Here is a 220,820-nt window from a genome sequence, read left to right on the forward strand (position 1 = left end):
AAACAATGAAGTTATACGCTATTTACGGTAGTTTACTTATTTGTTACCGAGAAACTAGTTAAATTACCGTGAAACAAGAAACAAACACGTTTACAAAATTTAAGCCTAAGCGCGACTTCGCGAAGTTACGATCTTTTCGTGTTTTCTGAAAAAATACGCAAAGAAAAGTCAAACCTTTAACGGCAAGACTAAATGATACACTAATGCACGTATTTAATTTGTTGTCGGCGTGAAACTAAATTATATTCCTGTCTAAATCACTTAACTTTCTGGAAATGGTTTCTGGCGTCACTTACTCGGCGGCCATCTTGGAATAATTGGATAATTACGTTGAAGTTGAAACTCTGCGTACTCGGAAGAGTAAAGGATTGCATCACATTTCACATGTAATACCGTTTATTGAGAGATGGTCTGGTTTTTAACTTAGTCTTTGCTATAAAATTTTACCCTTCATTTTACTAGTACGCTTTGTCACACTTAGAAACTGTTAACATGCAATGTTTTGAAGTTAACTATCCAGTCTAGAACCTAGGGAACATATTTAGACTGTAATTACGAATGCATTGTTATAGTGAACAGACGACACAGTGTTATTGTGTGTATACATTCTTGCTTGTTGGTTGCACGATTATGTAACAACTATAAGGCTTACATACTTAGAACATATACCAGTACTGTTAATGAGATTTTAATGCAACATTTTGGTTTACTTGAAAAGACATTCTTTATTTTAAGTACATTCTGTGAGATTAAAGATGACACAGTGGTTGGATTCTTTGACAGCTACATGATCATATCACGACGCTACTAATGTGTGACACAATTTACATTGTTGCTTTTGCAGTGTATCTGTTTGATATCTGCACAGTTTTTCTGTATTATTCTGGAAAGTAAAACATCTTTTAGTAGTAACTTTGTGGTGTAGCTACAATGAGACAGCCTTTTTCGTAGCACAACAATAAGTTACAGCACAGTACTTACTTCATCACGGCAATAAGCGTAATAACTACGATATCTATCAGCATAGCATTTCACTTTGTTTATTACAAGGTAAGTACATTGACTTTTACAGAACTTTGGTTACAGACGACGATAATTACGACACTTGGCACATTTTTTACTCTTAAGTAATGACAGAGATTATCATACAACAAGACGCACAGTTTAGCGCTACAGTACACGTATTTGAGAGATTAATTTTGTACTTAAAACATTTATTTTCCAAGATTTTTGAATTACAAAGATACAAAGGTTTTCCATGATACATTTCATTCCATTGCTGTAATCTGTAACACCTGTGGGTATAATTACATTAATCCCCAGGGGCGTACACACCTACTTGTGTACCGTGTGTGTGGCGAACGCTAGGAGCCCTAGCTAATATGGTATTTGCTTATACAACTTTACACATCGGTACCATATTTCTCTAACACAGAATTACAAAGCTATTTGATTATTTAACAGAGAAACAAACATTTTTTTACTACGGCAGTGACAGATGTTTACGCAATTGCACATTTGGATAACTTCACACTTATGAAATTGTATTTTGTCTGTACTTTGTGAACTGTTCATATTTTTTCGGAACCATTATGATACTATGAGAGCTTTGAATGTCTTATTTGATAAGGGATCATGATTTTTGAAGTACGTATGAGGTACACGACTTTATTGAAGGTTTTGAAATTATTGAAAGAAGCTGCGAGAATTTTGAGATGTGATTGATCTGTTATCATGGTATTATTACTACGACGGTGTGTATTATGCTGTTGAGGTATGTTTATTATGATACATATTTATTATGATGAAATATTGAAGAAGTGTCGACGAATATGTATATGTGTAATAAGGTAAGGAATAATGAGTAGTGGTTAGGGACTCTGATTTGTGAAAAAGGATGTTGGAAACCAAGAATTTAAGAGTTATGAAACGTGTGTACATGCGTGAATGTATCACAATGCCAGCGAAATTTTTTTGGACACTGTTATATTTATAGGATTTTGTTTCTACACATTTGTAACGCAAATTCTCGACCTGTGAAATTTTTTTTATATGAGACTGTCACTGTAGTGCAAACTGCTGTCGTAAATATTTCGGTAAGAAACCTAAGTGATGTTGACGTAATGCGTTGTGGGTGCCCAGCTATGCCACCTGCCTGGAGAAAAAGCCATTAGGTGGAGAAAAAAGAGGCCATTAACCTCGCTATTGACATTCCTTTGTAGAAAGCATCGCAAATACGACATGTTCATTACTTGGAAACATATTATTACACTGTGGGGCTCGTACTTTGTGCTACTTACTGAAATGCTTATGAATTGATGGGGAATATTCTTACATCGGAACACCTGATTACGACAAGTGTCTTTTTACGAGAGTTGAGAGAATTTATAATGACTTATGAAATGCCACATGGCTATTGAATGATGTTTTTATGCTTTGCTTTGTATATATTTGCTTATTTCATTTGATATCTGGTTTCCAGCTGTGTTGCAGCATCAGTTTTATAAAAATAAAATTAAATGCATATGCTAATGTGAACACTTAATTGTCAACAGATCTATTAAATAATAATTTTATGATCCACATTCGTCGAAAAAGGAGCATTTGGAAAGGAAAGAACAGTAAGAAGGGACTGATAACAATAACTGCATACATAAATTACTTTTCAAGTACTTGGTAATATCTTTTTTACAATAAGTTGTTGTGGTGCACCACTTTAATGACATAGACATTAAGATGTGAGTAGCCATTTCCCTTATCTGCATTGTTGTCTTTAGTGAACTATTTTTTTCTGCTTGTGGGTTTATCATATTTAGATATAAGTTATTCCATTTGCTGCTGCAGTTTGCCAGGCATAGTGCTACTGAATTTCACTTTGTATTACTCACCTAAGCCAGTTTTACTACTGATTTATTTTTCTTGTTTGATGCACAGTACCTTGTATTAGTTGTAATATTGCAGTCGCTTTGCTAATTTAGATATACTGGTGCTTGCTTTGCCAATTTGCATTTTTTGTCATTGCTGTTTGTGTTAATTTGTTATGTGCTGCTGCATTGCCTCGTCCCTTGGTATGTATATATATATATATATATATATATATATATATATATATATATATATATATATATATCTGAGCTCAGTAGATTTAATTTAGCTTAAGAGGGGGTAGACTATATAAGAAACTAACCATGAAGAATAGGGAAAGAATGTATTGAGAAGTTATATTAAAAAGATTTGGGCAAAAATGAGTATTGTACAATGAGAAATATTTATTTTGAAAGAGGATACGAACAAAACAGTAGGGTTTAGGGACAAAAGGGTTAGATAGGATTTTTTTTTTTAGGTAAGATCTATGGCTGAAGTTTTGGGTTGGACTGCAGTACCAAATGTTAGACTGAAAACGAACCCTGTCCTTTCCTTTTGTCTTATTCCGCTATGTGTTTGTGTACCCTTGTGTATTTGTGTTTTTCCTGTCTTTATGTGTTTAACTAATAAGAATTTTTCTAGTACTAAGCTACATTCACTATGATGAGGAGTACTGTTATCCTCAAATATAATTTGCATTAATAATATGTTATTTACTTTGTAAAGATGTTTAGACATTATTTTCGAAAGCTATTCTGATCTTCTATGTATTTACTTATGTCATAATTCCTGTAACACTGATGTATATGTTTATTTCTATTCTTTTGTAAAGCCTGTGTTACTACAAATGTTATCTGTACTATTATGTTATTTAATGATGTATTTTGTACCTTTGAAATTGTATTCTTAAGTTGTAAATTTATAATTGTATAGACACCAGATCTTCAAATTAAGTTACATTTCACTGCACACGGTTCTGTTGGTCATCGTATATGCACAATAGATGAGAAGTTGGGACTGTTAGTGTTTGCATGTGTGTTGATAAGTCAGCAAGGACTGGTTAACAGCATTGCTGGTTCTAAGGACATACCAAAAAGTTTGTGAGTGCACAAGTGGTGGTTTATGGACTTGCTATATTGTCTGCAAGACTCTTTAATGGTGACTGTGCACCCGCACTGTCGCAACAGATGGCTGCTGGCCATCTCTACAAGGACTACAGTGGGTCTGCACCTTTGATGACTCACCAATACTATTACTTCTTCAAGACTGCATGGAAATCCACTACTTCCGTGTGCATTTTCTTTTACTGCTCAGACTTTCAGAAAAACACTGCAATTTTACTGTGATGAACGATCAGGACTGTCTTTATGGACTGTGAGAAAATCTTTGATTTTGACCAACAGTTTATCAATAAGTGTGCGCATTTGATTTGTTTGTTATTGTAATTATGAAAAAAATTTTCAAATGTGTATTGGCCACTGCCCAAAACAATTTGTAAAATTTTTTGTGGGGAGCATGGGGTCTATGTAAGTAGGCAGTTTAGGTTTTTATGTTGGTAACGTCACGTAGCGCTCTACATGAAAACCACTGACTGTGCTGTGTGACGTCTGTGGCTGGTTGGCATTGTTGGAATAGTCGCTATTGTAGTGTTGGGCAGTTGGATGTGAACAGCGCGTAGCATTGCGCAGTTGGACGGTGAGCTGCCAGCAGTGGTGGATGTGGGGAGAGAGATGGCGGAGTTTTGAGAGTGGATGATCTGGACGTGTGTCCATCAGAGACAGTAAATTTGAAAGACTGGATTGCAGTAGTTCGAGAAACGAAGATTTTTGTGAGGTAAGTGATTGTGTCAGTTTATTGATGATCAGAATAAGTAAAGAGAGAAATGTCTGAGCACGTTCAGTTTTTTCAGCTGTTTGAAAATCATATATCATAAGGGGTTTACCAGCACAGTAATTCATAAATTTTTCTAAGGGGATGTTTCAAAGGATTCTCTTCAGTCGTCCTTGGTCCCGTTTTTGCAGGATCTTTTTCCAGCCGCAGCCATGTCGGATATCTGATGTTTTACCGAATTACTTCATCGCTACGTCAGAGCAGCTGTGTCCCGTCGCTCGTGCGCCGACTGTAGCACCACGTTCAAACTCACTTAAATCTTGATAACCTGCCACTGTAGCAGCAGTAACCGATCTGACAACTGCGCCAGACACTTGTTGTCTTGTATAGGCGTTGTCGACACTGGCGCCGTATTGTGCCTATTTACATATCTCTGTATTTGAATACGCATGCCTATACCAGTTTCTTTCGCACTTCCGTGTATTTCTCTGCTGCTCCACTCACGAACATCGCCCAGTAAAAACGAACACTCAGATTTCTGTTATTTCATTAATATGATCATTTCTGCCTATGTACGTTGGCGTCAACACTATATTTTCGCATTCAGGGGAGAAAGTTGATGAATGAAATTTCGTGGAAAGGTTTCGTGTAAGAGGAAACGCCTATTTTTTAATGTTTTCCGCCTCGCCCAACATATCTGTGACATTCTCTCACCTGTTTTGCTATAGTACAAAACGAGTTGCCTATCTGTGACCGTTATCGATGTTCTTCGTCAATCCCATCTGTTACGGATCCCGTACTGCGAGCAATACTCCAGAAAAGGGCGGAAAAGCATTGTGTAGACAATCTGCTCAGTAGGCCTATAGCATCTTAGCATCTTATGTGTGTTCTTCCGCAGAACATTATCTGTTTTAGTGTCCCAGTTTAAGCTGTTCATAATTGTAATCCGTAGGTATCTAGTTATCTGAAAGCCTTTGGAGTTGTGTGATATATGTTTGTTACTCGAGACGGAGACCCCAAACGTTTCATCATGTAAATTTAGTAGCCACCTTTCGCAACACGCAGGTGTCTTGTATAATCATTTTGCTATTGGTTTTGATCTGCTGACCAATTTATTAGATGGTAAATGAGAGCATCATCTGCAAAGAATCTAAGAAGACTGCTCAGATTGTCTCGTAAATCGTTTATATCGATGAGGAATGGTGGAGGGCCTATAAGACTTTCTTGGGGAACGCCAGATATTACTTCTGTTTTACTCGATGACTTCCTGTCGATTACTACGTACTGTGTTTGTTCTGACAGGAAATCACGAGTCTAGTCACAAAACTGGGGTAACACTGCAAGGCATGCAATTTGACTAGGAGTCGTTTGAGAGGAACTGTGTCAGATGCCTTCTGGAAATCCACAAATGTGGGACCAATTTGAGACCCCTCCTGTCCGTGTCGCTCAATACTTCGTGTGAATAAAGAGTTAATTGTGTTTCACAAGAACCTATGCTGACCATATGTCGATAGGCATATATGCATCATAATCCTCCCGCGAATTTACTTCTGAGATAGTGGCGTGTGATTCATAGGACTACATGAGCTACAAGAAAGGGCCTTACAACTCTGTTGGCAGGATAAAGAAACACATAAATAAAGTATATGCAGAGATTTGCATCATTCAATGAATTATTAACACAGTACTGAGTGCCACTGGCTGAGGTAGGAAGATGGGCAGCCACATGCAGCACAGTTTCGTGAGCTGGGACAGGTGTTGGTTTATTGGATTGTTGTCAACACAGGGCGCTGGCTTTATTTAGCAGCGCGGGACGACTTGGATGTAGAAGATTGCATTTTCTTTGAAGGGGTGACGATGTTCTCGGGAGCAGCTAGACGACATCTGCAGTCCTTGTAGTTTCGGTCCCTCCCTTGCTACATATAATGGGATGTAATTTTGTCAGGATAAATAAATACGTACACGAATAGATGTATAAATTGTCATCATTTATTGAGTTTTTGAGACAGCCGTGACAGCTGCTGGGGAAGGGAGAGGTTTGGGGTCAGTGGTTGGCCGTCGTCAGCTCACCACTTGTGGCCGCAGGGCGCCTTGACGAGCCGCTGCAGCAGCCCCGGCTCGCCGCTGAGCGAGCCGGCCGCCTCGCCGCCGTAGTCGTCGGAGCCGTCGTCGTCGAGGCCGTAGCTGCCGTCGTCGTCGTCGTCGTCGGCGCGCCGGTCGTAGTCGGCGCGGCCGCCGCTGGCGACGAGCACGCTGCCGGGGCGGCGAGGCACCGCGATCTCGGCGGCGAACGTGCTGGCGTCCTTGGGCACGAAGTAGCCCTCGCGCGCCAGCTCGTCCCTCACCATGTCGCCGGACTCGCGCACGAAGAAGGGGGTGCGGCCGTGCTCGGGCAGGTAGCCGGCCTCGGGGTAGGTGAGCAGCCGGGGGATGCCGTGCGCCGTCGTCACCTCGTCGCCGGCGGCGGCCTCGATCTCCGCCTGCTGCGCCTCCAGCAGCGCCTCCTGCGCCTCGGCCTCCAGGGCTGCGCGCGCGCACCCGTACGGCGCCGGCAGCTGGAACGAGGCAAAGCGGGGTCTGGAGCTCGCGCAAGATAACGGGGGACCGCCGCAGGAGCGCGTTCTCGTCCTGAGCGCCGCGCGACTCTGAACGGTGGGACACCTCAGTTGACTGTCACTTACTGACCTGCCTGACCATATGCTGAGTATGCGTGTGGTGACGCTGGTGCACCAGATCATATTGTACTAGTGTGTCCAACCAATGAAGACTTTCAGACTCATTTGACTGGCGTTGGCACGCTAAGTCACACTGTTAGAGACAAAGACCAACAGCGTCTGATCAACAAGACAGGAAATAAGACGTCTGCAAAGGAACTCAGAAATATTTAGATGCTAAGAGAAACCCAGCTGTGAGTGATAATACTGAAGTTATTACTGTGAGTGAAAGGATATCACCGAGGAAGCAGTGGATTTGCGAGCGAATCATCGCAACTATGGGAGAACTATCATAATAAATGGAGATTTATAGGTGACTTATGTGCGTCATGCAGCATGAGTAAGCTACGGGGGGAAGGGGGCATTGTATGGCAAAGCCGCTAAATTCCATTGGTTGACTCCGTTGGGTTTCCGGCCGATGGCGCTGGGTTCACCTGTGGCTGTGTCTCAGGGCTGATGTGCAGTGAGTTTGCTGTTGTTTGGAGCTGCTATGGAATTCCTGGAACTGCAGCTCAAGAGATGTGGCATGCTGTCCCCCCCCCCTCCCCCAATCAGGGACTCGCTCAACAGAAATAAGTAATGGTAACATCAATCATATATGTAGCATTCCACGACATGGACTTCCTGAATAACACATCTTCTTAACCGTGATGTTTCCCAGTGGCTGGGATTACGAACTGCCACTAAGTCATCTGCTGCAATGGTAGTGTACATGATTAACAATGTATTATCATGATTTAAGGGCTTCAGATGTTTTTCCTTTTCATTCAATATTGTATAAATTTTCTATTTGCTTTATGCTTAATTACACGAATTATTGAAATTCATAAATTAATATTCTTGAAGGAATGTTAATAATTATTGTACACAACTTTCTGTAGCTATGTGAAAATAAGACAAGCGTTGGATTCCAGGTCGCGGGTGTCGAAATTGTAAGCAGTAACACAAAAGCACAGCCCGAGCTTTCTCATTGCTCTCTCTTTACTACGCAGCACTGCTTCGCAGACTTCGCGCACCATAGCTGCGAGGAAAGGTTTTCTTAATCAGGTACGTGTGGTTATATGCAGCGACATGAAAAGTTTTGCCGAAAGACGCAAACGAGGAGGCAAGGACCTCAGTAAAATGTGTGCTTGAGAGTGTTTCAGGAACCGCTAGTTATTCCAAACGCACAGTAAAGGGAAATAAGAAAGAAAGGCGAAAACGTAACCACAAGTACTTTCGAACGCTTCACAATTTCAGGAAACAGGTGGAAGAAACAGAGGAAAATTTATTACTTACGTAACAGTGCCGAACAAGTTATCAGGGGAGGACACGAGAGACACATAATTTCCACGTAACTCACGTTCTGTATTTTTCATTTGTCAGTATCGCAGTAGCCTGCGTTGTCCACTACGCCACGCTTGTTATCCCGTTTTTTTACTCTCTCGAACACCTCCAACACTACTTACTTTTCACAACAATAACAAAACGAATAAATCATAATTACATTATGGTATAACAAATTTATGTATCATTTACCTTCTGTGTCATTTGCGGACGCTTTTTACAATGTGTCCGTCAGTCCAAAAAGTTTCGAGACTGGATGGATCAAAAAGAATAGAGAAGTGTTAAGATGGTGGTTTTAGTGCATCAGGTGTTCTAGATAGTTTCCCTACTTGAATACAACGCATAGAACATTCGTACAACCATGCGACACACTCTCAAAAGTCCTTCTTTGAGATGTTGTTCAACTCGTACGTCGCAATGCGTCGAATGTCCGTTATGTACTCAGAATGTTCACCCTTCATGCGAATTTCCTCACTATGTAGTTTTGTGACAGGTTCGTATGTGATGGTTTTTTTCCAGAAAAGAACTGTCCTCGTTTTTCATTTCATTCAAATCGTGGCTGGCTTCCACGCGTCGTTGTTTCTGTTTGAGAGTCGAAGTATGTGAAACAAAATCCGTACACACTTTTCTCTTCTTTAGATCAGTCGAGAGAACGTCTTGAACACTTTATTTGATGCACATCTGTTGTTTACAGTTTTTGGCACAAGCTGCCACCGTTGTTATTGCTCTGACGTCGCTTATCCTCCAAGAATAAAATTAGTCTCGTAACTTTTTCAACGAATGGTGCATATTGTAAAAAAGAAATATGTAACTCAGACGGAAAAATAAACAGTATATATATTTTTAAATATCAACACAGTTGCTGAATTTTCTCGCAGTGAGTGCGTCGAGTATAGTAAGAATTTAAAAGAGCCTTGGAAGACATGAGATTGAATAAGGCAGAAGTGGTGGATAACATGCCGTGGGAATTTATAAAACCATTGGTGGAAGTGGCAATGAAACGACTATTCAAGATGGTATGCAGAATCTATGAGACTGGCGCCATGTCATCAGATTTTCGGAAAAAAATATCATCCATTCAGTTCCAAAGATAGGAAGAGGACGTAAGTACGAGAACTACCGCACAATCCGCTTAACAGCTCACGCATCCAAGTTGCTGGCAAGAAGAATGGAAAAGATAATTGAGAAAGTGTTATATGACAAGCATCTGCGCTTTAGGAAAGATAAAGGCGCCAGAGAGGCGGTCTCGGCATTGCACTTTATAACGGAAGCAAGAGTGGAGAAAAAACAAGACACTTCTGTAGATTTTGTCGACCTCGAAAAAGCGGTTCGGCAAAGTAAAACGGTACAAGGCACTGGAAATTCTAAGAAAAGTGGGAGTAAGGTATAGATACAAACGAGTAATAGTCAGTACATACTAGAGCCAAGAGGGATACAATAAGACTGGAAAACCAAGGACGAAGTGCTCGGATTAAAAAGAGGGTAAGACAGGGATGAACTCTTACGCCCCTACTTTTCTGTCTATACATGAAAGAGGCAATGACGGAAATAGAAGAAGCGTTCAAGAGCGGGATTAAAATTCAAGGACGAAGGTCATCAACGGTAAGGTGACCTTTCACCTGATGACATTGTTACCATCAGTGAAGAAACAGTCTGTTGAATAGAATGAACAGAGTACAGAATACGGAGAGTAAGCCGAAGAAAGAGGAAAAGAATAAGAACTAGGAGAAATGAGAATAGCGTCAAACTTAATATAGAACCTTGGCAGCAAAATAAGCCTGCCGAACGAAGCAAGGAGGACATATAAGGCAGACTATGACAGGCAAAGAGAGCACTCCTAGCGAAAAGAACTATAGTAATATCAATATATGCATTAGCTTGAAGAAGAAATTTCTGAAAATGTAACCTTTGTAGCACAGCACTGTATGATACTGACTTATGGACTGCAGGAAAATCAGAACAGAATCGAAGCGTTTGAGATGTGGTGCTACAGAATATTGTTGGAAATTTGGTGAACTGGTAAAGTAAGGAAAGAGGAAGTTCTGCGGAGGATCGTCGAGGGAAGAAACACGAAAAATACTGACAAGGAGGAAGGAGATGACGACAGGAAGTGTGTTAAGGCATGCCACTAGAGGGAGCTGTGGTGGGAAGAAACTACAGCGGAAGGCACAAACTGGAATATTGTTGTTGTTGTGGTCTTCAGTCCAGAGACTGGTCTGATGCAGCTCTGCATGCTACTCTATCCTGTGCAAGCTTCTTCATCTCCCCGTACCTACTGCAACCTACATCCTTCTGAATCTGCTTAGTGTATTCATCTCTTGGTCTCCCTCTACGATTTTTACCCTCCACGCTGCCCTCCAGTACTAAATTGCTGATCCCTTGATGGCTCATAATATGTCCTACCAATCGATGCCTTCTTCTAGTCAAGTTGTGCCACAAATTTCTCTTCTCCCCAATTCTGTTCAATACCTCCTCATTAGTTGTGTAATCTATCCATCTGATCTTCAGCATTCTTCTGCAGAACCAAATTACGAAAGCTTCTATTCTCTTCTTGTCCAAACTATTTGTCGTCCATGTTTCACTTCCATACATGGCTACACTCCACACAAATACTTTCAGAAACGACTTCCTGACACTTAAATCTAAACTCGATGTTAACAAATTTCTGTTCTTTAGAAAGGCTTTCCTTGCCATTGCCAGTCTACATTTTATATCCTCTCTACTTCGGCCATCGTGAGTTATTTTGCTCCCCGAATAGCAAAACTGATTTACTACTTTAAGTGTCTCATTTCCTAATCTAATTCCCTCAGCATCACCTGACTTAGACTACATTCCATTATCCTTGATTTGCTTTTGTTGATGTTCATCTTATATCCTCCTTTCAAGACACTGTCCATTGTGTTCAACTGCTCTTAGAAATCCTTTGCTGTCTCTGACAGCATTACAATGTCATCGGCGAACCTCAAAGTTTTTATTTCTTCTCCATGGATTTTAATACCTACTCCGAATTTTCCTTTTGTTTCCTTTACTGCTTGCTCAATATACAGATTGAATAACATGGGGGATAGGCTACAACCCTGTCTCACTCGCTTCCGAACCACTGCTTTCCTTTCATGTCCCTCCACTCTCATAACTGCCATCTGCTTTCTGTACAAATTGTAAATAGCCTTTCGCTCCCTTTATTTTACCCCTGACACCTTCAGAACATGAAAGAGAGTATTCCAATGAACATTGTCAAAAGCTTTCTCTACGTCTACAAATGCTAGAAACGTAGGCTTGCCTTTCCTTAATCTATTCTCTAAGATAAGTCGTAGGGTCAGTATTGCCTCACGTGTTCCAACATTTCTACGGAATCCAAACTGATCTTCCCCGAGGTCGGCTTCTACCAGTTTTTCTATTCGTCTGTAAAGACTGGAATATATCCAGCAAATAACTGAGGACGTTAGGTGCCAGCGCTACTCTGAGATGAAGAGGTTGGCACAGGAGAGGAACTCGTGGTGGGACGCGTCAAACCAATCATGACTCAAAAGAGAAGTACTCATTACATGATTACACTGTAACGAGTCACTGGAGCCAGTGGGTCCGTGTCAAGTCCGGTAGAGTTGGGACTGACCACCTGCGACGAGACCAGAGGTGTTAGAACAGTGGGAGCCACTCACCCTGAGCTCGACGACCTGCTTGTCGAACGCCTGCAGGCCCTCCTCGGGCACGTCGGGCGTGGTGCGGCGCACCTGGCCGTCGCGCGGCAGCTGCCGGGGCCCGAAGGCGAGCGACTCCTCGCGGACGGCGACGCCGCGGCGCTGCGCCAGCCCGAACGCCAGAGACAGGCTGACCGGGTCGACGGGCGGCGGCGGCGCGGCGTCGGCGTCGCGGTAGTGCACGCACGGCTCCTCGGCCGGCAGGTAGACGGCGCCGCGCTCCGCGTCCTCGCGCTCCAGCGCCGCCTCTCCAGAGGGCAGGCCCAGGCGGTGCGGCTGGCGGTGGCGGCTGCAGTGCGGGCAGTACGGCCGCTGCTGGTCGGCGGGCGTCACCTGCGGGGGCAGTCGGCCGTCTCAGCACGTAGTGGGCGGTGCGAGGCATGCGCGTACAAGAGTACGGGAACACCAAAAGCACAGCACATCACCGTAGGAAACGAGTTAGCATTCAAATCCGCTTCCAGTCGTCTCAGAATGGATAAACGCGTGCCCTGCATTGTTCCATCTGTCCTCCTGCAAACTAGTGGCAAGCTCTCCAAATTAGACCACAAAGGCTGTGGTCGCTGGGGGAGATGCGACGATTCAGGGAAACAGCGACCCCGCCGTCTTGGAACTCAGCGCTACCATTGGGGATCAAGCCTTGTTGCAGGGCACCGACTTCACCAGCCAAAATGCTCAGATAATGCTCGACAGTAATGCTGCCTTCCAGAGTAACCGTGGAGCCCACGTCACGATACAGCTGCCCAAATCACCCCCCCCCCCCCCCCTCCCCTCCCACTCCCCAATGTTTCAATCTTGGCACGAAAACTCTGCTAGAAGTTGGGAACAGTGGGAAACAAGACCCACCCGACCAAACGGTATTCTCCCATTGCTCCACAGTCCAGGTTCGATGGCTTCACCGCCACGTTTTCCTGTCACAGGCACTTTCGTCACTGGTGAGTAGCTTTGGAATTCCAGCTCGCTCTGGAGTCCCCAGCTTCCAGAGCTCCCTTCGCGTTGTTTCGGTGCTGACGTGGTCCCCGAGTGCTCTTTCACTTCTGCACTGACTTTTGCAGCTATCGTTCCCACATTTTCTGTCACAGTCTTCTTCAATGACCGTCTGTCACGATCACTCCACACACACACATTTGACCACGCTGTGAGTTATCAGGCAATCAATGTATTTTCCATTTTCCCTCTAGGCGATATAAATCTTCCGCATGGTGCGCCATGAAACACCAAAAACTTCGGGTACCTCGTTTCCGGAAGCACCCAACAATCTGCCCACGTTCGAATTCCCTTAGGTCCGACATAACGCACTCACAAGCACACAAAACACTGTCCTCACCGTGACTGGTATTTGCAACACATTGAGGACATCGCTCAGGTTCCATTCGCGGTCAAACGTAACGGGGCAGCACCCAGGCTCGGCTAGCATCTGCATTTATGTTCAAGCATGCGTTTCTCATGGTGTGTCCGTATTTTTATCCAACCACTGTATCTACTACTGACCAATAAGAAATGACGACACCACTGTTGTGCACAATATTTCATCTTCCAACCTCATCGCCAGGTCGCGATGTCGCTATTGATGTTAAGAAGAAATCGATGTCTGAAATATCACTTGGATGGTACAATTGCACCGTCACTCGCACCACCTGACAAAGACAATTACATCATTCAACGAAATATTGTGGAGAAATATGGAATCCTCGACCAAATGGGAAACTGATAAACGGTTTGTCCACAAGGTGATTACTCCAACGGCACTGCCAGTTGTGACCGCCCATCCAAAGCCCTGGTCCTCGTGACCTGTGGAACGTTTAATAAGGGGCAAACCATAACTGCAGACGGTCTTACTCATTCTCGCCTTTAATGCTACAAACATGTACCAAACCTATGCCACATCCAACACGAACGACTGTATAGCTGACACAGTCCTACGAATAGCCCCTGAAGTTGTTAACAAGAACGGCTTGTGAACATTTGAACCATGAAATGAGTAATGTCCTTCTTACCCGCTCGAGGCAGAATCTTTCATGTGTAGTAATATCACCCTGCACGGTATGACAAACCACCTCTGTCTGTCGAAATAGTTAAACATGACCGCGAACAAAATACTTAGAAAAATTCGCGAATATTATGTACTCGCGCTTAGTGGTGAACCCCCTGGGACGTTCCTAGCAGGTTATGGTGACACTGTCTTGCGGGAGCCATTTCGCAGGCTACGATGAACGTGGCATATTCGATACATCCTGGAACCAGCGAGGACGATATTTCTTCTTAGTCAATGCTCTCGTTTGTAAGTATGGTAAAAGAGGGACACCAAGTTTCCACTACTGGTAAGTCATTCAGAACAACATGTGGACGTCGATATCTATGTTGTAGGCTCCAATCAGAAGATTTGGTTGCTTCGCTGCAGCTCTCCATGCCGGTCTATTCTCCATAAGTCTCTTCATCTCCACCTAACTATTGCAGCCTACAAACATTTGAAAATGTTCGATATATTCGATCAATGGTTTCCTTCTGCAATTGTTATCCCCTTCCCCCACCCTTACACATGTAACTACCTCCCTCGATTTATGAAATACGTTCTATCGACATATCCCTTCTTTTAGCCAATTTGTGCCATGAGACTATTTTCACCCATACTTGATTCAGTACATGTTCATTAGTTCTTCTATCTACCCATCTAATCTTCACCATTATTCCATACCATGACATTTCAAGGGCTTCTATTCTCCTCTTGCCTGTTCTGTTTATCACCCACGTTTCACTCCCATACGAGACAGCACACCAGAAATTAAGTACTAATAAGTGCTGCACTGCCGGTACACAAAAGGTAATTAGAAAATATGCAAAATAAATAATAATGGAATATATGAGTTGGCATATAGTATCCATGTTGACATGGAAAAATCCTCGACTAAGAGTAGAAAAGCGCAAACTAATACTGAGTGGTATAGTCTGCCGTTTGAAAGAAGAAGCAACAGTGTTTATTCTGGGGTTACCACTCTAGCTAAAGGGAAATTTGTAGGAGACTTTATCATCTTCTATATTTTCCTTCATTCTTCGTTATTTTCTACTTAAATTTTTTCTGATTTAATGTTTTCTGTTTTAATATGTAAATTCAACTGTCCATTGATTTTTCACCTCAAACATCTTTAGCTATGTAACTACCACAACGTAATTTTCATTCGTATATATAGCGGATGATGCCTCAAAAGAAACACGACAATACATAAGTAAATCTCATGTGCTATCCTTTGGTTTGACCTTTCACTCAGAATGGGATGCCCTTCCGTGTATCAGATCTCGAACTACTCCTGGACATTATCACCATGCAAGTTAATCTCCAAGCCACCTACACATCCAACGGAATTCAGAAAAGTTTATGACGCTCTTCAGGACCGTAACTTCAGTGTCTTTACACAAAGTTCAAGTGTGTTGTTATAAAATCCACTAATTTGCAATAGCCTATGTAATCGAAGAATAGTGCAGTATTTCTTTGTGTTCATTCAGTCTTGCAGTGTTTCAGTAGCCCCTTGATAACACTCACATGCGCCGTAAAAGTCGTATTTATTTGTAGTCTACAAAGGAAATGGGAAATCGTAGGAAACTGAACCGATCTGATACGACGAAAGTAAGGAAATCCGGACTGTGTTCTAAGAAAAGCAATGAACGCGTTTGTAAGAAGACCTCAAGCTTTTATTGAAGCGCTCAGTAATAATGATAATCTTTTACAAAATGACACATGTCCTCGTTATGAACGTGGCAACTCGGGAAGTGTTTCTTGAAGTGCCAGGGGTAATAGTGCGGTTCCGGTTCTGCCTCGGGCTCTGCACACCAGTACACCTTCTGATGTTTCGACCGCAATTTCTTCTTCTTTGGGCACCGTTTCTTGAGAGAGGGTGAGCTAGACACCCATTTTAGGCGTTTACACTTAGGCCTCCACTGGTGTTCCTATTCCGGCATGAGAACAACGTGTAAGTCTGACTGTCACAACTTCAAATACAATCATTTTGTCTCTGATAGTTAAAATAATTTATATAATACTCTGCAAACAAACGTGTGGTCCCTGCAGTAAACGTTAAATCTGTTTTTGTAGTTTGCATATCCTGTGGAAATTTTCTTTACTGTTTTCTGCTACTTTTCCTACAAATTTCAGTTCCTACTCGCTCAGTGTGCTCACAGAGAGGAGGACACAGGAAGATATCGTTTTGGTTATTATTTTTTGCCTTAGACGTATAAACTGCACGTCCCATGATAGGCGAATACTCTCACAAATGTTGAAAGGCATTACAAATTTCCCACCTCGGCTGTTGCTAACAAGTGCTCACTTTACTGAAGCTCGCACGACTGGCCAATTTCAACATTACAGGCCATTTTAAAGAAGAGAATACAAAAAAACAGAACGAAGATACAGGAGATTCAAGTTTGGCTTAGTGATATACAAAAACTATTTTACAAGGGACAGCCTAAAAATTGTATTTAAGATGCCAACATGTTGTAATATTATCCTGCTATTAACCAGCGGACATAAGTATTTATTATGATCATGGACCGTCTGGGAGATCTATATTTTGAGGTTACCAGGGAGGATTCTATACATTTCTGCGACTATGTGCAGCAGATGGCAATGGAAAGGGCAGAAATGGCGCCGTTTATAAAGTCGTAAGGAACATCTAAAGGCTGTGCTACTCCAGTTTGTTAATATCAGATAATGCTGACTAGTAACTCTGGTTACGATCGGGCTGCCTTTCAGAAGTAAGTCACTATTCGTTTGTAAGTAAAATTCATGCAGAGACATTACACAACACAAAAAACTACGAGCAAGCTTCGGGCGTGGCTGAAAATTTGCAACTGAAAGGTGGTCTACATTTATGTCGATTATCTGCAATCTATGTCTGAGTGGTATACTGAGATTCTACCGTATTGTTTTTTATCAGATAGGTAACAGAAACCTACTGTAACTTTTAGTATCAATATTTATTCTTCCGCCTTACCACTAAAATACTTCAGCAAAAATTACATGACTGTCAACATTCAACGAAATCCAAGTTCTAACACAATAACTGAACCGTTTCTGCTCTCGGTCGCTGTCTAATACCAAATGGATCGGGGCACATCTTTATAGCATGTACTTGTCAAAATCCACTGCAGTCTCAAACATGGCAATGTGCTGTTGTCAATTCTCTAGGGTCGGAATAGATCCTTAATGCTAAATAAAACATGTATTCCAACTGAAGAGCGTAAGTAGAAATTCATCTACTTTTCATCGAATTTATCGAGAGTGTGGTACACGAAAGAAGAAATTAATCGTCTTACAACTTAATGGAACCGACAGAGAATAAAGAGAAATGAGAGCGAATACATTGAACTCGACTAGGGTTTGCACTTCGTGACGTGTTACCATTTTCTGCTGCCTTCGTCGCTGTCATTCTACGTAAGAAGTTCTTTTACATGGTGTATGTTGGCTTCCGTCAGTTTTGTAACATCTAACACAACTTATCCCTCCCCTCTCCCCTATCCCCTCACTTTGGCAGTTCTTAGAACCTGCACTCAAATGACACGGTTGGTCCGGCAATGGTAGGTTGTGTGAGTCGATTATCAGGGATGAAGATGGGACTGCGAAATCTCAGCAGCTAAGACCATTAGTAGGAAAACATTTTGGTGGTTATGCCGATTCCCCTATCCATAGTGGATTTACCGACTCAACATATTCTAATAATTGGTTGAATAGTGAAAAAATGGGATTTTGTTACTCTTTTACTTGTGACTCAGCATTTATACGCAGATGAAATTGAAAGTGATTAGCACTTAAAAAAGAACATACACTGTGTTTCGTTCACACAAATAGACGCTCTAAATTCTCATAAACGTCCCGATGTGCTCCAAGTGGTAAGTCGGGGAGTCTTGCAGTATTTTTATTTTTTTTCTTATAATTGTGGGTGGTGACCAAATTTCTCGACTTTATATTTACTTACTACACCCCCACGAAATGGGATGCTTTGGGGGTATTTCAACAAGTGATTTCAGGATCTGAAAAAACGATTAATGGAGAAAAGTGACTGACATATAGAGCCTATTATATAATGAGCTTTGTTTCGTCTGGGGACAATCACAGAACGAGAGCGGAACGGTAGAGAAATAGCTTGATGGTGGTTCGACGAACCCTCTGCCTGGCACTTAATTGTGAATTGCAGAGTAGTTTAGTAGGTGTAGCTGTAGAACGTGCTGGTAATCGTGATTGGTTTCAGCTAGACATTGTCCATCTCAGGAAAAATTTAGTCTTAGGCAGCACACTGCGGGCGGTATGACATTGCATGATGTGGTTGATCTGTTCTCTAGATGCTGCCCAAGACTAATACTTTCTGAAAAAGACTAACGTATAGGTGACTGCGATCAATATTAAATATGTTTTCTGTGAATGATAAATTGTCGATTTCAACGTCAACGAAAAAACTAAGAGAGGGGTAGCATGTAAGGGGTCACACTGACTTGGACAAATGTGGCTACTGATGGTGTTGAGTGATGCCCAGAAGTGGTCGAGATTTGTGCGCCGCGACGACCAAGTGCGAGACAGGCGGGCAGATCTGAGGAGAGCGCCGGCCGTACTTACAAACTTGTGGCCGCAGGAGCAGACGTCGCCGATGGGGTGCAGCGGGTCGACTCCGGGAAACTGGTGGCAGACGACTCGCGGCCCCTGCGGCTGGATCTTCAGCGGCCGCGGCGGGCGCACCTGCGACAGAGGACGGCGTGTCAGACACCAGCGCGCCTTACCTGCCGCCTCTCACTACAGCGCCGTCCAGCGACTGTGACGAGTGCGAGGACCTGTGTCCACAGCAGTACACGACAAAGAAAGTGTTGCTGCGTGTGACTTTCTTCAGACACCATCTGAATTATCGGTTTCGCATACGGCGCGTATCGACGATAGTGGAAAACCCTTAGAGATAGAGTTTCTTGTGTAAAATTAAGACGACAAATCGTGGCAACATTGGTATGAAAAGAATGAGTTTTCCCGTTATCGTCATGTTCTCTTATTTAATGCGTGAAAGTATAACTGGAGGAGCGGTATATATCGAGAAGAGCAAGAACTTATGTATGTACTTCGAAGGCTTAGGAACAGCTTTTGGTAATGTGTACTGGGAAAAGCTTGCCAAAATATTGGAGGAAAAGCGACTTTACTCGAAAAACAGACGCCTTATTAAGTCACTTTATTTGAACAGAAAGGCTTCGATAAGGGTAGAAGGAGAGAATACGAACTGGATAGAGTTAGGAAAACGTGTTGTGCGCCATCCACACTCTTCAAGATACAGGGTGTTCGCTGTATAAATGCAGATCTTTTTATTGTTGACTGAGGAAAGTGTACTGAATAACATTACATCAGTATTTACATCATTTGTAGACTAATAGTTTTAGCTATTAGGAGCAGTATGTTTCAGGTTGGTTAGTCCCACAACATACATGTCGCAAGAGCAAGCGACAATGTTTATTTTCCGCTGTGCAGCGGGTCAGGTGTTGAGGTGTGGTCACGAGGGTGCAAAACGGTTACTCTATACTGACATCCGCTGACTTAGTGGTGCAGTTATGACCGTGTAGAAAAATCAGGCAGTCGATTATGTGGCGTGTTTGCGGGAAGACTGTTAAACTCAGAGAAAATAAGGTACCAATGATAACAATATCTACACTTATGCTCTTAATATCAGGCAGTCGATTATGTGGCGTGTTTGCGGGAAGACTGTTAAACTCAGAAAAAATAAGGTACCAATGATAACAATATCTACACTTATGCTCTTAATATCCTGTATATTTAGAAGTTACGATTGAGTGGTGTAAAATTTGCTGATCTCGGGATATGATGATTGAGATTCGCAAACGATATGGTTACGGCCCTTCTCGACAGAGACGGATAGAGCTTTAATAAATTGTAGAGAGATTTAAACTTCTGGAAAAATTATTGGAATCAAAATAAACATAAAGAAGACGAAAATAATGGCATCAGAAGAAGTTGAAAAGATAAAAATAATAACGAAGTGAGAGAATTTAGTTTATGTGCAATATTTTAAGTATCGCGTAAATAGTGTAGAAAGCAACTGAACGTGCAACACAGGCGTTAAATCGAGAATAGCTACAGCAAAATCGGCGTGAGAGATGAATTTTCTGTAGCGGTAAGGATGTGGGATTCATGCAAAGGACGATGATGTGCGTTCTCTGGAGCGTCCTGGTGTCGGTGACGGACTTAGCCCTGAGCACACGTGACGCAAAGAAACTGGAGTCTTCTGAAAAACTTATGTTGTGGGAAACAGAAAGCAAAGATGCGTCTCAGATCCTGAAAAGTCTTCTTACTAGATGTAAATACAGCAGCGTGAAAAAGAAGTGATCATCCGCGAAAGGTGGAGAAAGCAGGACCTGTTCACAGAGCAGACAACTGGTGGTGGTGACGATGCTGGTGGTGATGGTCTCAGCGATGTGTTTCGGAACGCTTGGTGCGCAACATATTGCCTCACTGCTTTGATGACACGCCGGCAGTAGTCCGTCGAGGGACAAGCTTCATGGATGACGAAGTTCTAGGAACAGATTGCCCAGTCCCGTAGTCACCCACGCTCCTTTGAATTAATCTCATTCGACTTATGTCTGCAGGATTTTGTCATTTCGCCTGTTTATGGAACAGCTTTCAATGACGAACCATCTCTTCTTCTTGCGTGTGTTGCGTAGACAGTACACAGAGAGGGAGAGAGGGAGAGAGAGAGAGAGACAGAGAGAGATTTGTTCCACAGCGTCTGGCAAAACAGATATTGCCGTTATGGTCATAATATTAAAATCATTACTGTGATATAAGCAGCAATGAGGACTGACAGATTAATAGCATTAAAGGTGTACGAGAAACGCTTCAAGTATTTCGAGTAGTGTGGTCTGTAGTTCAACTGCTGTAGCTCACTGCAAAAAACTGGCGGCTGTGGGTTACTTTGCAAAACAAATGGGAAAAATTTAACGAAACCTGTAAACAAAAGTGAAGATAAATAAAATAAGCGACTGTGAGGAAGTAATGTGATGTTTTATGTCTGTATTATCTTGGCTGCTGCCCCTTTCTCTACATTGTCGAATATGGAGCCTCTCCTTGGTATGACATTGTTGAACGCACATATTCGCTGTATGCAGTCACGATGACTGTTCAAAATGGACATTATTTGAAACATGTTCAATGTGAGCAATCAGACTTTATAGGGCCGGAGAAGGTGTCATTTAAATCAGTTTGGGGGAATAATTGAAAAATGTAATATTTTGATACGAGTGTGTTTACGTTGAACGAGGGATGGGATGTAAGATGGTTACGAAAAAGATGGTGAAGATTGGATAGTCTGGGACAGCTGTGTAAAAGATAGTAGGAGACAGCTGCTTACAACGCACGCTACATATGCATCAGGTAAATGTGTGGACAGGAAACTGGCTGGGACAGAGCGGTGTCTGGAAGTTACGGTGTGGTACGGTACGGTATCGTACGGTGAGACTTACCAGCAGTCTGTTGCAGCCACAGGAGTCGTCGCCGCCACGAAGCGCGCATGCGCAGCTCGGCTTCTTCGGGAAAGCCGCAGCCTGCAAAACACAGAAGGCAACAGAGAATTTAGCATCGCCACCAAAACACTCAGCGACTCTTAATGTAAACCATAATTCTCCGTAAGCGTAATGGTCGGGGCGTTAAACGCCGCATACAGAGGTTTATTGATCCTTGTTAAATCTGGAGGATTTAAAAATTTGTAAGTCATGTAGCAGATGTATTTTCCTTATTAGCTCTAAATATACGATGCAGATAGAGTCCAATTGGCAATTAAAAACTTTTATCCTGTATTCGCCAGAGTTTTCTTTGGTGACAGCGTAGAATAAATTACCAGATGCTTACCATTGACTATATAAGTATAATTGTGCTCTTCTTTGTTTCTATTTTTTTTATATAGGTTGCCCCCATCTACTTTTGGAGTATACGATATGTCAATATTACGCATTACTCAGGCTACTGGCACGAATCTATTACGCTAGTCGACATTATTGAACCGCCGGATTGCGCGGCCCCTCCCGCAGGAGGTTCGAGTCCTCCCTGGGGCATGTGTGTGTGTGTGTGTGTGTGTGTGTGTGTGTGTGTGTGTGTGTGTGTGTGTGTGTGTGTGTGGGTGGGTGGGTGGGTGGGTGAGTGGGTGGATGTGTTGTTCTTAGCATAAGTTAGTTTAAGTAGTGTGTAAGTCTACGAACCGATGACCTCAACAGTTTGGTCCCTTAGGAATTTACATACGTGTGAACATTTTTTTGAACTGCCTTGCAGGGATGATACATGGCAGCAAGCGATTGGAAACATTTCCCCTAACGGTTGTTAGCGTTATACTGCACAATGAAGTAGGTGATCATTGCTCAGGTATGAAGTGCTTGTACACTGTTACGCTGTCGATATCTGTTATGAATGTAAAATCTTCGAAAGTACCATAAAATGCTTTGAAGAATTCTTTGAACTACAGCTGGACTATGTCATCTCCAATGTCAGCCATTTGACATGCACTGCTGAATAAAGGGCTTCTCTAGACTTTTCCGTATACTACATTGTGCTACTACAGTCATCCATGTGACTCTGTTTTCCGGATACGTTTGTTAGTTTTCCTCTCTCTCCTAGGATTCCCCAATACGCACCACTCCGCTAATCGCGCCCTCGGTTTTTAATGGTTTTCCCATTTAAACCCCAAGACTCATTGCCATAAGTACAACCAAGTAATAATTCCTCATTATAAGCTTTTCTTTTCAGACACATCTTTTCAGCTTACTAAAAGAACTCCGGGCCACACACTCTTCCGTTTATTTATTTTGCTCTCCTGTACAATTTTCTCTTCGACGTATTCATTGTACAGCTGTGTTCCATTAGCATGTATTCCTTCTTCGTTGCTTTTTTTTTTTTTTTTTTTAATTTAAGGGTCTGAAAAATTCCTTTAGGAGTACTGAGAAGAGTACTGGTCATATCTTCGTTCCTGAGTCCTCTTTCAGTTTTGGATTACTCGCTATCCTGACGAAGTCTATTGGAAGCAATGGCTAACTCGTAATTAGATTTGACAGTACCTTTCAGATTCATAGAATAAATTTATCGATGACCTGAGTAGCAGCGAATCAATGTTTTAATCCTAAATATTTTACACGTAGTGTTATAGAAAATGCACAATGCGTCCAGATGCTGCCTCGTATTTGGTAAAGACAGTTTTCAAGCAAGTTGTTATTAAATTCCCTGTCCTGGATTAAGATAGTTCAGCGCATATAATTCTGGATTGTTATTTGGGAGGTAAACGGTTTATTATTTTTTCGACAAGCATGGCGTATTCCTGTTATGACTACTTACTGGACTGATACGGCGCAGTTCCGTGCTGTCTTGTTTGGCACTTTAGTCCTACTGTAGCGCGAGATACTGTATCTCACAACAGAGCGCCACCTGTCTCCCGTACTAACAAGTATCAGTAGTGAAGTATCAACCTGGAAGTATGCTATTCTCCACTCTGGAACGCGATCCCAATTTTATCTCGGCCTTAAACAGGCATGGAACGTTGATGATTAAATCTTCATCACATTTTTTGTAGTGCGATATCTAGTTAGAATCACCGCTTCCGTTAGAGTCTGTCTTTGGCACAACACACAAAAGCAGAAGAATACGTCACCTTCCTGTGAGCCAAATTTTGAGGATCGAATCTGCCATGTGCTACTTGGATTAACTAGGCTCGCAGTGGCTATTAGGCGTTCTACAGTGGACCTCTGTATGTTACTGAGGAAACGGTATGGAACAGTGTTTTAAGACGCAGAATTCGTATTCGGAAAAAGAGGAGTTTCAAATCCTCCGTCGGCCGTCTTGGCTGGTTCTAAAAAAACACAAGTGAAAACGAAAGTCGTTCATTCAAGAAGATCACAACTGATTCAGAAACACCTTCTTTGCCAAGTCAGCCAATTTTCAATTACTCTCCACGTTTACGAGGCATTAGTACCTTGCCTCCGTTACCTAGTCGCAATGCTTCATAGACCAACAACTATTCATGTTCCAAAATCACGATTACATTACTTATCTTCCACCCATTCTGCCCATTGCAACTTTTGTATTGCACCTCTGGATTTGGAATGGAGCTGGTCAAAAGCTCCTTTACGTGTTTCATTTTGTTTCTTTGGCCCTCTATGTATTGAACAAGTGCGTAGTAGCAAAATATGTTAGTGATCTTAGCGAAAATCACTGCAGGCAGAAACCTCCCCAGTCACAATTACTGCCATCTTCGTCCTAATTCGTGAGGTCTTTCTGAGTTTGTCATATTTACTCTCGCAGCCTGGAATGTGACGCGATCCTTATTCTAGTTTAGGTTCCAAATAGTTTGGACCGTCTCACATAAATTATGTAGGTGGTACCTCTGTCTCACACAAAGCTGCCGAGACACCAGATTTCTTTAGCTGCAGCCATTTAATTCGTACATTTCAATTTAAATTTTTCTGTGCCTTTTACTTCGCCTGTTCGCTTCCCGGAAGTACAACAGGGAGGTGTAAATAATGAGAGGATTGAAAGTTATTGGCAGATTAAAACTGTGTGCCGAACCGAGACTCGAACTCGGAACCTTTGCCTTCCGCGAGCAAGTGCTCTACCAACTGAGCTACCCAAGCACGACTCACGCCCCGTCCTCACAGCTTTACTTCTGCCCGTACCTCGTCTCCTACCTTCCAAACTTTACAGAAGCTCTTCTGAGAACCTTGCAGAACTAGCACTTCTGAAAGAAAGGATATTGCGGAGACATGGCTCAGCCACAGCCTGGGGGATGTTTCCAGAAAGAGATTTTCACTCTGCAGTGGAGTGTGCGCTGATAGGAAACTTGGCAAAGGTGCCGAGTTCGAGTCTCGGTCCGACACACAGTTTTAATCTGCCAGGAAATTTCATATCAGCGCACACTCCGCTGCAGAGTGAAAATCTCATTATGAGAGGATTTTTCGATCGGTGATAGAGTGCAACAGCAATATTGAATGTTTTTACCTGGTAGACGTTCAAAGTAAGACGCGAGAAGCTGCTTAGGAGAAGCCTAGGCCAGAAACTACGAAAATATTCTGGCAGCCACTGCATTTCTATCTGCTAAAAATCGTGCCGATAAAGTCAGGCAAGTAATAGTTCGCACAGAGACGCGCAAGTATCCATTCTTCCCACGCGCCATCCGTGAATAGAGCGGGAAGAAGGTTTAATAACTCGTTTGAATGAAAAGTACAACCTGGCACGCTCTTCACTGTGACGCACAGTGCATTAATGTACGTTCAGAACTGAACACCCTCTTAGCCCCTGCACGTGGGTGAGTCAAGGCTTCAGAACACTTGTATCTCGAGCGCGCCTGCAAGCTTTCCGTCGTTGTGAGCCGTCTGCAATGGAACGAGCTCTCGGCTTGAGTGATGTCTACAGCTTCCAGCCCGTGCAACAACAGGTGTCCACACGTATTTTCCCACCCACCCAAACCCACCACCATTGGAACACGGCTACAGATAGACAGCTGGTGGCTCTCGCTGGGAAGTATAGTTTGACACTTTAGGGAGGAGTGTTGGCGGCGGCGGCTTACCTGTGCGGCGAGCACGGCGACGGCGACGGCGGCGACGAGTGCAGCTGTCCTCATGGTGTGGGTGGTGCCGGGACTGCTGGGGGCGACCTGAGGTGCCAGTCCAGCCAACGCCGTCCCTCTTATAGCGGGCCGCCTGCTGACCAACCACAACACGCGCGTCCCGTGCATGCTCCACCCGCAAACACTGCGCCAACACGCCGAACATCCGTGCCAGCAGAGATCACGCGAGTCGCACCGGGACGCTTCGTTACACCCTTCGAGATCGTTTTTTTGCAATGCAGTGCGACGCAAATACACATTTTCCGCGGCCTCTTTTAACAATGTGGGAATGCTAACACTCTCTCCCCAGTACATTATGTCCTTAACGCTCCTTACTTAACAATCATACTCAATCGTTCGCTCGTCGAAAGATCCGTACCTAAAGGCTGGAAAGTTGCGCGAGTCACATTAATACCCAAGAAAGAAAATATGAGAATTCCGCTGAATTACAGACCCATATCGCTAACGTCGATTTGGAAAAACTGGTAGAAGCCGACATCGGGGAAGATCAATTTTGATTCCGTAGAGATATTGGAACACGTTAGGCAATACTGACCCTACGACTTATCTTAGATGATAGAGTAAGGAAAAGCAAACCTACGTTTCTAGCATTTGTAGACTTAGAGAAAGCTTTTGACAATGTCGACTGGAATACTCTCTTTCAAATTCCGAAGTTGGCAGGAGTAAAACACAGGGAGCGAAAGGCTATTTACAATTTGTACAGAAACCAGATGGCAGTTATAAGAGTCGAGGGGCATGAAAGGGAAGCAGTGGTTGGGAAGGGAGTGAGACAGGGTTGTAGCCTCTCCCCCATGTTATTCAATCTGTATATTGAGCAAGCAGTAAAGGGACAAAAAAGAAAAATTCGGAGTAGGTATTAAAATCCATGGAGAAGAAATAAAAACTTTGAGGTTCACCGATGACATTGCAATTCTGTTAGAGGCAGCAAAGGACCTGGAAGAACAGTTTAATGGAATCGACAGTGTCTTGAAAGGAGGATATAAGATGAACATCAACAAAAGCAAAACGAGGATAATGGAATGTAGTCGAATTAAATCCGGTGATGCTGAGGGAATTAGATTAGGAAATAAGTCACTTAAAGTAGTAAATGAATTTTGCTGTTTGGGGAGCAAAAAACTGATGATGGTCGAAGTAGAGAGGATATAAAATGTAGACTAGCAATGGCAAGGAAAGCGTTTCTGAAGAAGAGAAATTAGTTAACATCGAGCATAGGTTTAAATGTCAGGAAGTCGTTTCTGAAAGTATTTGTATGGAGTGCAGCCATGTATGGAAGTGAAACGTGTACGATAAATAGTTTAGACAAGAAGAGAATAGAAGCTTTCGAAATGTGGTGCTACAGAAGAATGCTGAAGATTAGATGGGTAGATCACATAACTAATGAGGAGGTCTTGAATAGAATTGGGAAGAAGACGAGTTTGTGGCACAACTTGACAAGAAGAAGGGACCGGTTGGTAGGACATGTTCTGAGGCATCAAGGGATCACAAATTTAGCATTGGAGGGCAACGTGGAGGGTAAAAATCGTAGAGGGAGACCAAGAGATGAATACACTAAGCAGATTCAGAAGGATGTAGGCTGCAGTAGGTACTGGGAGATGAAGAAGCTTGCACAGGATAGAGTAGCATGGAGAGCTGCATCAAACCAGTCTTAGGACTGAAGACCACAACAACAACAACAACAACCTAAGACTTTTGCCGGCTGGAGTGGCCGAGCGGTTCTAGGCGGTACAGTCTGGAACCACGCGACCGCTACGGTCGCAGGTTCGAATCCTGCCTTGGGCGTGGATGTGTGTGATGTCCTCAGGTTAGTTAGGTTTAAGTAGTTGTAAGTTCTAGGGGACTGATTACCTGAGAAGTTAAGTCCCATAGTGCTCAGAGCCATTTGAACCATTGGAAACTAAGAATTTTGACACCGTTTCTCGAAAGCGACTTCTAATCAAACTGCGTGTCTACAAAGTTTCTTCTCAATTGTGTGACTGGATTCGTGATTTTATGTCAGAAAGATAACAGGTCGTAATAACTGACGGAAAGCCTTCGAGTGAAACACATGTAGTATCTGGCGTTCCCCAAGGAAGTTCTGTAGTCCCATTTGTGTTCCTGATCTACGTGAACGATTTACGAGACAATCTGTGCAGCCCTCATAGATTATTTGCAGATGGTGCTGCCATTTACCGTTTTATAAAGACAACAGAGGATCAAAACCAATTGCAAAATGATTTAGACAAGATATCTGTATGATGCGGAAAGTGTGTGTTGAATCTAAATAATGAAAAGAGTGAAGTCATCCACATGATACTAAAAGGAAACCGCTAAATTTCGGTTACCTGGTAAATCCCACAACTCTAAAAGTTGTAAATTCAACTAAATTCTCAGGGACCACAATTACGAATTGCAACTATTACATAGATTATGTTGCAGACAAAGCAAACCAAAGAGTACAACTTACTAGAAAATGCAACAGGTCTACTAAAAAGACTGCTTACACTACGTTTTGTCCGTCTTCTTCTGGAGTACTGCTGCGCCGTGTAGGATGCGCATCAGATAGGATTAACGGGGAACATCAAAAAAGTTCAAAGAAAGGCAGTCGTTTTGTTTTATCGCGAAACATGGTTTCTTTGCCAAGAATATGCTACGCGAATTGGGGTAGGAGTCACTGAAACAAAGGCGTTTTTCGTTGCAACACGATGTTCTCATGAAATTCCAATCACCAACTTTCTTCTCACAGTACGAGAATATTTTGTTGGGGCCCACTTACATAGCTAGAAATGATCATCATAATAAAATAAGTGAAATCAGAATTCGCAGGGAAAGAGTTAAGTGAGTCATTTTCCCGCGTCCTTTTTGATAGTGGGACGGTATAGAAACAGCTCGAAGGTGGTTCGATGAAACCTCTGCAGGCAGTTAGCTGTGAATTGCAGAGTAAGCATGTAGATGTAGATGTTCCGGTAATGGTTTTATTCCCGATTAATAAGGAAATAGTTTCAGCTCTGCTGGGACTTGCACAATCATAATTTTTTATTCAGTCTTTTGACTGTTTGGAGCAGCCCTCTACGAATTCCTCTCCTGTGCCAACCTTTTCATCTCACACTATCATTTGCACTCTACGTGTTCAGTTATTTACAGATTCCAGTCTCTGTCTTCCCCTGCAGTTTTTACCTCCCTGCAGCTCTCTCGAGTACACTGACTGTTATTCCTTGACGTCTTAAAACTTGTCCTATCAGCCTCTCCCATTTTCTTGTCTGCGTTGTTCACATGAAGAGTGCATATAGGAAACGTTGTAAGTGTCTTTTGTTCTCGGTATTGTGTTCACGTCCCTGGACTTGATCCATGCGTCAGTAGGTGGCCCATAGCCTTTGTACCAAGTCGCGCTTCTCTCTCGAGTTCAAAAATTTAAAAGCTGCGTCAAGTGGGTTTCCGTGGCTACAGTCCTACAGACTGAAAACTTAATGCTGTATTTCTGTGCCTGTATTACAATAAATACAACTTACTACCTTATTTTTAATGGCACTTGGAACGAAAATTCTCTTCTGCTACTTTGTCGAAACACTTTTTCGTGACCGTGGCTGTGTACAAAATACAGGTTGACTGTTGCGAAGAAGAAAACAACGACCACTCACTGTTAATAATGTTACTTATTTACACAAAAAGCGCCGTTAAAGGTTTCGAACCGACACGTCCATTTTCAAACGGTTGTTCGCGATTACATTACGATATAGTTTCTTATATTAGCTGTCGAAAAAACAGCCAACGACTACAGTAACAACATCAACAGTAACAGCAATAGCAACAGCCGTCTTAAGTTTAAGTTGTCGCTTCGAAACCCGGTAATGGTGCTGTTTTATGTAAATAAATGGAATTGCTCCAGTGGGTGGTCCGTGTTTTCTTCTTTGCAAGAACCAACTTGTAAAAACTTTGTTATTGGCACCTAGGACCAGTCAGTTTCCTGCTATGGCCCTTAGAACGTTTTCAATAAAGTTTTTTTTTCTAATTTGTCTCATTATTTTTTTGTGGTGAGGTGGCGATCAGAATAATTCTGTGGTATCAGGAAGCCTTATCAATTTTCTGGATACGAATTAGTTATCTACAAAGGTAGAGACCTTTTTTTTCACTTTCCTAATAAATGTGAGATTTGGCGCTTGGTACCTTTCCACTTTCCACTCTTGATACGTTCCCTCTTCACCGATTCTACAGAGAACGTGCTCATTCCTTATCTTATCAGTCCCTCTAATTTTCAGAATCGTTCTAAGCATCACATTTCAAAAGCTTCGGTTCCTTTCTTTTTCGATGTTCCCACAGTCCTTGATTCATTGCCATACAGGGCTGTGATCCAGATGTGCATTCAAAGAAAATTCTTCCTCATGTTTTTGATACTAGTAGTCTTCGTTCAGCCAGGAAAGCCCTCTTTGCCTGTGCTTGACTGCTTTTCATGTCGTCGTTGCTTCGTCTGTTACGTGTTATTTTCCTTCCTAGGTAGCAGAATTCCTTCACTTCGTCTACTTCGTGAACACAATTTTGATGTTATATTTATCGGAAATCTGATTTCTGCTGCTCCTCATTACTTCTGCCTTTTTCCGATTTAGTCCTAATCCATATTCTTACTAATTAGACTATCATTCCGTTCGACGGATCCTGTAACTTTGCTTAAATTTGACTCAGGATAGCAATGTCATAAGCGGCTCCTATAACCGATATTCATTAGCTGCCTTGAAATAACAACATTAATTTTTATGTTGGGTTTGCATCCTTGACTAGTATTCGAAGTAGATCTACATCCTCTTGCACAAAGCTATGTGGATAATCACAATAGCTGACACAAAACAGTTTTCTACTCGATGTTGTCTAGGATCCAGAGTATATACTCCGCTGCAAAGCTCTTCAACTCGGCACCATCTGATCAGATGCTGGGTATCCCTACCAATTCATAATAAAGTTTTTTTTAAAAATACCTCATTTGTTACTACTTGTACAAATTGTCTGGTTAGCTAGATTCAAGGACTGAAATTTTCTGTTAGCTACATGGCAAGTAACAGTGCTCTTTGTGGAGCTGCATGACAAGACTTATTGTAGTGTAAACAGGTTGCTGCTGTCACAGACGTAGGTAATTATTTTCTTTGGTAAGTCTTAATGTACTCATGTAAATGACAGATTACCAGTACGAAAAGATTAGCGGCTGACGAAGTAGATTTTTTGCTCGAAAGTAGCGACTTTTCTGCTGATTTCCCGTGTTACATTTACATAGCGTAAACACATATAGTGATAGTTTCTTTTTAACTTAGTGTACATATTACCCTAGTGGAAGTTGCTTCACTTCTGTTAATGTATTTTCGATTCGTTCCACATCCCTGAAGCATCTCCTTGTAGATGTAATTTACAGAACACGATGAATAAATGAATCAATCCATCAGTCACAAGTTTTTCGATTGATTCATAGCTTGTTCTTTGAATTAGAATCTCTTACTTATTTTTTCATTTAATTCATACCTCCTGCATTCTAGTTCGTCAACAATCTGACACTGCATTACGTGAATCATATCTCATACATCACTTGCCATCTGCATTTGGAAAGAAGTCAAAGACTTATGGACATTTGAGTACAACACAGTGGAATGAGTTAAGCATTTGAAATATTATAACATGACTGTACCAATATCAAATACATTATAAAAGTAAGTACATGAAATGTTTTCGCTCTTGCGAATACGAACAACCGTCAGCTGTATAAGAGAATGACGATAGCGAAAATTTGAGTCGAATCGGAACTCGAACCCGAATTTTCCCCCTTGTGCGGACGGTCGCCTTAAACGCTTTGGCGTTCCTTGCACGACTCACGGCCAGATCCGTATGTCGTCACAACCTGTACTAGAACACACATTATGTAATTCCCGTGCAGGGGAGGACATTTTAACTGAAAGTTGCTGCCTGTTATCGGCGGAATAATACGATATTGTAGTGTCTGTGTTGTTACGTTCTTCTTATCAACACAAGCATTGCAATAGTCATAAAAATCCCTGAAAAGACACTCTTCGATGGAGTAGAAACAATTTGGATGACACGACGGTCGGTCGGTACCCTTGGGCCTTCATGGCCTGTTCGGGCGGAGTTTCTTTAGTTAGAAGCATTTTGCCAAAAAAAAAAATCTTTAATTCTCGCTTATTCTCTGCTATATTACCGAAAAGACATACGATATCCTCTGGCAGTTTGTTAACTAATCGTAATATGATATTATTTCTTTACTTAACGTGAATCGTCCATCATGTATCCCGAGGAGAGACTTCACCGACATGTTGAAATAATTGGAGGATGTGCATTTCCTTGAAGTGCAATACAAAGAAATGAGTTAACTTCATGAAATATTGAAATGTTAATAGTAACTATACTATAAGCTGAATCATTAATCCTATGCTCTTCTGCTAAGTACGAGGAGTTACTCTAGACAAAGTGCTTTAATTCAGTCTCCAACTCCACTCCGTAACCTGCAAGAACATTCACGCGCACGTTGTTATATATATGTGTACTTATATACCGACTACCAGCATTAAAGAGAGGTATTTGTAACAACAAAGGACTTCAACGATTTTATATACTGAGAAACAATTGTCAATGAAGCAAGTGTTTTTAAGGGATGTTTTCAGGACACTGTAGGTCTCACAGCCGATGCAATTCCTGTAAAATGCTTCTATATTCTAATTGCAGCAGTTGTTGTTGTGGTCTTCAGTCCTGAGACTGGTTTGATGCAGCTCTCCATGCTACTCTATCCTGTGCAAGCTTCTTCATCTCCCAGTACCTACTGCAGCCTACATCCTTCTGAATCTACTTAGTGTATTCATCTCTTGGTCTCCCTCTACGATTTTTACCCTCCACTCTGCCCTCTAATACTAAATTGGTGATCCCTTGATGCCTCAGAACATGTCCTACCAACCGGTCCCTTCTTCTTATCAAGTTGTGCCACAAACTCCTCTTCTCCCCAATTCTATTCAATACCTCCTCATTACCTATGTGATCTACCCATCTAATCTTCAGCATTCTTCTGTAGCACCACATTTCGAAAGCTTCTATTCTCTTCTTGTCCAAACTATTTATCGTCCATGTTTCACTTCCATACATGGCTGCACTCCATACAAATACTTTCAGAAACGACTTACTGACATTTAAATCTATACTCGATGTTACAAATTTCTCTTCTTCAGACACGCATTCCTTGCCATTGCCAGTCTACATTTTATATCCTCTCTACTTCGACCATCATAAGTTATTTTCCTCCCCAAATAGCAAAACTCCTTAACTAGTTTAAGTGTCTCATTTCCTAATCTAATTCCCGCAGCATCACCCGATTTAATTCGACTACATTCCATTATGCTCGTTTTGCTTTTATAATTGCAACAGTATTAAATCGAATTTCTCCCAAAAAATTATGCCGTTGCTCACTGGTGAAGGGAAATGGTAAGAAAGTGCAAGGCACTTCATTAGATCAACAGTGTGATTTAACCAGCTCAAGTTGCAAACTACTTATAGCCTCAAAAATTGATCGATGTAGGGGAGACCGGGACACATTTACGCAGATTTCCTTTCGGAATTTTTAAAATTATTTTGGTTAGATTCATTGCGTTCTAAAATATTAGTTTCGTAACGTGTTTATTAAAATATGACTTAATGTATATTCTTCTAACTGAACATCACATGTAAAAGCGCAAAATAATTTAGCAAAGCCTCAAATAGAGTGCGTAAACGTGCCCCGGGTATGTGGCAGGGTTACACAGTTATTGGCGCACAGTTTATGCCTACCACAGAACACAATCATGCGTAAACAAAAGATACCAATAAGCTTTTCAAAACATTTTTTGTTGGCGTTAAACAAAGTTACAGTCTTATTTACAACCGTTTACATGATAAATCACAAAAGTTTTAATGGTAGTAAACAGAGTTTTTAGCGAGCTTCCACATGTTAACATAATATGGTCTACATAGGAGCTAGAACGTTAATTAAAGGCCCATTCCTCATCATTTTTCGAGATGTAATGTATGCAAACAAAACGTAATGTGTTTCCTGAAGCACAGTTGTCGCGAGTCCACCCTTTACATCTAAGGCTGTGGATCTGTTCTTGATCCCTTTTTCATTGGTTGTATCGTTTCAAGCAGTGAAATTTTTTTTCGTCCTCTTCATCAGACTGATGCAGGTTATAAGGGCAGGGAAGAAGAACTGGATGAGACATTCGTTAAGACTAGGAGTGCTTGTTAACACACGCTTCGGGACGACTAATTGTGGAGGGAAGATTGAGAGGAGGGAGCAGATACGGGATGATAGACGACATAACTGCAAGCGGAAATTATGCGGACATGAAGAGGATGGCAGAAGACAGGTGAGCACGGCCAGCTGCCGCGTGAAAATCTGCCATCGGGTGGAACACTAATGGTGACACCAGAAGTAGGCCTCTCCACATTTTTCCTTGTTCTTGCTTAATTTCTTGCCGACCTCGGTGAAGATCAGTTCGGATTCCGCAGAAATGTAGGAACACGTGAGGCAATACTGACCCTACGACTTATCTTAGAAGAAAGATTAAGGAAAGGCAAACCTACGTTTCTAGCACTTGTAGACTTAGAGAAAGCTTTTGACAATGTTGATTGGAATACTCTCTTTCAAATTCTGAAGGTGGCAGGGGTAAAATACGGAGTGCGAAATGCTATTTACAATTTGTACAGAAAGCAGATGGCAGTTATAAGAGTCAAGGGACATGAAAGGGAAGCAGTGGTTGGGAAGGGAGTGAGACAGGGTTGTAGCCTCTCCCCCATGTTATTCAATCTGTATATTGAGCAAGCAGTAAAGGAAACAAAAGAAAAATTCAGAGTAGGAATTTAAATCCATGGAGAAGAAATAAAAACTTTGTAAGTGTGTCAAACACAGTAAAGGACTTGGAAGAGCAGTTGAACTGAATGGACAGTGTCTTGAAAGGAGGGTATAAGATGAACATCAACAAAAGCAAAATGAGGATAATGGAATGTAGTCGAATTAAGTCGGGTGATGCTGAGGGAATTAGATTAGGAAATGAGACACTTAAAGTAGTAAAGGAGTTTTGCTGTTTGGGGAGCAAAATAACTGATGATGGTCGAAGTAGAGAGGATATAAAATGTAGACTGGCAATGGCAACGAAAGCGTTTCTGAAGAAGAGAAATTTGTTAACATCGAGTATTGATTCAAGTGTCAGGAAGTCGTTTCTGAAAGTATTTGTGTGGAGTGTAGCCATGTATGGAAGTGAAACATGGACGATAAATAGTTTGGACAAGAAAATAGAAACTTTCGAAATGTGGTGCTACAGAAGAATGCTGAAGATTAGATGGGTAGATCACATAACTAATGAGGAGGTCTTGAATAGAATTGGGGAGAAGAGGAGTTTGTGGCACAACTTGACAAGAAGAAGGGACCGGTTGGTAGGACATGTTCTGAGGCATCAAGGGATCACAAAGTTAGCATTGGAGGGCAGCGTGGAGGGTAAAAATCGTAGAGAGAGACCAAGAGATGAATACACTAAGCAGATTCAGAAGGATGTAGGTTGCAGTGGGTACTGGGAGATGAAGAAGCTTGCACAGGATAGAGTAGCATGGAGAGCTGCATCAAACCAGTCTCAGGACTGAAGACCACAACAATAATAACAACATTAGTCCTTGCTCTCGTGGAAGTAATTCTTTCTGCTTGAGATTTATTAGGTTCAAATAGCTTTTTTAGCAGTTTCTACCTTTTATTCTCATGCGTCTTCATTTTTTTTATTCTGTTGCCAACATCTCTTGTGTTGAAGTTTGTTTGACTGGGGTATCAGGATGGCGATACAAAATAGTGCTTTAACTTGCCTCCACAGAACTGAGTTATAATGTCCCATCTCCTTATTTGAATTAGTGTTGAATCTACTATAGTAACTTCCATGCTTTCAAATTATAGAGACGCGCCCGGTACAGTAAAACAATCCCCTGCAGACGGACGTGTATCAATTTATTTCCAATTCTAAAAGGTATGCCCCCCAAAAGCTTTGATAGTCGGGTAACAAAACTTCATCACCTTGCACAAAAACATAAGCTTGCTCATCGCGCTAAGACGTTCACTCAACTGCTGCAGTGAACTTTGTGAGAGACCTTCGTAGATGCCAGTACCGCACTTATCTTTCATTGTCGGCAGCGTTCATGCAAGGACGGTTCCCAGGAAATGCGCTCTGTGTAAAAGTTCCCCGTGCGCAACGTCCCCCTTATTACACACAATTCCTTGCTTAACAGTTCACAGTCATATTTTTTCTCCCTGCAGTTTATCCTGCCAAATTTCTCATTACGGTACCATGTTAATTATTCTTGATTACCTCTCAACTCATCGCAATAACCAGCCCGTTCTTATTTCCTCATAATTTCTCACATAATCTTTGCGGAACTACTAAATTTCCTGTATTACCTGTTCATGTAATTTTTAGTTTTTACTCCTTCACTTCTCCCATCGTCCACGTTACTATTTCTCCAGATATGATACTACATAAATATATTTCTCGAGTATGTCTTAATAGTCCGTATTAGTTGAGTTCTTTTGCTGAAGAAGTTTTCTTTGCTCGTCCCAGTCTGCTTCTGATACCTGTCTTGCTTCACTCACCTACTGTAATCTTGTTACGTAGATGGGACAACTACTGCACTTCTTCTAATAAAATTCTAGTTAAACAAGATTGTCTGAATGATGAAATACTACCACACTGGCTACCACAGGATGTGTTAAAATATCCTTTTACTTTTTTCATTACTTCACTTTTTCAAATGTTTGGTCGCAGCTTCTCAACTGGCCTCTTCCTAACCAACACAAGGCCGCCACTTGCACTGAAGAATAGCCACCTTTCATCAGAAAACACAACAAACTTCATCCCTGTCCTCTAGTCAGGTCTCACTGGACGCCACTGGTTTGTGGTCAGCGGAATGCACACCTCAGAGCGGCTTGCTCGGAGCTGAGAAGTAATAGAATTGTAACAGTTCGCCGTGTCACTGTGGTGCCAGCTGCTGCAGATGCACGCCATACGATGCGCCAGAGTCATACGCCGAACACGACGGTCTTCCCTCTCGGTAGTGCCACGTGGCCGTCCGGAAGCCACTCCTCTTGAGATCGTACATTCCCGTGACCACCGCTGCCAGCTGTCACGTACAGTGGCTACATTCCTGCCAAGTACTTGTGAATTATCCCAGAAGGAACATCTAGCTTCTGGTCTCCATATTACACGACCTCGTTCAAACTCACTGGGGTGTTGACAATGGCGTATTTGTCGCCTTAAAGGTGTTCTTAACATCAACTCCCCCACGTCCAGTCTCAAAGGTAACTGGTTCAAATGGTTCAGAGCACTACGGGACTCGACATCTGAGGTCATCAGTCGCCTAGAACTTGGAACTAGTTAAACCTTCCTAACCTGAGGACATCACACACATCCATGCCCGAGGCAGGATTCGAACCTGCGACTGTAGCAGCAGCCCTGTTCCGGACTGAAGCGCCTACAACCGCTCGGCCAGTGAGGCCGGCAAAGGTAACTAACGCTCACGACCGTTATAGAGCGTATTTAAAGCAAACCTGATTTGCATCCCGTAGTGGGATAGCTATGAGCGCCACTCTTATGCGACTCGCGTAAAATTTGAATGTCGAAAGACGCCTACCAACTTTGATTTATGTCACACAGCTCCTTCTTGGTGTTCCGATATTTTTCCATCAGTGTATGTGAAATATTCAAAATCAAATTTTGATTGCCCCTGGAAGCCGTCAGGTAGCAACCAGCGATTAGGCCGAGTTCCGTGACGCGGGATACTTGTTTAATAATATGGACGAAGTAACTTTGATAAACCAAGCAGAGTTTTGAAATCACACTTCTGATAACTGTGAATAGGGAAGTTTACAACCAGTATGTATTACCAGTTTTGACTTTTGGCACTAAGTTCTGGATTGTAGTTGTAAAAATCAGTTTAATACAGATTTTCTCAGTAAGTAATAGAGATAAGCAAACTGCTAGGACAGACAGACCACAAACAATTACGAGGACGTGCTCGAAAGTAATGCCTCCGAATTTCTCATGTAAAAGCTCTTACCGCTTTTTAAATAAAATAGACGTTATTAATATTCTCCGTCATTATTCTTCATGTCTACATATTTGCAGCCCCCAGGCGGCAGCTATTGTAGCGGTGTGTAAAGTAACTATGTCGGTGCGTGAGAAATAGCTTCTATAAAAAAAATGGTTCAAATGGCTCTGAGCACTATGGGACTTAACATCTGAGGTCATCAGTCGCCTAGAACTTAGAACTACTTAAACCTAACTAACCTAAGGACATCACACACATCCATGCCCGAGGCAGGATTCGAACCTGCGACCGTAGCAGCAGCGCGGTTCCAGACTGAAGCGCCTAGAACCGCTCGGCCACTCCGGCCGGCTTAGCTTCTATAATCGAGTTCCGAATTTTAAGAGTTGGTCCACACGTGGGGCACCCTCCCCTACACCATGAAAATGCCAGACTACACGAGCGCAGCAGCGCCTGTTATAATCCGCCGCCTTGGCTTCGCCGTCACCGATCATCTTCCTTACTTGGCCCCACCCAATTTTCATCTGTTTCCAAAACTTGAAGACCACCTCCAATGACCTCACTTCAATAGCGACGAAGCGGCACGTGCAGAGGTGAGGTTGTGACTCTGTCAACAAAGTCAAACTTTCTACAGTGAGGCTATCAACAAACTGGTCTCTAGTGGGGAGAAATGTGTTCGTCGCCGTAGTGACTATGTTGGGAAATAAATATGTAGATATGAAGAATAAAGCTGCAGAATGTTAATAACGTTTGTTTTGTTTAAAAACCTTTACGAGTTTCACATAAAACGTTTGGCGTCATAGCTTTCCAGCACATCCTCGTATGCCGGGGAACAGCCTGGAGGGGACAATAGTGATGGAAATGAAACAGAGGTTGCCAGCACGTGTAGCCAGATCAATGTATGGCTGTCGGACTTGGAAAATCTATATATTGTTGGATTGCAACTCATGGGAAAGGACAGAGAAGACGACCACTGGGAAGTGGGTGGATGGCATAAGAAGACAGATGAGGTCTGTATAGAAGATGTCAAGGTATGATCGAATGAGTGAAAGTATTGGTGATCTAAAGAAAAAAGGCCTGTGAGTGCATTTATGTCATTTTCGCGAATTTTTCTGCATATATACATATTAAAGTGAAACGCCGCGTTTTCCTGTCTGTATGTTATCGCTACTCTCAGGAACTACTGTAGAGATTTAGACAGGGGTTTCACTGACGGATAGTGTGATTCACGAAGAAGGTTTGTGCATATCTATACATATCACAAAACAAGTCATCCAGCTGTAACTACTTACTGGGACACTTAAAAAACCAAGGCGGGTCGCTAGTTAATATCAAAAAGAAAACATTTAACAAACAACAGAAGCTGTACATAAATTGTAGTAGTTCACAAGAAAAACGGCTTTCGCATGCCGCACGTTAGGTTTCTCTATTTAAATTATGCAACCAGAAGCGTTTCGCCGTGGTTCCTGGCATCTTCAGAGAGTGTTCTGAAGTATTACACGATGTTTTTCGTTTGTACATATAGGTTATCATTTGCACAGGTTAGAGATTTAAAAGAGTTCATTGAAGTATTTATAATAAAATAGAAAAGTACTTACAGATAAGCGTCTTATTAATTATTTTTAAGCCGAACAGAAACAGAAACGAATGACACTCTAGACACAGAAAATGGCCGTTCCAGTGCTATATTTCTGAAACAGAGACCACCAGAAAACTGCAATCTGAAACCAGTTTTCCACACGAAAAAACTTTTTGGCTTACAAATTATGACTTAGACGCTGATTTGTAAGTCAGTTTCCATTTTATTATAAAAACTTAAACGAACTGTTTTAAATCTATAAACTGTAAGTGCAAACGATAACCTTTAAGCGCAAACGAAAAAATGAGTAATATTTCAGGACACTCACTGAATAGGTCTTTTTACTGAGGCAAAACATGCCTGGGTGCGTAAATTAATAAGAAACTTAACGTGCAGCATGCAAAAGGTGTTTTTATGTTTTTCTTTTGAACTTCTACAATTTATTTAACTAATGATCCGCAAGTTGTTATTTACTTGATTACGAACCGATTTCCAGCATCATAGGCCATCGTCTCGTGATAACCATACGCCGCAACCACGAATAAAAACGACGTGCAATCTAGGCTACACAGATGTTTCTGATACATATGATAGATAAAATGATGAGAAACCAAAGTTTTACAAAAGAAAACAATGTTTTCTTATGTTACACAGAGATCGTTTCATTTAACAAAAATTAAACGATTAAGTTTTCATGTCATTACGAACGCGTTAAATTTAGCAAGAGATGAATTTAGTATTGTAATCTAACATCTGGATAAGGTTAACCTAATTTAACGGATGGGAAAACTGAAATTATGTCTCCTTATTTACAACTAAATAGACAGTCCGATTTCGAGTATTTCCATTTGTGTCATCCTTCTGTTTTAAAAGTGTCACAGTGTACGTTGCATGGGTATTTTCTGTTAACAGATGATCCGCAAAGGCAGAGTCTATTTTTCCGAATCTCCAGCTTCTCTCGTGTTCCAGTAACGGAATCGGAACGCCTCTGCATCGCTGACCAACATACATACACTCCTCCACAGAGCTGTGCAAAGGTTTCATTTTGTTTTCACTGTTGGATAAGAATTTAGCTGTACTTTGTTATAATAAAACGCAGGTATGTAGTTGTGAAACTTTAGATTTTTTGCAAGACGTCTGAGATTTTGACAGAATAAGAGATAGTGTACCAGTTTCTGTAACTAGTAATAGGCACGTGTTTGCCAATCTACAGAAACAGTGCAATTTTGTACATATTCTTCTTTCTTGCAGTATTATCTATTAGATTAGCACTATACCAAGCGATAAATTTGATAGTCTGTATTTTTGTATGAAAGACAGTTACGGATAATGGAAGCGATGCTTCATGAAATTTGACTTTTATGGGTACTAGGAGGTTTCAGGGATTACGGAGTCAATACCTACTGTTATTTTGTAAACATTAAATAAGTGTTTCGTTGAGTTGATGCTTATATTGGAGTCCCAGAAATTTATAAAAGACTCCAAACTCCATTGTGAACTGAATTTTGCTATGTAGTGAGATGAAATGTTGTAGGAATGTATTTAATTGGCTACTAACACCAGTCTAGAAATGTCGGGTGTTTAAAAAAGTGTCATGTTGGTACTACTCATCAAAACTAGAAGAAAAGTTCCTATAATAATATGCCCGAAAAACTAATATCCGTTGAGATACGGCCATTTTACTTGAGAACAGTGATGTGTACTATCCGGTGGAGTACTCAAGTCTTACTGTTGCAGTTCATTGCACATTTGTGAACGTTTGTAGTGTGCTAAACATTGGCCGGCCGCGGTGGTCTAGCGGTTCTAGGCGCTCAGTCCGGAACCGCGCGACTGCTACGGTCGCAGGTTCGAATCCTGCCTCGGGCATGGATGTGTGTGATGTCCTTAGGTTAGTTAGGTTTAAGTAGTTCTAAGTTCTAGGGGGCTGATGACCACAGATGTTAAGTCCCATAGTGCTCAGAGCCATTTGAACCATTTTGCTAAACATTGGAGAACTTTACCCAAGCAGACGGCGAACCACCCACCCCATCTTCTACGGATCTTCCGACGCCCCCTCACTGCAACGTTTCATGGACGATGGACGATGGACGATGGACTGGTCGAGGAGGTCAGATAGCCTGGCCTCTCTGCCCAGCGGCCTCGAATCCGTTAGATTTCCGGATATGAGGACATGGGTGTAGGCTTAAAACAAGTCGACAACGTGCAGAGGTTACAGGAGCGTGCGACCAATGTATGTGACGCAATACGAATAGAGCCGGGTGTTGTTCAATGTGTGCGTAATTCACTACGAAAATGGGCTGAGCGATGTGTCAGGATCCGTTATTGCCACATGCAGCACTGGCTATAGTGTCCACAGCTACGTAACAAGTATACGGGAATCAGCAACGGAGCATATGAGTGTGGGATTTGTGTCTGTGCTGAGATGCCATGATCGGCCTCATTTGAACTCTTCTGTAGGGAGGGTGAACTTGGAGTTGGAGTGGCTGCTTAGGAAGGATATAGGGTCCCATATTGGTTTGACTCCTGTGGATGCTATCGATAGGTGGGACTACACTAGGCATGGCCTTCACCTCAATAGGAAAGGGAAGGGAAAACTGTCTGTGTTGATTGCAGAAAACGTAATGGGGGACGCTGTCACAAGTGGTAAAATACCAGTGGTCACAGGTGTCAGAGGGATGCCTTTTTTAGGATAGGGAGGGGGGGAAAGAAAAACGAGTTTTAAGAGAGAGTGCCAGACACACGCAGTTTGAGAAAACAGATGAACAGGAGTCAGATTTTAGCATACAGCGTCCATTTAAACAATGTTTAACAGATAGTAATCAGAAACTGCCAGTTCATCTTCGCCAAAGCGGTTATAATCCCATTAGTATGCAGTATTAGTTATCTTTATTACACCAGAACATTCCGGAACTCAGAAATAAAGTGGATGAACTACTCATTTGTATTGTTGAAATGAATGCATCTAACCAAATTGACATAATCTGCCTCTCTGAACATCGAGTGACCACTGGCATAGATATGTTAGACATTTCAGGATTTAAGCTAGCTTCCTACTTCTGCAGAGTAGATATGGATGGAGGAGGAGTTGCCACATTTATTAAAAACTGCCATAAATTCAAGAACATTGACATTAATAAATTCTGTTTAGAGCAGCATCTAGAAGGTTTCCACCCAGCATGTGCATAAAGTATGAAGAAGAGCAGATAGAAGAGGTTGATAGTCTTAAATTCCTGGGATTACAACTTGATAGTAAATTCAGTTGAGAGGAGCACCCCACAGAACTGCAGAAACGCCTTAACAAATCTGTATTTGCAATTAAGAGTGTTATCAGACATAGGCGACATAAAAATGATAAAGCTTGCATACTTCACCTACTTTCATTCCATAATGTCATATGGTATTATATTTTGGGATAACTCTTCAAGTCAAACAAAAGTTTTCAGAGTCCAAAAGCGTGTAATACGTATTATTTGTGCAGTAAATTCACGGACGTCCTGTAGAAACCTCTTCAAAGAACTGGGTATACTAACTACTGGCTCTCAGTATATTTACTCCTTAATGAAATTTGTCCTAAATAATATATCTCTTTTCCCAACAAACAGCTCAGTTCATACATACAATACCGGGAACAAAAATGATCTGCACAAGGACTTAAAAGCACTTACTTTAGTTCAAAAAGGGGTCCACTACTCAGGAACACTCATCTTCAATAATTTGCCAGCATAGATAAAAAAATGTAGTTACAAATAAAGATCAGTTTAAAAGGAGCCTGAAAGACTTACTAGTGGCCAACTCCCTCTACTCCATTAACGAATTTTTTAATAAAAACAAATGATGTATTGTATATATTCATACTATTAGTGCTGTTATTTCAGCTTAAGAAAAACTGACATGTTCCACATCCACGAGGATCTCCTGAGCACGGATCTATGGAACGAAAAACTAATCTAATCTAATCTAAAGAACACTGATGGGCAGTGTCACAGCAGATATTTGTTTCCGGGCATGTCGTTATAGGTACATTTCTTCTGGTTCTGACCAATGCTACCGCCTGTAGGAATACGTGACAATTTTTCAACATCTTGAAAGAGGGATTTTTCCTCGGCCACTTTCGATTGAATAAATGAGGAACTTGTTGTGGAGCATCGTGAAATGTTCCCGATTCAGCCCCTATAGTTTCATGATGTTCCGATAGGTGAAGCCGCTGTACGCAGCCTTCAAAATGCCATCTGCAACGGATGTGCGTCCCAAGCAGAGAGCTCTCATGTAGTTTCTTTTGGCGGAAAACCAGAGCATCGCAGATATTCACAGGCGCTTACAGAATGTCTACGGAGGCCTGGCAGTGCACAAAAGCACGGTGAGTCATTGAGCGACGCGTCTGTCATCACCACAACGAGGTGGCGCAAACCTATTCTGTGTCCCTCGTGCCGGCCGGCCGCACACAGCTGTGACTCCTGGAACGCTGGAACGTGCGGACACTCTCACTGGAGGTGATGGACGGACCACAATCAAACGCCTCGCTGCTCGGCTGGACGTCTGTTGGTCTTGCTGGTCCACCAGTTGACTCAAAGGTGTGCGCCCGATGGGTTTCTCGGCCGTGCCCTTTCAAAGAAGCCATCCCGGCATTTGCCTGGAGCGATTTAGGGAAATCACGGAAAACCTAAGTCAGGATGGCCGGACGCGGGATTGAACCGTCGTCCTCCCGAATGCGTTAGCGCACTTTGCTCACATTCGGGAAGACGACTGTTTATAGTTCGCGTACGCCAATTGTAATTAAGGTTTTCCGTGATTTCCCTAATTGCTCCAGGCAAATGTTGGAACAGTTCCTTTGAAAGGCCACGGGCGATTCCCTTCCCCATTCATCCTTAATCGCAGCTTGTGCTCCGTCTCTAAAGACCTCTTTGTCGACGGGACGTCAAACTGTAATCTTTCTTTCTTCTTCTTTTGCTCCACCGCTATTGATAAAGGTTTTCAGAAGATGCGAAATCTGAAAAATAATGTGTACTATCTGTTAATGGAAGTGTAACTGCACACTGCAATAAATTGTACTCCGCTGTTAACAAGTGGACCTTACGAACTTCTACATCTACTTCTACATAAGTATCCCGTAAGCCACCGAATGGTGCGTGCCGGAGGGTACCCTGTACCGCTACTAATCCTTTTCTGAATGAGATTATCACTCTGCAGCGGAGTGTGCGCTGATATGAAACTTCCTGGCAGATTAAAACTGTGTGCCGGACCGAGACTCGAACTCGGGACCTTTGCCTTTCTCGGGCAAGTGTTCTACCAACTGAGCTACCCAAGCACGACTCACGCCCCGTCCTCACAGCTTTACTTCTGCCAGTACCTCATCTCCTAACTTCCAAACTTAACAGAAGCTCTCCTGCGAACCTTGCAGAACTAGCACTCCTGAACGAAAGGATATTGCGGAGACATGACTTACCCACAGCCTGGAGGATGTTTCCAGAATGAGATTTTCACTCTGCAGCGGACTGTGCGCTGATATGAAACTTCCTGGCAGATTAAAACTGTGTGCCGGACCGAGACTCGAACTCGGGACCTTTGCCTTTCTCGGGCAAGTGTTCTACCAACTGAGCTACCCAAACACGACTCACGCCCCGTCCTCACAGCTTTACTTCTGCCAGTACCTCATCTTCTAACTTCCAAACTTTACAGAAGCTCTCCTGCGAACCTTGCAGAACTAGCACTCCTGAACGAAAGGATATTGCGGAGACATGACTTACCCACAGCCTGGGGGATGTTTCCAGAATGAGATTTTCACTCTGCAGCGGAGTGTGCGCTGATATGAAACTTCCTGGCAGATTAAAACTGTGTGCCGGACCGAGACTTGAACTCGGGACCTTTGCCTTTCGCGGGCAAGTGCTCTACCAACTGAGCTACCCAAGCACGACTCATGCCCCGTCCTCACAGCTTTACTTCTGCCAGTACCTCGTCTTTCCCGAGTTCGAGTCTCGGTCCGGCACACAGTTTTAATCTGCCAGGAAGTTTCATATCAGCGCACACTCCGCTGCAGAGTGAAAATCTCATTCTGGAAACATCCCCCAGGCTGTGGGTAAGTCATGTCTCCGCAATATCCTTTCTTTCAGGAGTGCTAGTTCTGCAAGGTTCGCAGGAGAGCTTCTGTAAAGTTTGGAAGTTAGGAGATGAGGTACTGGCAGAAGTAAAGCTGTGAGGACGGGGCGTGAGCCGTGCTTGGGTAGCTCAGTTAGTAGAACACTTTCCGAGAAAGGCAAAGGTCCCGGGTTCGAGTCTCGGTCCAGCACACAGTTTTAATCTGCCAGGAAATTTCAGTTCCTTTTCTGTTCCACTATTAAACAGAGAGAGTGAAAAACAACTCCGTATGAGACCTAATCTCTCGTATTTTATCTTCCCGGACCTTACGCGCAATGTATGTTCAGGACAGTAGAATCAATCTGCAGTTAGTTTCAAATGTCAGGTATCTAATTTTTTTTCAGTATTGTTCCTCGAAAACAACGCCGCCTTCCTTCCAGGAATTCCCATTTGAGTTCACGAAGCACGTCCAGAAACACGTGTTGTTCGAACCTACCGGTAACAAACCTAGCAGTCCGCCTCTGAAATGCTTCGGCGTCTGCCTTTAATCCGACCTGATACGGATCCGAAACACTAGAACAGTACTCAAGAACAGGTCGCACGAGCCTCCTATATGCAGTCTCCTTTACAGGTGAACCACACTTTCCTGAAATTCTCCCATTGAACGGAAGTCGATCATTCATTTTCCCTAGTACAATCCTTACACGCTTATTCCGTTTCATATTGCTTTGCAGCGTTACGCCTAGATATTGAATCGACGTGGCTGTATCAAGAAGCAAATTACTAATGCTGTATTAGAACATCATGGGTTTGACTTTTGCACTCATCTGCGTTAACCGACATTTTTCTACATTTAGAGCTAGCTGCCATTAGTCACACCAACTAGAAACTGCCAGGAAGTTTCATATCGGCGCACACTCCGCTGTAGAGTGAAAATTTCATTCTAGGAACTTTGTCTAAGTCATCTTTCATCCTCCTACAGTCACTGAACGGCGACACCTTCCCACACACCACAGCACCATCAGCAGTCGCAGATTCATGCTTCCCCTGTCCGCCGGATCATTTACGTACATGAAAAATAACAGCGCTCGTGTCACACTTCCCTCGGGCACTCCTGGTAATACGCTCGTTTCTGACGAACTCTCTCCGTCGAGGACAACACACTGGGTTCCCCTCAACGATACGTTTCATATCGACATTGTCTGCAGGGCACGGCTATTGGAGTCCATTCCATACGTAAACGGACAGACGCAACTCTCAACGTTTCCCGAAAGAAACGAGATTGAACATTTTAGGAGTCTTATATACGTCGTACGATAGTCTTTAGTGTTCAAGAAGTCCGAGCAAGTAATCTCCAGGTCTCTGGATCAAATCTCGCTTGCGGTTTTTTTTTTCATTCGCCGTAATTTTAGCAGCAGATACGCGTGGTAGGCTGCGAAACTTTGTGATGACCGAGAAGCGTTTATGAATGTTTGTTTTGCAATAGAAACATTGAAAAAAAAAACATGCACATGAAAATATTCGGCTTTCTTTGCATGAATTGTATGTCGCAATATTTATTGTTTTCCTTATTTCTATGATCTGGATCATTCAGCTTCCTCCAGCGCTCCATGGATTACAAATTATATTTTCGACAAATGTAGATACAAGAACATAAATAAAATTGCTATACTGATTTGACTGAAAGCTCTTGTTGTATCCGATTTCTATACTCAATCTCCTTATGAAAAACAATTTTTTCCTTTTTTCAAGATAGAGATCATGAACATAGAAAATGCATCATTAAATAATTGATAATTTACCCAATCATAATAGATCTATTGTTACAATTACCTGGGAATGGAAAAAAGATGTACCGGGAGTAACATTCGGTCCGGAGATCTCGCTCTTATGAAACTAAGCACTTAACTAGTTCGGCTGCAAATTCCTTTATTAATAGCGAACACACAAAGTATGTAAGGACGCTTGAGAATGTCAAACTCAGTTTTGTCGAAAACGGTTAAGATTTGTTTCTGCTTGTTTGCATAGTACGTTGAAGTGTTAGTCGTGGGCTACACACCCTGTCATCATGAATCTAATGGGCGAGTGGAAGTTCGTACAGTCCCCTTGTAAGCATGTTCCTGAGAACCTCAGGCTGGTAAAAACTTAACTATGGCAAAAATGAATAAATTAATAATTGCCATGCGTTCCTTGCACGTCTATCAATATTGCATCGCGCTCTTGGCAATATTATTTTGAATTTGTAGAGTTTTCAGTTTTCTGTTACTCTTGTATCATCCAGTAAGTGTGGAGTCCCTCGCTCCCCCCTCCCCTCCCGCCACTATTATTACGCTAACTCACACCCTGCACCCGACGACACTGGTTATTATTTTACAAATTTCTTCCTACTGGGAGCGAGCTGGCAAGGCCTAGTTGGTGCTCTTCATCAATGTACATACGCACGTAAAAAACAAACATATTTTGAAATAGTTGTTCTGTAATCAGTAGGATGATTGTCTTGAGGGTGCTTGGTAAGTATAGGTTAGTGGTTTGCATGAGGACAGAACAGTACAGAACATGACACACAAGGGTCGTGTTATTTGCTATAGGTAAGGGTGTAATAAATGGGACATTTGGGAAGAGACGGACAGGGTAGGCTACGGTTGACAGGGCGGGTATTATTCACATATTATTTTTTTTTTGCCTGGCAGGAGAAGGCGATTAAAATTACTCCGGGAATGACGAAGAGTGAGTAGATATGAAAGGAAGGTGAGTAGCATCATAAATTTATTCTTAACAAAAGAAAAAGAAAATGGTAATTGGATATTATATTATATTATATTATATGTTCAGTAAATAACAGTATGAACTTTTTCACGCAACTTATAACAGTTCCTAAATAACACGATTTAAGTAATACACTGTTAGATTTTCACATTAGATGGACAGTTGGCAGTGTAGCACATATTTTGTGCGTTCACGCCAAGTTATATACTCTCATTTAGAAGGCAGTGTTTGTTTACGAGCGCATTCGATTGTCCAGATGGTATACTGCCACACAAAACTAATCCGGTTTTCACGTACGACAGCTTCTGATTTTTCATAACGCGAAAGGTGAATCATATAGACAAATTGCCGCCATGCTCAATGCGAGTAAGAATACTGTGGCAGATGTCGTCAGATGATTAAAAAAGGAGGACTGTATAGACACTATTCGTCAATAGGGCCAACCAAAGAAGTTGGATGCACGTGACAAGAGGAATCTAATACGAAAAATAAACAAGGGCCCTACACTCAGTGCACCCATATTAGTAGGTGAGCTCCTAAACGAGACTGGAAAGACGGTACGCCCTCAAACGATTAGCAGAACATTGGAAGACAGTGGCTACAACGGAACGGGGTCTAGGAAGAAACCCTATGTGAATGAAAAGAACAGAAAGAAGGGAATGGGCTTTGCTAAATAGTTTGTTATGAAGGGAGAAGCATGGTGGAACGACGTCATTTTTAGCGACGAAAGTAAATTTAACGTTTTTGGATAGGATGGACGAAGGATGGTGTGGCGGAAGAAGAATGAAGAATTTAAAGTCACAGATGTTACGCTGACTGCAAAGCTTGGACGTGGCAGTGTTTTTGCCTGGGCTGTATATCCGCATCTGGACCGGGAGAGTTAGTGTTCATAGAGAGTATTATAGACAAATATGCCTATCTGAACACATTGAAAAAAAATTTACGCAAAAGTACTGAAGAATGGGGATATCAAAACCGTTCAAGTTTTACCAGGGCAATGGTCTCAAACACAAGACTCGCACTGGGCAAGGATATTCGTTGTGCAACTGCCCGAAAGTCTTACAACCACCACCTCAGTCAGGAGACCTCAACCCTACTCAGAATGTCTCGGGAGAACTAGAGCTACGTATTAAAAGAATACCAATATCTTCCAAAGAAACTCTGAAGCGTCGATTAAAGGAAGAATGAGACGGTGTTTGTACCGACTATTTAAAAAAGACCATTAGCTGTTTGCCGTCGCGTCTGAAATAAGTGATGCAACATAATGGTTACCCGACACGATACTGAAACATACATTTCTCACAAAAATTTGTCTTGAAATAATTAGTTCTGAGAAGAATATTAATCTAATGTGAAAATAGGACCAAGTTTTATTCAGTGGTTAGACACTGGACTCGCATTCGGAAGGACAACGGTTCAATCCCGGGTCCGGCCATCCTGATTTAGGTTTTCCGTGATTTCCCTAAATCGCTCCAGGCAAATGCCGGGATGGTTCCTCTGAAAGGGCACGGCCGCCTTCCTTCCCCATCCTTCCCTAATCCGATGAGACCGATGACCACGCTGTCTGGTCTCCTTCCCCAAACCAACCAACCAACCAAGTTTTATTTAAAACGTATTAGTAAACAACTTTTGTATGTTATGTTAGTAAACCGAAGTGAAGCCATCATACAATGGTTATTCGAGCAATATTGACGATATTCAGCGTAGTTATCAATCGTGCGGTTATTGCCACATCTTTCTGGACAACATTACCCCAAGACCAAATGCTTGAATTTTTTTATGCCGTTAGGCCTCGTCACAGGTTAAAAACGAGCTCCCACGCGCATTGTGAACTCATAGTTGTTGTTGTTGTTGTTGTTGTTGTTATGGTCTTCAGTCCTGAGACTGGTTTCATGTAGCTGTCGATGCTACTCTATCCTGTGCAAGCTTCTTCATCTCCCAGTACCTACTGCAGCCTACATCCTTCTGAATCTGCTTAGTGTATTCATCTCTTGGTCTCCCTCTACGATTTTTACCCTCCACGCTGCCCTCCAATACTAAATTGGTGATCCCTTGGTGTCTCAGAACATGTCCTACCAACCGTTATGTTGAGAAAGATTATGTTGTTATTTATAAAGCATATAACAAAATGTAATACTTGGTTATGTTGTCTGTTTATTGCTAAGAATAAAGTTATGATGATACAAATATAAATCTCGAACTGTCACTGTCGGAATATTGACGTTATTCGGTGCAGGTACCGTAGCAGATCAAAATTCTCAAGGATGTTGGAACTCAATTTTACGGGAGACGTTGGATGTGTGAAAACATTCTAGGTATTTGAGGTAGTGAGTGAACTTCAATATCTGGCGCATAAGCTGGAGAAGATAGCTGGATACGGAAAGCTAGGTGGAGTGTTGGTTAAATACGCCGTGGTATTTATCAATTGCGTCATTAACATACTTCAGCCAGTTACATTCCCAACTTTCGGAATCATCAACTTCTTCAAAATTCTTGGAACAAAAAGGCCGATCTTCAGATGCGCACATTTTACGGGGAGGGTAAACGCCACGGATCGCTTGCTTCACCTGACCCTCCCAGGTGGGCTCCAGCCGCGGCCTGGATAATCCGCGGCTAGTCCGCCGCTACGCTCCGTGTCGAAACGACACGCAAGCTGCCGCCTGGGAATGCGCCGACGCAGCGCACGCAGCTGTGCCCAGCTGGACGCAAACACGTCAACACGGCCGGCGGCTGCCGTCTCGGATCAGCTGTTCGCGACGCCCTGTGCGGTAACGAGCAGACAAGCCTTTTCAAGAGGGCGAGGTTCTGTTCCAGCCCATTGTTACCCGGATTCGCGCTCCACCAAAATTTACTCACTCCCTCCACATCCTGGAACACCAAGCACGCCCCAGATTTCTCCTACATCGACGAGTGTTTTATATCTGTTTTAAAATCCCCCCCCCTCCCCTCTATCCCCCACCCCTCCCGCACACACACATACGCACTAATCTCCTCAAAATTATAATCGTAGATCGAGTGACTAATGAAGAGGTCCTGAATCTAATTGGTTACTGAGCTAATGAAAACCTGTCCTGGCTACAACTGATTATTAGTTCACTATCGTAATAAACGCACAGTCCCACTTCTGTCGGTGCGTACCAGCCGTATAATTGATTAAAATTAATTGCAGGTCAAGGAGCCTAGAACGAATTTCGTTGGCACCGCAAGTAGTGAAATATCATTATTTTAGAATAATTTTCATTTTTTTACTCGCCGCAATATTTGTTGCTGCTGTAGTAGCTACTGTTGCTCGTTGTTCTCAAAATTGAACGGACCATGATTTCGGCGAGAAGTTTCCTGGATCTTGAAAGTGTTTAACAACAATGCGTTTATCTCCATCACGCTGTCAGTATTGTAGCGATACTTTCCTTCAATAAACCGTTACTGAATTGTACTCAGAACGACATAAACAGTTAACTTCTTTAAAATGAACAACAAATTTGAGTCACTTAGCATGTAATCTTCAGGTTTGAGTAACAACATATCAACTTTTTCACATTTGATGAAACATTGATGGTATGTTCCACAACGGTAAATTTCGACTTCTCTGCAACAAAAGTTACATTCAACTCTCCACTACCACCACTAGCCAGAGAAAACATAAATCAAAGCTACATAAGCTTTACATCGATAACTCACACAGTATAATACACTGAAGCGCCGAAGAAACTGGTAGAGGCATGCGTATTCAAATACAGAGATATGCAAACAGGTAGAATACAGTGCTGCGATCGGCAACGCCTATCTAAGATAACAAGTTGTCTGGCGCAGTTAGATCAGTTACTGCTGCTAGAATGACAGGTTATCAAGATTTAAGCGTATCTGAACGTTGTGTTATAGTCGGGGCGCGAACCACGAGACGCAGCTTCTTCGAGGCAGCGATGAAGTGGGGATTTTTGCATATCAACATTTCACGATTGTACCGTGAATATCAGGAATACGGTAAAACATCAAATCTCCGGCATCGCTGCAGCCGGAAAGAGATCCTGCAGGAACAGGACCAACGACGACTGAAGAGAATCGTTCAACATGACAGAAGTGCAACCCTTCCGCAAATTTCTGTAGATTTCAGTTCTGAGCCATCAACAATACCATTTAACGAAACATCATCGATATGGGCTTTCGGAGCGGAAGGCCCACTCGTGTACCCTTGTTGACTGCACGACACAAAGCTTCGCGCTTAGCCTGGGCCCGTCGACACCGACCGTTGATGACTGGAAACGTGTTGTCTGGCCGTACGAGTCTCATTTCAAATAATATTAAAAAAGTGGCTCTGAGCACTATGGGACTAAACATCTGAGGTCATCAGTCCCCTAGTCTTAGAACTACTTAAACCTAACTAACCGCCGGCCGGAGTGGCCGAACGGTTCTAGGCGCTACAGTCTGGAGTCGCGCGACTGCTCCGGTCGCAGGTTCGAATCCTGCCTCGGGCATGGATGTGTGTGATGTCCTCAGGTTAGTTAGGTAGAAGTAGTTCTAAGTTCTGGGGGACTGATGACCTCAGATGTTAAGTCCCATAGTGCTCAGAGCCATTTTTGAACCTAACTTACCGAAGACATCACACACATACATGCCTGAGGCAGGATTCGAGCCTGCGACCGTAGCTGCAGCGCGGTTCCGGACTGAAGCGCCTAGAACCTCAAATTGTATCGAGCGGGTGGACGTGTACAGGTATGGAGACAACCTCATGAATCCATGGACCCTGAATGACAGCAGGGGTCTGTTCAAGCTGATGGAGGCTCTGTAATTGTGTGGGGTGTGAGCAGTTGGAGTGTTATGGGACCTCTGATACGTCTAGATACGAGTGTGATAGATGGCACGTACGCAAGCATCCTCTTGGATCACAAGCATCCGTTCATGCCCATTATGCATTCCGACGGACTTGGGCAATTCCATCATGACAATGCGACACCCCACACGTCCATAATTGCTACAGAGTGGTTCCAGGAACACTCTTCTGGGTTTAAACACTCCCACTGGCCAACGAACTCCCCACACATGAACGTTATTGAGCATATCTGGGATGCCTTGCGACGTGCTGTTCAGAAGAGATCTCCAGCCCTTCGTAACTTACGGATTTATGGATAGCCCTGCGCGATTTATGGTGTCAGTTCCCTCCAGCACTGCTTCAGACACTAGTCGAGTGCATGGCACATCGTGATGCGGCACTTCTGCGTGCTCGAGGGGGCCCTAGAAGATATTACACAGTTGTACCACTTTCTTTGGATCTTCAGTGTACACATCTATTTTTAAACACAACTAATACTTAGAATATTTTTCCTCATAAACAAATTGCATTTTGTTGAGTTTTGAAAAATCAATTAGTATTCCATAGTAACGCATGATGCATGACATTGTTGGGCAGTAGACGGTGTTCTTAATGACGTTTATTAACTAAAATTTTAGTTTAAAGTAAAAAATTTTGATGCCTAGACCGCTATTTTCCTATCGCTATTAAAGTACAACAATTAGTTTTCGTTGCTATCTGCAACCATCTTCAGGTCTGTAACACATGGAGGAAACTTTGGCTAAGAAAATTATGTGCAAACAAGTACAATATAAAAAAAAGACTATGCAAAATCTGAGCAAATTTAACGAGGAGCCAGTTCTAAAAATAAAAGTGAACATTTGGCAAATTCATTCAACAGTGTAGTACAAAATATGTTAATGCTTACAAGAGAACATACTGTTCAAAATGCGAAAAGGAGGCGAATAAGCTTTGGAAAGCATCATTAGCTGTAGTCATGCAATAACACGCATTCGTATATACCAGAACAATAACAGTACATAGTTTAAAAACATAACCGTGAGGAAACCAGGTTGTGAACCTGCCGAAATAATTGTAGACCAGAAGCTTAACTCTACATCCAAATGAATTTTAAAATCGTAAAGATAACAATGGCATAAAGTTAAAATTACAAGGCAGAGATGTGTATTACGTCCTTAGCTGGCAACGAGCCATTTGTAGCAGGCAAATCCTTCGTAACTGGCATTAATTCAAGAATAAAATTCAAGAAGATTGTGTGAAAGTCCAACTAATTTTAAAACCATAAAAATAGCAACGTTGTTAAAAAAAATGTTCAAATGTGTGTGAAATCCTATGGGACTTAACTGCTAAGGTTATCAGTCCCTAAGCTTACACACTATTTAACCCAAATTATCCTAAGGACAAACACACACACCCATGCCCGAGGGAGGACTCGAACCTCGGCCGGGACCAGCCGCACAGTTCATGACTCCAGCGCCCTAGACCGCTCGACTAATCAACTGACAACGTGCCATATTTAAAAGATAGATCAAACGTGAGAGTAAAATGATAAAACATTAAAGTATAGAGTAGCTGTGAGAAATGTGAACAACAGAATAAAAGACGGATCATATGTGAGAGTCAAATGATAAAAACATCAAAGTAAAACGTAGCACTAAAAATATGAGTAACGCACCGTAACCTCGCGGGATGACGGTAACATAGGAAAATGTCCAGCTGCATGAGTAAAAGTTGGATCAAAAGCTCATTACCTGCAACAGGTATTATCTTGAGAACAGTATACGCAACTGTTCCAAAAATTGTCAGGTGTTCGGTAGCTGTAAACATAAAAGGTAAATAGTTCGTAAGCTACGTAATTAACAGCCATAAAACGAGAGGGAAATATCGTATCTTTGCTTACACAAGAATGATCCTGCATGGCGTATAAAGTAATCATCCTTATGAAATGTACACAGATTGAAGGATAATAGGAAAATGCTAACTTGCGAGCATACAGCGTTTTCCTATTAGCCTTCAACCTGCACACATTTGATAAACATGACAACTTTATACGCCATGCAGGATTATTCTTTTGTAAGCCAGTGTATGGTATTTCGCTCTCATTTTATGACCAATGATTACGTAGGTTTGTTATAAAATTACTACGAACTGTTCGGCTTGTATGTTTACAGCTACGGAACAGCTGATAATTTTTGGAACCATTGCATATACTGTTCTCAAGATAATACTTGTTATACTATTGCAAGTAATGAGCTTTTGATCCAACTTTTACTTATGCAGCTGGACATTTTCCTATATTACCGTCATCCCGCGAGGTTACGGTACGTTACTCATATTTTTAGCGCTGCGTTTTACTTTGATGTTTTTATCATTTGACTCTCACATATGATCTGTCTTTTATTATGTTGTTCACATTTCTTAGGGCCATTCTGCACTTTCATGTTTAATCATTTTAGTCTCACGTATGATATATCATTTCAATATGACGGGATGCCAGTTAGCTGAATAAGAAAACTTTCCCGTTTTGTAGTTTCGTACTTTATTCCCCAGCAATTTTTATGTTTTTGAAATCAGTCGGACTTAGACACAGTCTTCTTGAATTTTATTCTTGAATTAATGCCAGTTACGAAGGATTTGCCTGCTACAAATGGCTCGTTGCCAGCTAGGGACATAATATACATCTCTACCTTGTAATTTTAACTTTATGCCATTGTTATCTTTACGATTTTAAAATCCATTTGGATGTAGGGTTAAGCTTTTTGACACTTCCGGTCTACAATTATTTCGGCAGGTTTACAACCTGGCTTCCTCACGGTGATGTTTTTAAACTATGTACTGTTATTGTTTTGTATTTTCGAATGCATGTTACTGCACGACTACCACTAATGATGCTTTCCACCGCTTATTCACCTCCTTTTCGCATTTTGAACAGTATGTTCTCTTGTAAGCATTAACATATTTTGTACTACACTGTTGAATGAATTTGCCAAATGTTCACTTTTACTTTTAGAACTGGCTCCTCGTTAAATTTGCTCAGATTTTGCACAGTGTTTTTTTTATATTGTACTTGTTTGCACATAATTTTCTTAGTCTAAGTTTCCTCCATGTATTACAGACCTGAAGATGGTTGCAGATGAAAACCGAAACTAGTTGTCGTGCTTTAATAGCGATAGGAAAAAAGCGGTCTAGGCATTAAAAGTTTTTTTTACTTTTATTTAATAAATTTTGCATAGTCTTTCACAATAAAAGATCAATAAAGACGAGATAAAAACTATGGATCCCCAGACATCTAGATAAATCAATTAATTAACACTGAAAAAAAATGCACTACCAATGTTACAAAATAGTAAAAGGGCAAAAGTTGTGTTGCACGAATCATTACAGCTGTATCGCGATTTACTTTACTCCAGAACCACGCATGTGTAGTCTCGTTACAATAGAAACATATACTGTGACATTTGGAATAGTTAATTTGATAAGCGAGGGAAATGTGTAGTAAAAATTAGCAGAAGGAGATGAAGGCTTGAATGTAATTAACCAGTTTTAAATGAATGTACGTTGCTCTAGTTCTCTAGAGATAACTCGACTTGCACAAAATGTACTTGCGTGGAGGACTGCAACAAAGAAGTCGACAGTGCTAAACTGAAGGGGTTCGAGCTTAATGATAAATTCAGCTGGAAGAACTATACCATAGAACGGCTCAAGCACCTAAACGGATCTTCAATTGCAATGCAGATGTTGCCAGATATACGTGGTACAAAAATAGGAAAAAGGCTAGCATACTTCGCTTACTTTTATTCCAGAATGTCATACGGGACCTTTTTTTGGGGTAGCTCATCAAGCCATGCTAAAGCTTTTCGAGTCGAAAGACGAGTAATACGAATTATTTGTGGCGTGAGCTCGAGAACGTCCTGCAGAGGCCTGTTCAAGAACCTGGGGATGCCAACCACTGCTCCCCAACATGTTTATCCCCTAAAGAAATTTGTCAAAAATTATACCTCTCTTTTTTTTTCAAACCAATAGCTCAGTTCCTGGAATGAATACTAGAAATAAGAATAACTTTCACAAAGATTTAAACTCGCTTATTCCCATCGAGAAAGGCGTCCATAATTCAGAAACATACATTTTCAGAGACAGCCATAAAAAGCTACGCGTCTGATAAAATTCAGTTTAAGAAGAGCCTAAGGGTTGTGTTGGTAGCGAACTCCTACTCCATTGACGAATACCGTAGTAAAACCGATTGATGTGTACGAGGTGTGTTCAGGAAGTATTATGAATTTTCATTTTTTTTAAATAATTTTATTTATTCGTCTACATTAATGTTATCTCCATCAAACTAGTCCCAACTAGAGATTATGTATTTACACCAGCACGTCTTCCAATACCTGAAACACTTCTGTGATTCAATCCTTGGGTTAGCACTTAGCTCTGCCAGCGATGCGCTTATAATCTTATCTATACTTTGGAAACAGTAAAAAGTCACACGGGGCCACATCTGGCGAATATGGAGGCTGGGGGATCATTACATTGTTGCTTTTCGCCAAACATTCACGAACAAGCAATGACGTACGTGGCACAAATTTTGCTGGCATGCGTTTCATATCCAAACACCTGAAGAGATGTGAAGGCACGAGCCAGTTGATCTGCTAACATCATCAGCAACTTTTGTGGATGTGATACGGCGATCTTTCATTATCATTTCTTCCACTTTTTCCACGTTTCCATCGGTCGATTATGTGTTGGGGCGTCCAGAAGGCTCGTCATCTTCAACGTCTACACGGCCATTTTGAAAACCCTTATACCAGTACTACACCATTGTTTTACTCATAGCATAGTCGCAAAAAGCAATAGCCAACATTTTTAAAACTTTGTTACATTTTAGTCCCTTTTTATAGCAAAATTCTACGATCAATTTTTAAAACAAATCAATAATCGCCAATCGTAAGAAAACACAAGTAACTTCCTTGACAACTGGCGATTGACTAAACATACAATATGGCCACCTGTCTACAGATACGTTTCGCACATGTTTACCGACACAACAACGAAAAATCGCGCGTACCCGACTGATACAAGCTGCGAAATTACAAAATTCCCGATACTCATCAAACACCTCTCATATATATTACTAGCATTACCAAGCAGTGTGAGTATTACGTAAAATCTTACTTCTGTACATCTTCAGCAGAGTAATCTGGTTGGTTCAAATGGCTCTGAGCACTATGCGACTTAACTTCTGAGGTCATCAGTCGCTTAGAACTTAGAGCTAATTGAACCTAACTAACCTAAGGACATCACACACATCCATGCCCTAGGCAGGATTCGAACCTGCGACCGTAGCTGTCGCTCGGCTCCAGACTGCAGCGCCTAGAACCGCACGGCCACTCCGGCCGGCTTAGAGTAATCTGACTAGTTGTAAGTAAATATGTGAACTCATTCCTTCCTCACACGCATGGCTACAGTAGCCTAAGCCTCAGTTTACTGTTCATTTACATGTTTGCTTGACAAGTTTGTTATTACCTTTTAAATGAAAATACCTTTTTATGTTTCTTGACTTATTCCACATCCTTGTGAACAATTCCCCTTGGGATATTCGGAAGATACATGGACATTTCTTTTATTTATGAACGTTTACTGTGTATTCTTGCTTCATGATATGTTCTATATCCTAGAGTATCTCCTCACTATGTTTCTATTGGAACGAAAAGTACATCTAAGGCAATCTAATCTAAGGTAGTCTTAGAACTGAAAACTACAACGGAAGGTTATTGGATCGCAGTGACTAGTTTTATTTCATGGTCGGTTTAGCTCATAACAAGACATCTTCATATATTTTCTGCAGCAGTTACAATAACACGCCAGCCTTCAACTATTGACTGACCCCATCAAAGACAGCAGCATGAAATCGCCTGACAAACATTTCTTGCACCGACTGATCGAAGCCATACAGTGGCAGCTAAAGATAACCATGTCCTCCGTTAGTTGTTTTGTTGTTAGTGGACGAAATTTTTATTATTTCTTTTGTAAACCTGTGCCTCAGGTTTCAGACAGTTTGTTATTACATATTTTGAATACTGCTGTGCATTAAACATCATCTACACCTACATTTACATCTACATCCATACTCCGCAAGCCACCTGACGGTGTGTGGCGGAGGGTACCTCGAGTACCTCTATCGGTTCTCCCTTCTATTCCAGTCTCGTATTGTTCGTGGAAAGAAGGATTGTCGGTATGCCTCTGTATGGGGTCTAATCTCTCTGATTTTATCCTCATGGTCTATTCGCGAGATATAGGTAGGAGGGAGCAATATACTTCTTGACTCCTCGGTGAAGGTATGTTCTCGAAACTTCAACAAAAGCCCGTACCGAGCTTCTGAGCGTCTCTCCTGCAGAGTCTTCCACTGGAGTTTATCTGTCATCTCCGTAACGCTTTCGCGATTACTAAATGATCCTGTAACGAAGCGCGCTGCTCTCCGTTGGATCTTCTCTATCTCTTCTATCAACCCTACCTGGTACGGATCCCACACTGCTGAGCAGTATTCAAGCAGTGCGCGAACAAGCGTACTGTAACCTACTTCCTTTGTTTTCGGATTGCATTTCCTTAGGATTCTTCCAATGAATCTCAGTCTGGCATCTCCTTTACCGACGATCAACTTTATATGATCATTCCATTTTAAATCACTCCTAATGCGCACTCCCAGATAATTTATGGAATTAACTGCTTCCAGTCGCTGACCTGCTATATCGTAGCTAAATGATAAGGGATCTTTCTTTCTATGTATTTGCAGCACATTACACTTGTCTACATTGAGATTCAAATGCCATTCCCTCCACCATGCGTCAATTCGCTGCAGATCCTCCTGCATTTCAGTACAATTTTCCATTGTTACAACCTCTCGATACACCACAGCATCATCCGCAAAAAGCCTCAGTGAACTTCCGATGTCATCCACAAGGTCATTTATGTGTATTGTGGATAGCAACGGTCCTACGACACTCCCCTGCGGCACACCTGAAATCACTCTTACTACGGAAGACTTCTCTCCATTGAGAATGACATGCTGCGATCTGTTATCTAGGAACTCTTCAATCCAATCACATAATTGGTCTGATAGTCCATATGCTCTTACTTTGTTCATTAATCGACTGTGGGGAACTGTATCGAACGCCTTGCGTAAGTCAAGAAACACGGCATCTACCTGGGAACCCGTGTCTATGGCCCTCTGAGTCTCGTGGACGAATAGCGCGAGCTGGGTTTCACACGATCGTCTTTTTCTAAGCCCATGCTGATTCCTACAGAGTAGATTTGTAGTCTCCAGAAAAGTCATTATACTCGAAAATAATACGTGTTCCAAAATTCTACAACTGATAGACGTCAGAGATATAGGTCTATAGTTCTGCACATCTGTTCGACGTCCGTTCTTGAAAACGGGGATGCCTGTGCCCTTTTCCAATCCTTTGGAACGCTACGCTCGTCTAGAGACCTACGGTACACCGCTGCAAGAAGGTGGGCAAGTTCCTTCGCGTAGTCTGTGTAAAATCGACTGGTATCCCATAAGGTCCAGCGGCCTTTCCTCTTTTGGGCGATTTTAATTGTGTTTCTATCGCTCTGTCGTCTATTTCGATATCTACCATTTTGTCATCTGTGCGACAATCTAGAGAAGGAACTACAGTACAGTCTTCCTCTGTGAAACAGCTTTGGAAAAAGACATTTAGTATTTCGGCCTTTAGTATGTCATCCTCTGTTTCTCTACCATTTTGGTCACAGAGTGTCTGGACATTTTGTTTTGATCCACCTACCGCTTTGACATAAGATCAAAATTTCTTAGGATTTTCTGCCAAGTCAGTACATAGAACTTTACTTTCGAATTCATTGAACGCCTCTCGCATAGCCCTCCTCACACTACATATCGCTTCGCGTAATTTTTGTTTGTCTGCAAGGCTTTGGCTATGTTAATGTTTGCTGTGAAGTTCCCTTTGCTTCCGCAACAGTTTTCTAACTCGGTTGTTGTACCACGGTGGCTCTTTTCCATCTCTTACGATCTTGCTTGGCACATACTCATTTAACGCATATTGTACGATGGTTTTGAACTTTGTCCACTGATCCTCAACACTATCTGTGCTTGAGACAAAACTTTTGTGTTGAGCCATCAGGTACTCTGAAATCTGCTTTTTGTCACTTTTGCTAGACAGAAAAATCTTCCTACCTTTTTTAATATTTCTATTTACGGCTGAAATCATCGATGCAGTAACCGCTTTATGATCGCTGATTCCCTGTTCTGCGTTAACTGTTTCAAATAGTTTGGGTCTGTTTGTCACCAGAAGGTCTAATATGTTATCGCCACAAGTGGGTTCTCTGTTTAACTGCTCAGGGTAGTTTTCAGATAAAGCACTGGATTCTTTGTCCCTGCCACCCGTTATAAACGTTTGAGTCTCCCAGTCTATATCCGGCAAATTAAAATCTCCACCCAGAACTATAACATGGTGGGGAAATCTACTCGAAATATTTTCCAAATTATACTTCAGGTGCTCAGCCGCTACAGCTGCTGATCCAGGGGGCCTATAGAGACATCCAATTACCATGTCTGAGCCTGCTTTAACCGTGACCTTCACCCAAATTATTTCACATTTCGGATCTCCGTCAATTTCCTTTGATACTATTGCATTTCTTATCGCTATAAACACGCCTTCCCCTTCACTGTCAGCCTGTCTCTGCGGTATACATTCCAATCTGAGTTTAGAATTACATCTTGTTTCAGCCAACTTTCTGTCCCTAGTACTATGTGGGCATTGTGACCGTTTATTAACGAGAGCAGTTCTGGGACCTTTCTATAGACGCTCCTGCAGTTTACTATTAGCAAAAAAATGGCTCTGAGCACTATGGGACTTAACATCTTAGGTCATCAGTCCCCTAGAACTTAGAACTACTTAAACCTAAGTAACCTAAGGACATCACACACATCCATGCCCGAGGCAGGATTCGAACCTGCGACCGAAGAAGTCCCGCGGTTCCGGACTGCAGCGCCTAGAACCGCACGGCTACCGCGGCCGGCTACTATTAGCAGATTAATACTGTTATTCCTTGTTGCATTTTGCCTACTCCTACCTTGCCACGTCTCAGGAGGCGTCTTGTCGGGCCTAGGGAGGGAATTCTCTAACCTAAAAAACCCAAATGTGCACTCCACACGTACTCCGCTACCATTGTAGCCGCTTACTGAGTGTAGTGCACGCCTGACCTATTCAGGGGGACCCTTCATATGAATAATTTCCACCTTCTTCTGTATTTTGATCAGGTAATAACATTCCATTTTGGATTACGCGTAACCTTCGCACACTCCGCCTCGGTCCGTGTGTACGGTGGGTACAAATCAAAAAATTGCAATATGAGGAAGAAACAGGCGATTATGGAGATATTAGCATCCTGTCAAAGAAATCTTCCATTTTCGCCACGATGGGTCACAAATTTGAGACCTTGCATCTACAACTTAGAGGAATCCCTCAGGAAGCAACCCCTAAGTTAAGAATTTCTTACACGCTGTCTAAAATTTCACAGTACTTTTAAGAACTGTCATGACATAAAATGCTAAAATGCGTAATGTCTACGTATTTCAGAGACATACTACGAAAGATTTAACTTTTATTGATTAAAAATCTAGAACTATTTCCACTGCCGAAGCGTAAATAAATAACATCAATAAAATAGCATGACGTTAAGTACAGTAACAGGCAAACACGCGGGGAGGGTAGGAAGAGGTGAGCTAAGTCTGGTGGGAATGCATTTAGTTTATGTATATGAAATGACCTAAAATACCTGCAAAAACTATCACGGAAGTGACCTGAAAATATCCAAAAAATTGTATAAAATGTGTGTGAAGTGAGTTATAAAATGAAATACAATAACGAAAAACCTTATGGGAGGTTAGAATTGAAATGTTGAAGCTTACGGTAGTGGTTCAAAAGCGTAGAAAATGGGAAATTTTGGCCGTATGGAATTTTTAGTGGCAGGAAAACAGTTAACAGAGAGCATAGGGCTCACAACGGGGTCAACAGAAAATCATGAAAATGGCGGGAAAAAATTTGAGAACGTACAAACAGGTTTTACCGTAATTATATTTTTAGCTTGTTAATGTTGGGGGGGGGGGGGGGGTGTCCCAGGGATCAGTGTTGGGGCCACTCCTGTTCCTCATTTATATAAACGATATGCCCTCTAGTATTGCAGGTGACTAAAATATTTCTGTTTGCTGATGACACTAGCTTGGCAGTAAAGGATGTTGTGCACAACGTAGGCACTGTTTCAAACAGTGAAGTTCATGACATAAGTTTGTGGCCTGTAGAAAATAAACTAACGATAAATTACAGCACGACTCACTTTTTACAGTTTCTAACGCACAATTCAACAAAACCGACGTTTTAATTTCACAGAATGGGCATATGATTAGTGAAACTGAAAAGTTCAAATTTCTAGGTGTTCAGATAGATAGTAATCTGTCGTGGAAAGTCCACGTCCAGGAGCTTGTTCAAAGACTTAATGTTGCCAAACAATGCGAACAGTATCTAAAGTAGGAGATAGTTCGACGCTTTGCCAATTTTCGTTCGCTTATGACGTATGGTATTATATTTTGGGGTAACTCTTCCCATTCTGAAAGTATATTTTTGGCTCAGAAACGGGTGGTTCGGGCAATAAGTGGTGTAAGTTCGCGAACCTCTTGTTGACCCCTGTTCATTAATACGGTTATTCTGATATTGGCCTCTCAATATATATGTTCTTTACTGTCGTTTCTTGTTAACCATATATACTTATTCCCAAGAATTAGCAGTTTTCACTCATTTAATACTAGGCAAAAATCAAATCTGCATTTGGATCGCAGTTTCTTGACTCTTGTGCAGAAAGGAGTGCGGTATGCTGCTGCATCCATTTTCAGTAAGCTTCCACAAGTATTCAAAAATCTTAGCAGTAGTCCCTGTGCTTTCAAATCGAAACTGAGGTGTTTTCTCATGGATCACTCCTTCTATTCTGTCGAGGAGTTCCTTGAAAAATTAAACTCTTTCCTGTGTTATATTGTTGATAGCCTTTACATAAACTTACGACTTGTCTTTTTTGGGTTGGTAAACATTTTGTTTTATCTGTTATTACTTTTACGTTGTAATTTCATGTACTGACACGTTCCATGACCTTGGAGATTTGTTCCTCAATTTGGTTCTACGGAACTAGACGTGTAAAATAAAATGAATAAAATAACACTGACAATAAAAGTGGAATGTAGAAAATGTTCTCAAAATTTCTAAATCACGTGAATGGGAAACATGTTATGCCTCTAGTGACACGAAAATCTGCCGGTATCCATGTACAGTAACGTAAGTCTAAACTATTCGCATTTCATGAAATATATGAACCCATAATACCATCATAACATCTCTCACCTCACTTGTCCCATGTCGCCGGCCGGAGTGGCCGTGCGGTTCTAGGCTCTACAGTCTGGAGCCGAGCGACCGCTACGGTCGCAGGTTCGAATCCTGCCTCGGGCATGGATGTGTGTGATGTCCTTAGGTTAGTTAGGTTTAATTAGTTGTAAGTTCTAGGCGACTGATGACCTCAGAAGTTAAGTCGCATAGTGCTCAGAGCCATTTGTCCCATGTCTTAATGGCAAGGCTTAAAGGCCTAGTCCGTTCTTCACATTGACGATCACTGGAAGCCCTCCTATAAAAAAAATGATGAGAGTTCATACCGGGGAGCCTTCGAATAACTTTTTTTTTATGGCTAAACTGGGTGCTGAATGCCGCGTAACCTCTTCTTAGGCAGGCACTCATTCTCTTACAGTATTTGCAGTGGTAGGTAATCGACGTCTAGGAACCTAAGATCCATAGCATTACAGATTATCTGTGTAACAATTCAGTCTATAGATGTTGGTCACCGGTATATCAGTTTTCGAATTGGTGTGAGTCAAAACCCACGTCAACAGTGACTTCATTAAAGACCGTTAATCACTTCAGTTTGAACACGGTTATCAGAAAGAATCGATTGCGACCGTGATGAAGCGAAGGAATAACTACACAGACAGAAAAAAAATCGAAACACCGAAAAATAATTAATGTAGTGTTACGAAATTTCAGGAAGACATTTCTCTAGGTGACACATTTAAGTGATTACCATTGCAAGGTCACAGGCTAACGTAAGGGCGAGATAAGCCACTGCAAATGCGAAATGTTGGTACATTAATAACAGGCGTAGCCACCAGAATGTTGAAGGCGTGGAAAGGTGCATGTGTTGTGTTGTACAGGTGTCGGATTTCAGTTTGTGGCATGGAGTTCCAAGCCAGTTGCACTTGGTCAGTCAATACGGGGACGGTTAATGCTGTCTGTGGATGACGCTGGAGGAGTCTTTTGCTAATATCCCAAATGCGCGTGCTTGGAGACACATCTGGTGTTCGAGCAGGCCACGGCAACGTGTTGGCACGCTGCATAGCATGTTGGATTACTGCAGCAGTACGTGGGCGAGCGTTATCCTATTGAAAAACACCCCCTGGAAATGCTGTCCATGAATGGCCGCACAACAGGTCGAATCACCAGACTGAAGTACAAACTCGCAGTCTGGGTGCGTGGGATGATTACAAGAGTGTTCCTGCTGTCAAACGAAATCGCACCCCAGACCATAACTCCAGGTGTAGGTCCAGGGTGTCTGACACGCCGACAGGTTGGCTGCAGGTCCTCAACTGGCTTCCTTGTAACCAACACACGGCCATCACGTGTACTTACAAGTTCTTCCAAATGTCGCCACTGACCACACATAAAAAATGACAACTAACAAAAAATTGCGGCGTTCTCTACATGTTGCATTAAAGTCAACAAAACAAAGCAGAACCTCACATGTCGAAAACATTAGGTAAAAATGGCTTAGTTCAAAGAGAAAACACACTTGAAAACGAGAATCATTTCCCGAAATGGGTTGTGTAAAATATGAATAAAGGAAAATCGTGACTGGTGGCAGAAAACATACTTATAAACAAACCCATTGTTTTCACAGTCGCAGGCTTTCAAAAAACCATTTGTAATGGACAAAATCGGATTATTAACGAAACTGCAACAAGTGGGTTAGCAAATGAAATTTATGACTGGACCGTGGCTTTATCGGCAGAGGGGGAGGTAGCACGATATCTCGAATGGAAAGTAGTTGTTGTGGTCTTCAGTCCGGAGACTGGTTTGATGCAGCTCTCCATGCTACTCTATCCTGTGCAAGCTTCTTCATCTCCCAGTACTTACTGCAACCTACGTCCTTCTGAATCTGCTTACTGTATTCATCTCTTGCTCTCCCTCTACGATTGTTACCCTCCACACTGCCCTCCAATGCTAAATTTGTGATCCCTTGATGCCTCAGAACATGTCCTACCAACCGATCCCTTCTTCTAGTCAAGTTGTGACACAAACTCCTCTTCTCCCCAATTCTGTTCAACACCTCCTCATTAGTTATGTGATCTGCCCATCTAATCTTCAGCATTCTTCTGTAGCACCACATTTCGAAAGCTTCTATTCTCTTCTTGTCCAAACTATTTATCGTCCATGTTTCACTTCCATACATGGCTACACGCCATACAAATACTTTCAGAAACGACTTCCTGACACTTAAATCTATACTCGATGTTAACACATTTCTCTTCTTCAGAAACGCTTTCCTTGCCATTGCCAGTCTACATTTTATATCCTCTCTACTTCGACCATCATCAGTTATTTTGCTCCCCAAATAGCAAAACTCCTTTACTACTTTAAGTGTCTCATTTCCTAATCTGATTCCCTCAGCATCACCCGACTTAATTCGACTACATTCCGTTACCCTTGTTTTGCTTTTGTTGATGTTCATCTTATACCCTCCTTTAAAGACACTGTCCATTCCGTTCAACTGTCCTTTGCTGCCTCTGACAGAATTACAATGTCATCGGCGAACCTCAAAGTTTTTACTCCTTCTCCATGGATTTTAATACATACTCCGAACTTTTCTTTTATTTCCTTTAATGCTTGCTCAATATACAGATTGAATAGCATCGGGGAGAGGCTACAACCCTGTCTCACTCCTTTCCCAACCACTGCTTCCCTTTCATGTCCCTCGACTCTTATAACTGCTATCTGGTTTCTGTAGAAATTGTAAATAGCCTTTCGCTCCCTGTATTTTACCCCTGCTACCTTCAGAATTTGAAAGAGAGTATTCCAGTCAACATTCTCAAAAGCTTTCTCTAAGTCTACAAATGCTAGAAACGTAGGTTTGCCTTTCCTTAATCTTTCTTCTAAGATAAGTTGTAGGGTCAGTATTGCCTCACGTGTTCCAACATTTATACGGAATTCAAACTGATCTTCCCCGAGGTCGGCTTCTACCAGTTTTTCCATTCGTCTGTAAAGAATTCGCGTTAGTATTTTGCAGCTGTGACTTATTAAACTGATAGTTCAGTAATTTTCACATCTGTCAACACCTGCTTTCTTTGGGATTGGAATTATTACATTCTTATTGAAGACTGAGGGTATTTCGCCTGTCTCGTACATTTTGCTCACCAGATGGTAGAGTTTTGTCAGGACTGGCTCTCCCAATGCTGTCAGTAGTTCTAATGGAATATTGTCTACTCCCAGGGCCTTGTTTCGACTTAGGTCTTTCAGTGCTCTGTCAAACTCTTCACGAAATATCATATCTCCCATTTTATCTTCATCTACCTCCTCTTCCGTTTCCATAATATCGTCCTCAAGAACATCGCCCCTGTATAGACCCTCTATATACTCCTTCCACCTTTCTGCTTTCCCTTCTTTGCTTAGAACTGGGTTTCCGTCTGAGCCCTTGATATTCATACAAGTGGCTCTCTTTTCTCCAAAGATCTCTTTAATTTTCCTGTGGGCAATATCTATCTTACCCCTCGTGAGATAAGCCTCTACATTCTTACATCTGTCCTCTAGCCATCCCTGCTTAGCCATTTTGCACTTCCTGTCGATCTCATTTCTGAGACGTTTGTATTCCTTTTTGCCTGCTTCATTTACTGCATTTTTGTATTTTCTCCTTTCATCAATTAAATTCAGTATCTCTTCTGTTACCCAAGGATTTCTACTAGCCCTCGTCTTTTTACCTACTCGATCCCCTGCTGCCTTCACTATTTCATTCCCCAAAGCTACCCATTCTTCTTATACTGTATTTCTTTCCACCATTCCCGTCAATTGTTCCCTTATGCTCTCCATGAAACTCTGTACAACCCCCGGATCTTTCAGTTTATCCAGGTTCCATCTCCTTAAATTCCCACCTTTTTGCAGTTTCTTCAGTTTTAATCTACAGTTCATAACCAATAGATTGTGGTCAGAGTCCACGTCTTCCCCTGGAAATGTCTTACAATTTAAAATCTGGTTCCTAAATCTCTGTCTTACCATTATATAATCTATCTGAAACCTTCTAGTATCTCCAGGGTTCTTCGATGTGTACAACCTTCTTTCGTGATTCTTGAACCAAGTGTTAGCTATGATTAAGTTATGCTCTGTGCAAAATTCTACCAGGCGGCTTCCTCTTGCATTTCTTATCCCCAATCCATATTCACCTACTACGTTTCCTTCACTTCCTTTTCCTACTGTCGAATTCCAGTCACCCATGACTATTAAATTTTCGTCTCCCTTCACTACCTGAATAATTTCTTTTATCTCATCATACATTTCATCAATTTCTTCATCATCTGCTGAGCTAGTTGGCATATAAACCTGTATTACTGTAGTAGGTGTGGGCTTCGTGTCTATCTTGGCCACAATAATGCGTTCACTATGCTGTTTGTAGTAGCTTCACTATGCTGCTTGTAGGAGCTTACCCGCACTCCTATTTTTTTATTCATTATTAAATCTACTCCTGCATTACCCCTATTTGATTTTGTATTAATAATTCTGTATTCACCTGACCAAAAGTCTTGTTCCTCCTACCACCGAACTTCAATAATTCCCACTATATCTAACTTTAACCTATCCATTTCCCTTTTTAAATTTTCTAACCTACCTGCCCGATTAAGGGATCTGACATTCCACGCTCCGATCCGTAGAACGCCAGTTTACTTTCTCCTAATAACGACGTCCTCTTCAGTAGTCCCCGCCCGGAGATCCGAATGGCGGACTATTTTACCTCCGGAATATTTTACCCAAGAGGACGCCATCATCATTTAATCATACAGTAAAGTTGCATACCCTCGGGAAAACTGTAGTTTCCGCTTGCTTTCAGCCGTTCGCAGTACCACAACAGCAAGGCCATTTTGGTTATTGTTACAAGGCCAGATCAGTCAATCATCCAGACTGTTGCCCCTGCAACTACTGAGAAGGCTGCTGCCCCTCTTCAGGAACCACAGTTTGTCTGGCCTCTCAACAGATACCCCTCCGTTGTGGTTGCACCTACGGTACGGCTATCTGCATCGTTGAGGCACGCAAGCCTCCCCACCAACGGCAAGGTATGGGGGGGGGGGCTAAATCATCATAGTAGGTGATAAAAAGTCAATACCGACAGATAATAAAATCCATGAATTCGTCACTGGAAATAAAACTGCAACGCACGGAATAACGTAACCAATTATGAACGAAGCACAGCATTCCATAAAAGCATATACATCACTTTTATACAATGTTACGTGATGTCACATAGTGATGTGAATTACCTCGTCAGTCATAAAATGTGCCAGACAGAGCACTCGTGCGTCCCACACCAACAGTCAGCATTAACGCAGCGAACAGAGGCAATTTACACATACGTTTATTTTATGTCGCCTAGTATGATATTGTAAATACTTTTTGTGAGTACGTGGCAATTTATTACGCGTGGTTTTTTTTTCGTTAACATGTACGTCAGTGAATAGGATTTGACTCTTTAATAGTGTAATGTTTTTTATACGTTCTTTAAACTGGTATATAGAAACCTGACGGTGGACCATCAGCTCAAACAATCTACAAAACAACAATAACTTCAGGCGCGTCGCAGGGAAGTGAGTTGGGACAATTGTTGATCAAGTTGTGTTTTGATGACCTAGTAGTCAATATTAACAGCAATATTACTTTCTTTCAGTCGATACAGTTATGTATAATGAATTACTGTCTGGCAAAAGGGTAAAAATATTCAGTCAGATCTTGATAAGGTTTCAAAGTGGTGCAAAGTTGGCAACTTGCTATCACTGTTCATAAATGTAAAATTGTGCACTTCACGATACGCAGAAACATGGTATCTTATGACTAAAATATAAACAAATACAAAGAAGGGCAGCATGAATGGTCATCACAGGTTTTTTGGACCCACGGGAGAGCGCAACGAACATGCTGAAAAATTTGAACTGCCAGACGCTTGTAGATAGACGAAATTACCCCGCGAAATTCTATTTATAAAATTTCAAAAACCAATGCTACTTAAAAACTTTGAAGAATCAGTATTAAGTAAACAAAATCTAGGAAAATACCACAGCCTTCTACGTATCCCTTCCGAAGGGACTACGAAGACAGGGGCGTTTAAGTAGTCAACCTTATCACATCTTAGTGGCCGAGCGGTTAAAGGCGCTACAGCCTGGAACCGCACGACCGCTACGGTCGCAGGTTCGATTCCTGCCTCGGGCATGGATGTGTGTGATGTCCTTAGGTTAGTTAGGTTTAAGTAGTTCTAAGTTCTAGGGGACTTACGACCACAGCAGTTGAGTCCCATAGTGCTCAGAGCCATTTGAACCATTTTTTATCACATCTTACCTGGTTGGAGACCAGGAAAAAGCATATTTTAGTCAAATACTAAATCTGAATCAACACATTGAAGACGGTTTCGAAAGGATATTAATAGCTGCTGTTGCCTTTATTGACTTTTTGCTGCCTATTACGCAGTAGAATCCCAAGGACTCCTCATGAAAGTCTATAAAATAACAAAGGGCATTCGACTGACATGTTAAGAGACATGCTGCAGAATCGAAGATTCTACGTAATTCTCTAAGAGAAGAAAAGTAGATGGAGTAACCAAAATACTGGATTACCACAAATGAGCGCTTTCCCCCTTACTCTGTACCATATGTAAACAAATGACCAATCACACAAGCCAGAAATAAAAAGATTCGTATATGCAGACAACATTGCCATTAGTGCTCACGGAAGCACATTTGCAGAGTTTGAAAGAAAAGTGACAGAAGCTTTGGATACCTTGAGGAATTACTGTGAAGATCACCAGCAACGTAATCTAGAAAATAACATCTAGTCAGATGTTATTCCTAGCTAGGTTTACGTGACAAGGCCGGAACGTATTTTATTTTAATTTTGACTTGAGCATAGCTGCTCTAAAGTCCGGCCATTTCTTTCTTGCAATGTAATTTTACGATTCTTCAAAATTACATTTTGATGAAGACCCCTTTCGTAGGTGTCGACACCTAGGTCAATTGCACCAAACAGTTATGTGCAACTGGTTGGCTGTAAAAATTCCTATGTTTACAAAAAGAAAAAAAAAAACAGGAAAACTGTGTTTGCTGAAAACAGAACCGCATTTCTTTATTATGTATTGTTTTAGAGATGTTGCTGAAAATGTCGTCCGTTTACATAAAAGTATACCGGTCACCTGCAGGCTAACGATTGCTAACACGGTCAAAAGAATCATGTGTTCTACGAGTAATTGCTGGAGCTCCATTCAAACGGTCTACCAGCTCAACTGGAGTGTGTATCGGTGTCTCGTACACGTAGCGCTTCATTTCTTCATCTGCATTATATTATTGTTGTACGAGACACGGTTCAGAATCTATGGCGTCATACACAATGAGATTTGGTTTTCACTTTTTCATTAGTCTGTGGGTGAATAATCCGAAACTAGGAAAACCTACGTCCTCAACCACAATGGTTTTACATGCTAAAGATGAAATATTTAACACTGATTAACTCGTTTGTCAAGTAATCAAAGATATGAAGCTGTTTTATACTCGGGAGTTCAACTCCTTCAAGAATCACGGGTCGGGATGGATTGAGGGAAGGGGTTACCGGTCTTCTCCAAACACTCCAAAATGTTGTACACGTAGTTCTGTTACACCCTATATAAGACATATCATTCATTACAAAGTATGCAATAGTTATGCTGAAATGAAGAATATAGCTGGCAGACAACAGGAAAGCATGGATAACTGCACGAAATCCACCTTTTTGACATAAACAAGAACTACAATATCTTCTCACACATAAGTAAGAATAATTAACATCACTCGGTTTAGTGAGCGACCCGTAACCATCTTATTTAGATGTCTCAGTTATTGTAAATTAAAAGGAAAGGTCGATGCCTAAAATACAGGAGGTCATCAAAGCTTTGCAGTATTTACGATCACTGTTATTGTTAGCGTGGTGTCTGTATTAACTAGAATATCGTACAGCTTTTACTCTGGTTTCTAAGTTGCGATAAACGGCCTACGTGGCCTACTTCGGACTACATCGGCACAGCCGCCCAGTGCTGCTGACGAGGGAGAGTCGCAGAGCCGCCGCAGTGGGCCGACGCGTGCTGACTGCGCCAGCCACCTCAGCAGAAAGTCGAGTCAGCTGACCGCCGCTCCATTTCTCCATCTGCCCGCGCGTCAATGGGTTACGTAAGCTCTCTGCCCTACAGTAAGTAGCAACCTCATTCAGCCCCTGATGAGAAGGACATCGTTTCCAATTACGGAACAAAAAATCTCTTAGACCTGCTAAACTTTCTTCATGTTCTTGTTGAATATGTTAATTCGAATCAACTTCTTTTCTTTCCGTCACTATACTTGTCCAGTTATCCTCCAGTCTCACACTTTAAAACCTCCTTCGCTCCATGATGGTTTCGCCCGAGGCCTATATTCTGGAAACCTGTGGTAGCTTTTATTTGAACGTCACCCTCGCGCTGTAAATCTTTGTTCCCTGTATTCCCATTTCTTTGCTCCTTTTACAGTAAACGCACTTTGGTTTTCATGCTTACAAGAAACTTCAGTGCCGGTATAGGTTGTGTCAATTTCCCCTGGTCAAATCAACCGATCTACATTTACAGATTTGTCCAAATCACGTACTTCTTCTTTCTACCCGATTATTTAGTTATAGGTTTGCTCGTCCTCTGCATAAACCCTTTCCTGTCTTCGAAGTCTCAGTACCTACAAAGAACCCTTCATTCCACAATTTTTAGCCTTGTAAATAATACTTTTTTTTTGCGAGGATCAGACTTTCTGCTGTATACGAAGCTTCCGGTCGGATCACTGTCTGGTCAGGCCTTAATTTCCTTTGGCGAAAGATTCTTCTTGTTGTAGATGTTCATAGTGCTTGCTTGCTAAATTAATCTTGTTTAGTTTTTTCCAATAGTTTCCTACTTTGTCAAACCAGTTTCTTATTATTCTCTACCTTCTGAATATTAACTCCTCGTAATTTTAACTACCCAGATGATATCATGATGTTCTTAATACTCTGTGCACTTTCGATTAAGATATTCAAATACAACAACTACAAATATAAATATAAAAATTTCTTGAGGCGTGTCACTGATATCACATTAGGACCTTAAGCCCAAAATATACTTCACTTTTACAGTGAGAATGAAATAAAATTTCGGCAAGTTGTATATTAACTGTTTAAAAGATTAAACCGCCCTTCGACTGTGTATTACTATATTTATCTTTTGTACTGTATAGATTTCGGCTTTTATGCCCTTATCAAGTACAATGCTAAAAGTTGTTCGACCATTATTAAGTGGTATCCGTTAAGGCAATCTGCACTGATCTAACAGATATGAGATAATAATGTTGTAATGACTTTTAGCATTGCACTTGACAATGACATAAAAGCCAAAATCTATACAGCACAAAAAATAAATATAGTAATACGCAGTCCAATTGCTGTTTAACCTTTTGAACATTATTGCATGACCGTGGCTAAACATAATCGGAAACTTTTTTTTCTATATTAACTATCGTATTAGTTAACGAGGGGATAAAAAGAAAATAAATTGGAAGTTAGCCAATGATCAACTCCGCTTCAGAACGGGGAAAGGAAGGAGAGATGTATTATTGGCCCTACGTCAAATTGTGGAAAGAAGACAAAAATCAAAAGAAAAACATATATAGCATTTATTGACCTCGAAAAAGCATTTGATATATTATTTGGAATTTATTGTTCAAAACAAGGCACAAAGTAAGATCTGACTTAATTTTGAGTGTATACAAAAGAAAGAAGCAAAAATCAGAAGCAGAGTAAGACAGGTGTGCCCTCTTATCTCTTTAGTTATATAACGTGTTCATCGAGGAGACAATAACATAATGAAACAAAAGAGTTCTGGAATAAAAATTAATAGTATTCTCATTCACTGCATCAGATTTGCTGATGACATTGCATAATGGTACTCAGAGAAAGCACTAAATAAAATATTTAAGGTCTTAAATCAAAGGATAACAAAACTAAAAATAAAAACCAAGAAGACAAAAGTCATGGTTATAAGAAAAGAAAGGCGCTGAAGGTATGACCGACATAAAAACACGCAATGAGCAACTCGAGGAACTAACCGAATTTAAATGTCTAGGTAGCACTATGAAAGAAAACAATGTACGCCTCAAGAAAATCAAAAGAAGAATACCACTGACCAATACTGCCTTCCAAAAAAAGATCTTTCTACTGAACAGGAACATCATCTTTTACATAATAAGAAAGAAATTTGTAAATATTTCCAGAATGAGATTTTCACTCTGCAGTGGAGTGTGCGCTGATGTGAATGAAGAAATTCATACAGATTTCTTCATTATCAAGTTTCAAATTTGTAAATACCTTTGCACGGAATGTCTACACCTACATCTACATGATTACTCTGCAATTCACATTTAAGTGCTTGACAGAGGGTTCATCGAACCACAATCATACTATCTTTCTACCATTCCACTCCCGAACAGCGCGCGGGAAAAACGAACACTTAAACCTTTCTGTTCGAGCTCTGATTTCTCTTATTTTATTTTGATGATCATTCCTACCTATGTAGGTCGGGCTCAACAAAATATTTTCACATTCGGAAGAGAAAGTAGGTGACTGAAATTTCGTAAATAGATCTCGCCGCGACGATAAACGTCGTTGCTTTAATGACGTCCATCCTAACTCGCGTATCATATCTGCCACACTCTCTCCCCTATTAAGTGATAATACAAAACGAGCTGCCCTTTTTTGCATCATGTCCTGATACATAGATGTAAAACCTGACCTTTAGCAAAGCAGGAGAACTCTCACTTCTAAGCTACGGAAACGTGGTACTGGAGGATAATTACAAGAACTAGCTGGATTGGCGAGAAACCAAAGATATGGTTCTACAGGAAATAGGAGAAAAGAAAGGGCTACTTAAAGTTATAAGCCATCACAAAGGAAAACGCACTGGACACTTAATTAGACTTGATATTACAGTACAAAACATTATCGAAGGCAAGATCGTACGGAAGACAAGAGATGACGACCGAGAATACCCTTTTTAAAAACAGGATCGGTGAGATGGGCTGTTCTTCATATACGGAGATGAAGTGGACTGCTGAAGAGAGCTGTGGCTGCAGAGACAAGTCAGCCTTTTGAAAGAATTGGTAGTACATTAACCACTACAAAAACCCTTTGTAAATACTCGATTTAATGACTCAATGTTGTTTACTTTGCATACTTCTGTTAATTTTGCCTTTCAGCCAGAAACAAACATAATCATAAAAATGGATTCCAACTGTTTTGGTAAAATAAGCAGTGTTTTCAAACCAAGCATCCAAAATGTTTGAAAAGTAAAGTCTTCAGTCAGTGTGTGTTACAAGTTTTCATTTATGGTAGTCAGACATGGGCTACAAACGTGATATTCATTCAAAAATGACGATTGATTACCCAGCGAGCAATGGAGAGATTCATGTCGATTTTTTCATTGTACTAGGACGACTTCAACTGCTTTACTTTAGCTAATACCTCATCTCCTACCTTCCAAACTTCACACAAGTTCCCCTGCGAAAGGAAGTTTTTTATCAGGGCACACTCGGCTACTGAGAGTGAAAAACTCATTCCAGAAACATCCCCCAGGCTGTGGCTGTGGCACGTCTCCGCATATCGTTTCTTCTGAAACTGAAGTCCGTAAAGTTTAGATGGTAGGGGATGAGGTATTGGAGGAAGTAAATTGCCAGAATGGGTCACGAGGTGTGCTTTGGTAGCCCAGTTTGTAAAGCACTTGCCCGTAGATGGCAAAGATTCTGGGTTCAAAACCCATTCCCACAAACAGTTTTGATCTCCCAGGAAGTTTCGTATCAACACGCACTCCGCTGCAGAATGAAGCATTCGCTCTCGAGGTCTTATTTTATTTGCAATCGATTTCAGTGTTACGTTTATAATCTACACCTTCCTTCCTACTTCCCTCTATTGTCCACATTGAAGATTTGTGAGGAGTGAAGATCACAATAAATTTTCAAGTTTGCTTAGTTCGTCACATTGAGGTGACTCCAGTTCTTCTTGTCTAGAGGTCTGATTTTTGAAGCTGTAAATCTCGCATTTTAGGTCCTCACGGTTGGATTAAACTAAATAAATTTGAAGATGATTGTTGCGCAGATTTTTTTTTGTTTTTACGTAAATATATTGTCTCCCAGTTTAGTATACTACAAACTAGACCGGGGGAGGCCAAGACTTCGGTTCGTGGGCCGTGCCCAGGCGTTAAGTGCCAAGCTTTTCGTTTCCCCCACCGCCACGCCACCTTGTCAGGGCGCGAGAAGGGGGAAGAGGGGGAAATAAGAACGCTTCGCATTTAAATGACACTCGTACTGCATAAAGCGGTTTCTTATTTCGCATTTCTCACAACATAGGTCACAAACAAAATCAAATTCATTATTTAATTATTTTTGGCTCACTGAAGACATAATTATTATCTGGTACAAACTGTCGGCATGAGGATAGAAGCAGACAATTTCACATAGTTTTGCACTCTAGTTGCCACGTAATCGTGAACTTATTTAGTTTCAAAATCGAAAAAAGTCTTTCAAACAAATACATCAATCGAAATACCATAGCAGTTCTTCAACTAGCCGGCCGTTGTGGTCAAGCGGTTCTAGGCGCTTCAGTCCGGAACCAAGCGGCTGCTACGGTCGCAGGTCCGAATCCTGCCTCGGGTATGGATGTGTGTGATGTCCTTAGGTTAGTTCGGTTTAAGTAGTTCTAAGTTTTAGGGGACTGATGACCTCAGATGTTAAGTCCCATAGTGCTCAGAGCCATTTTTTTTTCTTCAACCTCATTATGGAAACCTGAGAACTATCTGAGGAAAGCAATGCAGACGTGCTGGACAGTTTTAACGTAAAAAGATTTATCATTACAACTGGAATTATTCTGCATGTCAATCAGTTACATCTCCACGTGCACAGGAACGCTTTCAACTGAAACAGTAAACCGTCTCAAACACAGCGCAGAAATAGACGTAAGATTGACACTGTCCTCAAAATATTTATAAAACTATCCTTGTAATTCTTTCATGACCACAATGAGTTCTTCAGATCTCTTGCTTTCTTTAACGGCAGTGAGCTCAGGGAAGTGTACAGGATGCGGCGCTTAAATCCGGAGAAATCTTAATTTGAACCTCCTGCCATATTGTAGCTCCGCCGGAGGTCGCGAATGGCGTTATTGAAAACCCATAGGCATCTAGTAAACAGCTAGAACCTCAAAAATGGCCGAGATGTTACGGACAAATGCGGAGTACAACCAAAGAGCCGTGATTATCGAATTTCTGCACGCTGGGCGTTCGTCCACTGAAATAGTTCGATTCTTCGGATACCCAAGTCAACTGTTTACGATATTGTGGCCAAGTACACTGGAGAGCCAAAGAAACTGGTACACCTGCTTAATACCGTGTAGGGCTCCGTCGAGCACACATAAGTGCCGCAACACGACGTGACATGCACTCGACTAATGTCTGAAGTAGTGCTGGAGGGCTGTCCATAAATCCGTAAGAGTATGAGGGGGTGGAGATCTCTTCTGAACCGCATGGTTCAAGACATCCAAGATATGTTCAATAATGTTCATGTCTGGGGAGTTTGGTGACCAGCGGAAGTGTTTAAACACAGTAGAGTGTTGCTGGAGCCACTATGTAGAAATTCGGGACTTGTGTGGTGTTGCGCTGTCCTGCTGGAACTGCCCAAGTCCGTCGGAATGCACAATGGACATGAATGGATGGGGGTGTTCAGACAGGATGCTTACGTACGTGTCAACTGTCAAGAGTCGTATCTTGACGTATTAGGGGTCCCATATCACACAAACACCATTGCAGAGCTTCCACCAGTTTGAACAGTCCCCTGCTGACATGCGGGCTCCATAGATTCATGAGGTTGTGTTCATACCCATACATATCCATCCGCTTGATACAATTTGAAACGAGACTCGTCCGACAAGGCAACATGTTTCTAGTCGTCAACAGTCTGACGTCGGTGTTGAAGGGGCAAGGTGAGGCCTAATGCTTTGCGTTGTGCAGTCATCAAGGGTACATGAGTGGGCCTTCGGCTTCAAAAGCCTGTATCGATGATGTCTCGTCGAAGGTTTGCACGTTGACACTTGTTGATGGCTCAGCATTGAAATCTGCAGCAATTTGCGGAAGAGTTGTCCTTCTGTCACGTTGAAGGATTCTCTTCAGTTGTCATTGGTCCTGTTCTAGTAGGATCTTTTTTCGGCCACAGGGATGTCAGAGATTATAATTTTTACCGGATTCCTGATATTCACAGTACACTCGTGAAGTTGTCGTATAGGAAGATCCCCACTTCATCGCTACCTCGGAGATGCTATACCCAATCACTCATACGCCAACTATAACATCACGTTCAAACCCACTTAAATCTTGATAACCTGCCATTGTAGGAGCAGTAACAGAGCTAACGATTGTGCCAGTTATATTTTCTTATATAGGTGTTGCCGAATGCAGTGCCGTATCCTGCCTGTTTACATATCTCTGTATTTGAATATGCATACCTATATCAGTTTCTTCGGCACTTCAGTCTTTGGAGGAGTCTGGGGAAGGTTCCGCTAGCCCACTGAGGAAACCTCATTCGAGGAAACATGTCACGTACTACAGCAGTCATCGGAAAGGCTCAGGCCCTGATTTCGGATGACTTGGGGTGATTGCTGCGGAAATTGGTGTCAGTATTGAATGCCAGCGAGTGAAGAATGCGGAGGAAGATCTCATACGAGCCATTTAGTCCAAAACTGGCTCTCAGATAATGTCGACGTATTCTGGTCAAACGAGTCCTGACCCCCGAATTTGAACCAGCTCGACTACTGTGTTTGGAGTGTAGTCAAAGGAGTTACCAATAAAACGAGGCACCCTAATGTCGCAGCTCTACGCACTGTTACCGAAGCAGCATTCGCGAATACGGACAGAGCTGTTTTAAGGAGTACCTGTGATCGCTTCAGAAGAAGATCAGAGGTGGTCATTGCAGCTGAAGGGGGTTACACTGAGTAATGTTACTCTTGAAAGATACCAGTACTCGTATGTAAAAGTATTTTCGTTTTTATTTGTATTTTGTTTCAATAAATTAGCTTTAAAAAAGTTTCATTTATCCACATTTAAGCACCGCACCCAGTATTGTCTTTGTCAGAATGTGTCCCGTCTGTTACGCGATTTTCTTTTTAAATGCATCCCCATCAAATAAGAAAGAAGTTACCTTGCAATGTCTTACTGAGTCGGCAATCCATTCTGAATTGAATGATATACCTTTCATTCCTAATGCTAAAAAACACATGAAATTTATATTCAGTCAGCAAAATTGAAGTACAGATTGGGGCCTATGAAACATTCTGGTTCACCTCCCTCACCCCTTGCATGCAAAACTGCACCCCACATGTATCTCTCCAATTAAAAATCTAATTTCAAAACAATTTCATACACTCACCTACTGTCTACTGCAATCCAGCTACAGATATTTCCTGTGCAATTAAAGGCAAGATAACACATAAAAGCAGCCACAGCCGTGTCATTTGCATACCACAATGCCATTACTGTGTGTCATATCACATGGGTATCACTCTGACCAGATGTCTGTCAACACGAATGGCCACTGCAAAAGTATGACTAAGCACACTCCCAACAACCTGGTTGCAGAACAAGCTGTACATCACAATACCGACTTCAACAGCTGCTTCACTGTGCATGTGCTGTACAATTTGCATCTGCCTGTCACCCACCTGTGTGATAGGGAAATGTCTTCCGACTAACCTCAGTTCCCACAATCTCTCTGACCCAAAACTCATTTATAGTCTTGCTCACTGCCCTGCCACAATCTTGCGGCCCCTTTTTCACCCAATTCTTGACACTGAACTCAATTTCCCTAACATTTCTGTTTCTCAGCTTATTTCTCCCAATCATTTTCCACACCATTAGTTTTATGACTGTTATCATAACTAATCTTCAATTTGACACTGCCACTGACAACCACTTGTCTTCCCTCTCAAACTTCGCAATCCTCCATCTATGCATCTCAGCACTCCCACGTTTCAAACCTTTTCCCTCTGCGAATACCCTTCACAATCGCTCTTAAGGGGAGCATCAAAATCACAAGAATGGTGGAGTGGGGAATAGGTTGTATTTAATTTATTTCTGTCATAGTGTCAATCATAGAGAGAGAGAGAGAGAGAGAGAGAGAGAGAGAGAGAGAGAGAGGAGATACTGTGAAACAAATCTCTTCTCTTGCAAGCTGTTTGCTTTCCATATTTTGAGAGGTGGTAGTATGGACCCAAATAAGAAAAAAAGTCGAGTGAACATGGGCTCTAAAGTGCATACCTTAAGAACTATCAGCACTCATTCATCTTCACTACTGTGGAACACATCTCTTCTGCTGAAGAAGTGCTCATAGTTCTTAAGGTATGCACTTTAGAGCCCATGTTCACTGGACTTTTTTTCTTATTTGGGTCCATACTACCACCTCTCAAAATATGGAAAGCAAACAGCTTGCAAGAGAAGAGATTTGTTTCACAGCATTGAAGAACTGCTCACAGCTCTGAAGGTATGCACTTTACAGCCTGTCTTCACTGCACCGTTTTTGCTTTGAGTGATCATTCCTACCATATCCCTGAATATTGACAACTCTACCTGCGACACCCTGTCTACAATCACATGCAGGTCAGAGACTGATTTTTTTCATTTTGTTTGTTCTTTCCCTCTTGAAACTTCCATTGTAATCAAACATTCCACAGAACAATGCAGTCTAGCATATACTGAACCTTAAACACTTGAAAACACTGGAAAACAACTTAAATCCATAAAACAACTAAAATAAGAAAACATGGGTTGACTCATTACAGAACATAGACGGAGAGTTTCATAAACAGGTAATTTATTTCAATACAAAACACACATACATAAATTAAAAGTATCAAATGGCAAGAAAATATTAATAAATACTATTACATCAGTCATTATGAGCATCACTGCCTCAGTCCTTACAGACAGGCTTATGGATCAATCTTCCAAGAGATTCAACAGCCAAAGTCTTCTGTACATTCAGTATCCAGAGTCCACATTACTTTTTACATATCTAATAACCTATATACATGCAAACAGTAAATATAAAATTTAAAATAGAAGTCTATAAATCAAACAGCTGCAGTGTTGGGAATACCAGTTACTAAAGAACAAGTTGCATTCACTGTACTATCTAACATTCAAAAAACATTTTTGATGTTCTGTTCTGAATTCTTACCAAAATTATTTGATAAAACCATTTCTTTCTTGAAAAATATCACAGTCAGTTCCTTTTAAGTCTTACCATCACCATTATTTGGATTACTGTGGAAACATGCACCCAAATGAAATACTCCATTTATTCAGTGTATATACTGTTCTATGCAAGAATGTGGAGGAAAGTGCACCAAGATCCTATTGCTACTCACCACACAAACATTTGTTTGCAATAAAAAGCTATTTCTGTAGTTATATGTGGATAAAAGATATGAAACGACACTAAAACATACCATCATAATGTGTACAAGCTGAATTCCAAGTAATTGATATAACTCAGATAAAAACAGTACAAACCACCATTTCAAACTGCTTCAAAGCACCAAACAAAAAGATGTAGTTGTAGTGGGTTGGCAATTTATCATTTGACAACTTTAGGTAATATGACTATTAACGCTTACTCCTCAACTGAATTTGCGAGTTCTAAAAGCCATACAGTAATAATAAAAATACTGTACAGGAAATGTAAAACAAGAGAAGCCCAAATAATTATGTTGCTACTTTATCATGCATTCATCAATTCACACCTCTCCTGAAGCAACTATCATAAAGTAATTTCAAGACAGCAGTAAAAATACAGATATGAATTGGACAGTACTAACACACAGTGAAAGTGAGCCAGCTAAAATGAACATTCGTCTGAGACGTACTTACATAATATGTCCACCTTATACAAATGGCACTGGAATGCCATTATTCAAAATTATCTTCATTCAATGCCAGCAACATGAAACTGCCATAACTAGTCTACTAGTGCCAAATACATGATTCAATAACTCTACAATCACAGTTCTTTCATTTCAATCTGTTCACCACAGCTCTGAAAGTGATTTCAAACTAAATTAAAAGTAAGTTATCTTAATTTTCATAACAGATCTGAATGTTAATTATCGCTAAAAGTTTCTAAATAAATATGTTTTTCAGAAGAAACTAATATGGAACTTAGCTTGCAAACTGTGTAAATATAAAAAAAAAAAGAAAAAAAAAAGAAATTAATTAAAAATATATTACTATGGACCTCTGTCACCAGTCATTTGTTCAACTACATTAATAATTCACTTGTATTATAACCTTAAATAATTATAATGATCACAATATGACAGAAGTACAGTAGTCAGTCGGGAATAAAGCTATATGTAATCACTATTAGATATACGGCCTATATATGTATATATAAAACAGTCTACAATGAAGTCTTGTTCACAATAAGCACAGAAGAAGTGCAAATACATAGCAGTCTTTAATGAATAAACAACATGAAAGACAGTGGTGCTGTCTGTCATGAAGACAAACATAAGGAAGACGAGACTGCATTCTATCTTTGCTGCTTTACATGCTGCATATCACTATTTTCCACAAATCTGGTACACACAATAAAAAAAATTTCAAGAATAACATCCTTCAATTACTAACATTCGTAACAATGCTAGTTTCTACACAATCTGCAGATATATTACAATGTACATAATTTACATCCACAGACTTCACTAGTTTCCGCACAAAAGATATTAATATATGTTTGATCACAGCAATAAATGAAGATGAGAAATAATAAATTTACATGTCTGTGATAAGTCAAACATAAAAATGTATGGCACAACTGTTAATTAATGCAGATTCCGAGAGTCTTAACAGAGAATATATCCACTGTTAATGTCACCAGTCAAAAATATGACACACTCTCCGACATTCTCATTCTAAGAAGAAAACTGCCATAATTAAAAAATTAACAAAAATTACTACCTGCATTTGGGGAGTATAAACATGCGATTAGATGAATAATGAGATACACCAGTAATGTATTTTAATGACTCATACTCATGGCCAATACATAATTACCGGTATATTGTCAACTATCTGCAGGTTGAAAGATGATGTACTTTTGGAACGAAACATGGCCAATATTGTGTCATAACTGTTCCAGAACCTTTTGAGAAGTTGGACCATGGTCTCTGCTTGAGTGGTAACCTTATTCATAATAAGCAATATTTTCTTATGTCCTGTGAACTATCATTTCACTTTACACATTTCAGTCTAGCCACCATCACTTGAATTGAAGCCAGCAACAAGGAAGTAAACATTGTGTTGAAAGCCATTTGTTCAACACCATTACTAAATTTGGTACCCTGTTCCCAGATGATTCCAGCTGTAATCTTGAAAGGTAAGAACAAACCTTAGGGGGTATTATAGAAAACAGTGAAGATCGAGCTGGAGACCGAACTTCTCAATAGACAGTTGATAGAAGCACCTGATCACTATGTGAAAATGTCATTGGGCAGTTTCAATTAAAGGCTTTTGAAGTAAGGGAGGTGTGTAAAATAACTTATCAACTACTCAAACTCTCCAATTCTGTATGTATGAGGTCACTCACCATTTTATTCAATAATACCAAGGAAAATAAAAATGGTTCATTATCAGGAACTGCAGGCTTTCCTTCTCATCCTGAACAGTAAGACTCCCTTTGACTCAGGTTCTGAGCGACTTTTCTGTAACTTTTCCATTTTCCTAGGACCCGCCAGTCCTTTTCCTTTACCCCTCTTCCTTTTCATTCAATCCTTCTGCCAGAAGAAACAGCCACTGGCTCCGAAAGCTCATGCTGCTGCTTGGTGAGTAGATTTTTTTATCTATCCATATGACTTTTTAAACATTGATTATTTTCATTAAAATATATAACTTGAGTGGTTCTACATCCCAGAAGGCTTTCCTTCTTGATAACATTTATGAAACACAATGTGTGAATGAATGAATAAATGAATGAACAAGAGAAACTTAAGGTGACATGGCAGATAAATGAAGCAACTGCCTGTCATGCTGTTACTTCGTGTTAAAGTACGCTTTCATAACAAAATGCTCTTCTTCATATGATAGCTGCTAAGAAGAAGAAATGTGAAGGTACAGGGCATGGGTAAAGTTCCTGCAGAGAAGAATTACTCAACTACAAGATTTCCTCTCGGTTTTGAACCTTGAGTTTCCATCTTGAGCAAGCAATTTCAGTTTATCATCTTCATTTGTTACTACCAGTCCCATTACAGTCAGCAATTTCAGTTCACATATCCCAAATCTACATTTAATACACCTGCTTCACTTTTTTCAACATCAGACAGGAATTTAAAAACTGATGTGCACCGTATAGCTGACAGAAAGTAGAAAATTTAAGTAAGAACACACTAGAAAAGCCGTTTGTTTAAATGCATGTTGTCGTCACATGAAACATATCAAAATATTTACACCTACAAATGTACACCATAAACCACTGTACAGTGCATGACAAGAGTGTACCTTGTACCAATGTTAGTGACTTTCAATCCTATTCCATTTATCTACTGAGCAAAGGAAAAATATACAGTTCCTCTAAATTTACACGACAGGGTTTTCTGACAACAAAGCCACATTTCTTCCACAGATTCTCACTTACATTATCTGAGATGTCTCTGTTAAATTTTCTTGTGGACTGCATCCATCTGTCGCAGAATCGAGTGTTTCTTTGAATTTGTTCGATCTCAGTCGGTACACCTACATTTATATGGACTCCAAACACTACTAGATCAGTACTCTAGAACCGGTCATAATAGTGTCTTGTATGTGATCAAGTATTGCACTTCACATGTCCTCCTCCAATCAAATTCTTTCCACCTCGTAATTTGCATCTAATTAAAAATACTTTTGATTTTGAATATTCACATACTGTTTTTCTTGTTTCCTAGGGAAGGAGCCCATAATCTAAAAGCTGAAGTTAATATTAGTTTATATAGATTTTATAGTGATACATGAAAAACAAATCTACACAATGCTTTCAAATGATTGTTTTTCCCAGCAACTGTCGTGGGAGTCCCCTTTTACACCGACAGTTATCATAAAAAGTATTCAGCTATTATTTCTAAGTGCTGGGAGGGTAACTCACTGAAATGAAAATCACTGCCTTCATATGATATGTGGTATTTGATTACATTACATTGATATTAACTACATCAGTCTTACTGAAAACAGAACACAATTGTGTCTAATTGAAGCGTGGACCGACATCACGAATCCACCCATTTGTTAGAATTAATATTTCTGACAAAGTACGTGCAAAGCATTTCCAACTATCCTTGATATACTTTGTTGTAAAATGGTAGCTTTACTAAGCTTGCCTCATGAACTGCATGACAGAACTATTAATTTATTGTTTTAAGGAGTAATTCATTGTTACAGTAAATTAATGTAGATGACACTCATAGAATGAGTGAATGTGTGTTAGTTGTATTCTGCTATGAGAGCATTAAACATATAATGGCCCTTCAGAAATTACAAGTTTACAGAAAATTCACAACATATGTGCTCTTCTGTTACAGCTGTGGGGGAAAAAAGAAAAAAATACTGAGTAGTTGTGAAGCAATGTTGATTTCCTCAATTTCTAAATTTTTAATGCAACTTTTCAATAAAAGGTAGTGACACCAGTGAGTGAATACTCTACTACTGTTTAGTTGGTCAGTCTAACCTACACCATTTGCTTATGGATATGTCTCAAAAATAATGAAACATCACGGGTATGGGGTAAGAACTGGGGAAGGCATGAGATTTTCAGACACACCTACAGTTATGGAAAATTATGAAGGGAATTTGGTTTCTTTAAAAAAAACTTTAGCCAAACATATTGAACTAAATTTCTTATATATATAATTAAAATATTATGAAATCATAAATAAAGACTATGGTAGTAATGACACTTCTCACAGACAAATTTGATCTCTAGCACATCATTCTGCTTCAAAGAGATACATATAGTTGTAGTAGTAGTAGTAGTAGTAGTAGAAGTAGAAGAAGAAGAAGAAGAAGAAGAAGAAGAAATGAAGTACGACTGGTATTTAATGTCCCACTTACAAATGGAGCACAATCTCAGACTGAGAATCAGGTATGACCTTTCCAAACAAAGCATCCTGGCATTGCCTTAAACAATTTAGAGGAACTACAGAACACATAAAAACAATGGTTGGATTATCAATTCATCCTTCCAAAACAGATTTCACTGTCTTAATCACTGTGTGACCTTACTCAGCTGTAATAACGGTAGGTAGCCAATTAGGACCTGGGGGAAGGCAACCACAGATCTTCAGGAAGAAGTGCTAACTGAGTATTACAAACTGCTTAACTGTGAACTATCACACTACTGCCTCCCTGACTAATATCATACTACGTACCAAAAAATAAGGTAAAGTCTTGTGATGGTATGTGCAAAATATCAGATGACGGTTCATCTGAAATGTTAAATCAAAAAAATGTCTGCTGCAAACACAGAATATGCAAAACAGCTGAAAAATTTTGGTGATTCACAGGATATTGCTGTGTTTTATTTCATATCCTCTACTAAGAATGTACAAATATGAAGAAACAAAATCACAACAGAACCACCTCAGATGCTGTAGTGGATTCTGTTGGCTGCAAAACTTAATGTGGATTATGAAAAGAGAAAATTGATGAAAGAATTGCATAACTTTAGTTATTGTGTTATGGTAGAGGCACAAGTCTGTGACAATACTCTGGTCTTTTACACTTATCACAGTTTTGTTAATTATATTTCATTTTTCGGACATCTAATCAGAAAACCAGAGAACAGGATCATCAGGAGAATAATGGAAAAATTGTGGAATAGTAGGTGCAACATTAAGTGGATTACAGAAATCAAGAGAGATATGCATGAGCTACAGATTACATTGGAAGACCTAAGAAACAAAACTGACAAAATCAGGAAACACACAGACAAACGAACCACACTGCAAACGAGAATCAACAAACAGACAACAGGAAGGGTGATTTCTGATGAAGAAAGAAGGACGAGATCCGAGAGAATGAAGAAGTACTGGGCTGACAGAAAACTGAAAAATTCTTTGTATAAAGTTGGTCCAATGAAGGCCATAAAATGTAAATCATAATAATAATGATGATAGTAAAATTATATTAATTCTTTTTGGTATGATTATTAGAAATTTTATGTCTTAGTATATGAAAACAGTCTAAAGTAGCTGATCCCGAACACACAGTTGCTTTAGAAGGAAAATAAATTGAGAAATGGCAGCTGATGTCCTGAGGCAAATTTGAACCGTTTTTTGCAAAGATAAACAATATGGTAAGGCTTTTCTTTAAGGTATGGTGTGTAACATTTACAAGGTAATAGTATTATATTGGACTGATCCATGATACTACAGGAACTAAAGCAACATGTTAAAAATAAGATCGTGCACTGAGGTACAATGGTTTATTTTTAGACTGAGTTCAAAACATAACAGTGAGCAAAATTAAATATGTTGTGAAGCCCTCTTTTGGAATTTTATATGCATGTATCTTGTCTCCAGTCTTTGATATGGTATTAATCACTGGAAAAACTGGCTGTCAATAACTGGTGCATCTTTTCCAGGTCTATAGAAGCTGTCCAGTTAGGCATCCTACTGGTTACTGCAAGCAAAGAGTTTGGTGTACCAAAGATGACACTGTACTGCTAAGTAAGTGCTGAAAGTCCAAAATCACTTAAACTTAATCCTTCCACCATACTGACTGAGCATCAAGAAAATATTCTAGTCCAGTGGCTACTGTCATCCAGTAACAAAAGAAATACTGCAAGCATCCCTGAGCAACAAATTCATAACAGTTTTGCATGTATAGAATAGCATTTGGAAACAGCTACTAATCCAAACAGCGTTTTCAATTCAGAAGAAAAAAAGGGATCTCCCCCCCCCCCCCCCAGCCAAAGGGGGAAAAGTGATCACATGTAAGGGGAACAAAGTTGTATTCAGTATTCAAAATGAAGAGAAATCAATCTGGCTGTATTTGTAACAGCAAAATGCTGCTGGTAAGCTGCGTTGTCCTATGACTCCCCCCCTCCCCCATACAAGAGAATTCCTAGCATAATGCCTAACCACAAACCTGGAGGACTGGACAGTCTGAAAGTGGTGTTCCTGCCTTGGATAACTGAACAAGAAATACAATGGACTATAATGTTTTTTCATTAATAGACATCTCACCTCATTTGTAGGACCTCTTATACTCTAACAGTGGCTTGGACAGCCTCTGGATATTGAAAAGTTACATTTAGTAACAATGTCATTATGGTTGACACTGTACTTAGGGAACCACTTACAGTGATGGATGATCTGGAGTCAGTTGAGTTCAGTACTCAACTTGGGATAGTGCTTATTCTATTGTTCCCTAAATTGACATACATTTTGCAGCCAATTATGTGTATTTCATCCATTAAAACAATGGAAAACTCAGTTTATAAAAAGAAAATTTAGGACTTGCGCCAATGAAGCAGCGCTTTACTCTACAAACAATACAGAGTAGTTTTAGAACTTCTGGCTTTTCTGTTCAGTGTTGAAAATGTAAACTTCAACACAATTGCTCCAAAGAATATGAGAAATATCAACAGTTTGCCTTGTGTTATCTGCAAACTGATAAACAAAGCAGGGTAACTTCACAATATTTTACAGTTTCTGGAGTCCAATGTTTCAGCCTGGAAACTGAGATGGTAAAAAAGAAGCCATCCCACTTTTATTGATGAGGGAAAAAACTCAGAAAACAGTTCAGTGACAGCCCGACAGACCAATAATAGCAAAGAAAAACAATTTATTGGAGAAAATGAAGGTTTGGTACATGGAGTTTGTGTTGAAATTAAACCAAGAAGAAATGAGAAATGCCACTCCAATCACAGTAAGACAAGGTCTTCAAACTAAAGACAATAAATTGATTGAAATTTCAGTGACTTCTTCCTTGTCATATAACATGTTTGATACTATACAAAACATATGGCTTTATGCTCAGGACAGACTAATCCAGATAAATTGTAGTTTTAGTTCAAAATAAATTGTAGTTTTAGTCCACTGATAATGAGAAATGCTCTTCGGGATGTATTTTCACTGTTCAAGAGGGGTCTCTTCTGGCCTAAGGTAACGATTAAACTGAGAAGGTGTAAAGATTAAAATTCTATCAGTAATAACATCTGAGCAATGGCAAGTATACCATAAGAAGATGATGAAAAAACATGGAAAATTATAAAAAAAAACAAAGGAAAGCTAAAAATAAAATTATAAAGAAGGAAAAGAAAGAAAACTGTTAAAAAATACAAGATGTGAATACAAAAACTCTGAAGTTCAGAATATGAGGGCAGTGCAGAAGTATAGATGCTACTGAATTAACCCTGTGACACATCGTGTCCACTGCAGTGGATGGGTGTTATTGGTCACTTTTACCTTCACTGTGACAGTGTTTTTTAAGTCTCCAATACATGCAGTCCACTCCAGTGGTCACCCTCCACATGGTGGTGCGATCTGTAGGGCGTAGCAGAACTATTAGAGCATCTGTTTGCATACAAACATCACAAGTAATCAAGATGGCGTCTTTGAAGGGTGACCGTGCACCAGCACGTACTATTTCAGTGAAAGACTTTTATGGACATTCAAGATGCAGGGTAAGAAAATTCTTAATGAACCTAGAAACATACTGCTCCATTTCTAAATAATCAAAGATCGCCAAAACATTTCTAAATAATCAAAGATCGCCAAAACATATTTTTACAAACACTATGAAGTATAAAGTATCTGTCCACTGCAGTGGACATCACACAATAACGGCATTGGTCGTGAGCTATCTTACAACATGACGTAGTAACTCAGCACACTGAAACATTGAGTTTGTTTCTTATTTTCCAGTTTTTAGTATAGTTTCTTAGTTTAGCATAGATCTTATAACTTATGGTACACAAAATCCTATAATTAGTTCCAAAATTTTGAATTTCAGGAAGTAATCGAAGAGTTGCCATCTGATTCAGAATGCACACTGGCAGACGAAACTGACGATGAAGTCGGGGAACCACAGTCATTGAGAAACGTATTTGTGGAAACAAGTTCCAGCTCTGATGACAATGGTTCTGATTCTGAGGATAGTGAGAGTGAAATTCTGTGTGATGCTACACGTTCCCAACCAGTGGAAAGAACACGGCTGTCAAACTCCGAGTGGCAACGGATCAACAGTAATTCTGTACCACTACCAAAATTTACAAGTGTGGAAAAAATAAATATAACTGGAGAGAGTCCTATTGATTTCTTCACAGAAATAATTTCTGCCAAAATTTGGAACACATTGTGTTTCAAACTAATCTGTATGCTCTTCAGAATGGAAAATTAAATCTTGGACTGACAGTTCCTAAAATGAAAACATTTCTAGGAGTGAACATAGTGATGACATACATCAAGTTCCCTCGTACCCGATCATACTGGTCATCAGATAAAGGACTAAGGATGGGTTTAGTAGCCAACTCTTTACCAGTCAGTCGGTATGATAACATACTGCGTTTTCTTCATTTTGTGCATAATAGTGCAGTGGATCAAAGCAACACAGATCGTCTGTACAAAATCCATCCATTTCTCGAGTGTCTGCAAAAACGCTTTCTTTATGCTGCAAAAGCTGAGGAGCATAAGTGTATTGATGAGCAGATCATACCTGTCAAGGGTCGTAGCAATATCAAACACTATGTTGCTAACAAATCAAAGAAATGGGGACTGGAAGTCTGGTTGAGAGCTGGTTCTTCTGGTTATGTCTACCGTTTAGAAGTATACCGAGGTGGATCTGATGGGATGTGCCAGTTAGTGAGTTTGGAGCATGTGCTGATGTGGTTCTACGACTTTGTGATGATATCAAGCACAAGAACCACAAAGCATTTTTCAACACCTTATTTACAAGTGTCCCACTACTCCAGGAGCACTTAAAAAATGGCTTTTGGGGCACTGGGACATGCCAAGTATACTGGCTTCGAGGTGCTCAGTCATTGCTTCCTTCAGACAAAGAGATGAGAAAGGGCAACGAGGGGACTGAGCATCTGTCATGTGTAAAGAGGGCGTAACCATCACAAAATGGTTTGACAATAAGTGTGTGCATATTGCTTCTAAGTGTGCTGGTGCACAGCACATATCACAAGTTCAGCACTGGAACAAGAAGGAAAACAAGACCATCAGTTTACATCAATCATTCAGCGTCACATGTTACAATTGTCATATGGGAGGTGTAGACATAATGGAACAGTGCATAGCACAATATCCACATTGTTGACAAAACAAGCGGTGGTACCTGCGTGTCTTTTTTCATTTTATTGATGTGGCTATTGTGAACTCTTGGTTGCTATACAGTCAGCCATGACATGACATCTGTCTCCTTGATTTCAAGGTGTTGGTGGAACAATCCCTCATAAATCTGGGAAAACACGAACAGTCGCCAGGAAGGAGAGGAAGACCTGTTTCCACTCCAAGATCCCAGAAAAGAGACCAGATTGTAGAGCAGCAGATGAGGTGAGATTCCATCAAGGGAATCATTGGCAAAAACTTTTGAACATAAAAAATTCAAACAGATATCATGATCAATTGTGCAAAAGGAAAACCAAGTACATTTTATGTCCACAAATTGCTTTGAGAGTTTCCATACAAAAAGAAATAATTAACAGAGGAAGACTCAGGAGTTCTTGAAGTGTATAGTGTCCACTCCAGTGGACATCTCGGTAATTTATTTATTTTTTATTATTTTATTTTATTTTTATTTTTATTTTTTTTTATAAATAGTAAATTGAATAAAACTTTCTATTTTGTGATAATAGGCATTGATCTTTACTGTATATACCCCATTTCAAAAAATGTTTCTCACTTCTTAATAATTCATGCATCACAGGGCTAAATGAAGAATCAGAAGAGGAAATGTGTTAAATCACAAATTGTGAAAAACATAGCCTAATGTTCGGGGACTTTGTGTTGGGAAAATTCTGTGGCCCCAAGCATTTGTAGTGCAGCAAGTACTTTCAGATGACAGTAAGATGGAATTATTATCAGTGAAATGCATTGGTGATGACAAAAAAAATCTTTAGAATGGATAAAGAAGTTTTTAGCGTAGTGAAACAAAACTCCATCACTGGGAAGTTATCAGCTCCTGTTCTCCTGTATACAGGAGCAAGACTCCAATACTAATTTCCCAAGCCTGTGGATATAATGGAAAAGGCTGTTCCAGTCTTGAAAAATATTCACCGTGGCTTTAATAAGCTGATGTCTGATTCCCATTATTTTTCTGTTCATGATTCTTTACTGCATCATTCCAATCACTTCACATGACATCAATAAAAGAGTACTATCACTCTGACATTCTATTTTACACACTTATTCACATCCTAATTACCATAGAATGATTTAGAATACTTTAAATCTATGTTTTGCCAACTGTCAGTGACTGTTACAACAGTGTCAATGGCCAGTTCTCATGAAAGTCTGCGTGTCAATAACCGATGCTACTGATGTAGCTTACAAAAACTATTTTTTAAACAAATTTTAAGTGAAAATTTACTCAGAGTATTCAGTGAAACGCAAATGGAGCTCTAGATTATAAAACATTACATTTTTAAGCAATGGGTTGAGAACCTTATAGAAAATATATAAATCTCCACACCATATCATCAAAGATTGGTGTCTCTACCTTACACAGTTATTTAGTAATTGTAATCATCATCATCATCATCATCATCTTATATGGCTTGCTATGGCCATGGACGCGTGTCTGGGTGTCTGTGTGGTTGTGTGTGTATGTACCCCTGTTAGCAAAGAGTAAGACCTTAAAAGATATTATAAACAGCTTTCTTTGCAGTTTCTGTGTGCCGTACATCAGTCATCTATGGATAAGTGGTTGCCCTTCCGTTATTTTGCATATTGAACTATAAATTAAAATGAGATCATTAAAAATCTCTCATGTTTCTTCAGCTTTGAAAAAGGGGAAGAAATTATTATATAACCCTAGAAAGCAATGCAAACACAGTTGTCAATTCAGTTAAGTACCATCCAACCCAATGCAGAATAGTTCTGAAAACACTTGTTCACATGTTTCTGACCATAAGTAACCACGAATGCCTGCCTAACAATTTGCAACATCTGAGAGAAGTCATCCAGGGTAATGGCTACATGATACACAAATTATGAAGACAATGCGAAATAAAAAAGGAAGAGGGAGAGTGAGTGGCCTTCCTGCTATATGTGGGAATACCAGCAGTCAGGATTACAAGGATCCTAAAGAAATTTGCTGTTAAAAAAAAATCTTCTGATCACTGAAGAAGATTAAAGATCTAGTTGATTTGGATCTAGTGGGACTGTGCACACCCAGCATCTACAGCAGTCAATGAGAATGCGGGTTGCAGTATATTGGGCAGGTACAACACTGCATTCTGCATACCTGCTTCAAGCATATCAGGTGCATTCACTTGGGGCAGAAAGGCAAATCTTTGGTCACAGAGCGCACCTAGGAAGAGTGCCTTATATTTGATTTTGAACAGATGAGAATGGTGTGCAGGGCCACTTGATTTTGCGACAGTGAAATACAGTAGACCATCAAAATTATGTGTAATGATGGTCTCATAAACACAGATGGTGGCTACCAACTATGCTTGGACCCATTTCTGATTATAGTACAGTGTGAATGCAAATGTGGTGGAGGCTGACTGACTACTCCAAGACCCTGATTCAAGCCACACTGTGGGGAGGGGACGAGCTGGCATGCCATGCTCCATCTCCTACATGAAGACTACCAATACGCAATTTTGACACTTCACCCAAAAATGCTGAGAGTGACACTCATTGGAACATAAAGCCTTTTTGATGAACACACTCAGCTGGAAATCATTGAAGAAACCTTGCCACAATGAGATCATAACACATTTAATTTTCTTTACCACTGTAACACTTTCACACTTGTAGCTGCTGCAGTGTTGCAGCTTTCTTCACATATATTACACATTGTTTCTGAAAAAGAGTTACTCTTGAATATACATATTAATTTGCACACTTTTTTCACGTTAATATCTTGGGGAGGAAGACACAAGACATAGAATAACGACTAATGCCAAAACAATAAACAGTACATCAGTTCAATACTTTGTAAGTAAATTTTACAGCATAATGAAATTTGTCATTAAATATGACATTGCCAGGATCTGATTTTTATATACTGTATAACTGAATTTTCCATTGGTGCCTGGCAGAACTGACAACAGTATTCAATAGGGAATACTTTCCTAATGTTCAGCAAAATTTTATTATATATCATTACTTTCTAAACTAAAATAACAATTTTAGAGGTGCATCATTCTTCCACCCAAATCATCATTTTCAACTATGGACTGGCGATCAATATTGGCAAAAATTTTAAAGACCGTTAAGTACGTTAACACACATTTAAATGTGACTTATATTGTTGTCCAACCCCTGTCATGAGTTGCAACCTCAGTTTTTGAGCTAAGATTAGAAGTTTTTCGAAGACAAGTGATCATATGTGATTTGAGATTGTATGCCATTGAAATGACCTTGTGGCAGTTAGGGCAGTTGACAGGCCGGCGGGATTGCCAGATGTGCTTACGACGTTGATACATATTGCGATTTGCGATGCGAATTGCCAACTGACGAGGAGTTAAGGTGGTCGGTTGTGGTGTTGACCAACTTGGCTCTGTACTCCAGCTGCTCTGAGTTCCTGTTCATAACATAGAGAAGAATGTGGATTCTTAATGTAATATTCATTTACAAAATATTGTGATATAATGTCAGTACACTTTTTCAGCAATTTTTAAGTGATATCACAAAATAAAAACGCAGATTTGTTCAGTAAACACCAAATTTCTGGAAAGAAAATGTGCTACTGAAGACCAAAAAATGTAGAAATTAATGTAAGAACGTAAAATCAACAAAACATAAGTGCATATCAGTGTCCATAACCTATATTCAATCATTACAATCTGGATGTTACAATTTTCCACCTTTGTTTGTGTGTATATCTACTGCTGACTCACAAATTGCATATTTTTCCTTTTTTTTTTTACATTTATCTTACTGTAGTTTCATTTTATTGGTACTTTTCTTTATGCATGTAATTACACTTACAGTTCGAACATATTTTTCTTACAAATACCATTGTAAAGTGACAGGGATTTAAAAGTGATGTGTATTATCCTTACTTTTTACGCATTTCACTTAAGGAGACTGTTAGCTGAAGGGTAAGACAAGACTTATTCAAAAGACTTTCTTAAGTAATCTAGCAATTGCACTGATCTATGGTAAGTTCAGTATCACAAGGTTTTTTTGGTCTCAGCCTCAAACTTCATCATTTTGATTTGCATACTACAGAAAAATAGAAGTTTGTTCCCTAGTATAACACACTAAGCCCAAAGTGCTATAAGAACTTCCTTAGAATTAAAAGATTTAAATAGTTCACCATGCCAGATTTACTTATCATGCATAGCCTATAGCAGATTTATGGTCTGCCAGACGATTTCCCTCACTTCTTATAGTGTTTGGGGACCTTCTGTAATGATCCTATCATATTGTTGTTTATCAAACCATTCTACACATAAAGCCATCAACAGGCACTCACAGTGTAAAATGACAAAGCCTTGCACTTACCTGAGAGCAAACCTGGCAAGTACTTAGCTGATGGACACAATGCCAAGAGAAGGTCTGGCGATTCACTACGGATTTGTTACTTCACAACTTAAACGGATTGGTCATCACAGGTATCTGGTAGTTCATGACAAAAACTACAGGTAAACAAACCTCAAAATATGATCATCCCAGCGAAAAATATAAACAACCAGCAGAGTGGCCAAGATGAGAGAACAACTGACATGCCATAATACTTTAGGCCAATGGTAACTCCACTTTCTCTCCAACTTCCATACCAACCACAAACACCATTAGCATCATACACTAAACCCCTTCTCAACACTGAAGAAAAACATCTGACGAAGAGGAACAGTGGTCATCCCAGAGCCAGAAGTTCACTCAGCAAGAATAATTTGGCTACCTGATAAAAGCAGAGCCGTGACCCTCCTGCTCTGAGAATAGAAACAGAAAGTCTAAGAAATGCTCAATGATGTGCCTTACAGAGACCAGAAGACCTACAGAGCTAACTTAAAAGAAAGAAACCTCCAACTCCTTCTGGTGATTGTTTGGATAGACAGAAATAAGTATAAAGGGTACATACTACTTGTCCACATTGTAAGCAACTTTCAAATGCTGACACTTCACTTCAAATAGCTACAACCTGATAAAATGCCAGCCCGTTTATTATAACAGCACATACTAAATTCTGGATTTTTGTGTGATACAGTCAAGATCATCGTCTTGGTGAAAACGAACTAATGGTGAATATGATGAGGTACTTATGTACCACTGGATGAGCCCATGAAGCTTATCAGAGAGAAATTCACGACATTGTCAAGATTATTTGAATTCGTGCTCACTTTGGTTAACGCTCTAATAGCAAATATAACAAACAGAAACATGATGATACAATGGAATGCCCTATATCAAATGTGATAATGCTATTATGGCTGTAGGGTTTGGAGGTGAAGGTCTTGGAGTAAGTCATTCAGAAACTAGCATAATTCTATAATTATATGGATGACATATTTATCAAGTGGCCATATAAGGGTGAAAGTTTAGAGTAGTTCTTAGCATATCCAAATTCACTTCATTCCAACATATTGTTTACCAAGGCAATAGATGTACAAAGATTCTGCTTTGAGCTACATTTTGAAGTATGTGCTATAGAGGTGCCAGACACTGTCTCCAGATTAACAGTTGTGGCAGTTTACAGGGCACCATCTGGTAATTTTAAAGTGTTTGTTAAACAATTAGATACTCTTTTGTTGTACTTAAGTAGAAAAATAGGGGCATGGTAGTTGTTGGGGATTTTAACATAGATTTCTTGGTTAATTCTCCCTGCAAGGTGGAGTTTGAAAATCTCATGTGCACGCACAACCTTGTTCCCGTGGTTAGCTCACCCACCAGAACCACAACCTCTTCCAGTACTCTCATTGATACCGTTTTTGTTGATCAGAGTAAAGTTAACCATATTAATATTGAAATGGTTATAAATTGTCTGTCTGACCATGACGGACAACGAGTTACTTTCAACAGCTTGGGAATTCCTCTGAGTGACACCTCACTTAGATGGAAAACAGTAAGGAAAATAAGTGAGGAAGCTATTCAAACGTTCAGATCATGTCTTCAGCATACTGACTGGACACCTGTTTATCTAGCAGAAACTGCTAATTCAAAATACAATTTATTCACAAATGAGATAGCAGGTACCTTTGAAAGTGTATTTCCAAAAAAGTCATACAGAGTCCAACCTGCTAGGTCTGCAAAAAAACCATGGCTCACTAAGGGCATCATAGCTTCCTGTCAGAGAAAAAGACAACTCTACATAGCATCAAAGACTTCTAACAACCCTGCTCAGCTAAAACATTATAAACTCTACTGTAAAATTCTTGCCAAAGTAATTAAAAACTCTAAGAGTATGTGTATAGCATCTGAAATTACTAATTCTGAAAATAAAATTAAAACAATCTGGAATGTGATAAAGAGAGAAACAGGGACTGTAAACTACACCAAAGACAAAAATATTGTTTTAACTGTTGACAACTCAGAGATAACTAATAGTGAGGAAATTGCTGAAATCTTCAACCAACATTTTTTAACTGTCCCAACACAGATAGGTTGCCATGGTTCTGTAGATAAAGCTGCCTGTATAATGAAAAATAATTTTCCAGAACCTTTCAGTCAAATAAGTGTGCTTCCCATTACTGTCAATGAAATCAAAAAAAATCATACAGTCTTTGAAAAATAAACATTCTGCTGGTATCGACGATATTTCAAGCAAGCTGTTGAAGGCTTGCTGTAGTGAAGTGGCCGAAGTTTTGTCTCAAATCTGCAACACATCCATGCAACAAGGAGTGTTTCCAGACAGAATGAAATACTCTGTTGTCAGGCTCCTGTACAAAGCAGGAGATGCTACAAATGTGTCAAACTATCGCCCTATCTCTCTATTAACAACATTTTCAAAAGTCCTAGAAAAAGCTCTGTACAACAGGATTGTGGCACACCTTGGTGACCTGAACATCATTAACAGTCAGCAGTTTGGTTTTCAAAAGGGAGTTTCAATAGACAATGCAATTTTCTCATTCACAAATGATGTTCTAGAGTCTATAAACAGCAAGAGGCTGCCAATTGGTGTCTTATGCGACCTATCAAAGGCGTTCGACTGTGTATATCACCAGATACTCTTCAAGAAGGCCTGTCATTATGGAATTACAGGACCTGTAGGGATCTGGTTAAAATCGTACCTCGAAAATAGGAAGCAGAAGATTATTCTAGATGTTTCAGATAGTGTATCACAATATATAGTGGACTCTGATTGGGGAATTGTGCAGCATGGAGTGCCACAGGGATCAGTGCTTGGGCCCTTGCTGTTCCTCATATATGTTAATGACCTGCCTTTATCCATCAATAAGCAGTGTAAATTTACAATGTTCGCTAATGATACGAGCATTGTGGTGGATAATGTGTCAACTACTGACTTAGAATCCGAGGTCAATGATATCCTTAAAGAAGTTCTGGGTTGGTTTAGTATTAACTCACTTTCAATAAAGCTGAAAAAAAAAACAATTTTATCCAGTTCCAGACAACCCACAAAAACCCAAAAGAAATAGTTATCACACAGAATGATCAGATGATAAAGCAAGTGTACTTATCAAAATTCCTAGGCGTATACGTGGACAGTAGGCTGAACTGGGAACATCACGTTCTACAAACACTAAAACGGCTGACGTCAGCAACATTTGCTTTACGAATTTTGTCACGCTTCAATGACATTACCATCTCAAAGTCAGCTTACTTTGGCTATTTTCATTCAGTCATGTGTTATGGCATCATCTTCTGGGGCAATACACCTGCCGCAAAGAAAATCCTCACAGCACAAAAAAGAGCAATAAGAATCATTTGTGGTGTACCCCCACGAACCTCATGTTGAAATCTTTTTAAACGACTTGAAATACTGACAGCAACATCTCAATACATACATTCACTGATGTGCTTCATAATAAATAACCCCACTCTGTATGAAACGAATTGCCTACATCATGAACATAACACCAGAAGAAAAGAGGATTTCCACTGTGAATTAAAGAACTTGACACTTATTCAGAAAGGGGTAAAGTACGCTGGAACGAAAATTTTCAATTCCCTACCCAACAGCATCAAAAGTATAAGGAGTAGTACATCAGTATTTAAACGTAGCCTGAAAAATTATTTACTTGAGACCTCACTTTATTCACTAGAGGAATTCTTTCAGAGAAATAAGTAAAACCCAGATTGGAAAGATGTTTTTAAATTTTTTGACACTGTTTACTGTTAAACTAATGTAATAATGCCCTAATGTAAAAATTCCTGTTTTCCTCATTTCCATTTTTGGGTCACTTTTAAACCCAAAGTGGGAAGTTTTGATTACTGTTCAAGGTTAAGATAAATGCAATAATGCCCTAAATATGAAACTGCTATCTTCACATTTATGTTGACTAGTTTTTAAGCTAATAAGTATGAGTTTTGTGCACTGTTATTAATACTATAACAATGTCTTTATTCTGTGTATTTTATTATGTATATTGACACGTTCCACATCTGAGTGACTTGCTCACATGTACAGATCTATGGAACAAGTATATAAATAAATAAAATAAATAAATAAACCAGTCTAATAGGCCAAATATTTGTTCATTGACAGCACAACTAGATCTAAGTTGAACTCAGTGTGTATAGAAAACTTGCACACACTGTTTCGTGCCTTCATGTCTCCATTTTCCACCTGACAGAGTTCAAAGATGTCATAGAATTTAAATCAGAAGGAAGACAGATTTTTGTCTCTGCAAGATGTGGGATTCAGTGTATGAAGTACTGATGACATGATGTAAGGTAAGATAAGAGCCCAGCAGTGGCAGAGTGATATACCGGGTGATCAAAAAGTCAGTATAAATTTGAAAACTGAATAAATCACGGAATAATGAAGATAGAGAGGTACAAATTGAGACACATGCTTGGAATGACATGGAGTTTTATTAGAACCAAAAAAAATTACAAACGTTCAAAAAATGTCCGACAGATGGCGCTTCATCTGATCAGAATAGCAATAATTAGCATAACAAAGTAAGACAAAGCAAAGATGTTCTTTACAGGAAATGCTCAATATGTCCACCATCATTCCTCAACAATAGCTGTAGTCGAGGAATAATGTTGTGAACAGCACTGTGAAGCATGTCCGGAGTTAGGTGAGGCATTGGCGTCAGATGTTGTCTTTCAGCATCCCTAGAGATGTCGGTTGACAACGATACACTTGCGACTTCAGGTAACCCCAAAGTCAATAATCGCACGGACTGAGGTCCGGGGACCTGGGAGGCCAAGCATGACGAAAGTGGCGGCTGAGCACACGATCATCACCAAACGATGCGCACAAGAGATCTTTCACGCGCCTAGCAATATGGGGTGGTGGTTTTTTTTTGTTCTAATAAAACCCCATATCATTCTAAGCATGTGTGTCAATTTTTACCCCTCTATCTACATTATTCCGTGGTTTATTAAGTTTTCAAATCTATACTGACTTTTTGATCACCCGGTATGTCCAATAAACTCACTGGCTCTCCACAGCTCCCATATAACAGTAGTGGGGAGAGGAGGAGGAGGAGGAGGAGGAGGATGAGGAGAAAAGAAAAATGTATTACAGCATCTGTCTCAACATCTCAATCCATAATCTCATCTAATTAGGAGCCACCTGAAGATTTCCGCAAAGCTATTCCTGAATTATCATGCAATCTGACAGAGAAGTTTTATAGAGATTACCTGATAAAATCTTCAGTGCAAATCTAGAGGTATCTTAAATCAGTTTTACCACATTTGAATCAATATGGAACATGTGTGCTCAGTGACTGTGTTTACTTAAAGTTGAGAAAATGTAGAGCAATCAGTCACTAATTATCTGTTTATTGCATATCTAGATTTCAAGCATTGTGAGACTATCATCAGCGTGATAGTCATAGAGTTGTTGAAATCTAGATCTGCAATAAACAGATTATTAGCGACTGACTGCTGTATATTTTCTCAACTTTAAATCAAGTTTGATGGCATACATTTAGTAGAGAAGTAACATACAGAGTGTGTCTTCTTACCAGGATGATTTATCACTGCCACCGTAGTTTGTTCTCCAGAAGAAACTTCTTTTAAAATCAATGTGTTGGCATGGATTTGTTGAGTTGCAGACTTAGTCCCCTGTTTCCCTTCTGATGAGTTTATTATTTTTAAAAGAAACCTTTAAAAGTAAACCTAATTTACTGCTGATGTCTCAGAACTTTTAAAAGGTCACATTCCATGACAGGTGCAAACAAGCAACTGTGTTAAGGTTGTCTGTCAAGCATACTGTAGAATAGGCTCTTCCAATGCTGCCTCATGTGGTATGGGTGCTAGGGAGTGCCCATCGGCTCTCTCATGGGCATAAGCAACTTGTATAGGTTACCCGCCCATGGCATTTGGGTGCCTAGCGGTTGGAACAGCCTACTGCAGAGCATTTACAGCTCTAATGATAATATCCAATCAAAAATATTTTGAAAATACGAATCAGCAAACATTTGTACGTCAAAATGAACAATGAACATTTTAAGTAATATGTACCTGTATGTAGACAATGAATATATGTGACGGAAGATCATGGACTGTTTGCAAACCAGTGTTACACAGACTACATTAGATCCCACTTTTGCTAATTCTGTGTGAAAACAGTGACAGAAGACTAAAACATCACACACAAGTGCAGAAATATCTGGATACAGACACTGGCAATTTTAAATATTTCACAGATTTAAAAAAAAAAAAAAGCTAACTAACCACAGGAAAATTAATCTAAAAATGAAGCAGAGTATTAGAAACAATGGAAAGGAAACTTACTTTTAAAAGAATATATTACCTTTTATCTATCTATTGTTGGACCTGTAGTTTTCAAAAAATGAGAATCCAAATCTGGATCGCTCTCAATGAACAAACAAAGTTGGAACTTAGGAGTCCAATACAAAGGAGAAAAAACTGAAATTATTCAACCACTTCGCAGTACTAAGGATAGTATACACCTGCAATTTTCCAAAATGTTTTATTACTGAACCACTTAACAGCTTTGTCTGCACAACTGTGAAACCTAAGTTAGTTGTGAGTAATGTTGTCCATAATTGTCAAATTTCGGGAAACCATTTAGAATGAATAGATATTAAGCCAGTTTACTCAGAACTGTTTGTACATTTCACTGGTAGTCCATGCCCACATGCCATATTTAGACGACAGTTGCTATGCCACTTACTGCTTTCAGAGCCTGGCCTCTTATAAAATACGATATGCTGGTGATAAAGATTGGATTAAGTTTTATTATACATCCAGTTTTCCTCTACAGTGAGTTCTTTCTCTTGCCTGAAACATGTTAATCTACATCTACATCCATACTCCGCAAGCCACCTGATGGTGTGTCCCATAACAAAACTGAGCATGAATCCTTTTCTCAGTCATCTAGCTAAATTGGGTGAAGTGTCTTCTAGTCTTCTACAATCCCCCCCCCCAATCCTCACTCACTCCAGTTTTCTCACCCATAAGAATTCTCAGGGTTTGATGTCATCCCCTCCAACACAAAAACCTGCCCCACACAACCTATTCTTCTTCTGTCACAAGTATTCCTATCCCAACAGTCAGTAATGTCACACATTAATTCACCTGCAATTACTACAAGACTTTTCAGGTAGTCATATCTTACAGTGCACATGTAAACTGTTGCCTCTGCTAAAAAGTCTTATAACTATATTAGTAAAATGAAGAGCACATCCTAATATTGCACTTTATAGAGGCTGTGCAAATAGCATGAAACTTCTGTGTTAATTTTGTGCTGATGTCAGTGGTGCAAATGGCTTTAAAAACCATATTCCCTGTGTTGTTGGTTATTGCAATCACTAGTTTCTGTTTTGTCTTCTTAATATACTTCCGTTTTCAATCTTTTCTCGAATCAAATTTTCATTATATCCTCTCATTTTCTTGAAGATATTTCCAACAGTTTGGTTTAATTCAGCCAATGCTACCATGTTTCTATTACTGATTATTTGAAACACTCATCTTTTTAAAAGAAGCCTTATTCAATTTGAGATTTTCTTTTCTTTTAGCTTCCTTGTATCAACAACAAATGTAGCTGTTTGCTTAACAACCTCTGTTATAGCATTGTCCCTTTCATTTATATTTGTACATACTTCGTTTTTCCAGATGCTGCAATTCTTGCTAAGTTAATCTGGTATACCTCTCTATTCTAACATAAACTACCATAAACCATGCTTCTGACATCCTGCCTGACTCAGTTTCTTTCTTTCTATTGTCTCTGTCTATTTTTACTCTGTATCTTCTGAGCCTGCTATCACTCAAAATTCCAAAGTGCTTTCACGATCATCATGTCCTGTATAATTTCTTTACTGCTTGATACAATATACTTTTTTTTTTTTTTTTGTTAGTTTCAACTGAGCCTAACCACCATGATTTTCTATTTGTTTTCTTTGGAAGAATGTGTTATGGATAAACACACCAGTTTTCTCAGCACATTCTCCAAATTTTTTTTTTTTTTTTTTTTTTTTTAAATTATGAATTTGGCCAGCTATGGACCGCATACAGCTTAAGACTTATGGTGTTTCTTTTTCTTCCGTTCTTCCCAGTACTTCTTCATTTTCTCGCCAACTGCTCGTCTCTGCTCATCTGTCCACACTCTCTTGGGTCGAGGTTCTGGCGCATCTTCTTCATAGTTTGCGTTTTCTATAAGTAGCCTAAAGTTATTCCTGTCATGTATTATTTCTTCTGTAACACCTATTTTGTTGGCGTCTCTCTTTACTGCTTCTATCCATCCTACAGTGTTTTTCAGCTTACTAATGTAATTAAAAATTTTCTTTGTAATCCGTGTTTCTTCCATTCTTTTTAAATGTCCATAAAATTTTTGCCGTCTCTTCCTCATTGTATCTGTGATCTTTTCTGTATTTTTGTATAGGTCTTCATTTCTCCTTTTAATCCACCTATTTTCCTTGTTTTTCTAAGGACCTAGAATTTTTCTTAATATTTTTCTCTCTCTTTTTTCTAGTTCTCTTAATTCGCCTTTCTTATTCAATGTTAGGCACTCTGATCCATATGTTTCTTGTGTCCTAATAACTGAATTATAATGTTTAATCTTTGCTTGTATGAATATTGATTTCTTATTGTAGTAGTTTTGTGTTAATTTATATGCAAATTCCAACTTTTTTATTCTTTCTTTATTTGTTGTGTTATCCAGTCCATTGGCTTGGATCCACTCCCCCAGGTATTTGAATCTATCAACTCTTTTAATTTTTCCATACTTTGTTTCCATAAACTTTTCTGTATTATGTTTGTGTTCTATATACTTGGTTTTTTCGTAGGATATTTTTAGCCCAGTCTTTTCAGCAATCTTGTGTAACATATCAAGCATAACTGTTGCGTCTGTTCGGTTTTCAGTTATCAATGCCATATCATCCGCAAAGGCTAAACATTTTACTTCAAATTTGTTCTTTCCTTGGCCCATGCTTATACCCTTTGTGCCTCTGTTTTTTAATGTGTTTTCCCATGTTTTTACTACTTTATCTAAAACCAAGTTAAAGAGAATTGGGGACAGTCCGTCACCTTGTCAAACTCCTGTTTTGATTTTGAATGGTTCAGAAATTTCGCCTTGAAACTTAATTCTTGATGATGTATCTGTGAGCGTTTGTTCAACAAGTCTTCTGGTGTTTTCATCTATCCCTGATTCATAAAGTATCTGGAATAGTGTTTGTCTGTCAACTGAGTCGTAGGCCTTCTTGAAGTCCACGAAAGTAACTACTGTATTTTTATTTTGTATAGCTCTCACTCTCAAAATTGTTTTTAAATTAAGAATCTGTTCTGCACATGATCTACCTTTTCTAAATCCTGCTTGATAGTCTCCTATATTAGGTCCTGCTTGTTCCTCTATTCTATTTAAAAGTGCTTTAGAAAGTATTTTGTATGTCACTGGTAACAAGGATATGCCCCTGTAGTTGTTGGTGTCTGTTTTATCTCCTTTTTTATGGAGAGGGTGGATCAATGCTTGTTTCCAGTCACTGGATATGATTCCTTCTGTCCAAATGTCTTTAATTCTCCTAATATATATGACCTCTCTCATTTCTGACAACATGCCCCACATTCTCACTGAAGAACTGTTCTTCTGTTTTGTCCTATTTTTGCACGAAAATCCCTCATCATCATCTTTCAGAGGGAACTGTAATCATTTGTTGTTCCTAAAACATATCTTAGAGGTCTTCTACCTCCTCATTACAATACAATTACAATTACTTGTTTACAATAAAAACTACACCCAAGTTTCATCCCCGATATGTTCCTTTATAAAGAAACATTTTAATTCTTCTTAGCTCCCGCCCACCCCCAACCCCATCACACTTCTGAGAACCTTACTATACCCCACTCTATGTTAAACTCCTCTTACAACTGCACCAACCTATATTCAGCTCTAAAGTTCTGCAATTTACTGCTCTTCACAAAATGTGGTACTACCAGTTGGGTTTCTAAGGGCCCACATTTTTGTTTCTTTAACATTACTTAGCAAGGTGCAGATGTAGTTATCTGCGACTCTCTCTCTTCAGACCACTAATCCCAAAATTTTTCATCTGGCCCAGAATACCAGCATCCAAACAGCTCTTATGTTGCAGCCGGTCGCCAACAATCCTACCCACAGTATGTTAGGTTGCCATGATCCAAAGAGTTTACCAAGACAAGTGATCAATATTAACTATTGGCAGAGCAATGCTCACAGCAACCTCAGCCCATAAATAAAAATATGGACTTTCAGTCTTTGATCGCTATTTTTTTTATTTTCAATGACTGGTTTCGGGCTAGCTGCCCATCTTCAGATCATATATTGCAGTTACAGAGTAACTTGTCAGTACAGACACGTACTTCTTGTCAGTACAGACAAGTACTGACAAGTTACTCTGTAACTGCAATATATGATCTGAAGATGGGCAGCTAGCACGAAAACGGTCACTGAAAATAAAAAATAGTGATCAAAGACTGAAATTCCATATTTTTCTTTAATGAACGATCGTGGAAATCCCATTAAGACAATCATGTCTAGTTTTGATAATCTCAGCCCAGTTAGGGTTACTTCTAAGTCTCATACCTTAGAATCAACATGACATGCTGATCATAAGCCAGTAGAGCTGTCAAGTTAATACTGTCATTTTGCAATCAGTCAACCTGGCAGACAATGACACATCATGCTGCCTGCAGGCTTGCTTGATGAGCAGTTCATCCACATTTCTTCCTCACGAAGATGTCTACCTTATGGGTACTAACAATTGTAGGGAATGAATGTTTGGGTTGGATACTGGGACTTATTCCTGCTGTTTCCTTGATACTTCAACAACATTTAAGTAAGGGTTTCCCTTATATTAGTCACCTCTGGTGTCGTCTGCACCTTCTTCTTCACCCTCTATTCACCATTCCTTTAGAGCATCCATCAGCAAACAATCTCTTCTCAACCAGTGTTCACACCAACTGTGTTTCCTCTTCCTGATTACCTTTAAAATTTCTCTCTCTTCCCCCACTCTTCTCAACACCACCTCATTTGTCACTTTGTCTACCGATTTTATCCCTTCCATCCTCCTCCAAATCCACATCTCAATGTTTTTATTCTTCTTCCTTCCTCTTTCCTCAGTGTCCACGTCTCAGTTCCATATAATGTCATGCTCAATATAAGGCACTTCGCCAAATTTCTTCCTCAGGTCTCTGTCCATGCACCCATATAGAAGACTCCTCTTCTTATTAAATGCCCCCTTGGCAATTGCTATATGCATTTTCACTTCCTTATTGCATCTCAATTCTTCTGTAATTATGCTTCCCAGACACCTGAAAGCACTAACTTTATTGGTGCTTTTATTTTCATTGCACTTATCACCATACATTTTTGTCTTTTCCTTTTTAATTCTCATTCTGAATTTCTCACAGGTCTTATTTAATTCTTTTAAAATTTCAATCACAGCTCTATCACTCCCTGCCAATAACACTACAGCATCCGCAAATTGAATGCATCCTATCCTCCTATCCTCCTATCCTCCTACCACCAACCTGCACTCCTATTTTTCATTTCAAATATTTCTGAACAATATGTTCCAAATATATGTTAAACAGCTTTGGGGAAAGACAGCAGCCTTGCCTCACTCCCCTTGTGCTTTCCTGTGTCATCTAATTCCGAATCTGTATTCATATTATCTGTTGTAGGTACAGATTCTTAATTAGCCTTCTATCCCTCCAGCTGACTCAATTCTTCCTTAGAAAGTCCATTAATTTATTCCACAGTATCTATCAAAGGATTTCACCAAGTTAATGAAAACAGTATGAATTTCTCTTCCTCTTTCAATGTATCTTTCACCTATATTTCTCAATAGTCCAACTACATCTCTTGTACATTTTCCTCTTCTAAATTCATAATGTTGCTCTGCAACACTTTTTTCCAGCCTTCCATGAAGTTTCTAATTATCACTCTTAACAGAACTTTTGCTGCTTGAGAAATCAAACTTATTGTTCTAAAATCCTCACATTTATTGGCACTGTTTTTCTTCTCAATTGGTAGCATTACTGCTGACAGAAAGTCATCTGGTCATTCATCTTTTTCATATCTCTTATTACACGGAGAAGTTAACTCTTTCGACTCACATCAAGAAATATGTATGTTAGAGAAGAAATTAACAACTCTAGCAATAAAATCAAATCAATATGGAATGTTGTTAGAAGGGAGACAGGAAAAGTAACCACTGGGGGAGGTAGTATTACCGGACCATCTTAACCAACAATACACAGGTAGCCAATGTATTTAACAATCACTTCTTAAGTGTAAGAGAAAAAATTGGTGAGAACAGTTCAAAAGAAAAAGGCAGGCAGTACATGGAAGAGTCAGTTTTGAAAAATTTTAGTCAGATTAAGTTTCATCTAGCAACCTCTTGTGAAATAAAAAAAATTATTAAATCTTTGAAAAATAAATGTTCTGTTGGAGTAGATGACATCTGTAACAAGTTATTAAAACAATGTGGAGCAATTACAGCTGATGTTTTGAGTCATATATGTAAAGCATCACTGACTCAGGGTGTTTTTCCAGACAGGTTAAAATATGCCAGTGTCAGGCCTCTCTACAAAAAGGGGGAAACCACAGATGTCAATAATTACTGGCCAGTATCCTTGCTTACAGCATTTTCAAAAATCTTTGAGAGAGTAATGCACTCAAGAGTGGTTAGCCACCTCAACAGGAATGGGATACTTAGTAAATCACAGTTCGGACTTCAGAAATGCTGTTCCACTGAGACAACAATATACAATTTCACTGTCCACATAATAGAGTCTTTAAATAGTAAAATGACACCAGTAGGAATATTCTGCGACTTGTCCAAAGCATTTGATTGCATGAACCATGACAGTATGTTAGATAAATTACAATTCTATGGTATAAATGGAACAGCACATGAGTGGTTTAAATCATACCTACAGAACAGGAAGCATATGACCTCCCTTCCTATGTGAAACAAGATGCTGAAATGACACTGTTTGCTGATGATACAAGCATAATTATTAATCCAGTAAAAGAAAGTCCAATAGAAATGATACAAATAAGGTCTTTGGAAAAGTTATTAATTGGTTTTCTGCAAATGGGCTTGCTCTGAACTTTGAAAAAACACAGTACATCCTATTTTCTGCTGCAAAAAGTACAATTCCTTCAATAAACATAACACATCAAAAGAAGTCAGTAGCCAGGGTAGAGCATACTAAGTTTTTGGGTGAACATATAGATGAGAATCTTACTTGGAAAATTCATATTTTGGATCTCCTAACGCAACTAGGTTCAGCAACTATTGCAATCAGAATAATTGCCAATTTTGAAGATGTAAAAATTAGTAAGATAACATACTTTGCATACTTCCACTCTCTGATGTCATATGGAATAATATTCTGGGGCAACTCAACATTTAGGCAAAAGGTATTCACTGCTCAAAAGAAAGTGGTTAGAATATTATGTGGGGTTCATAGTCGCACATCTTGTAGGCATCTGTTTAAAAGGTTAGGAATTCTTAAAACTGCTTCACAGTACATCTACTCAGTAATGAAATTTTTTCTCAACAACATGTACCAGTTTAAAATCAACAGTGACATTCATGATTACAATACCAGAAAAAAGAAAGACCTATACAATCCTTTACTTAACCTATCTTTGGCACAGAAAGAGGTAATGTATGCTGCTATAAAACTTTTTGATAAATTACCGGATGGAATAAAATGTCTGACAGACAGAAGTAATAGTTTCAAAAACAAATTGAAATCATACCTCCTTGACAACTCTGTCTATACCATAGATGAATTCTTGAATATGAGTAAATAAATCTGGAGATTGATAATATATGCATTTGTGCCATTTAAGGGAGTGGGGTAGATAATAGAAATATTTAGGTATAACACTATAATGTAAACAAAAAAGAAAAAAAACTTGTTTCCTGTGCGCATTTCTTGTGCATTTGACACGTTCCACATCATAATGGTTTTTCCATGCTATTGATCAATGGAACACGTAACTAACTAACAACTCTGCTGGTGATCCATCAGTTCTATTTGCTTTATGTTTCTTCATCTCTCTTAAAACCCTTTCTATTTCTCCTTCCAAGACGCAGTATCCTTTGCCCTTTTCTATACCTCTTGTCTCCTCACCTAATGCAGTAGCATTTGGTTTTTGATCAGCCTCATACAGGCACTCAACATATTCCTGCCACCATCCCAACACTTCCTCCAGTTTATGAGTCACTGTGCCATCACTTCTTTCTATTTCCATAACTGTTCTGATTTTCTTTGCTTCAAAGACTAGGTCAGCATCTAATCTATACATCATTTCATATTTTCCTTCCTTTTCTAGTTTCTTTATTTCTTTACATCTCTCTCTCATCCAGGTCTTCCTTGCCTGTCCTGTTTCTCTCCTTAATTCATTATTCAGCTTTCTGTACATTATTTTGCCTCTCTCAGTGCCTTTTGTCTTCCATATCCCTATTTCTTCCATTCTACCCAGTATTGTCTCTGTTACGCATTCTTTCCTCTCTCTTTCGAACTTCCTTACCTCTACAATTTCTTCTGCAGATTCGTAAGATTCTATTTCATCCTCTTCTGTTTCTCAATTGCACTTTCTTCACTGGGCACTCTGTCCCATTTTGACATAAATGTGTTTTTGAACTCAGAAACCTTACCTTCTTCCTTTAGTCTTTCTAGGTCAAATCTCTCTCTTGGTTTTCCTCCTCATTCTTTTCAATCTTATTTGTATCTAATATCACACCAAAAACAATCAAATTTTTGACAAAATATATCTATCCAATTAAATTATTTGCAAGTCTGCCACCACAAAGTTGTGGTCAGAATTTGTGTCTGCTCCAAGGTGTGCTCTGGCATTCGTTAAGCAGTTTTTGTGCCTATTGTGAATTATGATGTAATCAATTCAACCTAGATATCCACATACATCTTTGTCTTCTGTGATGTTCAAATAACATGTTTCCAATCACAAGAGAATACTCTCTGCAGAAATGAACTAACCAATCACCCCTTGTCATCCCTATTTCCCAATCCAGATCCCCAACCACTCCCCCTTGTTTTCCCTCTCCTACCAGTGTATACAAAAACCTCTTTACAATGATGCAGACGTATATTTTTTTCTCTGTTCATAATTTCTTCAATATTTTCTTAATCTTTCTCATAACAAACAAATGTGCCCATTTGACAGAGTGAAGTCTGGTTTAATGATATATACTAACAGGGACAGCAAAAGACAAAGAATAATTAGTACTGATGCAGTAACTGAGTAATGATGCGACATGACACAGTTTCATGTACTGGCTCATCCTGCACTGTCTGCCACTGCCATGTAATAACACTAGTTAGTCACAACTGAAAATACTTGTTATTCTTCATGATTTGTTATCCCTGTTATGTATCCTCCATTAAACTAATTTGGGACTGCCCTATTGAATAGGCACATACAATTCCACTTTAAGAACATTTGTTTCATAATAGGAAATGGACAATTTCCATTTACACTGGGAGTTACATGAAATACAATGGTGAGCTATAGTTCCTTGGGCCAATTCCATCTATACAACAAAAAATGAAATTGCAAATAACTGCCAAAACACCAGACAAAATACTGACTCTTAGGAAAGATACCCAATATATGTATATAAGGCAAGTGATATGCATTATGAAGAGAATCACATAAATAAGCAATTGTTAAATAATGGTCAAAGACCTTGACTCCTTTTAACACAAATGAGTTATTTACAGTGCAATCACGAATATTCTCTGAAGAATTAATATGGTTCAGCTGTTTAATTTTTCAAAAAGAGCTATGCAAAAATCATACTGTGAGATGTCTCATTCAGCACCTACTAAAAAGCACAATGGACTTATGCTCATCTCAGATGCAGGACAAAGGACTGGCAGCTTTTTTTATGAAGTATTTACAAGTACCAAATGAGAACCCTAAGTACTCAGGAACTTGTGCAAGCTGAAGACAGAAATGATCCTTACTTGTCAGTGTGCTAGCACTTCTGCTTGTGCTTGGACCACATGTGCTCCTTGAAGACATCACGCAGGGCGAAGGACCGTGGGCAGAGATGGCAGCAGTGACGGTTGGTCATGTCAGTGTGCACCAGCCTCACATGATACTTGAGGGAGGACTGGTTCGAGTAGGACTGGCCACAGTGTGGGCATGTGCCTCCCTGTGGAACATGGGGTGCTCCGGCAGCAACTGCAACTGCACCTGTTGCTGTGGCCATGCCACCTCCAACTCCTGACTTCCCACCACTGCCGCCTGCAAGCACAGCACCAATATACGCTTGTCTCTCAGCCTCCACTTCTTCTAGCACTGTCCACATCCCAAATCCACTCCCATGCATCAGTCTATTTTGAACTAAAAGGTGTCAAATCATCCAAGGACTGGCAGTACCAGCATTTACAAATTGTATAAGGCTGGCGCTCTCTCTCTCTCTCTCTCTCTCACACACACACACACACACACACAAACACACACACCTGTGGCAACACTTACCCTAACAAGAAAAGTGAAACTAATTTAACATGTTATATACGTATTTCACAATTTTATCCATCTCTTATTAACACAATCACCAGTGTTCGTCGGATGGTTGAACCATTCTCTATAGCTTTCCACAATATCTTTCACCATAATATCCTTGTAACATTTCACACAAAACAGGAAAGCAAGATGGGAAAGGAAAAGCTGGCGACCACTTCACAGTTTCAGGAATGCTTCCACTAATCTCTCACATTCTCAGGCAACCCTTATAAATGCATCTGCTCATCTGGGCAAATATAAGAAATTAGCATATTCATCTTGTGAACATCAATTGGAATGTCCAGCAAATACCTTTAATAGAAACATGGATTGTCTGGCTGAGTTGAATATGCAAGTAGCAGATAAATACTTCTGGGCAAAACAATTATTTATTTCTTACATTATAGGAGAATCCTATTATTTATTGTGATTGTATTTCTATTGGTTGTCACACTGCTGCTCTCCAATTCATCTTCCTCACAAAGTTGTCCATTGACATGGTTACCTTATGGTGTGAACATCTGGATTAGACACTGGGATGTACCCTTGTTGTTTGCCTGAACCTCACTTCCCACTAGTTCTTGCTATAAGCAAATCTTACTGTTTATATGCCAGATGTTTCTTCTACGAGTATTCAGCCAATTTTCTTTGGTGCTTGGAAGAGCTTTGCAATTTTTGCTACGTGCAGATACAGTCTGCCCGAAGAAATATTGTTGCATCATTTTTTTCAACACCCCACGCACTGGAAAGCACCGATTTGTTTATCATGACAAATAAAATATTTTTTATGTGGCACTTTATGTGCACATTCAATGGAGTGATCCTCTGCTTCATGGTGACTTCTCCTCTACACTAAACACACTCCTCTAGTGTGCAGTGGAATCCCACACAAACTATGCATATAATGTATGTCATGGGAATAATTTGGCAATTTAAATTAGATCCAATTTTTCAGTCTCTGATTTTTTCTGTTGTGCATTATACTTTGTATGCAAATTGTACTTTCATTGGCACCAAATTTAGTTTTTACTGATAAATGCTACATAAAATCCCTACACTCCGATGCAGTGGAACTGTATTTTTGCTTCAGTACACTTGGTGTATTTCTATTTTGTTCAGTCTCATTCCTCCTGCAACACAAAGGAATGCATTTACCAATAACAGATTCATACAGTACGACACTGCAATAAATTAACCATGTGACACATAATTATCAGTGATAAAATGTCTTATGATTTAAGCTATTCACGGGACTGGAAAGTTTCGATTCATTAGCCATATTAGGTATTGAAAGCACAGTTCTGCAAATAATATTTACTCTACCACATACCACACAACATGTTGCTTTAGAATGTTCATATTATAAATCTATCCCTCCCTACTCAGAACCATTTGGAACTTACTGTGGTGGGGTAGCTTGCACCACATTGGAGGGGTAACTGTGGACAGTGCAGTCTAACATGCAGGGAAGCAGCCTTCGGCTCCACTGTATTGTTGAATGATAATGATATTTTATTGTGTAAAATATGCCTAGAGTAAAATGGTCCCTCATTTGGATATCTAGGTGAGGACTACTCAGGAGGATGTTGTTAAGAGGTAAAAAAAGTCTAACATTCTAGGGATCAGATTGTGGAGCGCTAGATTCTTAAATCAGGTATACAGGTTAGAGAATTTCAGAAGAAAAAAGGTTGAAGTTAGATACAGTAAATATTAGTAAAGCCTTGTAACAAAAAGTACAGAGCTTCTGGTCAGATGTGTACAGAGTTGTCAATGCAACATCAAATAAAGGTACTGCCGGAGTAGATCTAATGATGAATTAGAAAATAGGAAATGCAGGTGAGCTACAATGAACAGCACAGTGAACACATTATCATAGTTAAGACAGATTCACAACCACGAGCCAACACACAGTAGCACAAGTTTATATACTATTTGCTTCACAGACAAAGAGATTGAAAGAATGTAAAACAAGATAAAAAAAATTATGCAAATCATTAAGGGATTCAAAGATTTAATTAAGATTGTGATTGTTAGTAGGAGAGTAATTTGATAGTAGGAAAAGAAAGAGACAGAAAAATAATAGAACATAAACTGAGGGAAATGAATGAAAGGGGAAGCCGCTGCTAAAATTTTGAACAGAGCACAAGTTTCGTCATTGCTAACTTCTGATTTAAGAAGCATAGAAGAAGACTGTATACATGGAAGAGACCTGGAGACACTGTCGAAACTAGATTTTAAACTGCAAAACATTTCAAGGAGCAGATAAGGACCTGTATCATAATTTATTGGTTATGAACTGCATATTAAAACCGAACAAATGGCAGATGGCCAGGAAATTATGGAGATGGAACAACCTAAAGACTGTCAATTTCAAAGCGAGCAGTTGACTGAAACAGTGGACAGGAATACAATAGAAGATGAATTTGAAGATTTGAGAGATGGGACTGTGAAGGCACCAGACAATCAAACAGGCACATACACACAGTCCTGCAGAATTTGTTTGATGATAAATGATATTTTGAATTTAACAGACAGAAGGAAACATTTAAAATTTCATAAAATAAAGCAGGCAAAAAGGAGCACAGATATCTAAATAACGAGACTGACAGAAAAAATAAAGCAGCAATGGCTAGCTGCAAAGTATGCATAACTGCAGGAAAGAAAGCTGCCACTTATAAGAAATTAAAGGTATTTGGAGAAAAGAGAGAACTTGAATGAATATTATGAGCTGATATAGCAGCCAGTACTAAGTAAAGAAGGGGAGGCTTAAAGGATGAAGGAATATATAGATGGGCTATGCAGAGGCAACAAACTTGAAAACAATGTTACGGAAAGGGAAGACAAAGCAGACAAAGATGAGGTGGCATACGTCATTTCGCAAGATGAACTGGACAGTTAAAATGAGGCACCTGGAGTAGATGATATTCCCTCAGGATTATTAAGACCCTTAGGAGAATGTACCCTACAAAAATGTTCCATCTGATAGGTAAGATTTATAAGAATGGGGAAATACTCCCAGACTTCATGAAGAATTTAATAATTTCCATTCCAGGGAAGGCAGGTGGTGGCAGGTGAGACTATTACTGAACTTTCAGTTTAATAAGTCATGGTTGGCAAATACTGATAATCATTTACAGTAATGGCAATACTGTTGAAGCAGACCTAGGAGAATACTTGTTTGTGTGCCAGAGAACTGTAGGAATATGTAAGGTGATATTTATCCTACAACTTATCTTAGAAGATTGACCGAAGAAAGGCAAAGCTAAGTTCATAGCATTTGTATATTTAGAGAATGGATTTGACAATGATGGTCAGAAATACTCTCACTGAAATTCTGAAGGCAACACGGATAAAACACAGATAGTTAAAAGATTGTCTCCAACTTACACAGAAACCAGACCACAAATATAAGAGTTGAAGGACATGAAAGGATAGAAGTAGTTGAGAAGAGAGAAAGTGAGACAGGGTTGCATCCTATCCTCAATTTTATTCAATATGTACACTGTGAATGCTGCGAAGGAAACCGAGGAGAACTTTGTAAAGGGAATTTAAGTTTAGGGGAAGAGAATTAAAAATTTGAAGTTTTCTGATGACATTGAAATTTTGTCAGAGACAGTAAAGGACTTGGAAAATCATCTGAATGGAATGGATAGTGTCCTGAAAAATCATTATTATATGCCACAAAAGCAGAACAGTGAAATGTCAAATTAAGTCCAGTTAGGCAAAGGGAAGTAGGTTAGAAAATGACACACTACAGGTAGTAGATGTGGGGAGCAAAATAACTGACAATGGCTGAAGTAATCTGCTAACACTGAATATAGATTTAAATGTTAGGAAGCCTTTTCTGAATGTATTTATCTGGAGTATAGCATTGTATGTACGTAGCATCTGGACAATAAATAGTTCAGACAAGAAGACAAGCGAATCTTTTGAAGTGTGATGCAACAGAAGAATGCTGAAGATTAGATTGCTATATTGGATAACTTTTAGGAAGTACTGAATCAAACTATGGAAAAAAGAAATTTAACACTACTGGTAGTTGGCTAAAAGAAGGAATCTGTTGATAGGCCACATCTTGAAAAATCTTTAGTGACAGTGCATATGGTGAAAATTATCATTATACAAAGTGTTTCAAGTCAGAGATGTGTAATGGATGTTATTCAGTGTTAGCGTGACCATTAATGTTGTATACTCTGTGTTTTTCCTTGATTGCTACGTGTATCCAGAGATATCACCCACTCATGTTTCTCTGTATGCTATGTACATTAAATGTTGGAAATAAATGTTGTTACGAGACTCAACATTTACTGGCGACCTCACCACGATCGTATGATAACCGCGCCAGATATAATATGGGCAGTAAGGAAAAACCGTACCGTGCAACGTGATCAAAATTCAATTGCTCCAAAGTGAACATATGGTACCCATGTCGTATATTTCCTACACGATTTACATAACATACTAGTATTTACCAGTGGCAGCACCAACTTCCACAGATGAGGTGGCAGTGAGCACGATAGTCAGCCGTACTACAGTGAAGCCACCTCCAATCTGGCAACAAAATCCAGTGCTTTTGTTCATGCAGTTGGAGAGCTAGTTTGTACTTGCACATGTTACTCCTGTCATCACAGCATGAAACAAAGAGGTGGCCACTGAAGTGCAGGACATTCTAACTGCACCACCAGCTGCAGAGCAGTACACGATGTTTAAAAATGCAATGACTGAGTGTATGTCACAGTCTGAAGCTAAGAGATTAGAGAAGCTGCTGTTGATGGAAAAACTAGGTGATCACATACAGTCCCAGTTGCTACATCCATCTGCAAACATTGGAGAAAAGTCCAGTTGGCAATGACATTCGGAGAAACATTCGGTTGTCGCTCTACATCAGGCGCACAAAAATTACTCACAGTGTGCACAGGAGGAATGTATGTGCTGGCATAGACACCTGCCAACACTGTTGAATTGTATATATCTCCAAGTGTGGCACCTGTCCAGCCGCAACCAGATAATACCACCATGAAGCTGCATCGCTTCAAGCACAGCTAGTGGAACTTACTACACAAGTCACAGCTTTGCAGATGAGTACCAGTCGACAGCGATGCTATCACTCGACAAGGAATCGCAGTCACTCGCCTTCAGCTACAAAATTATGCTGGTACCATAGACGGTTCAGTACAGAGACACGTAAGAGTGATCCACCATGCAAAATGGGAAATGTGATGAGAAGTCAGTAATGATGGTGACTGACTCTCTGGATAACAGCCATTAGTATTTTGTCACCGAATGATACATGATACAACCATTCTTGGTGGACGTAGTAGCAGATGTGTTGGTTAACCTGGACACCTACTGGCCTCGCCATAGCCATGATGATTACTATCTGTTAACTGCCAATGGCTCCACCATTTGGACCTACGGGTGGGTAACATTAGCCTTCAAGCAGCATCTCTGGTGTAGATCTGAATGGCAGTTCATAGTCACCAATTTGGTGCACTTGATACTTCTTGTCATTTTTCAGGTTGCTTCCAGATCTTCGGCACCACTTTCTTCTGGACATGACAACTAGCCAAGAAGCCAGGGTCAATTTCATCACAATGACTGTGCTAGAGTACAAACGATAACAGGAGATTCACCACATATTACACTTCTTAGGCAGTTTCCAGAAATTTTGCAACAGTTACCCACACTCGCGCCAGTGCAAAATACTTTAGCGCACATCATACTGATAATGCCAGGCCAGCTGATACATGCATGACCATGACGTTTGAAATCCGAAAAGTTCAAAACAGTGAAACTAGAGTTTGCCTTAATGCCGGTGCAGGAAATCTGCCGACCATTTCGTAGCTGCTGGGCTTTGCCATTCTATGTAATGGATGGGGGGGAAAAAAATTCAATTCAACAGTAAGATCATACCCGACCAATACACTATGCCAAACATTGAGGACTTCACACATAATGCCCAAGATAAAAAAGTAAAAGTATCTTTCTCTAAAACTGATCTAGTACATGCATACTACCAAGCACCGATCTACCCGAAGACATCCCCAAAACAGCCGTGTGCACACCATTACAGCTACACCATTCCAGCTTTCTGAATTTACCAGGATGCCATTTTGCCTATGCAATGCTGCACAAACTTTTCAAAGATTTATGGAGGAAGTGACTTGTGATTTTGAATTCTGTTTCGCTTACATTGACAATGTGTAGCAACAATGCACAAAGTGAAAATAATCATGATAAAAAGTGTTCCAAGTCAGAGATGTGTAACGCATGTTGTTCACTGTCAGCATGCCCACTAATGTTGTTTTGTTCTTTGTTTTTTCCTTGGTTGCTATGTGCATCCAGAGATATCACTCACTCACATTTTTCGGCGCAAAACGTCCATTAAATCTTGGGAATATATATCTTGTTATAATACACAACACACCAATAAATTGCCAGTTTGGTAATGGAGAGAAGTATGGAGTATAAAAATTGTAGAGGGAGATCAATGCTTGAATGTAATAAGCAGGTTCAAATGGATGTAAGTTTCAATGTTTGCATCAAACCACTTTTCAAACTGGAGGCGACAACAGCAACAACGGCTACCTACTTAAAATTTTAAAATCAGGGAACAGTGTTTGCAGATGGTGAACATATTAATTAATCTCACTTCTTATATGTTCTTGCTTCCAACTTGCTATTATAATCAAGCTACTGAATCATCTTACTACATTTTGCACTGTAGATTAAGTGAGAAATTATTTTGTCTGCCACTATTTTTTAAACATTTTCACTATTAGGTAGCAGTTTCAAGCATTGCATCTACTACTTTCATAAAACTTTAAAACCTGAATACAACATCTGCTCAAAAAATTTTGAAACTTTGTCCACAAAATTTTTCTATGCTTATCTTTTATTTAGTGTGCATTGTCTTCTTCAAAATACTCTCCTCCACAGCTGATACTCTGCTCCCAACACCATTTCCACTTCCGTAACCAGTCTTGGTATGCTCCTTGCTGGATCGCACTAAGTGACATATGCAAATTTTCTTTTATCTCATCTTTCAATGGGGTTTTCAACCTTGGGGGAAAAAAATCAACAGAGGCCATGTCTGGAGAGTAAGGAAGATACTGTAGCATAGTGATTTCATTTTTTGTGCAATAGTCACGTACCAACAGGGCTGAATGTGCAGATGTGTTATCATGACGCATGAGCCATGAACTGTCCCGCCACGTTTCAGACCATTTCCTTCTCGCATTTCCTCGCAGCCATCTCAACATGTCCTGATAGTACCATCGATTAACATTTTGTCCCTGTGGCATGAATTCGTGATGAACTAACCCTTCAAAGTCAAAGAAAACTATCAGCATGGCTTTGACATTTGAGCTGACCTGCTCTTTCTCACTTGCACGACCCAAAAGTTCTTCACAGATTGTGAGGCGAAGCTCCTTCTGGTCTTGACTCACGAGCTGTGAGACAAACTTGGTGGCAACACGATGCATTCCAAGAAGCTATGTCAGGATTTCATGACATGATCCAACTGAAATGTTACATTCTTCTGCAATCTCTCACACAATGAGTCCTTGATTGGCACGCAAAATTTCATTGATGTTCCTGACATAAGTATTGTAGAAGGACGTCTTGAACGGCGATCATCTTTATCTTCCACCTGGCCATTTTTAAACTGTGCGAACCATTCGTAACACCAAGTATGACTTAAGCACTCAGCAACATAGACTTCTTGCATTATTAGGTTTGTCTCTGTAAAGATTTTCTTGAGTTTCACACAACATTTAATGCAGACGTGTTGCTCCTCTAACTCTACCATCTCAAAATTCACAAACTTTGTCACACAACTTTTTACCCAATACAGCACTGAACGATGACTAACAGACACACAACAATGAAACTTCGGGCAGTTACATATCAAACACAGGCGTGTGCAGGAATGCCAACCACATTTCGCTCCAGCACACCACTGGCGCAAAATTACAAATGTTCCAGAATTTTTTTGAACAGATCCTGTATTAAGGAGAAACAACAAAGGTGCAGCTATTTGGATAAGGTTCATTTCTGCCTGAAGCAGCTTTCATAACATCAAATGCAAACCAGATGTATGAGGAAGTTCACTCTTCAGCAAGCTGAATATTCCATTTATACATAAGGAACAATGTCAACTAATACCAACAGTTCACATGATATTACATTTAACAGTACTCTATCAGTATCAGATTTAGTGTACAGAAATATGAAGACATATGGATGGAAGCTAAAACAAAGAAAGAAAATCTTAAATGCGGATTTTATTTTATTTTTATTTTTTTTTTATTTTTTTTTTCACTATGCTGAATCAGATTTTCCAATAAATATTCTAACAAGGCTGGATTTTTAAAATTCTTTCGTCCTTAGTTGGAACCCAAAATGGAGGTAATAACCCAAAGAGCACAGATGTATGCTTTTCCTGCACACTACAGGTGAAGACAAAGATCAAATACCTACAGAAGATTTTTCAAAATTAAGGTTATTTTAATGTGAATGGAGGTGTGTAACTTGAATGTTGACTGCAACAGAGTACTTGGATTAGAATAACAAAGTCTTTGACAGCTGGTTGTTTACAAGATAGCTAACATAAAATAATCTTGTAAGAGAATGGGTTTGCTCATGCTTCATGTTCTGTTCACTACTGTCATACCCATCTGCACTCATATCAGTCAATTGCAGAAGACAGTTGCAGCCAGTAATGTAGCTGCTGTGGTTCACGTTTGTTGTATGCTTTGTTTCTCTGTGTTGTGTGTCTGTTTAATGTAGCATAATGGCATATTCACTGTGGAATTACACAGCTTTTTCTGCCACAGTCATACTGGACGTGCAGGGAATGGTGGCCCAACATGATCAACACTTTCCACACTCAATTGCCATTCAATCTGTTATTGTGTCCAGGTATCAAACAGCAACATGACAGGAACTTTATTGCACTTACAACAATTTTTTTCTGAGAGTTATCACAATGCAAAGAAGGATTTTACTTTGCCCCACTATATTACCTCTACGAATATGTGAATAAAACCACAGCATCACAAAAATTACTTCTTTTTATTAGTATGCATTAAAAACTTAGAAAATATTGTGTCATTCTTACAGCCACTGTTGCAGACACAAGGGTACTGCTATTCACAGTGGCATTCTTCTGCCAATGACATGGCTGGTATTTAATGAAGTGCTAAGACACAGTTATGACCAAATTTAACGTGACTCCATTTACTAACATATCAATTATGAAATGGTACAACATGATAAAAAAGTAGACAAAGGTAGTCAGACAGAAGGACATGCATGTCAACTAGTGAGATCAGATTAACATTAAAGCAGGAGAGAATCAGGCCGCCAGCATTTTCAAGTAGAATTGTGAGCTGACACAGGTGACTGAGGGTTTGGGGGCTTTGTGCATGGTTTTCATGAAAGATGATCATGATACTGATAGTGTGACCCGAGAAACATAGCTTCCCGAAACTGGTGACACCAGTATGTGCTTGGCTGTCTCAGCAGTGTTTTACAGCAAATCAATGCAGAGCTGGAGATGGTTCTGATGACTGCTGACAAGGTTCACATTCCATTGACGGTGATTAGGCAGGGTCTGCACCTTAACAGGCCAGGGAAATGAGACTGATGGAGATAATTACTGAGAGTATAGCAGACAAGTGTGAGGGCACACATGTTCAAATACATGTTACCAAGGGCAGGAGGACTAAGCCTTTCTTAGGATAAATCAGGACAGGCTGCCCCCCCTCCCTCTCCCCCCTTAAAAGTATCTCAAACAGTTTAAAGATTTCCTCAATGTGCACATGAAAGGTAGAATGATAGAATGTACCACACTGGAGTGCATAAACACCACAGACATTTGCTCAGAAGTATCTATTCTTCATCAAAATGTTTAGTCTATTAAAAACAAAAGACTCCACAGCTTGAAGTTGAATTACGAAGATGAGGAGCCATGGTGGCACTTGAAAAAGGGAGTAAGGTGACAAAATATTTGAAGATGGTGATTAAAAGGTGATAAAATATTTTTAAAAAAGTGGTTAAAAGGTGAAAAGTTTTTTCAATAAACAGATACTCCCATACCAAAAAGGCCGGTTAAGCCCATAATAAATTTCTCTATTATGATCCTGAACGAGGTATGGTCATTTTTTTTCCTTCTTATCAATTTGTTATAAATGGAGGTACATTGGTAATTCAGTTCTGGTAATTTGATATTGGTAATCGTACTTCACAAACAAAATTTACATCACATTTTTTTACAACTAATGACATTCTACACTTCAATAGTGAAAAAAGATAAACAAAACATTTTTGAATTCCTGTTTCTTGGGAATTCTTCACAAAAAAAATTAAGTAATCACACTAGATTTTTTCCTCGAACTTTTTCTGAATGGTTTTCACTCTTTCTTCTACTTTCATAAATTGTGCACACTCAAATGCACTCTAGACTAATTTTGCTGCCTCTAAATTGATTTTTTTTTTCATATTTTTATTTTTTAATCTTCTCTTCAAGATACCTTTGTTTTCTTCCTCCTTCGCTTTTCTTTTAATTCAAGTTTCCTTTTCCTCTTAGATTCTTTCTTAAAAACAGTATAATTTGGATGTGCTTGCTGCTCGTACCTAATAAGCTGTGAGTCAACGGGCATAGAAAGGAAAATGAATTTCTTGTCCGGAAGCATCACCCACAATTAAAACCCTGTTTAAAAATCTTTTGGCCATCACTGATTTACCTTCTCCCAATGTGTGCGTCGAAATGGAACACCTTCTCTTGATGTCAACATTTCCATAGGACAATGTAAGAGACGCCTTAACAAGTCCTGAAACATTTTGGATATGTTAACTCTATGGATGATGAGTCTCTTTTTGAGATGCACTGCTGCTAGTAATTGCCAGTACCATTGTTATCTAAATGTGGGTCATCTCTCTCAAACTGTAGAACCTCCCCCTCCTTTAATAAGTAATCTTGCTGGATACTGAACAGCATTTTCACAACCTCTAACATGTCACTGCAGCTTCTGCTCTTTGTTCTTTCTTTGGGGTCTAAAAAACCTGTAACTTTTCAGTGGTGCACTTGATAATCACATCCTTCCCATCACTTGTTTGCAAACTGCAATGTAATGTTTTTGGGGATTATTGAGAAACCACAAGTTATCATGTTCTTCCAGTTTACTAAGCTCTTCGGTTACTTGCCTGCCAGTAACTAGTTGTTTATGAGGAAGCAGATCGTCCAATGTAAAGAGCTTATTATGAAGAACATCCTAAATACTCTCAAAGCAGAAATCTTCAAAACACAACCAAAACAAAAAAATATTTTAAGCATGTTTTCCATTTCTGTATGCAACTCGTGAATCAAATGTGTGAACTTACTGAATAGCTCTGCAGATAAAATTATGAAATGAAGTTATCTTTTCATTGAAGGTTTTTTTAAGCATTCACAATAGCACATTAAGATTTATATGAAAGTAGCAGAAGTTCTTTATAGAGGTACATACTTAAGAAATTAGTATTAAATACCATCCCCCTGTTCAAAAATCTTGTTGGCTGAAGGTCCTAAAGCAAGCCACCTTGTGGTTCTATGCCTTAAACACTTGTGATGTGGAATGTTAGACCGAATTCATTCTAATCCTTCCCAGGGAACTGGCCAACTATCAAAACAATTATAAATATTTACCTGAAATTAAGACACTTCTTCACCTAAACACCCCCAAGCCTTTACACAGGCAAAATCCACTGCATGAATGTTGTAAATTCCAATGTTTATGAATCATCTGAATGAGGTCTCTTAGACATCATCACTATCTAAAAGCCTAAACACTTTTTTAATGCTGTTAGGTTCATCTGATACCAGCATAAGACACTTATTTAGGGACAAGATGGCTTCAGAAAGTGCTTCACATTATTTCTGATGTAGTATTTCACAACATGCTTTGACAATAAAGAAAGCTCTTAGATAACACATTGTTGTGTTGTTGTGGTCTTCAGTCCTGAGACTGGTTTGATGCAGCTCTCCATGCTACTCTATCCTGTGCAAGCTTTTTCATCTCCCAGTACCTACTGCAACCTACATCCTTCTGAATCTGCTTAGTGTATTCATCTCTTGGTCTCCCTCTACGATTTTTACCCTCCACGCTCCCCTCCAATACTAAATTGGTGATCCCTTGATGCCTCAGAACATGTCCTACCAACCGATCCCTTCTTCTGGTCAAGTTGTGCCACAAACTTCTCTTCTCCCCAATCCTATTCAATACTTCCTCATTAGTTATGTGATCTACCCATCTAATCTTCAGCATTCTTCTGTAGCACCACATTTCGAAAGCTTCTATTCTCTTCTTGTCCAAACTATTTATCGTCCATGTTTCACTTCCATACATGGCTACACTCCATACGAATACTTTCAGAAATGACTTCCTGACACTCAAATCAATACTGGATGTTAACAAATTTCTCTTCTTCAGAAACGCTTTCCTTGCCATTGCCAGCCTACATTTTATATCCTCTCTACTTCGACCATCATCAGTTATTTTGCTCCCCAAATAGCAAAACTCCTTTACCACTTTAAGTGCCTCATTTCCTAATCTAATTCCCTCAGCATCACCCGACTTAGACTACATTCCATTATCCTTGTTTTGCTTTTGTTGATGTTCATCTTATATCCTCCTTTCAAGACACTGTCCATTCCATTCAACTGCTCTTCCAAGTCCTTTGCTGTCTCTGACAGAATTACAATGTCATCGGCGAACCTCAAAGTTTTTATTTCTTCTCCATGAATTTTAATACCTACTCCGAATTTTTCTTTTGTTTCTTTTACTGCTTGCTCAATATACAGATTGAACAACATCGGGGAGAGGCTACAACCCTGTCTTACTCCCTTCCCAACCACTGCTTCCCTTTCATGTCCCTCGATTCTTATAACTGCCATCTGGTTTCTGTACAAATTGTAAATAGCCTTTCGCTCCCTGTATTTTACCCCTGCCACCTTTAGAATTTGAAAGAGAGTATTCCAGTCAACATTGTCAAAAGCTTTCTCTAAGTCTACAAATGCTAGAAACGTAGGTTTGCCTTTCCTTAATCTTTCTTCTAAGATAAGTCGTAAGGTCACTATTGCCTCACGTGTTCCAGTGTTTATACGGAATCCAAACTGATCTTCCCCGAGGTTGGCTTCTACTAGTTTTTCCATTCGTCTGTAAAGAATTCGTGTTAGTATTTTGCAGCTGTGACTTATTAAGCTGATAGTTCGGTAATTTTCACATCTGTCAACACCTGCTTTCTTTGGGATTGGAATTATTCTATTCTTCTTGAAGTCTGAGGGTATTTCGCCTGTCTCATACATCTTCCTCACCAGACGGTAGAGTTTTGTCAGGACTGGCTCTCCCACGGCCGTCAGTAGTTCCAATGGAATATTGTCTACTCCGGGGGCTTTGTTTCGACATTGTTATGCAACACTTATTCTCTGACCAACATGTAACCATGTAACAGCTGTTTCACATTTTTTTTTTTTCTTTAACACTGGTAGTCTTGGTGAAACAACATATGACAATGAACATGCTTCTTCTAACATATGTCCCTGGGAATACCGTGCCAGTCCATCAGTTATAAGGTATCTCATTTTCTTGGATGAAAGTGAAAAATGTGCAGGAACAATATCAGAGATCATCATCTTAAAAACGTTACAAGTATAATCTGAAGACTCCACAAAGTAATTGGAAATCACTGATTTTGTTGCCAAAATCAATTCAGTGATGTAGGAACTATACATGGTACTTAACATCCGTATTGTTGGCAGAAATATCAATCTTTAAGGCTATGTCTGATTTGGAAGATCTAAATATAACTGATATGATCCACATTTAATTTGAAATTTACACTTATGTTTTGCTAGAAGTGAGAGGTTAAAAATTGCCAGAAAATCTTTCATCTCAAAATTAACAGAGAAAAACACACATTGCAAAAAAACTCACTTTCACTAACTCCCCCCCCCCCCCCCCCCCCCCCCCATGCAGACACTTTACTTTTCAAACTATCTGTCTTTTCAGGCCAGTAACCACAGGATTTACATGTTCACACCTTGAATAACAGTGTACCACAGCAACAGTTTTGTTAGTATGGCAAAATTACAATCTGAATCAAAAATTGAAACAATTCTTATTGAGGAATAGTGTATCCTAATAACAGTTGCACAAAATATTTAAAAAAAAAAAAAAAAAAAAAAAAAAAAAAAAAAAAAAAAAAAAAAAAGAAAAAAAAAAAACTCAAAATGGGACAATCTACCTCAAATTTCAAGTTAGAGCTTATCTACCTTAATCACTGGAGCATTGCAAAAAGTTAAATGAACAAACACAAACATAGAAACTTTGAAACAAATGAAAATAACGTTTTTCTTTCCTAAAAAGCCAAAAACATTGAAAAGATAACAAAAATTTAAAAGGTGACAACATAAAAAAAGGGCGACTAAAGGTGAGGTAGGTGACCGACTCCACAACCCGAATTATAGTCTCTGAACAGCATGATAGTATGTGTGTTAACCCCCTGTTACCACAGCTACAGCACTGATCCCTAGTTGACCATGAACATAACAAAACACAAGGCACTGGCTCAGCTCTTTACGATTCAACTCACCCGTGCTGGTACCTGGCAGCATGAGTTTAGCCGCCAGGTGGCAACATGACCAAAACAGCAACAGTAGCTGATGTGCACAGGCAACAGACAACACCACCTCAGGAGTTGGACTAACAACCTATCTATTATAATCCCAGAGTGGAGGGTTCTCTTTCTCATTCTGTTATGGTTCATTCATATGCTAGCTTGACTCTGCTCTTGAGATGCCTTTTTACTTGTCTGGACTCAACTTAGCTATGTACATGGACTTTGTATGGAACATCTACATCTACATATATACTCCGCTAGCCACCAAGCGGTGTGTGGCGGAGGGCACTATTTGTGCCGAAGTCAAAATTTCCTCCCCCTGTTCCACTCCGAATCTTGCCGCTTTTCTTTGGACGTTCTGAATCTCTTGAATCAGATCCAACCAGTAAGGGACAGATACAGACAAACAATACTCTAAGACCAGACGAACTTAAGTACTGTAAGCAATTTCCTTTGTTGAAGGACTGCATCGCTTCAGGATTCTACCAATAAACCGCAATCTAGAGTTCGCCTTACCCGTTACTTGTGTAATCTGATCGTTCCATTTCAGATCATTTTGAATAGTCACAGCCAGATACTTGATGGATGTTACCACTTCCAAAGACTGGGCATTAATTTTGTGCTCGTACATTAATGGGGATTTTCACTTTGTTATATGCAGTAGGTTACACTTACTAATACTAATATATGCCAGTCATTACAACACACATTTATTTTCTGCAAATCCTCATTGATTTGTTCACAACTTTTGTGTGATACTACTTTCCTGTAGGCTACAGCATCATCAGCAAACGGTCTAATGCCACTGTCAATACCATCAACCAGATCGTTTATGTAAATCATACAAAGCAGCGGACCTATTACGGTGCCCTGGGGCACACCTGATGTTATGCTTGTTTCTGTTGAAGTTTCCCCATTCAGGATGACACACTGCTCTCTGTCTGTTAGAAAACTTTCTATCCAATCGCATATGTCATCGGACAGACCATAAGCACGCACTTTTTGGAGCAAGTGATAGTGCGGAACTGAGTCGAACGCCTTTCCAAAGTCAAGGAATATGGCATCAACGTGGGAGCCGGTATCTAGAGCCTGTTGTATATCAAGCACAAAGAGGGCCAGTTGTGTCTCGCATGACCGCTGTTTCCTAAAACTGTGCTGGTTTCTGCAGATGAGATTCTCAGTCTCGAACGGTCATTATGTCTGAACACAAAATATGTTCCATGATTCTACAACAAATAGATGTCAATAAAATTGAACGGTAATTATGTGCATCTGATTTTCTACCCTTTTCATGGATTGCTATGACCTGGGCCTTCTTCCAGTCCCGTGGAACTTTCTACTGTTCCAATGACCTCTCATAGATAATGGATAATAATGGTGCTATATTTTTAGTATAGTCAACATAAAATCTTACGGGGATACCGTCTGGGCCAGATGCTTCCTGGTGTTTAAGGACCTTAACTCTTTTACAATCCCAGATACACTAAACACTATGTCGGCCATCCTTTCATTTGTTCGATAATTGAAAGGGGGAATGGTGCAGCAGTCCTCTACTGTAAATGAGTTTCTGAATGCTAGGTTCAGAATTTTGGCCTTCTGTTTATCATCATCCATTACACAATCCTACTGTCGGCAAGAAAAGGTATTGAATTATTTCTAGTATTCATAGATTTTACGTACGACGAAAATTTTTTGGTCTTTGTTGATCCATTATGGATTGTGGGACGACGGCTGGCATGAACTTCTTGATGCAACAATTTACCAACAGCCGTATGTACTGTAGAAATTTATTTTATTTTATGAACTTCTATGTGCTACCAGTTTCGGCATTACATTGATGCCATCTTCAGGCCCCACTCGTCATAGTCATAAAATTGCTATACACGGAAGGAGCCATATAACTGGATCCGTGAATCTAACCGTCCTGCAACAGCTCTTGGTGGTCAGGTGACACAGACTGTGTCAGCCATTTATAGAGGGAAATGCAGTTTCATGCATACTTCAAACCATGATGTATGCTTGGAATGTAACAGTATTATAAAAAGGAAAGTTGCTACTCACCATATAGTGGAGATCCTGAGTCGCAATAGGCATAACGAAAAGACTGTCACAAATACGCTTTCGGCCAACAAGGCCTTTGACTAAAATAGACAACACACACGCACGCACACTCTCTCTCTCTCTCTCTCTCTCTCGCACGTGCACTCACACACACTGCAAGCGGCAGCAGCAGTGCATAATGAGAGTGGCAACTGGATGGGGTAAAGAGGAGACTGGGGAGGGGAGGGGAAAAGAAAGTACGGTAGGGGTGGGGGACAGTGAAGTGCTGCTGGGGGTCACACAGGGTCACAGTGGAGAGAGGACAGGGCAGCTAGATGCAGTCAGGAGGTTAGATGGAGGCAGGGGAGCGGTGGGGGCTTAGCAGAAAAGGAGAGAATTAAGAAGACTGGGTTCATTGGTGGAATGAGGGATCTGTAGTGCTGGAATGGGAAAAGGGAAGGGGCTGGATGGGTGAGGACGAAGGTTGAGATCACGAGGGTTATGGGAACATAGGATTATATTGCAGGGAGAGTTCCATTAGTTCTGAAAAGCTGGTGTTGGTGGGAAGCATCCATATAGCACAGTCTGTGAAGCAGTCATTGAAATGAAGGATACTGTGTCGGGCAGCATGCTCCGTGACAGGGTGGTCCTCTTGTTTCTTGACCACAGTTTGACAGTGGACATACATGCTGACAGACAGCTTGTTGGTTGTCATTTCCACACAGAATGCAGCAATGTGGTTACAGCTTAGCTTGTAGATCACATGACTGGTTTCACAGGTAGCTCTGCCTTTGATCGGATAGGTGATGTTTGTGACCGGACTAGAGTAGGTGGTTGTGGGAGGACGTATGGTACAGGTCTCGCATCTAGGTCTATTACAGGGATATGAGCCATGAGGTAAGGGGTTGGGAGCAGGGCTTGTTTAAGGATGGATGAGTATATTGTGTAGGTTTGGTGGACGGCGGAATACCACTATGGGGGGGTGTGGGAGGGGGAGGGGGGGGGGTGAGAAGAATAGTGGGCAGGACATTTCTCATTTCAGGGCATGACGAGTGGTAGTGGAAACCCTGGTGGAGAGTGTAATTCAGTTGCTCCAATCCTGGGTGGCACTGAATTACAAGGAGAATGCTCCTCTGTGGTCGGAGAGTGAGACTCTGGGAGGTGGTGGGAGAGTGGTATGATAAGGCATGAGACATTTATTTTTGTACAAGGTTGGGAGGATAATTACAGCCTGTCAAGTCTTCAGTGAGACCTTTGATATGTTACGAGAGGGGCTGCTTGTCACTGCAGACACGACAACCACAAGTGGCTAGGCCATGTGGAAGGCACTTCTCGGTACGGAACGGGTGGCAACTGCCGAAGAGGGGGTATTGCTAGTAGTTAGTGGGTTACATATGGACAAAGGCACTTATGTAGCCATCTTTGAGGTGGAAGTCAACATCTAGCAAAGAGGTTTGTTGGGTTGAGTAGGACCAGGTGAAACAAACGGGGGAGAAGCTGTTGAGGTTCTAGGGGAATGTGGACAGGGTGTCATCACCATGGATACAGATCAAAGAGATGTCATCAGTGAATTTGAATCAGGTGAGGGGTTTGGGATTCTGGGTGTTTAGGAAGGATTCCTCTAGATGGTCCTTGAATAGGTTGTCATAAGATGGTACCATGTGGTTGCCCATAGTCATACCCCAGATTTGTTTGCAGGTAATGCCTTGAAAGGAGAAGTAATTGTGGGTGAGGATATAGTTGGTCATGGCGACTAGGAAGGAGGTTGATGGTTTGGAATCTGTCAAGCAATGGGAAAAGTAGTGTTCAACAGTGGTAAGGCTGTGGGCATTAATGGTTTAGTGTAAATGGAGGTGGCATCAATAGTGATGAGCAGGGCACTGTGTGGTAAAGGGAGAGGAACTGTGGAGAGTAGGCGGAGGGAATGGTTGGTATTATACATAGGAGGGCAGTTTCCGGGTAATAGGTTGAAGGTGTTTGTCTATGGCAGCAGAGCAGCAGAGATTCTCTCAGCAGGGCACAGTAACCAGTCACAACAGGGCATCCTGGGTGGTTGGGTTTATGGACTGTAGAATGCGTGTAGAAGTTAGGGGTGTGAGGAGTGGTAGAGGTGAGCAGAGAGATGGACTCCTGGGAAAGGTTCTGGGGTGGGCATAAGGACTTCGGGAGTGACTGGAGATCCTGCTGGATTTCTGGAGTGGGGTCATTGTGGCAAGGGTTGTAGGTAGATGTATCTGACAGTTGGCCGAGTCCTTCTGCCAAGTAATCTTTGATGTTCAAGACAACAGCGGTGGAGCCTTTGTCCACGGGTAGGATAATTAGGTTGGGATCTGTTTTACGGTGGTGGACTGCAGTTCTTTCTGCAGATCTAAGGTTAGTTTGCATGTTTAGGGATTTGGGGAAAGATGGTGAGGCAAGGTTCGAGGTTAAGAAATTCTGGAAAGTTAACAAGAGGTGATTTTGGGGGCAGTGGGGGTGGATCACGGTTGGCTGGAGGAGTGAACTGAGTTAGGCAGGGTTCGACATTGGTCTTTGATCGAGTCTGATTGGTAGTGTTGGTGGCGATAAAGTGTTTCCATTGTAGGGATCGGGAGAAGAAGGGAAGGTCTTTAACAAGTCCTGCATGATTAAATTTGGGAGTGGGTGAAATGTGAGGCCTTTCGAAAGGACTGACGTTTCTGTGGGGCTAAGGCTTCTGGAGGTAAGGTTCATGACTGTGTTTCTGGTCTGTTTAGCTTCTGGATTGTGTGTGGTGGTGGGAGTCAGTTTGTCAGCTATGAGGGGACGTGGGGAAATTTGGAGGTTGTTGTAGATGCTGTGGACAGTGATACTCCAAAGTGGGAGTAGGAAGTGAGCACGGTGGAGAGGTTTTTGAGGTGGCGTCATGCATGTTGTTCTAGTTTCTGGAGTACTAGAGTTTCAATATGTGTAATGGTTTCCAGGAATTTGGGATTGCATAGCAGGATAATTGTGCAGATGGAGAGAAGGTACTGCAAGGAGGTTTGGGCTTGGTTGATAGGGCTTTGATGAGAGCTAAGGACTGGCAGAATCTGAACAGATGGAGGTCATTGTGAACGGAGGTGTGGCAGCCGGAAATGGGTAATTTGATGGTGAGGCCATTTGGGGGATTCCATGAGCCAAACGACAATGCAGGAACAGTGTGTGGGACTGGGCTCTGGCTAGAGATAAGAAAACGTTTCTATACTGACATAGATGGAAGGAACAAGGATCCATGGTGGCGGAAAAAAATGCAAAAAATTGTGTAAATAACGTAGAATTACATACAAAATCCATTCACAAAAATACACCCAAATATGTGAGAAAACTGAGGAGAAGGATGAAAAGGGAGGAAACAAGATGAAATCTAAGGGAGTTGATGACTGCAAAAGGTGAAACTCACTAAAATGGCATGAAGTCACAATGAGATAAAAAAAAAATTACTGTGGTTATTGGACGTACTACATTTACCCCACAATTCAAAACTCCCTCCCACAACCACACACAATCCAGAACCTCAACAGACCAGAAACACAGTCACGAACCTTACCTCCAGAAGCATTAGCCCCATAGAAATATCAGTCCTCTCCAAAGGCCACACATTTTGTCCCACTCCCAAATTTAATCATGCAGGACTTGTTAAAAGACCTTCTCTCCTTCTCCCAGCCCCTACAGTGAAAACACTTTCTCGACACCAACCCTACCAATCAGACTCAACCAAAGACCAATACTGAACCCTGCCTAACCCAGTTCACTCCTCCATCCAACTGTGATCTATCTCACTGCTCCCAAATCACCCCCCTGTAAACTTCCCAGAATTTCTCAACCATGAAACTTGCCTCACCATCATTCCCCAAATCTCTCAACATGCAAACTAACCTTACACCTCCAGAAAGAACTGCAGTCCACCATCTTAAAACTGATCCCGACCTAATTATACTACCTGTGGACAAAGGCTCCACCACTGTTGTTTTGAACAGGAAGGATTACCTGGCAGAAGGACTCTGCCAGCTGTCAAATACATCCACCTACAAACCTTGCCACAATGACCCCATTCCAGAAATCCAGCAGGTTCTCCAGTCATTCCTCAAATCCTTAAGCCCATCCCAGAACCTCTGCCAGGAGTCCATCTTTCTGCTCACCCCTACCACTCCCCACACCCATACCATCTATTTGCTTCCTAAAGTCCATAAACCTAACCACCCAGGATGCCCCATTGTGGCTAGTTACTGTGACCCCACTGAGTGAACCTCTGCTCTCATAGACCAACACCTTCAACCCTGCCCACAGCCTTACCACTATTGAACACTACCTTTCTAAACGCCCGATGGATTCCAAACCAACAGCCTCCTTCCTAGTCGCCATGACCAACTATATCCTCACCCACAATTACTTCTCCTTTGAAGGCATCACCTACAAAAAAATCTGGGGTACTGCTATGGGCAAGCACATGGTACCATCCTAGGCCAACATATTGAAGGACCATCTAAAGGAGTCCTTCCTACACACCCAGAATCCTAAACCCCTCGCCTGTTTCAGATTCACTGATGACATCTTTGTGATCTGTACTGATGCTGCCTATCCACATTCCTCCAGAACCTCAACAGCATCTCTCCCATTTGCTTCACATGGCCCTACTCAACCCAACAAGTCACCTTCCTAGATGTTGACCTCCACCTCAAAGATGGATACATCCGTATCTCTGTCCATATAAAACGTACTAATCACTAACAATACCTCCACTTCGACAGCTGCCACCCATTCCATACCAAGAAGTCCCATTCACATGGCCTAGCTACCCATGGTTGTTACATCTGCAGTGAAGAGGAGTCCCTCTCGAAACATACCGAATGTCTCACTGAAGCCTTCACAGACTGCAATTATCCTCCCAACCTTGTACAAAAACAAATCTCCCATGCTTTACCTTTATGGCCTCCCACCACTTCCCAAAGTCTCACCATCCGGCCACAAAGGAGCATTCCCCTAATAATTCAGTACCAACCAGGACTGGAGCAACTGTACTACATTCTCCGCCAGGATTTCGACTACTTCTCGTTGTGCCATGAAATGAGTAATGTCCTGCCCACTATCATCCTCCCACCCCCCACCCCCCTCCCCCCGTGGTATTCCACTGTCCACCGAACCTACACAACATACTCATACATCCTTACACAAGCCTTGCTCTCAACTCCTTACCTAATGGTTTATATCCCTGAAATAGACCTAGATGCAAGACATGTCCCATACATCCTCCCACCACCACCTACTCCAGTCTGGTCACAAACATTATCTATCCCATCAAAGGCAGTGCTACCTGTGAAATCAGTCGTGTGATCTACGAGCTAAGCTGTAACCATTGTGCTGCATTGTATGTGGGCATGACAATCAACAAGCTGTCTACAACATGAATGGCCACCGACAAACTGTGGGCAAAAAACAAGTGGACGACCTTGCTGCTGAGCATGCTGCCCAACACAAGATCCTTCAGTTCAATGACTGTTTCACAGCCTGTGCCATACAGATCCTTCCCACTAACACCAGCTTTTCTAAATTGCGTAAATGGGAACTCTCCCTGCAATATATCCTAGGTTCCCGTAACCCTCCTGGCCTCAACCTTCCTTAAGTCATTGTCCTCACCCATCCAGCCCCTTCGCTGTTCCCATTCCAGTGCTACACATCCCTCATTCTACCAATGCACCCAATCTTTTTACTTCTCTTCTTTTCCTACACCCCCCCCCCCCCCCCCAACCTCCTGACTCCACCTAGCTGCCCTATCCTCTCTCCACCTTGTGTCTGTGTGCTCCCCCAGCAGCACTTCACTAACCTTTCACCGTCCCCAAATCCTAACCCACTATCCCTCCTCCTCCCTGCCCCAGCCTCCTCCTTAACCCCACCCATTTGCCTGTCCATCACGAACTGCTGCTGCTCACAATATGGCTTCAGCTACCAGGCACTGTGGCCATGTGTGTGTGAATCCATTTGCCTTGAGTGTGTGTATGTGTGTTTATCTGTCGTCTATTTTAGACAAAGGCCTTGTTGGCCAAAAGCTTATTTGTGATGATTTTTTTGCTGTGCCCATCATAACTCAGCATCTCCGCAATATGGTAAGTAGCAACTTTTGTTTTCACAATACTGTTGCACGATGTAATGGGGCATTTTTCACATTTTAAATCAGTGTCAAAGTTGAGAGAAGTGATATGTGACAAAAAGTCCTAGGACTGATTGAGGATCAGACCTTGGACTTGATATGTGCTTATTACCCACACAGTCAGGCAACAATCTATCTACAGACAAGAATCATCAGTATTCCTCTCTCAATCACAAAGCTCTGGGTGTAACTAAGTTTATGCCTTAAGACAGTACTGAGTGAAAATATGCTAAATATGTTAACATGTTGATTAATTAATTTCCAAAACATGCAATTATACAAAGACGGAAAGCTGCTCAGCTTGGTTGTTGAACAGCTCAGTAATATGTTCCCTTCAGTTCAAGTTTCCACCAATATGTACAACAAACAATAAGAAACATTCTACTGTATTTACAGACTCTTGCTCACGTAGTACATAACTGTTGGTGTTGTTCTATTTGTTGAATAGAACTGAGCACACTATGTTTTATTTAAAATTAAGGGAGAGTCCAATTTCATACAATCGCTCAATGATTCTTTGAAAAATATTGTTAATAATTTCTTCTGTCGCTTTCTCTCTAACAAGATCATATCTTCAATGTCAGTAGTATTCTCAAAATGAGTGGAGCCAACACAGTGTTGACTTGCACTATTCTTACCATGTGGGAGTTACTTCCAGGATGGTGATACGTTATCATTGGGAGACGTTTGTGAAACTTGGCACAAAAGCACCAATGCTGACTTCTCACTCCAATTATATTGAACGAAATATTGCAAAAGAGTGGTTCAATAGATGTAAATTAACAATACAGCATCTAGTGTCTTGCTGGGTTAAAGAATGTATGTTAGAAACCACTGCTTCAGAAACTTGATTATCTACAAATACAGGGTGTACATAAAGTCCGGGAACATTTTCAATTATTTATTACACAAGAACTAAACATTGTACAGATGTCATACATATGTCATTTTGAAGAGAAACTCTGAAAGTTTTTTTTTTACAAACATTCGATATGCGAACCATGAGTGACCTGGCAGACGTCAATAGAGTAATCAAATTCTTGCCATACCCGTCCCAGCATGGCATTCTCGACTGTGACAGTCGCTTCCCGTATTCTCTCCCAGAGCTCTGCTAGATCACGTGGTAGAGGCGGTACATACGCCAAATCTTTAATGTGTCCCCACAGAAAAAAGCCACACGGAGTGAGATCTGGTAATCGGGGAGGCCATTTCATGAAACAGCTGTCCCCTTCTGTAGCACGGCCGATCCATCAATGCGGCAGCTCCTTGTTCATGTACCCACGGACTTTACGATGAAAATGGGGTGGAGCCCCATCCTGCTGAAGTATGAACGGAGAGTCCGATTGCATTTGAGGCATCAGCCACTGCTGCAACATGTCAAAGTACGAATATCTATTGACAGTGCTCTCAGCGAAGAATGTCCCATACAGTTTTCAAGGTGACAAGGCACAAAAAACGTTTAACTTAGGGAATCATGCTCAAATTCAATGCATTTGTGTGGATGCTTTGTACCCAGATTTGACAATTATGCCTGTTCACTTGCCTATTAGTGTGAAAAGTGGCTTCGTCGCTAAAAATTAAGTGATCAACAATGCCATCCCCATCCTCATTCAATTGTTGCACCTGCAAAATAAACTCAAAACACTTGGTTTTGTCAGCATCACTGAGCTTCTGCACTGTCTCCAATTTGAATGGTTTCAGAGATAGCTTCTGTTGCAGGACTTTCCACACTGTCAATGGAGTCATTTCAAGTTCACGCGATGCATGATGCACCGATTTCTTTGGACTCCTTATGAATGTCTCTCATACTCACTTCACATTCACTCACTCACACTGGGACATCAACTTCTCTTTGCTGGGCACACGCAACCTGTCTTAACGAATTTGTTGTGCCAGTGGTAAATGGCTTTCCTTGTTGGTGGCTTCTTACCGTACTTCCGTTGAACAGCTACAGCACGCTGATTTTTGTAGAACTCCAACACACAGAAAGCTCACTCCGCACCTGAACTCTCCATGTTTGCTACTAGCGCTGACTATCAGCAAATTACCAAACTAAGCTGTGGCAGTGTACATGAAAAAAAAAAAAAGAAACTTTCAGGGCTTATCTTCAAAATGACATATGTATAATATCTGTACACTGTTTGATTCTTGTGCAATAAATAACTGAAAGTGTTCCCAGACTTTATGTACATCCTGTACTGTTTGTGATTACTATGGTTTTTGTTGTGAAGTGTGTCATACGACTGGGATGAATTGAGGTGGTAAAAACAAGAGACACTCCCACTTTTTCTGAAAGTTACAGCTAGAGTGTATCCCAGCTACAGCAAAAAATGATTGCTCCTGGCTGAAGATGTGGATGATGAGTAAGTTAAATTACATTTAAGAACATCACTTGAAGACATTCATCTTCTGTCATCAGCATTGTCCAAACGGTAAACAAAATCAATCTCTCGTGCCATGATAGTAATGTGCTCAATATATACCGCTTGCAACGGCTCTTGCAAATTAGCAGATTTTTTTCTCCTTCCAGCACTGTCTGAATTATTCAGCGCGGTTTTTTGCATTATTTGTGTTATGTACAATTTGAACAATTTGTTCACAAAACCATCAGTTCCATAAAATTTAGCTCTTCATAGATGGTATCAAAATCCACATAATCAAACACCTTGGACAAACAACAAAAATTACCAACTAGAGATATTTTGTTATTTAAGGATCGTAATATTTGGTTCAGGAAAATATGAATGGCATTCCCAGTTTAGCAACCTTTTTGGAGTGGAAACTATAACTGCTGAAGGTAAATTGTTTCTACTAAAGTGTGAAACTACTCTTGAGTATATTAATTTCTCAGATATTTTGAGATATTTTGAAACGTCTTGAGTATATTACTTTCTCAGATATTTTGAAACACATGCTTATATATCAATAAGAAAACTGCATAATAATTATTTGGATCTTTCCTGTAACTTTCCTTGTAAAGAGGGTTAAAAATGACATACACTATCTGATCACAAGTATCCAAACACCCCTATGTAGGGTGGAATTGACGACTAGAAGTCATGAGAGGCAGACCCACCAGTACAAAAGGAGGCAGGAAGTGTTGTTTTGTGTTGCCTGTACAGAAGCAGCAACAGTAGAATGGGTCAGTCATGAGAGCTAATTGACCTCGAACATGGACTAGTCACTGGAAGTCACCACATTAACAAGTACATCAGGGACATTTCCTCGTCTAAAACTGCCCGAGCTGACAGCTGGCGATGTGATTATGAAGTGGAAACTGGAAGCAACAACCAAGGCTAAACCAAGATCAGGCAGACCTCACGTACTGACAGGTGGAGACCATCGAGCTTCACACAGGGTTGTTTTTAAAAAAAATTGCATGAAATCACTAGAAGGAATCACAGCTTATTAGTTCCGAAGTGCTAGCAGCAGTCCAGTAGCACAACTGTGCATAGGGAGTTAAAAAGAATGGGTTATAATGGTTGAGGAACTCCTCATAAGTCACATTTCTGTAAAAAATACTAAGCTAGGGTGATCAGATGTCCTGTTTTTAATGGAATTGTCATTTTTTTTTTTGTTTTGTGTCCCACTGTCCTGCCAAATTTTTAAGGGGACGCCAAATGCCCCGTTTTTCTGGACGCCATAAACTGCCAATAACTTTAACTTTTTCCATTTTGTTCTCTCTGGGTTTTTATTTGTTTTATGCATCAGTTTTATTTCATATGTTTTCCATACTTTTTTACTGAGATCAAGGTGCAACTCTAACGTTCAAGGGAACACGATTGCTACCTGTCGTGTTTCAAGTATTAAGTTTTCTTGGCCCTTGGGCCGTAATGAGAGCAGAGAGCAAAAATACACACTGACAGCAGAGGTACAGTGAGAATACTTTCCACTACTTGCTCAGTGCTGGTAACTCTGGCACGAACTGCGCACTGATCAATTTTTTACGGTAAAAATAACACACAGAAGTAACAGGATTTCGTGAAAGCTTGTTATAGAGACATTAATTTTAAAATGTCATGCTTATCTGTAATAATGAATATGAATTAGCTACACGCTATTACATCTCATAGACTGGCAGTAGCTGCAAGCAGCTCGGTCTTCCAGTTCTACCAGAAAGTATCAGTAAAACGTAGAGAATAACTTTTAACAATGGGGACGTGATGTGCTTGCGCCACCGCATTCTACTGTTTGTTGTTCGCTTTGTTTGAGACACAGGCATGTTAATACAGGGAAAAGAAAACATACTTTTTCTAAACTCATAAAGTTTCTTTCCTTGAAGTAAAACGCAACATCTACGAACACAAAATGTACTTTATATCACTCAGTTTTCTCCACTGAACATGGAGGACACTTTGATATAATACAACACATTAAGAAGCAGCAGCGCATGTTGGCTGTTTCCAGGAGAACTTCCACTAGCGTAACTTACTTTGTAAATATGAATCGACTACAAATTGAGCAAGATACATGCATCGCAGCTGAAGAAGAGTTATTTGCATTTCATACTGCAAAACAGAACTATCAACTCTGTTCAATGGACTGTATAGCTATTATCATCAGAGAACTTTTTGAGAGGAAATTCACGCATTCCATGCGCTGTAAGCAATGCATGAAGTGTAATCAGAAATTAAAGACACTAAGTACGTGTCTAGGATAGTTGATGCATCAAATCACAAAAGCTTAAAATTAGTCTCAATTATAGTTACATATTTCCTTCCTGTCAAGGCATTCAGTGCAAAATAATCTCTTTTCAGAACATTGGTGACAAAACAACAGAATTATTAGCTGGTTAAGTCCAGAGTATCTGACAAGATCATCATGTTTTGAACAGATAAGGTTGGTTGTTCCGGGGAAGGAGACCAGACAGCAAGGTCATCGGTCTCATCGGATTAGGGAAGGACGGGGAAGGAAGTCGGCCGTGCCCTTTGAAAGGAACCATCCCAGCATTTGCCTGGAGCTACTTAGGGAAATCACGGAAAACCTAAATCAGGATGGCCGGACACGGGGTTGAACCGTCGTCCTCCCGAATGTTTGTACAGATAACTGTAACACTAATTTTGGTGCCTACAAGAGGGCCAGAACACACAATGTTTATTCCAAATTGAACAGTGTGCTCAAAATGAACATCCAAGGCATTGGTTCTATAGCCCATTTGGTACACAGTGGTGTACAAAGAAGTGCACACATTCTGCCTAGTGATATAGAAACTGTAATAAATATAATATTTCAATATTTTCATATGTACACTTTAACGTGTGGAAGAATTGATATCATTTTGTGACTTTGTTGCTACTGAACATAAGCAGGTTCTAGGTAGTGTTAAAATTAGAAGGTTGTCAATGCTGCTAGAATTACAAGACTTATTGATAAGCATGAACCTCATAAGTCTCATTTCATGTTTCAGTGTAGGTGTCCTACATTGTGAAAACAGTTTTCTGAGCGCCCACAGACACTTCTTTGGTTTCACTTCACACAAAGCCAGCTGAAAATGTTTTCAAATTCAATCCAAACATTGGAAAACACCAAAATTTATGCTACTGTATCAGCTGAGGAACTGTGTACAAACATTAGTTTTCATTTGCCTCATTAAAGCAGTGCTGACATATATGAAGTATATTTCTTTGTAAGTAGTATCCTGTTTTGTCCTGTCTCATTCCTATTTTTCAGAAATGTCCCTTTTCTTCCATAAAAATTCTGGTCACTCTATGCCATGTGACACTCAAGATGGTTAGAGATTGGTGCCTCAGAATAGCGAATGACTGGAAATGAGTGATTTGGAGTGATGAATCATGTTATACCCTGTGGCAATCTGATGGAAGGGTTTGAGTTTGGCAAATGCCTGTAGAATGGTACCTGCCATTGTGTAGTGCCAACAAAGAAGTACAGAGGACTTGGTGTTACAGTATGGGGAGTTATTCGTAGTTAGTGCACGGTCGCCTTATGGCGCATAATAAAATGTAAAATGCGAAAGGATACGAATACATTTTACAGCAATGTGTACTGCGTACCGTACAGGAACAGTTTGGAGAGAATGACTGTTTGTATCACCATGACAATGCACCCCATCATAAAGCAGCAACTGTGAGACAATGGTTTGAGAAACGGACTGACCTGGCCATCGTCCTGACGTTTTAGAACATCGACTTCACTTCAGACCCAGTGTCCACCACCACTACCTTCTCTGATTTTGACTCTTGAAGAAGAATGGGCTGCCATTCCTCCACAGACATTCAAGACACCTCACTGGAAGTGTGCCCAGCATATTTCACGCCATGATAAAGGCAAACAGTGGGCACACTCCACATTGATGTCCAGATACTTTTGATCAGGTAATTGTATTTTAATCTCTCCGGGAAAATTCCTTACGCCAGTAATACACTACATACATCACCAAGGACGTGACTCAAATTAGAGCAACAACATGAGTTGCTGTAATTATTTTTTGATTCCATTAATTTCAATGAGAGCTGAAACAGTCAGTTAAATTGTAATGTATTTTGTGCATGGACTGGTTATTTCATCTCTCATTTCACAATACGTTATATGGCTCACTTAATGACCACCCTGGAACGCCGCACACTTGAAATTGCCAAAAGATGATGTGCTCACCACTGAAGGTTTCTCAAAGCAAATCTTTCACCCAGCAGGCGGCATATGGTGTTGCTCCGTCTTGCATCAAAATAGTGCTGTGGACACAGCTGCAGTCTTGCAAAGCTGGAATCACGTGCTGCACAAGGCACTCCTCGTAACATGCACATGTCACTGTAAATCCAACAGCCCCATGAGGTGTCACCTCCTTGAAGAAAAATAGACTGAGAATGAAGGAGCTTGTGAAGCTACACACAGTCACATAAGCTGTGTGCAGAGGATGTTCCTGCACAACATGTGGTGCAGTAGAGCCCCATGTGTGAGAGTTCTGTGCATTCACAACACTGTGCAGAGTAAAATGTGCTTCAACTATCCTAAGAATATTTGCCGGCAACAAGTAATTCATTTTCATGCATGCAAAAAAAATTAAGGGCAAAGTCAGAACCTTGTAACCTATCTTGGGGCTTCATTTTGTGCACATTTTGAATCTTATAGGGATACAAGTACCAAATGCACCCCAAAATCTTTTGAACTGCTGACCTGGGGAGAGTCAATTCCTGTGTCACAGCTGGAGCACTGGCTTTAGAATTTGAGGCATGTGCTACACGGCTGGATACAGCTACAGCCAACTTCAACAACTACCATAGGAATGGGCTGTCTTCCGCTCCCTATTGCACCACCTAATTCACCTGTTTCTTCAAATTTCTTGGCCATATTCTTTGGCTCATTTATTGACATGTCGTCTCCTTGCAGCTGTTTCCATTGTCGATACTCCTGCAATGCGGCGCTGCTACGACTGCTCTGATAAAACAACTTTACTGGCGCAGTCTCTTCTCAATAGCCATTGTTCTTTTTATGGAAAACTTCAACCTTCCCAACTCTTTTTCAACAACAGTCACTTCACAACAGAAAACAACACGTGTCACCAAGCGACAAACAGCATACTGACGTCAAAACAGGCAATACTTCACATTCTAACTCCTTACAATGCAGTATTTTCAACTGAGGGCAGAAAGTGGAACTATTACTTTTTTCAGCACATTCTGCGAGTGCACTGACAAAAACATAAAAAAATTAGGTTCAGCCAAAGGCTGAAATTGGGTGGAATTTTTGACTGGTTGTCATCGTGACTGAAACTTTTGAAACATTCCTTGCCCATTCTCAGACTCAAAGGTACTTTTGCTCTGAACACATCCACAAAGTTTGGATTAAGGTTTTTCCTAAACTGCAAACTGCACATCTTTGATATGTTGAGTGAATGGGCTGATGTTTGCTGCTATCATGATGAATACTTTTGTCTACATATGTCTGTATGCTTGGTTTGAAATTATTTTTGCAAACACACAGCCACTGAAACAATTTTTGGAGCTAACAAATTTCTGCAGACCTTGCAACAAAAGTGTTTGCTGGTGAGCTGCTCCATTTGGCATTCCTTGTGCATAACAAACACTTTTTTGACACAGAGGTCAATACAGTGAAGAAAAAAAACTTCACCAACATCTCATTTTTTTTCTGTTTGTAATATAGTCTGACATAACAATTACTGATAAAATTCATATTAAAATTACAATCTTTCAATGGAACAGAGCACTCGATACTGATTATCGTTCCATCTTCCATTTTGCGGTCTATTAAGGACACTTCTGAGGGAGCATGATAAGTGGAAATCATATTAACTGTACCATTATCCTTCCATCTGCAGATATCAAGCCCATCATTGTTTATCCAATAGTTCTACTCCCTTCTCTCAAGTTTGTTTTCCTCTCCGAGTTTCTGGGATTTATGAAGTGTGTTCAAAAACATCATGAATCCCCCCCGCCCCACAAATGCATAACATGTATCCACAGGACACGTGGCCTGAAATTGAAAAAGCATCATGATGATCTCTCCACTGGCAAAAGATTCTGGAATAGTCCCCCATTAGGATCTCCGGTAGGGGACTGTTGTGGGGGAGGTGACCATGGAAAAAGATTGAATAAACAGCAAAAGTATAACTTTCTACGAGTCTGGGCATCAAATGTCAGAAGCCTGAAGATGGTAGGGAAGATAGAAAATCTGAAAAGGGACATGCAAAGGCTCAATCTAGGAACAGTAGGGATCAGTGAAGTGAAATGGAAAGAAGACAAAGATCTCTGGTCAGATGGGCATAGAGTAATATCAACAGTAGCAGAAAACAGAATGATGGAAGTAGGATTAATTATGAATAGGAAGGTGGGGCAGAGAATGAGTTACTGTAAACAGTTGAGTGATACGGCTGTTGTTATCAGAATTGACAGCAAGCATACGCCGACAATGATAGTTCAGGTATACATGCCGACGTTGCAAGCTGGAGATGCAGAATAGATAAAAAATATGAGGATGTTGAAAGGGTAATACAGTATGTAAAGGGAGATAAAAATCTAATAGTCATGAGGGACTGGAATGCAGTTGTAGGGGAAGAAGTAGAAGAAAAGGTTACAGGAGAATATGGGCTTGGGACAAGAAATGGAGAGGAGAAAAACTAATTGAGTTCTGTAATAAATTTCAGCTCATAACAGTGAATACTCTGTTCAAGAATTACAAGAGGAGTAGGTATACTTGGAAAAGGCTGGGTGACATGGGAAGATTTCAGTTAGATTACATCATAGACAGAGATTAGAAAATCAGATACGGGATTGTAAGGTGCACCCAATAGCAAATATAGATTTGGAGCACAATTTAGTAGTGATGAAGAGTAGGTTGAAGTTTAAGACATTAGTGAGCAAGAATCAATATGCAAAGAAGTGAGATACAGACATACTAAGGAATGACAAGACATGCTTGAAGTTCTCTAAAGCTATAGATACAGCAATGAGGAATGGACATCTTTAAAACAGGCAATCACAGAAGTTTGGAAGAAAAACATAGGCACAAGGACGGTAACTGTGAAGAAACCATCGGTAGCAAAAGAAATACTTCAGCTGATCGATGAAAGAAGGAAGTTCAAAAATATTCAGGGAAATTCAGGAATACTGAAATACAAGTCGCTGAGGAATGAAATAAATAGCGAGTGCGGAGAAGCTAAGACAAAGTGGCTGCATGAAAAATGTGAAGAAATCAAAAAAGAAATGTTTGTCGAAAGGACTGACTCAGCCTATATGAAAGTCAAAACATCCTTCGGTGAAATTAAAAGCAAGGGTGGTTACATTAAGAGCACAATGGGAATTCCACTGTTAAATGCAAAGGAGAGAGCAGAAAGGTGGAAAGAATTCACTGAAGGACTCTATGAGGAGAAAGATTTGTCTGATGTGATAGAAGCAGGAGTCGATTTAAGAGAATGGGATCCATTATTAGAATCAGAATTTAAGAGAACTTTGGAGGACTTAAGAACAAATAAGGCAGAAGGGACAGACAACATTCCATTTCTAAAATCATTTGGGGATGTGACAACATAATGACTATTCATGTCGGTGTGTAGAATGTATAAGTCTGGTGACATACCATCAGACTTTCGGAAGGATATCATCCACACAATTCCGAAGACCACGAGAGTTGACAAGTGCACAAATTATTGCACAACCAGCTTAACAGCTCATGCATCCAAGTTGCTGAGAAGAATAATATACAGGAGAATGGAAAAGAAAAATGATGATCAGTTTTGCCTTAGGAAAAGTAAAAGCACCAGACGGGCAGTTCTGACATTGCGGTGATAATGGAAGCAAGACTAAACAAACAACAAGACACGTTCATAGGATTTGTTGATCTGGAAAAATCATTTAACAATGTAAAATGGTGCAAGATGTTCAAAATTCTGAATAAAATAATGGTAAGGATAGGGAAAGACAGGCAATATACAATATGTACAAGAGCCAAGAGGGAATAATAAGAGTTGACGACCACGAACCAAGTGCTCGGATTAGAAAGGTTATAAGGCAGCGATGTAGTCTTTCACCCCTACTGCTCAATCTGTACATCAGAGAAGCAAACTGGAAATAAAAGTTCAGGAGTGGAACTAAAATTTATTGCGAAAGAATATCAATGATACGGTTCACTGGTGACATTGCTATTCTGAGTAAAAGTGAAGAAGAATTACATGATCTGCTAAATGGAATATGGATTGAGAATAAATTGAAGAAAGGCAAAAGTAATGAGAAGTAGCAGAAATGAACACAGCGAAAAACCTAATATCAGGACTGATGGTCACAAAGTAGATGAAGTTAAGGAATTCTGCTACCTAGGCAGCAAAATAACCAATGGCGGATGAGTAATGAGGACATCAAAAGCAGACTAGCACAGGCAAAAAGGGCATTCCTGGACAGGATAAGTCTACTAGTATGAAACATAGGCTTTAATTTGAGGAAGACATTTCTGAGAATGTAAGTTTGGAGCACAGAATTGTATCATATTGAAACATGGAATGTGGGAAAACTGGACTAGAAAAGAATCAAAGCACTTGAGACGTGGTGCTACAGAAGACTGATAAAGTAAGGAATGAGGGGATTCTGTATGAAAAATAGTGACAAGAAGATGGGACATGATGGTAGGACATCTGTTGAAGACATCATAGAATAACTTCCATGGTACTAGAGGGAGCTGTCGAGGATAAAAGCTGTAGGGGAAGGCAGAGATTTGAGGATGTAGGTTGTAAGTGCTATTCTGAGATGAAGGAGTTGGCACAGAGGAAGAATTTGGGGCGGGCCACTTCAAACCAGTCAAGGTGGGGGCATTCAGAGTACTCATCATTTACAACGTCTACACGGCCTTCTCAAAATGTTTATACCACTCATAAAATTTTGTTTTACTCATGGCAGACTCGCAAAAAGCTATATTTACCATTTATAAAACTGTTAAATCCTATGTTGAAACTAGTATACGGTTGCTGAGTAACAGCCAGTTCACAACTGTAATTTATAAAACTTTGCTACACACTAGTTTATGCTTACAGCAAAATGTAATATAAACGCTCTGATCAATGTTTATACAAAATAAGCACATGTAACCTATTTGACAACTGACAAGACTAAATATACAACATGACTAACAACATACAGATACTTTTCAGATATGTTTACCTACATAATAACGAGAAATTCACATGAATTGGCTTAATACAAAATGTGAAACTACAAAATTATTGTTGCTTTTTGTACACACCTCATGTAGTTTCACAAGCATACAAACCACTGGACTTCAAGATCTTAAACAGATCGTATGTAGTAAAAAAAAAAAAAAAAAATCCATAAAAATAATACAATTGTTTTTGTGAAGGTTAATGAATTAAATTTTGAATCACTTTTGATTCTAGCCCTACAACTGGAGCATGTAAAACTTTTCCAGTATACATATCAAATTTCAATTTACACCACACTTTAGTCATATAACATCCATACTTTTTACCCTTTCTTTGGGTGTCTCTCATGTACTGCCTTTAAACTTAACCACTACTTTATCAATTGTGAGTTTCTGATGGGGATTCTTGGAATTTTTTATTTAAATGACCTGCCAATCAATGAAATCTGTAGTTTGTCATAATTCTGTTACATAACTGTAATTTGGCTCCAAATTACTCAATAACTTACTAAAGCTTTTTACTAGCATTAGCTTTGGGGGAAAAAACCTTACAAATGTTCAGAATGTAACCATATGTACAAATTAATTTGCCAGGAGAATGTAAAATGACTCATTCCACATCATTACAATCTATAGTGCAAAATGATCCATGGAACATGACACTAACTTTCATCAGGGTCTACACCTGTGCTCTAGTAACCTCTGTAGCTGGATATTTAAGCGATTCACATTCACAAATTATCCAATGGTAGCTTTTTTTTCATGTTTGTTGGTACAGAAAAGTGTCTGCCTGTCTATGTTGCATTTCTGTCTGTCTATGTTGCATACCACTTGGTATGAAAAATTATATCTTTTATTAAGGGTCTCATCAAAAACTCAAAATGAGTGAATTGGCTTTAGTTTCACTATGTTCCTCATATCTGCAACCACATTATCTTGTCCAGTAGCTAATGGCATTTCATGACCATTTGTTCCATGGCTCAAGTTTACTGACTGTTGATGGAGCAATTAAGAGCACCTCATGGTTTCCACTTGTCACATCATTGTCACTGTTACGTTCAGAATAACTATGCTTGGCACATGAGTGTAAACCAGGTACTATTAGTAGTAAATGCCAGTCATCATTACTACCAATAGTGTTATCACTAGAAGGAAGTTCGTCAATTAACATTCAGTTGAGGAACAGACCTCCAATCCCCCCCTGACATTGTGGACGCAAGGAATTGGCAGTGATTAGCACCACAAATCATGCAGAAAGGCACCTGAAGTATGAAAAATTCTGTCTGAATAAAAAATAATAATTTTCCTATTAGATTTATGGAAGATACACATACGAATATAAATGATTATTACAAAAAAAGTTGCATACTGAAGAACTATAAAAAATATGTGATACTCCTAATAACAACAATGCTTAGTATAAAATATCAGCTCAACTTGTACATATGCAGCAAAAGTGCTACACAACAATTTTTCTGTCACCTAGTTGAATTATGTGTGGTTGGTTTAACGAACTACCACTTAGGAGGTGTGAACTGAGAAAAACATGTGGTTAGCCAATGTGACCACCACCCTTTCAAAGTGTCTGCGACTGTGGTTAGTTAAGGTTACAATTGGCCCTCAAAGAGCTATGCCACCTTCTAACCAATAAACAAACACACAGAATTTTCTTTATTGCACACATACCCCAGCACAACAGTTCCTTCTGTTAATTTATTTTGTGATCAGTGGCACGATAATTATGCCTAAATCTTCATAGAATTACATGCATTCAGCTACAAAAATATGATTATATTTTTTCCAAGAAATGACACACATTTTGACCAAAAGGTTTATTGAAACTCTGAGTGTGTGAATTATACCATAGCAATCCATATTTGTATAAATGAGCACCATCTTTGACAACTTCAAAAAACAAAAACTGCGTGGATATTAAAACTTGTTTATATGGCCAATATGACTCCTCCAGCACAGTCCTATTGCTAAGAAATGAAATTTAACTTAGATTCGTATCTTCTGAGTTCACAAAATCATATTTTACCTCAAAAAATGCTGTTATGTAACACAGGTTATATCATGTAATGGTTCACATGCCTCACAAGAGTCTCTAAGATATTAAACTAAATTTCAACGAACATCATGCTAATGGCACCATAAATCACCAATCAAATATGTCAGTTGGATTGTCAACTAACTACAGTTCACTTCAATGTGTATGAATCAGTCTTAGTGAACAGCTAGCCACTGAGATACAGCACTTCATAAGAATGCACGCAACAGGTACCGAGTTGCACTTGCACTTATTTGCCACAGTACTTTCAATATTACACACACACAATACGGCCAGCATGAGTGTGGATGCGCCTCAATGGCGCTCCATGGTAAAGGACGAGGTGCTTACGAAGGTAGTGTTTGTTCTTAAGTAACTTCGGACAACAAGGACATGTGATGAATTGGGCTGGTAGGTGCACATTTTGAATGTGTTGCTTCAGGTTGCCTGAGTTACTGAACATCCTATGGCACAGGTGGCACGGGCGTGGCTGCCTGCTGCACTGCGATCTTCTCTTCTGACGTCTAATGACATCTGCAACAGTAACAGGTGGGGGAAGGGTTCTGCTCACTGCCCATCGAAAAGGTGTACATCACGAAGTTGCCTTCCTTTCACTATCCAAAGCAGTGTAAAGGAACACATAAAATGGGGAAAAATATGTATTTAATCAGTTCTGTACTCTTCATTAATGATTAAACCCCTACTTGTGAAACAACATTACAACATATGACTCCCTTACAGGTACCCGAATTTTGCACTACGGCTTCCATGGTCACTATCATTAACTATGCAGATGTTCACTCAAAAGCAACACAATTTTTTCTCTCTCAGTGAACCAAAAATATACTACAGTTCTATATTACATATACAATATCTGTGATATATCAGCAGCATTAATGCAAAAAATTCTGTTAGTGTGGTTCACGATTAGGATTTTTAGTTTTTTAGTTCTAGATAAAAAATTCATTCTCATAAAAAAAGTCACAACAGAATAAAAGTATGTCACTGTTGAGATGACAGCAATAGTGTGATTTCATATAAAACTGAGCTTGAGATTTATTTTTAAATTATGTCACAGTTTTCTGAATCTACAGAAGTTCAATCTTACTGCACTGAAAAAATTATCAAAGTAACAAAATTACTTTAGGAAACATAGTTAAAGTTGGTACTTCTGAAGATGAGGAACGAGGTCAATAGGTTTGCTTTTTATGTTGGCAGGTATTTAAATTTGGGTTGCATCAACTGTTGTCATTAATGTTCAAGGGCAGAACCATATATTTTAGATAAATTTCAATTTTTAAAGAAAGGTAAGTATCAATCATGCAGCTAATTCAGAAAAATAACTTTGCATTTAGTGACACACACACATATGCACAGGCGCGCGCACCCACCCACCCACCCACACACACACACACACACACACACACACACACACACACACACCCATTTACTCTCTAACTCAGTAACTACAGCAACTCAGTTTATTTTAGGTTAGGAATAAGGGGAAAAAAAGAACAATAAAAACACCCAGAGCCCATAAGGCAGTGTTTAATTTGCAAATAACCATGTAGAAACATTAAAAGTAATTGTTAATTAATGAATAACTGCTCCAGTTGCTGCTGAGAACTTAACTGAGTCTGTGAGGACATCAACTGTGACACACATCGCTGGCAAGCGAGGAGAGGAACATTTGTGGACAAGTCAATGATTTCAGTGAGTTCTGTCCACCCCGTTAGCTGAGTGGTCAGCGTGACGGAATGTCATGCCAAGAGGACTGGTTTCGATTCCCAGCTGGGGCAGGAGATTTTCTCCGCTCAGGGACTGGGTTTTGTGTTGCCGTCATCATCATTTCAGCCCCATCTCCAATGTGCAAGTCGCCCAATGTGGCGTTGAATGCAATAAATACTTGCCCTTGGCAGCCGAACTTCCCCAAATCGGGGACTCCCGGCCCACAATGCCGTACGCTCATTCCCCCCCCCCCCCCCTTTTTTTTCAATGAGTTCTGAGCGATGACATGTTGCAGAGAGGCTACTGTATTGCACTTCTTAAATAAAATATATGTGCAACTAACTGCTTTGACTCCGTTATTGGGACACACGCAGTCACTCAGTAGGGAATACTTCCACAGTGGTGACCCCTCGGCAAATGCGAAACACATCATGTTTGTTGTCGCGTCTTACTGAACATTAATGATGCAGCCATTTTTTGTTGTAAATACAGCTCTACCAGCTCCACAGAACAATACATCTGGAATTAATGCGTGTGAAGTGCAATCATTGTACAGATCCTGTGATAAATATGAGTATACTGGGGCTACGAGTGGTATGTTATTGACCAACACAACTCCTACGAAGCCACGACAATGGCAGGCAACAGAGACAACTCACCCTTGGATTTCAAACAGGAATCTACCACTAACTCACAACAGTGCACACACAATCAGCATGTGGACTTTATTTCAAACTGCGATATGCCACACAAGTCGATCGCGATGCCTGCACTGCGTAATGTGACCGAACATCTCCCCTTTCGCACATACCTACACAGGCGGTTGGCTACTACAATGTACCGTGAGTAACGTTTCTTACCATACAGTGATTTCAACAAGTTCCCTCGTTGCCAATACAGGCATGATCGAATGTAACTGCGCCGCAACGTGTCCATTATCTACCTGACACATTCAGATCCCAGACTAAATCGCCACCACGTCAACTTGAAAAACCCACTTTATGTTCTGCAACTGCGGAGTGTGTATTTGAGACATTAAGCATTCTAGACAATAATACTTGATTTGACACCCTGATTTGTCATCTGGCCAAACACACTGAATTAACCAGTAATGTCATTGTAGCTTCACCTACACAGAACAAGTATGACACAGTTTCAAATCAGCACTGCTACAACAGCTATCTCTGACACCTAAGCAACAATTAAAAAAGGCTATATATGGCGAATATTTGGAATACCAAACACTGTTCTGGCTTTGGTGACAACTCCACACATGCAACTCCCATTCTCCCTGCAGGTTTCCGAATTCAAAATGCGGGAATGCGGGCCACCATAAGCACATCGGCTCACCCAGACAGTTCAAGTTGTTGACAGTCACTATATGTGACTCAAACACATGTCCCTCGACTGCACACCTGGGAGAGGTCTCTGACCTCAATTCCAGGTAGCATTTTTTGGTGGACACTGGATCCGACATTAGCTCAATAGGCTGGAGAACACACCAACTTTTGACAAAACATCAGCTCTAAACTTCGTGTGGCTAATAATTTGAAGATCACAGTGCACAGATCTAATACATACGTCTTATAACTGTCACATGCATCTTTTATGACACAGTTCCGGTAGTGGGAATCAACATCCTGTATCACCTCCATCATTCACTGGACATATGACATGTTTCACTCCTGCAACACAATACAGGGCACTGCATGCCACGGCTATTCAGTTTGACAACCTCATTCCCATAGGACACAGCACAATGCACATCCAGGCAGTAGGACAATGATTTTGCATACGTCAACAGACTCAGGGAGTGTGGCATGACAGCAGGAAAACTATTGTTGGCACATCAGCATTACAATGGCTGTTGCAAAGCTTCCGACACACTCCACATTGAGAACGTGTCTCTCCTACAATGCATTGAGGACACATCCACTGCACTCACACTAGCACCTCAAGATCATCTCATGCATCTGCCACTCCAACAAATACAGGGATGTGTGCATGGTCTTGCCCTCACAACCAGCACCTCTATGGCCAGCAAGCCTGAGCATGTGGCAAAGGTGTAAGTTTGTGCAATAAGTAATGGCAGCGCTCGTCGAATCCCAACAATTTCCAGGTTGCCAGTTTGTCACAAGGTGCACTGACTGACTTTGGCCAAGTTATGTGGCACTAAGATGGTGACTGAAGAACTGTTAGCAGGCAGGCATAGTTCACCAATCAGACAGCTCTTGGGCGTCACCAATCAAATTATTACTGAAAAAGCACATTACTCTAAGACTCTGTGGCAACTACAGATTTCTTAACACCAGTACAATGCATGACAGCTACCCAGTACCCAATAAACAAGATTTCATGCACTTGCTAGCAGGCACAACACTATTCATTGTGACTAACTGTAAAAAAGCTTACCTACAAATCCCCATTCACAAAGACAACATTACAAAAATCACAATTATAACATCGTTCAGTACCTCTGAATATGCCTATTTGGATGAATCCTTATTTTTTCAGCTACCTCTGAAGAACATGGCCAACACTTTGAACAAGTTTCACCACCATAAATGACAAAAGTGTGTTGATCAGACCAACACTGGACCAAGCTCTGTCAATTCTTACGAATTTTTAACTTGTACCAGCAGCACCTGTCACAAGCCATGGCTCTGCAAATATTCCTCACAGACACGCTAACAGGATCTAACAAGCAAAGGAAGAGAAGGTTGAGTGGACTGCAAAGATGAAGGATGCTTCTGACCTCATTAAGGACTGTGTCGCACACAAAATCACACTAGCTCCCCCCCCTCCCTGCCACAAACATAGCTCACAGATACCATGGACACAAGTGACACCATGATTAGCACCATTCTGCAACAACTAGTGGCCAGGGAGGTTCAGACCCTCCAGTTCTTCTCACGGAAACTCACGTCCTCTCAAAGCAAATGATTGGCCTTTGACTGAGAATGAAGCAATGACATATGTTCGTGAAGGTATCAAAGAGCATCATGTTATAGTGTTTACAGTTGATGCCATACAGCATCCATTGAAGAATGTCAGTCTCTGATACTACCAACACCTGGGCCTCGTCGCTCTGTATACTACAGATATACAACACCTGCACGGAATTGACAACTGCATCACTGCCCACTTATCATCACAGTCTGCTTCTCACAAGTAAATGTCATCTCCCTCCAACTCGATATGAGAAACTAGCCACCAACCAGCACAACGACACAAGCACTGCAGAGTTGATGTGCAACCACAATACCGACTACGAACCGAACAAAGCACTGTCCCAAGGACTGAAATGCTGATCGTCTACAATATACCCTACAACAGTATTCGGTCATTAGTGCCATAAACAATACCCTGTGCAATTTTCCACCAACTCAACAGCCTGTGCCACCAAGGCATCAGAACCAGAATCCATCTCATTACAGAACACCACCATGTACACATCAATCTCATCAGCCCTCTACCAGAGTCAGAGGGATTCAAGTATTCACTGTCAATGACAGACAGAGCTTCCCGGTGGGTGAGAGCAGCCCCGTTCCCTCAAGGACATCATGGCAGAGTCCATCACCTGTGCCATCGTATAAATATGGATGATATGGATGGTGCATTTCAGAATGCCGGACATCATAACTACCAGTCAAGGCCACCAGTGCGAGTCTGAACTCTTTGGTACCCAGTGTAACATCTGTGGAATCAAGCGTAACTGCACTACAGCCTATTGTCCCCAGGGAGCAGGTTAGTCAAACAGTGGCACAGGACTCTCAAAGCCATCTTTATGTGCCACGGCAGATTGTGGACTGAAGCTTTGCAGTGAATACTACACAGCATCTAAACTACCTTTAAGGAGGAACTACAAGCATCCCTGGCCAAAATATTATACGAGGAATTATTGGCGCTTTCTGCAATTTCATTCTGTCTATGCAAGATTCCAAGCATACGGACCTCCTGGCATTAGTTCAATGAATGAAACACCACACCACATCAGATACATTCACGTCCATTCCCGCTCCACATTAGGTGGCCCGGTGTTTTTACATAAAGCTCTCTCCAACTGTGAACACATATTGTTATGGGATGACTTGGTCTGACCAGCACTACAGCCACTGTACAAGAGGGCCCATCAAGTTCTTAGAGAGACACACTTGCATTTGACATTCTGATTAATGACAAACTAATGACCATTTTGATTAACTGCCTGAAACCAGCATGGGTTCTCCAGGACTACATCGCCTCGGATGCTACGAACATTGATGACAACCACTATCCTCTAACCAGTGTGAGGAAACCAACCCAAAACAGCTCTACCTGTCATCACTAGGCTGTCTCAGAGACTTCAACACTGACAACATCACCATCAAACTGATTAATAATGATCTTTGCCTCATAGCTTGCAACAAAGATGCTCAGGCGGGTGACTTTGCATGCATCCGATGCCTTGACCATGAGTACACCCCACCTATTGACATCAACCGTGCCTCCATATCATACCACCTTTCAACATATGGTGTCCTCACAGTCATCTGCCTGCTACGATTCCCCATCTACGCCCTTCTCTCAGGTTTCTCAGGCTGGGGTGGATCCTGCTGCAGAGTCAATCACAAAAAAATGGTTCAAATGGCTCTGAGAACTATGTGACTTAACTTCTGAGGTCATCAGTTGCCTAGAACTTAGAACTAATTAAACCTAACTAACCTAAGGACATCACACACATCCATGCCCGAGGCAGAATTTGAACCTGCGACCGTAGCGGTTGCTCGGCTCCAGACTGTAGCGGCTAGAACCTAGAACCGCACGGCCACTCCGGCCGGCAGGCGATCACACCATGGCCACTCCTCTCATCCCCCCCCCCCTTCGCCCCAGATGCCCTGCTAGAGTCCCAGTTCAGGCACACCAGGTGCCTTCTGCACCGCTTGCTCCCACACGAACACCAGCACCGTACATGACACGATTTTGAGAATCGGTCCAACTGTGCCCTGCAGAGAGCCAGCTATAAGACATGACACAGCACACCTGTGCACACCAATCTTGCCAAACGACAACACGGTTCACATCTTCCCTTCAGTGTTCCACACTATGACAGGGGGGCTCTGTGGGGATATTGATGGTGACATGCGTCATTGGCAAGTGAGGAGAGGAACATCTGTGGACAAGTCAAAGGCTTCAGTGCATTCTCAGCTACAATACAATGTGGAATGTTACTGCATCATGGTTTGCGAATAACAGGTAACTAACCCCTTCAACTCCGTTACTGAGACATTCCCTGTCACCTGATACGGAATACTCCCGTAAGTCCAGTATAAGTGTCTGGCATTTTCAAGTGGTTATGAAAAATTATGCTGTACAGAAGCTACATCCACGTGATGAGTCACACGGATTCAAAAATATTATGTGCCCAATAACATTGTGTCAACAGCAGCTTTAACAGTTATTATATAATAAACAAATAGTAAAAGTAATTTTGTCCCATCCTGGATAGTTTTTTAGGTTGTTACTAAAATCTAAATCATTCAACACTTTTTGTCATTATTTTGTTGGGTGTTATAAAAACTGCTTTAATAATTTACATTAACACAGAATTGTTACTTTTTCAGAGACTGGATAAAACAACATAAGCTGAGTGTATGAGAAGACTCCAAGAAAAGCTGAAGGAATATGTCAACAAGTACAACACCTATAAAGAAAAAGAAAGAGAACGGAATAGAAAAAGATGGGCAAATACAAAGATAAGCATCCAATTGTGAACAATCTTTAATTGAATGTTTCAAGAAGGAAACTCAAATAAAAAGAAAGGACAGGCTTAAACTAAAATCTGTTCCAAATGAAGATAAGCTAGAGACCTGTGCCTCCCAGTTAGGATTGTATAAATGTCATCACAGTCCTTTGGCAAAGCTGCTTCTCAGGTAAGGAAGAAGCTTCCCTCTAGCTGCTAAAATATCAGCAGTCATAAAAAAAACTGGTCTATGAGAGCCTGACTAAAAAGATAGCAAAGCATATTTTCTTAATACACAAGAAAACTGCATCTCATAAGCTTATAGATGATAATACAAGATTTTTTCACAATTGATGAAATCAGCAGGTAAACAACTGGTATAAAGGATGTAAAGCCTATTGCTAGCCCAGCAATTGGGAGAAAGAGTTTGCTTCTAGAAATGTCTCACATGAACATGACAGTAAAGGAAGCTCTTTTTTCTTCTCAAATAAGAAAATGCAAATATTGACATAAAGATTTCAAACTTTTACTACTTGTGGCCTCAAAATGTCTTTCAAGTCCCTGAGATCACTCACAAAAGAATAGGCAGTTACCATGACCTTACGAGTCTTGTTTTCTGTGATCTAGAAAGAGAAACATCTGTGACAAGCGAATGTAAGAAGTCATCAGGAATTTGGACAAGTTAACTGATGGAAAATTTTATTAATGTGAAATAATTTCTTAGAAACAATGGATCAAACATGAATGTCACCCTAAACGGATTACTCCTAATGGAACTATCGATGAAGCTATCATCGAGCTTCAGTCTAAACTCGAGAAATTAAAAGAGTACTTTTGTGTCAAAGGGATGCAATCTGCTGGTTTCAGGAATGTGAAAGCATGAGTTGGTTGGTTGACTGATTTGGGGGAGGGGACCAAACAGAGAGGCCATCGATCCCATAGGATTAAGGAAGGATGGGGAAGGAAGTCGTCCGTGTCCTTTCAGAGGAACCATCCAGGCATTTGCCTGAAGTGATTTAGGGAAATCATGGAAAACCTAAATCAGGATGGCCGGATGTGGGTTTGAACTGTTGTCCTCCCGAATGCGAGTCCAGTGTGCTAACTACTATGCCACCTCACTTGATGCATAAGTAACAAAATTACTTGGGGATAGATTAAAAAAAAAAAAGTAGTACTGCCAAAAGATAACATACAAAGGCTCACTGGAGCCATATACAGATTACAGTGATCACTGTATGTGCTTGGCTCCAAACAGAATGACAACATTTGCAGTTGTGAGTGATGAACTGTGTATCAACAAGTATTCAGTTTATGCTTGTTGTTGTTGTTGTTGGTGGTGGTGGTGGTGGTGGTGGTGGTGGTGGTGTGGTCTTCAATCTGAAGGCTGGTTTGTTGCAGCTCTCCATGCTATTCTACCTTGTGCAAGCCTTTTCATCTCCGAATAACTATTGCAACTAACACCCTTCTCCCCTCAACTCTTATAACTGTGATCTTCCCAGAGGTTGGATTTTATCAGTTTTTCTATTCTTCTGTTGACAATGTGTGTTAATATTTTGCAACCATGACTTATTAAGCTGTTAGTTCAGTAATTTTCAAACCTGTCAGCAACTGCTTTCTTTGGAACTGGAACTGTAACAGTCTCCTTGAAGTCAGAGGGTATTTCACATGTCTCATACATCTTGTAGACTACAGGGAAGTTTCGCCATGACTGGCTCTCCCAAGGCTGTCAGCAGTTCTGGCAAGAGTGTCATCTACTCCCGGGGCCTTGTTTCAACTCGGGTTTTTCAGTGCTCAGTCAAGTTCTCGCAGAATCTATTTTACCATCTCATCTTCCTCTACATCATCTAGCATTCTTATAATATTGCCTTGAAATTCATCTACATTGTACAGACCCTCTAGATATTCCTTCCACATTTCAGCTTTCCGTTCTTTGCTTTGGACAAGTTTTTCATCTGAGCTCATGATATTCATACAGCTGCTTCTCTTTCTCCAAAAGCCCCTTTAATTTTCCTGTAGGTGGTACCTATCTTTCTCCTCATGAAATAGGCTTTTAAGGCCTTACGTTTGTCCTCTAGTCATTCCTGCTTACTCACTTTCCGCTTCCTGTCAATCTCATTTTTTAGATTTGTATTCCCTTTCACCTACTTCATTTGCTGTCCTGTTATATTTTCTTCTTTCATTGATTAAATGTGATATGTCCTGTGTTAACCATGGGTTTCTACTATGTTTTGTCTTTCTACCTACCATCCGTCTTCTACTGTATTTCTTTCCCCCGTTCTCGTCAACCACTGCTTACTGCTACCCCTGAAACTCTCAGTAACCTCTGGTTTGTGCAACTTATCCAGGTCCCATCTCCTAAATTTCCTACCGTTTTGCAATTTCTTCAGTTTTAATCTACAGATCGTAACTAGTAAATTGTGGTCACGATCCATATCCATGCTTGTTAGAAAACAATTAAAAATAAACTCAAACAAGAGCTTCCATACTTGACTTTGGTTATAATTTTTTCTGAAGGTTGCATAGAGCAAGGGAGGGGGGAGAGGGAAATGGGTGGAAAAGTGGAAACAGGAGGGGGAGTGGGAAATGGGTGGAAAAGGGGAAATAGGTGGGCGGAGGAGGAGGAGGAGGGAGGGAGGGAGGGAGGGAGAGAGAGAGAGAAACGCACATATGGGGGTGGGGTGAGGGAGGGGCAGGTGGTGGGAGGGAGCAGCACACAATCTGGATGGGAAAAGAGTGGTGTGAACAGAAGGGAGAAGGGAAAAGATAAGGTGAGACAATGGGAAACAGGTTTGTGACAGTTTAGGCCAGCAAGAATGCGAGAGTGCAGGTTAGGCTGGAGAGACAATCCCCAACCGTGCAGAGAAACTTGTGCTGGAAGAAAGTAACCAAATGGCTTCAACACTTTGGCGGTGGCCACTGATGTGAAGAGACAGTTACATTTAATTGTCATGGCCACAAAGAAAAGCCGTACAATAATGCAGCAAAGCTAATACATAACATGGCTGCTTTCACACCTGGCCCTGTCTTTAACTGAGCAGGAAATGCCTCTGACTAGACTGCAGTAGCAGGTGGTGGATGGGTGAAAGTGAAAGTGGTGGTGATGATAGTTTTAGCAGCAATGACAATGTGCCTTTATCTTATATTGCCCCTAATAAGTAGAGCAAAATTTATTGTGGTAGTACAAGTGTCCTGACTTCAAGGAGCATGTTGGTGTAAAGGGCAAATCAAAAGATGATGGTAACAACATGGCACCACCAGTTATTTTCTATGGTGATCTCACTGAACATTTAATATTCCAAACAAACTTATACGCCACTCAAAATACCAAACCATTCAAATCTATACACAAAGATGAAATGCTAGTTTTTCTAGCAATAAATATTCCCATGAGAATAAAATGACCTTACAGTTACCGTGACTGTTGGTTTTGCCATGAAGCGTTGACCGACAATTATGTTAAGTTCACTTATGCCCCTAAATAGATCTGGATGGCTACTAACACACATTCATTTGAATGAAAACATGATGATGCCAAGAAGGGATACTCCAAATTACAGTAAGCCTTAAGATTGCTTGACATACTGAATAAAAAATTCAAAGAGAATTTTGCCCTTAATAAAATGCAAGCAGTTGATGAATACATGGTGAAATTCGAAGATAGTATTACTTATAACAATACATGCCCAAGAAATCCATCAAAAGATATAAAGTATGGCTTTGAACTGATAACTTAGGATTTGTTTGTGATTTTCAAGTGTACAGTGGGAAAAAGATACAGCTGAAGTTAATTTAGGACAAAGAGTTGTACTTGATTTGTGCTAGTGCCTGAAAGGAAAAGGTTAGCATTTTTTTTATAGCTACTTCACAAGTTTGCCATTAGCTGAAAAGATAAAATAAGTGGGATGCCTCGTTGTGGTACTGTCAGGTGTTATCACAAAGGTTTGCCAGAACTAAAGCATGTTAAAGAACTCAGTAGAGGGGAATCTGACTGGTCAGTAAGAAATGACGGAATAGTCTGTATAAAATTAAATGTCAAATGCACTGTAATGTTTTAATCTATTATCAATTCTCCAGATGATGCTTTTGTTGTAAGCAGGCTGATGGTAGCATAAAGCAAATTGTCTGTCCTAGGATTGCTAAGGCATATCATGGGAATACCGGACGCAATAGCAAAGCCGACATGTTACAATCATTCTATACAATTAACAGAAAAGCAATAAGGTCCTGGTTAAGATTGTTTTGGTATTTTATACATGATTCAGTTGTAAATTCATTTATTTTGTACACTCTGTGCAACACTGGTAAGTGTTTATGACTCAAAGAATTTAGAAAGAATATTGTAACTGGTTTAGTAGGTATTAGACATACGATAGGTCCACCAGGTTCATCATGTAGTACACCACTCCCTAAGAGATTCAAACCAAAAGTGTACATGGAAACAAGAAAGCTGGAAGCAAAACATATGCCATAGTATGAGCCTCCAAAATGTTGTGCGGGCTGATGCTCATTATCTGACAGGAATTGTTTCATTCCCTTCCATAATTAGTTATTCTTAGTCTATTCAAGGTAAGCTGTGTGATTTTATGTATTGTGTGTGTTACTAAACTTTGCCACAGTAACTTCAAATGGAGTCATGCCCTAACTGGTATGCAAATGTATGAAAAAATTAATAAATTGTCATTTTCCTTTCCTTATTGTGTATTTGATTTAATTTAATCAGGTTCCACCTGAAACTCAGTGGTTTTTTGTTCTGTGTCTCAAAGTGTTAAGGACAGGGTGACAATGGGTGATCAGAGGAGTGTTGATAGATGGATGGTTAACAGGAGTCAGATAAGGAGATGGCATGGGAGATTTCTTTATGGTTGAGCTGGATAGGATGTTGTCTGTCAATAAAGGCTCCGGTAAGGTTATCGGTTATCTTGATAACTGCTGCTTTCCACCTCAGATGTGGCATCCACGAGTGGTGAGACTATTGATATGGAACGGGTGACAGCTGTCATAGTGGAGGTACTGTTGGTGGTTAGTGTGCCTAATATGAACAGACATATTTATGGAGTCATCTGAGAAGTGTAGAAGAAAATTAATGATAGTAAATATGTACGTAAGTACACATCTAAGTATTCCAATATACAGAAATATCAATTAGTACTGTACTTACACTAAAATCAAACTTTAGCACAAAGCTCATGAAAGTGAGCAAATAGCCTGAATACTATACAAATCTCATCTTGTGTATGCATATTTTGCAGCGACGATGTCCATTCGAATAGAATCATTGCCAGACTGAGTGTGGTGACTAAGCTATCAAAGAAGTAAACAAATGTCAGTAGGTAGTGATAGTATTAACTGTAGAACGCAAATGAAAGAACAGCTTTACAAATTTCTATGCACTGCAATTAAGTATGTGTCAGAACCTTGTGGACAACTTGACAAAAGTACATTTATGCTACTTTTATGGAGGAGAAACTCATATACTAACATCATGAAATGTGTGTCATTACGTAACAACATGATCAACTTTACAGAGATAGTCTTAGTCAATAATCAGAACAGAAGACAGTTTCAACCATTAACTGGTGTCATACAATATAATCGTAAAACCAATATAGGTAATAAATAAAATATAAGTTTTGAAGGAAGAAGTTTCCAACCATCACTAAACAAAAGGTGACATAAGTATCACTAAATGTAGTCGTACCATAACAGATGAACATGTACTAAATAACAATCATTTAGGTATTTCCCGGATTGGTGGGAACAAATTAAAACAAAAAGAACTATTATACAATAAAAGGGGACTTTTTTAATTAATTTTTAGCTTAATGTTAGATCATATAACTGTCCAGCTGTTTTCATTTTACAGCCATCACAAAAAGAAACATTACATGAGTTCCTGCTATAATTTAATCTAATCTAATCCTAATACTGTAATCATTACACTAGGCGAACAAACAATGGATGACATACAATATAACCACTTCGGTAAGCCTAGATGAGTGGCAACAATTTGAAATAAAATATTACAATTTTTACCTCTATTTTTCATCAAAAAATGTAAAAGTATAATATCAGAAATGTATAACAACTCAGTTTGAAGTCAAACATTACAATTTTTACCTTTATTTTATATTAAAAAATGAAAAGTATAAAATCAGAAATGTATAACATCTCAGTTGGAAGTAGGTATGGGAGGATGTCCAAAAATGCCTTAGCATACAGTACAGTAAGGATCATTGATTGACAAAAAACTGTTACCTAGGCAATCGTAATGCTAAAATAGCGGTTATACTATTTCAGAGTTAATGGATTCCATTTGAACTTATATGGAATGCACTGCGAACATGTCTAACAGTATGGAATTGTAGAGCTACATATAACAAAATAAGCTCATTGAACTGCTAGTGAAACCCAAATGTTGATCTTTTGTAAGGTTAACCACAATGTAGTACACATGTAATATAATTGTATTCAATACAAGCAGTTAAATTTATGGTGCCCATAATGTGGAATGCATGGCGAGGTAACATGCACAAGTTGTGATAAAATTGTAAAGTAAGTCAAATGAATAACATGAAGTACTAATATTGGCGAAATGAAAAGTACTGATGCACTATGCATCATCTGCAATTGAAGCAGCTACACAGCAAGGCAGGTACAATCTGGTGGTAGCCTACGAGAACAGTGGATACATCTCTTGGGGTTGAGTAATCTATAGAGGAAGCCTGGAACATCAGATCACCCACAAAAATGGTGGCATTATCTATCAGTGCAGAAGATACTAACCAACCAATCCCTTCTTCTAGTCAAGTTGTGCCACAAATTCCTCTTCTCCCCAATTCTATTCAGTACCTCCTCATTAGTTATGTGATCTACCCATCTAATCTTTGGCATTCTTCTGTAGCACCATATTTCGAAACCTTCTAGTCTCTTCTTGTCTATACTATTTATCATCCATGTTTCACTTCCATACATGGCTACACTCCATACAAATACTTTCAGAAAAGAATTCCTGACATTTAACAAACTTCTCTTCTTCAGAAACGTTTCCCTTGCCACTGCCAGTCTACATTTTATATCCTCTCTACTTTGACCATCATCAGTTATTTTGCTCCCCAAATAGCAAAACGCACCTACTACTTTAAGTGTCATATTTCCTAACCTAATTTCCTCAGCATCACCTGATTCATTTCAACTACATTCCATTCTCCTCGTTTCACTTTTGTTGATGTTCATCTTATATCCTATTTTCAAGACACTACCATTCCGTTCAACTGCTCTTCCCGGACCTTTGCTGTCTCTGACAGAATTACAATATCGTCAGCAAACCTCAAAGTTTTTATTTCTTCTCCATGGATTTTAATTCCTACTCCAAATTTTTCTTTTGTTTTCTTTACAACTTGCTCAATATATAGACTGAATAACATCGGGGATAGGCTACAACCCTGTCTCACTCCCTTCCCAACCACTGCTTCCCTTTCACGCGCGTTCACTCATAACCGTCATCTGGTTTCAGTACAAATTGTACATAGCCTTTCGCTCCCTGTATATATTTCAAATTCTTACAAAATGTGTAACAGACAACAATGAGGGGCGACATGCTATCAGCAAGAAGCCACGCTTCTTTGTTTCCAAATGCTGTCCCAAAGCACTAGAATATGAGTGCTCTGTGTATCGAGTACAAAAATCTCTCCCCATTTTACCAATACAGAAATTCTCGCAATCTCCATGTCGTATCTTATATACACCTAGTTAACTAAAAATAATTCTTGGTTTCTGTACTAAGTCATGCCTTAATCGCAGGTGAAAATTACCTCTTGGTTTAAATGGGATATTGGTATTAGCTTTGTTCAAAACTTTTGCAATTTTGTCAAATTGGGAGGGGGGTCATTGCAGGTTAGACTAACAATACAACCTTTTATATCCTCTTTTTTGACTACCTTGGATTTCTTCTTTTGTATAGAATAAAACAATTTACAAATACTTTTAGCTTTATACCCATTTGCTACAACCACTAGAATAATCATCTGCAATTCCTCACTCCTTGCCTCCTGATTTACACCCAACCTCAAAAATCTGTGTATCATGGTGAGAAAATACATCCATTTGTACATGCTTGGATGACATAAATCTTTATTAATTATAACATCAGTGCAAGTGGTTTTACAAAATATACTGAAAACAAGATCATTGTCTTTCTTAGTACTAAACAGATCCAAATAATTTAGTGAATCATTCACTTCCACTTTGAAAGCGAGTTTAATATTAGGGCACGTAGAACTGAAATGGGCACATAAATTAGAAATGTCATCATCACAGCCTTCATACAAAGTAATACGTAATCTACATAATGATGATATGATTTAATTTAAGACTCTATACAAAATGTATCTCGGATTTGACCCATTTGCTCTAAGGTTGTTTAGATAAGTCATAATCATCTAGAATTCGTGAGCTAGATACGACACAACTATTATAGCTGAATATATGTTAGTACCTTCCACCCTATTAGATAGTGCCACCATTTTCATTGGCTGATCTCATGTGGCTGTCTTGCCAGGCTTCCTCTATAGATTCATTCAAAAGATGGAGCCACTGTTCTCACAGGCTATCACCAGCTTGTACTTGTCTCACTGTGTAGCTCCTTTAATTACAGATGAGGCATAGATCATCAGTACTTTGCATTTCAATAATTTAGTACTTCATGTTATTCAGTTGACTTACTTTGAAATTTTATCACAACATGTGCATGCTACCTCACCATGCGTTCCACATTATGAGCACAGTAAATTTAACTTCTTTTATCAAATATAATTACATTCCATGTATATTACATTGTGGTTAATCTTACGAAAGATGAATGCTTGGGATTTGATAGAAATTCAATGAGCTTATTTTGTTACACATAGCTCTACAATTCCATAGTGTTATACACGTTCACAATGCATTCCGCATAAGTTCAAATGGAATCCATTAATTCCGAAATATTATGGCCGCTATTTTGGCATTATGACTGCCTAATCTTCAGTTTTTTGTCAACAAGTGATCCTAACTTTAAATCCTCAACCACAAATGCTAAGACATTTTTGGACATCCTCGTGCATCTACTTCATGCAGAGTTGTTATACATTTCTGATATTGTACCATTATGTTTTTTAATATAAAATAAAGGAAAAAATTGTAATATTTTATTTCAAATCATTGCCACTCATCTGGATTTACATAAGTGGTTATATTGTATGTCATCCATTGTTTGTTCGACTAGTGTAATGAAAAAACATAAGAAATATAAAAAAGTCCTCAAGAAAGTCATAACTAATGCAAAACAGATCTCTATCAGTTTATTATTAATTCAAGTAACCTGAGTAAAGCATTTTTGGAAGGTGTCAATGGTACCATAACAAACCACAGCCAGACTGGTTTCGTCTGAATATCTCCAGCTAAATGAAACAAAAATCTCTGATGCAAAACAGATTAGTGAACATTTTAACACGTGTTTTCAATGATCGCTGACAATTTAGTGTCATGAATCACTATGCCAGCAGTATCACACAAGACTATATTCCTAGTACCAGACAGATCAATCTTCCTGAAGTAACCAAACAAGAGTATTAGAGATCAAAAGGACAACGAAACATTCATATGAAAGAATATACCTGTTCAAATTGGCACACAGCTAAGTAATGTGATCAACAGCTCAAGAAGTAGAGGATGTTTCCCAGAAGAATATAAGACCTCATAGGTAATTCCAATCCTCAGAAAGGGTGACAGTTGATATGTAAACAATTATTGTTCTATTTTCCATACTACCAGCTATATCTCAGATACTGGAGAAAGTCATTTACAATAGGATCACAGCATTTTTAAAAGAAGTAGAATCGCTGAATGAATATGAACATGGACTCAGGAAAAGCAAGACTGTTAATAATGCACACTTCGGTTTTATTGACCAAATTATTAAAGCCATCAATCAAAAGGAATTTACTTCTGGACTTTTCACTGACCTTACTAAAGCTTTTGGTCTCATTAACTGTTACTGCTGCTTCAGAAGCTAATATTGTGTCATTTGGCTTCAGAGGAACAGCAAATATATAGTTTAAAATCTATCTCACCAACCAAAAACAAATAGCTCTGAATCAAGAAAATCTATTCTGACAAAGCCCAGATAAGCTGTGGAGACGCAAAAGGCTCAGTATTGGGTCTTCTCCTCTTTCTCCTCCTTATCTAGGACCTTCCTCTAAATCTCCACAATATTTTTCCTGCATTGTTTGCGGATTAGAGAGAAAGCAGCAGAGGAGTTAGTAAATGATATTTTATATAGAATTATTAAGCATTAAACAATTTCCTTTCCAGCAGGCCCGCAGCTTGTATAAGGTCGAAGAATGACATATTTTATTTTAAGTACAAGTTTTTTGCTGCACTATTTATTTATCTGCACATACTGATGCAACTTACATGACACACTCGTTTCAGTGATTTGCCATTGTCAGGTGTAGGTCTTACGCGCGAACCTCCAGACGTCAGAGAGTCAGATCGATACCAAATGTTGTATATCGACAGAGTATCAACCAAAACTCCTATATTGTTTGTGCTACGTGCTGTCACCCAGGAGAATGTGCACAAACGGCGATTAATAAGTAACATCTGACCCATGGAGCTCAGGTAAAGTGTGAAGTCCTGGGTTTGAGCCCTAGTCATGCTAAATGTTCAAATGTGTGTGAAATCTTATGGGACTTAACTGCTAAGGTCGTCAGTCCCTACTAGTCATGCTAGCTTTTGTTCTATAGTATGTGTGAAACTCTAATGGGGTATTATGTTTCTGACATGTAAAAGGACTGTTTGGAGTTCACAGCAATGTTCTGTTGGCAATCTGCTTTCGCTTTGTTTATTCGAAAGAAGCAAATCTACAGAGTACATCTTTTTTTTTTTTTTTTTTTTTTTTTTTTTTTTTTTTTTTTTTTTTTTTTTTTTTTTACAGAATAAACATAAACAATGGGAACAGAGGCATAAAGAAACAATTGCATCACTCATGTGGAAGTGTTAATAGTAATGATAATAATTATAACTGCTATTATTATTAATAATAGTTACTCTTATTATTGTTATAATTATTACTATTAATACTTTGGCATGTGTGATGCAATGTTTCTTTAGTCTTCTGTTCCAATTGTTAACATTTATTCTGTGAAACTGAAATGTACTCTATAGCTCTGCTACTGTCAAATAAATGAAGCAAAAGTGAACTGCCAACAGAACATTACTATGAACGTCATACAGTCCCTTCACATGTCAGGAACATATTGTCCCCTATAACAGCTTCACACGTATTGCAGTACAAGAACTAGCACAAACAGGGCTCGGACCCAGGACCCCTAGTGCATCAAACTGATGTTCTACAGACTTCCACAGGGGAGCTTCACAAAAGAGACACTCCCAAGTTACCATATTTACTCGAATCTAAGCCGCACTTTATTTTCCGGTTTTTGTAATCAAAAAACCGCCTGCGGCTTAGAATCGAGTGCAAAGCAAGCGGAAATTCTGAAAAAAGTTGGTGGGTGCCACCACAACTTACTTCTGTCGTCGAATATATGTAGCGCTACACAGGCATGCTTTGAAAGCACGAAGATAAATAATGGCGCCAAAACCTCTGCATCAGTAAATAAATTTAAAAAAAAAAAGGTGGAAGACAAGCTTTTTTCTCCGCCCCGAGTTTCGACCACTGCATTTTCATACATTATCCAACGAAGTAAATACAAATTCCGTATTGTTCATCTTCGAATGTAGCAGCATTTCAATGTACTACGAAAATCCGACTGACTAGACTGTTTGGGATGTTTGTCAATATGGCCAGCTCTACGTTCTGAATTTTTTCCTATCTGTGAGAAGAGATGGTTGCTAATAGGAACTTTTATAAATTGTGAAACACATGCAGTATTCTCGTCACCATAAGAGTAATACGCATATAAACATTTGGCCATGTATTGTTTCATGTTTGCTGCTATCTCATTTAAATCCTGTCTGCCTAATAAACTACGAAACTAGAGTGAGACAACAGCAAACGCGGAAGAATATACATATCATGTCATGTTTATATTCGTATTATTCTTATGCTTAATAGTGATACAGTCAGAAATGAAGCACAGCAATTCACTAGATTTTTAAATCTAAGATGACTCTAATTTCTGTGTAGAATGTAATGTACTAAAGAGGCGTCTGCAAAGATTTTCAAATGGAGAAAAATTTTCGCTAAACTCTCGTTCAGAACATCTTCTATCATACGCAGTCTATTATTTGGTTCTTGTTGATCATTATCAAAGAAAGCAGCAATGTAAGTAACAACAAATAGCAGTTTCTTGCCATTGTTTCGCTAATGAGACTATTCCTCTCTCTCTCTCTCTTTTTGTAAGAGGCGGTAGCGCGCACAAAAGCAAGCCATGCCGCGAGTGGCAACAGGCCGTACACACGCACTATCAGAATGCTACAAACAATGCATGACACAGTACAGTAATGCATTTTCAACTTAGAGTGACGTAAACACCTATAACAAAGAAAACTGCACTTATCAGATCAAAGAAAAATAAGCAATCAATTCAAACCAGACGAAGCACGTGGAAAAGGATAGATACCCGTATAAATACGGACGGAGCGCCTGACGCATAGCAATGGCTACCTGGTAAAGCTTAACTGCTAAGCTTACGACTCGAACCAAACTACTGTAGCTGTATCGCCATTCATTCGACCTAAATTGTGTCTCATATTACAATGGACCAACTTTGTTTTGATTTGGAGATGCGGCCTATAATTTTTTTCTCTCCTTGAATTTCGAGTCTCAAATTTCAGGTGCGGCTCAGATTCGGGAAAATATTTTTTCCTTGATTTCGAGTCTCATTTTTCAGGTGCAGCTTACATTCGAATGTGGCTTAGATTCAAGTAAATACGGTATGCTTTTCCCGTGCTCTGTGGGTCATGTGTTGGGCATTACTTACTGTTTATGTACTTTGTCCTGGCCAACAGCACATACCACAAACCATATCGGAGTTCTGGTTGGCACTCTGTCGAAATATGATGTCTGCTACCAATCTGACTGACTGACATCTGGAGGTTTGGGTATTAGCTGGTATGACATGGTCTACATGGCATCTCTGAGTATAAATGTCACTTGTCTTTGTTATGATATGATCACATTATTTATACATTTACTTTTATTTGCATTATCTTGTAAGGTTATTTTTTGACAGCTTTTGTTAAGTGGTTCTCTGAGACTTTTGTTAAGTGGTTCTCTGAGAATGGACTCTCCCTACATTTTGAAAAAACACACTACATTCAGTTCTGTACAACAGGGTCACACCAACTATTGATGTAGCATATGAGCAGGAGTCAGTAAGCAAGGCAAAATGCCCCAAACTTTTGGGTGTATATTCTAATGAGAACTTGAATTGGAAGAAGCATATTACTGAGCTTCTCAAACCTTAAATTCAGCTGCTTTTTCTCTTTGTATAATTGCTAATCTTGGAAACAAACATATCAACCTCCTCACATAGTTTGTGTATTTCCACTTGATAATGTAGTATGGAATAATTTTCTGGGATAACTCATCACTGACAAAGAAAGTATTGATTTTATAAGAGCAAGCAGTAATAATAATGTGTGGTGTTCAGCCACAGATGTCACACGAGTACCTCTTCAAGGAGCTAGACACTTTAATTGCCGCATCACAATATATATTTTTACCAATGAAATTCATCATAAATAGTTCATCACAATTTGACAAGAACAGTGATGTACATAACTACAATACTGGAGGGAAAAAGACCTTTATTACCCACTGTTAAAGTTGTCAGTGACTCTGAGAGGAGTTAAATATGCAGCAATAAACATTTTTGATCATCTGACCAATAACATATAATGTCTGACAGATATTGAACCAAGTTTTAAATCTAATTTAAAATTATTTCTCCTGGATAATTCTTTCCATTGCTTTGACAACAGCTACTTAAAAACTGGCAGCCAGTGAAAACAAACTTTTTTTATGTGTAGTTGCATGAATAGGAATAAAATGACAATGTGTTAATTAATGTTAACACTAATCACGCATAAATATCCTGTAAACTGACTTGTTTCACATCATTTTGATAAAAGAATCATTCAAATGATCTATGGAACAAGCAACTAACTAGCCAACTGACACAAGCTTGCACTTCCAGTCCATCTCAGCTTTGCAACTGAAGCTTAAAATTAATGACACAACTGAAAGACTCCATTCACGGCTCTACTACAACAAATTACTGTTAAAGCAAGACAGCTCATATGCTCTTCTACCCATTCCAAAACCCTTACAGATTCATGGCAAAGAAATTGAACTAGTAACGGACACAAAGTTTTTGAGAATCTGGAATGACAGTTTACTCCTGTGGGACCACCACAGGGCAAAACTGTTAAACAAGCTTGGTAGTCCCTGATATGCTTTCAGAATTATTGGGCAATCATGTGACAAACACACTAAAAACTGTTGGTCATAGGCTTATGCACTCAGTACTAGCATATGGCATTTCTTTCTGGGGGTGGGGGATTATGCACAAAAAGAATAATAAAAGAAATGAAAAGAATATCTATGTGATCTGCCACCAAACCCATTATCAAGGAGCTTAAAATATTGCCAGTGCCTTGTACTTATATTCTAGAGACAGTTTATTTGGCAGGAGAGAGAGAGAGAGAGAGAGAGAGAGAGAGAGAGAGAGAGAGAGAGAGAGAGACCTGATCTCTTTACAACAAATGGTGGAAAAAGCCACAGTCATGACCTTCATCTGGGGATACAAAGATTGCGTAGAAGTCACAATGGGTCGAGACATATGGGCCATTCAACAAACTAGCTGTATCATTTACACACAAAAGCAATACTTTCAGCAAGAAAGTTAAGGATTTGCTAATGAAACATACACTCCTGGAAATTGAAATAAGAACACCGTGTATTCATTGTCCCAGGAAGGGGAAACTTTATTGACACATTCCTGGGGTCAGATACATCACATGATCACACTGACAGAACCACAGGCACATAGACACAGGCAACAGAGCATGCACAATGTCGGCACTAGTACAGTGTATATCCACCTTTCGCAGCAATGCAGGCTGCTATTCTCCCATGGAGACGATCGTAGAAATGCTGGATGTAGTCCTGTGGAACGGCTTGCCATGCCATTTCCACCTGGCGCCTCAGTTGGACCAGCGTTCGTGCTGGACGTGCAGACCGCGTGAGACGACGCTTCATCCAGTCCCAAACATGCTCAATGGGGGACAGATCCGGAGATCTTGCTGGCCAGGGTAGTTGACTTACACCTTCTAGAGCACGTTGGGTGGCACGGGATACATGCGGACGTGCATTGTCCTGTTGGAACAGCAAGTTCCCTTGCCGGTCTAGGAATGGTAGAACGATGGGTTCGATGACGGTTTGGATGTACCGTGCACTATTCAGTGTCCCCTCGATGATCACCAGTGGTGTACGGCCAGTGTAGGAGATCGCTCCCCACACCATGATGCCGGGTGTTGGCCCTGTGTGCCTCGGTCGTATGCAGTCCTGATTGTGGCGCTCACCTGCACGGCGCCAAACACGCATACGACCATCATTGGCACCAAGGCAGAAGCGACTCTCATCGCTGAAGACGACACGTCTCCATTCGTCCCTCCATTCACGCCTGTCGCGACACCACTGGAGGCGGGCTGCACGATGTTGGGGCGTGAGCGGAAGACGGCCTAACGGTGTGCGGGACCGTAGCCCAGCTTCATGGAGACGGTTGCGAATGGTCCTCGCCGATACCCCAGGAGCAACAGTGTCCCTAATTTGCTGGGAAGTGGCGGTGCGGTCCCCTACGGCACTGCGTAGGATCCTACGGTCTTGGCGTGCATCCGTGCGTCGCTGTGGTCCGGTCCCAGGTCGACGGGCACATGCACCTTCCGCCGACCACTGGCGACAGCATCGATGTACTGTGGAGACCTCACGCCCCACGTGTTGAGCAATTCGGCGGTACGTCCACCCGGCCTCCCGCATGCCCACTATACGCCCTCGCTCAAAGTCCGTCAACTGCACATACGGTTCACGTCCACGCTGTCGCGGCATGCTACCAGTGTTAAAGACTGCGATGGAGCTCCGTATGCCACGGCAAACTGGCTGACACTGACGGCGGCGGTGCACAAATGCTGCGCAGCTAGCGCCATTCGACGGCCAACACCGCGGTTCCTGGTGTGTCTGCTGTGCCGTGCGTGTGATCATTGCTTGTACAGCCCTCTCGCAGTGTCCGGAGCAAGTATGGTGGGTCTGACACACCGGTGTCAATGTGTTCTTTTTTCCATTTCCAGGAGTGTAGTTTTTATTCTGTTGATGAAAACCTGGAGGCAAACATGCATCAACTATTTGACCTTACCCCCCTCCCACAACGTGCTCAACAGTGCTGATAATTGTTTTTTATGCTTGTCTCCTGATTACGGCAGAATTTCTATTTGTCACTGTTTCACAGACCTATAAAGAAATAATAAGCTTGTACTCTTATGTGACATGGTCTATTCAGCTATTACCATGTATATTCTACATTTCACTATGTTAAAGTAGACACCGAGTCTTACCACTCCTGTTATTGTAGGCACAATTGTATTTGGCACAATACGTGTCTTGAATTTTCATATATATTTTAATGAGTTTAGCTGCTTAAGATATATGTTGGTTATTGCTGCCAATAATAAACATCTGCTGTTCTTTGGAAATGCAATATGTGAAAATGTGTGAAAATGTATTTAACATCAGCCCCACATCTCTGTGGTTATGTAGTAAAAAAATTTCTGGGCTCCAAATAAACAAATATACCAGCTTTTGACTTTTGAAAAATGTAGTGCAACAGCATCACCCACACCAATGGAATCACCCAATAATTATTAACCTTTTTGCTGAAAGGTGAAATGCCAGGGCACGTCACAAGGCCATGTTGTATGTGACAGGTTCATTTCATTTATGCACATAACACACACTAATGCCGTTTCCTGTGCAAACGAAAACAAACAAGATGTGTCGGATCTGACACCGCCTTGTGGTAGGAAGATAAATAAGTAAAAACAACCATGAGGAGAAAAGGAAGGAAGGTTATAATTTAAATTTCTGTCAACAGTTGGAGATGTAGCACTAGTGAAATTTGGCGATCATTAGGGTCTTCAATCAAGGGACTAATGAAGCATTTGCTTAAAGTGTTTTAGGTGGACAATAGTTTAAATTTCTTCCTAATTGTGCTTGTACACTGAAATTGTCCAGAAAGAAGTTCATGTAAGAAACATCTAAAAAGTAACAACACCAAGAGCTCCTCAATCAGTGTAGTGTAAACTAGAGTACTTCATAATTTCACTGACAAATATTTGGACTAACATATAACACAGAAGGAAGGTTTTTGTTAGGTAACATAAATCTTCCCATCATTTATGAGATATGTGTTGGCGGCTTCTGTAAAATTTAGTAACCTTTCAACAATTGTACACAAATTACATTTTATGAAACGCACATTTAGATCAAATATACAGAAAGTGTTCCGTTTGCTAAGAGCCTCATCACAGGCTTGATCCTTTCACAGCAATGACTATTTGGCTCTATCGAGCTTGGCAGAATTCTGCTTCAGCAGATGAATGAATGGAAGATTGACTCAGGCCATCAGCTCAATGCTGGTAGTAACCGGGGTAATGTGGACACAAACCGCTACCAACATACTCCCAAAGGAAAATTCAAGGCACATTAAACCACATTAATGCACTATTCACACAATATGTTCTGCACAAACTATCTGATGTTCCCAAAAGACAACTACAAGGTGGGCTCAGCATCTTCACTTCAAGTGCTGCAACTCCAATGAGTTGGAATGAGGGATTGCCGTACTCAATAACTGTAATGTGTCTAACAGCTGCACTTGTTTGCTTTGCAAAAACTAATTCTAACACATGATACTAAATTGCTGCAGTTAAGTATGGTGGTAGAAGTAAATTACATGAAAGCTGATTACCGATCACTCAATCCAGAATGTTCACTGAAAAACTTTATTCACGAGAACTAACAACAATAGTATATCGGTTATCATAACTGTAGAGGAAAATATTCGAATACACATCTGTGTATTATACGCGTGAACATAAAAAGCAGTCTCATTGGCATTTTGAAGAAACCAGAGTACAAATTCCATATGAGAGGCAATATCAGGCGGTCCCACTTCTTATAACTTTTGAAGGTGGTAAAGATTAAGCTTAAATCCTATTACCCTCTCCTAATACACTACTGCACAATACTGGTTGCAGGTGCACAACTAAACCTGTTTGTCAGAGTATCCACACAATTGTTCTCACATCACACTCTCCATCCTGACAATATGTTTAGGACTAAAGTTCCTTACACAAAGGTGACAATGAAGTGTTGTATAGTTACTGCTGTGGCATGTGTGTGTCCTGTTAAGAGACCAATGCTCATACATACCAGTGTTTCTTACATTGCCCCTCATCTCACCACAACACACAATGGTGTCAGTGAACTCAAAAAATTTACACTCCAGAAACACACACACACACACACAAAAGCAACCGGTATGGCACATTGGAGATTTAGAGAGAGAACAATAATGGCAATGAGTTTGTTGTAGTCCATTGTATAACATGACCAATGTGCCTCACTCCTAAACATAACATCTTTATTACATGTTAAAAACAATATGTTCAAATCACGAATGATGAAAAGGGTACATTGCAACTCACCGCGTAGTGGAAATGTCGAGACGCGCGCATGCGCTCGGAGACATGCGCGCACATGCGCACGCGTTGCTGTGTGACAAGACTAAGGCAAGAGCAGTTCTGCAAAGATTTAATAAGATGCCTAGAAGTACCCTCCAACACACCCTCTAACGTGGCCTGTGGAATGCAGATTTCTACCCATGACACTTCTATCTGAACAGTACTACAAAGGTGGTAATATCTGAACGGTTACATGCAACTTTATTAACATAATTACTTTTGAAACATTTGATCTAGTGTACTCTATGGAGTGTATTTTGACAAGATTGCTTTTCTCAGATTCATAAGTGCATCAAGTTCTGTGATTTTGGGAAAATGTGATGGAAACAATAATATTACTGTACTTAGGGTAGTAAGCAAGACATACATATTATGTCAGAATCACATTGTTAATTCACAGCTGCTAAAGAATTTAGGGCCATCAGTGATAAGCTAATACAAGGTGTCCAGGTTAAAAATATAAAATGTAATAACTTGGGACATAATTGAGCTATTAATTGGTGGTTTTCTTCTAAAAATATTGTAACTCAAAATTTTTGTGTGTGTATGCTTTTTGCAGTTTGTACTGCGTGTGCATGAAACTGCTTTGTTCATGTAAATGCATGTCAGTAGCCATGTGGACTCCACAGCAGAAGCTGTGTATACATGTTGCAGCTATGCCACTTCCTCATGACATGACCTTTCAACAAGATGGTGCACCATGTCATTTTGTGAGCAATGTGAGAGACTCTTTGGATCATGAGTTTCCAGATCGCTGGGTTGGGAGAGGTAGTCCATTAATCGCTTGGTCCTCTAGAAGCCCAGACATGATGGTGCTAGGGTGTTTCTTTTTTTTTGTGGTTTATCAAGAATCAAGGGTTTGTGATATACCAAATCTGTGCCATTGCATTCGTGCAGGTATCACAAATGTTACATATGCAATGTTGCAAAACACTTGGAGAGAGGAACAATACAGATCAGATATCTGTGTGCATATCAAGGTGTATTAGGTGTGTAAAAAAATAAATCAATTAAAAAAAAAATTGAGTTACCATACTCGTAGAAACATACCGTTACTAAATATCTTAACCACTTCTCAAGTTATTGCATTTTACATTATTATATGCTTCACCTGGACACCTTGTATTTTTCCAAATCACAAAACCAAAGACAGGTGCCCGAAATGAATACAAACCTGGACATTGTGTATAACAGAATAACAACAACATTAAATAACCTGTGCAAGTGGCAGATAGAAGAAGAGACATATGCACCAAAGATTTGAGTACTGAACTCCGCAATGCCGTAAAACACGAGTTGACCGTCATATTGCCCACAGTCCCTACAACAAGTGTAGACATGTCTTTATTTATACTACTGGATGCAGACTGTATAAAGGAATTCACACAATTTTGCTATGTATAACCATTTATGTAAATTAAATAAAATAGAAAGCAACATTCCACATGGGAAAAATATATTAAAAACAAAGATTCCATGACTTACCAAACGGGAAAGCGCTGGTAGATAGACAATACAAAAACACACACACACACACTGTTTGTGTGTTTTTTATTGTGTCTATCTACCAGCGCTTTCCCGTTTGGTAAGTCATGGAATCTTTGTTTTTAATACATTTATGTAAATTATATTTATAAGTTTTTATGTTGTATGAAATGTTAAACTTCCTTGTTAAGAAGATAACGACCCACATTCAAAGGAAATTAATTGTTCTAATTAATATCCAAGATGTATTTGGAAGCCAGAGAGATAGCTGAAGTTGGAGAGGCCAGTGAGAAAGGTGTGACGTGCATTAAAAAGGACACAGTTGTCATATATTTTTTAAAAGAGTAAACTGTCATTTGACTGTCTTTTACTACACTTATCTTCTAAAGGAAAATCCAGGATGGAATAATGATAATATTATGGAAAAGCTAGATTGCTACCCACCATATAATGGAGATGTTATGTCATAGATAGGCACGACAAAAAGACTGTCAAACAAGTAACTTTCAGCCAAAAAAATCCTTCACTGGAATTACACACACACACACACACACACACACACACACACACACACACACACACACACACACACACAATTTCTGACTGCCGAGAGAAGACTGTGAGCAGTAGAGCATGATGGGAGAAGCAATCTGGGTGGTGGGGGAAGTATGAGGCTGGGGCAGGGAGGGTGAAGGATAGCAGGATAGGGGTGAGGGTCGGTAAAGTGTCGCCTGTGGGGGCATGCAGGGACAAAATGGAAAGAGGGTAGGGCACCTAGGTGCAGTCAGAAGGTTAGTGTGGTGAGGAGGGCAGTAAAAAAGGAGAGAAGTAAAAAGACTGTGGGCATGTTGGTGGAATGATGGCTGTGTAGTACTGGAGTGGGAACAGGAAATGGTACGGGTGGGTATAGGACAATGACTAACGAAGGATGAGGCCAGGAGGGTTACGGGAATGTAGGATATACTGCAGGGAGAGTTCCCACCTGCACAATTCAGAAGAACTGGTGTTGGTAGGAAGGATCCAGATGGCATAGGCGAAATGAAGAACTTAGTGTTGGGCACTGTGCTCACCAATTGGGTGGTCTAGCTTTTCTTGGCCACAATTTGTCAGACTCATTCATGCAGGCAGACAGCTTGTTGGTTGTCATTTCCATTAGAGCGCAGCACAGCAGTTGCAGCTTAGCACACACGAGTGGTTTCGCAGGTAGCCCTGCCTATGATGGGATAGGTGATGGTTGTGACTGGAATGGAGCAGGTGGTGGTGGGGAGACGCAAGGGACAGGTCTTGCATCTAGGTCTATTACATCGATCTCAGCAATGAGGCAAGGGGTTGGGGGCAGGGGTTGTGTAGGCATGGATGAGGATATTGTGTAGGTTCAGTGCACAGCGGAATACCACTGTGGGAGGGGTGGGGAGGATAGTGGGTAGCGGGTAGGACATTCCTAATTTTAGAACGTGACGAGAAGCAGTCGAAACAGCAGAGGAGAATGCGATTTGGTTGCTCCAGTCCTGGGTGGTACTGAGTCACGAGGGTAATGCTCCTTTGTGGCCCGGCGGTGGGACTTTGGGAGGTGGGGGATGACTGGAGAGATAAGACATGGGAAACCAGTTTCTGTACTAGGTTGGGAGGGTAATGACACTCTGTGAAGGTCTCAGTGAGACTCTTGGTACATTTCAAGAGGGACTGCTCATCACTACGGATGTGATGGCCACGGCTGGCTAGGCTGTATATAAGGACTCTGGTGGCATCTGTCGATGTAGCGATATTGCTCGTTGTTTGATATGGACGGAGGTTGTTAGACCATTATTATGTCATATCTTTAAAGGCAGCTGCTTTGAATTGCCTTAACAAATATGACACAATAATTATCTAACAACTTTTAGAATTGTATTTGGTAATAGCATAAAAGCTGAAATCTAGGTAGTACAGAAGACAAATAGAATAATAAACAGTCAACTGGCAGTTTACTCTTTTACTAAGTATTGCATGATTGTGGCTCAACACATTGAATACATTTTAGTAGTCATATAGGAGCTTTTTTTTTTTTTTTAGTGGAGTATGTAACAGAACAGATGAAATTGAACGACATATCTGATTAATGCAAAAATGCAGAAGAGAAGTACAAAACAATGTGTTCTTCATATTGGAAATCAGAACTGAGTTAACAACAGAAGTGTTGTGTAACAAATGAAAGACAATTATGGTGAAAAGAGAGGTTATAAAATTTCAGTACCTATGTTCATACCAGAAACTTCGATATGTGAGTTTTTCTATTCTATAGAGAAAATACACACATCAAAATTGTCTCGGAAGAAACTATTTTGCTCTTAATGGAAAACCATTGGAGATCTATTTGATATATATGTATATAATAGAGGGAAACATTCCACGTGGGAAAAATATATCTAAAAACAAAGATGATGTGACTTACCAAACGAAAGTGCTGGCAGGTCGATAGACACACAAACAAACACAAACATACACACAAAATTCACGCTTTCGCAACAAACGGTCGCTTCATCAGGAAAGAGGGAAGGAGAGGGAAAGACGAAAGTATGTGGGTTTTAAGGGAGAGGGTAAGGAGTCATTCCAATCCCGGGAGCGCAAAGACTTACCTTAAGGGGAAAAAAGGACAGGTATACACTCGCACACACGCACATATCCATCCGCACATACACAAACACAAGCAGACATTTGTAAAGCAAATGTAAAACAAATGTCTGCTTGTGTCTGTGTATATGCGGATGGATATGTGTGTGTGTGCGCGCGAGTGTATACCTGTCCTTTTTCCCCCCTAAGGTAAGTCTTTCCGCTCCCGGGATTGGAATGACTCCTTACCCTCTCCCTTAAAACCAACATCCTTTCGTCTTTCCCTCTCCTTCCCTCTTTCCTGATGAAGCGACCGTTTGTTGCGATAGCTTGAATTTTGTGTGTATGTTTGTGTGTCTATCGACCTGCCAGCGCTTTTGTTTGGTAAGTCTCATCATCTTTGTTTTATGATATATATGTATCATATACATGTAACTTATCACACGTTCTTATTATTTCATAACTTTCTAACAATTTTCAACAATATTTTCAGACTAAATAATGCAGTATGAGAACTGTAAAGAAACAACCATGGAAGTGTGAAGTTCATAAAACCACTGTCTGTTGTCAGTACTCTTTCGGCTAAGTAAATGGTAGCACCTCCTCTTGAGTTACAGCTTGGAACCTCCTTACATTAATAAAATCAGACGGGAGATCTCAATTTCAATGCCTAAGCTGAGTGTACAGCTGATCCATACATTGCACGTTGTCTATGTCATCCAAAACTCTTCTTTGGCAGCTATCCCAATCCAATGTATATTAATAACAGTGAACAGAGTTGAATAAGTGCAACACTGAGCAGTCATTAACCAAAAGTTTGGAAGGTTTGCAATAAATATTAACATGAATTACAAGCAGAATTTTCTTTCTCTATTCAGTTCACCATAATAACAATTTTTACAGTCGTATTTTGTATGTGATTTACATGTATGACAACATTCTGTAACAAGAGTGTTTATTAAACCATTTACCCTAATTTTGGAACACAGTTAAAATTGTTCATCTGTAATTAACTATGCAGGTTCAAATGTCTTTCAGCAAACTACTGAGATTAGTTAGATAGTTTCACATTCTATAGGTTATCTGTGCAGTGACTGAGCCGCATTTCTCTCTCCGTGTAGTGTAGTGAAGTGTTGGTTGTGTTGTGTGCGCACATGTTAACTACAATTACAATGCAGCTGTCAAACGGCTTACCGCGCAAGCCATCAGATGCACTGACATCAAGGGGAATTATTCTCAGCCATCATGAAGTTTTTATACTGGGATATGTAATCTGCTGTGTATTCTTTCCTACCTACCATTAAAGAGTTTCAAGTTAAAGGATACATCTTATCCTTAGGTAGACTGCATGTCGCCAAGCTATTTACTCTAGTTTCTGGCAACGAATTCCAGTCTTTAAGGAACATAACAAAATGACAGTGCACACGGGTGAATATTCAATTCTATGCACCTCAGGCTATATGAGAGATCAGCTGACGACCATTAACTCAGTACGACCACAGTGGTGAGCCCAATCTGATCTAGCCTGTGAAACAACAAGAGGTGTGACTGAATCAGATCTGATACAATGGTATCATCGGAGACAATAATTCTGTCCATTTCTCAGCCTGCACTGTGTCTACCACCATTCTAGATGCACAACCCAATGCTTTGGTTTGCGCAAGTGGAACCCAGTTTCCTCTATATGGGTACTATGGCCGACACCACTGAATCCACGTTGGTTGTTAGGCTGCTGGAGCACCATTACACTGCTGATACGGAAGACATAATTACTGCATTGCCTGTGGCCAATACGTATGAAAAACTAAAAGCAGACTTGATCCAATGGGTTTCTGCATCACAGGTCGATAGTCTCCGGCATGTGTTAACCCAGGAAGATATATGGGACCGGAAACCTTCCCAATATTTACGGCATTTGCGCAGTAAGGTGGACACTGGGACATCGCCGAATAACCTGGTGGCTGTGGAGTAGTCATCAGTCACCACAAGCAAAAGCCATAATAATGTTAGCAGACGACGTCTTTGGACCACAACGCAAACCTCACCGACAGAATTGTGGACACTATAGCTCCTGCCCCAGTTAGGGGATAGGTCACTGTATGCAAGGTCATGTCAATGATGCTGAGTAATCCAGTTCCTTTGATGATGTACTCCATCTAGACTGGCACACCAATTTCAACATGTCTTAGCCTAGCATCAGCAATGGTCACAAGGGCAGATTATGACAATCTAGTGGCTAAAGTCGAGATCCTTACGAAGAGGACTGACAAGATACTATACTGGTGAGACAGCAGCGACCACAGAAGCAGGTACCAAAGGAGTTTTAGTAGTCCATATTCTGCTACTTTGCTGACAGCTGGACAACAACAGCTCACCATCTGCTGGTACCATAGAGCATTCCGGGGCCATGCACACAAGTACACATCACGGTGTGCATGCCCAAATGCCAGTGGCAATCGGACATAGGCGCTGCCTCTGACTACCAAGTGAAATTCCAGCGCCTCTCTGTCTGTGACCCAAGTCAAGCTGCAAATATCGGATGGATACCACATCAGACTTGAGCATCTTTCCCCAATGACTGCTATGTTGTACACCAGCAACTCTCTTCTGCTTGTCTGACACGAACAACTCTTCAATACATACCTACGGCACCCAATGGATGGAACTAGACCTAGGGCTGTGCCGTGCACCCATATGAGATTTCACAGTTACGGATGTCACCCAGCCCATCATTGGTGCTGATCTGTTAGCATACTATCACCTACTACCAGAAGTGGCAAACACACAACCGGTTGACGGCATAACTAGCCTGGCGGCATCTGCCTTCCACCGCACAGCAGCGTACTCACCCAACATTGTTCAGGCAGATGCTGGGGGGTAGGGGTGAGTGGGGGGTGGGGGGGTGGGGGGGTTATGTGTGACTACAACAATGGTTCCCAACCTTGACACAACTTCCAGGAGCACCAAAAGAGGTATGTCATCATACTGTTTCTAACATCAAGACTATGAATTGCCAACCAGTTTCCTGCCAACCATTAGGTCTGAATCCAGGTCACTTAGCAGTCGGAAAAGCAGAATTTTCCGCCCTGCAGAGAGACGGAATTATGCATCTATCCAGTAGTTCATGACCGTCCCCTTTACATTTCCTTGTGGCATTCATGTGGAGATTACCATGCCCTAAATACATGGACAGTGTCGGATTGGTATTCCATTCAACCACAGCAAGATTACAACTATGTGTTACGTAGCAAGACAATTTTTAGTGTGCTGGACTGAGCTAAGGCATATCCTAATATACCAGCATCTGAGGAAGACATTAAAAAAACCACAATTGTTACTCCATTTGGTTCATTTGAGAGTCTGAATATGACATCTGGATTATGAAATGCCGCACAAACTTGGCAGTGGTTTGTAGATGTAGTACTGCAAGGGCTACCCTTCTGTTCTGCATATTTAGATGATAGCTTGAACAACATGGGAAACACTTAATGCAAGTTTTGGAACGGCTATTTAACACAGCATAATGCTAAATGCAGCCGAGAGTGTTTTTGGACAGCCACATATCGACTTTTTAGGATACCTAATATCATCCGAAGGCTCACTTCCTCTGCCTAAAAAGGTAGGAGCATTTTTCAGATTGCATGCCCATACACGCTCAGGAGTTACAGCATTTTCACGGAATGTTAAATTTCTACCACCAACATTTGCTACACTGAGCAGCACTACAAGAATCTTTTACCACAGCACTTGCCGACTCAAAAATCAAGGAAACTTCACCAGTCCACTGAACTGATACCATGATTTTGGCTTTTAAGGCAGCAAAGCGCAGTACAACAGATGCAGCATTCCTTGCGCATCCTGAATTAGAAGCACCCCTAACACTGGCAGTTGACGTGAGTCTAATGGCGACTGTGGCTGTTCTGCAATAATTACATGAGGGTATGTGGCAACGTTTGACTTTCTACTCCCATAAATTTTCAACATCTCAGGAGAAGTGGAGCACAAATGACGAACTCCTCACATTATATGAAGTGATAAAATACTTCCGCCCGCAATTGGAAGCAAGGCAGTTCACATTTTCTACAGACCATAAGCCACTGATGGAAGCATTTCAGCAGAACAACAACTGCTCAACTAGCCAACACAACCAAAGCTTTCTCATAGCACAATTCCACGTGGACATCACAAATTTATCAGGTACTGAGAACATGGTGGCCAAATGTCTCTCTCACGTCTATGGCATTTCAAACAGCTCCAGCACCACAATTTCACCTGACTGAATGAGGCACATAAATCTCACCAAGAGCTCTGACACTATCTCAACGATCCATCAACAACATTGAAGTTGGGATTAATAGAACTGCCCAGTTCCAATGCCAAAAAATATGTGATGTCTTGACCAGTAAATGAAGGTCATTCTTACATGTAGCATTTCACAAGCCCACCTTTGACATCCTACACAACTTGGGTCATCCAGATGTCAGGTCAACAGTTTGCCTGCTCTCTCACTGATTTGTGTTGCTGACGGCTCGGTGGAAGAAAAAAAAAGTTGGGAATGGACTTGCATGTGGGTCAAATTCCACAGGAGCAAGACCAACTGTCACAAACACACTCCAAGTGGGACCTTTCCAATCACTAACACATGATTTGCACACTTTCACGCCAAAGTCATGGGACCATTACCTTCTTCCAACAGGCAACAATACAACAATACCTCCTTACCATGGTTGATCATTTTACACACTGGCCCAAAGCAACACTGGTGGATAACATATCTCAGAAACTCTGGCACCCACCTTCACAGCACGATGGATTTCTCATTTTGGCTGGCCGCTTCACATAATGACAGATCACAGCCACCAATTCGAATCAGACCTCTTCTCCCTAATAACAAAGTTCTGTGGCACAGTGCATCCGAAGACCACCAGTTACCATCCAGCCAGCAACGGTACAATTGAGCACTGGCATGAATTGCTCAAGGCAGCAATCATTAGTCAATATTCAGTTTGGACGTCAGCACTGGCAATGATACTGCTGGGCCTCCTGATGACACATAAACCTGATTTACACTTCATCTGCAGAACTTGTATATGGTGAAACACTGTACCTGCCTGGAGAGTTTGTAGAAGCACAACCATCGCAAACACCTAGACCCGTTACCAGTGACTTCATGCTTCAACAGAGAGCACACCATCACACAACTTCGTCCACACCAATTTTCAAGGCACCAATAGAAACATGCTTTGAGGCCTACAGACATGCACCCACATCATGCTCCACAATGATGGAATTAGAACTTCACTGAAACCATCATACACTGGCCCTCACAGGGGCACACACCTTCAAGATACTGGTGAATGACAAGCCTACTACACAACAATCAACCACCGGATGTCCAATGATCAAACCCATTTGTAACAGCACCAGCACTGGCACAAACACTGTCACCACCCATCGCAGAACCACCATGACATGCACAATGAGACATGAATGGCGAGTACATTTCCTGGCACACTGCCTCTGCTTCCCCCAAGGGGCTGATGTGGTGCCTGAGCTGCCATTCTCTCTCATTGCAGAGCAGTGCCGTGTCGCTTGTATCATGTGTACACATGTGTTAATTACCGTTACAATGCAGCTGTCACATGGTTTTCCATGCCAGCCACCAGGAGTGATGACATCAAAGGGAATCACTCCGAGCCATCACGGAGTTTTTATATTGAGATGTATGTTCTGTTATTTATTCTTTCCTAACTACCATAAAAGAGTTTCAAGTTGAAGGATGTGTTTTATCTTTGAGTAAACTGTGTGCCACCAAGCTATTTATTATTATTTCTGGCAAGGAATTACAGTATTTAATGAACATAATGAAAAGACAGTTTACACTCATGAATATTCAGTTCCACATACCTCAGGCTAGATGACAGATCGGGGATGACGACTAACTCAGTACAACCACAATCTGTATAATTAATTGTAATAAGGTAGTTAAAAAAAAAAAAAAATACATACGTAAGTTAGTAATTCCTACCCACCACTCATTTGAAAAATAGGACTCTTCTGTGGAAGAGAAGAAGTTATCTAGGGGAAAATTCTTCAGGTATTTTTTCTGTCAGTCAGACATTTTGTATCTTTAGGTAAGGTAGCAAATGTTTTGGTGACAGTATTGTGCACCTTTCTATGTGTTAAAGCAACCTTAATGCGAAGTAATGAATGACATTTTTTCTTTTGGTATTTTAACTAAGCACAACACTGAAGTATTTCATTTAGATTCTTTTACTTAATATGTTGATTTGTTGATGAATAATTAATTATACAACTCAGTAAGAAACAAACTTAGAAATCTAAATAAATTTTACACAGACAATTAGAAACCCGCCACTGTGACAAATAGATATAACTTTTCTTTATTCTGCATTTAATATGTAATCAATCTGTCCAAGTCTTGCAGTAATGGCATTGTATTGGAGATTCAGCTTTCTAGTGGCAATATGTGTGTGATCAGTACTGTGATTTATCCCTCTAGAAAGTTGTAAGGTTCTGTCCTGGGAATACATTGTCAGTATTTGGTGTACATAGGCCAAACTGGAAATGTACAAAATAGTGTCAATCACTACATAATAAAAGTTTTACAGTATACATATTTGTGTCATAATAGGGTTTATTTGCTACTGAGGTTTTACAAACTGCAGATTTATTGAACAGTTATATCAGTAAGAAGGATTATTGAACATGCCAATTCAAAATTAGTATGACGACAAATAAAAGCTTGTTGAATTCTCATGGAAAGGAGCATGTGTAGTACATAAGTGACTAAAGACATGGTTTCGACATTAAAGCACACTTAACTCTGACGGGAAGAAATTAGATGGAAAGTGGAGTCATTGTGTAGCTGGTATAACCTGGCAACAGAAGAAATGGGACAGAATAGTATTCTCAGCATTACGCAGTCACTTTTGAGCCAGAATATTTAAATGGCTGCACAGAGTAAACAAAAAAGGTTTGCACTGACTGGTTATGAGTTAACACTACACATTTTAATAATTAGTCTGAATATTAATGAGCAAAGAGAAAAAGAGTATGCTGGACTGATAGCATGCACGCTTCCACCTTCCAGAAACATCAGATGCTACTGCTGATATGATGAGTACCAAAGTGTAGTGTTTTTAGACAAGTCCTTCTTTAAGCTGTTCTATAGATACTGTAGAGATTACAATCTCCAGCAAATATTTGAACACGATAAGAGGACAAATGCCAACTGTGGTGGTTTGTGGTGCCAATAGATGCAACAGGCAATCTCTAATCATACATAATAAGACCAACTAACAGCAACTGCTACATCAGTATGAAGGCTAAAGTGCTGAGCCTCCTCTAGACAATTCCACATGATACATTTCAGCAGGACAGTAATCTGAACTCATGAGACAACAAATGGCAATCCAGCCTTGAAGGATGACAGGTACAAGTGTTACCATTTAAAATTTTTACAAGCACTAGATGGAGTTCTTCAGAGGTGACATTACTACTGTTTTAAAATTTTTCATTTTGGCAGTTCAGAAATTGGCTACCAGGTAACTTAACAGTCAATGTTTAGAGAAACAGTGCTATGAAACAATGGGTATTTCATGTGGAAGTTTTCGTTGGATAATTTTTTACAATTTTGTTAAAACCTAACTCAACAGAAATGCCTTGAATCGTTCTGGTCAATTTTTTTTTTTTTTTTTTTTTTTTTACAAATCACCTTCAGAACAGACAGTTTACAATTGATTTGAAGTGTTTCATCATGGTCATGAAGAATTTCCTTGTGGTTGTGCCTCCATCACCAATAAATTTCACTAAGGTCTACCAAAATCAGTTGCTGATCCAAAAACACTGATGCTGTGTGCCGCACAATCAAAGAGGATCGACATATCAAAAGAGTGTAGTACATTCGATTTTGAACAAACACTTGGATGCGAAAAGATTTGTTTCACAAAGCAACTAAAATTGCTCTAGAGGAAAGGAAACTAGACTATACAATTCTACATAGGGTATGTGAAAGCATTTGTTCCCTTCTGGAAGAAGTCCATCTTAAGTCATTGGAGGAACAAACCGTTCAAAGTGTTTTGAAAGATGCACATGTCATTCTCATCTTAAGAAAGATGCAATTCCAAGTATCTACATCACTTAATGATTCTGAGCAATCACCAGCCTCATTCACAACTTTTTATACAATAATCCACTCTTAAAGACAGATATGTCATCAGAAGTGCACTAAAAATCTGAATAAAATTATACATTACACTTGAGCCTACATTAAGTAGTTTGCCCACAAACAGCTCTGTAAGAATCAACACTGATTTTGCAAACAGTATGTGAAACTCAGTTCACTCTGTTTCCCCTAGGAACCATATGGCTGTAGTTACTGGGACCAAAACTTATCATGTACCTTGCCTTTGAAAGCCTTTGATAGAGTTATGCCCTGTTACCTAATGAACAAAATACAAGTGCATGCAATGTCAGCCTAGCTTCTTGATTGGACAGGGGAGTTCCTAGCAGATAGAACACAGTATGTTGTTCTTATGAATAAAAATGTTGAGATATAAAAGCAGCTTCAGGCATTCCTTAAGAGAGTGTTTTAGGACAATTACTGATCACAACATATATCAAATACCAAGTGGATAAAGTGGAACATAAGGCCGTTTGTGGATGATGCTGCTGAATACAGATAAGTCACAACACTAGAAAATTGTAGTAAAATGCAAGAAGACCTCTGTAAGTTTAATGTTGGGTGAATAATTGGCAGCTGACCTTGAACATAAAAAATGTGGCATGTTGCACATAAATAGGCAATAAGACTCATTATAGTTTGATTACTCGTTTGCCAAATAATCACTGAAAATAGTCACATCTATTAAACCTCTGGGAGAATGCGTATGCAGTGACTTCAAGTGAAACACCAATATAAAACTATAGTCAAGTCCGTACACATTAATCCCTGCCATTTTCAGTGGGTTTGGCATGGCAGCTTCACATGCATACCTCAACCAGTCACATATCGTCATTTTGTAAATGTGTCCATGGCGACACCTCACAGTCTATTGCTTTTACTTGAACCCATTTGTGCTTTGCAGTTGAAAGCTGGCGTCAGTGCTGCTATCAGGGATCATCTTACACAGACTCAATCAAAGGAAAGGCAGATGCCAGACTGGGATTTACTGAAAGAATCTTCAGGATACTTCATCCACATATGAAGGAGACAGCTTACAGATACCCTTGCTGTACTACTACTACATTATTACTCCCTTTACCTAGTATGACTGATATAGGAAATAGTAAAGTGCCAAAAAAGAGTAGCATGTTTCATCCTGGGTTTGTTTAGCAAGTGTGAAAGCAACTCAAAGTTGCTCATCAACATCCAGGGGCATATGCTACCAGATCGGCATTGTACAAGATGGTGGTATTAGAATTTCAAGAGCATATGTTCTTGGAGAGCTGCATCAAACCAGTCTCTGGGCTGAAGACCACAATAACAACAACAACAACAACAACATGGAGGCTTACTCAAAGTAGTAGTTCTCATGCATCATTCGTAACAAACGTGAAAATGGCAATAATACACAAAGTACTCTCACCCAACCACCACAATGTGGCTTTCTGCGTATAGACGAAGATGACATGTCAGCACAAACAGGATCTCAATTACTATTTTATTCCACTGTCCTTCTATAACCTTCAGAGTTACAGTAGCTTGTAAGACATAACATTCTTTTCATCTTTGTAAGGCAACAGAGCACTGGGAAGAATGCAGAGTTTATGGAATTCATTTCATGCGAACTTCATTGATGATGCAAACTCCTGGGAACTTTTTTGAGACTATGACATTTTTAACAAATAGGGAAGAACATTACAGGCTGTTTCTTCTGAAGGAAATTTTTTTGACTTACTGTCTGATTCATTCCCTTCACCATTTATGGGGGTTTTTCTCTAATTACCCCATTCATGGCTCTTATTAGAGGCCATAGAAACTTTGAAATTTTTTATGAGATGCAGAAGAAACTATTGATGCAACAACAACATTACACTAAAATAATATATAACAATTTACTTTCTGTTGTTTGTTATTTGGCTCCTATTAATTAATTTTTCCTTGTGACAACATTCAAATGAAATAATATAATTAAAACTTCCTGACAGGGACAAAATATTTATTACACATCATAAATAAAAATGATTGGCACTATAACATCAATGTTGAGCAGCTATTATGTTGAAGTTACTTGCAGGCACATGCTGTAGGCAGGCAAGAAGTGTTGTTGTAGCTGAGCTTCAAATTTTTACAATATTCTACAATACATTAGACAATTATAGCTCACCTTCATGCACAGCAGTATGCTGTGGTGGTGCACCAGACAATGACCGCATGAGCATGCTCTGTTGCTGAGAGGCTGGAGGAGATGAGCCTCTACTTTCTTCCTTCAGTGGCACCCCACGAGAATCCTCATCACCCAAATTGCTTCCAAAGCAGTCTGTATCTTCTGACGCACCAGATGCTGACGGGCTGCCGTTCCCATCCATTCCCCTGACAGTCTGTTCCTCCTGTATACCCCCCTCATCCTGACATATTGGTTCCTTTTTTATTGTGACAGGCAGGTCATGCAGTGGGCTGTCTGGAACTGCAGGAGTCTGTGAAGCAGTCTGATGTGGAGGAGCAGAGAATTCCTCCTGAGAGGACAACTGTGGTGGTACGGGTGTAACTGCAAAGCGGCGTGGGAATGCTTTGCGCCTTTTGGACAGTGGTACAGGAGTATCGTCATGCTGAGGGCTTGATGGCTGAGAGAGAGTAGGTGAAACACTCACAGGAACTGGTAACTCTGGTGATACTGTAGCTGGCTGCTCAGATGTGATGAAGGCTGGTGATGCTGGTAAACTTGGGCGAGTATGTGTGTGGAGGTGTGGAGAAACAGGGGGTGGGACTGAAGGTAAGGAGACTGGTTTGCGTTGCTTTGAATGAGATGTGGTCACCTGAGGTTGCAGTGCTGTTGGTGGTGGCGGCGGTGGTGGTGGTGCAGGTGACTGCTGCTGCTGCTGCTGCAATTGTGCAAAGAAAGCAGAAACAAATCAATAAAAAAAGGATGGTACATCAAATTAAACACAACACAAAACACACACACACACACACACACACACACACACATACACACACACACAGACAGAGAGAGAGAGAGAGAGAGTTACATTATGCCAGCCAATGACAGTGTACTGGTGCTGCAGATCAGTTGGACTAACCTAATACTGACTGGCTGCAGTGCCAGAATAAAGAAAGTTCTGAATGAGAACATTTTCTGAAAGCTAAGCAACATTTCCAGTGTTGTTTATGTGTTTCAACTATACAATGAGTGGTTACCTTCACACTTTTCATTATTTAAAATAACTGTGGGATTTGTAATTAATCAGGGTGGCAGCTGGCTCCACCTCTGGGTAAGGACTGACACTTAGATAACAACAAGAGTATAAATTGTGAATGAGTTTCAGCATGTGGACATTTTGTCACATGGAATACAGATGGCAGGTGACTATAGATGTGACAAGAACCTGCACAGATGATTTACAACAAGAAGTTGCCAACAGCTGTATAGTGGCAGATCACAAACCTCAGCGGAGAGACTGGCCATGGGGCTGGTCCTATGCACACCTGTGGCCAACAAAATCCACTCATCTCTGTATGTCCCCCTTCTCAGAGATGGTTGTGGGACTCAGCTGTTCAGTACAGAATGTCAAATCAAACACCTTTCAGCTGTCTGATTTGAAACCTCATCTGAAGTGATCGCTGTATCGAGCACAAATTTACAGGTATCGGTCTTTGAATGCTAGCCCCTATTTTGACCGGAACCGAATTTGGAGTCTTCCTACCCATCGGTCAGGCGGCCTGAAGATTGCGTAATAAATTGCCAGAACTAGTAGCCAAATAAAATAAAAGTTTGAAATCTGTTGTGTGAAAATGTTTTATTTGACAAATCCATTCATATTCTTGATGCTCTTCAAGTGTTGGGTCTTGCAGACCCATATACCTGGCGCCAAATAGCAGCGGTTATGTTGGATCAAGAGCAGCATAACCTTGAAAATGATGGTTGTCAAATAGATGGATGAATATGCTACATTATCCATCACTCAACAAAAGAGACAATAAATTAATCTCACATGTTATTTTTGTCCATACTTGACAAAGAAATACTGGGTGGTTTTGACACAGTGATGAAAAGTCTACTAATATCAACATTTCACACATAGATTTAGCTATCAAGACAACTGTAGAGAGAGGTATAGTAAATATAATTTTTCCTTGCTCATTGAAACAGGATCCTGAAATTTGTATTTTGTATACTTTAAGTAAAAACTAAAAAACTGCTAATATGAATTTCATTGCTTCACTCCAAACTACATGACATCATAAAAATTTCATCACAGAAATTTTTTTATCAGCCTTGTATCAATGAAAAGAATCTACATTTAAGTACATCCAACTCAAGGTGAATCAGATGCTGTAGAAACAATTTTTATTTCTTCACAATAGTCTACTATTTCTGGGGTCTATGATACAAGCTAAGACTTTCATCTAATGCACCCTTATGCATCTTCCTAATCAAATTATCCTCCCATTTCCATCCTCACACCAACATACTATATTTGTCCAACTGTATGACAGCCCTGCTTCCAGGATGACCCTCTATTCTGAACAGAAGTCCCAAGAGGATTTTCTAAAACAAATTTTAACATAAACCATAAATTGCCTTACTGATAAAAGATACCTCAATTTTTTTAAAGAAAAAAATGAACAATAGGAAGAAACAGGTACCTGATTGACTTTGATGACCACTGGGTAGATAAAATGACACCATGTGAAGTAGGAAGAAACCAAGGTAATTTTGGTCATCTCAGAGTATTGGAACTTCATCATTAAATGAGCAATTGAAGTATTTAAAGTGAAGAAACCAATAAACAGGGATATATAAACTATCAGCTTTGTAAAGTGTGGAAATCCTTCCCATAGGCAATGGTTAATACTTCATCAGTTGCAGAATAATGGATCTGACAAGAACACATTGATGGGCCTTGAGGAGAGGATGAACAGAAACAGACACATGTGATACATTTATGGGTCCTGGGAAGGAGAAGCCTTTCTGTGTAGCCAAACAGCACAGGTTCCATAGTTTGTTTCTCACATTCAGCACTCCAGATGCAACTTCCACTGCAGTCATGTTACTGCCCCTCACCACCTCTGTGTACTTGAGAATTTCAAACTAGCTACCACATAAATAGGGTTATTGCAGCAGTTCTCTCAAGTTGAATCAGAACCTGGAGACAACAATTAGCTGCTTCATAAAAATATTGTGCAGTGTTTACAATAGCATGTGATATGAATCCCAGAAACCTTATTATTTATTATGAGAACAGCCTTACACATAAAACATACAAAAACAAGCAAATAAATGAAAAAACTTGGTTTGATAATTTTTACTGCCCTACTTACTGTTTCTCTGAATGGATTAGCAGCACCTGCAAGACCTCGTACTTGCAGCAATTCTGCTGTATGAAGGAATGGTGCCAGCCTATCTTGTGAAATGTAAACTTCACCTTGATACATGAAGCTCAGAAGTGCCTGTACATCTTCATATCGGACATCTTTAAGTATTACCACTGGATGCTGGCACGGATTCTCCTGCAATAATGGCAATTCTACTTATATTAAAAAAATAATAACCCTTTAGTAGTTCATAATAAAATACTACAGGGTCCGGTAGTCAAACCAGCATTTTTTAAATGAGTGTAAAATACACATAGATGCAGATATCAAAATTTTATTCATACAATCACATTCTATGTTAAAAAGCATTTAAGAAACATCAACACTTTTTTTTTTCATTGTTTGAAAATAACATCAGCAAGATGGCATCCTTCTCAATCGTGGCATTCTCGCAGGCAATTAACGAAGCAGTCCATCACATGGCGAAGCATGCCCTGGGTGATTGTCTTGATTTCCAGCCCGATTCTTGTTTTGAGATCACCAACATCATGAGGTATTTCTTCGTACACTTTGCTCTTAAGGCAACCTCACAAGAAAAAAAAATCAAAAGTTGTAAGGTCATATGATTGGGGGGGTGGGGGGACGTAAGCAATTGCTCCATTCTTGAAAATCACCCAGTTAAGAAAAACTTCATTGAGAAAATTAATGCTCACGCGGGCTGTGCGACTGGTTGCTCCATCTTGCTGAAATAATGTTTCATCATTCACTGCATATTGACGAAGATGAGGTATGTAGAATTTCCTTAGCATTGTTGAATAGCGCTTAGCGTTCACGGTAACAGATTGCCTGCTTTCATTCTCAACAAAATTAGGGCCTATTATTCCTGATGAGGACACTGCACGCCAAACTGTTACCTTGGTTGAGTACATGGATCTTTCACGGAATTGGTGAGGGTTCTGATCACTCCAATATGTAAAGTTCTGTTTGTTCACATATCCATTAAGCTGAAAATCTGCCTCATCACTCATCCAGAGGTTGTGAACAAGCTCCTCATTTTCTTCAATCATTTGCAAAAGACTTTCACAGAAATACTGTCAGACCACGAAGCTGTTTTTATTCAAAGCATTAACCACTTGGATTTTGTATGGGTGGTGATTTAAGTCTAGCCTCAAAATCCTTCTGACAGTCCTGTCACAAATTCCAAGCGCAAAACACTGTCTGCGCGCTGATCCCCAGAGGTTTCTTCCCACACGTTCCACACTCTTGGGAGTATGCACTGTCTTCACTCTGCCCTCTGCCACCTCTTTTCCTTGTTGTTTCACTGATGTTTTCAAAGTTTTCGACCCAAGTTTTTATTGAGTCAACCGAAGGCACTGGCCTATTAAAATTAATTTGAAAATGTGCCCAGAAAAGACGCTGAGTGGCTACATAGCTACTGCTTTGGTAGAACGCTTTCACTGCACATGATCGTTGTTGTTTAGTCCACTGCTCCATAGCTATTGAAATGCTTTGTGTCGGGGAACGCAGTGGTGAGCTCGGTTACTCGCCCCCACTACTTCCAACACTTCTGCGCACTAATAATAAACGCAGGTTTGACTGCCACACCCTGTAAATACTCTGTGCTCACAAGACTGTGGCTCCTAGAATTGAAACATTGTTAGTCATTTTCCTAAAAAAGAGACAGTAAGCCATGCTGCCAATATTGATACTGTATTAATGTTGTTGGTGAAATTTTCAATCCAATAAAATGAGAAAACATATCAACAAAAATAATCATTTTTTTGGAAATACAACGTAATTTTAATGAAACGAGAAGGTTTATATGCAATTCAATTTTAATTACATAAGCGAAAAATTGGGAAGTTTAAGACCAACAGAAAGATGCTCCTATCAGAGCACAAAAAAGGTAAATATCCTCCTGGTTAAAAGACTCTGACTGGAAAGTGGGATACCAGCTGCCTCATTCTATCTTCTGCAGCACCTTTTCCCTATTGCTCTCTCTTGCTGATGCTATTCACTCCCTCCCACTGCTGCTGTCTTCTCATTGCCACTATCTCAGTCTTCCTTGTTGTCATTGTCATATACTGTTTCTCATTATCACTGGCTCTCACTCACTTCCACTTTCTCCATCTCTCTGCTTCTGCCCTACTGGCACTGTCTCTTTCACTCTTTTCCTAGCACTGTTCTGTCACTGTCAACTATGATCCACTATCACTGTGCCCGTCTCTTTTACTCAACCCCACTTTTCAGTCAGAGTCTTCTAAACAGGAACATATTCAGCTTTTTTGTGCTCCGATAGGAGCATTTTTCTGCTCGTACCCTTCCTTTTCTCTGCTCCAGCAGGGCATGTCAATCACATGAAATGAAGTTTATGGGCGAGTAAAATTTTGATAGTTTTCTTATTTGAAATTGAAATAGCGCAAAACCAATTTTACACCTCAGACCAGATTTTACATGCATAAACATTTTGTATGTGCCTCAGTGCCTCAATGTGGGATTCCTAGAACTCTCCTAATGATAACTGAGTGCATTTCTTCATGCTATGTGACTCCATAGCCTATGTTTTCACGCAGCAATGGATTTTATGCGTGTGGGTAGGATAGCTTAAAGCCTCTGTATCTTGGAAACAGATAAAGATATCAAAAAAAGTTTCCAGGTTGTTGGAAATTGGGATCTTAGGAATGTATCATAAAAATTAAAACCATTTGCTCTGCATAGCCATCTTGGAATTCACGTCTCCGTTCTGGTACCCAAACACAATTGTTTTGGGGTGTTTCTCAATAACAGATAAAAAAATTTTAAAATGGGAAGATAGCAATTCTAGATAAATGCCTAGAGAATGTACCGATAAAATTTGAGCAATTCGTTATTTCTTTTCTTTAAGCCTGTGACCATGCTTTTGGTTTTCTTTTTATTAATTTTCATACCATATACTGCACAGGCTTCATTCAGTTCATTTAGCATTTGGGTCAGCGTCTCTTGATTTTCTGCGAGGATCGCCATGTCATCTGCAAATCTTATACGTTCAATTTTCCACCCACCTATCCTGATGACTCTTGTCCCACCCAAACAGCTTTCCAGTACTTCCTCCAGAGAGATGTTAAACAGGATCGGCGAGAGACAACAGCCCTGTCTAACACCTCTCCCAGTCGTGCTGTCTTCAGAGATCTCATTACCTATTCGTACCCAAGCTTTCTGATTCAGGTACAGATTTGCAATCAATCTTCTCTCCTTCCACTTCACTCCCTCTTTTTCATGATATCTAACAGCTTATCCCACTGCACTCTATCAAAGGCCTGTTCAAGGTCTCTGAAGACAGCATACACTTCTTCGCCCTTTTCTATGTATCTTTCGCTGATGATTCTTAGAAGTCCAATGGCATCTTGTGTTCCCTCTCCCCTTATGAAACCATATTGTTCACCAAGTGCTTCTTCCAGCATTCGATGTAGCCTCCCATTCAGAATTCGAAGAACTAATTTTGATGCCTGTGATACTAGGTAGAATGTCCCGTGGTCTTCACACTTAATGGGATTATTAGAAATCATCGATATGTAAGAGCATTCAAGTATTTGGGAAATTGGTTTAAAGAAGACATGGATTGCCAACAAGATATCAAAGTGAGAAAGGTTCTGTCGAAAGAAGCATTTCAAATGCAGAGAAGACTCCTAACTAGTTGTTTAAACAAGGAATTAGGGAGGCAACGTGCTTAATAGGGGGAGTGGCCTTGTATGGAGCAGAAACGTGGACTTTGAGAAAGCAGGATGAGAACAGAATTGAAACTTGTAAAATGAGGATATGGCGTGGAATGGAGAAGATCAGCTGGACTGATAGTCAGGAATGAAGTAGTAATGAGGAGATCTGGAGAAGAACGGAGGATGCCGCTAACAGTGAAGAACAGGAAACTAAACTGGATAGACCACAATTTAAGAAGAGATTGCCTTCTAAGAGTAGAGGCAATTGAGGGTTTCGTTCTGGGAAAGAGAGGGAAGGGCAGAGGAAGGTTCCATATGCTGGATGATGTCAGCAGGCCACAAGGAGGGTACCAAAGAATGAACGGGAACGCAGAAGACAGAGAAGCACAGAGAGCTATGCAGTCAAAACCTGCCGCAAGGCAGCCAACCCAATGATGATAATTTTGTTATTAATTATTTAGATATCTGCTGTCAACAGCAAAAAATTGTGACTGTTTTTCCCCAGAAACTGCTCAAGGACTAAATGGCCCTTACGGTGCACTGTACACCACATCTAATGCAAATAGAACGATCCAATTTGCTCCATTTGCCTAAGCTGGAGGAAGTGTGCAATATTTCAAAATTGACCCTATACCATAGGATACCTACAGCAACACAATCCTTCTGTTGGATATACGAATGATCCCTGTCCCGAGGGCTATTCAAAACATTTGATCCTACCTTTCAATCACCAACAGAATTCGAGGTATGAGCTGCAGAAAAATCCCATTTTTATGCACAGCATTTTGGAACATATTGGTAGCACATGCTGTTGCATGCATACAGATTTCAAAATCCATCAATATTTGGAGGGTCAGAGAGGAAGTAATTTTGAGGAGGAGGAGGAGGAGGATGGTACCAAATGTGAGTTATGTGCTATAAACACTTAATGGCAACCTCAGAACAAAGCATTATGTAAAAATGGGATAGAGTCAATCAGAAATTTTGCTGACATAAAAACAAATTATAACAAAATTAAAGAGTGTTTTACAACTGAATGAAAGCAAATGCACTCAGATATGGATATAGATTCTTTTGAAAGATTGTTTAATTTACTTACTTGCAATTCACTAAAAATGAACAATGAGAAAAATTGCTAGAAGTGTTGGTTTATGAACAAACTCACAGTTGAGAAACTTGAGTTTCTCCTGATGCATAAAAGTTTCAAATAACTTCCAGGAATGCAGTGGGGTGACATCTTCAACAACTGCCAAAATTTTGAAAAATGCACACCTTGTCACTTTCAAGGTTCAAAAGTAGCCAGAAAGCACCGTGCAAGGAAGGAAATTTATAGCCTCTGTCTGCAGCATATATCCAGGAAAAAAAGACCACACACACACAGAGGCACGAAAGCCACATGCCGTAAACACTAGCACCACCACACAACCAAAGATGACTGACATCAAAAGTTATCGACAGTGAATATTAATAGCTGACAGGTGAGGTAACATAACCTTTGTCCTTCTGTTTTTTGACAAGGGGGAGAGCAGGAGTCCACACGGAATTTAAGCAAAAACCTCCATCTCTACTTATAAGGTCACTTGCTAATTTAAATTCAACTATTTCCTTAGTAACACTATACCAACAGCTGGAAGTGCACACCAGAATCTCCCTGACTGCATTTGGAACAAGCCCTCCATCTCCCCGAACTTGTCCTCTAAATGCTCTACAAGAAACGGAGGCGTCATCGAGACAAAGGAGTCCCCATCAACTCTCATACATACGAGGTACCGGGGCAAATAAGATTCACTGCCATCCTTAGCCTGGTGTTCCCATGGTGTGGCCAGGGATGGGAACAATTTAGGATCATACTTCCTTGCACTGTACTGAAACTTAGAACAGTTAGAGACTGCTGGCATTTGATCAGCAGCAAGGGATGATGTGGTCCGCCTCATCACGCGTCATCCGCCCTGATGCCACCTACTCCGACCAGGGGCCCTCCCCATGGGTGCCACCCAGCCGCAGCAAAGGCCACCTGGCAGGATGGCCATTGCCAGGAGTCACGATTCCCCAGGGTGATGGGCATCTACTCCTTGGCATATGTGGGGCGTTAACGGCACAGGCATCAGCATAGCGACCCCTGCGTAGTCGGGGGGCTACAACCAATAGGGTACATGGCGACCCACCACAACGACTGGCTATTGTGCTGGATATGAGGTGCAAAGAATTCCATGGTCATTGTCGGCGCAGAAAATGATACTGCGTAGGGAGTGGAGGAACCCAGGAAGGTGTCCTCGTCCAAGAGATGGAGGATGAGTGGGACGGCAATGCGACGACGAGAAACGGGCTGAAGATCTCAATGCATGATAGACACGATGCACCATGTAAGGTGCCCTTCCCCAATTGGCTCGCTCTTCGGGAAAATTTTTAAAAATGGAGGTCAAACCCTACAGGGAACCATCACATAAAGGCCGAAAGGTGTGAGACCCCTTTCAGTCACCTCTTACAACAGGCAGGAATACCTTGGGCCTATTCTAGCCCCCAGGCCCGCAAGGGGAAAGTGCACATGAGAATAATTTTGAGGTATTGCATGTTGTAACAGGGTGTTAGGAGTAAAAACATACTACTTGTAATGGCTATAATTATTAGTCTGCAAATTAAGAGAATAGTGATGTAATGTTGTTCAGTACACTGTCCTCAGTCATCAATTGAAATATCTGCCCTTATACCCCTAACATAATGTATGTTTGGTTAAACTGATAAATCTTATATAACGTTCCAGGTACACCTTGTCTAATGTTCAAAGTGTATCAATTTACCACTCCTACAAATTGTCTATGTCCAGTGTTCAAAGTGTATCAATTTACTATTTCTACAGATTATCTGTTCAGTGAGATTTAAACACTTAAATTTATGTTTAGCAGCTTGGCAAGTAGCAATTTTTGTTGGACAGTTGCATGAAAAAGTAAAGGAAGGCAGGTTAGTGTTTAAAGTCCTATCATCAGATTGTTAGAAACAGAGCACGAGGTTGGACTTGGGAGGTATGTGGAAGGAAATTGTCCATGTCCTTTTCAAAGAAACTACCTTGGTACATGCCTTAAGGGAAAAGCACAGAAAACCTAAATCTCGACAGCCAGACAGGGATTAGAACTGCCATCCTCCTGAAGGTGAATGTAGTTCCTTTACCACTGCAGGAACTCTCCCGGTGGCTGCACAACAGATGCCAATCTAACTCAACAGTATCTTAATATTACCATCATCAAATTACAGTAGTTATAACCAACGAACACTCACTGCATTCCTTTTATTCCTTGATTTCTTTTACAGTTCTGTGTCTCAACTGGGAAAAACAGAACTCTTATAAAATGGTTCAAATGGCTCTGAGCACTATGGGACTCAACTGCTGAGGTCATTAGTCCCCTAGAACTTAGAACTAGTTAAACCTAACTAACCTAAGGACATCACAAACATCCATGCCCGAGGCAGGATTCGAACCTGCGACCGTAGCGGTCTTGCGGTTCCAGACTGCAGCGCCTTTAACCGAACGGCCAATGCGGCCGGCAACTCTTATAAGATTGCTTTGTTGTCCGTCTTTCTGCTTGTCTGTCAGCTGTTAACAGCCCCTTTTCTCAGGAATGGGTAGCTGTATCAAGTTTAAATTTGTGTCATATATGAGGTATATGGTCCCTTGGCAGTGTAAAAAAATGATACTTCTACGTCAATGCAATCAAAAGGCACGGAAACTTATGTCACATATTTTGATGCAAACTCACTCATCAAAACCTATAGGGTGCTTCCCGTTTATCTACAATGATGAAATTTGGCAAAAAGTACATTTTCACATAACAAATAAAGGAAAAAATTGTTAATTTGTAATTATATCACATGAAAAATATATTTCTTTTTTCATTTGTTATCAAACTTGAAATTAAAATGATCAGTAGTTCTGCATTCAGGCTGGCTGGATCATATTGGTAAAAGTCAAACATCAGGCAAGGAATGACTTTACTGCTCATTTAATGTGTTTCAGAATTTATCCATCATTGGAAATTCAGGAGTGATTAATGCACTTAGATACGGCGATTCAAATTGTTTGTATACAAACATTCAAAGACTAGTATGTGAATGTTTGTTTCACATACAACTTGGATCGCCATATCTACATGCAGTAACTGCTCCTGGATATCTGATGATGGATAAATTCCGAAACACATTAAATGAGCAATAAAATCATTCCTTGCTTGATGTTTGACTTTTACAATTGTGATCCAGTCAGCCTGAATGGACAATTACTGATTATTTTAATAATGGTCACCTGTCTCCTGCACAACTTTATGTCGCATTTATATCACTGAAATTAAAACATTCTCGAAAATCTTGGAATCCCTGGGGCCGATATTCTGCTAGTGTCAATATGGATAACAGCAAAAATTATAAAGATTCTTGATTCCCGGAATGCATTAATTGTCTATATAAATAATTACATTTGTACAGTGTAGTAGCGAATTGGCCTAGCTTCGCACGGATAGAATTAAGTACCTACGGCCAGACAACTCGTGTGGAGTTGCATACTTTGTTCGGGGCTACAGCACGCATAGACTTACAAATAAATTTCAGAGAACAGTGTTAAGTAACTCAATATCATCAATTTCAAACAACTTACATGATGTAAGCAGTGTACAGCAGGGAAATTGTCTGAGTCATGAATGTTGGGTGTTCCATATTGAATTGGCTTTTGGAGTGACATCACACAGAATGATGGAAGCACATCTTAATGTAAGCAATACGTTTGCAACCAGTGTACATATTGTATGCCAATCATGTGTGTACGTGTGTGTGTGTGTGTGTGTGTGTGTGTGTGTGTGTGTGTGTGATTGAATATACTGTACACTAGAGTAATACATAAAAAAATATGGAGAAACACACAATGCAGATTTATAGCTTGGTTAGAGCACTCCTCTTATGAAGCTTAGTACGCATTGTAATGCACTGTTGAGATTCACTGTCGCAATTCTTTGTCATCTATTCTTTATGGCAGATGTCTTCGCCATGCCACCAAAGAACCGTGACCACATCTGGATTTGATTTAAGGAAAGCAGATAGCTGAAAGCTGAATCATCTGCTATGTTGCTAGAAGAATGTACTGTATGTAAATGAAGCAAAGTTGCTGAAGTAGTTTTTTGAAAAACGTTTCACTTGTAGCATAAAGAATAAAACACAGCATATTTTGGATTCACAAGCTTTTTTGCTACACTGTTGTTTTCAAATGATTGCAGGGAAACTATTGGTTTAAAATATTTGATCACTTGAAATTTTAAGTATCATATCACAGCCTGTTGATGAGGTGGTTATCTTTTCGTTATTTGTCTTATTTATTACAATATTTCAAAACTAAGTAACTCACAGACCACTGTTCGAAGAAACTGCAGTGAATTAAGAATGGGAATTGTGATTGCTATTATGAGGGAAGCAGACTGTCAGTCTGAAATTAATGCTAGGTTAAAAGGCACAGTGAGAAAAGTGACTCAGCCAGGATTCGATCCCATGACCTTTCAGTTTCCAGCCATAGGCTCTACTGCCGGATCCCACTCGCTGTGCTCTTGATGCACTGCTGCTCTCTAAGTTCATGCAGCAGGAAAAGTATGTTTTACGGAAATCCACGTGGAACAAAGAATTAAAAATTTGTCACAGGTGCGTAATATATGCTCTTCCTCTTTATCGCGCACACACAGAAAGTATTCGTGTATCCCTGTTACCTTGAAAACATTCCTGAAGTAAGGACTACAGGCTGAGAGTATAACTTTATGAGCCTTGACATTCTGTCCATCACATGTTAGTGTCACATCCACCAGATCCTCATCACTCTTCAAGCTTTCCAAAGCTGAGGTTATGTTAATTTGGAAGTTATTCCACCGGAGACAAAACTGATCAGCAGCCATACTGCAACAGATAAAGAGATACTAAACAATCATCAAATAATCATGTAAACGTTAAATTCACAGTTTTAGTCCAGTAAATAACAGTAATAATTTTTACTTGACATCAAGTAATCATCAGTTTTACATGCCATGATGCAGTTTGTTCTTCTGAGTAGATCAAGTATGAACATTGAAGTTTACAATTTATAAACTACAGTTTTGAGTTTAATAATAAATTTTAAATTTTAGTATGCTTTACATTTGTCGATATATAAGAAACTGTGTAACACTTTTTTACTATCATTAGATTCCGTGTGAATTACCTAATACTACGATCCTGAAATATTTAGGAAGTAGTACAACAACCAAACAATGGAAAATCCAGGATGGAATATAACAATATTATGAAAAGGAAAGTTGTCACTCACCATACAGCGGAGATGCTGAGTCACAGGTAGGCACAACAAAAAGACTGTCACAAATAAAGCTTTTGGCCATTAAGGCCTTCGTCAACAATAGACATAGACATGCGCGCAAGTGCGTACACCTGTGTGTGTGTGTGTGTGTGTGTGTGTGTGTGGGCGCGCGTGCGGGCGCGCGCACACACACACACACACGCACACACACACACACGCGCACACACACACACACACACACACAGGTGTACGCACTTGCACGCGAATGCAACTCACACAACACAAACGACTGCAGTCTTTGGCAAGAGTGGTTTCAGTTGCCTGAGACTGTGGCCATGTGTGTGAGTTGCATTCGGGCGCACGTGCGTGCATGTGTCCTTAATGACCGAAAGCTTTACTTGTGACAGTCTTTTTGTTGTGCCTATCAGCAACTTAGAAAGCAGTTCACTTTTCATGACGACAAAGAACATATCTAGCAGAGGAAATGGATTTTAAGTTGAAAGTCTTTTAAGATGGGCTTGCAATTTGGTAACACGAAGAGCTGTGAGATTTTTAGGAAGGATATTGGCTAGCTTCAGCCCAGCATGAAGTGCTTTAATATAATGCTGTTTTGTGGCTATTTTAATTTTGTTTGGGGCTTTGCAAGCAATGTTACTTTTAAGGTGGCCAGAAACAGCCTGAATAGCTTATAAGGGCATTGCAGGATAGGTTGCACTGAGAAATAATTGTTAAGAAAAAATTCGATACATTGGGCCATTTCTGAGTTAATTAGCATTGAAGTTATCCAATCACACCTTTGCATGAGCAAATTCAAGCAGGCCACCACAGACAGTGTCACCAACCGTGTTCTTCGTTTAGTTTGCTAAAACCAAACGAGAGAGTGATACAAAAATTGGACATGGGACGGTAGTAATGATCAAACCCGAGCCAAAGGCTGCGCAGTCTCGTGCGCTATTATCTATACTATGAAAACAACTGACACTAAATCTATATCGTGGGTCATTTGAATTTTTGTGTGCACCAGCCTGAAGGATAACTTCTAGGCTAATTAACACAGAAATGGTGTTATGTATTGACTTTTTTCCTTAACGATTATTTCTCAGCACAACTTACAATGCAACAACCTAACAAGCATTTCAGTCTGTTTCTGACCACTCTGTATATATCAATACAATTAATCAATTTTTTAAATACAACTGGACAGATACAAAATCTACTCACGAAGTCGCAGCCGGAGAAAATACCCTTTAAGGTTAAGGAAATGTGCAAGCTTCCGTGGCCAGTGGCTCCTCCTCCTGGTAGAAGGGTTGAAGGAAAGGAAGAGAGATGAAGGAAAAGGCTGGTGAGGTTTAGGAAATCGGGAGAGTTATGGAAAAGTCGCTCAGAACACCAGGTCAGGGGAGGCTTACCAGATGGGATGAGAAGGAAAGACTGATTGTTGGGGACTGCACTGGACAAGATTTGAAAACCTGAGAGTATAAAGGGGGAAGATAGGGTGACAAGCAAGAGCAATTACTGATAAAACATCGGGCAACAGTTAATAAGAGTGGAAAGCTAAGTGCATTATATGTGGTAGACATGTGCGATGGAGGGGGAAGTGGTGGTGGGGGAGGGGGGTGGGAGAGTAGACAGGTCAGAAAATAAAAGGGCTGGTATAGGTGGTGGTAAGAGGGTGCACAGGGCAAGTCTCACAGCGGAGGGTGGTCACAGGGGCAGGGAAATGGGTGCAGAAGAAGTGTAGGGTCTGATGCCAGACAGAATCGACATTCCAGGGTTTGATTTCAAGAAGCCACAACTTTAACAAAATAGCTGATACACTCAAGACCAGATGGTATTGAGATGAATTCCTAAGTTGTTGTTTGGAGAGATCAGCAGTACCAGGATTGGATGAGATGGCCTGGGAAATCTGCTTTTAAAATACGCTGATGGGGTAATTACGTTCAGTGAAGGCTGAGGTGAGAATGATGATGTATCGATCCCCACCTGAGATCCGGGCATGCAGTCGTAAGGCATGCCACAGCAGATGGCAGGCGAAGCAAGAAGTTCGACAACAGTCAGACGCCGCCACTCGTGAATGCCTGTGCAGTGTCTCTTCTGTGCAATCTACCACCTGGCTCATGGCTTTACAGACAGGCAAGGCCACCTATAACTCAGTTACATGTTTACTCTGCATGTGTGTTATCAGACAGTTACTGTGAGTCACTCCGTGGCTAGTGTACCCATTACAGTAAGTTGTTTTCTAGATGTAATAAAGATTGTTGTGTCAGTCATCACGAGGTGTTCTCCAATAGGATTAGAATACATTGGTGATGAGTAGGGTCATACCTACACGTGTTTTTTGTAACGCAGTTGGTATTCACATTTTGTTGTCACATGGTGTCTCTGATACAAACATTGGTACAGCAACAATGCAACAGGCTTTGCTGGTGTGGCTCTCCGGCTCCTTTTCCTCCTCAGTTCCCACTGTTTGACAAGTCATCAGAAGACTGGAAGGAGCACAAACACCACCCAATGACAGTATTTTCATGCCTTTCACATTACTGATTTGGAGGTATGTCAGGCACTGTTTTTGTCCTGGATTTCTCCCACCTCGTATCAGGCGTTGCAGTAGTTGACCCCATTGCAGGAACCTTCTTCAATGTCGTTTGATGCCATATGTCCACTGTTGTCTTCCTATTATCACTGCTGCACATGTGTCATGGTCATTAGGGTCGAATTTTACAATGCCAGAAAAAGTCTTACCAGTCTTATCAAGCCTTGGTCACGACCCTCCACGGCCTTAGTCACAAGTGCTATTTTGTCAAGGACAAGACAAAAGTGTCATATGTGGATGTCACGGTTCATAATGTTATCAACAACTCCGCCCCTGATAAGGAAGTTCAGCAACGGGCCCTCCAGTTAGAGAAGCCCTCCCTCGACGAGATTTTATCAATTTCCCAGTCGTATGAGGTGTCACAAGTCGCTGGTCAGCAAGGAAGTCTGGTGCAATATTGTGGCAGAACGAGGTGACTCAGTTGCATCCCCTACATTCAAGGATGACATCACAGCAGTGCAAGTCGGCTGCTCCGGCAGTTACCGTACAGCACATACGCAGCATTCCAGCCTCTGCTCCCTGTTGCCATCATGTGCGATGTGTTACACCAAATATGATAGACAAGTGTGTCCCCAGCATTGGACTGTCTGTCACAAGTGTCAGGTAAAAGGCCACATTGTGGTAATCTGCCACTCAACTGCACAGAATGCAGCATCACAGACCATGGATATGGATACTCAGATAAGTGTCACTGTCAGGGCTGGTCCTTGATCATGATTCCAATAAGCTTCTTATCAAAATTTTGGTTCTCTCAAGACAGCTGTTCCTGCAGGTAGACACTGGCGCAACAGTTTCCCTGCTTAATATCCAAACATATTCAGACCTCGGCTCTCCGCAGTTGTCACTGGTAAATCCGCACCTCAGGGATAATATAATAACCACCGAGTGCCTCCTTGGCCAATTCATAGTGGAAGTCATCTTGAATCAGTGACTCGACCTGTTACCTTTATTGTTGTCCATGACACTAGTTCAGCAAACTTTTTTGGGTTTGATGCCTTCCAAGCCTCAGGTTTTTCGGTCACAAACTCCATACAGTTAGTAGTTGCCGAGGTTCCCTATCAGTCTTTGGAATCTCTTGTGCACAGAATTTCAGGATATCTTTGTGCAGGGCCTTGGGTGTGCCACAGACTTTCAAGTGCTCACTACCTTGACGTAGTCAGCTCATCCTAGATTTTTTCATGCCAAAAGGCATATCACCAATTATCCTGGATGATGAGCCCGAGTATATCATGGTCACTAACAAGTAATTTGGCCTTTATCAATACCATCGACATTTGGGGTAGCACGTGCCCCTGCTATTTTTCAACGCTATTTGGAACAGGTCACGTCCATTAGTCTGCACTGCTTTAATTACCTTCATGACTGGATCATTACAGGACATACTATGAGTGACCACCCGCATAGCCTCTGGGTCCTCTTTCAAAAACCCCGGGCCATGGGTCCCCCACTGCAATCTGCAGAAGTCCAATTTTTTCCAACTGTCTCTTGAGTACCTAAGCACCTTGAGGCAGGGGGGTTTGACACGTGGAGAGTCTAGTCAGAACCAATATGGACCTGCTGCATCCCTTGTCACTGCACGAACTGCAGGCTTTTTTTAGGTAAAATTGCCTATCATCATCGGTTCATTCGCAGGACATCTATCATCACGCACCCACCGCATCCCCTTCTACACAAATGTGCTCCTTTTGCTTGCCCCTTGCACGCAACCAGGCATTCACTACGCTGAACAAACACCTCTAGTCAGCACCATGTCTACCTAACTTTCATCCCAAAAAACCACTGTTTTTGGCTATGGATGCTACACATCATGGCGTGGGGGCGCTTCTTGCCCATCGTAATGCAGACGACTCAGAGGGGGTTCTCCTTGTGCCGGCTACTTCTGCCCTTATCCCTAGGTCTCTAGCAACCGGGGGTTGCTCAGCCCTCTGGCCTCCATGGACATGGACACTATCTCCAGATTGCAGTCTTCCGCAACTCACCCTGGGGATAAGCAGTGCTCTGCCCCCCCCCCCCCCCACTCCCAAGGAGGGAGGAGGGGTGTAGTGACCCACATAAATTGACCCACATAAAGCCACACATAAGATCTGTGGCGCAGACTTGAGGCAGGCTACAGAAGTCATCAGCAGATGCAGCTAGAAGTTCAACAACTGTCAGAGGCTGCCACTCGTGGATGAGCAGGCAGCTTCTTGTCCGTGTGGTCTGCCAGCCACCCAACAGCTTTAGAGACAGGTCCGGCCAGCTCTACCTCAATTACACGTTTATCTCTGCAAATGTGTTATCAGATTGTTGTTGTGAGCCACTCCATGGCTAGTGTACTCATTAGAATAAACTGTTTTCTAGACTTAATTAAGTTTGTTGTATCAGTCATCATGTGGTGTTCTGTTGTGGGATTAGAACAGTACTGCTGTAACGAGTCTACATCTAATAAAATATATTTGCCTTGAATGCCAAGAGTGCTCAAGAGGGAACATTTGATGTGGAAAGGATGCTAACTGTGAAAATGTAAGTATTATTGCGTGTTAATTGTTTGTGTTGGCCATAGTTGGGACATATATTTATGTTTGTTGAGCAACGAATAATCGAGACTTGTATTTATTCTCAATTTGCTGTACAGTTATTTACTTCAAGAACCATCACTCAAAAATTAGGAATTTTAAAGTAATATCAATACTGTATGGGGCTCATTAGTCATTCTAGACTTTATTTTGTTTTAAACACACTTCGTGCAAGACTTATGGTTAATAGCAGTTCAGGCTCTCAATAGGCACCACTGAACAGTGTTTATGGAATTACAAACTTTCAGCTGTTTTTAAACAAAAAACTTGTCTTAGCTATAGTATGAAGGGTGTTAATAAGTAATGCAATACTTCTTTTCCTCAGCCAATTTCACTTGAAAAAAACTCAGAATTTGCTGTGAGACATCGTGGAATATTCCTGCTTCACCCACTATAGTTTCATGCAGTACTAATAGGTGGCAGCGCTATATGTAGCCTTCAAAATGGCATCTGTAACGAAGGTGCAGTCTAAGCTGTCATTGAGTTTCTTCCGATGGAAAACCAGAGCATCAGAGATATTCATAGGCACTTGCAGAATGTCTATGGAGACCCAGCAGTGAACAAAAGCACAGTGGGTCATTGGGCACGTCATCTGTCATATTGCAACAAGGTTGTGCAAACCTGCCAGATCTCTCGCATTCCAGCTGACCACACACACAGCTGTGAGTCGTGCAATGTTGGAACATGTGGACACTCTCATTTGCGATGGTCGAAGGATCACAATCAAACACATTGCTGCACAACTGGATGTCTCTGCTGGTAATGCTGACACCTTGTCCATCAGGTAGGGTACTCTAAGTTGTGTACTCGCTGGTTCCTTGCCACCTAACAAAAGACCATAAAGAGAAAAGCAGGACCATTAGTGCAGAACTGCTTGCACATTTCAAGGCTTATCATGACAGTTTTCTTTTTTTTTTTTTTCCCCCAAACATTGTCACAGGTAATGAAACATAGGTTCATTACTTTGAACCGAAAACAAAATGGCAATCCATGGAATGGCGCCACGCTACTTTTCCTTTGAAGAAAATGTTCAAAGCCACACTTTCAGGCAGTAAACTCATGGCAACAGCCTTCTGGGACTCTGAAGGGGTTATTCTCCCTCATGGTGCAACGATCAACTCTGAAGTGTAGTCTGCTACCCTCCAGAAATTGAAGACAACCAACTTCAGAGTGTTCATTGCCACAAAAAATGCAAATGAATTTGTCCTTCTCCATGACAATGCAAGACCTCATACATGTCTGTGCACCCAAGAGGAACTCACAAAACTTCGACCGAGCGAGGTGGTGCAGTGGATAGCGCACTGGACTCGCATTCGGAAGGACGACGGTTCAATCCCGCGTCCGGCCATCCTGATTTAGGTTTTCCGTGATTTCCCTAAATCGCTCCAGGCAAATGCCGGGATGGTTCCTTTGAAAGGGCACGGCCGATTTCCTTCCACATCCTTCCCTAATCCGATGAGACCGATGACCTCGCTGTCTGGTCTCCTTCCCCAAACAACCCCCAACAAAACTTCGCTGGATTGTTCTTCCTCATCCACCCTACTGCCAGGGTCTCTCACCTTCCAACTTCCATCTGTTTGGCCAAATGAAGGATTCACTCCACAGAAAGCAGTACATGAATGACGGGGAGGTCATTAATGCAGCAAGATGTTGGCTCCGACATCAATCAGTAGAGTGGTATTGATCCTCCAAGCACAGTGACATAAAGCCATCACATGGAACGGAGATTATTTTGAAAAATAGAGCTTTGTAGCCAAAAGAGAGAGGAATAACATGGTGTTGTGGGATCCTGAATAAAACCAACCTGCTTTCAGAAGAAAAAACGTGTATAGCAGAGATGCTAAGTTGCAGATAGGCAACAAAAAGACTGTGTTGCATCCCCTATTGAGCATCCCGCGTAATTCACAGTAGCTTGCCACTTCACTATTTACTTTCTTATCCAACCATTTGCAGGAATTTCAGGTGCAGTTTTCATTTATTAACTGAGCTGAATGCAACGTATGCAACCAACACCCCAACAACAAAGAGCTGTAAACAGTAGCGCGGTTGCAAATGCAGCCATACTCAATGGGATGGTTTATTTGTGCTATTATTTCCAGCAGCAGTGTTGCAATATATCACACTTGGCATGCCATTTGAGTCAGCTTTCTGTGACCAGCTTCTCTAAAGAGATTGCTCTCTCTGTGTAATCCCATGGCTGTAGATGTAATAATTTGTGTTCTGCCACTTTCATTTACCTCACAGTTTTCAATATTTTTTATTTTATTTATTTTTTGTTATGTTAGGAAATATAGCAATGTTTCTTTTGAAGGGGCTCTGTGGTCAGAGATCTTGAGTACAGTGACTCTGACAATGTTTTGCTTGCATCTGGCACACACTATCAGAAACTTAGGGAAGCAAAATGGTGCAGCAAGAATATGTGGATTACATCATGTATGGCCATATTACTGGACAATTAAGAAGTTAGCCAGTCAGCACGAGGTATTCTAGGACTTAAATGTTGCCTATCACTATGATTTCATATCTCTGATGATTCCAGAAGGGGAAACATTCACCAGTAATATGGGTAAGATCAACCACTTCCTGTAACTAAGCATCAAAATTATTTTCTTCCCTTAACTGTTGCAAAGATGTACACCTAGCATGGCGCATGTTCTCATCAGAAACCTTGCAGTGGCATATCAAAGTCACATCTCTCCTTTCAGACACTGTATCATTGGCTTCTGTATGCTATACGAGCTGATGCATAACGTTGCACTATATGGCATACTACACAAGGTGTCTTCTACACCATGAATGGACCCAGGAACACAATAGTAGTGTTTTATTCACTGATGAGCCATGGTTTACCCTGAAGACTAATTCACACCACTCCCCATCTGGCACACCACTGGAACACGTTACCACTCTGTAAATATCACAAAATGGGGCCAGTACATTGGTAACAGTACTCACATCTGGGACAGCATCATGTTAGGAGCACATACACCAGTACCTCCTACAGATACTGTGCTGGCTGTATCTACATGGATTAAATATCTGGGCATAACATAGCAATGTGATATGAGATAGAAACAAGCACATGAGGATTATAGTAGGGAAGGCAAATGGTCGACTTCAGTTTATTGAGAGAATTTTATGAAAGTTTGGTTCACTTGTAAAGGAGACTGCATACAGGACACTTGTGCAACCTATTCTTGAGTACTGCTCAAGTGTTTGGGATCTGCACCAGGTTGGCCAAAGGAATACATCGAAGAAGTTCAGAGGCAGACTGCTAGATTTGTTACCAATACGTTCGAACAACACACAAGTGTTACAGATATGCTTTGGGAACTCTAAAGGAAATGCCTGGTGGCAAAGGGACATTCTTTGCAAACACTATTGAGAAAATTTAGACAACGAGCATTTGAAGCTGACTGCAGAATGAACCAACTGCTATCAACATACTTTTTGCATAGGTCCACAAAGATAAGATACATGAAATTAGCACTCATAGGGAGGCATACAAACGGTCAGTTTTCCCTCGCTCTGTATGCAAGTGGTACAGGAAAGAAAATGACTAGCAGTGGTAGTAATTTGGAAAAATTAACCAGAATGATGCCTTAAATATAGTAATGGTTGGTTAAAGCAGAAACAGTACAAACCACAAAACTAATTTAATTGTACAGGTAAAAGACCCACTCACCAAGTGGTGGCAGAACACACACATAAAAGAAGGTTATTATTATGCAAGCTTTCGGAGCCAGTGGCTCCTCCTTCAGGCAGAAGGGTTGAAGGGGAGGGAAAAGAGGTGAAGAAAAAGGACTGGAGAGGTCTAGGAAAAGGGACAGATTTCGGGAAAGTCACACAGAACCCTGGGTCACGGGAGACTTACTGCATGGGATGAGAAGGAAAGACTGATTGTTGGGGACAGCATTGGACAATATTCGAAAACCTGGGAGCTTGAAGGTGGAAAATAGGGTAATATGCAAGACAGATTATTGCTTGAACATCTACATGTGTTAATAAGAGTGAAAAGCTAAGTGCACTGTACATAACAGAGGTTGCTTGGGAGATGGGGGAGGGGGGGGGGGGGGGGGGGAGTCAAAAATATATGGGTAAGACAATGAAAGATGTAGAAAACAGAGCATGAATTGAGATCCATTCTGTCTGATATTACCACACCTGAATAGCTTCTCATCGCCCTTCCAATCCCCAAAATATTCTCGTCAGACACTATGCTCCTTCTGCACCCATTTCCCTATGCTATGACTCCTACCCTCGCTGTAAGACTTGCCCTATGCACCCTCCTACCACCACTTGTAGCAGCCCTGATCTGGAAAAACATATACTATCAGAGGGAGAGCCACCCATGAAATAACACCTCATACACCAGCTATTATGTAAACACTGTTCGGCCATTTACATCACTGTGACTACCCCCAAATCATCAATTAGAATGAATGTGCATAGGCAGAGGGTGTATCCTGGCAACATGCCATATCCTGTTTCACTACAACATGACAATTGTGACCTTGGTGCCTGTTTCACCACATGCACCATCTGGATCCTTTCCCCAGTTTCTCAGAACTCCGTAGGTGGGAACCAGCACTACAACATGTCCTGGGTTCTCGCCACCCATCTGGCCTTAATTTACATAAATTTCTTCAGTCTCAGCATTTCTTCACTGTAACTACTCTTTCCTTCATTCCGTTTTAGTTTTCTACATTTTTCATTGTCTTACCCACCTATTTTTCAATCCCCCCCCCCCACCTTTCTTACGTACAATGCACTTAGCTTCTCACTCTTATTAACACATGTACAATGTTTAAGCAGTAATCTCTGTCTTGCATATACCTTGTCTTCCACCTTTAAGCTCACAGGTTTTCAAATCTCGGCCGATGCAATCCTCAACCATTGACCTTTCCGTAGCGTCCTGTGCAGTAACTCTCTCCTGAACCACAGTTCTGGGTGACTTTTCCAAAATCTACCCCTTTCTCTAGACCTCTGCTCTCCTTGGCCTTCAACCCTCTTCCCTCCCCTTCCACCCTTCTGACTGAAGGAGGAGCCACTGGCTCCAAAAGCTTGCGTAATAGTAACCTTCTTTTATGTGCGTGTTCTGCCACTGCTTGGTGAGTAGATTTTTTATAAATCCAATTACATTATTTTGTCAAAAATTGATTGTTTTTATTGTTATATTAAACCACAAAAGTTTTATGATAGGACGATGAGTGATCTCTCAAATTGGAAAGGACACATAATAAACCTTTTAATGAGACATAATTAAGATGTCTTGTTCCAAACACATGTCGAAAACCAGAGGAGATGTAAAAATGACATATGTTTGGTGCATCAAAATCTTTACAGCTGATGGGATAGAATTTGCAGTGAAATTAAGTCCTGAACAAATCTTTCAACTTCTTGCAATTTCTTAAAAGTTAGCAGATTAAAACTGTGTGTCAGACTGAGACTTGAACTCAGGACCTTTACCTTTCACAGCAAGTGCTCTACCAATCATACCAGATCCGGTACTGGCACAAGTAAAGCTGTGAGAACAAGTTGTTTGTTGTGCATGGACAGCTCAGTTGGTAGAGGCCATAGCTCAGGTGATAATATATGGGATAGCCACAACACAAAAATAAGAATACCATTATAGACTGATGTGTAATGCAATCCGATAATGTACATCCATCACAGCAATAACCTACCTGTATGTCTTATTTCTGATTTTGAAAAATTTCTGATTGTAGTTAAATTCCAATTTTGTATGTAAAAAGCTACGTAACTTTATGTACAAATGTGAATCTCATTGGGTATCTAGATCTCAAACGATTTGTCGAGTCAACTTCCAATGATTCATCATGCAAGCTGTTAACATGGGCAGCACACAGTGGAAAAGACATTGCCACCATCAGTCCACTTTTACTTTTACAGTGTCATGACGGTGAATGCATAAGTACCTTCATGACCGAAGGCAACCTTGCAGACTTGTCAACAAATGCAATAAATATGATTTCAAGACTCTTTAAGCAGAATTTTTTTTAAAAATGTTTGGTGTGTACAAGCTGACTTAAAGTAATATAGGCTAAATTATTTGTGCTATGCTGTGTTCAAATTTCGATCATTTTTGATATGAATTACCTTAACTCATCCATAACATAAAGTAGGCCTAAATAAAAAACTGAAAGAAAAGCATTAAAACTCTATAAATGTGGGGCTGATCAGCTTATTTTAGATGCAAGTTACCACTCCTTTTAGACAATTTTTAGACACTACAGCTAACATTTTATGATGTACAACTATGGTGTTCTACCAGTTGTTATCATGTTACATTTTTGCATATGTATTACATATTTGTGATACTGAAACAAATATTTTCATTGTTGTGTATACTTGGTATGCTACTGTTTTGAATTAACATACCAATTTCTAAATCACTTACTGATGTGTGTATCCATTGGTCAATACCTGAATTACACTGAGACTAGTTATCATTTTCATTCCATAATTTGTGTTCCATTCAAGATTTTCCAATATCATATTAATGCTGCAAAACTGCTTTGATACTATTCTGCACATGTGACAAATTTGATTCACTTTTAGAAATAGGCTTGCCCTGAATTTTATTTTATTTATTGAGAATGGTTGATGAAAGCCTGTGACAGCAAAACCAACAGGTTTGTTTGGCATCAAAAAACATTTGCTGCCGACACCATTATGAGTGGCACTAGTAAATGTTATTCTACAGCAAACAAAACAATATACTTAATTACATAAAATGACACGCTTCCCAAAATTGCGCAGAATGTAAAACTGTAGACCACAGCTTAACATACAAACGGAATCTTAAACAGAATGTGAACATTAAGCCACTGACAGCTGTTACTTTAAAAATTACTTGCAAGTAAAAAAGAACCACTGAAATCAACAAATCAATACTGTCAGCATCATATCAACAAGATTTCTATGTCCTACACCTCTGCAATATATACAAGATGATGAAATTGCTATGGTGTAACTACTTTAAGCAACAAAATGTATTTTTTTTCATCCGACACAAAATGTAACTTTAAAAATACTTTTTAGCAGCGAAGTAGTTCTGAAACTCAAACAGAACCCTTACAAAACAACATGTACTCAACACTAATGGGAAATTGTGTGACAACTCCACTGACTGATTCTTGTGGCTATGAATTCGTGGAAGCAAATGCGAGATACTGTTCAGTAAATGCACAAATGGTAAAAGACGCTTTTAGCAACATTGTTAGTACAAGAATATTTCATGCGAAAAATGAATATTTTATACCTGTAATTCAATTACAAATTTTGGTAACGGACACATAGTACAATCAGGTTAGCATACGTTTGTTGTTACATCATACCAAAAATATGAGATGTAAAACCACATTGCAACTAGCCTATTGGGTACCCTTGCAAACTTGCGCGTTTTAGACGAATGAAAATGATTCAGTTCTTAGGGTCGGGCAAATATGTTAATAAAGAAATTTTATTACATTCAAAAATTTTCGACAACTTCAGGGTCAGCAGTTATACAAAATAAAACCAATGCAAAAAATTTTGATGAAAATCAATTATTTTGTTGAAGTTTTAGAAATGCGATGTATTATTGCATTACCTATTTACATTTCTCTTTCCGCTTGTTCAGTCGAAAGACTTTCCCGCGGTACTGTAACAGCTTCCTCACTTCCAGCTATATTTTAATCTTAGACAAAAACAAGATGCTAAACGTTTTAATGGAATACACGCAAAACTTGCAAAAGTTCAACGCTCGCGAGATTCTGCGTTTGCAGCCGTCTTCTTCTGTTCAACACGCATGCGCGGAGACCTCATTTCGGAGAAATAAATGCACAAATAGCATCACTGAAACAATTTCGCATCTGCATTCTGCATTTCGCGATAGATTGACAACGAAGATTTATAACTGTTAGTTGGGACTATATATTTACTGCTCCTGTTCTAGTGTTTAGCGTCTCACCTGTTGATTCATCGAGTGGTTTTGTCCGCTTCGAAAAATTCACTAGACACGGATAAAAATATACCTTAACTGGAATTGCATACAAACGTATACGAATGCAACAATGTGCAGGCTGAGTGTGCGAACACTGCGAAGCTCGTCAATGGCCAAAAGACCTTGTGATGCTATTTTTTTTTTTTTTAGCGATCTTGTGTAAAAAAGTTAATACATGTGTATACTTCAAATAAAGGCGTCATGGATGTAACACGAAGAAAAGAATTGCGTCGTTTCCGAATCCCACAAAGTCGTGTTATACATGACTTGTAGATCGTCCTTTTCGGTTACTTGTATTTTAGAATTGGCAGATTCACGGTGGAAAAGGCAAATGTAGAAGTAAAATGCACATTAACTGAAAGAATATGTTCCATGTGCATGAACTTTTCTGTTTCTTGAAATGCGGGTTTTCTTCTTATTTATAGTGCAACTGCACGGTACTGATAGCCAATGAATGAATTTATAAATAATAATTTTACTCATAAATTATCCACCGCGATGATTCAGTAATATAATACCTGTAGTCGATGAATTGGGCAAGTACGTCTTCTAGCAATTTTTAAGTGGAATTTTCTATTCGCCTCTGTAAGGTGTTACCTTGGTGAATGAAACGTGCCACTCCGCTGATGTGATATCCAGATTGGTTACCACAGCGTTGTTCTTATTATCATTTATTTCACTAGTGCCTCCACATTTGATAGAATTAAGCTGATAACAGCCCAAAATCGCCTTCCACGAAATAATTTGTTTCCAACATTTCTAATTAGTAACTTACTAACACTGGAATAATATATATATATATATATCCCGTGTGGGGTTGTTGGTACCCCCATCGGGCGCCTTCCCGGGTGGCAGATAGGGGAAAGCTTCCTAGATATAGGTGGTACTCGGGAAATGAAATACCCAGGGCGGACCAAAAACCAATAAGAACATTAAGACTTATACACAGGATAGGGCATAAAGAACCATGCCCTGAAGTGTTTATGCGAGACATATACATAGTAATATATTCTTTTTACATATTTAAAATACTCATATTTTTTAGAAGTCAACCATCTGACTTTATCAGTAGCAGTGATGTACATCTTCACAACACCAGGGAAAAGTAAAACTACTTTCAGAAAAAAAAAATTAAAAGTGACAGGTACATCAGTGATTGATTTGCTTTAACCAACTACCACGTTCTCGAAGAACGTGTAAGGGGAATGAATTTAATACAAAATCTTTTCTGAGAGAAAAATGTTTGTGTTCATTAAGTGAATTTTAAGACACTGCTTGTGATGTCAACCAGGAGCATATCAGCTGTAAAGCAATAAATGTATAAAAAATATATAAGTTGCAACAACCATAATGGTAACATATTTTGTAAGTGTAATAAATGTAGTATTATTATTTTTTACATTTACAAAAGGCATCATTATTACATGTCTGTCTGGAAACTTTGTTATTACAGTTTCTCGAGATAGTTTATGTCCATCTTCAGGAACATGCCAGTTCAATCTCTTCAGCATCTCTGTGACAGTCTCCCACGGGTCAAACAAACCTGTGACCATACATGCTGCCTTTCGCTGTATATGTTCAATATCTCTTGGTAGTCCTATCTGGTATGGGTCCCACACAGTATTCTAGAACTGACCACACAAGTGTTTTGTAAGCAATCTCCTTTGTAGATTGATTGCACTTCCCCAGTATTCTACCAATAAACCAAACTCTACCACCCACTTCACCTGTACGACTGAAGGTATGTGATCACTCCTTTTCCTTTCCCAACAACATGTTACAACCAGGTATTTGTATGAGTTGGCTGATTCCAACAGTGACTCACTGACATTATAGTTGTAGGATACTATGTTTTTTTTAATTTTGTGAAGTGTGCAAGTTTACCTTTCTGAACACGTAAAGAAAGTTGCAAATCTTTGCACCACTTTGAAATCTTATCAAGTTATGAGTGAATATATAAACAGCTTCTTTAAGACAATACTTCATTATAGAAAACTGCAACATCTGCAAAAAAGTCTGACATTACTATTAATATTATCCGCAGGGTCACTAAAATGCAACATGAACAGCAAGGGCCCCACCATACTTCCTTCGGCCTCATCTGAAGTTACTCCTACTTTGACAATGATTCTCCATTCAAGACAACGTGCTGCATCCTTCCTTACCAAAAAGTCCTCAGTCCAGTCACAAATTTCGCTTGGTACACCATATGTCCATACTTTTGGCAATAAGTATAGGTGTGGTAATGAGTCAACTGCTTTACAGAAATCAAGAAATGCAGTATCTACCTGACTGCCTTGATCCAAAGCCTTCAGTGCATCATATGAGAAGTGTGAGTTGGATATCACGTGATCAGTGCTTTTGGAATCCATGCTGGTTGGCATGTAGGAGGTCATTCAGTTCGAGATACTTTATTATTTTTGAACTCAGAATATGTTCTAAGATTTTACGACACATTGATGCCAAGGATATTTTACGGCAATTTTGTAGATTACTTCTACTATTCTTGTTGAAGACAGGTGTGACCTACACTTTTCCTCCAACTACTGGGTGTGGTTTTGTGTTTGAGAGATCTATGATAGATTGTAGTTAGAAGAGGGGATAACTCACCTGAAAATTCAGTATAGAATCTGATAGGGATGCCATTGGGCCCTGTGGCTTTGTTCAGTTTTAATGATTTCAGCTGTTTCTCAACATCACTGACACTAATACGTATTTCACTCATCTTTACAGTGGTATGAGGATTAAATTGGAGCAATTATCCTCAGTTTTCCATTGTAAAGGAACATTTGAAAATGGATCTTAGCATTTTAGTTTTTGCTTTGCTACCCTCAATTTCAGCTCATGACTCATTCACTTGGGACTAGACAGTAACTTTGGTGCCGCTAACAACCTTTACATGTGACAAGAAGTTCTTAGGGTTTTGTGAAAGGTCATTTGACATTATTCTGCTATAGAATGATTGAAGGCTTCATGCATTACTTTCTTGGCAGCCAAATGTGTTTTATTCAGCATCTCTCTATCCATAGTCCTAGGCTTTGTTTTACATCTATTATGCAGTGGTCTCTTGTTTCTTAGTACTTTCTTTACAGTGACTGTATACCATGGAGGGTCTCTCCCATTATTAACTGTTCTACTGGCTACATATCTATCCAATGCATGGTCAACTAATTTTTGGACTTGAGCCATAGTTCCTTCCATACTACTGCCCTGTGCTGAAAGTTTCCAAGTTTCTCATTAACATACAACAATACTGATTTTTCATCTAGTTTACTGAACATATGTATCTTTCTGCCTGTATTAGTTGTCCTTTGTACTTTGGTAATCATTGCTGCCACAACCATGTTGTGGTCACTGATATCAGTTTCTATGTGGACATCCTCAAAGAGGTGAGGTATATTTGTTGCCGTTAGATACAATATATTTCCATCACGAGTGGGCTTCTCAACTACCTATTCTAGGTAGTTTCCAGAGAAGGCATTTAGTAATGTTTCATAGTATGTCTTATCATGGCCACCACTAACAAAACTGTAATTTTCCCAATTGATTCTTGGATGATTTAAGTCTCCACCAATGATTACAGTATGGCTGGGAAACTTTCGTACAAGTGAACTAAGGCTTTCTCTCCAGCTTTTGGTTACATCAGGAGATTAGTCTGGTAGACAATAGAACAATCCAATTGCCAATTTATTCCCACCCTTGATGTTGAGTCTTGCCCAAACATCTCACATACAGCTTAATTTCTATATTTGTGGATTTGAGTTTTTCGTCTACTGTGAGAAATGCACCACCTCCATTTCCCATTAGCCTATCCTTTCTATATACACTTCAGTGTTACCAAAAAATCTCACTGCTATCAATTTCAGGTTTCAACTAGGACTCTGTATCGAGTATTATGTGAGCTTTGCTGCTTTCAGTAGCACTTCCAACTCAGGCCCTTTATTGTCAATGTTTTGGCAGGTTAACCACTAGGATGTTAATACTCTCACCTATGAGAGGCATTTGTTTCAATCTTACACTGATACTTCTGGGTTTCTGACAGCTATCGTTATCTGGATTCGATGGAGAGTTGGCTAATCTACAAACCCCTTGTGTGCCCCCCCCCCTCCCCCCACACAGTCAGCTACCTGGGTAGCAGCCTGACCCATTTAAGGGGACCCTATAATTCTCAACAATATGCTACAAGTCCTGGATGTCACAGCCTAACTCATCA

The 220,820-nt window shown here is 40.2% G+C and overlaps 1 protein-coding gene across 2 annotated transcripts; it reads right to left on the reverse strand.

Moving 5' to 3' along the window:
* Positions 1-95,438: 95,438 nt before the first annotated feature.
* On the reverse strand, positions 95,439-215,134 carry LOC126418681 (protein bric-a-brac 1-like). 2 transcript variants are annotated; one of them, XM_050085573.1, is made up of 6 exons: positions 215,021-215,134; positions 202,874-203,057; positions 193,453-193,641; positions 190,298-191,012; positions 112,559-112,841; positions 95,439-95,555 (listed from the first exon to the last, which is right to left on the reverse strand). In XM_050085573.1, the coding sequence occupies exons 1-5, from the start codon at positions 215,116-215,118 to the stop codon at positions 112,570-112,572; spliced, it is 1,458 nt and encodes a 485-aa protein (XP_049941530.1). In that variant the 5' UTR covers positions 215,119-215,134; the 3' UTR covers positions 95,439-95,555; positions 112,559-112,569. The 2 variants fall into 2 exon arrangements, with proteins under 2 accessions (XP_049941530.1, XP_049941531.1); XM_050085574.1 differs by lacking the exons at positions 95,439-95,555; positions 112,559-112,841 and adding an exon at positions 149,013-150,154.
* Between the last annotated feature and the right edge of the window lie 5,686 nt (positions 215,135-220,820).

This window comes from Schistocerca serialis, chromosome 9 (genome assembly GCF_023864345.2).
Source record: "Schistocerca serialis cubense isolate TAMUIC-IGC-003099 chromosome 9, iqSchSeri2.2, whole genome shotgun sequence".
NCBI classification, from domain to species: Eukaryota; Metazoa; Arthropoda; class Insecta; order Orthoptera; family Acrididae; genus Schistocerca; species Schistocerca serialis.

What these genes read in the sequence shown, in the direction of transcription:
- LOC126418681 (XM_050085573.1), bottom strand. Translation starts at nt 215,118, where the DNA reads ATGATATTGGAAAATCTTGAATGGAACACAAATTATGGAATGAAAATG. An exon ending in ACCAATGGATACACACATCA is followed by an intron (nt 203,058 to 215,020) that starts GTAAGTGATTTA and finishes TATCTGTTGCAG; the next exon opens with TATGGCTGCTGATCAGTTTT. An exon ending in GCATACTGCTGTGCATGAAG is followed by an intron (nt 112,842 to 190,297) that starts GTGAGCTATAAT and finishes CTGTGCTTGCAG; the next exon opens with GCGGCAGTGGTGGGAAGTCA.